A 224,116-nucleotide genomic window follows, 5' to 3' on the forward strand; every position below is an offset into this window, starting at 1 on the left:
GTTAGAACATGTCTGCTTACAAGGGGATTGAGATGAGGGCATTAATCAGTGAATAACTTGCTCCTGGAGCATTAGGACCTCTTGTATGTGTGCGTAAACTGTTGTCCTTTGCTTACCACCTCTCATCTTGGAGGTTTTTCTTTTCACACATCCAAATTTCACAATAAGAGAAACTGGCTTAGGTTACAACTGTATGGAGAAATGGTTTCACTGATTGTTTTTAATCAATGTATCCAAATTGGCACCTTGGAAACTGCAATGATCTGGACATAATTTGATGTCAGAAGTAACTGTACCTTCGGGCTTGCATAGCAATCCAAAATGTACACAGCAATATGTAGTTTCTCTTTAAATATCCAAAACATTTACAGAGTCCTAAAATAAACACAAATATGTTTCCATGTTTATGGACAGTACATACAAAAAAAGACATTCACCTGAGAAAAAAGTGCACGCACTCATGTGCGCACACAAGAACATGAGGGTGGGGAATGAGCTATTATGCAGCTGGTGATTTGACTTCCATGATTGCTCTCCTTCCTTCTCCACTATGCGTGGTCCTTTTGTGTATAGTCACCTGAGTTTCATCCACAGGGCTGGCTTGCATAGGAGGCCAGTCACGTACAAATGTATGTGTATGAAGCAGCCTTACACTGAGCTAGTCTATCAGTCCAAATCTTACAGTATTGCCTACTTCACAAACTGATAATGACTGATCAGAGTTTCACGCATGAGTCACTGCTAGGCCTGTTGAAGTCGATGGGAATTGAACTTGGGACATGTTGCGTGCTAAGCGTTTGGCTCTGTTATGGAGCTATGACACGACCCCTTGAGAGCAAAAGTGTCAAGATCACCAGCAGCAGCAACAGACCCTGTGGTTCACTATTCATGAGTGCATTTCTGCTTTTTCACAGACTGTGCTTGGGAGATGGAAGGCCCTCGAGCCCTTGGCTGGATGCCTACGCCATGAAACCCTCCTCCTCCTCCTCCTCCTTAGGGATCTGGCAGCCAGTTTTAGAAATACAATCCTAATTCCTCGTTTCCGCTTAAAAAGTTGTAAGTACAGAGATGAAGCAATCACATGTATACAAGTGGGAGCAAAAGTGGGAATCCTAACACTAGGGAGAAAATGACTTTAGGAAACAAGTAACCGAGGGGCCTTGTCTAGAAATTCTCATTGAAAGGAGTGGGGTTGACTTCTAAGATAACATGCTTATCCATCTTCTGTGAGGCTGCAGTTGTGAGAACAGGCAGGACACTGTGTAGGACTGTCCCAAGGACCATACGGATATAACCCATCATGCTTTGGTTCCAAGGAGCTGTTTTTGGAACCCGCACAGAAGACAAGGAGCCATCACCACTGAGATCCAGCTCTTTCATTCAGGGAACGGAGCTCCCTCCACTTGTTTATCTCATGGCAATGCTCCCTGCATGTATGGGAAGTTTGGGCTTTGAAAAGAAACATTCAGTGTGTTTGCGACACAAAGGGGGAATGGCTTAGCGTTAGAGAGAGGGATTATGTTTCCTGCTGCACATGGCAGGTGAGCTGGATCCACCCCCTGTTTAAGCAGTGTTCAGGATTCTCCGTTTGAATGAGAAGCAGCTTAAATAAATGTTGATGAATTTAATTGTTGATTTGAATGAATGAATGAATGAATGAATGAATGAATGAATGAATGAATGAATGAATGAATGAATGAATGAATGAATTTTGTCTAATTTATTTCACTTCATTTAATTTGTTTTGCATTGAATTAACTATAAGGAATAAATACTGGCTGAAATCCCATGACAAAAATTATGTGGCACATGGCTGATGATGACTTCAGTCACTGTGGTTTTTCAGAAATTACAATTTCTACCAACCACTGGAGATCCCAAGCCTCCCATGGGATACCTCTTGTTGTGGGGAAGCCATTTGTTTTGGGGAAAATAACCTAAAAGCTGTTAGGATCACGTCCAACCTTTACTTTTCTAAGATAAAGGCTGCAAAGAAAGCTTGCTTTGCTGTCCGGATAAGCGAAGCTTCCAACCAGCAGGGCAGAGCTATTCCGCCTAGTATGCAATCTATCTGGAATTGGTCACAGTGACTGGCCTCCCCCTAGCATCTCACCTGATCATTTTGCAGCATTTAAAAAATCTAAAGTGGAGGCCATCTGTGGGGACCTAACCCCCTATTTGAAACCAGTAGATCAAGCTGAGACATCCAGTGCACTGTCTTGTCAGATGAAAATTACTTACTTTCAGCTGGTGGTGCCACTTGACATTGACAAGGTACTTGATCACTGCTGTGCCACCACCTCTTCCCTTGACCCTTGTCTGGCCTGGCTAATCAAAGCGGTCAGGCCTGTGACAACTGAATGGGCCAGTGCAATAATTAATGGGTCTCTCCAGGAGGGCAGGGTTCCCCTTGCCCTCAAGGAGACACTCATTAGGCCCATTAGGAAGAAACCGAGCATGGTGGCAGACAACATTGACAATTATAGGCCCATCACCAATGTTTCTTTCCTTAGCAAGCATGTAGAGAGGGTGATGACTGATCAGCTTCAGACTCTCTTGGATGAAACCAATGCCCTGGATATATTCCACTCGGGCTTCAGGCCACGGCACGGTATGGAATCAGCATTGGTCGCCCTGCTTGATGACCTACTGAGGGAAGCTGATAGGGGCAAAATGCCCTTGTTGGTTCTCCTTAATATCTCAGCCGCCTTTGATACCATCAATCTCAATATATCCTGGAACAGCTTTCTGAGTTGGGGGTTGGTGGCATGAGTCTTGCCAGGCTCCGGTCTTTCTTGGAGGACCATTCCCAGAGAGTCCAGCTTGGAGAAAATGTATCGGCCCTGTGGCTCCTCAATTGTGGGGTGCCACAGGGCTCGATCATCTCTCCAAACCTGTTTAATATCTATCTGAGGTTGCTGGGAGGGGTCATTTGGGGGTGTGGTGCTTCGTGTCATCAGTATGCTAATGACACACAGCTCTACATCTCCATTTTTCCAACAGCAGTGGGTGCCATTGCGTCCCTTGAGCGCTGCCTGGGGGCTGTACTGCAATGTATGCAAGAGAATGGACTGAGGCTGAAGCTAGACAAGACTGAGGTCTTGAGGGTGGGTACCCCTCCTATCAGTGGTTTGGGAATCTCCCTCTCTTTTGGGGGGCAACTCTCACCACAAAGAGTGTGGTCCACAGCTTGGGGGTCCATCTTGACCCAGCACTTACCATGGAGTCCAAGGTAGCGTCTGTGGTCCGTACCACCCATCTACATCTTCAGTGGATTGCCCAGCTGCGCTCCTATCTTGATGTTGGGGCGCTTACAACTCTGATCCATGTGCTCGTAGTCTTGAGATTAGACTACTTTAATGCGCTCTGTTTGGGGCTGCCGTTGAGAGTGATGCAGAAACTACAAATGGTACAGAACACAGCTGCCAGACTATTAACTGGGGTGAAAAAATATCATTACATTTCCCCCACTCTGGCGGCCTTACATTGTTTGCCCACTCGTTTCCGCATTGACTTCAAGGTATTAATGCTTACATATAAAGCCCTAAACAGTTTAGGACCTCGATACCTGGCAGAGTGCCTGCTCCCACCTAGCTCTACTTGTGTCACTCCATCTAGCTAGGCTGGGCGGCTGAGGGGCTTGACCCCCAAGAGTGGCCCAGAAAGAGAGAACTAGAAACCGGGCCTTCTCAGTGGTAGCCCCTCGCCTTTGGAACATCTTGCCCCCTGAGATTCGCCTGGCACCCTCGCTGGGAGTTTTTTTAGAACAAGTTGAAGACTTGGTTCTCCAGGCAGTCCTTCCCCCCTTCCATCACTTAGTTCCCTGTGTTTTTCCATCTTGGACTTTGCTTACTTCTCTTTTTTGTTTGAATATTTTCTGTTTTAATTCTTGTTCTATATTGCTCGGACTGTAAGCTGCCCAGAGCAGATTTGTTTGAATCTAGATGGGAGGGATAAAAGATAGATAGATAGATAGATAGATAGATAGATAGATAGATAGATAGAGAGAGAGAGAGAGAGAGAGAGAGAGAGAGAGAGAGAGAGAGAGAGAGAGAGAGAGAGAGAGAGATGATAGGGAGCTGTAGAAAAAATGTCTAGCTTCCAAAAATCACAGCCACTGGCAAAATCATCCTGGTCGTGGCAACTTCTAATAATTAAGGATTTCCAACCCCATCCTGCAACCCTTACAACTTCTCTATGAGAAAAGAGATCCCAAGTGAGCCTCAGAACATTCAGGGGAGGGAAGCAGAAATTCTTAATGCTTTGATTATTAAATTAACATCCCACCTTTCTATTACCCAGGGTGGTCCCCTTGTCACTTCTCTTCTTTATGACAAGCTATGGGTTGTAGTTCTATTTAAAGCAGAGTAGGTATACATAAGTATGACTTTTATGCACCTATTAGCTTAAATTAGCATATGCAATTTTAAAGGAAAAATGCCTCTCTTTTTGGTGATGCCTGCCCTCCTTTTCAGTGAGGTGGCAGTGGCCACCCCTATAACTAAGGCTGTGCATAATACACATTCAGACTACAAGACAGAGTGAATGGCGGTGTTTCTCTTTCAGTTTCTTGCGTTATAGCAGCTGTTCTTGGGAGATACTATCTATGAATGAACATGTGGTGTTGGAATGAGCTAAGATGTGAGCTTTTCACCTCTGGAGACACTGAGTTCAAATTTCAGCTGGGATTGCTCAAGTGAAAATGTGTTCAATGATCTTGTTTTCCCAAGTACAAGGAACCATTTGGCAGTCTATTAAAATCCTGCAAATTGGCAGATGCTTCCCATAGACGGTGGAAGACTGGGAAAGTGGGAGGTTGCCATGGGTCAAGACTAAAGTGTGCATGCTGAATTGGTAATGAGAGGCCTCAACATGCTGCCAGTCCCTATGGAATTCCAGATGGCCTGGGGTTTATATCTTTAGTGTGTTATCAAACTACTTTTTTTAAAAAAAATCAATTTGTTGTGTCTGTCAACCAATTAAATAGTTTTCAGTTGATAAATAAGACTTCGAACCACTTATTTAATCAAACTGATTTAAATGTGCATCATACCATTACTTCAACAGAGCAGGCTGTGGGCAGGACAAGAGACAGGATCCTTTGTGTCACTTGGAATGGATCATGTTAGCAGATAATGTGAAGACCTGGGTGGAGGAAGTGCAATTAATTTCTGTTACTAATATGCAGCAGAGTGTTAGACAAGGGTGTCGCTTTTCTATGCTTCTTTTAAACTTCCAATGTGTAGAAATTAGGGTGCAATAGGTTAAACAGGATGCTGGTTGGATGTGACTTCCTGAAGGTTCATCTGCAGGTGAGGTGAACTGCATTATACATCTGTGAATGAAAGGTCTCTTTTGTATTAGTGCTTTAGCTTTTGAGGACCCTTATGAGAAAGATACATCTGGTGCTGACAGTGTATTTTTCAATGTTTTTATTTGATAGATAATTTTGTATTGATTTCATTATTTTTAGCTCAGAGTTAGGTGAACTAAAAAAGAACTGGAATGGAAGTCTTGTCAGTCAGATAATTACAAAGCCCACCATCCTATCGCTAGTCCCAACCAGAGTAGACCCATTGACTCAGAGAGTTTTACAAAGACCTCGACTTACACTTCAGCAACTGATTTAACAGGCCTGGTCTTAGACAGGACTAGCAACAGCACACTAGTCAAAGTGCTTCACTTCAAACTTCTCAGGATAGTTTTGCAGTGTTTGTGGTGGGGGGACACTAGCAGACTGACCTTTGTGTGACAGACTGCATGGTGGCTGCACACTTTTTAAATTATTTCACTTGATTTTTCTTATTCTTCTTACCCACATGAAACATCATTTGCTGGTGCTTTCAGAAACACTTCCTTCAGTCCTTCATCTCATCTGCTTTTTGTCTCCTATCTTTTCAGGAATGAGCTCACAGGAAAGCTCTGGAAGAAACAAATCCCGTAAGAAATATGGAAGGATAATAAAATAAAAGTGTATGTGCTTGTTTGTTTGTTTGCTTGATTCTTTCTTCTCTTTGTCATCGAAGAAACTCTTGTTTGTTTTATTTTCTAATTGTTTTAATTACATCATTATTCAATTTCATTATTAACTCATTAACATTATATTTGTTTCATTACTCATGTTTGTTTTCTTCACTGATGGTCCCTGTCTTTAATAGTGAATATCTGAACAAAATCAGAGCAAGGTGCCTTCTCCTGAAGAAGCCCTCCTGGAAAATCTCCCTCTTTTTGCTATTCTCATGACAGGGCCTGGAAAAGGTATTTCTTCTTTGCCATTTCAATCCCTGCCTGTGCCCCATTCTATTTTCCATAAGCACCATGTCTTTGTGTCCGCCGAAGTGGTTATTTTTAACTGGCATGGATCTGCAACAGGTATTACTGAGGGACAGCATGCAAGAAATGACAGGCCGAGGACAAGCAAGTACAGCATATATAAGGTATGAAGCTTCATTAGCTCTTAGTGTATTTCTGCTGTGGGTCTTTATTCATCACAAACACAATGAATGCAGAAGGAGTTAATTGTAATCAGACTCCAAGTAACAAGACACCCATGTTGTACATAGTACATAAAAACCTGAAAATAACACCTTTATTTTGGGGATACTTTAGATATTTTTACTTATTATAAAGGAAGGATCCACCCTCTATTTTAGCAGGTGTGCAAATCTTTAAGGTATGAAATTACTTCCATTATTTAAAGTACTGAAGGGTGTACCCTAAGAAATACAGTGGTGCCTCCCAAGACGATTTTGATTCCTTTCATGGAAATTGCTGTCTTAAAAAAAACATCTTGCAAAACCCAGTTCCCCATTGGAATGCATTAAAATCTATTCAATGCAGTCCAATTGGGGGGAAATCACTATCTTGCAAAAACTATCCATAGAAGACACCATCTTGCAAAACACAGTTCCCCATACCATATTGGCAAAATAACAATCCCCTCACCTGTACTGCCTTTGGAAATTCAATGGGTCTCATAAGGACTTCCTCCTCTTTTTTTCTCCAGCAACAAAGAAAGAGGACTAAAGGAGTAAAAGCAGCCCCCCAGCTCCTGATAACAGTGACTCATTTTGCCCTGTTCCTTTACCACTGGGGAGAAAAAGAAAGTAATGCAAGATATCACCAGGACTTACTACCTTTATAATAGATCTTGATGAGAAGAAAGATGAAAAGGAATCCAAAAAATCCAGGAAAATCACAAGCACAACCTTCTATTAACACAAATTACACAATTGAATTCCCCACATTTAGGAAAATCTCAAGGATCAGCAGTATGCCCAAAGTACAATGGACAACCCTCTCTCTGAGAAAACTACTTTTGAGACATGGTATTCCCACTGCAAATTATGAGTTAGAATGGCCTTTGCACCTCATACCCCCTTCTGTCCCCTGACCCCCCAAGGCATGGTGACCCTCTAACTGCTCCTCCCACTCAATACATGGCTGCACAGCCGCAGTCCTGCCAGAGGCCAAGAGAGCTCCTCAGTGTTTTGGAGTGCCCAGTAGTACCCCCATCAGGGGCTAGGTGTTCCTCCCACAATCCTCCAGTGCACAGGTATTAGCATATGCTAATACTTTATGCTAATTGTGGGAGGAACACCTAGAATATGCACTAGAGGATTGTGGGAGGAACACCTAGCCCCTGATAGGGGTCCCACCAGGCACCCCAAAACACTGAAGAGCTCTCTTGGCCTCTGGCAGGACTGGGGCTGTGCAGCCCTGTACTAAGTGGGAGGTGCAGCCAGGGGGTCACCATCACTTGGGGGTTAGGAGACAGAATGGGGTAAGAGATGCAAGGGCCATTTCATGTTATAAAGGTGCTTATCCCAGGGGGATAGCAGTACCATTTTATAAAAGTGCTTATCCTAGGGGAGGCTCATTTATTATACTTTGGATGTGCTGTTGGGCCCTGTGGTTTCTCCAAATACGGAAACTCAGCTATATAATTTGTGTTAATGGGGGATTACATTTGTGATTTCCCTGGTTTTTTGGAATCTTTTTACGGTTTGGTTCCATATTGCTTTCACCATTTAAATTTATAGCCATAGCCTCATTGGCAGTGCTTTGCAAAATGGTTCCCCCCCCCCATTGAAATACATAAGACTTTTTTTTATCCCAAAAAACTGGGGGTGAAAAATGTATGCTGTTATTTTTCCAAGAGGCAGACCCTGGAAGGCCAACAGCATATACTTTCTCCCCCACTTTTTTGGGATAAAAAAGTGGGTCTTGTGTAATTAATGTGTTAAAATGGGGGGGGGGGAACTGTCTTGCAAGGCAAGGACCCAAACATCATCCAGTGAAAATTTCTTCCTTTTGCGAGGCACCACTGTAAATGTATATGAATGAATAACTATGGATGCCTTTGAGGAAAGAGCATCAAGACATTCTGTTGCCTGAGGCAAAGCATAGACGGCGCCCGCATCCCCCACAGAGGTCCCTAGGATGGTCACATTCTTTCAGCACCTGAAGCAGATCATCCCATAATTGCCCCTCCCCTTTCTTGCCAGTGCAGCCCTCAAAACAACACACCTCCATCGGGTAGTCTTTTGTATGTAAGGTGTATACATTCACCCTGAGAGGAACACCCCGTTGTCCTGGACTTGTGACACATGCCCTGAGTAGTCGGGTTAGCAGCTCTTCTGCGTGGGGATACAGACATACACTTCGAAGATCATCAGGAGGACACAAGGGGACTTTAGAAGTTTTCTTTTTTAAATTGCATGTAGGGGGCCCGGGGACTCCACCGGTGTTGGAAGTTTGCATTTGAGCCCTCATAGGCTACACACTACCCCCTTAGATGCCACACGTCGCTGCCACCTGTGAACAGAAGGCAGATGGGCGATGGAGAGAGAAGTTGTTTCTTAACTAAGGGTACTGCAAATGCAACTCCACAAACGTGGGATAGATAGAAACACCTAAAAAAAGAGAACGACATTATTTTTCAGATATGGCATTCTGTCGGTTTTCTTCCATCTCAGCCTTTTGGAAACCTTCACGTATTTATTTTTAAATACCAGCATCCCGGTGAGCTTGCAGCGTAAAACTAACGCAGAAGCAGACATTTGCCACTTGAAATCTTCTTTCGTATCTTTTGCCTCCGCCCAGCAAGGCTTTTTTATTTCGTATTCATTATGTCTACGTATAGTTCTGTTTACACAATCATACTGCGAGATATTCATTTTGTTTTTACACAAATAAATGCAGGCAGATTTGGAAACGTTTCAAGCCGGGATTGCGAGAGAGGGTTTGCAATTTCGAAACTAGGCCGGGCTTCTCCTCCTGCAGCTTCCCCTGGCAGGTCTCATTCTGTGCTGACTCCCAGGAAACGAAACGAAACGAAACACCCCACGAGGCTTGTCTGCAGCAGCACTCTTTTCAGTTTGGAAAGAAAGCAACCGGACAGTTGTAGTAGCAGCGTTCACTGTCGGTCCTATTCACCCTGCCAATGGCCCCCTTTTAGCCAGGACAGAGCCCTCGGCTGACTCTTCTTCCCTTTCATCCATATAACTTGGCTTTGCTTACCTTTGCTTAATGAAATAAACCAGCCTCCTTGACTCGGTCGGAACCAGTCTATAAAATGCAAACCCCCTCCCCGAACAGTGGCTCTGTTTATTTTCTTACCCTAACAGAGCTGGATCAGTTTTTACTTATGACTGACTCGGAAGGAAAAAGGAGACGATCGTGATCTGTGAGGAACGAACAAATAACCCCGACCCCCAAGGCAGCTTAGAGGGAAACCATTGGGGGGGGGGGACAATAATAGACGAAGCCTGGGGGCAGCTGTAGCTTTAAGAGGTCCACCTTAAGGAAACCCACGTCCTCCCCCGCTCTTGCCCTGAGTGGGCAACGTCACCGGGGATGGCAGGGATCAAATAAATGTGAGGCTGGAGCGCCAGAAGAAGCCACACGAGTTCCCCACCGCGGATCTGCAGAGCTGCTCCCAGGTAGAGACGACCAGCTGGTCTCGAGCTTGTTCCCTGTCATCTGTCTACTAGCTGCACTAATCCTGTTTCTCTCTCTCTCTCTCTCTCTCTCTTAGCCCGGCGCTTCTCTGTAGACTTACTTCCCGCTGAGTGCATGTTAACCGATGCTATTACTACTGCTGCTGCTGCTGCTACTAGTTCTTTCCCTCTTGTCTGGGTAGTTGTCCCTCACTTTCCATCCGAACTGAACACGCTCTTTATTTATAAATATATTTATAAAAAATACATATATTCAAATCCTCTGTTGCAAAGCTGCTGTCACGTCTGCATTTCAGGCTTGTGCCTGTTGGGATATTAAATCAGGCAGATGTGCCAGATGGGATTTGCTGCAGGCCATTTGTTCACTAATCACTCAAGCTTGGCTTTTTATTTCCTCCACCACCACCACCCCCCCAAGTCCCCCTCACTGCCACGCCACCTTTTCTGGTTTGCAAGCCCTAACGGTCGCCCGCTTTTCAGCCAGGACTGTCCACAGCTCATAATTCATTTAATTCCTCCCATCGCATTGCTCCCATATCTAAGTCTCAAGATTACAGTCTATATTTATATTCTGCCCCCACCCTCTGTAAACTGTTGGCCCAAAGACATGGACACAGAAGAACTAGAGCCAAGCCTTTGATGCTTGTTAACCCACTATTTAGTTTCCCCTTTAAAAAAAAAAGAGAGGAAAAAACTACAATTCCGGCTTCTGTCCAGATTAAAGTATTAAAATATTCATTAGCAAAAGCATCCTGGAATTATTGTTGCTAGTCCAAACCAGATTACCTTTTGTGAGCAGTCAATAAAATGACTACAGTGTATCCTACTTTTATCCATATTTACTCAGATGTAAAGTCAGTGCAAGCCCAAGAAATTTTGCTGCCCAAGGTGGTAGAGGAAATGTTGCACAATCCAAGTCAAAAGACAGAATGCCCAAAGCTGGGGACATTATTTTGACACCTGAGGCATCCCACAGACCCAGAAATACCTCTCCCCATACTTGACAGTAAAAATATACGGCCACTACTAATGACTAATTGTTTCCTGCCCTTTCTGCTACCCGAGGCAGCAGCCTTATGCTGATTAATGTGAGAGCCAGCCCTGAGTAAAGTCCATTAATGGGGCTTACTCCCAAGTAGGTTGCATACAGTTGCAGTTTTAAGGAACTCTAATTGTTCTGACAATTAGTAGTTTTCTAGTAATTCCTTTGAAGTTCATCCAAGGTTTTATTGCCAAATTAGGAACTGTGTCCCCCTTACTCATGTTAGAGCATTGTACACTTAAATTTGTACCTTCTGTACTGTATTTTATAGTTTGACCAATGCGTCCACAGATGCCTCAACATAAATCAAACAAAGAAAATAAGATCCAAATTGATCTTTTCAGTATTTCTTCAGATATACTTCTCAGCTTTAAAGCACCCATCACGCATAGTTCTGAATTGGTCCTCTAAATGATGTCTTCTTGCCTTGTGAAGTTTTTAATCAAGGATACAAAAAAAGTTTCTTACAGGAAACCTGGGGGGGGGAGAGAACACATAAACTTTATAAAAAGTTTTAAAAGTTTTATGACATAGATACTCCACATCTAGTTACATCATTTTTTTCCACCGTGATATTTGACTGTGCTAGAGATTTGGAGTAGACACATGCTAGTTTTTTAGACTACAGGTTGCAGAACGCACTGGCCTACGTGGCTGCTGCCCATACTGGCTGGGGTACTCTGACAGTGGTCATCCAGCATTTTAACTTTTCTGATCTCTGCAGAAATATGAAGGCCTTAATGGCTAGGTGCTGCTGACTTCTAGAATGGAACCCTCTGCTTGCAAGAGACTGAGTTTGTGCATGGTAAAATATATTTCTATTTAGCCCCTGGACTACCATATGTAGCTCTTGAAGCACTACCACAAATCTGCTGCCCTTGCTTTAGAGACTGCAAAGCAAAAGGATGAAAGTTATGAGCCCTGATTAAGTCGCACACTATTTTTGTCTGGGGTTTGAGTTGGAACGCTCATACAGCAAAGCTGAGGAATTGGGTCCAACAAAACCTTGTCTCTTTAGTAGCTTAAGTTAACTAAAGTTACATGCTGGCATCATGTAGAAATGCCTTCCAGTATTTTAACTCTAACAAGTCTCAATTTAGCAGTCTCAAACTGCTGACCCCTGAAGCAGCTGCTATGGAATTTTGTTCTAAGGAAAGTTGTTACATTTTCAAATGGTCAGCTTTCCTCTAAAACCCATAATTCAAGAAGAAAGGAAGGTAGGTGGGAAGAAAAAGCTTTTCAGAGGAGTGTGCCTATGTTTATTTATTTATTTATTTTATTTCATTTATACCCCACCTATCTGGTCATTGTGACCACTCTAGGTGGCTTACAACAGATATAAAACAGATACCGGTATGTGCATAGAAATGATTTACATAATTAAAGAATTACTACAAGATGACAAAAACGGAATAAATCATAATAAGAAAAGGAGGAGAGAATTAGGAATTAACAGGAAGGCCTGCCTAAACATCCATATTTTCAGTTGATTTTTAAAAATGCCCAGCGAGGGAGCCATGCAAATCTCTGGAGGTAAGTTGTTCCAGAGGCGAGGAGCCACTGCCAAGAAGGCCTCTTTTTTTTGTTTTTTCCTTCCGGGCCTCCCTCGGCGTTAGGCTCCTCAGCCTCACCTCCTGACTCGCATGAGTGACACGGGTAGAACTGGGTGGGAGTAAGCGTTCCGCCAAGTATCGAGGCCATAACAAACTGGTTTGACACTTGCTCTGTTACTCCAGGGAATTCTGGGAACTGGAGTCCTGTGTGTGAATCTTGTCACAGAAAACTCAGCAGCCTCAGCAAACGATACCTCCCAAGGTTCTTTGGTGGAAGCCATGACAGTGGACCCAATATAAAAGTAATATACAGGTGTAATGTAGATAAACCCTCCATAGAACGATTGTAAAGCAATTGACAACGGCAACCATGGCTCCATGAACTATTTAGCATTTTTGCCCTGACAAGAACATGTTGAAACTGAGGCTGAAGGTGAATGATTTTGCCCAAATCAAAGTTCAGTATTCACAATATGTGGGAGTATTTACAGTATTTGTCCTGTTTGAAAACATTTCCCTGATCCTCTCATGTCTCCATCTGTTCGTGGATTCAAGTGGCTTATAATAGCAGTAATCCAAAATACATATCTAAAATAACTGTGAGAGTATTATTAAACTAAAAAAGAGATATTTATCACTGAACTGTTAAAAACCAATGATCTGAAAACTTATGAGAGAATATAAATATTTTTGCATTTAAAATGAAATAAGAAGAAGCAAGACTTGTTTTGATACATTTGTTTGCATCAGGGATACTTATTTCCCCCCCTATTTGGATAAATGGCAGAAGAAGAGATTGGTTTAGGATAGAATTGTAGAATCGACAAACTACTATTGTATTCGTGTTGCAGCGTTGGCCATATTGGCTAGGAATGTTGGGAACTGGGGTTCAGTAGCATTAGAGATGCCTGTAGGTTCCTCAGCTTTGGGCAGCAACACATAAATCTAATCTTTTAGTCTTGTGACATTTTCACACCCAGGAACAGCTCCTAACCTGGGGCGTTTTATAGATTGGGATAGAGGGGAGCCTCTGCCCCAAATTTCGGTTGGGCACTATCCTGCAGTGGTCATGGGTCATCTGTACTTTGAATATAATCTACATCTCGCGAGCCACTTTGAATTGTATAACATTGTTCCCTCTCCAGCCATATCAATCCCATATTGTTTTAACAGTTATTCTACCCCACCCCAGGGATACACTGGATGCTATAGTTCAGGATACAAGAGTGGCAATTATACTTACTCTCATCAGTTCACAGTTCCCAAGATTCTGTGAGAAAGTTCATGACTGTCAAACTAACATAGAAATAGGATTGTTGTGGGTTTTTTGGGCTCTTTGGCCGTGTTCTGAAGGTTGTTCTTCCTAATGTTTTGCCAGTCTCTGTGGCCAGCTAATGACACCCATCAATCACAGTGACAGATAATCTCTCCTCCTTATCACAACAATACACCCACAACAAGACACACTAATCACCCATCTCCTGAAAAGGACAAAAGCCTATCTCATAGCCATAAATACTCAACTCCCAAGCAAACTACACCAGAGCACAGAGTGCTGTCCTCTGAAGATGCCAGCCACAGAGACTGGTGAAACGTTAGGAAGAAGAACCTTCAGAACACAGTCAAAGAGCCTGAAAAACCCACAACAACCATTAGATCCCGGCCATGAAAGCCTTCATGAATACATTTAACATAGAAATACTTTAAACATCTGCTGCAGACTCACTTCCATTTTCCCTGTCGCTTGATTTGGCTTCTCTTTTATTGGCAGCTTACAGTTGAAGGCAACTATATCTCCCCCCCCCCAAATCCCACTACTGCCACTGTCTACTTTCTCCATTTTGATTGGCCAGTACTGTACTGTATGTTAGCATATGGTATGGGAAATGTTACAAGGTGTTAGAATATTCTTTTCAGGAAGAGGCTCCCATTGGATTGTGTTGCGTGATGACATGGCCCAGTAGTGGGGCTGCTCCTGTACATTCCTGACCAGTCAGCATGAAGGGAAGCTTCTACCCACTGTTTTGTTTATCCATGGTCTAGATAGCTTGCACTGTCAAGTCAGAACTGACATATAACAACCCTAATATGGTTTTCAAGGTAAGTGAGGTATTTAACCCGTGATTTTACCAGTTCCATCCCCCAGTGAGTTTCTGTGGTAGAGCCAAGGAACTGAAACCAAGTCTCCTGAATCTTAGTCCATTACTATATCTACGATACTGGGTACTGTACTTGGTCAAGATACAGTGGAGCTTAAAATGTCCATTTCACTATGCTTAGTGCCTGCCCATGCTCTAGTTTCCAGGTGCTTTCCAGCTAAGGCTCAGGTAGGGTTGTATTTTTGCTGCCTTTTTAGTTATCCATAGTTTGCTAGGGACTGTGGGACTTGCTGGAACCTCTTCTTACCTTTAACAGATAAAAGTGACAGATGCCAGTAAAGTCAGATTGAGACAAATCTTTCTTGGGGCAGACTTCCGAAATTCAGATGGAATATGGTTACTGTAGAAAAGGCAAGGCTCCAAGCCCTCCTAGATTTAATATATCCAAGTCCCCATAGACTTACCTATTATAGCTGTGTAATATGAAGATTAAACTGTGCAAAGATATTGTTTGTAACCCATAAGGGAGATTTCAGGAAGCCAATAAATAGGGACAAGCCTTCTGTTATACAACAGCATCATTGGCATGAAGCAAAAATGGGCCAGCCCAGAGTTCTCACATATTCTTTTATTTATCAACATGGCTGCCTAACAGTGAAACACAGAACTAGTTGTTTCTGTTTTAAACTATGCTACATTTATCTAACACACTGGAAGACTGTGCAGAAGAGCTGTAGTGTAAATGGTGTAAATGGTCTTAAGTCTATCAAAGAAATCACCAGATAAGGCTGGAAAGGACTCGTGTTTGAGACCTGGGAGAAGCATAACCAGTCTGCACAGATCAGGTTGGCCAACTTGTGGCTTTCTGGACAGTTCTCCAGACTTAGGTATAAGGCAGATTCCTATATGTTTCATCCTTTATATGTAGCAGTGTGTAGAATCTAGAACCCAGACTTCCCCTCACAGGTCTCTGAAAGATCCTTCAAATGTTTTAACCTTCACCTTTGCTTGTGGCCAGAGATGATTCATGGTCAGAGATGAGTCGTAGCTATGCCAGAATGCTAGATTTCCAGTTTTCTCTTCGTCTTTCTTTCTTTGACATTTTAAAAATTCTTAATGGTGATGTAATACCAGTGTGTGTGTGTGTTTAGTCGTTTAGTCGTGTCCGACTCTTCGTGACCCCATGGACCAGAGCAGGCCAGGCCCTCCTGTCTTCTACTGCCTCCCGGAGTTGTGTCAGGTTCATGTTGGTTGCTTCGCAGACACTGTCCAGCCATCTCATCCTCGGTCGTCCCCTTCTCCTCTTGCCATCACACTTTCCCAACATCAGGGTCTTTTCCAGGGAGTCTTTTCTTCTCATTAGATGGCCAAAGTACTGGAGCCTCAGCTTCAGGATCTGTCCTTCCAGTGAGCACTCAGGGTTGATTTCCTTTAGAACTGATAGGTTTGTTCTACCAGTAATATTCTAATTTCAAGAATTGTGATTAAGGCAGTGGAAGATCTTGTACATCACTAATTCTGTTAATATTGCATGGGCTGAGGAGGAGACAGCAGGGAAACTGTCAAAATCTGTTAGGCAATCCTACCATGCACCAATAGTTGAAATGTTCAACTATTTGTAGGTGATATACTTTAAGGGGGTTGACATGGCAAGGAAGAAGTGAGAACCCATTTTTTAAAAATGTATTTAGCGTAGCAATGTTTTTTGAACTACAACTTCCACAATCCTCCAGCCAGCATGGCCAGGAATGTTACCATTCCAGTTATATATCTGGCATGTGAGGAAGGGAACAAACACCTCTGGGTAGTGGCTCAGAATAGGAACACTCTCACGTGTTGACAGCGTCCATGTTTCAACAGCTAATGTCAGATTTGTTGCTGTGTTGGAAACAATTCAAACTGTGACAGGTTATGAAGTTGTCATTGTATCTTTCCTGACATCCACAGTGGCCTTCCTTTAGAGAAGCATAGTTGAATTATGGGGCATAGGCAGAAGAGACTATTAGTGAGGTTGTAAAAAGCCGTACAAACACAGGGATGGGGTGAGGAATACAGAGTGAAGTAATATTAGGAGGAGAAATCTTGCTTCCTGAGAATGGCAGCCCTTGTTTTCTCTTTTGAATTTACAGCCCGTCTGCATAGGAAACTATAGTTGTACATAGAAATTGTAAGTGTTACATTTTCTAGACTACCACTTGTGTAATCCTGGCCATGTGAGCTGGGAGATTTTGGATTAATATTGTGAAAAATGTAGGTTTTCCTAGTTGTGGTGCTTTTTATTCTTGTGATTTTCCACTTACTAATTATGGCCCCGTGATCTACCGTTAGACAGTATCTTTTTCCCCCCCTGAGCACGCTCCGTGCCTGGACTGGGAACTTGCTTTCCCCCTCTGTCTATCAGGATAAGGGCTAACCTGTTCTGTGTGCTACTAGAGAACGAGAAGTACAGAAGCTGGGACAAGTTGTTTAGATCTGGTCACGTATCCACTCTCCACTTAGGTCAAAAGATATTTCTCATTTCTGTGTTCGTTCTCTCTGCCCTCTCTCTCCCTCTGCCTCACTTCTACTGAGTATGGGACTGGATTCAGAAGCACTTCTTGGACGGTTATTAAGTGCCCATATGGAGTCAAATTTAAATGGATGCACTAATATTACTTCATGTCAGTGATTTGATAGGACAACGTCAGTATTATTTAAGGATGTGGGTTGTCACCATTGTCAAGTTTCATTAAATCTTTCTAAGATGGAATCCTGGCTGAGAAGCCCTCACTTTTAAAGATACCTGGCAAAGCTTTTGTTCTTATGATGCCTCAACAATGATCCTGTTTGTATCTGTCAGACCACATTAAAGGACGCAGAAAGGGTGATGGTATTTTTGTTCTTTGAAATGCCTCTGCTCCTTTTCCAGTCAAAGTCAATGGCTTATGTAACCCAAGTATATGTGGCAGTTATAGGTGTTATAGCACCTATAAAAATGTGTGACTTCAGAAGAGAGCAAACCAATAGACCTCACAAGATGCATCTTTCTCTTTAAAATATCTCTAAGGATAAAGAAAGAGAAATATATTTAACTGGACAGTGAGTAGATCTCTTTGAAGAAAGCTTCTATAAATTTGACACATCTGTCAAAGGGAAGCATTATACGTATAGCAGTGCGAGGACAGGTAATAAAATAAGTGTGGTAATAAGTACCTGCAATTACCTATAAAGCTGTATATGATTTGTTTCTCCCATGTGAGCCTACCCAGCTTTTAAGATGGGACCTCCTCTTAGTATTCCCTGCCATCAGAGGCACATCTATTGGGACAGGAAAGATATCCCACTTACAGACTCTGGAACTACCTACTGAGGAAGACAAAAGCCTTATTTAGGTGCTTTTTAAGACTGAAGAACAAACACATGAGTTGGGGAGCGTGGCAATCTAACCGGAAAGCCACTGTTCTAATTCATATGGAAAGTCTCAGAAAGAAGAGTGACACAATTTTCTGTGCTATAGGCCCAGCATCTTGCCCTGGTTATGTCTTTGCAGTACATGCTTCAAGGACCCATGAATAGGTCTCAGATTGGTTGGCTCTTTGTTGTCATCCCACTGACAGGTGAAGACCTTTTCATTCATGCTGGCCTTTGGCATATACTGTACGCCCGTCTGTTGTTGAAAGGCCTCTTAACTATTTAGGTGCCACCTTCGTCTTTGGATTAGGGCACATAATTTATTTATTTTATTTATTTATTTCTTGGACTTATATACCGCCCCATAGCGCTACAAGCACTCTCCGGGTGTTTCAAGATATGCTTTGTTACCTGTATTTTAGTACAGTATTATTTAGCTTCCTTGATCATTCCCCTGACCCACCCCCCTTCTTTTTTGTGGATGAAAGATGTGGTAAAAATTAAATAAAGACTATATTTCTGAAGAATGCTAAACTGCAGCCAGAGTTTAGCTGTTGGGGATGGAGGCTGATCCATCAGGGCTTTTCCAGCCCCCCCTCTATGAATTTTCTGGCCTGTACCTTTATGTGGATTTGGATATCGTTTGCAGGTCCTTGCTATGAATCTTGGGCTACAGCTCCCAGAAGCCTCCTGCCATCATACACTATGTGGCTGAGGAATTATGGAAATTATAACTCAAAAAGTAACTTTTTCTGGCTCTGCTTATAATGATATTCCCCCCCCCCCACTGATGAGAGCTAAAAACTAAAAAAAGAAAGCAAGAAGTTTGGTTTTTGGGACACAAAGTTTTCGTACAGTGCTTCACTGTGCAATTTCCACCCTACTTCCTATGATTAGCCTTGCTAATAGTCTCTTTTTCCTGTCCTCCATAATTCAGGTACACACTTGTTTAAGAAAGTCCTGACTAATGTCTGCAGAGGTACAGTGACAGCTCTATATCCTGCCACGGTATGAATTGTTTTCCATATGGCAACGGATCTGGCATTAGCTGTCAGATCATGGATACTGTCAAAGCAGGATGGGGTTCCTATTCTGGGCTTCCCCCTTGCCTTCACTCCCTCCTTCTCATGCCAGACATATAATTGGTACAGTACTGCTGTTAGTGTTCCATCAGCATCTCCTTTCGTATAAGTGTTTTTAGCAATCAACTAAAGGGCAGTGTTCACTAGGGCTTTGTGAACTTTGGTCATTTTGGTATTTGAGAGGGAATCTCATCCTGTTCCCTGAAATGATTTCAACAAATACTGCTTCCAAAGCCTTTGACCTTCTTTTTCTGGCCCGGTGTGGTTGGTATTAGAAAGGAGGCTGACTGCTCTTTTGTTTTAAAGAAATATGATACAGTCTGTGGAGAAAAAGGTCCTCATGGAAGGGCTCGAACACCATCTTGTGGAACAATGTAGTCTTCCAAATATCCTCATGTTTAGGGTTCTCCCTAAATTAATTCCTCTCCCCAATTACTATGTTACTATATTAAGTTATACTGTACAGTGGTGCATCGCGGGACGATTGCCTCGCGGGATGATTAATCCGCAAGACGATTAGTTTTTGCGATCGCTGTTGCGCTTCGCAAGATGAGGTTTTCCTATGGACAATTTTCGCAAGAGGACTTTTTTCCCCATTGGAACGCATTAACTAGAATTCAATGCATTCCAGTGGGGAACCACGTTTCACAAGACGATGTTTTCTATGGACGATTTTCGCAATATGACGATTTTTACATTGGAATGCATTAAACAGATTTCAATGCATTCCAATGGGGAACCGCGTTTCGCAAGACAATGTTTTTGCAATACAGCGTTTTTCGCGGAACAAATTAACCTTGTCTTGCGAGGCACCACTGTACTTGTAACATAATGAGAGATTATAAGATTGCTGTGATGTGATGGTGTCTGCCAGGTTGGTAGTTTCCCTGCTCCCTGGGAATTTTAGGGGCAAAACCTGAGACCAAAGAAAGGGTGGCCTCTTGTGATGTCACAGGAAGTGGACCCTCATATAACAATTGCAAAATTGTAAAAAATTGTGTCCCTGTAAGTGAGAGATTCAGACAATTTGGTTTTCTTACTTCAGTGCAAACAAAGCTGTGTGGTCCTTATGCAATACAAAAGCAAGGACAATTCATTTATCTTTACCAGACCACTAAGAATTTAAACAAAAACCACGCAAACACAAGAAAAATGTTAGCAAATTTTAAAAAAGTCTTCTGATAAACATATAATCTGTTCTTGCTTTTGTACTCCAACAAGTGTATAACACAAACACAAGCATCTTCATGATGAGCCAGTGAGCCTTGGGACCAACTCAGAGCAAGAAGAAGTTGGGCAATCTAGGTATTAAAATGTCATTCAGTAAAATCAGGTATTTTCTCTCTTCGTCAGTGCAACTCCCTGAGACTCCAGTTTACACCTTGAAATGTAGTACTGTAGCACTTTATGAGTCCTAGTAAACAAGAATCATAAGATGAGTTTCTGTCTCTTCTGAGGTTATAAATACAAAGTGATGAATTTGGACCTTAGAGGAATGGGGCAGAATGAATGTCAAACAGGTGCAGGGGGATACAATTGTCATTTCATTCCTTCAAGAAGTACTGGATGCAATCCAGCCGTTGGTTGCAGAACCATCCTAGTTGAGACTAGCAATTAGATTTAGCCCCCAGTCTCCAGATTAATATATTTTGTGATATATCATGTTTAGTATCTAGAGCTTTGCTTATATGACTGTGTTGTTTCTTTGTATAATATGTTTTGTTTGATGGCTGTGCTGGTTAGGTAGCTAGCTGGTGCCAGATTAGTCATTGTTAAGATTGTTGTCATCCAGGATGAAATCCTGGATTGATCTGATGGGTTCATCTGGCTCTCATCCCATACAACTGTCTGGATGAGATGGTAGTGATTACGGTTGCTGGGTTTCAGGACTCTGGCTTAAATTTTAGGGCACTGTTAGACTTTGCTGAGTCTCCAGGCAGTGAGACAAATCTCAGGGCAAGGAGAACAGGAGGACTATTTTGGGGGGGGGAGGGGTGGTGTGTGAGGTAGTTTTGAAGCCAAGGAACCCATCTTCACCCACTCTCAGCTAGTGTCAGGGCTTACTATCTCAATGTGAAAGTGTTTGTATGTATGCTTCCCCAAAGGACTTGCTTAGCCCAAGTGCATATACCCACTGGTTCTTTCGTCAACTCCCTCTCCTTGTTCTAGCCCTTTTGCTGGACCAGTGTTTGGTTCATCCTTGGGTCCACTGGAGCAAGGGCAGGGAGTGGTACAAAAGAGTTACAGCTCATGAACTTTCTTGTTGCACAAGCACTGGCAACATTGGTATAAAAACCTGGGGTAGAAAGACTCTCATTCTGTGTCTGTTCTACCTCTGTGACATTCCAGGGATCTGCCTGCTGGTCTCAGTTTTTGGTCCTGATATCTTGGAAATGTGATGCTGCTGACCTGGCAATCCTTGTCGTGGTGGCAACACTTTCACTTTTCACTTTCACTTTGTTGCCTGGGTTTCCTAGTGTAACAGTAGCTTAGATATAGGAACAATCTCATTCCACTTGCCACTTTTATTACATTGGATATTAGTGATTTGGTCTTCTGTTCTGGAAAAAATGGTGGTGGTTTGTAAATCTTACTGAGTCTTGAAAAGCCCGAATCTTATCACAGGGTTTAGGCATGTCAAGACACACACACACCGGTCTCTAAAGGAATTGGAGACTTCCCTCTCTGAGTTTTATGGAGCGGAATGGATTTCTGAGAGCTTTAAAGGATCTTGCTCCTGTCATGGCTGATGATTCTTTCAGGATTCTGTTATGTTGTTGTTATGTATCATCAAGCCAGAACTGACTTATAGTGACTCTAATAGGGTTTTCAATGTAAATTCCCCAGTGAGTTTCCATGGCAAAGCTGGGGAATCGAACCCGGGTCAAATGAGTCCTAGTTCATTATTCTGTCTACTTCAGAACATTGGGTAACCAGCATCAGGATCTTAATTGTTGTAAAATTAAAGCTGTTTTTCTGGTTTACTGAGGGTTTTAGTATGATGGTACTGGAGGGCGAACAGCAACTGTGGAGGGAATTTTGAGGCAAAATCTGACCAAACATAATTTAGAGCTGGTATACTGTATTTTAGAAACAGCTTAGTGACACTGATGGCAGAAAAGGAGACTTCCCCTTCTACCTCCATTTTATTCCATTCAGAATGGTCTAGTGGAGACCATTTATAACGCAAGGCCTGGTCCATGAAGGTTTGGAGAGAGCTGTTTGATGACTTTCTGTGACCAGTGTACGAGATGCTCTGCAAAGAAAGTCAGTTTTATGCTTTCCATTCTTAAATCCACATTGAAGACAGTACTGGCCGATGGACCTTTGAAAGCTGCACATCCTGTTATGTAATGAATACTGTTAAGGCAGCCTAAATATGTAGGCAATATTTACCATACCTATATAAGAGCCCAATCTTTGTATGTCCTGTTTGATTAATAAGCTGACTAAATAAGTGTGTGGAGGTAACAAAGATTTATGTGAGAGACAGTGAGGTTCCAGTGAACTTAAAAGCAGTGCTAGTGTAGCCTCTGCTTAAAAAACATCAGAGTTGTTGCATCATATTGGTTGTTTTTTACCTATTGCCCAAGATTCCATTCCACTCAGTCACGTAATGGCCAGAAATAGGATTTTTGGAACTAATGAAGTCTTGCCCTATAATTTTGCAGGACCCTCCCAGTTCAAATTATGGGACTGGAAGCCATCAAACAGGTAGAAGGCAGAGCAGCCCTCTTGCCTCCGTCCAGTTCCTGTGCCAGCACTGTGGGACTTCTGAAGATTCCTTGTGATTCACAAAGGTCTATGGAGGGAAATTTTCCAATAGAGGCTGCCTCCATACCCTTTTTATAGAGTCAGCCTCCATTGGAACTCACCTCCTCATGCACCTTTGCAAGTCACAGATAATCCTCACGATTCTCATTGTGCAGCAGGACACTTTTCTGAGGGTGAGAAGCAGCAGCATGGGGATGGCATAGAGGCAAAAGGGCTGCTCTACTTTCTACTGGTTTGACAGCTCCCAGTCCCATAATTTGATCTGGGGCTTTCTCTTTGTTAATTCTGATAATCTCATCCCCAATCATGGTAATGTAATTTACATTTGGGAAATAGCTGTGGCCTGTTTCTGCTCCCTGCAAGTAGTAGTCAAAAGCACCCTGCCTCCAACTCTGGAGGTGTCATATAGTGACACCTAGCTTGGAGGGGTTCCTCTTTTGGGGATGTGAGTCCCAGAATCTCCTAGCCAACCAGCTGCGAGATTCTCATTGTCCAAAACAATAGCCAGTTGTCAGGACTAACATAGTTCATGAATTTGTCTCATCCTTTTTTAGAGCCATCCAGGTTGGTTACCATAAGTGCATCTTGTGGCAGTGAATTCCACAGTCTATGCAAAACTATGCATCCTCTTCTATGTTCTAAATATCCTGCTACACAGCTTTCTTGTGTGCCCTCTCAATGTCATGAGAGACGGGCAGAAAATAAATTCTCTTTGTCCTCTTTCCTCACACAATGTAATGTGTAAACCTCTATTTATTTATTTATTTATTTATTTATTTATTTATTTATTTATTTATTTATTTATTTATTTATTTAACTTATATGCCACCCACACTACCCAAAGGTCTCTGGGAGGCTTACAGCATTTAAAATACAATAAAAAGGCAAAATAAAAGGGCAAAATAATTAAATGCAATTAAAATATATACATTCTAATGCATCCACCAGCTTTATTTTTCTTCCTTTAAGCTATATATAGCTGTGAATGCCATAAAATTCCCAAAGGAACAGTTTGGGTGTGAGGTTGGGTACTTGCTGTCTCCCCCCCCCCCCCCGCTCTCCCCTTGACGTAACCATACTAGAGTCATTTTCTAATTTAAAATTGTCAACATTTATTAAAGAAGTCTCAATGGGAACAGCAGCCATTTTGATTACATTCAACGCCTCTTCTCTCTCCCTTGGAAAGGGTTCCAAGAACTTGGTTCCAACTTAACTTTATTCTCTCCACCAACATTGCAGAGGTCCTCATTCACAGGTTTTAAACCAGGTGTCGACTCCTTTGGCAGTAGCAATGGCAGGGGCCCCTTCCTCCACCTCTCCTCATCCCATGGCATTCCCCAGGGTTCTCTTGGGTGTTCTCGGTCTGTCAGTAGAGGGTCTCTTCCCTTGTCTCCAAGGGTCCCCTCTCGTTTCTCCCTTCTGTGCTGCAGCTAGCTCCCTCTTCTTCCCTCTTCTTCCTCATATATTTTTTTTGCCCCAGTAAGAGGGCTTCCGAGGGCCTCTCTCCCTCCTCCTCCATTCAGCTTCTTCCCAAGGCGCCACTAGTTTTTCCCCACTCTCCCGTTCATGGGTTCTCAAGTTCAATCCACTCCCATTCCTCAGGCAAGGCTTCCTCTGCTTTCTTTCCACTCTTTGTCCACCCAGACTCCTCCGCCCCTCTTCCTTTGGATCCCTTTTTAAATTCTTCCACCTTCTCCTTCCCTTTCCCCTTACTCTGTCATTCACCGATTCCCGCCTTTTATTTTAAAGCCATGCTGACCATTTTATCTGCTTCCTTCTCTTTCCCTCCTCTCTCTTACCTTGAGGCTTGATATTGTGGACATCCCCTCCAGTTTCCAAGGTAGAGGGGATGGCAGAGAAGGAAGAGGTAGTCTCCTCTTGCCCTCTTGCTCACATGGAGCTAAAACCAAAGTTTGAGGGCAAGGGCATCACTCTCCTTTCATCATGAGCCACCTATGACATTCCTGTTGTTGTTTTGACTTATATATCATCCCATGGTGTGCCATCCCATAGTACTCTTGGTGATTTACAGCATAGTTATGCAAGGAACACTGCCTCCCAGCAAGCTGGGTACTCCTTTTACGGACCCTAGAAGCATGGAAGTCTGTCATTCTTCAGCAACCTACCTGTGGGGGTCAAACTTGGGTCATGAACAGAGGCTTGACTGCAGTACTGCAGTTTAACCATTGTGCCTCAGGGCTAATAGGGAAATGCTTCCATCCCCTGGTTAGTTTGCTTACCCTCTTCCCAAATTTTTATTATCCTTACAATGTCTCTCTACCTCCTAAAACCTAGTGCTTAGTAAGTTGTGCAGATGGTGGCTGAGGTATGCAGGGATTTGTATCCCCCAAGAAGTAACTTATGTCATCTCTTCCCAAAAGTCATTCAAATGCAAGGGTACAATTCCCATTTTTCGTCTGACGAAGCGTAAGCACGACAGACCTCCAGTGCATGTCCAGAGTGCTTTACTGCTTATGTGTTCTTGTTGCATGCTAGACTCTCCCTCACCACTGAAAAAAGTCAGGCTTTCCCTGATTTCTGTGCTGCTCTGCAGGAACACCAGAGTCCCTGTAAACACACTAGTAGCACTAACTGAAAGATCAATAAATAGGACGTGAAGTTTCTGCAGTTGTGTAGTCTGTAGTTACAGTTAAGTGTGTTTTTAAAAGCGAGTATATTCCTTCCCTCCTTTTTATTTCCTCCCTTTGTTTTCCCTCACTTTTCCAAATATAGTCATTAAAATAAGAGCAACTTATTAGTATAGAAACAAAATCAGTTAAGAATGTACTGGATGTGCACACACACATGTCTGGCAGATGTAAGGAGTGCATGCTAGCAGAACATCAGAGATCAAGCTATTGACAAGCAACCCTTCAAATGCAAGGCCAGTGGCTCTTTTAATATATGCGTGCATTTCAATGTATACCAGTGGCCTGCTTGTGTTTGACACAGAGTCATCTTTATCTTAGCAAAGTGGCTTTGAGTCTGAATAGGGGACTCGGAAGAGCCGAGAAAGGTCTTCCCAGGGGCCCTATATTAGACCTCTGAGTCACAGAGGTTTTGCATAGCCGGGTGTTTGGTTACATGCCTTTTATGGACTCCCTCAACAGGGATATCAGTATCTGCATTATAACTCCTATCTATTCTTAGGTGACACTTCGGCAGCATTGACCAGGCAGGAGGGGGAAAGATCCCTATTCTGCACTTTAATTTGATAGATAGAAAATAAGAAGAAAGGATCTCTCTTAAAAAAAAAACAAACTAGATATACCCACCTGTTTTTCCCCCTTCCCTCTGTTCCATAGAGCCTTTGGGGTTTGTGGCGTAAAAGAGAGACAAAATGTCGTTCAACGTGACTCTCAACGGACCTGGACCGTGGGGGTTCCGACTGCAAGGGGGGAAGGACTTCAACATGCCTCTGACCATCTCCAGAGTAAGTGCCAGCAACTCAAAATCCTTCTCTTCAGTTTTAACTGAGTAATGAAAAATGCCCTGCTAGTAATGGTGCGAACAACTGGCCAGTGTAGGCAGAGGGACAGAGCTAGCGTTTGGCTTTTCTTTTTCTTTTCTTTTCTTTTCTTTTCTTTTTTGTGGGAGGGAGAGGGTTGCAGTCTGTAATTCTCCAAAAAAAAAAAAACACCCTGAAATTTTTTTCTTCCTCCCTTGCCTTTTTCTGATTCACAGAAAATACAAACAACCCACCTAAATGAGGTACAGTGGGGTTGCCTTCTCTTCACAGGCTGTCTCCCCTCTCGTTGTCTCTCCGAACATTTCTGTCTGCAGAAGTCAATGTGATGTGATGTAATCTAGTCAATTCATCTTGGAAAATATTGCACATATTGTGGTGGTTTGGAGCCCACCTTAACATGGGCTCATGATTTCAACATGAATGGAAGAAACCAAGAGGGATGTCATATCGGAAAGAGTTCAGATCATGTCCAGCTATCTGTTATTTTTTTTTTTACCCTCATGTTTGAGCTATCTCAGCTCAGCAGCCCAACCTCATAAATGTTCTTTTCCTGGGTTCACCTGAAATGTTTAGCTGCCAGAGTAGTTTGCAAGTCTCAGCATCAAAGACAACCACACCAAAATATTTCCAACGTGTGAGAAAAATATCTGCCTTTCTTACAAAGGAGCATTTGAGGGTTTTGTTTTCTTTTTCAGTGCATCAGTTTTTAGAAAAAACTTACACACAGTTAAGTAAAATGGAGGCTCCTGTACGGTAGGAAACAGTGCCTTGCAATATCTAGGTACCTGTCACTGCCAGTACCAAGTAATATATTACTTAGTAATTAATTACTCACCGTAATTAGCATCAACCACTGAATTTACTGTTTCTCCCTTCTTCCACTTTTTCTAAGAGCTATTGTAATGTTAACCAGAGGAGATCTGCTCTTAGTATGGCATTTATTTCAGGAATTGAGGAGCAGGGGAATGTTAGAATTCTAATTGTGCTCTAATTCAGTGCTATACAGGAAGTTCTTTTTATATCTATATAATATAGAAAAAATGAATTATGCAAATTATACAGTTAAGCATTTGGATCTCTTTCAGAATGCTGCCTCCAGCTTAGTTCCACCTGATTAGAAATATAGCAGGGGAAAATTAATGTTTCCAGTGTTTGCAGTCTGAAATTTGAAGATCAGCGTTTATCAGGAAGGGCAGAAATACTGGTGACTAAAGTTGTAACCCATATTGTTATGAGTCAGACCCAGTGAACTTGGTGGCCAATACGTCTGAGTAGGACTGTGGTTTCAGGGTTAAACCCAGCTAGATGTGACCCACTGAATAAATTACAGCAACAGTTATGTAGTTCCCATTGAATCGGGGGTAGGTTTGAGTTGAAGCTAACAGCTGGATGTTGCCCTAAGCCATAGAGTTATCCTGGCTCTTTGAGATGCCTGTGGTTATTGAAGAGGGCACAGCTGAGTTCCATTATTGTGTAGGGTCATCTTTTCCTTCTCACCTGCTGTGGGGCACATGTAGACTGTTACCTGCTGATTCAAGTAGAAAGAGAGAATGAGTAACAAGACCTTTCTGTTGCAAAGAATAGAAGACAAGGAATGAATAGAATGGCATGGCATGGCATGCCATGTCATAACTGAGTATGGCACGGCCTGACTGGAATCCTGAATATTCCACACTACCATATTTTTGCACAGTGAGAGAGGGTAGTTGAGTGATAATGCTCTTAGGTTAAGTTCTTATCTGTGACCTTTAGGCTGCTGAAGAGGGAAATGAACTCTAATTAAGACCTATGGTGCTTCAAGGCAAGGTGCTGTCAGGCAAAGCATTACCTTACTGCATCGGTGGCATTTTATCCCATTCATGGATTTTGGATTTGAAATTTAAAAAAGCAGAAGTGCAGTCTGCAACAAAATGTTGCAATGTAGAATTCTGATATTCAGGATTCCTGCCGTGCCATGCCCCTCTGTTTATCCCCTGTTGTCCATCTTTGGTAACAGTCAGTCACTGTGCATGTTCAAGTCTCACTGCCCTCTTTGGGGATTTCTCCTCCTCTTTTAGGGTTCTTTGTACTTTCCCCAAGCATTCTGATACTCTTCTTCACGTGATCATCCCTTTTAATTATGTAGGCAACAGGAATCACAGCCTACACACCAGAAATAAAAGAACAAGTGGGGCACTGCAACAAAATGCTGAGATATTCCCATCCACCCCATTCCTGTCACTTTCTTCCATTTTCCCTGCCCTTTTGGTGTTTTTCCCTTCCCTTGGAGCCAGTCAGCATTCTGTGCTCACTGAGTAGACTCATCTTTCATATGCCTTATTCCACCCCCCTTTCCTTTGGCATTGCTAGGGTGTAGACATGTGTCAGAACCCAGAAACTTGCATTATTCTTAGATTTATCCATTTATGTTTATGAAGCAGTTCTTCTTTCAGTCCCTAGGGATACCTTTAAACAACATGTCACTGTGAACCAAAAAGTAACTTATACAAGACATATGATGTTGTTTAACATTACCATGTACTTCTGCATCTCCTCTTTCCTTCCTTTCCACCTACTCCATTTCATTACCTGTCCCACTGATTTTTTTACATCTCTCCCCCTCCCCAATAACTTAGACAATTCATTTCTTGGGAGTGCTGGACCAGTGTATTTGCAGGGATGTTTTAAGTTCCTTCTTCTCAAATTATTTGTGAAAAGAATGTTTGGCATTTCTTTAGAGCAACAATTTCCTACAATTCTGAGTACAGGAGGCCAGTGAAATAGCATGAAGTATCTAAATGAATATATAATCTATAATATTCAGTTCATTAAAAACCCTTCTTGTTTCCACAATTCAAAATGGCAGGAAATGGCCTTATATTGCTGCACAATGTTCTGCCCACATTGCTAGCAGGAAAAATGATGCCAAGCTTTATATAGCAAAGGGCAGCCTGAATGTTGACAACACCCATGGCAGCAGTCAAGATGATCTACAGGATAACCTCTTGCACTTACTACCAATCACAAAGAGACACCACACAGGGGAAAATCACAAACACTGACTTTCATCAATTAACCACTTCTCACTCAAACACAAGACAGTTTTTCAACCAGTGTGACTGGTAGTGAAAAGAAGAGGGTATCCAGCAGATCACCTTGACTGCTGCCATTGGTTTTGCCAACATTCAGGCTCCCCTTTGCTATATAAAGCTTGGCATCTTTTTTCCTGCTGGCAATGCAGGCACAGTCTTGTGCAGTAATATTGAGCCATTGCCTGGCATTTTGAATTGTGGATATAGAAGCACAATATCTCATATTCATAAACCAGAGAGCTTTTTGTTTCAAAGAATTGAATTTTCTGGCTTTTTGAAATGGAAGTTTAAGTATACATACATTACACACAAATTCCAACGGAAATTTTCCTCATGTAAAATTTCTAGAGCTAGAGGATCCCAAAAGATGAGCATATGCTCTATGCTGTGTTTTATGAAAGAAGACAGAAGCAAAAGCAGCTGGGATATGGCTGTAGTCCCCCTGTGCCAAAATATTTTGAAGGATTGGTTTGGAATTAATGAAATGGTGGAGCAAGAGTATGAGTGAATGCAACACATACAATGGAGAATCATACACCTGCTTTAACCTCTCAGGTAAACTAATGTTGCTATGCCTGCTCTGAAGATTGCAGACTAGAAAGCTATGTTGCAGTTTCCTCAGGTTGCAGGTTGGCAACCTGAGAAAGAAAAGCTATATAAGACCCAAAGTTCTATGCACATCTTGTGTGTATGTTTTCCAAAAGATACCACTTCACCTTTTGTTTTTGTTTTTTTAAAGGCAGAGCTGGGAGATCGCAAAGCTAGTAACTGTAAACCAAGGTCAAAATAATCCATAGTATGTAAATAAAGTGAAGAAAAATGAGCTCATTTGAAATGTGGTGTTGGGGAAGAGCCTTACCGATATGATACCACAGACGACAGTCAGAAAGGTAGAGGAGGGGGTGGTCAAGAAAGTCAATCCTAAACTTTCAATAGAGTAAAAATGAGTAAACTGAGGCTGTCTGACTGTACTACTTATATATTTAATTACCAGGAAATTGTATAGTGACAAGATAGGTGGAATGGTTGAAACTATAACAGGATATAGGCACTAAAGTTCTGCTAGTATCAAGTAAGTCCATTCCCCAGTCACAAAAGAAAAAACAGTAATTTCACATTTTAAGAGGGAGCTTCTGAATATTTATTCCCTTAAAAACACTTTTAAAATGTTTTTACAATTAGACACAGAAACCCTTTTCTTGACACTAGTGCCTGTTTGGCCAGGAAGGAATTTAAAAGTGCTCCTCCTGAGAATCATCAAACTGGGTCTTGATTGACAGGGTCAAAGGTTCAGATTGCCCAGACCTGTTTGAAGGAAATTCACTGAAGTCTCTGGATCAGCTTCAAGGGAAGCTGCACATAGAGAGCATTGCAGTAGTCAATCTGGGGAATGATCAATGCCTGCATCAAGGTCCCGAGGGAGCTGTTACCCAGGTAGGGGTGTAGTTGAGTGATTAGCCTAAACTGGTTAAAGCCCAATCAGGACACAGCTGCGATCTAGGAATCTGAGGAAAGAGCTGGGTCCAGAAGAATACCTAAATACTGTACCGAACTCATCCCTAAATGGGAGGGTGATGCTATTCAGTTTAGGGACACCCCCCCTCAACCTTTTAATGGACCCTTCCAGGAGCACAACCTCTGTTTTGTCCAGGTTCAGCTTGAGCCTATTTACCTGGTCCATTCCAGTGACAAAGCAAGGCAACGCTTGAGCATCTGGACGCATCCACTGCAGAGGTGGTAAAGGAGAGATAGAGTTGGGTGTCATCAGCATACTGATGACACCTCACTCCAAATCTCCTGATGACTTTCCCCAGCAGCTTCATGTAGAGTTAAATAGCATTGTGGATATCAGCAATCGCTGGGGAACTCCACAAGGGGCTAATAAATCATCCTCAAGCTGCACTCTCTGGACATGGTCCTTGAGGAAGGATCAGAACAAGCTGAATGCTTGGCCCTTAATTCCAATCTCTGGGAACCTGTCCAGGAGGATACCATGGTATCAAAAGCTGCTGAGAGATCAAGAAGAACCAATGGTACATCAACCCCGTCAGCCCTCCTGAAGTACAACTAGTGTTGTTTCAGTACTCCACCATAGCCTGAAACTGGAATGGAATGTATCAAGGCTATCCTGTTCTTCCAGATATGTCTGTAATTGGTTTGCCACCACCCTCTCAATCACTTTGCCCAAGAATGCTATATTGACCATTGGACAAAAGTTATTAAGATTGTCTGAAGCCAACTGGGAATGTTTGGTGATGGGTTGGATGATCGTTTCTTTTATGCATGAAGGGAGGATGCCCTTCCTTAAAAATGTGTTTACAATATTCATGACCCACTCAATCATGGCCCCCTTAGCATGTTTTATCAGCCACACTGGGCAAGGGTCAAGTGAGGAGGTGGTAGGCCAACAGCTCGTCAGCACCCTGGAGGCTTCCTCTGCTGATACTGGGTTAAACTGAACAATCATGTAGAGAAAGGTGGTGCAGTGATGGTCACCCGAGGGTTGACTAAACTGCAGATGAAGTCAAGGTCAGCACAGATGGCCTAAATTTTTTATCCAAAAAAAGGCTGCAAATTGCTGGAAAAAATTCAGAGCTGGTCAGATCATGAACCACACAGAACATGACAACTTGTCAGTTCACAGCCTCCTTTATTACCTTGATGTTGAATGACCGTGTCACCATTTTTAAGGCATTGGTGTACCAGGGGGCAAGGTGAACTCTGAAGCAGAGAAAGCGCTTGAAGGCAATGGTGTTAGCTGCCCAGGTCATATCCTGATACCATCTATTGACCTGGGTTTTGACAGGATCATCTACCAGGTCAGCCAGATATCCCCCCCCCCCAAGGCCTCTAGAAACTGTGCGAGGGTGGACCAATTTTATAGGTCCATTCTCCTCATGGAGAATGGTCACAGAAGAGAAGTTAAATCTCAGCAGGAAGTGAGTGATCTGTTCACGACAGTGGGCTGGAGTTCACATTCGACATCCTCAGATCACTTTCCAGCTGTGCAGTTGAGAACACCAGGTGTATGAACGCGGAAGGGGGGGTGGAGTAAGCAATAAAAATGTTTCCCACTCACATTGACTCAGAATGACAGTTTTCAGTATGGCACATTAAAAAAATAATCTTATTCTCTTTTTTAAATAGTTTTTTTTGCAATTTAAAAAAATGTTCAGGAAAATAGACTGGTTGCTCATGGGGAAAATGTTGCTGTCTTTGAAGATAATAGCTAACTATGAATTTGGGGAATGGTATCAGAGAAAGCTATACTTTCATTGCTATTCCGTTTCACTTTTATACTGTCCTCACTGTACAAGTGTCATAAAACAGACAAGAAGAATACAGTACCCCCCCTTTTTTTGTCAGATGTGAAGTTTTGTAGGCTGTCTGTGATATCACATGTTTATAACAAATACAAGCAGCACCTGGATGCTGAGTGCAAGGAACAGCTCCTACACCTTAATGGCATAAGAACTTTCTATAGATTTGCTTTTGGCGTGTGTGCATCAGCATCTTTATAAAATGTTGACCCTGTGATGTAATACAGAATACAGAGCATGGCTTTCAGGTGAAAGAGCCCCAGATGTGTCTCATTTATTTAACTGTGGTCTCACTGGAATTTTCCAGCCACAACACTAAGCTATGTTATATAGGATTACATGGACAAGGCTGGGGCTTGCCACCTCCTGCCTTAACTGATGTGGCAGTAGTTTAACATTATATCTTGACCCTAAACTATATTTAATCTTAATAGGATATTTTAAAGCAGCATCAGAAATCACAGCTTAAGGTTTGCTTGTTTTAGTAAACCAAAGGATACTAAGTATAGCTTAATTTTGATAAAATGCCAAACTGTTAAAAATAGAAGTAGAATCAAAAGCTTCCTATCATCATCTCCTTCTCACAGTACTGGGGGATGGGCGGGTGGGGTGAGCAGTCAACCCTGAGGCTCAATCACATAATTACTGTATAATAAATATAACTGTGAGCATATTAATTTATATTTTGCCTGTGTCCTAAAACTGGACTGAAGGTAGCTAAGGAGGATGAATAATTTTACAGCTACAGATAAAAGTGAAACATTTATAGTATTGTAACACAACTGAATTAAAAGTCCTTTCCTCAGCAATCACTCAGCAGCTGAAAACCTACCCGGATGCTCTCTCTTCTGTATTACAGCTGAGGGTCAGCATTTTATAAAGTTGCTGACACACACAACCTAAAAGTTGTGTCCAAATCAGGCCATTGACTAGCCATGGAAAAATTACGTTTTCTCAGCCTAACTTGACAGGCAGGGATGTAGCTGGATAGAGAGTGATCAGCTACTCAAAGCTTTTGGGAGAATGAAGAGAAATGTATTTGAATATGAATTAGCTAAATTAATCTTAACACAGATTTGCTAGATATTTATCATACTGTGACCTCTAGTGTGTAGAGGTGAATGATCCAGCCAACCCCAACACTAATGAGAAGAATTTCAATGGAGACAGTTTTAAGCAATTGGCCAGATGTCATCAAGTGATGAAAAACCTGCTGTATCCATAAGTCAATTGCCCAGTGTTCTTAAGAAGTGAGAAAGGACAATGCGCTTCTGTTTCTCTTACTCAAACTAAATTCTCTGGCTGGGTCTTTCTTCTTCTTTTTCTTTGGCTCAGTTATCCATTATAGCAGAATAGAAAGCATGGATACAAATTTAGATGCAGAGAGCAGTGGTATATGGAGCTTTAGTGAAATGAAGGTTTTTCTCACACAGCATGGATCTTTCTTCTGGAAATATGTCTTTATAAATGCACATGCAAGCACATCTACTGTTGCTTCAGCCCACAGTTTTGTCCCCTACAGCCAGCCCGGAGACTTGGCTGTCCGAAGAGAAGGATAACGCCATAGACTTCCACCAGTTGCAACAGCATCCACCGTGAATGGTGGCTGAATTTGAATACTAAAAGGAGCTGTAGTTATCCGCTACATCTGAGAAAAGCAAAATATTTTAGGGTATTCAAGGCAGACTGCATAAAACTCACAGCTCTGTCCTCTAATCTCTGCTTGCTGGCTTCTGTACCCCAGTGCATAATGGTAGGACTGTGCTATGAATATTCCAAGCGAGCTGCTGACCTTTTTTTAAAATTGATTATATGCGGTGCTTATTCATGATGTAATAAACTTTATTTTTTTTAAGCAAATGTTATTTTAAAGGACACTATCAGTTACAGTGGATAAGTGAATATTGCTAATGATGCCACAGGGTCACCTAATCGCTTTTCCTCTGCCCACGTATCATATTAGAAAATCTTTTTCCCCCCAACTAGGTTTCAAAAAACTTATCTTAAGAAAGAAAATACCCACCTCTGGCCATTCTTGCTCTTATGTATTTATGCATGTCCTTAAGTATCAGTTCTCACCTGGCATCATGTAGTCAAGCAAGAGTTTTGACTTTAAAAAAACACACACCTACAAAATGTAGGTATTTCCTCCCAATTGGTTACCATTGCAGTGGAACATAGGTGTCTTATGAGGAGGATAAGGCAATGCCTTTATGAAATGTGAGTTGAGATGTCACTTCTGCAATAGAATGAAGCACATAAATAACATCTGCAAATACTGAATATCTAAGAAGGAATAAAAACCACTTTTAAACATTTGTTCATTGAAGGTATGGTCAACTGTTCCGTTCTGGGAGGTCCAGGTGATCAGATCTCTGTGGAGCTTTTGAAAGCATGCGGCACAGGAGTCCCAGTCAATCAGAAGGGTGACAGGTGAAAGACATATCTTTATGTTCCATGAAACAGCATTGTGCTTAACGCTTTGCCATTTATCTAAAAATAAATAGCCAAGTGATGGCTTGCAAGAAAGGAGAGGAAACATGTGTGTGAGATTTTAAAGTCACCCCCACAGCCTCCCATGTCTGGAATCCTAGATTTTCTCCTCCAAAGCAGAATGTGAAAAATAGCTTTCAAGCAATATTTAAATATTAAATATTGTTTGCACATGGGCTGACCTCTTTATAGTGACTGCAGGCTTGTCAAATTGAATTTATAGAGCTTCTGACCATATTAATAGTGATGATCATGTGATGCCAAGTCAATTCTGACTTATAGCGACCCTTTTCAGGGTGTTCTAGGTAGAGAGTATTCAGAAGTAGTTTACCATTCCTTTCTTCTCGGGGTGCCCTGGGACTCCGCAGCTTGCCCAAGGCCACACAGGCTGGCTCTTCTGCGATGCACCATGGAGAATCAAACTCCCTACCTCTGGCTCTGCAGCCAGAGACATAACTCACTGAGCTCTCCAGCCAGCCTGTGGTCATATTGAACAGAAGAAAAAGAAGGAAAGGATGCCAAAAAAGTGAGTAGAGTCTTGAAATATTCATAAATTGTGAACCTGAGACTGCCATTTTTTTTATCCATTGCATATTATTTGCCATCTCTTGCCTTTTTTGACATTCATTGTGCAATGATGTTATATGACTTGAACATAGGCTGCTTGAATTTTTCCTGTGTGATGAAGCTGATGCCATTTATATTTGTTTTGGCCTTAGAAATGCAGCTCCAACTCTCTGAAGGCCAAACTACACATTACAGATAATCCATCATTAGAGTGGAAAGCACATTACTGTTCCAAGGACATGATTCAGAAATGTATCTGAGGGTCATACCCAAGGTGTGTTCACTCCTCCTATAACTTTGTCCTTCCAGCCATGCAAATTTTTCAGGGTTGTGTGCTTAAGATATTAGACATGGAAATGAAGCTCCTATTTACCAGTTGACCAATGACAAAACAAAAGCAGAATCTTTTGCTAAATGTTGATTGAAGCAAGAGTTAGACTATACAGACAAGCTTTTCCTTTTAAAGGTCACACTGCTTATAGATGCAGAATCAATGTCCCATCTAGTGAGACCTTGAAAAGTCATTCCTTCAAATGAAGCCATGCTTAATTCTCAAAGACCAGTCACAAAACAGAGTACTGTAACCTAATTTGCAAATGACATGAAATGAAATGAGCTCCTCAAGCTATTTACAGCAGTTAAGGAGGGTCATCTTCCAACAAGGGATCCTCTGCAATGTATAGTTGGTCCTTGCTGTTGGTATCTGATTCCAGACAGCAGAGAATGCCTTTCTGCATGAGAACTTGGAAAGATTTTGTCAAATCATAGTTGAAGATACTCATTCCAACCTGGTATGTTCTTCTTCTCCCTCTATCTTTGCCTTTCACCATTCCACTTTATTTTTGGGTAGGTCCTGCTTTTATATCTAATGACTGGTTGCATTAGATTTTTCAACTTCAGTTTTAAAAATGGTATGTAGAAGCAAATCAGACTGGAGATTCAGGGGGCAGAAGCTGATTCAAACAAGCAGAACTTAGAGAATCAGCTGCTGTCTTTGAGGTGTTCCCCATGCTGTGAGTACAGTGGTGCCTCGCTTAGCGAGTGCACCGTATAGCGATGTTTCCATATAGCGATCCCTTTTTCGGGATCGCTATACGGAAACATACCCGATCTTCGCAATGGGGAAAACCCGCATTGCGAAGATCGGGTATTGCGTCGGCCATTTTGGAGCCGCCGAACAGCTGTTCGGCGGCTCCAAAATGGCCACCGGAAGCCCGGAAATGGCTGCCGGCAGCCGTTTTGACGCCCTGCCCTCGCTTAGCGAGGGCGCGAAAATGGCTGCCGGCAAGGGGAATCCTCGCTGAACGGGTAAGTAAGCAAGGTATTGGAACGCATTAAACTAAGTTTAATGCGTTTCAATACGTTTTCCTTACCCGTTTAGCGACGATTCCGCATAGCGAGGGTTAATCCGGAACGGATTAACCTCGCTATGCGGGGCACCACTGTACTTCTGTTAAACATGGAAGAAAATGGTTTTCATATTTGTTTTGCCATTAAAACTATGTGACCATAATATCCAAAGATTGAAATCCAATATATTACACACAGGGAATGGTTTCCTGATATAATGATTGAAAACTCTTATGATACCGAGTTTACCATAGTGTTCATGAGGTTTTACTTGCCAGTGGTGACCAAAACAAAGCTTTTGAAGCCCCTAACAGGTTTGAGACAAATATCCCTCTTGCCCAATGGACATGTCGTAAATTCTATGTCCCTCACGCCCATGCAGCCTAATTGCAAACAATACTTGTTTTCCTGCTGATTTCAGATGTGAGACAGGGAGCCTCCATTTACCTGTTAGACAGAGCAAGATGTTCTCCAGGCAGCTTTCTGGTGCATGGAGCTATTGGGTTAAGAACTATAATTAGAGATGGACATGAAGCAATTTATGCTGGATTGTCTTAAGTTGTCAGCACAGCACCACAGGTGCCACCAGTTCCCTTCCCCCAACCACCCTCACTGGCTCCCCCACTCACCAGCTGCTGTGTGTTGATCATTCCCTCCCCATCGTATGATCTTCCATCCCAGCAGGAGCACAGATTTCCCTTCTCTGCCTCCTCCAGCAGCTGTCCGCTTAGAGGCAGCGCTAGAGGAATCTCTGCCCCATCTCCTTATCTGAGTGGGCAGCTGCTGGAGGAGGTGGAGAAGGCAAATCCATGCTTCCGCTGGGACTGGAAGATTGTGCAATGGGGAGAGAATGAGCAGTGCGAGCTGGCTGGTGAATGGGGAGCTGACGGGGTTGGGTGGGGGACCTGTGGTGCTGTGCCAATGATTTCAGACAATCTGGGATGAAGTGCTTCATGTCTGTCTAAACTATATGATAGCTTTTATATAGTTTTTTAGAGTTTTCTAGTTGTTTTACATGCATTAACCCAGTCACTGTTCACTGAATTTTTAATAATTAGAAAAGATAAAACTCCATAATAATTTAATACAGTATCATGATCACAATAACCATAATCATAAATAATTATGATAATAAATAAGCTTTTTAGCGACCTGTGAGATTAGTCAGTATAATTTCTGCCTTCTAGATGAGAGTGGTGTTACCTGAATCTGAATCAAGCTGTACCACATGGAAAAAGTGAGTCCTGGCCACATTGGTTCTTTTATGTAGTTTTTAACAATCATGGAAACCTCATTCAGGAGGTTGCAGAGTTCATGCACTTCACTGGAGTTCAGGCTGTGGAAATTACTGACTTGACACTGTCCTTTCCCTTTTCCAAACAGAAGACTATTGTCACATGAAAACTGAATCTTTCCCTGCTTTCCCCCCTACAGTTGCATTGTCTGGTGCAGAGTAATGACCCACTAAAGCAGGAGAGCAAATATAACCTTTTTTGGTAGAGATTCAGAATATGCTTCTCTTCTCCCAACAATCCCTGTGCCACTTCCAAGACGCTGGATTAAATGGAAACTATTTTTCCAGTCTCTTTGATCAAAATTAAATGACTGTGAGTGACCTGTTTCTCTTTCCTTACTACTTACATGCTCCATCAACATTTATAAAGTTTCATTAAATAATAATATTCATGTAAATTGGAAATACTGCTCTTTGTATGCCAGATTCTCCTTGTAATGGCTTTTGTTTTCCTTGTCTGACTGGTTTTATAAGCATCAGTGGTTCATTTTGCTCTCATAGAGTGCAATGCAACATCATGCTGTAAGGCAGGGTTGTGAATTATTCTTTCAATCAGCTCCATCTGGTTGCAAGCTCATTTTACTGAGCCCCAGAAGCACCCAAACTATTTTCCCCCTGAAATGTTTTACCCCTCCCAACAGAAATTTGTGCTTCCAGAGAATAGCTCTGTCACTTTGTTTCAGCAAAAATCGTTTGTAATTTTTTTTAAAAGAAAAGGAATATATATTAGAAACACACACAAATGGCCTTCCAGTGACTTCTGGCTTCATGTGGACAGTCTAGAACAGTTCATGGAGCATTTTAGGCCCAGAAAAAAATGGCCTCTGTGATTTGGAAATGTGTTCACTCCAGCTGTATAATCTTTATATTGAAATATGGCTTAGAGGAGTTCTGGTGTTTCCAGATATATTCTCTTTGGTCCATTGAGAATTCAGAAGTATTATACAGACTGACACAATGATGTTAAGCTCAGATGAGTGATGGGATTAGGATTAAGATTCATGTGTCAGGATCAAGTAGATGGTTCTGCATAGGCTAAGGGCTGGCCCAAAACACTTTGCCTACCTGAGACAAAGTACAAGGTGGCGAGTTTCATTCCATTTGTTGTTGTTGTTGTTGTTTAGGGACCAGAGCACGCCAGGCCATCCTGTCTTCCACTGCCTCCTGGAGTTAGGTCAGATTCATGGGTAGAAGCAAACTTTGCCTGGTGATTTGTTTTTAATAAAATACCATGATCACAATAACCATAATCTTACAGGCAGCGGGGCAGTGCCATCTCTTGCCATCAGTTTGGAAAGGGAGGTCATGTGACACACATAGCTCTGTCCTCCAATAAGGGGAATAGAGAAGGTGTTTAAGAGGAATGCACCCTAGCATCTATCTGGCTGGCTCACTGTGAGTAATAATAGGCTGGTCCTACTCCTGTTATTTTTAGGAAACTGCTGAAGCTGTCATTTCACCAGCTGTAGAGCACTTTGGGGCATGCCTGGAATCCCATGTGGCTCATGTGGTACAGTACATAGAGTGCTGGACTCAGGAGAACTGGGTCCAGATCCCTGTTATCCCATGAAAACTCACTGGGGAGCCTCAAAGGCAAACCATTTCTTGAATGTCCTGTATAACTCAAAAAACCTATGTGGCTTGACAGCACAAAATAAAAACAACAGCGTCCAAGGTAAAGTTGTTGGCACCCATGTAGCAAGGTAGCAGTTTGAGATTCTGGGTGGCTTTTACTCAAGTAGAAAACATTTAGTTAAATGGCCATTGTTCTAACTAGATGAAACCTATTGTTAGTCTCACCTAGCCACAAAAATTGGTAGGATTTTCATCATTCCCTTTGTATCAACTATGAAAGCCATAGGTGGCTTGTGATCGAAACAGGAATATTCCCACTGAAAGTCTGGGGTGAGGGACCCCTGCTTTGTCCATGATCCGCCACAGAGGATATGACAGGAAAGTGCAATGTTAGAAGCTGTTAGGGACCGTAACACATGGCAATTTCTTACCCTTACAAAGATGTTGTCCCATCTTGTATCCTAACATCCACTTTCCACTGAAATGGAAACTCAGCCCAATTCTGTCCCATAGCCTAAACAAGTACCAGTATTCTGTTGCATAGCTTTTGCATATTCTGTCGCATAGCTTTGCTGACACAGTTGGAGCAATGTCACTGGCAGGGGCAGATTGTCACTAATTCAATAGTGCATCCTTCAATTTCAGGTTATGTTTGACTTTCTCTCATTGCATGTGAGTTATGTGTAATCCAAAATGAGATCAGGAACTCTTCAATTAGCAGCAATGCTGCTGGTGGTGTCAGAATCCATGCTACAGCAGCACAGCTACACAACAAGGTGCTAGTCAGTCTGTCCGGATTTTTTAGTAGGGGGATGCAGAAACATGTAGACAGCAGCAAACTACTCAAGGGAAGAATAGTCTGAATATGATAAACAACTAAACATGCAGCACCATATCTGGGACATTTGCCTCCATTGTTATACTTCCTGTATTGGTGGGAAGATTAATGTTAATAGATTTTCCTAAGAACGGCACAGTAGGGCCAAAACTGGCACTAGTGTACAATCAAAACCACTAGAATTTCAACAGAATATGGAATACATGGGCACCTCTACAGTATGGGGTGGTGGGGAGGTTTTAAATCTTTAGTTTTGAATGATGGGTAAAGTATGAATGTTTCATATGTTGCCTCCATCTTCCAAATAATATAGGAAACATAATACAGTAATTGAGGGAAATGCCCAAAATATGGGACCTGTATATTTCTTTCTCAAATATAGTTCTTCAGTTCTAAATTACATCTGCTTTAAATTCTTAGGTTCTAAGTTCCTTGCAATACAAGTCCTTGCCCGTTATATACTCCATCTCCAGCCCTTGATGATCAGCTGAGGACAGAGTATTAGCATAATGCATTTTCCACAACCAACATATGGCTCCTTTTTCTAGTTCAGTCAACATAACCTTATAACTTTATCTTTCTCGTTCACATGCATAAGAGTTTACACATCTCAGTGGGCAGGTCTTTCAAATTTATTTCTGCTGAATTCCTCCTTTCCTGTCTCTACTACATGCCATTTGTGCAGGGATATATATATTTTTAATAGAAAAAAAATCTACATATTTTTCTGCACATTATTTCACTTTGCACTTCCTTGACTAAACTTTCCTAGTGAACATTTCAGCTGCATATGCCATGTTTTTCCCTTTGTTTCTTATGTGTACATAATGGACACTCCCCCCCCCCATTCACAGAATGCATGGCAAGCCCATAGATGTATAGATTTCTGACCACAACTTGTGCTTATTTATGTATTTGATGCAGAACACATGGAGTAGTAAATCCTCCTCTTTCACTCCTCCTTTACACAGAATCTTTCACACATCTCGACTCTCAGCCTCTGAAGAAATAACATCCATGAAAACAGCTGTTTCAAATTGTAAAAAGGCTTCCAAATATACTGTTGATGAACAGCAACCTGCTTAATGACTTTAAAAGACCAGCAGTAGCCTATAATTAGAAGCTCAATAGCGGATGGCATAGCTTCATTATTCAAATGGATTCCTATTGACGTGCCTTGGGTTGTAAGAACTGCCATATAACACTGTACATGACTTGGCTTTTATGTCTGATGAGATCCTCTGATTATGGCCACTGAAAAGAGGAAGACAAAACACTCTATTGCACAGAAGAGTGAAAGACTATAAAGTAGGTAGGAATGGACCATGGGTTGAGTAGGGATGGTACTAAGGAGTTGCTTGATAACAGATATAGATAGCAATCCTAAACACATTTCCATTGTACTGAGTGGGAGCTTACTTCTGAGTAGACATATATAATTGTGTGGTTAGTCGCTTAATCAAGTGACTGCATCTGCATAAATATCAGAGAGATAAAACAGTTTCTGAAGAAAAATACATTTCTTTGTTGCTTTTTTTTTTAAAGTAATGCAGGTACTTACTGCACCAGGCACTATTTTAGAACCTGGGTTGACTTATGAATATGGGAGAAGAGTTAATATCACAATAGTGCCTTGCCACCTACAGTTTTTATAATGTTTGTATTAAAAATTGAAGGGAGACAGCCTTCTTATTTCTTGACATGTCTATAGTTTACTGAATCTGAAGGTTATATCTCCTTACCTAAACTAGGAGAAATTCCACTGTAACTGCTCAACTTACTTTTGAGCGGGCATGTAAGTAATTGTAATGTTGGACTACAGTGCTGAATGCACAATCCTATGAATATACAAACAAGTGTGGTAGGAAGTGATCAGCAAGACTTCTGAGTGAGCATGGATAGGATTGTACTATACAAATATGTAACTGATCTAAGTGGTTAATTAAACATGGCATTTCTGAATTGCCTCCAGGATTCTTGGATTTTCTTCCATTGTGCCCCACTTGACCCTGCAAGAAATCAGAACAGTCTATCAAACTGTGTTAATAGCAACCTAACAGAGGCCTCCAGAAAGTGACAAGAAGGGCATAAAGGTGATGGTCTTGAAAGAGTCTTTATATTTCAGGTGGAAAGGAATGGTATACGCGTGATGTGTCGAATGGACATTAAAGAAATTTTTCCCTAAGGGGGACTATTGTCTGGCTCTTACTCTCCCTAAAAAACAGGTGCATCAAATTTATTGCTGGTTTAAAAATACTGAGGAAATGATATTTACTGCCATCTGCTCCACTCTTCTCTTTCTGCTACTCTTGCTTTGGAAGACATCGAGTAGCTTACTCCCTTTGCTAGTTCTGGGGTCCTTAGCTAGGTCCATTTCCTTCTTACCTGCCCATATCTGTTATAAATCGGAGTGATACCTGCATCAGTAGTAGCATTTGCCCAGTTACTGGGGTGGGATGGGGAGTACATCTTGGCTGGTTCTTGTGCTTTGTTCAAGGTCATTCACCATATACCAGTGTGTGGCAAGGGGCAGCTGGTAGATTTGAAGAGAACTGCCTTTCATTACTCTGGAGCGATGTCATCCTGCCTCTTGTACTTAGAGGACAAATACCAATTGTTGCTTATTTTGGCTTCACTCCTTCACAGTTACCGATTGGCCGTCGTTGGTGACCTAAATACTGACCTAAACCCCATCCTCTAAAAAAGGCCATTGGCTCAAGGCCCCTAATGTAAATTTATCAGCCTATAGTCCTTTGATGTACAGCCAACATGAGCTGCAGTGACGTTGTGTCTGCGTGCCACATCAGATGACAATGGGAAAAAGCTATATAATCTTTACCTGCCTTGGATCACACGTACATCGTGCTAAAGCTGAGCCATAGACTGATGTACTATATTTAAAGGCCCCTGTAACATAGGAAGGTATTTTGATCAGGGAACCAATGCAGTGCTTGCTTCACATCCCTGGAATTCATGTGTGTAAGGCGAGAGTATTCGAGAATGTCCAATATATATCTTGTAATAATAACTGGAGCATCTGAGGTGGACTGCCAATTACAGAGGATAATTTGCAGCAGTGGCCTTTTAACTCTGTTTTGAGCAATCCTGGCATTTCTTAAACTGATGAGGAGAGCCATCCTTGAAGCAACAGGTTGCCTACCGAAAACCAACCTTTCTCTCCAGTGTGCCTGGAAAGCATGGTTGGGGAGCTATTGGCTCTCCAGCTGTTTTGGACTACAGCACCCAAAATCCATTACTTTCAGCCATACTGTATGGGGCTTCTAGACAACAAACGTCAAAACGCCCAGAAAGTCAAGGTTACCCTGCTTCAAAATACAACAAATAATTGGGGAAAACTCTTGATCATCCACCATTGGGGGAGGCTTGTTTAGAAAGTGTTTTGTAAAAGGAATCACTTGAAATTAACTGGCTTAGAGAAGAAGGCTACATATAGCAGAAACCGATCCGTACTTAACAGTGCCCCCCTTTTGAATTCTTCATGAGTGCACAGCAGTCATTGCCAAGCTCATGGCCAGGTGCCTTTGGGGAAAAACTTGCCTCTCAGTAGAGACTGTTATTCCACTTGTTGAGATATGTTTAACTGTAGCAGCCCCAGAAAAGGGGCTGCCAATTTTTCAGGAATCTCAGTGGTACCTGAGTATTGTCCATTTTTGCTCAGTTTTAAAACCCCTGGATGGTGAGACCCAGAACAGCCCCTATGTTCTCTTGATAGTCTTGTGCAGGTTTAGATGAATTGGACCTAAGCCCCGAGCATGTTAGTCAACCAAACATAAGAAGTGTATGTGTCTGCATGTCTGTGAAACCACAACTTTACTGTTTAGTCTCGAAATGTGGCTGGCTGTACTTACTGAATTGCAGCAAACCAAACACGTATAGGAACATTTTCTATCTAGATAGTGAAGGATGTAATAGAAGTGTTGGCCTTTCATGTTCCCATGTGAATATTGACATATAAAGATACTAAAATCAAAATGCCACTTCTGAAAATTAAAAAATGCCAAATTGTAGTAACCCACCAGTGTGTGGTTTGTTTTTTTTGGGGGGGGGGTCTCTGAAAGAAATCACAGGAGTAGTGATGTTCCCGGAACAGGTCCTGGAAACCGGGAGCTGCCCTAGGAGAGTTGCAACTTATGCTGTCAGTTGTCTTCCCTTCCCATATTTCTGTTTGGTCAAGCTGCTTATAAAAGCATAGGAAACAGAACAGGAATAAAGGTAACAAGCTCATTGAAGCTATAGCATCAGAATATTTGGGCTCTGTGGTCAACAAGGAAAAAGCAGGTTAGGAGTGAAATTGGTGGCCTTGCAGTGTCTGAACAGGACAGTGTGTGAGCAATAGCGATCATTGCGTCTGTAATTCTTGAGGCATATTTTCATGTTGATGGGCTGAAGAGATGGTGGTATCCCTTCCTTGTGTCTTAAGGGACTGGCAGTGAGTGAAGCCAAGAGGAGAAGAGGGTCGGTTGCTTTATTTATCCCCTTGACAGGTGCAAGGCAGCCAGCTGTAATGTGAACATTCCTGCCACCCACAGTTTGCTTGGGCCACAGTGTCCTAACCTGGAGTAGGAGGGAGGTTGGACCCCCCCCCCCCCCCGCTTAAAGGACAAGGTTAGATATCAAATCTCCACTCTAAGGCAATGCAATCTGTGGCAAAAATGTTATGTTTTAATCATAAATTGTAAGCGAGAAGTTGGGAAGCTGGGGGACAAAATATAAAATTCCTTTAAATAAGGAAATACATGCAGTTATTGAAATGTTGTTATGGGTCCTTAGGTTATGAGGGTTTTCTTTCGGTTTCATTGTCTTTCAGATTATTCAGGAATGTCCCTACTGTTTTGTAGAGTGAGGTACAGTACTTGCTGCATACAGCAGACTTTGAATGTTGGGAAAAGGTAGCAAGTCATTATTTAGTTTTTATTGCTTTGTTTTTACTCCCAGGGAGGGAAAGAGGTGTTTGTGGGATTATTTTTCCTAATGGTGGTGGCCACCAACAGATTTGTCAAGGATCCTGAAGTGGTAGTGAGGGTGGTGGGGGATTCATATAACTATGTCCTTCCCACAGAAGGAATCCTAGCATTAGCCTGACCATCCGTCTTCTTTATGGTGCCAAGTCCGCTGTAGCAGAATGTTATAAAAATCAACATTACAATGAATTGCATTGTTTTTGGTGAACTGGCACAGCAAACTAAACTGGAGGGGAAACAAGGGCACTTATTGCCATTTTCTGTTACAGCTGCAGAGCGGTAAAATTTATCTGAAACAGTTTTTTCCTCTTAAAATTATTGTGTCATTTCTACTCAACCCCTGCAGCAGAATGAGGTGGTAAAGATAGTCTAGTGGGCTGTAATCATTTCAGTCTGCAAGTGGGTTGGGGAGCAGGAAAATAATATTGTTGAAAGCTCTATGAGTAAAAAAGTTCCCTGGCCAAAGAGAGAAAATGAGAGACAGACAGACAGACAGACAGACAGAAGGGGTGAGAATAAAAGTTTTTCAAGATGATTCCTGTCTGTTAGACCATTTGTAGCTTGTGGTTTTCAGGTAGCCTATGCAGTAGCTATATTCTTTTATATTTGTCCCTTTCATCGTTCCTCTGTACTATATTCATGTTCCTCAGGTTTTTCCTATCAACTGTAGTGCTTTGCAGGTCAGCCATAAGCCCTATTCATGGACTGGTTAATATGCAGATATTCTGTGTGCTGTGGGAGAGAGCAGGATCGAGTCTATCAACTCTGGCCTTTCCCTTGGCTTCTGTTTGTTTGCAAGCAATGGTTATAGTCTGTTATGCAGTAGCACCTCTAGAAATGGACTGTACATGAGCCCAGCAGTCCATTTTATCTTGAGCAAGAACTGTGTGTTCAGAATGTTCAATAAAACTCTGGAGTACTGGGTTCAGTTCCCCATTGAGCCAAGAAACCTACTGGCTAAGGCCTTTTTTCTGTCAGCAGAATCTTGCAGGGCTTTTGTGAGGACAAGGTAGAGGAGAGGAGAGCCGTGTATGCTGCCTTGAGCTCTTTGGAGGAAAGTTGTAACAAATTTTAAAAAATAGAAATAGATTCATCAAACTATTCATAAATACAAGTAATATCCAATCTACGTAGACCTGCTGAGGCTTTTCGGAGCTTATAGACCAAGAAAAATAAAATTTCCAAGCTTTGTTGAGTGAAAGGAGCACGGCAGATTAGTGTGATTCTGCAGCTCCAATCGCATGTTCAGTATACTGTATATTATTATCCAAAATATCAGATCTGGCTGCTTCTGAATGACTTCTACTACTTTACAAGTTTTTCTTTCAGTCAGTTTAAGCTGATATGCTGCAAAGAGTTTAATATTTCACTTGCTTTTCCAGAATGAAACCAGTGTCAGAGAATTACCATAGGACATAGCAGGAGCTTTCCTGTTGTTTAATGATGTTAATTGTAACTCAACAAGGCTCTATCCAAATTAAATAAAAAAAACCCAAAGGAAAACAAAATCATGATTAAAATATAGTACTTGTCATTAAAAAAAAAACCCAAAAAGAAAATACTATGGCAATCAGAAGAAAAACTATAAATTAAACTGTAACATAGCCTTTTCCTAATGTCATTTTCTGTCTGGATTAGGAGATGGGGGCTTCTAGGTCGTGAACAGAATCAAAGAACATTAGAGGACGTCTTGATCCAGAGCAACCTAAATATATCAGCATCAGTATCAGATGTTGCAGGTATGCCTCTGGGGGCAGCCACAGCACAGCCCACACAGTCTTTGGGGAGGTCAAATTACATGTTACAGATAGACTACTATTAGAAGCCAAATTGCATTTAATGTCCAGAGATGTAATTCTGACATACCTTTGTGACTAGGCAATTATATTTGCTTAATTATGTTTGTGCTTGCCCCCAATGACCAGTCACACAACAAAGCAAATCCATTTGCAAACTCTGGGAAGTATGAAACAGCTCCTGCTGTGAAAAATTCAATTCTTAGTTAATTCCTTCTTCTAATAACATTCTGTCTAAATATAGTTTGACTCCAGTTCATTGTATTGCATGGGGCCATGAAAAACAACTGATAATAAATCTTAATTTGAGGCTTCATTTTGTGGTGGTAGTGTTTTCATTTTTGACCAAACTCTGGGAGGCAGTAGAAGACAGGAAGGCGTGGCATGCTGTGGTCCATGGGGTCACAAAGAGTCAGACACGACTTAACGACTAAACAGCAACAACAACAAGTGTTTTCATTATCGTTATTGTATTATATTAGCATAGTTACATGTAGTATTTTATGGAGTAAAACGAGGGAAAGAAGACAAATGAAATGTAAAAAATTGAGTTGAGAAGAAGTGATGACAATAAGCAGATGTAGTTACACATTCTTAATGTTAATTAGGCCCTGGTCACATGAGGGAAATGTTCTCTAGTTATCCCCGTTAGTTTGTTGCTTCCCCCCCTAGTCACATGATGCAGTCAAGATCAAGACATTTTTCCAGTGAGTAGTGTAATTGCGAAACATTTCCCCATCACCAGGAGGGTTGTGTTATTTTGTACCTTTGTTACACTGGTGCATTCCTTACCAGGATTGCCTGTGTACACAACCTGCCCCACTTCTTTTCATAATTGAAGCTGAGAAGGTGGCCACCATTACTGTGGTGTGCCTATAGATTTTTTTTCATTCCTGATACTGTACATCAATACATTGGTAAAAGTATATCACTGGGGGCCCACCATCATTACATTACTGGTGAGTAATATATATATATATATAAACAGCCACTTTCCTCTGCCTACTAATGAGGCTGTCCTGGGATATGATAATGCAAGTTATCAGGACAGCACAAGATTCAGCCATAAGGGAATAATTATTGTGCCACTACCACAACTTCACTTTATTTTAGATGCACAAGTCTAATACTGTGCTACAAAACTGGAGCCCTCTATAATACCTGGAAATACATTAAAGCCATGATTAAAGCAATCCCTGATAAGTATAACAACAATTGCATGCTGTCAAGTCAATTCCAACTTACAGTGACCTTTTCCAGGGGTGGATGATGGTGGTGGTGGTGGTGGTGGTGGTGATGATGATGATGATGATGATGATGATGATGATGATGATGATGATGATAATAATAATAATAATAATAATAATAATAATAATAATAATAATAATAATAATAATAATAATAATAATAATAATAATAATAATAATAATAGCAAAAAACATAACTTGCCAACCTCCAAAAACCCATGGGAATATCAGGTAGAGAAGGTGTGAGAAAATCAGGAAGTCAAGATCTTGTGGGATTTCCAGATCCAAACGGGTAGACACCTTGAACAAAACACAAAGGATATAGTAGTAATAGAACAAAGAAATGTCTGGATCATTGACATTGTAATTTCAGGGGATGCCAGAGCAGAAAATAAATAATTGGAAAAAGTAACAAAGTACAGAGACCTGGCCATCAAAACATTTCACCTCTGGAAGAAACACACTTCAGTGGTCCCCATAGTCATTGGGGCTTTGGGAACAATATCAAGAAACTTCACCCAGTATTACAAGCAGTTAGTTGCAGATCTCAGAGATCACACCACCATCAGAGCTACAAAAACCAGCAATATTAGGAACAGCATACATAGTGCGCTGATATTTAATGGATACTTAGGTTTTTGGTTAAAACATGTACAGGTATCTGTTATTTAATACTGTACCAGTCAATGGTTTTATAATTTGGACTGTGCCTGGTGTTTAACAACAACAACAACAACAACAACAACAACAACAACAACAACAACAACAACAACAACAACAACAACAACAACAACAATAGTGTGTTGTCAAATCAATTCTAATTTATGGTGACCCTTTCCAGAGTTTTCTAGGTAGAGAATACTCAGAAGTGATGTACCATTCTTTTCTTTTGAGGGCATCCTGAGACTGTATAGCTTGCCCATGGCTACATAGACTGGCTCTTCTCCCAGGAGGCACAGTGGGGAACTGAACTCCCAACCTCTGGCTCTACAGCCAGATATTTAACTCACTGAACTATCTTTAACATATAGGATAATAAACATTGCCAAAACAAATTATCAAAATGGATATACATTTCATGTACTATACAAGACCATGATAATTACATTAAATTATAATTAAAATGTGCCTAAATTCACTGGTTGGGGGATAGTTACCAGACTGGTTTTTTTGTTTTGTTATGTTTTTCTCATCCGAGACACAAAAAGGGTCTCAAAGATGAGAAGACTGTGAAATCTAAACCTATTTTCTCATAGTGATTGTAATAAAATGCCTTCTCAAAGCTTATCAATTTGTTATTGCGGGAGCATGGAGAAGGAATTTGAGAAGGAGGAAAACCACTTGTGTTTAGAAAGACAGCAAACATTGCAGATCGATGGGAGGATGCAAATAGCACTGTGTTGACATTAAGCCTACTTGGTATGTTTTCAGTTTGGGTTTTATTTCATATTGTTGGTTATTGCTCAAGGCTGATATGTAAAAAAGAAATACGAAACACCCAGCCGAAATAATCCACATCCCTGTGAGGCTGTATATTTCTCTTATGTTTGATGACACTCGTAGAACATGTTCCAGCTAATAAAAAATATTATCTCTGGTGTAAAATGGATAGGAAAACCCAAGGGGAAGGGAATCAAGGATTGTGCTAGGAAGCCCATCAGTCCAGTATGAGGGAGGCCCGTCCTGCTTTGGGATCTTTGTTCTGTTTTGGGTCTGGTCTCTGCACAGTCCAGTCTAGGCAGTGGACTGTAGTGGCGCCATGTGTTTTTTCCTGTTAGAGAAAGTATTCTAATTTCTTCTTCTTTCCATTCCTCCCATGTTACTCCCCACTTCCAATCTTTTTATTGTGGCACATGAGAAGAGGAACTGAACTCCCAGTTCCCAGGGGAAAACAGACAACAAAAAACTAAAAATACCTATTCTTCCTGTTCATCCCCTCCCTTCTCTCTCCTCCTCAGGAGTGCACTTTCTTAGTGCCTGCATAAACTCCTCTCAACTAATTTGTCTTCACTGCTAGCTCAGTGGTTGAAAGTTTTCTCTGAGGCCACCAAAGCTCCCTAATCATATGCAGTGACTGGTAGCAGGCAGACTAGGGAGTTTGTTGATTCTGCTCATTCTGGGTATAGGAGAGGGAGGAAGGAGAAGCAGCAGCTCCTGCAGAAGCATCCGTGACGGTTGCGTAGGCTGAGTTCTGGTGGAAGAGTTGGGTTGGCCACTTGGGAAGGGGCACAGCTTGGGAACCCACCAACATTTCCTCCTTTCCCACTATGCTCATTGTCTGTGTGGCTCAAATTGGCAAAAAAAAAAAAAAAAAAATCACATGAGTATGTGGATGGTCACCCTGCCCATGCCAACAAGAGGGGAGAACAAGAAAGATTACCTTCTTCTCTCACACTTAATTCCCCCCTCAGCCTGTGGCAATCCAGGAGAAAGAACCCAGAGACCTGAATTAAAACGGGTGCAGAAAACATATTGAGTTTTTCCCTTCCTTCACACCTCTTTGCAAACCATCATTCTTCTCATTGCTAGGCCCTCTTTCTCTCGTTTCCCATGGAACTTGACTCTCAAGACCTTGACAGTTTTTGTGCAAGGAGCTAGATCTAACAGTATATGCATGGTAATATGTATTAATTAATTTAATTTAAGGATTAGATGCTTTTTAATGATACATTATTCCATTCAGGTAATAATTCTGATAAGTACTGGCAGGAATTTAAGACTCCATATTCAGTACATTTATTTTAATGAAATTAAAGTATCACATATGGAATCAACAGTCTTTTATTTTCCACATACATTCAGTGAGCTCCCGAAAATGCAAATTACAGGGACAATTTGAAGAGTTATTAACTATCTTGTTTTATTTATTTATCTCATTTACTATATCCTGCTTTTCTCCCAGCACTGGAAGTAAGGCTGTTAGACTGGTTACAGTCTTCTGCACTGTGATGAGTTTTATTGTAATAAACACAGATTATTATTATAATATCTGCTCATGATATTTGCTTATACTGTAGTAACTGAAATCAGCATATGCAAATTTAATGCAAAAATGCCCTTTTTGGTAATCTTTGACTCCCGTTTTGGCAATGCAGCGATAGCCCATCTAGTTCTTGCACCTTTGAAAGTTGTAGTGATGAAAAAGAAATTAGAATGTATGTAACTTTTGTCACCTCTGCATGAGGAAGCTCTTCAAAATCCTTCTGCCATACAAGCTACTTCTCTCAGTAGAAAGAGATAATCTTCCAACTTTCCAAGCCTGTCTTCCTTGCTCCCCTACTTAGAAGCCTAGGTGGAGCAGCCTGGGAAGGGCTTTGCTAGTTTTGCTGCATGTGCCCAGGGCTAAGAGAAGTTAATTTCTGGACTATGACCACTGGAATCAACGAACTGTGTTCTCATCTAGGGGATTCTGGTAGTTGTAGTCCAAAGGACTAACTTTTCATAGCTCTGCCACGGACTGCTTTCTTCTTTCTGCCCAGTACAGTGTAGTGTTGCTTTGGGAAGAAGCTGCAACAACGAGGTCTGAGTAGGTTGGCAGATCAGCATTTCCCTACTCTCTGCGTCTTTAGGGTCCCGACCTGAGATCCCAGGGTGAGCAAGGTTGTGGCATGACAGGGGAAGGACATGTGTCACAACACTGGTGCAGTTCCTTCTATAAACAACTGCAAAATATGGTGTGTCTGCATGTTAGTGCTTGCTTGTGCAACAACAAAGGTTGTAAATTGCGACGGGGCACTCCTTTTCCATCCTTGCTCCACTGGCCTTGTACTCCAGCTCTTAAGACTTTTGGCATTCCAACTCTGCACAAGTGCAACACACACAGAGAGGGATTTTTGTAATAAGCCCTAGTGCTGATTGGGATTAAGGGCAGATGGGTGCCCAGGTACTTCATATACAAAGATCATTTCTGTGTTCCAGTGACAAAATTTGTCTCCCTTCCTAGAAACCCAGGAAAACAAAGCAACTCCCTGAGACTCCAGCTCATGCCCTTGAGACCATTCTGTGTCTGAGGGGCTTATCAAGGTAGTAAAAGTAGATCTGGCCATCTCTGTCTCAGCTGATATGGCTGGGAAGTCCCTACCTAGAATATTCAGCTTACTGCTCTGATAAAAACAAACAAACAAACAAACCTATTGTATGAATAGCAGCCACACCAACTCTATTTTCTTGTCCTTTCATCTTAAGATGGGAATGGAGTTCTCTTCTCTCATGCCCCTACATTTAAAGAGGGCAGTTGGGAATGAGACATAACCACAAGCCATTCCATTAATGTAATGTGCGGTCAAGACTCCAGATAGACTAAAATGGGCTATATTAAGCAAGATCAGGCATCTCCAATAAATATTTCATTAGAATGGTGACTCAAAAACCAAAGACTAGTACAAACTCAACATATGTATAAAATCAGTCCAGAAGTATGCAATGTAGAGCAGCCTCACTGAGCTAAACTTTGAAAATGTATTGGTACACAAGAAGGGCTTCTTTGTAGCTGCGAAGCCACTGTCATGGTGAAGCCTTTTATAAACGATCTGTGCCGTAGCCAATCAGCTGTGGTGCTTTCATAACATGGGTAAAGAGGTTGGTGGTACTTCACCAGGGATCCTGGCTCTTGTCCAATTGCCTTTTTTTACAACAGCCTTGCTGATAGGCCATAGCCAATTGCAGTTGCAAGGGTTCAGAAGAATTCAAAAGTGCCGTTCTCCTTCCGGGAGACACAGCAGTCCTGCTGCTAAGAGAGAAAGAGATTTGGGAACGGGGGGGGGGGGGCGGGGCGGGCTGGCAAATTTGGAAAGGCAGACATTCCCAAAGAGATGCAAAGGATTGTGGAAAACAACAAGGGACACACATCCCTCTTGAGTTTCCTTTAGGGTCCCATGATTACTTCGAGCTTGCAAATCTTTCTAAAGATCACAACTTATTTTCTTTTTTTACATTCAACTCTCAGAATTCCCCAAGGTAAGAGGCATGGCCAATGCGGATTCTGGGAACTGTAAACCAATGTGCCTTCTCCAAGTTCTGATTCTAAGCCTAGTTCAAGTTCTGGCAGGTACCCACTTCTAACAACCTCCCCACTCAGAATCCAGGTACCTTCTTTAGGATCAGTTCGTTTGTGCTGTGTGCCACATTTCTGTTTGCTCAAGTCTCATAAGGGCTAAGCTTTGCTGGATCTTTTATCTGTCATATTTTTTGTAGTTGTTTTGAGAATCATCTTGAGGATTAAAAAAAGTATCCTGTGTCGATTTCATAAAGAAAAGTGGGGTATGTCTTTTAAAGAAAATAAATACAGTTTGACATAACTGCCAAAGTTGGGGGGGGGGTTGTATTTGTACTTGGCTTAAAGATATTACTGTTGCTGTAGCTATTTATTTATGTGGCATCACTAATGTTCACAATGTTTTGCTTGCCCTAAAGAGATTGTAATCTGATACATGGTGAGGAGAGGGGAATAGCAAATGAGCTGGAAAAGGAAGCGAGATAAGGCATGCCTATGGAAAAAAAATGCAACAGCACAAATTTCATTACACCTGGAGCTCAAGGCTGAAAATAACATGGCAACATAGGGTTTACTCTTTAGTCATCTTCTCAGGAAAAATAGAAATAGATGGAGTGGGTGTAGTGCTGCACATTTCATGCACCTGTAGATCTTGTTGTGTTGACACAGAGGATTAAGGGGGAGCTAATATGAAGCAAGCACAGTGTGCAGAAGAGGTATTATTTCAAGTTGGATTTTGAAAGAGAATTTATAGTAGGGACTGTTTTGCAACTGCTCCATAATAAACCCATAGCAGCTCTGCACATGGCTTGCAGAATGAGTTGGGCATCACAATTCAGGTGCAAACATGCAAGTGCATAGGCATCATGTAGGGCAAAGAAAGGAAATATGTGACTTTCCAGACTATTGCTGGAGTGCAATTCCTATCATGCTTCACCACTGGCTGTGCTGGACAGATCTGGTAAGAGTTGCAATCCAGCAACATTCTCCAGTCCTATGGTAGGGTTAAAGGGGACCTCTGGTGGATATTTCTTCTCTGAATATGTATTTTAGGATATGTTTGCCTCTGCACCATGGTGTGGGTAGGCTTCTCCATCCAGCAAAAGAATCTGTAGAGGATTTTGCTTACAATGCCCTTCATCCATCCTTCCAAACATGTTCATAATGGTATCTTGCTGCTTGCAAGAAATTCTGGTCAAATTCATTTACTTACCTTCTGAAGGAAGTAAAATAAATGTATTTAAAATATTTCTACCCCACCTTTCTCCCAAAAAGGGCCCAAGGTGCTTGATCAGAACAATAGGAGAGGGATATTCTTCATGCAGTGCTCAGACCACAGGCACCCCCTTGTGTTGTTGGATTATAACTCCTAAAACCACTAGGCAGCCTGTCAAGTGGTGAGAGGCAATGGGAGTTGCAGTCCAACAGCATCTAGAGTGCTGTGTGTTGTCCACCATTGTTCTTCTGAATTAGAACCAGTAGCCCTGGGCAGGACTTGGTTAAAATGCATTCTGCTTCTAAGAGTCACAAGAAGCCATAGCCGTATCTCCCAGCGAAAGCAGTGGTTGCTGACCTTAGGTCCCCAGATTTTCTTGGACTCAAACTCCCAGAAGCCTTCACCAATCGCTATGCTGGCCAGGATTTCTGGGAGTTGTAGCCTAAGAATATCTTGGAACCCATGGTTGGGAAGCACTGTACTATACCATTGAAAAACCCTGCTCACAGCTGGAAACTAATGTAATGTGTAGTGTAATGGTTATCTGATAAAATATTATGAGAACCATGGTTGCCAAATATATGGCATAGATGGATAGTCACAGCCCTGTAAAGCATATATGTTCAGTGTTCTTTCTCTAACCACACATCAGCTCCAGGGTCCTCTTCTAAAAAGGTGGGTCCTTGGATCATCAATTGTGCAGGATATATGCAACCGTCCTTTGCATACTAAGGTGACATACAAGAGAAATGGCAACAATCTCCCTGTGTATTACCAGGGTGGAAATTGGCACTAGAACTTACACTTAAAATTCCTCCCAGTTGGAGAATACATAGAAAAATAAATGGTTGACTTACTTGGTATAGTGTTTATGTAAAATAACAGTGAGGTATAGTGTTTATGTAAAATAACAGTGAGGCAACATAAACCAAAGCATCTTTTATGTATGAAATTAAATGTCTTTGGTTATTTTGCCCGAGTAACATTTCCATGTAGCACTTTTTCATTTTAGCCAATTTGTCTTAAAAAAACTCACAGAGCAGCCTGGTGCTGTGAACCTGTCTCTTAAGACAGCTTAGTGGATACAACAGTGACCCAGTTCATAAAGTACATCACTTGCTTTCTTATCACATACTCAGCACTTGGACCAGGTTCAGATACCTGCATGGGCCAAATGCCTTTTTCAAATGTTAGAGGCAGAGTGAAAAGGCTGCCTCAGACAGCAGTTTCTGAATGTCATGAAAGAGCTAGAAATAGTGTTTTAATTTGCTGTTATTGAGTTTTACTGTCAGGGAAAGGGATATTTTTCCTGTTTTTTTCCCCCTTGGATGCCAAAATAAATTTTCTTTGGGTCTGAATTATCAGAGTACTGTTAGGGTACAGTGCATCTTGAATGTTATATGAATTGGCTATAGATCCCTACACTTTTCAACACGTTGTTGTTCTCACACATCCATTCCCTTCAGTTAACACCTTACGACTGGAACCCTGTGTCCACAAACCTGGAAATTCCAATGAACTCAATGGAAAGGGAACCCCATTGAGCATAGGCCCCACCTTTTTGCCACTACAATGAACAAAACTGGCAGAGAGTTGATGACATAATAACACATGGTGTATTACACCAAATTGATTTTTATGGTCTTTGTTTATTCATTCATATCAGAGTGTTGCTCTGTGGCACACACACGGAGTTCAATGGAGGTCACAGGTAAACTGGCAAATCTTATCATTTTGCATAACACATGCCAGATAAATTAATATTCCATAGTTACATGAATAGGACAGCCTTGAACAATATGTGAACTATTTACATACCCATTTAAAGCATCAATGTGCCATCATTGATTTTGATGGGAGGTAAACGGTCATTTTTATGTGTGCTGCTCATGACTCCTTAACATGTTCCAAGGCTGATCATTAGTTATGTCAATATATCTTTCTAGGGCTGAGCTTTATCTGTACCTACTAGCTGAGAGATTAGCTGCTCCCTAGTGATGAGCTACAGTTGGGCCAACTAGTTCAGTGTTGGGAAAATGCAACCTTATAGATGGTGCATGGATAGCCCAGGAGTAACCAGTGTGCTGTTGTGGATATAGTAATGAACAAGGACTTAGAACACCTGGCTTTGATTCCCTGGAAACTCATTGGAGTGTGGAACTGGTAAAACCACTTCTTATGTACCTCACTTACCTTTAAATCTCTATTAGGGTTGCTATAAGACAGTTCTGGCTTGATGGCACATAACAACAACAACAAAAGTCAACCCCTGAATTGGTAGGGGGATTCTGAAGAGTGGTCAGGGAGGAGACACTAGAACAGCTAGGCAGAAGGGTTGGGCAGTGGAGAAACATCTGGTTTAACTGGAAGACCCAATGTGCTATGCCTTACCAATGGTAGGCTTTGAAACAAGTCATTGGTGGGGCAAAGTGCATATGGTTGAAATGCATATCAGCTTAGGAATGGTTGGACATAGGAACCTAGATTTCATCTTTTGTTTTGTTCTGGCAATATGTCAAAATACAATTGTGGCCAAAAATAGCCAAGGTATTGCTGTAGCATTTTTCTTATGTCACAGAGATCCTTCAATAGTCATTACCCAATAGCTTGTTCATTAAGATAAGACAACCTTCCCCTTTTTGAGGAACCTAGATCCATCCCATTGTTTGTGATGAGATATAGCATGCCCATACGAATTTCATTGAATTATTATCTCCATGTAGTAGAAGTACCTGCTGTGGCTGAAACCACAGGCTTAGCTCAGCTTCATTCCACAACCTATCCTTTGCAAAAACCACCTCTGCAAAATTCTGTACAAATGTGTAACTTGTGCCTTTAGAATTACAAATGACCTTCTGCCTGATATCAAATAAAAGCCTTGTGCAAGCAATCAGTTTAGTACTTTGAAATAACAGTACATTCCTCTCCCACTGGGCAAGAGGGGCAGAGGGGAGAGAGGAAGAGAGGGTGGGGAGATAAGTTTAGAGAGGGTTCAGGCTTCTAAACTTTTTAGTACTAAACACCTCTAAGACACTGAATATGCAGGCAAAATAGTGCTTTATCTCATCTCAACAACCACAAAAAAAGCAAGTTAATTTGCCAAATGGAGATTATGGCAAACTCATGTTAGAATAAATAGATAATATTTTTTTTTCTTAAGAGAACACAATTTCTGGATAAGAAATCAGCATCTTGACCAGTAAGACCCTAAACAAATGAAGAAGGTGTCAGGGAAATATGAAAATGGAGGTTTCTGTCCTTTACTGCTAATATGCAACCTCAACAGATCATCCTTGGAGTAATATGGACCAATAGAAGCAAATATATATACAGGATCAGACTAAGAGATCTATTTATCTCCTAAACCTGTCCCATAGAAAGCCCTGGGTTTTGAAAGAAAAGTTTAGTACCATTGGGCAAACCATGAATGTCTCATTTGTGTACAGCACCTGATGTAGTCTCACTTTTTAAAGTGCCTTGTCACACACACACACACAGAGGCTCCAGGAAGGTACAGGATGCTGCTATAGTTGGCAGCCCTTGGATGGACTGTCCTGGAATTTCTTTAGAAGAGCAACAACCTCTGTTTTATTTGATATCTCACTGCCTGGTGATGACAGACAAGGTCTGTTTATAGCAGTGCAGCAAAGGTCAGGCAGACATTTTCCTAATAGGGCAGGGTGCAAAATACAGGGAGACTCAAACCATTCCTAGAATAACTCATCTGGCTTTGGTGGCGTTTGGCTGGAAATAAATTAGGTCCATAAAATCTAAGAAACTAGAACACAGTTTTATTCTTTGGCTGGGATGCCTTATTGGGAGAGCACATTAGTGGTCCTCTGTTACTCTTCCCATTTCATCCCACATATAATTATGTTTGGGGAACATTGATTTTTTCCAGTGATTAAAGGATACGAATGGGGAGGTGGCCTATGGTCCAAGCAGGAGTGCATCTTACCTACCCACCCCAAATCTCTTGCTTGGGCAATGGGTCGCTGATAGAACAGCAGATCTTGGAAACATTGTTTCTGGTGTACAATATGGACCACATGTCCACATGCTGTCTTGGGAGAGTCTAGGGATTATGGTCCAAAAAAGGTAATATTTCCATGCTCTGTTTAAGAATTACCGCGAGAAATGTCTTGAAATATATACCTTCTTGGCAATTAAGCCTGTGCATGCTGGAAGTACTTCATGTTTTTTTAAAAATAAGGATTACTGTGACATAAGTGGGCATAAGACTCTGAGGGTCAGCTCCAGAAAAATAGTTACTTCTCTTGTCTATATCTAAGAGCTGCCTCTTGAAGCTTTCCCTCTCGTTGTTACCTCAAACTAGGGGGACTGTCTGTAATTGCCAGTAGGTGAAAGAAACCGAAACAGAAAAGAGCAAACAGGTGTATTTTGAAAAAAAATGCTGAGAAGGAAGAGTGGCCCATGATATATATAGTCCATCTATGCTGACGAGGACTTTGGCCATGAATCAAGACCTGGAACTCTTCTACTGTAGATGGCACACAGAAGAAAATAACTGGAAATCCTTCTGGCACATTGACTTCTTTGGTTTGTCCTTCCTCTGTACTTTCATGTGCTATATAGAGAAGTTTGAAATGATGAAATCCTGCATGCAGTAAGGCAGGTTTCTACTGGCTATGGCATTTGACACCAGTATTTAGTGCTGAAAATATTAGTATGTTACACTGATGTAATGCATTGAGGAAAGTACACTTTATTCAGTGGTTTGTCTTGCTGACTGACAAGTAGGAGTAAAGGATATTAACCACTGCCAGTTTTTTTTATAGATATTAACCTTTGCAAATTGGTCAATATTGCCTTTCCCTTTTTCCTTTCCCCATCAAAAGCAGAAAACTATTTTCAAGGGGAGCAACAAGAAATAAACCCATATTTGATTCACCTAATGCATAGAAGAAGCAGAATCCAGCTTTTCTTGGGCAGAATTTTGATGTTTGCATTTTAACAAAGAGTAAGCACAGCTTTGCCTATGTATAATCAGGGATAATGTGGGTTAATTCCTAGCATGGAGATGTAGGTTAATAAGGGGCTATGTGTGGGGGTGGGTGGGACTGATTTAGTTGCAGAGCTATGCTCTTCAGCCCTAGCCCCATTCATCTCTTTAGGTATTTATGTAACTGGATGCCAATGTGGAATTCTTTGTAACTTCACTGGGCCCATTCTGCTTCATAGTCTTCTTGTGAGCATAATCATATCTGAAAGCTGGCATCCATAATTGCAAACCTGATGTTCAGTGCTTATTCTCCCCTCCATCAATTCCAGTATGCTTATATGTAATACCGCATAGATACATGCATTATCTTCTTTTTATTTCCTCAGGTGACAGTGTTTGTTAGATTGCACATGGCATGAAATAATGAAGACCAGGACTGCTAAATGCTGCACAGCAGAGACTGGGTTTCATTTGTAACTAACTCATTTCATTTGAGCATTCTCTCAGTACTGTAAAGTCCCACAAGCATGGCAGCTGAGAGAGAGAGAGAGAGAGAGAGAAATCTTTTGATTCTGTAAATTCTAAAGGCAGCAGACATATTTCAAAAGTCATACCTTGCAAAGGGGAGACCCCTGGCAAATACAAGCAATTAGATATGGCTGGTAAAAGGGATTTTAAGTCACAGACTATGTAATAGTCTCAAGGTGCCTCAAAACTCTTTTTTGCAAATACAAAATGTATGACGCCTCTGAAAAAAAATATAAAATAAAGAATGTTCAGCAGTAAATAATGCAAATGGAATCAAATGGATGAACTACAGGAGATCGTATATAGGATTATGTCCCCATTGAATTAAACACCCAAACCACATCAAAATGTTTACATTAAAAAGTTCTTCTGCAGGTGTGAGTCATTGGCTGTCCTCCAAATATTATTAAGACTAACCATCATGGCTAAGGATTAGGGATGTAAGACACCAAAGTCCAGTAACTCTGGAAGAACTATGAGCATCTTTTCCCTTCCATTATGGAATACTGTATATGGGCTATAGTTAAAGCATCTTGTGTGTAATGGAACGTGTTCTGCAGATTAAGAACAAACACACTCATATTTCAGTAGATGTAACAATTCAGGGAGTAGGTTTGTTTTTATAAACGTTATGCTTGTAGAATGTCTTTGGAAAAGAAAGATGCTTTTATTCCTTAATTGCTTGAAAGAATTAGTTGGGTCTATAAATGATCATAAGAGCTTTCATCACAACTCAAAGAAAAGTAAAGGATGAGCTATACCTAAAGAAAAGGGGCGTCTCAGCCCAACACTTCAGGGAGAGGCACCCCTTTGCCTGGTCACAAGCCTTTATGGCCTGAAGGAGTAGCTGTTTTGTGGTAGCAACAACAATTAAGACTTTTGTAGTACCATAAAAATTAACAAGTGTATTGGGCTATAAAAGCTTGTGAATTGGCTTTCACTTTATCAGATGCATCTGGTTAAGAAAATAATACTCCATGAGACCTTATTCCATAATAAATCTGCCAAGATCCCATGAGTTCTGAAGTTACCTTGTGAACTTTCATGGCTGTGGAGCATCTTTCCTAAATCTAACATTCCATCCTTGATCGATCTCTAGCAGTCAGCGACACCAGCTTTTGGTCTTTTCGCCACAGTGTGGTATGTGTCTATCCAAGCTGCTAAATATACCGTATAACCTTTTTCATACTTCCGTGTAAATACAGTTTTCAACTTGATGCATAGCAAAACTTGAATGGCAACTAAGACATTCAGTGAAAAGAAGAGGAACAGGAGAATACTGCAGAAACAAAGGTCACTGTGTTGGTTCGATGGAGCAAAGCAAAAGCCAAACTCTACAGGTAGCAATACCTTTATTGGGGGTCAAACAATATTTCACAGTAGAATTCAAATGTTGTAGTCTCCTAAAATGATAAGTCTAGGTGTAAACCCCCTCCTCCATGTTTTTACCAGCTGACTTGATTAAGAGTGATAGCTGGTTTTAATAAAAGTACTGTCTGCTTGTGGATAGAGGATTAACGCAGATTTTGATACAGGAAACCGCATGAATCTGTTAAAAAGGCAATAGAAGGCCCAGCATATTAGGTTGCAGTCCAGAATAGCTGGAAGAAGCTAGCTAGGAGATAGGTCATCTTTTTACTAAAGCCAGACTAAACAAAATTAAAAGCTCCTCCCAAGAACAACCAGTCAAGGAATGATAATAGAAAGGCAGACCTAATTAGTTCCAAAGATAAGGAAAATTAAGAGTTTCGATTCCAATGTAACGAATATATAATACAGTCCCCATTTTTTATTTTATTTTAACAAGAACAGAGAAAATAAAACATGTACTAAACATTTAATAAAGAAGTATCTAATGACACAGTGCTCTCCACCACTGGGATTGTTTGGGAGTAACCACCTATACCAGAATTGTATTGAGTCTTGCATTGGGCTTTGCCCCCATTTATTAATTAAAAAATGATAAATTCTCATCAAATATTTATATATTCCTCTCTGCCAGTTACCCCCCCCAACTTTTATATTACATGTAAGTTTATCATTAATTGCTGTAGTCCAGACTTCCCTATATCAGTCACTTTTTTGTTGTTCTTTAGTCCTTTAGTCTTGTCCGACTCCTCGTGACCCCATGAACCAGAGCACGACAGGCCCTCCTGTCTTCCACTGCCTCTCGAAGTTGGGTCAAATTCATGTTGGTAGCTTCGATGACACTATCCAGCGATCTCATCCTCTGTCATCCCCTTCTCCTCTTGCCCTCACACTTTCCCAACATCAGAGTCTTTTCCAGGGAGTCTTCTCTTCTCATGAGATGGTCAAAGTATTGGAGCCTCAGCTTCGTGATCTGTCCTTCCAGTGAGCACTCAGGGTTGATTTCCTTCAGAATTGATAGGTTTGTTCTCCTTGCAGTCTCAAGAGTCTCCTCCAGCACCACAATTCAAAGGCATCAGTTCTTCGGCAGTCAGCTTTCTTTATGGTCCAGCTCTCACGTCCATACATCGCTACAGGAAAAGCCATAGCTTTGACTATTCAGACTTTTGTTGGCAAGGTGATGTCTCTGCTTTTTAAGATACTGTCAAGGTTTGTCATCGCTTTCCTCCCAAGAAGCAGGCATCTTTTGATTTCGTGGCTGCTGTTTCCATCTGCAGTGATCATGGAGCCCAAGAAAGTAAAATCTCTCACTGCTCCATCTCTTCCCCTTCTATTTGCCAGGAGGTGATGGGGCCAGTGACCATAATGGTAGTTTTTTTTTTATGTTGAGCTTCAGACCATTTTTGGCATTCTCCTCTTTCACCCTCATTAAGAGGTTCTTTAATTCCTCCTCAATTTCTGCCATCAGAGTGGTATCATCTGCATATCTGAGGTTGTTGATATTTCTTCAAGCAATCTTAATTCCGGTTTGGGATTCCTCCAGTCCAGCCTTTCATAGGATGTATTCTGCATATAAGTTAAATAAGCTGGGAGACAATATACAGTCTTGTCATACTCCTTTCCCAATTTTGAACCAATTAGTTGTTCCATATCCAGTTCTAACTGTTGCTTGCTGTCTAACATATAGATTTCTGTATCAATTTTCTGCAACTTTCCCTATCTCCTTTTTATTTTGTTTCCCTTCTCTTTCTGCTATTTGTAAGGCCTCGTGGACAGCCACTTTGCTTTCTTGCATTTCCTTTTCTTTGGGAAGGTTTTTGTTGCTGCCTCCTGTACAATGTTAAGAGCCTCCAGCTATAGTTCTTCAGGCACTCTGTCCACCAAATCGAGTTCCTGAAATCTGTTTTTCACTTCCACTGTGTATTCATAAGGGATTTGGTTTAGATTATACTGGACTAGCCCAGTGGTTTTTCCTACTTTCTTCAGTTTAAGCTTTAATTTTGCTATAAGAAGCTGATGATTAAAACCACAATCAGCTCCAGGTCTTGTTTTTGCTGACTGTATAGAGCTTCTCCATCTTTGGTGGCAGAGAACATAATCAGTTTGATTTTGGTATTGCCCATCTGGTGATGTCCATGTGTAGAGTCACCTCTTGTGTTGTTGGAAAAGAGTGTTTGTGATGACCAGCTTGTTCTCTTGACAAAACTCTTTGCCCTGCTTTGTTTTGAACTCCAAGGCCAAGCTTTCCAGTTGTTCCTTTTATCTCTTGACTTCCTACGTTAGCATTCTAGTCCCCTATAATGAGAATGACATTTTTCTTTGGTGTCAGTTCTAGAAGGGGTTGTAAGTTTTCATAGAATTGGTCAGTCTCAGCCTCTTCAGCATTGGTGTTGGTGCTTATTTTATTTTATTTATTGTATTTTATTTATTTCCTGCCTATCTGGTCGTGTCAGGACCACTCTAGGTGGCTTAAACTTGGATGACTGTGTTGTTGAAAGGTCTGCCTTGGATTCGTATTGAAATCATTCTATCATTTTTGAGATTGTATCCCAGTACAGCTTTTCCCACTCTTTTGTTGACTATGAGGGCTACTCCATTTCTTCTACGGGATTCGTGCCCACAGTAGTAGATATGATAATCGTTTGAATTGAATTCACCCATTCCCATCCATTTTAGTTCACTGACGCCCAGGATATCAATGTTTATTCTTGTCATCTCCTGTTTGACCACATCCAGCTTACCAAGGTTCATAGATCTTACATTCCAGGTTCCTATGCAGTATTTTTCTTTGCAGCATCAGAATTTCCTTTCACTTCCAGGCACGTCCACAGCTGAGCATCCTTTCGGCTTTGGCTCAGCTTCTTCATTAGCTCTGGAGCTACTTGTACTTGTCCTCCACTCTTCCTCAGTAGCATGTTGGACGCCGTCCAACCTGAGGGGTTCATCTTCCAGCATCATATCTTTTAGCCTTTCATTTCTGTCTATGGAGTTTTCTTGGCAAAGATACTGGAGTGGCATTGTCAATTTCTGCTCCAGGTGGATCACATTTAATCAGAACTCTCCACTATGACCTGTCCGTCTTGGGTGTCCCTGCATGGCAAAGCCCATAGCTTCTCTGAGTTACTCAAGCCCCTTCACCACGACAAGGCAGCAATCCGTGAAGGGGTATCATTCACTTAACTCTGCCCAATTAATGCAGATATTGGGTACAAATAATAACTTTAGCAGCTGCATGTCTTCTTTTTTCTTCTTTTTTAATTATATTACTTCCCTGGAAACTATTGAGAGTCAAATGAGACAAATATATTTCCTGTTATTACAATGTTTTCCTTCCATCCACACAGTCCTCTTAAAGCCTCATACCTGTGCAGTCAGAATTGCCAATGAAGCTCCTGTTTGCCTTCCAATGACAAATCAAGAAACAAAAGCAACCCAAACTACAAAATGCTGAGGAAGAAGGCTTAGGCTAGCAGTCATCTTTTACCTCTTAAGTGAGTTCTGCTGCTAATGCAAATCATTATTATTTAATATGAGCCTTAGTCTTAGTCTTTGGTAAGTCTCCAGGGCAAGACAGCTCCAGAGCTGGTCAGTAACCAGTTATAGTGCCTTTCTGTATGGCCTTGCTGGTTCAACTTAGGGGAATATCCAAATGATTTTTGCTTGGCTCTCAAGTCTGCTAGGACAGTTTAGAAATGCCAGTATTAAGGCATAGATGAGTACTTTCTTTGGTGTTCCAAAGAAATAGAAGATGTCATTTCCAGTAAGCATCCCAGCAACCCCTAATTTTATCAGCGAGCCTTGGGAGGCGTACTAAACAGATTTGCCTTATGATCAGTGGTCTCTGTGGGGGCAGTGGGTTCCAAACATGAACCTTAATGGCTGAAGTGTTATCATGTTGAGGCTTTCCTTGTGGCCCTTAGGCTGGAGGAGAGTCCAGCAGTAATCTTATGATCTCAACAAACTCTTAGATTTCCAAAACTCTTCAATAGTTGTGGCGCTTAAAGTGGTTTTAAAAGGTGATAGATTAGATACTGCTGTTTATATTGAAACGGTTTCCCTTGTTACCTTTTCGGAGAAGGACATGGTTATCTGTGTCTGTGCTTCCTGCAAGTACACGTCCTGCCTGTCGCCTGGAGCTTTAGTACAAGTAGCCCATCAGGTTTTTATCAGCCTTTACATAAGGGCAGCATGACTCCCTATCATTGCTGAATGGCATCCAAAAGAAGCCAGCTTGATAGCTTGTTGCTTTTCCCCCCCTTCTTTCCCTCCTGGGACTATCATGTTGCACATTCTTATAGGGTCATGCATGATGGAAAAAGAAAATGCGGATAAGGACCCTGATTAGGAACACTGACTGACATTTTATGTCCTTAAAAGTTTTTACCATTAAAACTTTCCCAGACAAATGTCCGGTGATTAAGTTGGAAGACCTCTGTCCAATTTGGAAAGAATTATTATACGAATGGAATGAACATAGTTTCAGTTACCAAAGTAATCCATGTAAGGATCCTCTATTTTTTCCTATTGTAATGAAAGCTGTGTGCATTTTATCCCATTTGTTACCCACCGTCCCTTCAAGATAAAATAGGTGTGTTCCTTTTTTTTAATCAACTAAAAACATTCCTGTGAGGAAAGCTACATTAAGAGTGTACAATTGGTATAAGATTGTCTAGCGAGTATAATGTCTGAAGACTCTATTTTCTAATTCTGTCTTCTAAATGTAGCTAAGTATTTATCAAATGATAATATCCTGCACTGCATTAAGAAGAGAGAAGGAAGAGCCCTTGCTACAAGATTGAATGCAGTGTTGTTGTGGAGCTGAAGCTGATTAAAACAATGCATCAGGAAGGATTTGCTTTGTTGCTGATTTTTAATTTGCAGGGATAATGGCTGCATCTGCTACCTTTCTCAGACTTCCCTGTACCCTTTTGAGTTTAGCCACAGTCCTTACATTATCAGGGTTGGCTGGAGCAATGAGGTTTTCACAAGCACACATATCCACAAGAGAGAGTGAGGGGAGATAGCACAGCTGCCTGTATTTTGGACTTTTCTTTGGGGCATAGATGTAAGGTCTGCCATGATAAGTGTCTGCACTTTGAAATGTACTACCACAACCCTAGTCAAATGTATATTTATGAAAGTGTACCCCCTTTTTTAACTACTGTATGATGATTTGCCACATAGGGCATGTAACCACATAAGGAATCCATTGATCAATTATAGCATCCACCTACAAGGTGCAGAGAATTTTATCATGCCCCCACTTCCTCATGTTTTTGACTGATACAGTTCTCTTTTGCCATCTGGATGGACTCTGGCAGAATTTTCTTAATTGCTTGTATGGCCTTGTGCACACTCTTTGACCATTTGCCAGAAGGAAGGCCAGTTCTGGCATGAATGCCAGCTACATCAAATACACAAACTCAGGAGGAGGATCTTTCATTTAGAAATGACTGCAACTGATGAATTAGTCCATGTCTTTGAGTCTCTGTCATACAAAGAGAACAAGAGATTGCATCTATATGTGCAGCTTCAAACAAAATCCAAACAGGCCAGAATAACTTGGGCTCTTAAATCTGAATCTCCACATATACTTGAAGAAAAACAGGTTAACAGAGTGGATGTATTGGGTGAAACTAAACATTAACAGCAGGACATATTCCCAATGATAAGCACATTTTTCCTCCAGCAAGGGATTTCCTCCACGATACGTGCTGTACTAATCGGACTTGCAAAATTAGCTCATGTTTATCATTCAGTCACCAATTGGAAAACAAAACCTATTAAATACAGAAGAAAAATAATTTGCTATGACAAAACAGACATTTTGCATCACTTTGAGGGAATACTGGTTCTAAAGTGATCAATATATCATCTAGATCACTGGTTCTTAACCTTGGGTTACTCAGGAGTTTTGGACTGCAACTCCCAGAAGCCTTCACCACCAGCTGCCCTGACTGGGGTTTCTGGGAGTTGCAGTTCAAAAGCATCCAAGTAACAAAGGTTAAGAACCACTGATCTAGATCAGTGGTTCCCATCCTTAGATAACCCAGGTGTTCTTGGACGACAACTCTCAGAAAGCTTAAACAGCACATCTGGTGGTGAAGGCTTCTGAGAATTGCAGTCCAAGAACATCTGGGTTACTGAAAACTGGGTACCACTGATCAAGGTTGATTTAGCTATGTAGCTACTGTGTACCTACTGCTACCTCCTGTTGCCACTTCTAGTAGGGTCTCTTACATCTTATTAAGCCAATGCTACCTTTCCGCTCTTTGCTTTAAATATATTTGGATGCCTCTACAGTACAGTTTTAAAGGGTAGCATTTCGGGGAAACAATGCTGCTGATAATCCTGAAACCGTACTCGCTTTTCCTGAAAGTGTATTGTATAAGGCAGTTGGGCAAAGAAGATACTAACTAAAATTAAATTCAGAAGGTACAAGCAAATCTTGTAATTCCTCAGGAAGACACACACAAACAAACAAATCCTGAACTGTCCTTGGCAAATTTATTTGAAGCAAAGCTTAATGCATACCCCCCCTTTTTTTTAACATGGAGGGGGTATGTCAGCTTACAGTCCTTTCAGAAGGCTGTAACTCTAGAAGTCCATGTGCCTGAGTCATCACAGGCTGCTTGTAAGCAATTTATTTATATATCTTCATTTGATATGTGTGTCTTCCAGGAGCCTCCCCTGCCACTCCCTTTCAAAGACACCATTCTAAATTCACATTGTCAATTAATTGATATCTGATTTGACCCACTGTATTATTGGAAGGGTTAACCAATATCTGAAGCACAGTAAATTACCAGAAGTAATGAAAGATTCCCTTGCCAAATGTATCAATCAGAATCATCAAGGTTTCCTTTGTTCAGTAATTCTCTGGAGCAAGGGAAGAAAAATGAAGGGAGGAGGAGGAGGAAAAGGATGGTCTTCCCCATTACCCTTTCCTGTGGTTAAGAGTAGGAGCTATGGTTGACCAAAGAGAGTTATTCAGAAATACATTTGTCTCCTTGGCTTTATAAGTTCCTTCTTCCTCTCTGTCCCTTTTTTAAAAACGAAAACACTGTCTACTTGTACAATTCAGTCCAAAGAAGAGCTTGTTGTTTTATTTGCTTATTTTATTATTGATGTGCCCAATTCCCCATTAGGCTCAAGACAAGTAACAATGTTTTAAAAATTAATAAAGACCACTAAATTATGAATATTATTGAAAAGACTGTTAGAGGTGCTGTGCTACCAAAAGCATGGGCCTGCTTTAGCCTGTTGTAGTTTTCCCCCCAATAAAAATGAGACCATGGCCCAATTCCTAGGAGCTTGGGCCAATTCACATCAGCAGAGGAGAAAGGAGATTTGGTTCCCCCCACCCCAACAAGATACTGTGTGATGTGGGTGCTCCATGTAGTTGCCTGTACTGGGCAGAGGCTTCATCCTCTGAATAGCTCAGTGCGTTGAGTATCCGGTTGTCATGTCAGAGGTCAGAAATTTGATTACTTCTAGTAGTGGGGAGAAGAGCCAGCCTGTGTAACTCCCTGGGCAAGCCACATGGTCTCAGAGTACCTCCAGAGGAAGAGAATGGTAAACCACATTTGAGTTGTATATGCCTAGAAATTCCTAGTGTGGTGTAGTCATAGAGTGATGGACTAGGACACTGGAAAACAGGATTCAAATAACCTCTTGGCCATGGAAACTCACTGGGGGAGTGAAACTGTTAAAATCACTCCTTAAATATCTTGCTTGCTTTGAAAGTTCTGTTAGGGTCACTATAAGTCAACTTGACTTGATGGCACAGAATACACACATAACTAGAAAGCCCTGAAAATGGTCACCATAATTTAGAATTGATGTGACAGCACATCATTAATTGATAAATTCAGGTTGGGAATGTCATAGATAGTCGTCGTATCAGCTTAGCCTGTATGGCCAAAGAGAGAAGGGATGAGGACTGTAGTCTGGCCACATCGGGAAATCCCCATGTTTCCAAACCTTTCGATCAATGCCTTGTTGGTGTGATTGTTCTCCACAAAAAAGTAGGGCAGTTATTGTCTGAAGCATATGACCTGCTTATGTCAGTAGTGAACAGAATGTATCTGCTTGTTTCTTTGGCCACAGGAAGAGGGTTATGAAAGCATGTAAGCATGTGCATTTGCCTCTTGAATGGGATGAGATGTCACCAAATGCTACATGATTGTATGCTCACTTTCACTCTGTTGAGTTCTTTCTCGAGCCTCTTCAGTTAAAAGGTTCTCAGATGGTAGGATTGGGACTTAAGAATTCAAAGCCTCATGATGGCTCAGAGGAGACTGCAGCACTGGTCTAAATCAAACTCAGCTTCAGAGACTGACGAAACGTCAGGAAGAACAACCTTCAGAACACGGCCAAATAGCCCGAAAAACCCAAAACAACCATTAGATCCCGGCCGTGAAAGCCTTCATGTGCTTGTATAATTTATTTACTGAATTACTTATTTATTTTATATGCCACCTTTCTCCTCAAACTGAGACCCAGGATGTCTTGCAACATGCTGAACAGCTTCACTAGATTAGAGAAGCAGAAGTATTAAAATATAATTAAATCTTGATTATTCCGGGAAATGCTGTTGGAGACTATTCCTCCGTAAAGTATTAAACTCCAGAACTTGGACTTTCCTCTCTGTTTGTGGGAGAAGACCGCAGTTTGTTAAATAAAAATTTAATATCTTTGCTATGTTTAGTAACTCCGTTAGAAATGAGCTTGAACTGGAAAGAGAATTTTTATATTAATAATCTCGGAAGCTGCAGGGCTGGAATGGACCCTATAGAACATTGAGTCAGCTCTTGTTAAGGAGGCTCAGTGGGGGAATCAAACTCTCAGTCTCTGGCATCACAGCCAGGTACTTAAACCACTGAGCTATCCAGTATTCCTTATTATTTTCTTATTTTCTTTCCTATTACAAAATTGAAAAACAATAGGTAAATACAGTGGTGCCTCGCTTAACGAGCGCACCGTATAACGAAGAATCCGTATAGCGATCCCTTTTTGGGGATCGCTATACGGAGCTGCCCCAATCGCTGCACTCGCTTTGCGACGATTGGGGCGTCCGGCGGCCATTTTGGAGCCAAAATGGCCGCGGACGACCTGAAATGCCCCCCCGCAGCGTTTTCGCGACCTCGGTAAGCAAGGGGAGGGCGCGAAAACACTGACAGGGGGCCATTTCGGGTCATCTGGCGGCCATTTTGGAGCCACCGAACAGCTGTTCGGCGGCTCCAAAATGGCCGCCGGACCAGCGAAAACATTGCTGGAGGGGTAAGTTTTGGCGCCTATTGGAACGCATTAAACTAAGTTTAATGCGTTCCAATAGGCTTTTCCTGCCCCGTACAGCGATGTTTTCGCATAGCGAAGGTTAATCTGGAACGGATTAACCTCGCTATGCGGGGCACCACTGTACTATGGCTTTAATGGAAAAATTAACATATTGGCTGAGAATTATAAGTAATACACTGAAACATGATGACTTTATAAGTACTTGGTTTCCATTTATTTGTTTATTTGTTTGTTTTGCTAATCACATTGGTTGAAATCCAGTAGTAAGTGACAACCAGAGTTAGGCTCATTGAATCAGTGGGAATTTGGTAAGTGAGCTCCTCCAGAAGTCTCATTGATCAATGGATCTATTCTAGTTCCAATTTGTTACTGGATTTCAGCGATTGAAAGAATTTATTTTCGACCTGATGTGCGTATGAATTAATAGCATGATGTTTTAACTTAATTTAGTGCATCCTCTTATTACAATTTTTCACATGGAAACCCTCACTGAATATTTCCTATGAATTAATATGTTGTGGTTATATTTTGTGCTTACTATTGGCAGTACAAACAGTTTAGAAACATTGCTCACAGTGGCTGAAATCCAGTGGTAAGTTGCAATGAGAGTAGTCCCACTGAATCAGTGCAGATTTGGTGAGTGAGCTCTTCTGTCAGTTCTTCCATTGCTTCAATGGAACTAGGCCAATTGCAATTTAATATTGAATTTCAGCCACTACGTCATCCTTTTAAGGAGAAAGTAGGGATAAAATATTTTAAATAAATAAAAATAAACAAAATTTTAAACTTTTGACTCGTTTATATAATCCTGTGTAAAACACAATTGTGTTCAACAAATGCCATCAATGCTGCCTAAATTTAAAAAGTCACTATATAATGGTACCATTGTTTGAACTTCATTTAGTTCCTGAGAGCAGGCCTCTTCTGTCTCATCTCTCTCTCTCTGGACTATCCAACAGAAATGGAATACTTGACCCTTTCCTTAGGCCTTAGGAACTAATTCTGAAAAATATAATCCCTTTTGGTAGTAATGGGGGTTCCCTTGAAGGCAGGCTTGCTTAAAGGGATCTTGGGTGAGAGCCATATCAAAAATATTTGGCACCTTTAAAAAATGTATAAGTAAGAGAGGGAACCTATGTCACTATTATTGGAGGCAGGCCAAGTATTAGCAGGCAGTCCCCCTGAATTAGAGTATGGGTAAAAATCGAACCTGACCACATACAAAATTTTAGCCAGTGCATTTCAGCACCCAAATGAACAGCTAAGCAGAAATTGCTCATCCAGATGCCAGCTTTTTCCACGGTTTTTTAAACATAACAGTGTATATCTTGCATGCTAATTCAGAATACTGTACAAATCACTCTGTTCTAGTGAAAACGGGGAGGCAAACTTTGTGAGCCCCAGGGAGTAGAGGTTGTCACTCCATAAAAACAAGAGTGGGACTCCCTTTGGGGCATTAAGAAGAGTTCTTAGCGTGGCTAACCTTTCCATTCAGCAGAGAGAGGGGGGCAGTTGCTTCAGGCAGCTGAACAGGAGTTGGCATGAAAGAGAAGCAAATTGTTAGTTATTGTTACATTTGTATTGCTGGAGAAAGGAAGGTGCTTTTAGGGTTTGCTGTTAGCAGTGTGTGTTTTTCATGTTTTTGGTCTGCAACCCCCAGAATTCTCCAAGAATTCCCCAGGCAGAATTCCAGGACCTGCAGCCACAAACACAAATCTGCAGACCTCTAAGAGTTTACCTCTCTAGAGAAGAGTTTTCAGGTTATTTACCTCTGATGCTGCTACTGTATCTGTGTGTTTATGGTTTTTTTTTTTTTAAGAAAGCTGCCATGATGATTCCTGAGAGTCATAATTCTTCAGGATGCACTTTCTATAGAGTGTAATGGGCTATAGGTCTACGAGTTCCAGTGTGCTCCATGCCCAGATGGGTCTTGTTCCTACTGGTCAGTTACCTGATGGCAAGAGTGGTTGATTGACCAGTGGGGGGCTGGACTCTCCTAAGCATGGAGGATGCTAGGAGTCATAGTGTCACTGCCTGTCAAGCTCTGTAGAGCAGTGGTCCCCAACCTTAGGCCTTCAGATGTTCTTGGACTTCAACTCCCAGAAATCCTGGCCAGCAGAGGTGATGGTGAAGGTTTCTGGGAGTTGTAGTCCAAGAACATCTGGAGGCCCAAGGTTGGGGACCACTGCTGTAGAGGCTGCCTCCTGAAGACTAATTACTCCCACAAAGCACTGTGTCAGCTTTCTGTGTTTTTTTTTTAACTTGGCAGAAGGGAGCTGGTAGCCTTCAAAAGCCCTTCAAGGGGGTGGGGGTGGGGGAAGAGAGAGGAGACACAGAATTTAGAAGTCTGCAGATTTGTGTTTGTGGGCTGCAGTTTCCACAGTTCTGCCCAGGGGCTTCTTAAGAGAATTCTGGGGTTTGCAGTCAAAACCCACAGAATAGAGCACTCCTATCTGCTGCCTCAGTTGCCAAAATAACTTGCCATACTAGTGGTGGGGGAGGACTATTTTATGCTCAGTTTCTGGCAGGCAGGATGTCTTGAGCTGACTCTGATCCTTAGCAACATATTAGGCCTGACTGTTACTGTTGTTATTTCACACTCACCAAACTCCTACAGTTTTCTTAGTACTGTACAGAGAGCTAGTCACATCCTTGCCTATAGGCTCACAATCACAATCTAATAGAACTGCAGAAGGAAAAGCAGTGAGTTGGGAAGAGGAAGGTCATGCCTTTGAGAAGCTGCTCCTTCTTTGACTGATAAATGAGGGCTGGCTGGCTTTTCCCTTGGCGTGGTGTTTTTTCTTGGGAAGCAAAAGAGCAGCGTCCCAGGAGATGATGGATGCAGAATGACCTGCAAGGGAACATAATCAGAAGGCAGTGCAGATGCTAACTTAAGAGTTTGGAATCTCTGATCCTCCAAATCTTTTGACTGAAAAGCCCCACCATTCCCACCTAACAGTCAGCGGTAAGTCCAGAAGAAGTTCTTATTGTTTTGGGAGCAGGCAATGGGAAGGTGTGGGAGTGGGAGGGGAGACAGTCACAAGAGTAACTAGCAAACCCTTTGTTTGGTGTTTTTAAGATGGAAAAGTCCTACTGTGCTTACAAGGGAGGATGCTGGAAACCACACCTCCCAACTGGCTTTATAACCTAACTCTGAATCCACCTCGTAACCGCAGACTCAATATGGACATCTGCCATGAATTTTTAAAACTGTAACCTGCATTTTTTTCTACATTGGCCCTGAAGAAGTGAGATTTATGCATGAAAGCTTGCAATTTGTACAATTTTTTAAGTGGTTCAATAAAGGTATCACTTTACTCATGCATTCAGTAAGAGATTGTGAGGGTCACCATTCACATCCTTAAGGAAGGTTAAAGCTTTCCCATCCCAATGCTAAGGAAACATACTATTGAAAGCAGTTTAGGGTGCCTGCTCTTCTCATATATTAAAACAATTGAATGTATTTTAAGGCCTCCTGTGTATTTTGAGGTGTGCTGGCTTTTATGCACACAATTTGAAGAAGTTTATAGAGTAGAGTGGAAGTTGAGAGTGGAGATTGTCTAGTACAATCAGTGCAGAGTGCAGCCCTATTTTGGAAGAAGGAAAACTGGCTAATCCAGCGGTGACATGATTCAACACAGAACACTCACGCTGCTGAGTGATACAAAACCCACCTGAGTCCCATCCTCCAGTTAATGTTGGGAAAAATCCTGAACCTTCTGCCTTTAAATGGCCTAAACTATCCAACAACAGGGACACTTTTTAATAGAAGAGACTTTTTGATGCTCTGCTTTTGACCCATTACAAAACCAGTTCCATTAATCTGCCGTCTCTTTCACACGGTGCTGCTATAGTTATCATTTGTGAAAGATCTCATCTCGATTCAGTGAAAATTAAATGTCACTTTAATTTTACAGCCCTCTGACTTGGCTGCAGGAACAACTGAAGAACCTCCCCCCCCCCCCACCGTCCCATAGAAGTTTAACAAGGGTGCATGGAAGGAAATAGAAAGGCTTTGTATTGATTTTTCATCCCTGCCTGCCACTTCAGAATGGATTCCCCACCCCTTGCTAACACACACAATTAAATTATGTGATTTCCCTTTTGCAGGCTTGAGAAAACCCAAATTAACACTCCCGCCCTGTGCTCAGCCGTCTGATTTGTTTGCTGTTGTTGAATTATTCATTTCACACCCGATGACAGAGAGGCGGAGAGAACCCTCAGACAGCTCTTTCTCATCCTTTGGGAAAGGGTTTTGTCTGTTGAAAAATAGATTTCTTTCAGCTTGTTTTTGACTCCCTGTCTCTGGATGTTGTTATAACAAGGAGGGCTAATACAGGCAGTCATCCTGTATAAAGGAAGACTTTGGTTGAAAGCATTGCTACAAAATGCTGTCTGAAAACTTCTTTTGAGTTTGATTAGGTAAATTGTGCCTATTGAAAAGCTCAGTTGAAAAATATTCCAGCATATCTTATTATGCAGATGGCATACTATATTGTTGTTTATGTTTACTGTTGGGCTATTAGTGTTTGGTAAAAAGTAATTAGCCATCACATGCTGTCATATTTGTTTATCAGTTTGTATCCTGTTTTTCTTCCAAACGGTTCAGGTCAAAGAACAGAGCAGAACTGGGAAGAATTCCCCAAAGCAGCATGCTCCATCTGTTTAGACTACAACTCTCATCATGCCCTTGCCATTGGCCATGTTGCATGTAGCTGATGGGAGTTGTAATCCAAACTGTCTGGAGGGAAAACCTGATATCTGTAAGCCAAAATAGCTGGTGGGACATATCTGCTAGCCAACAGGAAAAATAAAAACTGATCCATCCACAAAAGCTGTAGGCAAGGACAGACCACAGTCCCAAGATGTAAATAACGTAGTATGCACTTCGTTCCAAAATAAAAGTCTGACACATTTCTGCTTGGCCTTTTCAGCCTTCTTCACATGCTGTATCACATAAGATAGAACAGAAAAAAAAATATTTATAGCAACCTTTTTTCCTAGAGACAACATTTTAAGCATTATGAGACAGGGCTGCAGCAGCCTAAAGCAATGTAATAATGCAGCAGTGCAGAGCAAAAAGCATTTAGTGGGTCCAATAAACAGGCAGGCACTTGGTTGATCAAGAATGGAGTCTAGAAGTCAGACAGGCAGAGTCTGGGTTATTGCTGAATAGGCAAATCCCTACCCCATGGAACTTGACTGGTCTGTGGAAATTCCTGTGTATTTGGGAATTGGCACAGGTCAGTGGTAGATCATATGTTAGTCTAAATAAATATTTATTTATTACACCAGTCATAGACCGTGGCAAGATAAAACAGTCACTATCAGTCAGACTGATACGTATAAAATAACAGTAAAAATAGCTAACATTTGGGTGAGAGACATAATAAATATATATGCATGTTAAGTACCTTTAAGTCAGTACTTTGAATCAATACTTTACTTGTGAGATGAATGAATCAGTTATGTGTGATATTTGACTGTCATTATATTTAGATGCACTAAAATTACATTCATGCTATTACATTTTGGGTCCTCAGTACTGGTTTTAGTCCAGAGTCCTTAAATTTCTACTTGCATCTAGCTGCCTTAATCGTGAATAGGGTGACATTTTCAGTCACATATTGGTTTGTCCCTTGAAGCAGGAAGCCCAATTTATTTTTCACTTCCTAGAGCTTCCTTCTCTTCAGCAAGGGCTTCAGCTAAAATTCTCGGATATAATTATATAACTGACAAGTGGACAATGTAGTGAGTTAGATCTTCCACAGCTGGTGCCCCGCAGACACACCATCTGTCTTGAACTGATATACCCTGGAATCTCCCCAGTTTCATCATTGACCCCCTTTTGTCAAAACATAATCTGGTAAAGACTTTCCAGAGTTCCATTTTCATGGGGTATGATAGATATTTTTCAGATTGATGCAGATGTTTTCTACCCACTAACTATTTGACATTTTCCAATCCTTAGCATTTCATTTAAAAGGATGAAGTAGCAGAGGAGGAGAAGGGGCATCTGCCTAATATCCAGGAGAGTATAAGCTAGAGGACAGTACTGGAATGGTTGGTCAAACATGCCTAAATCTAATTGTTCTTCTTAATGACAGTAGAACCATTCAATCAGTGGGACTTATATAAATGTTGACTCACAGAAGTCCATTGATTTAATGGACCTGCTGTGGCTGATACTAACAAGTGGATTTGAACCACAGTCTGACCTGGTCTGAGTGCCAGAAACGTAGTGTTGTTGTTTTTTAAGACCATAACTGCCCAGCTCAAAAGTTGGATTGCCTGCCACGTGCAGGTTCACTTGGGGTCCTGGGAGGACAGGGTGGCCATGGGACACTTTTGCAGTCCTCCTTTAGTGGACTGAAAGGCAGCAGAGTGCAGACATGGAAGCTCCTGACTTTAGCTGAAGTTGGTCCTGACACTGGATGACCATGTCTCTGTATCTGTCTCTCCTCCTAAGCCACCCCATGGGATTGTTGCAAGGGATAACGGGAGAGATACCTTCTGTAGACCCTCTTTAATTTCTGTATTGAATGGTGTGAATAAAATGAAGGGTTTATTGCCGGTTCAGAGATGGGTCTTATGAATGCCACAAAGTACATAACAACAACACCTTTGAGCATTTGGATTTAGAGCTATTTTAGGGCCTTTCTTCATACTTCAGCACCTTTGTGAGAAATCAGCGGTGCTCTCTTTGTTTGCTGATGTGCTGAGTACATTTCACACATATCCTCCTCAGGCACCTTTTAAACAGGTGATGGGGAGGTCCCTTAAGGCAGTCTCTTGTGGGAATGAAGCCCTTGATGTGAAAACTCCAAGTTTGCTCTCCCTTTGTAGTCCAAACCATTGAAGTCACACAGACTTTGGAGAAAGGTGGTATATAAATATTTAAATTAAATTAAATTAAATTAAATTACTACTCCTTGGGAAATGGGCTCCTAGTAGTTACTCCTGCCTGCTTTGTGGAATGTGGTTTTTACAGGGATGTTGAGGACAATGACAGTAATGGCATTAGTAGCCATTCTGTTAATCAATGCACACATCATTTGTGTGTGTGTACCAACAATAAAAGAATCCTGTTAAGATTTTGTGGATTAGAGTGAAGGAGGACACACAAAGCTTCATAAAGCAAATGGTAAATGGCTGGTACCTAAAGGCCACCCATTCATTACATTTGAGGACTTATTAAAATAAAATGTTAGTTAAATTCTTAAAAGAAAAATGCAATAAAGTTTAAAAGGAAGTGTTAGTTCCTTGTCAGTTTGTCCAGTGCCAGAGGGCATGGGAACGTGTGTGTTTTTTTCTTACTCTGCAGTTAGGCACATGATTATCTGCATGTCTTTGTTTATATCATTATAAGCAAAAATGGACAGAGATTATATCTTTTTCTTTAAAAAACAAAACAGGAGAGTTGAAGGAAGGAATCCCTGAGGAGGGAAGGCTCATTTGGGAATGGATAGGTACTACAAAAAAGTTTGCATTTTGGCTTTTCTTAGTCCCTGTCCTTTTTTTTCTTTTTCTTTTAATTTGTTGGCTTTGGTTTTCTTCCATTAAAAAAATTAATGTGAATAAAGGTGACTTCCAAGTTCCAGGCTGGTTTGAATAGGATGCCTGCCTGTTAAACCCTGCCCTGGCCACAATATGAGGCATACATTTTATGCTCTGATTTGCTTTTCCTTTGAGACAGTAGCCAAAAATATCAGCCACAGATGTTTTTGAAAAGGAAAGATTAACTGTAGTTTCAGAAATATTTACGCTTTCCATTATTCAGGACAAAGGAACCAGATGAGCAAAACAGGATTCTAGATGGTTGGCTTCAGATTGAAAGTCACTTGCATTTTATCTTCTTCCAGGGAGCAAAATAAAGACAAATGGAAGTAATTCTGGCACTGGGCACTGTTCTTCTGTTTGCTCTCACTTTTTAATGACAATTGGCATCATCCACTGATAAAAAGCCCCATTTGAAAGAAGTGGGAGCTGTAACAGCACTACAGTGTTTTGCAGTCCTCCCAAAGTTCTCTCCGGAGTGTTGTGGGAAATTAAAATGACAACCCTAAATGTTTTGGAAATGAAGGCACCAATGGAAGCACCATTGTATGTAACAAGTAGCCTGAACTAAGATAAGTAAATAGGAAGGAGCGGGTGGGAAATGCATAATTTATATTAGCATAATTGGTGCACAGAGAGTACAACTAGAGAACAAAATACTTACCTAGATACATTAAAGTAATAAATATATTTAGGATTCTAGCACCCTTTCCTCAGACACATAGAGACAAGTCCCTGTTCAGTTATAACATCTGAGCCCCCTGGCCACCCCCATCTTCTGAACTGGCACCATGATGTTGGCGACTTCCTTCCTGTGGGTGGGAGTCTTGTTATCTTCTCCTGACCTGTCACAGGCAGTACTGTAATTTTGAGAAAGGCAGAAAGGAGCAGCCAACCTTGTTCATAGATCCCAACAGTCAAGACTCAGGCTGGTGGCACCACTTTGGCACTGGAGCGTTTTTTCCAAGCACTCTCCAAGCTAACTGGCTGCCCACAGGTACCATAGGAGATGCTGTCTGCTCATACCCAGTGTTAATGGAATGGGAGGGGGGGTATTATCATGTCATTTGCATCAGTCAGCAAACTATCTTCTGCTCTGGCTCGGGATGTTTCTGTTGAAGGTGGAAGAGAGTATGTGGGTCTGTTCAGACTGGCCATTTTGGGTGTGGGGTGGACTGGACTTAAAAAGAGTCTGTTGAGATTTGGGGTATGAGTGATGTGCCATTTGGCATGCTCCTCCTGCTTGAACAGCAAATAACCCCTTGTAGCCCAATCAGCTGCCAATTAAACATTTCCATGATCATCTGCAGAGGGTCAGGGAAAGTGAGATTTTTTTTTTACATTACTTTTCCTCTGTCAGCACCCTTCTGTTTTCTTCCTTTTCCCCTCCCTGCTTCCATTCCATCATTCTTCTCCCACATTCTCTCCCAAACTTTCCTCGGAATCTGCAGCTGCTGGGCTAGAAAGGTGTGAGATAGCTCTTAAAGGGGAAGGATGGATCGTTCTAAGTACAGTATAAACACTTGGGTATGAGGTCTTTTTTTCTGATCCCAACTGTGCCCTCGTGATCTATTTTCTGTATGTATATGCCCGTGTGGACAGGCCCTGTATCCATTTGCTGCATTGTCCTTTACCTCCCTAACCTGGCACCCTGTAATGACAGCATAGATAAAGACGAATGAGAGCCAGCTATTAAATGTTAACTACAGAAGGACAGTCCGATTGCCCATTGCTTTCATTTGAGCAACAGAATAAAAGTCTAGCTCTTCACATGTGACATAGGTTATCTTATAGAAGATTCCTACATATTACTGAAAAATGGGAGTAGGTATTGTTTAGCTGGAGTAGGGAGAAATGAGGGAAGATCTTATCTGCTGGAAAGACCGATAGCCAACATCTTACTGCTTTAAGAAGTTGTTTCTTTTTGGCTTTTGTTTTTTTTTCAACATAGCTCTGTGAATGATAACTGAGAAAATGACAGAAATATGCAGGATAGTTGAAACTCAAGTGCTTATTTAATATTTTATGTATATCTACAGGGCTCTGGGTGTTAAACATTGCAAACTGCTTTTTTTTTAAAAAAAAAATGTAATTCTTGATTGCTGCATACATATCTACAGAGCATGAAGAAAACACTTTTAATTTTCCAGATAATAAAGACAGTGAAAGGAGTTAGAATCAGTAAGACAGTGCCTGAAACACCAGGTCATATTCAAAGTCAAAGCTATTTTAAGAAACTGAATATGAAAAGTGAGCTCAGGTCGATGAGTATCACATTAAAACCCTTTCTGTTGTCCTGAATGTCTTCATGGGATGTGACTTTACAGCCTGAATGTGCTGATTAAGACAAAAATAAAAACCTTCACCATTACATGAAAATATGGAGCTTTAAGTTATTTTTGGTGAAAAGTTTAGACAGAAGAGGCTGAGGGGACCCAGGAAATTAAAATTATTGTAGCAGTGGGAGAAGCTATAAAATCTTCCATTTACTTTACTGGTTTGGAAATACTAATAAACATACCTTTTTATTTTCAAAAAGATGACCTTTCAGAGAAAATATTTCTTAAAAACAGAGAAATAAAATAGTAACAATATTGAACAGGCAGTTTCAGAACCTACAAAAAAGATTGAAATGCCTCTTTGAAACTCAGCACAGATCTTTAAAACTGAAAGAAGGCTTTAAAATATATATCTAATAGAATTGGTAGGAAACGGAAGAGAAAAGCTGGTTGAGTAAACACACATAGCTGTAGCTGTCTGATCACAAATTCTACATTCTGTGCCACTTCAAATCTGCATCACTCTTCCTGGTTGCCAGATGACCAAGCTTAGTCAAGGGAAAGCTCTCTGTAGTGGCTCACGGTGAGTTTAGTCACCAAAATTATGCTTACAGTGTTTTCATGCAGAGTAGACAGTTCATATTCTCTAAATCATAGGTTCTTAACCTGTGGTCCATATATCTTGGGGGGGGGGGGGGGCACAATGGCCTCACAGGGGGTAAGTGAAGGCTTCAATAAAAGTTATGATATTTTTTTGCAGTTAAAAGTGAATGAATGAATGAATGAATGAATGAATGAATGAATGAAAGCAAGAAAGAAAATGTAGAACAAAATCTTAATTCCCCTTGTTTGTTTGTATAAAGCATGGCTTTTTCTAATCTTCAGCCTCCATTAAAAACAAAGGTAAAATCAGTTATGAAAATAATTGTTTGATAGCAAATAACTGTTTGACGTTTCTGCCCACGGTCAAAACAAGCAAGTGGGTGCCACTGAGTGGCTGAGAGACAGCACATGACATTTCTTGCTACCACGCAGTTAGAAGCCTCAGGAAGAGAGAGTCAGAGTCAGTCTGTGTCAGTGTTAGTGAGTGTTTGGATGGACTTCATGATCATGTTTCTGCTTTGATTCCTGCTAATAAAACCATTTGGTTATTGTCAGGTAAAGTGACTTTTTGATATTATCACAGTGAATTTCGCAACAATATATTTTGGCTGAGTCTTAGAATGGATCGCTGAATTTGAAATGTAAAAAAGAATGGATGCTGTTGATGAGGGTGCACCCTGTTCAAAGCAAAATGAAACTTCTTCCAGTCATCTTGAAAAGTGTTGCTATTATAGCAAGGAATATCTGTTGATGAGGCCCTTCCGGAGTAACTTTAAATAAATATTTGATGCACTTTCACATTTTAAATCTTGAGTTTAATCTTGATTGTCCTTGGCAACAAAAGATATTCAAAGGGGGACCATGGTAAAATAAAGGTTAAGAACCACTGCTCTAAATGCCTGCTGCAGATTCAGTGACAATACTGGTGTTAGCAGTTCAAAAGCATGTAAATGTGAGTAGATAAATAGGTACCACCATGGTGGGAAGGTAATGGCATTCCCTGTCTAGTTGTGCTGGCCACGTGACCGCAGAAACTGTCTACGGACAAAATGCAGGCTCTATGGCTTGGAAACAGGGATGAGCACCGCGCCCTAGAATCGGACACAACTGGACTAAATGTCAAGGGGAACCTTTACCTTTACTTACTGGTATTTGATCGGCAGTGTAATTTTATTTCAACGTTGGTGTTTTGAGAGTGATAGATAGGTGTTGCTGTTGTTGATAGCACTTATGATGATTTCACATTTTCTAAATGTTGTCTATACAGAGATTAAGAGACAAGGCAGTCCCTGTGTGCAGGCTCACAGTCTCATAGTAGTATGATGAAGAAAAGGGAAAAGTAAGGGAGAGAGAAGAGAAAAGCAAATAATAGTTGTTTCTTTGCTTGCTGGTGGACAGAGACCTGGCTGGTCTTCCTCTTGCCATAATGTTCATACTGGCATTTAGCATTTCTCCATGGCGTACTAAGATACAGTGATAGTTCATATCGGATAGCTTCCATTTCATGTCTGACTGATCTGAATGGTGGCATGCAATGACAATAGTATCTGGCAGTTTAGGGTCCTTCATATTTTTTGTCTGCTATTTTTTTTCCTTGAAATTATTTTTAGTATAGACGAGCACACAAAAGACACTTATAGGACTCTTATAGGACTTTTCTTTGGAAAAAGAACAAGAACATCTATTTAAGGGAATTTGCCAGCTCTTTGGTGAGTAAGACAATCAGCTACAAAGACTAGCACTGCACAATTTTGACTGTGTGGATAAGCTTATAGTGCCAGCAGACAGAGGTTCTTCCCTGCATTCCTTGTGTTAAGGTTGGAACAAGATACTCCCCAGTGTTCCCTCATACTTCAGATTTGGCTCAGCCTTATCTTGTCACAGAGTAGTGGAATGCGGCTCACTTTTGATTACTGTGCTGGTCCCAATTGCATGCTGTTGGTTTTCTTGGAAGTAGATTGTTGAAGCCAATTAGCGTCTAATTTTAGTAGCTGTATACCTCATCCTTCGAGAGGAGACGAGTCTTTTTGAGTCATCAACTTTGGTTAAAGATCCTAGCCTTTTAACATCTCTAGCCAGTTTTATCTCCTTGTGGTGCATTTCAGCTCTTATCGCTTCAGTTAAAGTGCTGATAAGTTGTCATGACTCTCCAGGCAGGAAGCTTGAATGTTAAAGTACTCTTTTGCTTGTGACAAATATGTTGTCCTGTATCTCAGTGCACTGTGTGTGTGTGTGGGGGGGGGCTCCCAACAGGGCTGGCCCTACGTATCATTAAGGGAATGACTGCTTCAGGTGGCAGATTTGGGTTATCATGAAAGGGCAATAAATTGTTTAGTTTATATATATATTTACTGCCAGGGTGTAGGAGAGGTAATCTGAGGGTGGATAAAAATCAATAATTTTTAAAAATCAAATTGATATAATGATTTAGTTTTAAAAATCAATATGAAAGTGAAGTTGTAAAGCCATCACATGCAGCTCTGGTCTGCCCTATTTTGAAGAGCCTCGTGGCGCAGTGGTTAAACTGCTGTACTGCAGCCAAAGCTGTGCTCACGACCTGGGGTTCAAATCCCAGGTAGCCGGCTCCAGGTTGACTCAGCCTTTTATCCTTCCGAGGTTGGTAAAATGAGTACCCAGGTCACACGCGCGCCGGGGGGGGGGGATGTGTAGCCTGCAAAATTAACTTGTAAACTGCCCAGAGAGTGCTTGAAGCGCTATGGGGTGGTATATAAGCAGCATGCTTAGCTTTGCTTTTGCTATTTTATCATGGCTAGGGGAGAGGTGAAGAGGTTGCTAAGCAAGTGACACATCCTTTCCAGGCCCTTTCAGGTTGGCAAGAACAGAGCATGGTGGTTTTGTGGCATTTGCGGAGAAACTGGCTGTGACATTTGTGGTAGAATAACAGTAAAAATACTAACTATGAGCAACCTCCCCAAAAAAGTAAGGTTGCTAAAGTTATTCGACAACAACTCTCCATGTTATGTCTTTACCTGGGCCATTCAGGTGGAAAATAAAAATTAAGTCCATGCCTCCAGGCCTAGTCTCTGCTGCTGCACCTATGGGCAACTTTGCATAATGTTCCCAAGATGCAGCATCTAAGAAAGACCTCATATTAAAAGGAAATGGAGAAATAAATGTAAAATAAATGGAAAAAATGATTTCAGCGCAGGAGGTTGACAAAGAGACTATGCTTAGAAGTAAGTTTTTTTTAAAAGAGCAAGTCCATTAAAGCAGAATCTCCAGGAAGGAGGTAATTATGAAAAGAACATTTTGTGCCTTGTGTGGCTTATTTGCATGTGCACTTAAAGGTGGTGCAGCCTTTTCACAGAGGTTTTAAAACTTCACTTCCATATCAGGAAGTATATTCAGGCATCAACCCACAAACATCACAGCAAAGTAGGAAAACAGAAAGAAGGTATAGCATATTATTCTTTGTCTAGCAGGTTGTTTAGTTTTGAGTGCATGAAATGGTATTAAGAGAGATGAGAGTGAGGGTGTGATGAGCAGGAATTCCTAATTTGAGCTGCCTTTTGGCTTTATTCGGCAAGAGAGTCAGTGCTTAGCAATGAATGCTCACTCTTGATAAGTACAAGCAGGTGGGAAGCACCGGGAGTCAGCTTTCCAGAATTTACATATGTCAGCAGCTTGGAGTAGTTAACATTTTTATGACAAGACGGGCATCTGTATTTCAAGATGGAGGAAATATATAGTCCTGTGGAAGCAACTGCTGAAGACTTCTGTCTTCAGAACACGGCCAAAGAGCCTGAAAAACCCACAACAACTTCTGTCTTGTTTGCTTTTTCATATAAAGAGCCTGTATCGGCTTCTACATAACAGCCCCTATTCGAAGTATCATGATTACCAAGCCAAGCCAGCCTGCTGTTCTGAAGATGCTATGTCAGACACACACACCCCATAGCACAAAATACAATGAGCTATGTGCTTCAAGCAATGGATTATGAAAAGGCAGCAAATTCATGGTTGTTTAATTTGTGGTTGGCTTTTTTCCTAATCACCAGGATGAAGAAATATACCTTGAGTAGCCAGCCATAGGGTACCATGTGGCTTGACTGTGGCGGGGGAATGCTGTTTGCTGTTTTTCCTCAAGCAGCATAGTTTCTTGGGATTCCTTCATGTTTGTGGATATGCTGGTGGACTATGTATACTGAATCAGGCCTCTATCTTTTCAGATGCCTATCCATCTATTATATTTTCCTTTGAGGGGAGAGTTAGTAAACCAATGTGCAGTAGACCGGGGTCCATGTACGCATACGTGATGTCCAAAGAATTGTACTCTTGTCTTGACATCTCTTTATTTTCCTCTCCTTCTTTTGTTTCTTCTACCACAGATTACACCTGGCAGCAAGTCAGCTCAGTCCCAGATGAGCCAGGGGGACTTGGTGGTAGCCATTGATGGTGTCAACACGGAAGGCATGACCCACTTGGAGGCCCAGAACAAGATAAAATCAGCGAGCTACAACCTGACTCTTACCCTTCAAAAGTATGAGGAGATAAGTTACTCTCTATGCAAAACTTCAGCGGTGTTTTCTTTCTATGTGAAGATGGTTGAAAGCATTTGGGTATTTTGGATATGAGCTTGCAGCCCAGTAGTAGGATGCTCCAGTTCACTGCATTTCCTATTCCTCTACAACTACATATCGGGAATGCTGTGTTTTCAAGCTCCTCTTTTCAGCCCTTGCACCTGCCCTCTCACACAAGCACAAGTGGAAGTTTATAACTTTGTGTTTAAGTGTGATGCTGTGGTAGACAAGCAAGAAGCAGGATGAGAAATTATATCTTGTTCTTTCATAGCAAGGTTACAGTTGAATCTCCTACTGGTGCTTCTTTAAATGGAACACATGCTGGTTTTAATGTCTGCTTCCACAAGCAGATGAAGACCTTTTTCTTTAGGTAGGCTTTCCCTGAGTGACTGGCTATCTGAGAGGAGTTTTTAAATGAATGGTTGCCCCTTGTTGCTTTAATGTTTTAGTATTGATTTCATTTATTGTTTTTAATATAATATTTTTAAAATGCTTTTTTGGTATTTTTATATTTACTCTTTTTAGCTTTTAAATATTATCGTTTAATGATGTAAATTGATTTTTTAAAATTTAAATCATTAAAAAAAATCTGACTTTTTGATTTAAATCATTTAAAATCAAGTCTACCCTGCCAAGAGAACCTTATTTCACTCTATGAGCACCATGGGAATGTGCTAGAGGGCAACTGGAGTCCACCTATTTATCGGTGTCTCTCTGTGAAGAATATGCCTGCTGTTACTTTCTTGGACAAATGTGGTATTCTTCATTTGGGCTACTACCATTGCACAAATCGTAGGGAACATTGCTTTGTAAACGAGAGCTCCAAGTAGGCACACTGCACATAAGTCAACTTACTGAGTAACCCTCACAGACTTCAAACATGAGAAGCCATGGAAGCTTGTTCCGACCAAGCACATGTCCATGCATTTCTAACATATTTATGACCTCTCCAAGGTCCTGGCAGATTTTTTTTTTCAAATCACCTGCTACTTGATACTTTGAAGTTGAAATAGCAAGGACTGGACATGGGATGTTCAACATGCGTAGCAGGTTCTGTACCGCTGATGGCTTGCTCCTCCCATGGGCTTCTGATTTTCCTAATTCTGGCTTATTTATGGATGGAAAATAATTTTCTTGTGTTGTTACATCTCCCTGGTTTTGTTGCAAGAAAAAATGAGCATTGCCTTGATCATTCACACAATTGTATCACTTAGAAAAACATACTGCTCTCAATTCCATGTGCCTACTTAAGAATGGAAATGACTAAAATATATATATACTGTAATTAAAAATATGCACAAGCAAGCCTTTTAGTCAATGGGGAAATAATCAAATGAGATAAAATACATTAATAAATGTGTATGTTAGCCAAAATGCTTTGAAATGTGCATGGATTTAAGGGCAGAAAGCAACGTAAAGTCTTACCACCCAAAAAGAAACAAATGTAGGTGGGATTTGGAGAAGTACCATGAAACTGAGATGATTTTTGCATCTCTAATCATTTTGCTTATCTTTCAGAACCTGCAGTAGTAAGGCTATTGTCAAGGGTTAAAATTTTGTTTGGGGAAGATGTAGCTGGAATTCAGGATGGAAAAATGTTGAGGCCCCTCATATGCTGCTCTTTCCCCAATAATTCAAATGTATTGAGTTTGAGGCAGACATTTAGTCAGGAGTTCCCAGATTTTCTTACTTGGCAAACTGCTAGGCATGGACATGTTGTTCTGGCATTTTGACTTGCCACATAGAATAGACGCCGTGCAATTGCTTTTTTAAAAGAAGCAGTTGTGCACGTGAATTGAGCTCCAAATATGTTATAATCCAGATTAAAATCCCATTTGCTGGTTTGATGTAATTTTACTTTCTGGGAGCCACTGAAGCAGTGTGAAATGTATGCTCTGCAGAACTGGCAGTCATATATAGCTAGCCATATATGTTTCAGGGCTGAGTGTCTTTATTCTGATTGCCATAATTAAACTGTAAATTACAGAAACAGCCTTCATTGGAGTCTATTTTTTTCCAAATAAGTCAGCTTCAAACTACAGTTTGTGAAAGTGTCTAATTTAACAGACTATACATAAGTTTAACCATGTTGGAGCATTTGGACAATACACTAAACTGTGGTTAATTTGTTTTTGTGGTGCCTCTGATGATAGAAGTTATACAGCTATTCTAAGCCAAGGGTGAGCAAAGTGCAGTTTGTGGCCCACATGTGCCTCCCAAACCCTTTTCGCACCTCCCCAGAGTTTTTATTAAAAAACAACAACACTGTTATACTTTGCTGCTGAAATTCAGTGTTGAACTGCTAAATTGGCTGCTTATTTAAATGGGGCGGTGTTTACCAAATGTTAAGTGTTGATCAAAAGAGGACATTTAGTGCAAATTAAAAGAGGAAACCTTTAATTTAATTACTTTTAATTATAAGCCATGTCCCCAGCAGCTGTCTTCCTTTGTTACTTAAATAGCCTTAATTATCTATGCAGCTTTTGCAAACCGTTTGTTATTTAAGTGGCCAGTTCCTGTTCAGGAATTGGAGATTCAATTCACCAAGCTCTAATTTTGTTCAGATTAAAGCTCTGTGGATCCCAAAGTTGATTTATCATAATCATCATCCCCATCATTTTAGAACTCCAGAGCTGGAAGGGGCCTTATGGATCAAAGGGTCCAACTCTTGTCAAGGACCCAAATCCCAATTTCCGGCTCGGCAGGCAGAGACCTAAAGCACTGACGCAAAAACAAAATAAAAATAATAAAGACCCCAAAGAAGTTGTGGCACCTTGAAGACTAACTGCTGTATTTTAATATGCCAGACATCTGCTTGAGGAAGTGGACTTGTCCACGAAAATTTATATTAAAATAGAGCAGTTAATCTTTAAGGTGCTACAATATTTTTGTCTTCGTTATTTTTTATTTTTGTTTTTGGTTGATATGCTAGCACAGCCTAATCTTCTAAAACCCAAGCACTGAACTGTCCAGCAGTTCTAGTTCTGTGCCATCTCTTTGGGGATGGGATTTACAGTCATTGTTTTACAGAGGCTCCAGTCCTTCCTGGAGGGGGAGAACTCCGAAGGTGGTGCTGGGGGGGTCTCCTATTATAATTATTTTATAATTAATTAAATTCATTCTATAATACATTGAATATAATGTTTAATAATCATTTTTATATACGGGTGTAATAATTTTTTTTTAAAGTATGTAATATTTTAAGAAGAAAATGCACTAAACTCCTCCCCTTGGGCCAATTTTTCATTTGGTTGTGCATTTGTGGAACAAATCAACCAACTGGAAAGGTGGTCTGATGTTCCCCTGGAAGCTTCCCGCCCTTGTTCTAAAGTACCCAAAGGATGCCTCCCTGATTATCAGAGTGTGGGAGGGACAACTTATATATCACAGTTGCAGGGTGAGGACTCCTCCCAGCTCATATTGTGGTTTGCTTGTCTTGTTTATCGAGAGTGAAAGTAGGAGTTGCATGTGCACAGTAGCGGCATCGGCTACTCCAGTAACTACTGCTTCCTCCTTCCAGCTGCCTTCTCAGCTCCCTAGAACATCCATTCTCAACTTTTTTTTTTGCTGCAGCCATAAACACAACATCAAAGAAATATAGACCAAATCAGGATTTGTCTAAGTCACATAACGAACCTTATAAGGTGGTGTGTGAAGATTTGTTTCCAGTTGATGGCTCCCTTCAAACATTCCAGACTACTCCCAGTGGACCATATAGCTCCTTTTGAGGATGACTGCTCTAGAACAACCTGCCTTCAACCAAAGGAACATAAACAAATGAGGCCCCCCACATCTTAATAAATTTGTTTTTATGGAATTCTCTTTTATTTTTTTAAAAATTGCAGACCTGAGCTAGTGAAGCAGAGGACATTCTGATTTTTTCTTCTTCTTTGCTCTCATCTACCTTTTTACAAGGACAGCCAATCTGCATGAAGCTGAGTGCCAGTTAAAGCAAATGCTGAAAAGCTGGGGTTTTATCTGACTGATCCAGCATTATCCTTTCTGAGCAGCAGATGCAGAGATGACTGCTTACCATTCCTGACCTTCTTTTCTTCCTGGGACACAGAAACCCTTGGCAATTTGAAGGTGGTAAAGGGCTTGAAAGAAAAAATAATCATCCTCATTTTTGAACACAGGTTTCAAAGAGGCTGCATAAAGTAGAGTCTGATCTGAAGCTTACTGCTCAGACATAAGCACTAAGAATGGACTGTACTAGCAGTCTTAGCAGTGCTGTGTCACTGGGTGTAGAGAAGACCTTTTTTGTTGTTGTTGCATTAGACCAGCCAGAAACTTTGCAACTGAGCAGTCCAGAATCTAAGACAGGGAACAGTTAGGGATGCAACTTCCACCTTTATTCAGTGTGTGACTGGGGTGGGTATTTAATCCAGGCATTCTCCTTCCCCAGCCTGCACAGAATGTTTAGACAGGAACAGAAGAGGACAGAGGAATATTCATGAATCATAACTAAGAGCAAGGATGCAGTTGCAAGAAGGAACAATTTGCAACAAGCTCTCCTTAACCCTGAGCAAGAAGGTATGTACAGGCTGAAATCCTGTTGCTTAGCACAGTAAATCACAACTAGGCATACAATGGAACTTACTGAGGCATTGGCTCACCAAATCCCCTCGGATCACTGGGATTTATTTCTTTAGTTGAAATTTACTGTGCTAAGCAGCAGGATTGCTACCAATGTGATTGCTTACCAAACAGAACGTGGTAGCCAGAGATCATGGCTAGCCAGATTTTTGATAACCCCCACTTAGTAGTCCTGGGCAGGCAGTGAAAGCATTAGGGTTTGTGGAGTTGCACGTTGCCAAAAACCTATGTTGCTTAACTTGGTGAGTCACAAGTTATCCAGGCTTGGACCAGTCAAGCTAGTATGGATTTATGGATACAGTGGCAGCAAGATCATTTTCTCTCTCTCTCTCGCTCTCGCTGTTGTCTTGAATACTGAGAAAGATAAAGTCCACCTTTATGAGATCTAAAATCTAGACATCTGCACTCCCAGTGAGAAATGCTTCTCCTGAATAGAGCCGGGCTCCCAATAGCAGTGACATTTCCCTTTATTGATTTTAACCCTGACAGTTTCATGAGTGTTATTTATACTATAGCAGTTCCTATTGAGTTTGGCACTTCTCTCTTTTATTGCAACTCTTATGGCCTGCTCCTCTGAGCTGCAGTGCTGACAATTAGGCAGATTCACTACTCGTGCATTAGGAAGGCTGCCCACCCCACTGTTCCTACAATGAGAATCATTGAAGTCAATCTGTGTGTATCCTCAGTGATACATATTCCTTTGATGGACCTTTCTTTTCCTTTTTTTGATTTTAATTTTTAATTTTTGCTTGGCCAAGAAAGCTTATCTGGGACAACAAGCCAAACTGTGAGAAAAAAAAACAGAGCTTACTGTTTTTAGCTTTAAAATATTGTCTTTTAATGATGTACATTTCCTTGGGTCTTTTTAAAGGAGAAAGGTGGGGTAAAAAACCACATACATACATACATACATACATACATACATACATACATACATACATACATACATACATACATACATACAGGCAGGCAGGCAGGCAGGCAGGCAGGCAGGCAGGCAGGCAGGCTGGCTGGCTGGCTGGCTGGCTGGCTGGCTGGCTGGCTGGCTGGCTGGCTGGCTGGCTGGCTGGCTGGCTGGCTGGCTGGCTGGCTGGCTGGCTTGCTTGCTTGCTTACTAGGCTGGGTGAAAAACTAAATTGGCCTGAGTAGTTTCTAATATATACTAAAATCTAAAGCTTTCTTCCTAGCAGTGGCAGGTCTATATCATGTTATGCACACAGAAGTCTAAATCACTATGTCAATATTCCCCACTATTGATTTTCACTGGCTTTATATACAGGTGAGTTGATTGGGGGGGGGGGGGACTCAACAAATGAGATGATGTGGGTGGGCGGCACTGAGTGCAAGCAGGGCTCTTGCCTTCCCACACCGACGATGGGAGACTTGTGGCTGTTACTTGGCTGCCTACCATCGTTCTGCCTACTAGGGAGAGCTGCTTGATAAAAGTGTGGAGAGAAAAACTCTCCCTGGCAGGTGAGCATCACGCTGGGATCATCATTCCTCCAGATTTAGGGTATTCCTAAGGAAGAGGGAAACCAGTTTACTATACTGTAAAAGCAATGCTATGGATATTGGAGGGGGCTCTGAGCAAAAAATGCTGAGGCTGAGTTGAACCTCTTTGTGGCTGTTTATTGCTGGGAGTTGTGGTTAAGATTAACAGCTTGTGCTCCGTTGTATACTTGTTCCTGTCTTTGGTAACAGTCTCACTGTTTAAGCCACTTGGAATCCTTCACCTCAGGCAAATCTTATTTATTATTTTATTTTATTTTAAATATTTTTTTATCCTGTCTTTCTCCTTAAGAAGAACTCAAAGCAGATTACATCATTAGGACTATATGTAAAGCAAAAAACAGTAAATATACAAATGCTAAAATGATCAAACAAATACCACAGTAAAAGATGATAAACAAAAGCAATACCAAAAATATGTTCAAAGCAGTAAGGCATAACCATCAATTTTAAAACCTCATTCAGGCAGGCAGTCACTCAGGGAAAGCTTGCCTGGAGAGAAAGGTCTTTGACTGCTTGTGGCAGGACAACAAAGATGGGGCCAGCCAGTTTTAGATCCCCCTCCTGAATTTGAGGGGACATTCCCTGCTTTGGTAATGTACTGTTTATGTCTCTACCTACAATCTGAAGTGATACAGTCCAGAAATAGCTGCATCACATGTTTCTGTTACTTACGTAGCTTAGTTTTACTGTATTTTAATTGTTGTAAGCCGCCCAGAGACCTTTGGGTAGTGTGGGCGGCATACAAGTTAAATAAATAGGTAGACAGACAGACAGAGAGAGACAGAGAGACGGATGGATGGATGGATGGATGGATGGATGGATGGATGGATGGATGGATGGATGGATGGATGGATGGATGGATGGATGGATGGATGGATGGATGGATAGTAATATTGCCTCTTTTGGCAGATATATAGGAATATTCAAATTTAAATTATAAATGATGGGGCTGTATTCATCATTCAAGTAATGGATGGTTTTGCTTCATACACATGTTGTTATTCATGTAAAAGTCTTAAGTGATTCCATTAATGGCTTCAATAATATAAACCGCTGGCACTGAGGTCTTCTGATGTGATGCATGTCTGATAGGTTCTTAGTCTGCTGTTCTTGTAAACTTTTGTGTAATGACTTTTTGGAACTGGTGGACAAAAGGCAGAAACATGAGAACTGAGAATAGATTGTACTGTGTGAATGCATGAAATAAAAACACAAGAAAAAAGTAAAAACATCCCAGAATCTTCTACACCAACACACAATATGCCTAAGCATTCTAGATTTACACTTATTCAGATAATATGTTCATGGTTTTGTATCTTTTGAAAAGACAGGGATTGCTGTAATAAATTGGTTTGTGATATTCCCTTGCTCCAAACTCCTGGGGGTTTTCAGGGATAGATTTTTAAGGGGTGGTTGACAGACCTTTTCCTTATGAGAGGAAGGGATTAGAGATGCATAGTACCTTTCTGGATACATGATTTAGTGAGAGGAATAGACAAGTGCTTGGACATACAGTGATTGTGATGAAGTGTATTTTTCTAATTAGAGATGGGTTATGTAGTCATGTCTTAATCATAGAGGAATCCATTTTGAGTCTGACACAGGCTAAGTTCTGGAAAATTACTAGTAGTTATTTTCAGCTTTTCTTATCGCGCAGCTGGAGAGGAAAACACGGCAGAGTCAAAATATCTCTAACCTGAATGATAAACAATTCTTTGGTGTTGGTGGGAAAGTAGGGCGTACCCTATGCTAATTCTTGCCTTCGTGATTGGTTGAGTATGTCAGGAGGGGGCAGGTTGGAGAAATTTACAAGAGGTTGGAAAAAGTAACTTGAGAGAGAAGAGAGTTTTGGGGTTTCTGAAAACATGGCGTCGCATTTCTTTGATCCAAGCGAAGGAACCTAATTCAACAATATGGACTGCGTAAGAATATCGTTTGCTTATCTTAGTTTATAGTTTAGTTTTTGTTTTGTTTAATAGTTAATTTTTATAGAAGGTGCTGAACTGTTATGCTGTTGCTTAGAAATGAAACTGTAGAGAAATGTTTTCTTTGTTCACTTAAATAAACTTATGTTGTTTAATAATTGGCCTTTCTAGTCCTTTGAACAGAACAGTTTCCTTATAGATAATTAATTTGGCTTACGTTACCAAAATTGAGTCATTAAACAGTAAAGATACGGTATTAAGTGGTTTCTTTTTAATAAAATCGAAACAGACTTTAAATGCAGGCTGCCAAGAGTTCATGTCCCGGGAACTGTGTTGACTCAAGCAGTTTCATTTCGAATGGGAGTGAATGGGGCCTGGATTTTCCTGTTTCGTGGTTTTTGATCTCATTTATGGGACCAATAACTCACATGGTGGCGCGGTGTTACGATCCACGGGCCTGATTTGCAACCTGATTTCAGTAGTGTTACGCCCGGGCTTTCTCTTTACACACAGTTTGCTTTGGATTTATCCAGATGCTGTGGTGTATTGAAGCTGAGGGTCAGGCACGGACTGCTTTCAGTTTGAAACAAGGCAGCAACACAGCGTGGGTTGTCCTGCTAACTGTTTAAATATTTTTTTTTCTTTTCTCTGCTCTATTTCTTTTCAACTGAAGCCCTGGCTGGAAAGGGTCAGTTGTGGGGGCGGATTCTGTTAAAGGACTAGGTGTAAATTTTTAAAGTAAGCTTTTTCGTTGCTAGGCACAGCTAAGGCACGGCACCTTATCAGGGCTGTCAGGGCAGTTTTATGGCTGGCGGTAATTTATTGCCGAAACAGTGGGAGGTTTACAGCTTAGCGGCTGCAAGCAGTCAGCATGGCTCAGCATGTTACTGAGAGGAGAACTGGCCGGAGGAAAACATCCAGCGAATTGAGGTTGTTGATGGATGAATCGGAGGGGGAACAATCAATTGTGGAAGATTCGGTTGAAGAAGACCAATTGGATTTACAAATGGCTGGGTACCCCCAGGAGTTTGACCCATTGCCTATTCCAAGCCGGAGAGATTCCAGAGGGCGAGCGGAGGAGCAACATCCCCGACCGACAGAGGAAGCCGTTGGTGAGAATCCGTCTGGTGCGGGGGGGCGGAATCCACCCACACCGATGCCAGCGACTGAGGAACTGACTCAGCTGGTTGCAGATCTAGTGAGGACCCAAAAGGAGTTTGTTAACACTTTGAATCAGGCTGAGAAAGTGAAGAATAAGTGCAGGGAGCAAAAAGTGCAAGAGCTGCAGGAAAAGAGAAAGGCCAAACAGGCAATTAAAGACTCTATAGCCAGTGTGGATAGGGGAAGTCTACCTAGATACCAGGAGGGCGATTGTGTGTTGAGCTTCCTTAAGAATTTCGAGCAATCTTGCCAAGATTTGGAGATACCTAGAGAGTGGTTTCCGAAACTCCTTCGTTCCCAAATTTCCGGTCAACTCGCCACAATCGTGGCCAAAGTGGCTGAGGAAGATTATGATTGGTCTGAATTAGTTTGGGTTATTAAACAGCGTTATGGATATACAAGAGAGCTATTGAGGCAGAATTTTAGGAAAATCAAAAAACTGCCTAATGAGAGTTATGCAGCTTTAGCTGACAGGCTGGAATTTTTAGGAGACCAATGGCTGGACTCTTTGAAAATCAGATCTGTAGCAGATATGAGAAAGGCATTATTCATGGAGCAATTTATGAACTTGGTCCCTTTAGAGTTGAGGAGTTCTTTACTAGAGAGAGAATTTAAAGACCTCCAATCCCTTGCGCTGAGGACTGACGAATTGTTATCATTTAGAAAGCCGGAACCAGCGCCTAGAGCCAGAGCAGAGGCGCCTAGAGCAGAGGCACCTAAGAGACAAAACCAGCCTGACTTTAAAAAGCCTTACCATCAAGAGTATAGGCAGACTTCAACGGATCAGCGCAGGAGTTTAGCTCCAAATCAAAGCAGACCCACTTTTGCTTGTTTCAAATGCGGTGGCCCTCATCTACAAAAGGACTGTGCACTATCTCAAGGACCCCCTAGTCAAGCTAGGAAGTCAGATGTTAGGACACCGGTACCAGCGCCACGCAAATCCAAGGGAGGCACACCCAAAGTATCTCTGGTAAGCCCTAACACCCCAGAGAGTCAACAAGTACCAACTCAAGGCCAGACTGTCATGGGCACAGTGCCTAGACAGAATCAACCCAGTGGGAGTACTACCGCTTCACTAGCCAGTGATAGACAGGCAGCGGTAAATTACTATGTGCCTCAAATATTAGATGTTCGTGGAGGAGAACAAGCAGGAGTTATAAGACAGTCTCCACAGGGGAAAAAGTATACCCTAATGGACCCGGGTTGCGTAATCCCTGAGTCTCAGAAAGTATGGGCTATGAAAACTTATTCTGAAGAGGTGATTTTGTATTCTGATAAGGAACAGGTGGTTCTAAATGCTTACAGTGATTCTGGTGCTGAACTTTCTTCCATATCCCGAAAATTTTTGCACCCAGAACTGATTTTGGACAATTTAAGGTTACCCATTAGGACCTATGGTTCAGGAGAGGCGGGAGAACAACATATTCCTCTCGCGTTTGTGGAATTATCGTTCAAGAATTGGCGTGGTACTAAACTTTGCCTCACTCATGAGGGGAAACCTGACTTCTTGCTGGGAAATGACCTCACCTATTTGAATTTTAAGCAGAGTCAGGAAGGTCCTGCTGTTAACGTGGTTACCCGTTCCCAAACCCAGAAAGCAGAGACTGGGAGTGTTTCTGATGAAGCTGTCCCTACTACAAACTTAGACCAGCAGCAACATCTAGTGGCAGAACAAGATAATGCAGCTAATACAGAAGTGGAAATAGAGGAATCAGTGCCTATGGGGTCAGCTGAGTTTAAAGTGAAGCAAATGACTGATCCCTCACTAGCTTCCTTGAGAGCACAAGCAGATGACTATGCTCAAAACCCAATAACACAGCAAGTTAACTTTGTGTGGGGCCAGAATGGACTTTTGTATAGAGAATATCATCCCAAATCACACTTGAACATGCAACCCACACAACAGCTGGTAGTACCACAGGAATACAGACTAAGGATTCTTGAATTAGCTCATGACAATCCATCTAGTGGTCACCAAGGTGTGCAAAAAACTTTAAAAAGAATTTCTCAGCATTTTTATTGGCCTGGTATTAACAAAAATGTGAAGGACTATGTCAGTTCATGTGACTATTGCCAAAAAACAGGTTATCAGACCGATAAGACGAAGTCGGAAATGTTCTTAATGGAAATACCTGATCAAGTTTTCCAATGTTTGCAAATGGATGTCATGGGACCTTTTGTTCCAACTAAGTCTAAGAAGAAATACATCATCTCTTTCATCTGCCAAGCTAGTCGTTGGATCGAGGCCTATGCGTTGAGTAATTTAAGAGCTTCCACCATCGCACGCATCATCATAGACTTGTGCTCACGTATTGGAGTACCATCTCAGATAATTTGTGATCAGGCGGGGGCGTTTCGTAGCTCCTTAATGGACAAAATTTGTGAACTTAGTGGAATAGAAATAAAATTTAGCTCCGCCTATCATCCTGAAAGTCATGGGTTAATTGAGAGAGGTCAACAAACCTTACTGAGGATGATCAAGACCATGGTACAGGTGTATGGTAACATTTGGGACGATCTGTTACCATTTGTTTTATTTGCTTATCGAAGTTCTGCTCACACTTCTCTTGGTGGTTTCTCTCCAAGTGAAGTGGTATTTGGGAGGAATCTACAAGGACCTTTGGATTTCCTGAAATCTGATTGGGAAGGTGTGGTGAAAAGCAGCACAGTTCCAGTTGCTGATTTTGTCAGAAATCTGCAAGAAAAACTGTTAGCTGTGCAAGAATTGGCCAAAGACAATTTGCTAAATGCTCAATCAACCCAGAAACTCTACCATGACAGACATTCCAGACACAGGGAATTTGATGTGGGAGATTTGGTTCTTGTTTTAAACCCCCTCAGACCTTCTAAATTAGAAGTTGGCTGGGAAGGTCCAGGGGAAGTGGTACAGAAACTGGGGAATAACAATTATTTAGTAAAAATGTTGAATTCTGATAAAAAGCCTGTAAGTTACCATGTCAATAGGTTGAAATTGTATAAAGACAGAACTGCAATGGTTTTGCAATATAAGGTTGCTTGTCATCAGTCTGAATATGAGCCTGTTGATATGCTAGCTGAATTAGAAGATGCTGGTGATTGGTCTGACAACCTTGTTTTGACAGGTACCTCACTCCAGAAGGGAAAGCTGTACCAAATCCTAGAAAAATATCAAGATGTTTTTTCAGATAAGCCAGGTTACACAAATTTGGTCAGTCATGAAATTATCACTACCGATAGTCAGCCAATTCGATCTAGTCCATACAGAGCAGTTGGTGATCATGCTCTACGGATTGAACAAGAAATACAAAAGATGTTATCTCTGGATGTGATTGAGGAGTCATCATCCCCATACTCATCTCCAGTGGTTCTGGTTTCGAAAAAAGATTCCACTGGCAAGATTCTTGATGAGATAAGGTTCTGTGTGGATTACAGAAAGTTAAACAGTGTGACTGTTTCAGATCCTTATCCATTGCCTAGAATGGATCATTTAATTGAAAAATTGGCCAAGGCAAATTTTATCAGCATAATTGACTTAAAGAATGCTTACTGGCAGCTGGATTTAGCCGAAAATTCACGAGATAAGACCGCTTTTATCACTCATGTAGGCACTTTTAGATTCAAAAGGCTACCATTTGGATTGAAAAACGCAGGAGCATCATTTCAGAGAATGATAGATAAAGTTTTAAAAGGTCTACCTTTTGCTAGTGCTTATCTTGATGATGTTGCTATTTTCAGTTCTGATTTTGACTCTCATATGTCTCATGTTGAAACTGTATTGTCTAGAATTCATCAAGCTGGCCTTACTGTCAAAGCTAGTAAATGTCAATGGATGAAAGGGAAGGTCACATATTTGGGTCATTTGGTTGGTCAAGGTGAAATTCATACTCTGCAAGCCAAAGTTCAAGCTATCAATGATTGGCCTATTCCAAAAACCAAGAAACAAGTGCGTTCATTTTTAGGTGTAGTTGGCTATTACAGGAAATTCATCCCTGATTTCAGTGAATTGGCTACACCTCTGACAGAGCTAACTAAGAAGAGACAGCCTGTCAAAGTTAATTGGACCCCCGAGTGCCAAGGGGCTTTTGAGGCCTTAAAAGCGAAGATTATTCATGCCCCTATACTGAAATCACCTGATTTTGATAAGCCTTTCATTTTGCAAACCGATGCTTCAGAATTTGGATTAGGAGCTATTTTGTTACAGCAAGGGGAGGATGGGAATCTATATCCTATCTCATACTTCTCTAGAAAGCTCTTGGAAAGAGAGAGACATTATGCAATCCTTGAAAAAGAGGCTCTTTCTATATATTGGTCTCTTAATCTTTTACGACCTTATCTATGGGGGCGTAAATTTACACTCCAAACTGATCATAGAGCCTTAGTTTGGTTACAAAAGATGAAGTCTCAGAACCAAAAATTGTTAAGATGGAGTTTAGCATTACAGGATTTTGATTTTGAAGTTCAACATATACCTGGAAAGCTAAATGTGGTGGCAGATGGACTTTCCAGGATGTACTGTGAAGATCCAGATGTTCCTGACCGCTAAAGAAGATGGAAGACGGTTGGAGTAGTTACTGTGGCTAATGAGCTAACATGCTTGTTTCCTTTTTGTATATCTGAATGGTGTGCCAAGAGATTGTATTGCTATATTGTTTGTTATAATCCATATATAATCATTTACTTTTAGTTGTTTTATCAATTTACTTCAAATTAGCTCAGAATAACTGTTCTGAATTTAGAAGAAATTTAGCGGGGGTGTGTGATGAAGTGTATTTTTCTAATTAGAGATGGGTTATGTAGTCATGTCTTAATCATAGAGGAATCCATTTTGAGTCTGACACAGGCTAAGTTCTGGAAAATTACTAGTAGTTATTTTCAGCTTTTCTTATCGCGCAGCTGGAGAGGAAAACACGGCAGAGTCAAAATATCTCTAACCTGAATGATAAACAATTCTTTGGTGTTGGTGGGAAAGTAGGGCGTACCCTATGCTAATTCTTGCCTTCGTGATTGGTTGAGTATGTCAGGAGGGGGCAGGTTGGAGAAATTTACAAGAGGTTGGAAAAAGTAACTTGAGAGAGAAGAGAGTTTTGGGGTTTCTGAAAACATGGCGTCGCATTTCTTTGATCCAAGCGAAGGAACCTAATTCAACAATATGGACTGCGTAAGAATATCGTTTGCTTATCTTAGTTTATAGTTTAGTTTTTGTTTTGTTTAATAGTTAATTTTTATAGAAGGTGCTGAACTGTTATGCTGTTGCTTAGAAATGAAACTGTAGAGAAATGTTTTCTTTGTTCACTTAAATAAACTTATGTTGTTTAATAATTGGCCTTTCTAGTCCTTTGAACAGAACAGTTTCCTTATAGATAATTAATTTGGCTTACGTTACCAAAATTGAGTCATTAAACAGTAAAGATACGGTATTAAGTGGTTTCTTTTTAATAAAATCGAAACAGACTTTAAATGCAGGCTGCCAAGAGTTCATGTCCCGGGAACTGTGTTGACTCAAGCAGTTTCATTTCGAATGGGAGTGAATGGGGCCTGGATTTTCCTGTTTCGTGGTTTTTGATCTCATTTATGGGACCAATAACTCACAGTGATAATTAAAAGTCAGTCTACCACAAGCAAACAAGATGTGTTCGAAGAACCCCTCCCTCTACCAACTGTTGGAAGGCAATTGGAAAACTCAGAAATATATCTCTTTCATCATTTACATTTCAATAACCAAACTATTTATCTCAGGCCCAATCCAATCAGCCTCATAGGCCTAGCAATTAGTATCTATCAGCCATCAAAAGCTCATTTAAGCATATGCATTTCAGGCATCAAGGAGCCTGAGGAAATTTCTTTATTTATCAGGCTAAATAATAGTCTTGTGAAAAGTTCTTGTTCTTGTTCAAGAACTATATTGCTGTGATTAGCTGTCTTGCCAACTACTGTACATATGCAGTTGCCAACTGAATTCTGTTGTTTGTTTGTTTGTTTATTTAACTTATATGCCCCACACACTACCCGAAGGTCTCTGGGCGGCTTACAACATTTAAAATACAATAAAAAGGCAAAATAATTAAAATTCAGTTAAAATATGTACTCTAAAAATTGCCATCAGACCCACAGCTGATATTATTTCAATTAAAAGCCTGTAGGCACAGGAAGGTTTTGACCTGGTGCCAAAATGTCATCAGCGTCGGCGCCAGACGAATCTCAGTCGGGAGGGCATTCCATGGTCTAAGGCCCTTTCTCTCCAAGCCCTCCCTCTTATCTCCTTGAGGGATGGCTCTTTCAAAAGGCCCCCCTGGCTAGATCTTAACTGCCGGGTAGGTTCATATGGAAGGAGATGGTCCTTCAGGTATCCAGGACTCAAGCTGTTTAGGGCTTTATATGTCAAAACAACCACTTTGAATTGGGGCTGGGTAGCAACTGGTAGCCAATGTAGCTTAAACAGAATCGGCTTGATATGTTCCCTAGCGGCCTCACCACTCACCAGCCACGCAGCTCAGTTCTGGTCCAGTTGCAGTCGCTGGACAGTCTTCAAAGGCAGCCCCATGTTGAGTGTATTGCAGCAATCTATGCGAGATATTACCAGTGTCTGTGTATCTGTCATGAGACTCCGCTTATCCAGGTAGAACCGTAGCTGGTATAATTTCCGCAGCTGAAGGAAGGCGCCTCTGGCCACCGAATCCACCTGGGCTTCCTGTGTTAGACAGGGGTTCCAGGAGCACGCCCAAGCTGTGGACCCTGTCCCTTTGGGGGAGTGTAACCCCATTCAGGGCAGGGAAATGGCCCTCTAGCCTGTCCGGCGAAGCACCCACTAACAGCACTTGTCTGGATTGAGTTTCAATTTATTAACCCTAATCCAGTCCATTATCAGGTCCAGACACAAGTTCAGCACAGAAACTACCTCACCTGGATTGGTGGAAAACGAGAGGTAGAGCTGAGTGTCATCAGCATATTGCTGACTCCTCAGCACAAACCTCCTGATGACCTCTCCCAGCAGTTTCATGTAGATGTTAAACAGCATGGGAGACAGTATCGAGCCCTGAGGAATCCCATGACATAAACACTATGGGACAGAGCAACTGCCCCCCCAGCACCACCCTCTGGACACGGTCAGCCAGAAGTTAATGAGTTTTTGTCTGGATTTTGAATGACTCTCTGGGGTACTTCTGCTGTTCTCTTCTAGAGGTGTCAGAAAATTTAGACACCTGTAGTATTCCCCAGAAAATATACAGTGGACTTTTGAAACTTAAGCTGCTGCGATGTCACTGACATTAGCCTATATTGTAAGTACCCGACACAGTCATAAATCAGACAAGTATCAGAGAAGGAAACTGAACCATGCTGAAAGTCTGCTGACTTTTTTCCCAGAGCTTGACCCAGGACTGTTAAGGTGGAGGTGGGGAGTGTATATATTTTGAGTTGATGATACTGCCTCCAGCACTCTTAAAATATATGAATATATGAAGTCTTCAGCATGTCAATATTTTCTGTCTAGTTCACAAGGATCTGGATTTGTGAATGTATCTGTGTGTGAAAGCACAGTTATTTCTTGTGAAATAATTCCAGGAGTAGTTGGTAGCAGACCTGCTGCTTTAAGCACAAGAGTGGGCAGTGTGTGACACCCCCCTCCCCTCTATTGGACTACAGCTCCTACCATCCCTTATGACTAGCTATGTTGATTGTGGCCAATGAGGGTTGCAATCTAACAACATCTGAAGGGCCACACATTTCCCATTGCTGTTCTAGCACAATGAAAACATCCACTTACCCATTTCACATGGGGAATTTCTTTAAAATGTCCTTCTAGAATGATGTCAAAGTAATATATCTTATTTACATGTGCCATAGGCTGTAGTTTCATCCACCTACTTTCAGGGCTTTGATCTGAATGAAATCAAATATTAGGATAACTATGTTAGTGTTTTGTTTTGTTTTGGTTTGGTTTTTTTTTTTTTTTTTTTTTTTTTTTTGCACACTGTCAGAATATAATATGAAAGGAGCATAAGCACCAATTTCTTGGAGGAGAAAATAGCCAAAGGAAATTACCATTAAAACAAGATGGCCCAAAGCCATATCACAATATGAATCAAGAAAATTGCAGATGTACCTGTAGTCAAATACTTGACTGGCCAGACAATTGCTGGCATGAGACAGAACTCATGGGGCAGTCTGTGATTGAGTCAGGCAGCCAGTCACTAAAGAAAAGCTTGGTGGAAGAGAAAGGTCTTCACCTACTTTTGGAAGAACAACAAAGATAACGCCATCCTAGCCTCGCTCCTGTGTTAATAGCATAGGTAATAATGGAGTAGCTAAATGTAGTATGCACTTTTCAGTATTACTGATCTTAGTCTCACTGATTTCAGAAGAATTAAATACATGCTTAGAAATCTCTTGAAATCAGCAGGTTTGAAAGGGCTTAAACTTGACTAGATCATGTCCCTGCTAATGTACGTTTTGTAACATACAACTTTCCACATCTTGTGATCTTTTCGGGAGAAAAGTGGGGTATAAATGAATGAATGAATGAATGAATGAATGAATGAATAAACAAACAAACAAACAAACAAACAAACAATCAAGGTAAATACTGAGCTGGATGTGTTTATCTTCATTTGATTGAGCTGGGTATCTACACTTCCAAGATGTTTTTGGATAGCAGCTCTCATAATCCCTAACCATTGGCTGCGCAGACTGGACCTAATGTGAGTTTTAGTCCAAAAACATCTGTATTACTCCAGTGGCCTATACTGCTGTAGGTAAACATGAATCCTATTCTTGGTTACCCCTATATAAGTGTATTGAATTCCATGGGGCTTGCCTTTGAGGGGACATACAAAGGATGACACTGTCAGGTATTTTGTTGTGTGTGCAGGTCTCCATTTTAAGCACGCCTTATTGGCTTTGCTGAAGAACAATTTGGCTGTCAACCAATGTCACGTGTTTAAAGGGCAAAGGAATATTTATTACACCCATGGCTTATTTTGTTATTAGACATGATTGTAGAATGCCCATCATTGTCCAAGTATCTCCCTCTCCATCCTGGAAGGTAATATAAAAAACAAACCTTGCCATTTGTCTAGGGTATATATATCCCTCTATATGGGTTGTTGAAGCTAATTGCCTGCTGCAACATTACTTTGTACTCACTGGAGAAAGGTCACTATGTGCATTAAAAGTGTTTCGGTCGGAGTTATTGGCTTGAATAAGGATGGTAGCTTTATGTCTTGGGGAAATTATCTAGAGTTATTATTTGATGTATCTGCCTCTTTGATTGGCGCTGATTCACTTAGAGAACTTAGAGAACGGCTAATTGTGCCTACATTACATAGGTGTAAATGATATACAGTGGGCACAGAGCAATTGGGACCAAGGTATAAAAAGGAAACCATGGACCTTTAGTGATGTAAATGGCATAGTTTGCACAGCTATTTCCCCTCTCTATTCCTGCATGGATTTTTCATCTATTACTCATCCCTTATCTTTCTATGGGAAATACTGTGCTGCAACCTACGTTTAAAATACTGGATTGATTGCCTTGTTCTATATTTTAACTCTGTCAGTGCGAGTGACCTTACTGACAGTTTTCATGGGTTTGAGAGATGAGAGAATTTTTCGCTTCAGCGGTGAGCACGTGAGTATACTTAATTGGTTTTTTTGGTTGTACTACAGCTGTAATCCTGTCACTCTTGGGGTGGGTGTCTCATTTTCACTAGTGAATGATCAGGCAACCTGTGACTTGTTTTTATGTTCTGTCAAGTCACTTCCAGTCTTTGAATTAAAGATCTCCCAAAGGTGCTTCTGTGAATGCAGCCCTGCTCAGGTCTTGCAAACTAAAGGATTTATTTGGCTTTCCGTTTTGAGTCAGTCCGACTCCTGTTCAATCTTCCTCTTTTTCCTGTTGCCTTCCAAGTTTCCTGGAACTACTGCTTTTTCCAGTGAGGCTTAACTTTTCATGTTATGTCCAAAGTACAATAGCCTCAGTTTTTCTAGTGAGAGTCAGGGTTGAATGATCTAGAACTCATTTGTCTCTCTGGTGGACCATGGCATTCATAGATCCCACCCAACATCAAATTTTAAATGAGCCAGATTCTTTCCTATCAGTTTTTTTTCATCGTCCGGTTTTACATCTTTACAGAATTAATTGGGGATACAGCAGTAGGTATATCTTGGCCTTAATCTCCAGGGACGCATCCTTACACTTGCTGATCTTTTATAGCTGTTTCATAGCTGGCTCCCCAAATGTCAATATTAAAGTTAGGTGGTCCTTCTGTAGTCTTGATTTTTTTTTCTTTTTTAACATTCACCTATAACTCTATGTCACAATACTGACTCAGTTTTAACATTCACATTTAAAGAAGCAAAGGTATGACTGTAGCAAAGTTACCCCGGAGATTATCATCATCATCATCAATTTGCCATCAAGTCAATTCTGATTCATGGTGATCCTTTCAAGAGTATTCCAGGTATATAGTATTCAGAAAAGGCTTACCATTCCCTTATTCTGGGACCATTTTGGAACCATGTAGCTTGCTCAAGACCACACAGCCTGGCTCTCTTACAAGGGTCAGTGGGGAAGCACACTGGGGATTCCTGGCTCCACATATCCAGGTGCTTCATCTCAGACAAGCTGCACAAAACATGCAGGTTATTAAACCCACAAGCTAGACTTGGAACCAATGGGAAAATCCATCTTTATTCTATAGCAGGGGTGGGCAATTAATTTCTATTACTTTCCTTGTGAACTAGACAGAAATCTGAACTGTGTTCGGGGGCCAAACCAACTTTACTTAAAAATAAAATGAAACAGTGATGTTATGATTCTTTTTATTTTAAACTTCTTAATCTTCACAAATATTTTTTTCGCAGTATGTTAATGATAAGCAACTGATCAACTTTAGACAAAAAGCTATAAATGGTTTTTATGTTTAAAACTGTACGTGGGCCAGACAGGAGTGGCTTGCGGGCCGTATGTGGCCCTCGGGCCGCACTTTGCCCAGGTCTGCTCTATAGGAAGAGTCTTTGCATGTGAAATAACAACATAATAATATTAAAACTGAGCAATGAAAAGTAGGTACAGTATCCATTGTTCAATTCTTCTGGTGATCCAGGCATTTGCTAAGCTTATCTTTATGTGTAAATTATCCATTGTAATGTTTTGATTGCTGAGTAAAGGAACTGAGCTTTTGATCTAGCAGCTTGTATGGTTTTCTGATTTGCCTTGATTAATAATATTGTCATGTACATCAGTTCACTGCATAACTGACAAGTATAAAAGGAAGCTGCAGGGTAGGGTAAAAAATAAATCACTGGGATGCCATTTACTATACTTGCAGGCCACCATTCAGAGAAGTAATTTTAGCATGTTTGTGTGATGGTCTTTCTGTCTCAGTATGGCGGTGAACATTTCCCCAAAAAAATCCGAAGTAGGAAGTACCGTCACTCCCTAGGAGTGTCCTGGTAGGCTTTGGAATCTGTTGTATTTCATTTTTGTTGCCTTTCTCAAATCTCACCATGCTATCAGAATTTTTGCATTGGGTTTGTATATTCTTCTACCCCTTTTTTGCATGTAGATGTGGGTATATTTTTGGTATACATCTTTCCTTTCCTTTTTACACATTTTGCCCATGGATGAGAGCACTGGTTCCCAAATTGCAAACCCAAATGTGCTTAGATTGCAACTCCCTGAATCCTTAGCCACTGCAGCCAGTGGTCAGGGGTTCAAGAACGTGTCATCCCCAAGTTTGGGAAAAATTGAACTAAAGTGTATTTCAATATATATAAAACTTATATATTGAAAGTGTATTTCAATATATATAAAACTTAATCACAACCTATATATAGGTTGTGATTAAGTTTTTTTAAACTCAGTTAATGTACATTTCTTTTCTGTGTGTAGCTCTGAGAGTGCTGCTTGGGTGCTGAAGGGCAAGATACATATTTTAGAAACAACAACAACAACAATAATAATAAAAGGCAGTGAACTGATGTACATGACAATGCCTCTCTATACTGAGATAGTTAGAATTCCCTTTCCCTAATAAGCTGAACTCTGTACTGAGCAGGCAGCATGGGAAAGGTAAATGAGCCCGTGGGCCTGACTCTGCATTGTGTAGACCGATTAGCTTTCCTAGTCCTATCCTGGAATGCCAGAAACCCCATTATTTGTGTCACTTGGCAAATGTCTCTCAGGTGATCTGTCTGATTCTCTATGAATTTATATTAGCATGTCGGGGAAATCCTTTAATTGATATTTATTGTGGCTAGTCCTGCTCCCCCTTCAAGAAATTGAATGGGCAGCTAAAGAAAGAGAGCAAAACATGAGAATGTATTCTCATCTAGCAGGACTGTTGCTGAATGGGCATTTGACATGATCCAGAGATCATATGAGAGTTTCATCCTGAGGAGTGAAAAGGTGTGTTATTTAGATGAAAATTGGACTTTGTATGCAAAACAGAAGGAAAGACTGTATTAAATGGTTCTGATTTTAAAAGATCACTACAGTACTACCAATGGCAATTTTTGGCTATTACAGGCTCCTTGACAACATCCTGGTGCTCTCAAAAGCTTCCACAGGGCAAAAGAGAGCCTAAGGAGCTTTGGAACCAGAAAGGGGAAGGGGACAGGAAACTTTCAATTAATTTCTAGCAAATATCCCAGGAACCAGAGGGTGTCATACCTGATTTACGTACATGGTGTAAATTGAATCACCTGGATTCTGGCCATTATTTAAATAAGTGAAAACATTTTCAACAGAACTAAATCAGTAGCAATGGGTAAAAACTTACATATGGGTCAATTTAAATAGTCTTTTGGAACTCATGTGCCCTGATTAAGAACAGTACTAAGTGTAGCTGCTGCTGAAGTTAGCACCCCTATCTGTAGTTCTCCTCATACTGTCTAATGAATGTTGGTCTATGATACGATGTCATTCTGCTGCATGTTTCTTTATTTTCACCCTTCCTTCTCTCTTCCTTCTCTGTTTCCATTTTGTTGGCTTAATACTGATGTGTTTAAACAATGAAGATAAATATTGTAGTAGGCAGATTAGATGTAGTTTGCTTGAGTAGCACAGCTGGCTTTTTTCCTTCACTGTGAACTTGACTTCAACACTGGTAGTATGAATGGTACTCATCAGCAGGTTAAATACTGGATCAATAAGCAATGGCATAGAACTTGTGTGGGGCAACTCATTGTAGTGATGCTATGGCCTAGAGGAAGTTCCCACTAAACATTATAGGGAAAAACAAGATAGTGTATAGTGATGTGATTTCCTATGTCCTCATCAGACCTGACATGATTTCTATTTGTGCTCTTCTATATCATACTCTTCAGTGTAAAAACTTCTGCTTAAAGCCAGAACCATATCTGTAAGATTTTTGAGGATCATGGTAGTCATAAGAAAATTTGTTTTGGTCTGGAATCTAGTGGCCCAATCCTAAACTTTGTTGCCCTTTCACAGGGTACTGTGCAACTCCCATCAGGAGTGCCAGGGGCATATGGCAATTATAGCTAAGAGCAGTTTCAGAGGTACAGTATATTTATAATTGACCATCACATGGAAGCATGAGCTGATGTTACTTTTGTGACCCTGTAGATATAGAAGATTATAGCTGCCTGGTATCACTGGAGGAGCACTGGCAAAGAGGACCTCAGTCATAAGGGTCAGCAATAGAAAGCTTTCGCTACCTGCCTAAACTTTGGGCTTGTATGAGACCCAGATGTGAGAGGCTAAGGTTCTTATTGAGATTTCCCCGGAGGCATTAAAAGAATTCTGAACAGACCTGCATTACAGCTTCAAGAATAAGTCATATAGAAGTTACTAAAAATCTTCTTTTCATTTCTTGTGTAATACATGTAAAGAAGGAAATTATCATATTGAATGCTTGAGTTATAGCTGTATGCCATGCTAATGTAGCTCACTATGGAGTACACTGTGAATTTTTCCTTCCACATTATACAGTAATCTTGTGACATGGATATGTAAATTAGTAACTCCTGTGTTATCTGAAGTAATTTCTGTGAAGACCATTAAGACTTTGCCCTACACCCCACAAAAGAAAATGTGTTAAGCCCTAAAATATTATATATATTTAATGCAAAGTATCCTCAGTAAGTGTAGTAAACATTTCATAATCTTACGCATGTTAATTTTTTAAACAACTATTTCTCTGTTTAAGCAGAAGAAAGGCATTAATTTGTGGGCTTTTTCTGCCATAGAACCTCGGCTGTGGTATGCCCTCCCGTTAGAGGCTGGATTGGCACTGACATTGGCATATTTCAGTGCTAAGTCAAGATGCACTAATTTATGATAACGTTCAGGGGTTGGTTATAATGGCCTGTACAAGTTTCAATAGGATGTTTTAATGTTAAAGTGTTTTGATTTTGTGTTGTTTGATTTTAAATTGTTTAAAATATTTTATGTTTTAGAATTGTTTTATATAGTTCTGTAATCCACCCTGGGGTCCTATGATATTGCTGCCTTGTTGTGGCGAAGGGGCTTGAGGAACTCAGAGAAGCTATGGGCTATGCTGTGCAGGGACACCCAAGACAGACAGGTCATAGTGGAAGGTTCTGACTAAATGCAATCCCCCTGGAGTAGGAATTGACAAGCTACTCCTGTATGTTTGCCAAGAATACCCCATGAACAGAAACAAAAGGTATGAGGCTTTAAGAGGACTGTGTGGATGGAAGGAAAACATTGTAATAACAGGAAATATACTCTTCTCTTAATATGTCATTTGACTTTCAATAGTTTCCAGGGAAGTAATATAATTTAAAAAGAAGAAAAAAGAAGACATGCAGCTGCTAAAGTTATTATTTTTACCCAATATCTGCATTAATTGGGCAGAGTTAAGTGAATGGTACCCCTTCACGGATTGCTGCCTTGTCGTGGTGAAGGGGCTTGAGTAACTCAGAGAAGCTATGGGCTTTGCCATGCAGGGACACCCAAGACGGACAGGTCGTAGTGGAGAGTTCTGATTAAATATGATCCACCTGGAGCAGAAATTTGCAATGCCACTCCAGTATCTTTGCCAAGAAAACTCCATAGACAGAAATGAAAGGCTAAAAGACATGACGCTGGAAGATGAGCCCCTCAGGTTGGAAGGTGTCCAACATGCTACTGAGGAAGAGCGGAGGACAAGTACAAGTAACTCCAGAGCTAATGAAGTGGTTGGGCCAAAGCCGAAAGGACACTCAGCTGTGGACGTGCCTGGAAGTGAAAGGAAATTCTGATGCTGCAAAGAAAAATACTGCATAGGAACCTGGAATGTAAGATCTATGAACCTTGGTAAGCTGGATGTGGTCAAACAGGAGATGGCAAGAATAAACATTGATATCCTGGGTGTCAGTGAACTAAAATGGACAGGAATGGGTGAATTCAATTCAGACAATTATCACATCTACTATTGTGGGCAAGAATCCCGTAGAAGGAATGGAGTAGCCCTCATAGTCAACAAAAGAGTGGGAAAAGCTGTACTGGGATACAATCTCAAAAATGATAGACTGATTTCAATACGAAACCAAGGCAGACCTTTCAACATCACAATAATCCACGTTTATGCAGCAACCACCAATACTGAGGAGACTGAAATTGACCAATTTTATGAAGACTTACAACACCTTCTAGAACTGACACCAAAGAAAGATGTTCTTCTCGTTCTAGGGGATTGGAATGCTAAGGTAGGGAGTCAAGAATTAAAAGGAACAACAGGTGAGTTTGACCTTGGAGTTAAAAACAAAGCAGGGGAAAGGCTTATAGAGTTTTGTCAAGAGAACTAGCTGGTCTTAACACATACGCTTTTCCAATAACACAAGGTGACTCTACACATGGAAATCACCAGATGGGCAATACCGAAATCAGATTGATTACATTCTCTGCAGCCAAAGATGGAGAAGCTCTATACAGTCAGTGAAAACAAGACCTGAAGCTGATTGTGGCTCTGATCATCAGCTTCTCATAGCAAAATTCAAGCTTAAACTGAAGATAGTAGGAAAAACCACTGGGCTAGTCAGGTATAATCTAAACCAAATCCCTTATGAATACACAGTGGAAGTGAAGAACACATTTAAGGAACTCGATTTGGTGGACAGAGTACCTGAAGAAATTTGGATAGAGGCTCGTAACATTGTACAGGAGGCAGCAACAAAAACCTTCCCAAAGAAAAGGAAATGCAAAAAAGCAAAGTGGCTGTCCAACAAGGCCTTACAAACAGCAAAGAAGAGAAGGGAAACAAAATGCAAGGGAGATAGGGAAAGTTACAGAAAATTGAATGCAGACTTTGAAAAAATAGCAAGGAGAGACAAGAGGGCCTTCTTAAATGAACAATGCAAAGAAATAGAGGAAAATAATAGAAAAGGAAAAACCAGAGATCTTTTCAGGAAAATTGGAGATATTAAAGGAATATTTTGTGCAAAGATGGACATGATAGAGGATAAAAATGGGAGGGACCTAACAGAAGCAGAAGACATAAAGAGGAGGTGGCAAGAATACACAGAGGAATTATACCAGAAAGATTTGGATATCCCGGACAACCCAGATAATGTTGTTGCTGACATTGAGCCAGACATGCTGGAGAGTGAAGTCAAGTGGGCCTTAGAAAGCATGGCTAACAACAAGGCCAGTGGAGGTGATGGCATTCCAGTTGAACTATTTAAAATCTTAAAAGATGAGACTGTTAAGGTGCTACATTGAATATACCAGCAAATTTGTAAAACTCAGCAGTGGCCAGAGGATTGGAAAATTATCAGTCTACATCCCAATCCCAAAGCAGGGCAGTGCCAAAGAATGCCCCAACTACTGCACAATTGCACTCATTTCACATGCTAGCAAGGTTTTGCTCAAAATCCTGCAAGGTAGGCTTCTGCAGTATATGGACCGAGAACTTCCAGAAGTACAAGCTGGATTTCAAAGGGGCAGAGGAACTAGAGACCAAATTGCTAACATGCGCTGGATTATGGAGAAAGCCAGAGAATTCCAGAAAAACATCTACTGCTTCATTGACTATGCAAAAGCCTTTGACTGTGTGGACCACAGCAAACTTTGGCAAGTCCTTAAAGAAATGGGAGTGCCTGACCACCTTGTCTATCTCCTGAGAAACCTATACGTGGGACAGGAAGCAACAGTTAGAACTGGACATGGAACAACTGATTGGTTCAAATTTGGTAAAGGAGTACGACAAGGCTGTATATTGTATCTGGCTCATTTAACTTATATGCAGAATACATCATGCGAAAGGCTAGACTGGAGGAATCCCAAACCAGAATTAAGATTGCCGGAAGAAATAGCAACAACCTCAGACAGGCAGATGATAACACTCTGTGGCAGAAAGTGAGGAGGAATTAATGAACCTCTTAATGAGGCTGAAAGAGGAGAGTGCAAAAAATGGTCTGAAGCTCAACATCAAAAAAACTAAGATCATGGCCACTGGTCCTATCACCTCCTGGCAAATAGAAGGGGAAGATATGGAGGCAGTGACAGATTTTACTTTCTTGAGCTTGGCTCCCAGCAGCAGCGGCAGCGGAGAAGCCCTGGAAGGCATCCGGAGGTTGTCCCCCTTGCTGCCGCTGCTGCTGCCAGGAGTCCGAGCATGGCTGGGATCGCCTGGTGCAGCTTGGCTCCCAGCAGTGGCGGCGGTGGCAGGGGACCTCCAGATGCCTTCTCTGCCACCATGGGAGGTATCTTGGAGTTCCCCACCACCGCCGACCGTGCCTCCGAAGCACTATTGGCGGTGAGGGGGACCTCTGAGATGCCTCCCGTGGCGGCAGAGAAGCCCTGGAAGGCGTCCGCAGCCACGAACTGCGGCCTACAAACTGGAAGGGGGAGGCGAGGAAAGCACCAAATTTGAATTTGGCGCTTTCTTCACCTCCCCCTTCTGGTCCATAGGTCGATTCTCCGGCCAGAAGTCGAAGTGAAACTTTGTGGTGGAGAAGTACGTAGGTTGACCAGTATGTAAGTGGAGTGGCATGTAAGTCGAGACTCCACTGTAGCAGTAATGATGAAAGTTTTTTTAAGTTAGCAGAGTATGAGATACAAACAGTGACTGCACAGTGTGACAGAATAGCTTAAATCTCAATAAGGTAAAGGTAAAGGCTCCCCTTGACAATTTGTCTAGTCATGCCCGACTCTAGGGGGCCGTGCTCATCTCCGTTTCCAACCCATAGAGCTAGCGTTTGCCCAAAGACAATCTTCCATGGTCACGTAGCCAGTGTGACTAGACACAGAACGTAGCCCACCCCATTTTCACAGTGACTGGCACTTTATATGTTAAAAATCACAGTAGAATTAATTTAAAGTAGAAAAAAGGTTTCTTTACATACCAATGCTGTCTGTAGTTAAGAGGCAGTAGGGAAAATTGAGTCTCCACCAGGTGGAAGAGACATCCTCCATGTCTGCTACATGCTCTGAGGTCAAGAAAGGAGAGAGAGACTAAGAAATAAAGTGAAACAAACAAGTAGGAAATGGGGACAGCCTCAAGCTGGAAAAAGGACTTTAACAATACGTTAGTGGCAAAGGGCAATCATCTTAGGTTTCTCCTGGTATTAGTGCATGTGAGATTATTATCTTAGCAGTGTATTTCGTAGAAATATATAGATTTCATATTCTTAAAATCTATGTGTTGCTATGGAATTTGTGAGTCTGTTGCACCACTACAAGGAGTTTCCCGTCCACATGGCACTCTGTTGGGGTCAAAGTCAAGATGCATTGCGTGTTGTGAAGCTGTCCCCCTCCACACAAAAAAGCCAGGAGCCCTAGAATGCAATATCAGTGCCATGAAACATAAGAATTTGATATTACATGACACTAAGAAATGATCACTGTTTATCATACAGGAGAAATTAGGGTTTGGAAACCTAGATGGTGCAGCACATGTTTCTGTGCTGTTTACATAGAGACATTTTGTATGACCAATGAGATCGAGAATACTCAGTGCCCAGAATAGAGGGCAAGGTTTGCCCTCATTACTACAGCGTTCGGAACCATAGGAGCGAATGGCAGCCAGTTGCTTCTGAAGAAGAAAGTAACGGTATTCTATCATGTCTGAGTGTGAGAGATGAATGGTGCTCATGACCTCTGTCTAAAAGAAGGAAGCCTACTATTTTCCCATGGAATTTAATAGCCTCCTCATCAAGGATTCTGTTATTTTAATTGGTCCTTCTGAAAATATGGCAACATGTTGAGAACAAGCAAGCCGCAGACAGACCAGTTGAATATTGGTCTGAAAACAATGGATGATTAACAAAGGATTTAAATAATATACTTTCATTAGTGTTTGCAGTATGCATTTATAAACCGCTGTGACTTTTTTTTTACAAATACCTTTATCCACCTATAATAAATAAATAATTAATATTTTTTTAAAAAAAATGATGGGGATCTCAATATGAAACACAATATTTTGTTAGCTGTGTTTGTCAGTACAATTGTGATATGTGTGGAAAATAATCTCTGCTATTAGTTAACTTTTCGGTTTTTTTGCTTTCGCGCCAGGTCAAAACGCCCAGCTCCGGTTCCAACAGCCACCCCAAGAATTGACTCTCCCATGCCAGTGATTCCTCATCAAAAGGTATGCGTCTTACAACTTCCCACTGTGCTTGTCTTGAGATTATGATCCTCTGTTTCTCTCTGAGTGAGAGGTGATTGATGCTCATGACCTTTGCCATGAAAGATGGGTAAGAAATGTGATCATCATGTTTAATGGGTGCAAACTGCAAATGTCATTTGGTGCTCATATGGGAACAGAGCTGCATTTTAGGCACTGTAATTGCACCTCTCTCTCTCCTCCACATGTATTTTAAAATACGTTCAGTTTTCAACACAAATTCTACATCTGGCCTGCAATGGATTTGTATGTGGTTACCACTGATTTTTGTAGCTGTATCATTTGAGGGAGAAGCAAATAATAAAGAATGATAAAAAGTAAACAAACCAAGCTTGGGAGAGAGAGAGAGTGTGTCTGTGTGTGTCTTCTTAGCAGAGCTCCTCACTTTCATTAATTGCATACCAGGCAACCATCTAAGTGACGATGGTGTTCCCAGTAATACGTCTGGACGGATATCTGCCTGTTAGATCACTATTAAAATGTCCCAGGAAGTTTCCCACCAAAACAGGTTAGCAGCTCTTTACATCCTGGTGCAGAAGAAGAATCATGGGATGGTTAATGCAAGACATATTCATTAAGACTAGTCTGCAGCAGCCGTGCTCATTTGGTGTGTAGACCAGCCAGTGTTTATGTATCTGATTAAGAATGGGAACAAATATCAGTACAGAATAACTATCAGTACAGAATAACTATAATGGTGAAAGAAAACAGTGAAAGAAGTGAAAGACAGTATGCTTCCTTGTGTTCAGGAATGTGTTTTTCTCATTAGGGTGCCTTGACTTTCTCTGGCATCTTAGAGAACACTAGGAGGATTTTTTTTTCATTTAACCAGAGTCCTCCTTGCATTAATAGTCCACCCTCTGACTAGAACTGGGAATGAGAAATAAGCACAGGATGCATTTGAGTGCACTTCAGTGGAATTGATTCCAGTGCATTTAAAAGAAAGAGAGTGCTGGGGAAACATTAATTAGTAGCTCTAGAGAATGAGCAAACGGATATCAAAACAGGCTTAAGAACCATAGATCTTGTGCTGCATAGAGAGAAAGCAAGAGAAGTCAGAACAATTGTTACTTTGAATGCAATGACTATTCAACTGTATACCTGCTAGAAAAGGTGGGATATACTGGAATACTGACAATATAAAGTCAGTCATTGTATACAGAATCTATACAGTAAATGAATTGCTGGATAGCTTAGTGGTTGAGGTGTCTGCCTGCAGAGCCAGATGTTGGGATTTGATTCCCCACTGTACTTCCTTGACAGGGGCTGAACTTGATGATCCATAGGGTCCCTTCTAGCTTGTCAGCTCCAAGATTATTATAAATGAATACTTGCTTATCATTTAATTCTCATTTGTACAGTGGTGCCCCGCTTGACGACGACCCCGCTTGATGACAAAATTGCTTGATGATGAGTTTTTTATGATCGCTATTGCGATTGCAAAACGATGGTTCCAATGGTTTTTTTCACATTACATTGATTAGGACCCTGCTTCGTGAATCATTTGTTTGCTAAACGATGGTTTTTCCGGTTCAGCAAAATGTCTTCCCTTCGCAAAATGGCTGCTTTGGAAGACAGCAATTTTACACAACTGATTGGTGATTCTCTATGGGCGATCTTTGCTGGACGATGAGGTATTTCCCCATTAGAATGGGGTTTTTTTTTCACTTGACGACGATTTCGCTTAACAGCAATTTTCCTGGAACGGATTATTGTCATCAAGCGGGGCACCACTTGTACTTTAGGTGGATTTTTCCCTCCATAAAACACACACACAAACCTTTCAAAACAATTATGATTAGGATGTTGGCAATTTAATATACAGTAATTGTTCATATTGGTTTTATTCATTAAGTGGCTGAATCATGGCCCTCTTCACATCATATTTAAAACAGTGTTCCTAGCTAAGAAAAATGAACATGCCTTATAATGGCATAGACAGAGGATGATATTTTGTTATTCTGAAAGGAAAACAGAGTATCCGAATATACCTGGGTGTATGTGTGGTATCTCTTTCCATTTGTGAAAGGGAGTATTATTATATGACCTGTTGGACCTCAGGATTTCTTCCAGTGTCTGTATATCATTTATCTATTTTATTTATTTAAAATATTTTTACCCTGCCTTTCTCCTTAAAAGGATCCAAGGTGGCTTACATCATTCAAATACAATATTTAAAGCTAAAAACAATGAATATACAAAGGCAGCTTAAATCATTAAAAACACATAGATTCAACAGTTTCAGTGAAAAGACAGATTTTTTTTCTTCATTTAAGGAGTGGACAGGTTTTGTGGGGGGGGGGGGAGAGTTAATTTGGCTGACAGATCTAGGGCCATACACTCCCAACAGAAAAAAAAAGTCAGTGTCACAATTCACTGTTGAAAATCACTGACATAGCTGCCCAGCCATCTTCCTGACTTTGCTGCTGTTATTTTATGCTTATTTAAAATTATTCCAATGTATTTATTTATTAAACATTGTTTCCTGCTTTTGTTTTGTTTAGTTCTGTATCCTAACTGAAGTGGAAATCTTCCATCAGAACAATTACTTCCTTGCTTCCTTCTGCATTGATGGGCAACAATTTCCTATTTCCTGTTCCATGTCTCAATGACTGTTCAAACATCAGAGAATTCCCACTCTGTGCTTCTCTAGTGACATTACAGTGCCTAATATGGATCAGGAAGTAACAAACAGTAGCCACTGAATGTGGAAGGAAGTCGTATTCCAAGAAGTAAACACTGTAGTTTAGCCAGACTTCTTAAGGCAATTAAGAAGCAGAACTGCAGTTTTAGACAAAAATAAAAGGAGAAAACAGTGCCCAATGTTAAAATAAGTTTAACTATACATTATCTGCTGTCACACTGGGAAAGAGGTTGAGAAGCTGTGCCACTGGTTTTCAGCAGTATTTCAAACCAGATATTTTGGTGATTCTTAAATATCACAGAGGATCTTGGGGGGGGGTTGCAGATGTGGTTTGTAGGCTGCATGTGACCCACTCTTGATGCCCACTTCACTTTAAAATGTTGTTTGAAGCAGAATGTTTATAAGAAAGATGATTTAAAATGCTTATTATAGAAATTTTGTGTTTAGAAATTATTAAATACTCTGAATAGGGACATATATCCAAAAGGTGGTCAAAAATCCCAATGAAGTTTAGTTCCTAAGGGCTTCAATACACTCTAAACTTAGCAAATCCATGTTTGGCACCACTGGTACATATAATGCATGGCTGCACCTGATCCCATCTCGTTTATTATTTGTATAATAATGGCAGTAATAAACCTCCAATAAACCTGCCTATGTCATGTACAAATTAGAATTTAGGTATAGATATTTGACTGTACCTTAAGTGGCCTTAAGTGGATGGGGTTTGTGTATCTTTAAAGGAAAACAGAATTAAGGACCTGATCACACCAGCCAAATGTATCACAGTTCTAGCTATTTTTTCTATAACTCTGTTGTACTGAATTGCGGTCATGTGTTATATATACCAGGGTGAATGTTCCCATTTGTTTTAACATCACAATCCCTTGGGCACTGAGTGAGAGACAGTGTGGCTGTGCTGCTGTCGGTTGTCGGCCTTCCTGGGGCAGTTTGGCTTGGACTCCCTCGGCCTTGCGGGACTGGGCCCTCGCTGCCTCTGGCTGCCCCACCCCTTCCACAACATCAGCCATCTGGCTTGGAGGGGGGGAGAAGAGGTTTTAGAAGAGGTTTTTATTGTGATTATCAGTTGCCATCAGGTTACATACATAGAGACCCACAGTGGATCTGAGGGAACAGGAAGGGGGGAAGGCATTGAAAGGGACAGCCATTGAGGTGGTACTGGGTAGGGGAAGGAATGGCAGTGGGGGTAGAACATGCCCATGTCAGAGAAGAGAGGTTAGATATTTTGCATCTACCCCCTCTTCTAGTCCTACCCCCAACCAGATGGTATCAGGTGACCATATCAGCAAACCCTCAAGCCACAAGGTGCTTTTGATGAATGCCAGGTCAGTACAAAATAAGGCTGCCCTCATCCATGATGTAATTCTGGATGAGGGTGCTGACCTGGCGTGCATTACTGAGACCTGGATGGGAGAGGAGGGTGGTGTTCCCCTCTCTCAGCTGTGTCTGCCTGGGTACTCGGTCCAGCATCAGTGTCGCTTGGAGGGTCGGGGAGGGGGAGTTGCTATAGTCTATAGGACTTCTATCTCTTCGACCAGGTTTCCTATCCCTTTGATAGGAGGTCTTGAGGACCTGTATTGTTTGTTGAACCTATGAGACAGATTGGGGATTTTGTTGGTGTACCGCCCACCCTGCTGCGTACCAACAGTCTCCCTGCCTGAGCTGATGGAGGTAGTCTCAGAACTGGTCTTGAGGACTCCCAGGTTGTTGGTGCTGGGGGACCTCAACATCCATGCCAAGGCTGCCTTGACTGGGGTGGCTCAGGACTTCATGGCCTCCATGACAACCATGGGGCTGTCTCAATGTGTCATCAGCCTGAAACATGAGAAGGGCCATACCTTGGACTTGGTTTTCTCAACGGGACTGGAAGATGGTGGTCTGGATATGGAGGATCTGGTAGTGACCCCCATTGTCATGGTCAGACCACTTCCTGGTCAAGTTTAGTCTATTAGTTTCATCGCCCCTCTGTAAGGATGGGGGATCTATTAAGATGAACCGTCCTCAGAGACTAATGGATCCGGATGGTTTCCTGAATGCTCTGGGGGATTATCCATCTAATGTGGTTGGCGTTCCTCTGAAAGCTCAGGTCACCCTATGGAATAAGGGCAGCGGTCCCCAACTGTTTTTGGTCCGTGGACCATTTGGGGGGGGTGCGGGCTCCATGCACGGACTGGTTGGGGGCAGGGGCCTCCCCGTGCTTGCGGGTGGGTGTGTCATGCTCACAGAGGGGTGTGTCATGCTTGCAGGTAAGCATGTCGCACTTGCAGAGGAGTGTGTCACATTTGTGCATATGCACATGAAAGCGTGACATAGCCACCCACTCTCAAAATCTGCCTGGCTTCTAATTTCAGTTCACACGGGAGCGGGAGGAGCAGCAGCAGCACCTACTTGGCGAGCGCAGGAGTCCTGCCTGTGCCCCCGAAACATCCACACTTCCAGAAGGGGAGCCCTCTCCCTGCCCTGCAGTCTTCTCCCTCAGGGCTTTGGCGCCACTGGGGCTTCTGCTTTTAGGTCTCTCTGTCTCTCCCCCCAGCCCGCTCTTCGCGGGTCACCTGGCGAGGCTGCTGCTGCTTTCGCCTCGTCCTCTGCGCTTCTCCTTCCTCCCGCCTGGCGCTCCTCCGCTCCCTACCCATTTGGCTGGTGTGATCAGGCCCTAAGTCAGGTTACGCCCCTATGGAAAACCAATGTATTCTGCTTGTATACCACCCTATAGTGTTTTACACATTCTCAGGGTGGTTCACAATTTTAGTTATGCAGGCTGAGCATAATTAAAATTGCCCCCCCCGAGCTGAATACCCAATTTACTCTCCTCGAAAGGATGGAAGGCTGAGTCAGCCTTGAGCTGGCTATCCAAATCTGCTGGGATTGAATGCAAATTGTGAGCAGAGTTTTGATAGCAGCACTGCAGTTTAGCCACTGTGCTATTAGAGGTAGATTAACAGTTGTTCCTTATCTGTGTCAGTCTCTGCATTGCAGGTGATTGAATGTATGCCTGGCTTCTAATTTCAGTTCACACGGGAGCGGGAGGAGCAGCAGCAGCACCTACTTGGCGAGCGCAGGAGTCCTGCCTGTCCCCCCGAAACATCCACACTTCCAGAAGGGGAGCCCCTTCATATTTCAAAAGAACAAACCTTTTACGATGACATAAAAGTTAGACATCCAGGACAAAAATTAGATATCTAGCGGAGCCCTTCATATACTACTTCTTTAGCGTAGGAATCTTTCCCTCCACATCCACTGGACAAACTGGGTAGTTTGTCCAAATGTAATCGGAATTGATGCAGTCCAAAAACACTATTGTCACCTTGTTTGAGTGAGACTGATCTTAAGAGAGCAAGATATGGGTAGAGAGAGTTCAACCTTGAGATCAGAGTATTAAGAAACATATTCCCAACAGATTTCCAGAATGGTGCATTCAGCTGCCTTTTAACATAACATTTGCATTCAGAGAGTGAAGTTAGTGACAAAAATATTTTTTTTTCTCATCCTCTTTTTCCTTCTAATTTCATGCCTGCTCTGTTACTAATAGTGAACCTGATATTAGTGGTTGATCCAAATAATACGACTCCAATCTTGAGCATGTGCTTTGGCAATATGGCCAAGGTGGGAACTTTTGTCCCTTAATTTTCTTGGAGACTAAAAGTATTTTAAAAATCATTATTTGGTCAGTTCACAGATAAAGGAATTACATATGATAGACTAGAAATAAATAAAAATTGTGGTATAAAAATTGTGGTAAACTTACAATTTAGAAAAGAATAGTTACGTTTAGCATCTAGTATGTACTTGTTTAGTTTTAAAGTCTCACGTTGCAACACAGCTTCTTTCCACCTACGTTGGTCTGTTGTGTATCCATTACCATTTTCACTGTTACTTCAGCCATCTGATCAAGCAGAACTTTGCTCATGCAAATATATGCACAGTAAATGTGTGTATCTCAAAAATAAAGGCTCTCTTTCTCAATGCTTGCTGGAACAGAACTAGCATAGACACTCTTTATAGTAAAAGAGATACAGTATGTAGTTAGCAGAGTCATAGCTGGTAATGCACATTTAAGGGCTTTTGAATGTAATTTGCCCATGAAAGTAGAATAGCATTATTACAAGGAACTCAAAAAAATCAATTATATGTTTGTTTCTGGTAGTATAAAATTAATTTAAACCTTTGCTCAGAAAGGTTTTTAAAAAGGATCCAGCATGCAGTAGAGAAAGGATGTCTTCTTTGTCTTCCTCTTTTGCCAAGCCATGGCATCACAGGGAAAAATTAAATCCCAGCTTTCTCAATTCTGCATGCTTCAAAATTTTGTAACGGGCAGAGAATGAGAATCAGCTTTGTCTCTGGCATGAAATATTCTAGGGAGGTGACTGTAATATGTCTCTAGAGATGAAGCCCAATGCACAGGATAACAGCCTCCTCTTCTGGTGAGTTGAAATGTTACAGTAGAAGTACAATGAAAATATATTTCTGCTAATTAAAACAGAGAAGGAGAAGCTGGTTAAAACAGTGCCATGGGGTGGCCATAGCACTGTGGAAGAAAACATGATTTTAAGCAGAAGGATCCACAGTTGTCAGCATCTCCGGGAGGAAGGATCAGGGAACACAGGAGGAAGGATTTCAGGTAGCATGTGCCTCCTCAAAGTATTTTATGTGCTCCCCTCGAAAAAAAAAACCTTGTAGCTGAATTACAGGAAATCTTTCCCTAGCTGTTGGCACTTCTGGCGTTGGTTTGTTCTTCACAGCCTCCCCTGCCTGTCACTGGTTCTTCTAACAATTCCCCCCCCACCCGTTTCCAATTACCTACCCCTATGTCCACTTCTTGAACACTTCTGGATGTGTTCTCAGAACAATTCCCCCCTGCCCCCAGGGGGCAGAAGGAAGGTCAGAGCAGAAGGCCACTGATTCTTCTAGGAAAGCTCTAACAGAGGCCTCTGAGCCCCTCTTGTGTTAGTCCTGTTGCTGAAAACAGGAGAAGGGCATTCACTCATCAAAAAAAATGTAAGTGTGCTAGCAAACTAAACTGTAAGGATTGAAGTGCTGTAATTAAATTTTAATAATTACACGGGGAGAAGAATAATTACATTACAGTGGAGTCTTGACTTGAGAACTTAATCCATATTGGAAGGCGGTTCTCAAGTCAAAAAGTCTGTAAGTCAAGTCTCCATTGACCTACAGTGCATTGAAAACCGATTAATCCCGTAACAGGCCGTTTTTGTTCCATTTTGGTTTTTTTCTGGTCTGTAAGTCAAATCTCAGTCTGCAAGTCAAACCTAAATTTTGCGGCCAGAGAAGTCTGTAACTCAAAAAGTCTGTAAGTCAAGCCGTCTGTAAGTCAAGGGTCCACTGTAATGTTTTTCCTGTGTGCATGTGAGTGTGTGTAAGTTTGGGTTGTCTTAAGTGCACATAAACATTTGTCCACATGTGTACGTATGCATGTGTATATGCATGGCTCCAGCCAAAGTTGCATGCGTCCCTTAGGGCTGAAAAGAGTGTGCTCCTCATGAGGTGACTTGAAACTGAGGAGCTAGAGGGCTGCAGCCAGTCAGAATATACTACAGTGTGTTAGGTGGGCAAAATAGTGAGATCTGATATAATACCTTTTCTTATGTTCCTTTAAGATCAGGTATTATATTCATTCATTCATTCATTCATTCATTCATTCATTCATCTCATTTATAGACCGCATTTCTCCTCATGAGGCGACTCGAGGCAGCTCACAGTGTTAAATCAAGTAAAATTTAAAAACACATTAAATGATTAAAAACATTTAAACTTTAAAAACGAACTTAGGAGGTGACTATACTGGAAAGCTGAATTAGAATGAATTGACCTTGTTGTGATTTGATTCACAGCCTGTATTACATTTGAAATCCCAGTTGGTGCTCACATGGGAGCTGCAGATTGATTTGGCCGTTCACTGTTCATTCTGGATGCATTGTGATTCACATTCAAGCCCACAGCCTCCCTCTTCACCCCTTTTCCTTCCTCTGGTCCTGCCTCTCCCTATCCTTTTACAAAGTGTAAATATAGGGAATAACAACAAGGACCCAGCATTAAGGGTGATCTAGCACTAACCTCATATATGTAAGATTTTTTAAAAATAAAAATAAAACTTCAGAGGGAAATCAGGGGAGAGAAACAAATGCAGGGGCGTGTTCTGTTGGTGCTGACAATCACTTCCCGACTGCCTGTGTCACTATATCACCACCTACAGATATGCAACCTGTGTTTACAAGACTGTATCGCAGCTAACCACATGGGGAAATGCCTGTTCCAATCATTCTGGCTTGAAAAGGTAGAAGTCCCTCAGTGGCTGTGGGGGGGTGGGGAGGAGAGAGAAATGACTTTGGGAGCGAAAAAGGGCTGGATCAGTTTGAATCATGTGGTCAATAAACATACTTCAAATTCTGCAGCATTTGACCATGTAGTTGCAGCCTAGCTTAGCTAAAATCATCATCCAGGTACTCAGCTATGGTTATTAAAACCTACCGGAAGAGGTTGTCTTTCATCTCTTGAAGGGAGACGGGCAGTTTAAGCTCCCCCTCCTCCAGCCGCATTTTTAAATATTTCAGTAGATTTTGCTTTCCTTGACAATCATCAGGTATTTTGTCCAAAGACATTAGGACTAAGCCATTGTACCCTCTGCCTGGTACATCTGGATGGCACACTAACATGTAGTTAAATAAGGAGGGGATTCCAGTAATTTCCGGAGAACAATGCATTGGGGCAAAATCAAGGGAGGGATTTGCCAGTGTTAGGACATGACAACTTAGTAGTTACCCTTGTGTCTTGTTGACACAAAGTTCTCTGTAGTGCACTCTGGTATTTAAATTGCTGCCGTGTTTTGAACTGAAATGTTTCAGTATCCTAGGAAAGTGCATTTCAAGTGTCCACACATCACAGAAATCCCTTTGTCCCTCATTCTTCTCTGCCATTGCCACCACTTCCTTATCCACCCCCTTTGCCAGCTTCCATATCCCTTCCTAATTTTTTAATGTTAAGCAAGTGAAATAGTGCTGACCTGACAAGACATAGTAAACATATGAATAAGTGCATCTGAATTAGTGTTGTGACTGTAGCACTAAACTAAGAGGAAAAGTATTTTTAAAATACAATGTACAAATTGCGGTGCAGTTGTAATCCTTACCCATGTGGGCAGAAAGCAGGCAAATGTAAGAAGGGTCACTCCCACACCACATCCCACTCTGCATCATTAGTAATGTCATCTGGGCATGCCAAAAAACTGCCCTAAATACTAGAAGGCACAACAAAATAATGTGAGTGCAAATGCTATAAAAAAATACAACCCCTGCCAGCCAGACAAAATATAGAGCATACTCATGTCAAAATATCAGATCTATTTGTGATTAACACCAATGTCCTGTAGTCCATGGAAAAATATGGAAAGGCACAGTGAGAAACGCAGCACAATAGAGCAGGACAAACATCTCTCTAGTTGCTCCTTTATTTGGGAAAAAAAGAGGTCTTGCTGAAAGCTGCAATCCAAGTTCCAATCTAAGATGTCAATCTGAAACAACGTTATGTCCTCTCATAGTATCCATATTCATTCTTGGGGGCTTTGGGGTGGGCATCAGCTGCCAATGGGAAAAGACATTGGCTGTCGGGATGGGTGCCAAGTTGCCAACAGTTACCTTTACTTGTGACCATGAAACTACCAATGAGAATCTGTTTTGGTTCAAAAGTTATTGTCCGAGAACTTTGGGCTCGGCACTACTTCAGATTGACTTGGGTGACATTTCCGTGGATGTCTTCATATATTTGAAGAGAAGGTTAGGAAAACTTACCTACAAGTTGCCACTGAAAAATTCCTGTATATCTATACTTTGTATAAAGAATAAACCTGAAAACAGGCCTTGTTCTGCAACATGTGTTGTCATCAAATGCAACCACATCAGTGGTATAGGATCTGGAAGCCACATGTTTTAATCTCTGCCATCAGTACACTTTCTCCTTCAGTTTTATGCTTTGCTCTTGAGAGAGGAGTATTGGCTTTGTGTTAGCTCTTCCAAATGTTTCAGTCTTTTCCCCTTTATTCTGCTATTTTACCAAATTGGCAGGAAATTAGAGATAGAAATATATCTGAGAACAGCCAGGTTTCTGCCTGTTCAGCCCAGGATTGGCAGGAGCAAGGGATACTAGGAGTGAAGTGTGTCGAGCTGCCAACTTGGAGCAGAGATTTCTAAGTTGTAAGTGGGCCTGATCTACTTGTTCAAGTCAAAGTTATGTACAAAGAAAAAGGATGTTGATAGATCCTCCTTTGCAGCCTGTTTTGCTAACTCCATTGCACGGCCTTTATAAGCATGAAGTTCAGCTTGTTTCAGCAGTGTTCCTTATTCAGTGACTAATCGTAATCATATATGGTGTAACTGCAGAAATCTTCTCCCTTTTGCAGACTAAATCTTAGCCCTTTGGGGGTAATAAAAACCAATATACACATATTGTAGATGTATTTAGCTGACATTGAGACATCCATATTTCTTACCATTGCTTTTCTTACCATTAGGACAACTGGGCAATTAAGTGATTCTCAAATTAAGATCAAAATGCTGTTGAATTTTTTTATATATGTAAGGCATTTGCGCAAGTAGTTTTTTTTTTTTTTTTGGACTATGTGTTGCACGGTTGTTCACATTTATTTTATTTATTTATTTATTTATTTTATTTCTATCCCGCCTATCTGGTCATACTAGACCACTCTAGGCGGCTTACAATTGGAGCAACAATAAAATTATTAAAAACATTACAAATAGACAAAAATGGAAATCAAAGAATATAAAAGAAAAATCGTCAGGGATTATCTGTTGGGAAAGCCTGCCTATACATCAGTGTTTTCAATTGTTTCTTAAATTGCACAATCAAAGGACAGCCTGGGCACAACAAGCAGCCCAGAAAAGAGCTAACATATCTTGTGTGATTGCCCTTGTGCAACTGCATAAGCAAGAGAGTTTTGTCCTTCATATATGGTAACTCTAACACTGCTGGGAGTTTGGGTGGGAAGCATTATTGATACGCTTGTGCATTACTCAAGCAAGCAGACTTGGGAAGAGATCATGTTAATTTATCTGCTTAACTAATTCAAGTCTACAAAGCTTAGCTTTTGTTGCTGTTGTTGCAAAATGTCTGCGATATAGGGTTGCCATCCGAGAGTATTTAAGTGGCTCAAACAATAACCTAAAAATGAAGTGTTTCTTTGAAATGACTCTTATTGGTGTCCAAAAACCAAATTTCAGATGATCTGCATTCATCTAAAAATTCTAAATTTTGACCCACCTCCTGCCTGGCTTCACTGAGGAGCTGTCAGATTCTAGCCCTAACATGTCTGATCCTAGGAGGCCTGTATGTGTATTTGAATTAAAAGGCTGGCAACCTTACTGGCATCTGTAGAATGTTAGAGCTGGATACGTTTTCATTTTGCATGTATTCTATGATTGTTTTTTTTTTCTTTTCTTTTCCTTTCCTTTCTTTTTTTCCTTTGGCCTGCATGTTTGCTTCTACAGGATACTGTTCTGGAAGTCAATGGCAACCGAGCAAGCTTCAATCCTCTAAGTAGCACATCGGCTGAATCCCTGAGTAGCATTTTAGCAACCAATGGAGCATGCACAGGCTACCTTCGCAAACAAGAGACCAGTATATCACATAGCTCTTCCTTCCTAAAGACTACATCTATTAGATCTTCCATGTCTTCTCAATCTGTAACATCTGGCCACTCACCAGCAAAAAATGACCTAGAGTCAAAAACAGGCTCAGTAATAGCAGATGGCAACATCCCTAAAAACCAGCTGAGCCCAGCAAAACAATATAACAACCCTATTGGGCTTTACTCAGCAGATACTTTAAGGGAAATGGCCGAGATGCATAAATTAAGTCTCACGCAAAAGGCTTCAAAAGGTGGACTTCTTAGCGGGTATGTAAATGTAAAACCTTTTATTTAACAATGCATTTTGGATTGTCTGATGTATGGATAGCTTCCATATGTGGGCAGTTGGAATCATTCTGTGTAGTAAATATGCAATTCCTCTCCATTTTTCATAGTTCCAAGACACCTGGGGGGCTCCATCTACCAGCTTCTAATAAACCTGGAAATGACCAGAAGGTTTTCCAGAAATGTTGATTGATAGTTGGGAGGAGGGAGAATACAATATATAACAGAAGAATGGTATCATCTGGATGTTTTAGGAGGTGTGATTCTCCTTTTTTTGAGTGTGTGCTGAATTCTTTTTCTGACAACAGAGAGGGAGACCAAGGAGTCCCAAGGAGGAGGCCACAAAATCCGCAACTCTAGTCTAGATCAACAGTGACTAGTGAAGTATCCTTGTGAAGCTCACGAGCAGCAACTGTGCCTATAGCTCATCTTTGGTCATTTCAATCATTTCAAAACAGTGAGAGCTTGGGCAGCACCACAGTAGAAGGCTGGCCAGGATTTTCCTAAAACAAAAGAAAAGAAAACACATTTTCCTAGAAAAATTGATTTTAGAAATCACTTCAGAAATAGCAATTGGTCTTCTCAGCCACAACGCTATTTCAATCTCTGAATGAGTCTTTGGCTATCCTAATGTGTTCATGTTCTGAAAAAGAAAATAATCATAAATAGTCTATAGGAATGCTTGTCTATTTTTCCTCAGGAAAATTATGCAAAGAGATTAATTTCACATTGGCTATACTCGTTAATAATTTATAAATATATTCAGTGGAGTCTGAAGAACTACTGCCTGGGCCAATTGGTTTATGCGTCATCTGCCCCATATAGTTTTGAGTGGGAGGACATGGCTCAAGACTTGTCCGGAAATGCTGCTGTGGCTAATGCTCGGATACCTTGGAGGTATACTTCGGGTAGTGAGCCACTTGAGGCTGGAAATAAAAGGGTTTCCAGGGTTGTGGTATATTCCTAAACTACAAGATGATACCACCTCTCCAGAAGGCTGGGAAACCTGCCGCCATTCACCATAAGGGTTGTCTAAGCTACTGACTGTCCACTGTTCTAACACTAAATAATCAACTTGTTAGCCAGGTGGGTTATGTTTGCAAATAAACCCACAGGTGAAATGGCTCTGATGTACCATTTAAAGAATGCTTGAGGCAAGTTCTTAGCATCAGTGTTTCTTGCACTGTGGATGTGAGGTCAGCATTAGGAGGAGTCTCTGAGCCTGTTGATCTCACAGACGAGAGGCAAACACTTCCTAAGAATCTTCCAATGACTGTATTTTCCCCATGTTGTTAGTACAGTAATTTGAATTTGTAGTGTTATATGATTTTTTATATTTAGTATGTTCCATTCTGAATTTAAATGTTATCTTTTACAATTAGTTGTGATAAGAGAACTCGGTACTTTTTGAAATCCATCCAGTTGCATCATTAGCAATAGTGGTATTCGTACTTGTCTTTTGTGCTTCTCCAGTAGCTGATTGAGTTCTTTCCAAGCTGGAAGTCTCATCTTCCAGCATTACAGTGGGGTCTTGACTTGAGAACTTAATCCGTATTGGAAGGCGGTTCTCAAGTCAAAAAGTTCTCAGGTCAAATCTGCATTTCCCATAGGAATGCATTGAGAACCATTTGATCCGTAGCTGCTCTTTTCCGTCCATAGAAACTAATGGGAAGCTGCTATTCCGCCTTCGACCACTAGAGGGGGGATATTTGTTTCTTTTTTTCTTAGGTCAAGAAAGGTTCAGGGAAGGCAGGGAAAAGACAGTCCAGGCAGTACAGTACCAGGCAGTCTGAAAACTGTCTCCCAATCCACTCTCTAAACGCTGGGAGGAGTGAGGAAGCAGACAGGCACCCTTTTCACTGGCCAACAGTTAACTGAAAGGTCAAATTTTGCACTTTCCCTGCCTCCCACGTGGGTTTTTTCAGTTTGTAACTCAAATCTAAGTATGTAAGTCAAGTCAATATTTTCCTATGAGAGTGGTTCTTAAGTCAAAATGTTCTTAACTCAAGCCGTTCTTAAGTCAAGACCCCACTGTACCTTCATGTGCTATATAGAGAAGTTTGAAATGATGAAATCCTGCATGCAGTAAGGCAGGTTTCTACTGGCTATGGCATTTGACACCAGTATTTAGTGCTGAAAATATTAGTTATGGTAAACATATTTCACTGGTATGTGAAGCAATTACTTTGTATACATTCTGATGGTGATGTCTTTTGAAATCCCGGTCAGATACAACGGAAGTAGCGGTTCCCCTGTTTTATTCAAGTGCTATGTTACGAAAGGCTTATGCTGTACTTTAAAATATTGTTTTACGTGCATGAGCATAGCTTAGAGGATTAAAACAGCCAACAGCAATCACTTCAGAAAATGATACTATTACACCATGTTTCTCTGTAAGCAGATGCCCAGCTGTCCTGCACATTCCTAAAATGGATATAGAATCTCTGATCTGCTTACAGACTACAATTTGTTCTTAATATATCTCTGTGAGTTTGTTTTAGCAGGCAGATATTTTTGGATTAAAGCAGAGTTTAAAAAGCAGCAGAGAAAATATTCTCAAATATGAGAACTTGAAGGGCAGCAAAACAGAGTGTTGGGAGGAAAGTTTTAAATTGTTTATTCCAGTAAATATGAAATTACATATTTCATATTTGCTTTTCTCCCTTTCCTTTTCAAACCTAGAAAACAAAATGCAGAAGAAACAGAATATCTCTGTGTTATTTGTTGAATTTACCTTCTGTTCTCTAGCCGTGTTCGGCACACAAAGCAGCTTGCAATTAAAATTCACACTAATATATAATTATAATAAGGATATGGGGAGTATGTGTACAATGCCTTCTGATCCCAGATATTTCAGGTTCCAAGCTATGCCTTGTTAAAGGAGTTGCAAATGGACTGGAGGCTTGGCTGATGGGAAAGATGCCAACCCCAGGAGCAGGTCCTTCATTAATCTCTGCCAATCCAAGTTTCACTAATGTCTATTTCAAAACTTTTAGTGTGCACCTAAAGTGTGACATGTGTGGATGGGATAAGCACATGCTTACAACAACACTTGTGGCATTCATTGGAAATGTGAGATTGGTGAGAGATACGTTCACTGCTACATTACCAGTGAATTGGTCCTAAAGAAATGAGCCATTGAAAACAGCATTTCAATTCCTGTGGCTAATCCCATTGCTGTGCTACAGGAGTGGGTAGCAGATAAGGTCAAACTAATCAGGCAATATGGATGGTTAGGCACCCAACTTCCAATGGTGGGCACCGATTTTTTGCATCTATTCCAGTCTGACTACTGTTCCAGTTTTGCAGGGACATGAGTCTTCCTGGTGTCCCTGTATTTGGAGATAGACCGAGAGAGTATTTATTGCTGATTTCTCATCAGTGTTTGATGCCATCAGACAGTATATTCTTCAGTGTTATCTAATGGGGATGAGTTTCGGGAACACTGTTCATTGGTGGTTTTGTTCATTCTTGATGTGTTAATTCCCAGAAAGCAGTGTATAAGCAGGATGTTTTGCTTTGTTTTGCTTTGCTTTGGTGTCAGTATTTAAATGGTTGGATGAACACGATGAAACTTAATTTGCTGATTACAACCTTCGTTAGAGAATACAAGATTAAGGATTAATAATCTGTTTTGGTTCCTTCTAGGGCTGCCTTTACAAATAGCTCAGAAAGTCCAGTTTGTCCAAAATGTGATGGCTAGATTTTTGAGTGACATGTCATGGTCCCAGCAGTTTATGCTGATCTTGTTTCAGCTGCATTTATTGCTCAGTTCTGATCTTGAATGTTAGTGCCCTAAGTCAAGGGTAGGTAACTTTCATAGGTCCAGATGCTACAGATGTGCAGCCCTGACCCTTGAAGTATCGCACTTGCGCCTGTGCCACTCAAACACCTTTATGAAAATATTTTTTATAACTTTTTTTGGATGGGAGAAGGTTACCACCACCACCACCCCAAAAAAAAACCTTGAGCACTCTAGAGGCATTTAGCTTTTTTTTAAAAAAAATAAGGTTGGGACAGGGATCGCTGTAGTGTTCAAACTATTACAACATTGTATTTTAAGACCCTTACAAAGAACGAAGGGAGTTTCTGAGCAATTTTTGAAATTTATTTTTCAAATGGAGGGAGTGCACTTTGCCCATGCCCATCCTAAATATTCTTGAACCAGGTCATCTTAAGAATTGTCTGCTTCTGTAACAGAGCTGCCTGGTCCTTTTATAACTGCTTGACAGGTCTTGCTCACTCTGGCTTTATTCCAAGGCTGAGCATAAATATTTCAGCCCCCCTTAATGGTAATGCTACAGCTTTGAAATACCTTCTGGTACAGATCTGGATGTCACCCATGTCATTTTTTTAAGGCAGGCCCCTACAACTTTATCTTAATTTGGCTTCGTTGCCTATATTCTACATTTTAAAATTTTAAAATAGAGCCTGTTTTTAATCTTGTTTTTAACAAATGATTCTGCCACTACAGTAATGCACTGTATTTACTTTGGTGTAGAACACAAACGGTTTCATAAAAAATTAATGTTCTGAGTGTTCCATTAGCAGAAAATCAGAAGACTTGTCATGAAAAGGACTATTACGGAAAGGTTTAAGCATCTGTGTGGCTCCTGTGAACATAGGACTAACAGTATATAGTATATGGGTTGAACACAAGGGCAAAAACTGGTGTAGCCGGTTCTTTTTTAGAAGAATGTACTACTAGTGTTGACCACTGGTAACAGGTCACCTTTGCTTCTGTTGCTGGCTATGATATGCACATCAGGAAGATGAAATGTGAGATATTCTATGGGCTAAATTAGATGTCCATGTCAATTGGAGGAATGTAATCAATGTGTCCATATTTCCTTCTGTAAATAGTATCCACAAGGAAGCCTGACCAGTCATAGGGCCATTTTGAGGGTGAGAGGTGTTTACTCTTTGTCTCCCTGTTACAGTGTTGGCAAGATTGCCTCTCCAATGGAGTCTTCTTAGGGAATATAAATGTAGCAGCTTCAGGGAGGCAATTTTTGTCTTTACCTGAAATGTGAAGTTACTGGAATGATTGCCACCAATAATTTTGAATATGAAAGAGAAAAAAATGTTTCTGTGAAAGAATCACCTACAGAGCAATCTTAATGTGCCCCAAAGGGTGACTCCTAATTTCACCGGTAGCTTATTGGTTGGCAGGTGATATGCTGGCATAAAGGGCAAACTACAGATTACATTAAAATAGTTGTAATTAAATACTGACACATGCTTCTTTGAAAGGTAGAAGCTGTACTATGGGAGTGGTGTGATGACATGACAAGCTGGAGTTCACTGTGTTCCCTCCCTGTTATATTTTGCTGCAACCTTCAGTCCGTTTCCAGAATTGAATTTACTTCACAAAGACAACCACTCTTTGTCCAAACACTTGCAATAGGAGGGCAGCTTGGTTTGGAAAAGAATGGCACTCAATCCCAGAATGTTTAGCATCAGGAGCAAATAATTCTTCTGTTTGATACAGCTCCTGCTTTCAAAGGGACCCATACTTTGCAAATAATCCCTTCTCTCTTCTCTTCCGTCTTTGACTGAAATATGCCTAGCAATGCACAAGAACAAAAACTTGTTTTCCAAGTTCAATCAAAATGCCTCAGTAGCACCATAAATCCCAATGGATGAACTGTAATCCCTGCATTTTCCCTGTCTTAAGCACATTGTGGAGTTTTGGATATAACAGTTGCTTTCTGTTCCTATTTGTAGGGAACTTGCAAAAGCCTTATAAGCTGTGGTTAATACTTACTAGCCTCATGCTCTTTTTTTAAAAAAATCTGTTGGTCTGATTTTCTTTCTTTCTTTCTTTCCCCCAGGTCATAGCCAACACTGTTGCCAAGTTAGTATTAAACAGTGTGTCAGTGTTACATATGCTTGGCTATTTCCCCTCTTGGGGTAGCATGATGCGCCTGCTTGTTCCTGCTGTGTGCGCTTGCAAGTGGAATGCATTTTAAAAGATTCCGTTGGTGTACCAGACATAAAACACAATTAGTATATTCCACTGTTGTTTGTGTTCTAAAATTAGACTTCAACATTTTCCTTATACATCAGACATTTTATTCCGATGTCCCTGTGAATGTATCATTTTGTTTAGAAAGGAATTCTGTGCCCACACAAATGATTGCCACAAGACCTCCTTGAATGTGTACTAGGTGCACAAATTTATGTTTGTGTTGTAAAGTCTGATAAGTGTTATGGCCTTCTGCAGCTGTTTCCTTCCAGACTATGGTGGTAATATCCTTTTCCTTACTGGGAACATGACTGTCTGGACTGAGAGGAGGCAGTAACAGCTGTGGATGCCTGTAGTAGCTGTCAAAACCAAAAACCAAAGTATAGAGGCTTCTGACATAGAGGCTAACATGTCAACTGGCTTGAAGTCAAGTATTACTTAAATATGCATTTTTAGCTTGTGATGCATGTTGATGTGCTCATGTTGTGGTTGATTTCTGGTCCCTCAAAGCGTATGTGCATGCACTGCAGTGTTGAATCATGGTATTTACATTTATAAATTCCAGCTGCTGCTGAATAAGCATATAATCCAAAGGCTCCTTGTCCTTTAGCAGTTCTGAGGAAAGCAATTATTCCACAGATACAATTTGCCTTCCGTGTACTCTCCACAGGTATCCATGGTGTAAGCTCCGTCTGTTCATGGACTATGTTGGATCTTACCAATTTGTCTTTTTATGTGAGGAGTTCATAGCAACCCTTTATTTAATAATTAGCATGCATGAATTTTTTCTGTTTCAAGCCACTTTCTGTGCAATTGCTATATATCTTATATAAAATGTTGAAGAGACTGTTCAGAGAATGATGTCTTCCTTTGTAACTCTTCTGTTTTCTGCTACTTTATCTGTCTCTTTTCATACAAAAAGCCCTCTTAAATGGAGGGAGATGGAATAGCCTCACACTGTCTTTCAACTGGTAGTATCTGTCTGGAAGCACTTTTTTAGAAAACAGCGAGAAGTTAGAAGTTAATTCAGATACACTGCATTAACCTGTACTGAAGACCATGGACTGAAGATTTTGTTCACAGAATATGAAGTGAGGGATTTCAGAGGGACCTAAAGGATGGAAAGAAGACAGTGGTTGTTGTGTTTATGTATTTGGGAGCATTTATCCAACACAACTTTCTGATTCATAGCTGTTTTTCTTAGGGCCTTTCCACACAAACACATAAATTATAGCTCAATCCTTCATGTGGTGACTTCTGCAAATCTGCACTGAGTGCTTACAGTGTAACAACTCATCCACATACATGGATGTACAGTGGACTTCCTCTTCAGCTGTTCCTCTCATTTTAAAAACATACATTTACAACACTCATGTCAGGTCAGCCAATGCCACACAGAGGTGGAAGAGGTCACAATCTTTGCTTAGAAAGTTCACAAAAGGGAAGGCCAACGAAGGTGAGGAAATCTTCATTGCTTAAAAATATGGCTAAATGGGCATGGCAGCCCTAAAGTTACACAGAACATAACCACTGAAGGATTTTTTTTTAAAAGGCTTTAACCTGAAGGTATTAAAAGCAAGTTGATAAAATGATGCCGTACTGGGACAGGATCCATCCTTTATTGTACAGTATTTCAGAAACGGATAGTATCTGAAACACTTGCCAAGCAACATTCCCAACAGCAGAAGGACGAACATAATTTTCTTTTGTACAAAAATGTGTTTTGAGTTCAGTATGTCTCCCTCATTTGACACAACTACGGGAGGCAGTGGAAGACAGGAGGGCCTGGCGTGCTCTGGTCCATGGGGTCACGAAGAGCCGGACACGACTAGACGACGACGGCATCTCCCTCAAACCCACCGTCTCAAAGGAGTGAAACGCAGGCATTTTTTTTCCAGCTGGGAGTGTGGAAAGGCCCTTCCTTGCTGACAATGTCAAGTCTTCCATTGTTTTATTTCCCCAGTTTCAAGAGCATCAACCTCGTTATCTGGACCAGCTGTGAGACCCATTCTTTTTGCTGCTTCTTTAATACCTCTTCTCATTGGTGCTGGTGCTGATCTGATCAAAAGCTCTGCGTGTGCACGATGGCTTTGACGTTCAGTTGCAATCACCTCTCTCTTCCTTTTCACCCTCACCTCTCTGTCCTTTTCTCCTTTCTTTCATTGCTCTCTGAAATCTCACTCCTCTCTGCCATCCCAGCACAGAGTATGTGGAGCGTTTCAACCCCAACGTCCTGAAGGATTCTGCGCTCTCTACGCACAAACCGATTGAGGTGAAAGGGCCTGGTGGCAAGGCCACCATCATTCATGCTCAGTATAACACCCCAATCAGCATGTATTCTCAAGATGCTATCATGGATGCTATTGCAGGCCAAGCCCAAGCCCAGGGCGGTGAACTTGCTGGGTAAGAGAGTTTGGTTTGTCCACATCTGTCTCTTGTTGCATGCTGCAGAGTCCCTACGTCCCCTCGTTTTGAGTAGTCCATAAGCTGTTGTAATGTGGAATGAGGTGGTGGCAACTGCTGGGCCAATTTTAGACTAGAAAAGCCCTTCTTTAGAATCCAGAAGTGACTGACTAGCCATGTTTGATTTGTTCTTAAGAAATGCCTCTTCTGGAGTAAAACAGGACACTTGGGATGGGGTTAAAATGATGTTTATGTAGCAAGTCATGCCATCCCTCTCAAGGCATCTGAGGGTCTAATTTCCCATTTGGGAGTAGCTTGGAGAGGCGTAGGGGAGTTTGGAGGCAATCAGAGGTCTCACTTGGGTGGAAGAATGTTGTTCATAGGCCATGTTTTGCCTGTCTGTGATTTAAACTGAAAAGATGCTTTGAGGCTGAAACGAATGCCTGCCAGGACAGCAATGGTGAAGGACAGCCTCTGGCAGAATTTGGTGATGTCATATTTTGGATTGCAACTCCCACACTTTTGTAGCTTGTGTTGCCATCCACTGTGGGAGATTCTGGGAGAGTCAATAAGAGAAATTGAATGTTTAAAAGTTTTAGGGTGGTAGTGGAATGAGAATGCTTTTTTATAAAAACGTTTTTGCAGAAGATAGTGTTATACTATTTTGGAAAATGTTTTTTTAAAGCAGTGAACGTAGATTTCTGGGGCATTTAAGACTGTGCCATATAAAAGGTGTGTTTCCTAAAACTAGAAACAAATTGTTTCCAGCCATCTGTATTTACTACAGATTAAGATAATTCTTTGCAGAAATTAAAAGGCATTCCAGTTTTGAACTAATTTGGGGTGTCATCTGATTCACAAAAACAAATGACCTCGTTTTTAGTTTTGACATGGAAAAAGAGCTCAGCTAATAATGTATCTTTACATTCTTCTTCATTTCTTAATCTGTGTTGCATACATAAAATGTGGGAGAGGCAACAGAGTTCTCACTGGCTAATAACAGTTTTTGCTTGTCCATTTTACCATTAATCTTTGATATTATGTCTCCGTTGGATTATAATTTTTGTGTTTTTTTTTCCTGGAAACCTTTTGTTTCAAGGATAATCTCACACCTGAGTATTTCTCAGAGCAAAAGGGTTTTCATGAGAGTGCCACAATGCTGAGAAAGGCCTCTGTGTATATGAAGTGCTTTATAGTAGCAGAATCATTTTTATTTCAGGTATATATGCAAAGGAGTCTATGATGAATGTGTAAAACAAGGGTATTTAAAGATCTACCTTCTTTGCTCTGCATATAATCAAACATATGCATACAGATGTAAATTAGATTGCTGGGGATAGGATGTGGCTGCACATATCAAGCACTTCCTTTGGATTAGTGCAGATGGAAGGAGACTGTTTTGATCTCCTGATCTGCATGAGGATCAGGAGTGTCCCTATATAATATCTACAGTGATCGCACACAATTATATCCTATGTGTTAGTAGCATACCTTGGCTAAAAACTGTTCCTTATGACAGATGCACTAAAATAATCCCATTGAATCAGTGGGGATTTGTTGAATCAACTTCTCCATGATTTTCATTTATTTAAATGGGCTTACTCTAGCTGTAACTTACTACACTAAAGTAAGCTGCAAGTAGAATAGGCTGTTGGAATCAATAGAATGTAATAAGAATGCCTACTGTGGTGCATTTTACCATGCTAAGTAACAGGATTTAAGCCAGTATTTATTTACATAGGATTCTCTGATTTGAATGCTCAGCAAAATTATTCAAATCTTGAATTAAACGGATGCTTTTGTATAATTTTGTATCATCATCTAATCATTTGGCCAAAAATGAGAGGCAAATGAGGCTCCAGATTAATCTTTTTAAAATTTGGATATCTGGTGTTATGGGGAGGGGGGCGAGAACAAGTTTAGGAATATTCTCTCACTCACTCATACACACACACACATATGTACAGACCCACACCATTTTCATTTTGTGTTTATATGTGAAAGGTGTGGTGCTTTTGCAAGTTGCTCACAAGAGCTCAGTCTCCATTGACTCAGTTATGTGTACAGCCCTCTTGCTGCATACATGGTCTCTTACTATTGCTTTCTGTGTAAACTCGAAATGTATTAATCTACTTAGGGTTACAGAATAGTAATGTGACTGCTCAGCTTTAACAGCCTGCCTAGAACTGATAACCAGCAAACCTATTCCAGTTGCTAATATGTTGATTGGTCCCTCGTGCTCCTTTTTATTGATAATGGTCTCTTCTTCTTTTTCCCCCCTCCTTTACACATTCCATTTGGGTTTTCGCTAATTTCTCATACTAATGTTGTTCTGTTGTGCACATCCCAACTCTCGATAATGATGGACCCCAAAACACTCAATGATCTTTGTTGGGTTTTGATCATATGACTCACAGTGAATCTCCGTTGGCGTAAGTAAATTTCTATTTCTAACTCTATAGAATGAAAGCAGTGCAGATTGTATACCTTTTTCTTCTAACATTCCTTTTCAGTTTTATAAATTTTATAACCATTTCTCATCTATCAAACCCTAAACTGAGTGACACAAAGCAAATTCACAAGAGTTAAAAACATTTGCACTGCTGGGCATTTTTAATTTTAATGCCTTACTACCAAATCAGACCACTAAATGTGATTGGGGAGTGGGCACGGACCTCTTCGCTCCATCATTCAAATAATTTCATATAAAATATAGGTGCCGTATTATAAAGATGCCTGCTTCTCACAACTACAGTCATTTTATTGGAAGTGATAGGAAGCTGCCTTATCCTAACTCAAAGCTTGATCCATCTAGGTCAGTGTTGTGAACTCTGACTGACAGCAGCTTTCCAAGGTTTCAGGCAGGATTTTCTCCCAGCCCTATTTAGAGATATTCCCTAGTGGTATCTTATCCAAATACTAACCAGATTTGACTTTCTTAGCCTCCAAAATCAGACACGATCCAATTTGTTCAGGGTGCTATGGTCATTTGAATTAATTAATAGTTTGTCCTTTGTTTTTGAATATGACCATCTCCATCACATTTACTGTTTAGGATAAACAGGGAAAAACATGAGTGGTTAAGGTGGAGCAATAGCACGCTTATGACTAAGTAGCCCAATATAAACCCTGAATGCACAGAAACAGTGCAGCAGGTTAGCTAATCGTCAGCTCGCTGGCCTGTCATGCTAACCTATTTATTGTATACTTCACTCCAAGTCTGTAACCTTAAAAATGTATTAGTGAATCTTTTTAAAGTGACTGAAGATATTAGAGGACATACTGTGTAGTTATTGGCCACCATTCTGCTGTGGGAAAACAGACCATGTAAGAAATGGGCATCCTCATCCACCAGAGAACCTCTGTCAAGTCTGATATTATATGCCTGGGGGAAGAGAAGAAAGTTAATAACTCCTCCCAGAAATCCACTTAATATAACAATTGGATGAGAATTTTGGCAATGAACCTTCAGTGGGATCTACCAAAGAGATGATTATTACTGTTGGTTCAATGCCTTTTTTTCCCTATAGCAACAGGATGGCCAAGGAGAATACAATATGTGGTTCAAAGAACTCCACAGACTTCAAAGAAATATAGCAGTGTGTTTTTAAGGGTGTGATTTTTAAAGGAAAGCTGCATTAAGAATAATCATACATTTGTTTTTTATATCCTACCTTCAAAGATTTCGAAAACTGAAGAAATAATTAATAGCTAATTTTAATTTTGTATGCCTTCAGTGCATAATTACTTCTCCATGGCACACCTGTTCCAACATTTGCCCTCTAGTAACAAGTAATTCCTGAAGACATGCATTCTTTGCATGCACAGTCAAGGAATTTCTATACTCATTTGCCATCGTATACAAATGAGCGCTCTTCAGACTAGTATGATGTTTCTGCATTTTTCTTTGCACTAAGGAGACCTCTCAAGATATCCTTTGTTCAAATGCTGCCAATTCTTTGTGAATTTTGGTTTTTGTTTTTTATTCCCTTTTCCTTCCCCTTTTGAGCTTCCTAATTTCCCACTTACAGAACTTTTGTTCATCCAGTGGATTTTGTAACTTTGCTTTCCATGTGATGTATTTTAGCTTTACCCTTGTAAGTTCACTTGGCAGGCTTGTAGGCTTGCTTGGGCTAAGAGGTGTCCATGCCACGTGTGAAATGTTGAGTGTCCTCAAAACAAGCTGATTTGAATGCAAAGGATTAATGACAAGGGAAAACTTGTTTTATTAGTGGTCTGTTCGTGAGCTTCCAGAAGCATCCATCTGGCTACTGCTGAAAACAAAACAGTAGATCAAATGGACTTTGGCTTGATTCAGCAAGGCTGTAATAGCACAGGGTCTGGATTGTTGGCTTTCTGAGTGTTGGGCTACTTGTCATCAGCTGGCCAAGAGTGATGGGAGTTGGTACACAACAGTAAGAGCATAAGTTCTCCACCCTGTTGTTGCACATGATCTACTGAACAATCCATAGATGTTAAGCAGGAGGCTCAGATTACAATGGAGTCTTATCACAAAAGGTTTCTTTGGTGGGCATTTTTAATTATGATGCCTTTTATTTAATTGTATTTATTTATTGCCTTTATACTTTGTTCAATAGAATAAGATCTCTTAAGGACTGAAACTTGAAAATTTGTGTTTTCACAAGTTTTAAAGCAAAGTCTCTTTCTTGCTCATACAATGTTTTCTCTCCAGCATTGAGCTCTTCTTTGCAGCTCACATTTCTTCAACTAGACATGCAAAGAAAGGCACTGTTTACATTTTGATAATTGTTCCGACAATGATCATACTTGTGCTTTTAATGACCTTTTCCAATCATACATTTCTGAGACCTGGAGGGTACACAAGCATCTAGAAATGGAAGCAGGGAGCCACTGTGGTTACATGTATAATGCAAGAGAGAACATAAGAAAATAGTTTTTAGACATGTCTAAACTAGTAAATTATATTTTAAAATGCACATCAACAACATAAGGGATTTGATTATTAGAGAGGGAAGACCTTTGTGAATAAATATTATTCTAAGAGGTCCTTAAGACTCTGCACTGTTTCTTCCTTTTGACTTGCATGGCAAAATTGCTGCAGAGGGTCAGTGCCAGTACTAAAAAGGCCACCTTTGCAATGTTGACTGGTGCTGTTTTGTTTGATGGTGGTTACCAACAAAGCTCTAGTCTAATGAGGATCTCAGGGGTTGACTGGGTATGTATTGGAGAAGACAATCTCCAACATGTTTATGTGAATACTGTTTTGATTGTACCAATAGAAGAGTGCCAGTCTCTTTTCATTCAGACTATTCCCATGAGACTATCATAGGCATGATGATGACCCTTTCTAGGTCCAGTCTAGTACCATTAAATAAAGATAACATTTTAATTCCTTGATGGAGCAGACTTTATGACAGTCTGATTGCAGGCTAGCATTCCAGCACAAAAGTTGAGAGTTTTTGTTCAGTCAAATCAAACTAAAGCTGTATGGGGATTCTGTCTCATAAACCAAATGGCTCTTCTTGGATATCAAACCAGCTGCAAGCAGCCTCATAAATTATCATATGTGATACACAAGTAATACTGCTTTCTGTACTTCTTTATAAATGATTTAGATCACCCTATGGTTGTTTTTAGGACAATAGCAGGCTATTTGAATGAAGAACTTGGCATGTTCCTGGCCGATCTTGTTGGTAGTCGACTTGATACTATAATACAGAATGTACATGTCCTGATTTTAAAAGGACACATAGTTCCAGATAATGACAGCCATGAAATGGAGAATAGTAATACCATCCTAATCCTCATTTGGTCAACCAAGTCAGTTCAGAATTTTTCAATTTGTCACGTGTTATTTTTATTTACCAGAAATATACCATATTGCTGGACAGTGCATAAGCAGAAACGGGGTTTTCGAAGACATACTGCAGAACGGGGGTCTGGGGAAGGGAAGGGGAAGTCAGCATTAGCCATTTTACAGTACACCTCTTTCTGCATTGCAGTAGCCTCCCTGTTAAAGATCCTCATGTAGACAGTGCCTCCCCAGTGTATCAGGCTGTACTTAAAACTCAGAACAAGCCTGAAGAGGAGCTTGATGACTGGAGCCGCCGTTCCTCCAACTTGCAATCCAGGTCCTTCCGCATCCTGGCTCAGATGACAGGAACTGAGTACAGTAAGTCCAACTGGGAAGTCCCAGTTCACCTCTTTGATGGAATTCCCCTTCCTTCCTTCCTTCCTTCCTTCCTTCCTTCCTTCCTTCCTTCCTTCCTTCCTTCCTTCCTTCCTTCCTTCCTTCCTTCCTTCCTTCCTTTTTTTCATGTGTATCTTCTATAGCTATTGTCCTAGGTCTCCAACTTGAAATAAATCCTTCAGTCTAAGTAGAATCATGGGCCATAATGCACATATAATAAGCAAAAACCTAAGTAAATAAGTTTTCTATATTGTTATTTTTTCAGAGTACGCTTTAAAATATATTTGCCACATGAACAAAAGGACAAGTGGTACTTTGGTCATTTAAAAGTGGTTCATAAGAACACTTTTAAATGACAAATTAAAATACTATTATGCAAAATCAATTAAGAAAACAGAACGAATACATAGGAAATGTATTGGGCAGTCATAAAAGTCATTGTAAAAGGAGTACATGGAAAAACCTAATAAGAAAGGGATGGATTTCACTATCCTTAAAGACGGAAAGCAAAGAAGGTAAACAACGTCTCAGTCCTAGGGAGATACTTTGAGAGACTTGAAGTGATCTACAAAGGCCGTGGCTCTAGCAGTGAATCCCTGTATTCCATCACAAAGTTTGAGAGGGCCTTTGGCAAAATCCTTCCATCACTACCCAGCAATAGTTTGCGGACCTTCCACTAAAAAAAATCAAGCTAGATCTTCCTATAAGCTTACTGGGATTCAAAGGTGATGGCAGCAAGGGCATCTGCTGTCGTGAGGTGAGGGGCATTTGGATTTGACCACAAAACCTCTGGTAATATTTCCACAGATACCTTTCTTTTTAAACTTCTATTTCATGTTGATTTCATGTAGATATTTTTAATGGTGGGGGGAAAGCTTACGTATATTTTCACATGATTTTTTTCTATTGGACACAGTCATAAACTCATTCTCCTGCTGACTTAGGCAGGGGTGAGCAAAATGTAGTACATCAGCACTTGGAGGAGTACACTTTACCTAGGCCTGGATCTAAGTATACCTGTGCACATTTTAGAAATGTATATAATTTCCTAAGAATTGTGTGCATTTTCCAAACACGCACATCTTGCAAATGCTTCCTCGCCCCCCCGCGCCCCCCCCCCCCATTTTTGTGAAACACATTCTAGGCCTGAAAATGCATCCATTTTGTGGCTGCTGATTGAATTCACTTCTATGAAAGCTGAAGACTGAGCAAATCTGCAAAAAGCAGGAAATGCCTGCAGAGCAAATTTCTTACACATTCCTACTCCTCTAAGCACCGAGTTGTAACAAAAGAGTTAATGAAAAAACTGAATTTATTTATTTATTTATTTATTGATTTATTTGATTTATATCCCGCCCATCTGATAAATCTATACCACTCTGAAGCGGAGATAAGACCAGTTGTGACGGGTTTTCCATGGGTGCTGAGTCTAGACCTGGGGGAAGTTCCCCCAAATCAAGCAGAGGTCTGCCTAGTTTGGTTTGCTTCACTACCTCCCACACCATGCCCCATATTGTTCAGATGGTTCCAAGACTATCAAAAAAAGGCTTTAGATGGGCAGGTGGTGGTGGTAACTGTGGTGGCATATTTTCTTTCATGTCTTATGTTATGTTAGATCCTGAGTTATAGAGTTGGGTGCCATCACTCTTTGATGACACCCCACTGGGAAGTCCAGATAATCACTCCCAATGGATCCATACCACTATGACTGAACATTGAAACCTATGGAATGGCTCACTCTGACTGCCTGTGTGGTCTAGTAAACTCTACAACGGTCACCCTCAGAGGGTTAAACTAGACTGTACAGACAGTATGTGCATAGGAAAGGAAAATATGTGACATGTTCCAGTGATATGTTTCCTCCCATGGTTTGTGTCTGAGCAATCAGACTTGCAACCAAATCCTATACTTATTTGCTGATGACCAAAATGGAGTAAAATCCCTGGGTGGATTACCATTATATAATGATTAGCTGTTCCAAATAATGCAGGAGAAATGCATGTTGCATGGTGGCTACGTTAGATGGCAAACATACCAGCAGGTCAGTAGTTGGCCTGGATTTTTGGGTATAGATCAACTAACAAAACTTCCAACAGTGGCCAAAATCCTGTTGTTTAGTGCAGTAAATTGCACTAGAGTAAGCCCACTGAATCCATGTGGATTTAATGACTCTGTAAATTTTATTAATTCAAATGGGCTTAATCAATTGAACTTATTGAGGAGTTGATAGTCACCAATTCTCCATTGGTTCAATGGATGTATAGTTCTGTGATTTATTACATTAAGCAGCAGGATTTTCACCATTGTTTCTGTCTAAAACCAGATCTGAAGCAAGACTGAAATGGATCAAGGAAATGTAATATAAAAACTCAAATCAGTAATAGTTCAGATAGAACATGTGATAGAAAACCATTTCAAATGAAAAAGCACTAGAAGAAACCATTATCATGTCTCCTGCCCCTGTAGGGTTTTTTTCTGTTCGGTGTTTAGTATTACAAAAACATTTATTATTATTCTAACTGTAACAGCAAAAATCAAAGTGTTGCATAAACTGAAAGTCCTAAGTGGCCCTCTAGCTGAAGATTAAAAGAATTTGGAAAAGTCTACTAAACTAAACAAGATACTACAAATGTGTTTTCTCTATTTTAATTCCACATATTAGTTCAGGTTATTGAACACAAATTCAAACTTGCCAACAAGTTAACATTTTATAGCCCACATGTTTCTTCCACAAAACAGTGGTGTGGATATACAACAGCATATCTGCAATATTTTTTCCATCTAGAGGTTCAGTTATTGAATATTATTTTTCTAATTAGCAGAAAAAAATATTCCTCAATTTGCCAGACAAAGGGCCAAGCTGTCCCTTGTGTTGGAGATCTGTGGACCTTCCAACATCTTTTCTTTTCCTCAAAGCATACTTGTGGGAAAGGTGCTATTTAGACCAGGGCCACAGCATAGAGAAGAGGGGTTACATTTTCCCTCAGTTCTCATTTCCTGATTAGGCAAATTTCCCCACAAAAAAAACCCTGCTATTGGCACAAGATACAGATACAATATGCACATGTACATTTGTCTCCTTCATGTCTAGTAATAGGAACTTCAAAGGGTTAATCCTCCCATGTAAGCTTTGACTTTGGTCTAAAGCCAAAGGCCCATGGCTTCTTTATTGGGAGTGTTGGTAGGGCAATCCTTCATAGATCTTCCATGTAGTATATACTTTTGCCCCAAGGAATCTGAGCTATCTTCTCCCCTTCCCTTGTTAGCAGTTAGACTGTGAACTCTAACTAGCCTTCTTGACTTGACTTTTTCTCAATTTCTCACCTACAGTGCAAGACCCAGATGAAGATGCCCTGAGGAGAGCAAGGTAGGCAAGCTAGCAGCAAGCATTGTGGCCTTCTCTTTATGATAACAAACTCTTCATGCCCTAAACCAACATTAATTTGAAGATTATAGTATGTATGTTGTTTCTTTAAAAGCCTACTACATTTACTCAAATCACTAAAAACAGAAGTAATGTTGGCTTGACAGGCACTAGGTTGAAAAGATTACCATATGGCACTACATTGGTGGGTGCGCTCAGTCTTTGTCAATTCTTTGGGCAAGGAATTCCCATTAGTTTGTGAGGGGGTTACTTTGGTTTTACAATCATCAGACCAACATGCATGTGACTGCCCTAAATTTTCTAAGGGGCATTTTCTTAAGCAAAATAAGATAGCATGACTATTGCTGAAATTTTAATGAGCAATTTATTTGGATAATCCTGTGATTGGCATTTGTTTCCATGGAGATGCACAGATGATAACAGTAATGGAGTTGTTCCCTGTCATATAAGTAAAACATCTATGTTGGTTTTACTGGAAACTTAAATGGGGGGAAAATGTAACCCAGATTTACCCAACAAAAGTTTATCTGGATTTTTTCCCCCTCATGATAATGCAGTATGAGCATACAGGACTGCTTTTGCTATTAGAGTACTGTTTTTGTCCATTCTCAGATATTCTGTCATTCAGAAGCTCAAATATTTATCCACTTCAAGGCTTTTGTGATTGTCTACTCTGAATAGGCTACAGGTTTAACCTTTTTTGTGCACCCAGTATAGCAATCATTGTCTAATGTGCTCTCCTCTTTACACATCTATCTCCAAGTCCTTTGAGTAAGGCCATGGGTTTGTAATCTCGACGTGGGGGCCCTCACTACCTTGGTACATGTGCTCGTAATCTCAAGATTAGACCACTGCAATGTGCTCTACGTGGAGCTGCCTTTGAGGCTGCTGCGGAAACTATAGGTGGTGCAGAATGCTGCGGCCAGACTTCTCAGTGGTGTGAAAAAATACCAACATATTTCACCCACTCTGGCTGCACTGCATTGGGTGCCCATCCAATTCCGCATCGACTTCAAAGTGTTGATGCTTACGTACAAAGCCCTAAACGGCCTCGATACTTGGCGGAATGTGTCACTCGTGCAAGTCAGGAGGTGAGGCTGAGGAGCCTAACGCCGAGCGAGGCCCGGAAAGAAAAGACAAGAAATCGGGCCTTCTCGGCGGTGGCTCCTCGCCTCTGGAATAACCTTCCCCCTGACATCCACGCGGCTCCCTCGCTGGGTATTTTTAAAAATCAATTAAAAACACTGATGTTTCGGCAGGCCTTCCCCGCCAATTCCTGATCTTTCCTCTTTTTTCTCTCCCCTCGTCTTTGTCCCACCTTGTCTAAGCTTTTCCCCTTATTTAAAATTGTTTTAATTATATTGTAATTACGCTTGTTGTAAGCCGCCTAGAGTGGTCTTAAGTGGCTAGATAGGCGGGATATAAAATAAATAAATAAATAAATAAATAAATAAATAAATAAATAAAATAAATCTGTCTTACAATTTGTCTTGCCAGGATCCCCATTGCATTAAAGCAGATTGACTTCTGTGATCATTCCATGTATATTCCTATTTCAGAAATGCTCCCTGTCCCTGAACAATTTGCCATATTTTAGAAGTATATATGCTAGTGCATACAGCTGGCATCCACTTTCCGTTGCAAGTGATAGCTGTTTTACAGCTAAAACTCTGCTCAGCTATTAGATCTTCCACTAAATGTATAAGGCAGAATTCTTCCTTAGTGATACAGCACAATGATTCTGGGTTGAAGAGCTGCATTACGAGTTCCAATGTATGTTCATGGAAGGTAGTTCCATATAGGAATCAATGTGCAGTCTGTCTGCATGCTGATTGTTGAGTAGAATGTTTTTTGTTTCCATCTATGCTTTCTATAATCCGTTTTTTCTGGATTATATTTTCATTGTAGTTGACTTCCTTAACAATATAATGTTGAGACATTGTTTATAAAGGACCCCCCAAACAGAGATGATGATGATAAGTCTCTAGATTCTGCTAGCAGCTCCAAAACTGCTACTGACACCTATGAAAATCCCTCTTAAATTTTCAGCATCAGCACCAATGTATTTGCCTTCTCACCTGCCAGAGATGCCTAGATCTTTCCAGTAATTTATGAGGTGGACAAGAAAGTCGAGACTCTCCCCCCCCCACCGCACCATCTCTGGTAGTGCACAAATAAGATGAATGCTATGTGGGGCATAAGAGAGTAGGCAGCAGTGCTGAAAGAGTGGTGGGATGATGCTGTTTGTGGGTGGGTTGAGCAGTTGTCAAGTGGGATTCCAGTCACTTTAGAGATATTTTACCATGTATATTAGCAGCAGGCACCTTTCAGGGGTGGGAGAGCATTTCTGTTGTCCTCCAGATCTTGGAGGACTGCACATTCCCTCCAACACCTTTGCTCCCCACAAAAATCCTGACACCCACACCCAAAAAGACTGGGCTCTAAAAATGCAGATCATGCCCCAGAAGCCTCAGAGGGTGCATGATTTGCCCTGCACAATCCATTTCTCGGAAGCACCTATTTTAAGTTTTAAACATTCTTTTGAAAACACAGAAACTGATTGACTGGTTGTGGGAGTTGGTGATTGATTAGCCTTTTTGAGGCCACCCGTTTTAGGAGAGTGGTCTGGGGAGGCTTGGGAAAGTCACATTTGGCTCTTGGGGGTGTTCTGCATGCGACCATGTAGGCTGCATTTTGCCCAGCCTTCATGTGGATGATATACAGCAGGATGGGCCATCCAGATTTCAGACGTTAAGTCCCCTCATATCTCACCATTGACTAGGCTACCTAGGGTTACTCAGAGTTGCAGTCCAACAAGATCTAAGAAGCAACCATTTTTTCCAACACTGATGAGATTTTGTTTACAAGTGAAGTGTATTAATCACTACTGCACCAGCAATGAAGAATGTAGGATCCTGTACTGTTCTACAGGATTGGAGATTGCACAAGTAATATGCATTTGAAAATAAAATATTCCTCAAAGAGCTGGAACTATTCGAAAAAGGAAATAACAACTGTACAACTCCTGCAGTTAAAAATAAGGTATAGCAAGATGGATTTTTACTATTTGAAAAATGGTACATAGTAACATGCGTCAGTTTGTAGCAAATTGACTCTGATTTTAAATGTGTACAGTATTCTGTGCATCATGCACAATGTGTTGTCAGCATTGCACATTTTGCTTGTTTCTAAAAATATGACTTTCAGAATATATATGCCACTAATGAACATCGTGACTTTTTGTTCATTATGGGATGGAATCATAAAACAGTGCGGTTATACATTTAACCAGTACTTTCTTGAACCAACAGATTCAGTTTTTAAAAAAATGAAGAACCAATAGCTCATTAATACCAGCTCTTGCGATCAGAAAAGAAAGGCCTGCTGTGCAGTTGTAAACTACATCTAATTATTCCTGACATTTCTACCCAGAGCAGCAGACTCATTCATCCATAGGTCCAAAAGGTTGGACAGAAATGGAGTATTTGTTAGAATATCCCATCTCATACTGTCAGTTATTTAGTGTTAGCACAGCCATTTACTTTTCTGAGATAAAGTGTAAGGGGGATTCAGAGTTCCTCCGGTATTTACTGTGTGTGATCTTGAGAGAGTAGGCCAGGTCCTGAAACTACTGTTGAGGTAAAAGACCTTTATCCTCAGTGACAATGCATTTAAATGGTATTACAGATGTCATCATCTGTGTAATCTTGCTGCAAGCCCCGAAAAATGCTTGTTTTCTTGAGTTTTCCAGAATGTGAAAAATGTAGCTTATCTTAGTATTTTTAGGCAACAGTTGAGGTGCAATGCCTCCTTGTGGTGGCTCATCAAAATTGTCCTTGACACAACCCAAAAGAGTAATGTACAAAATTCATTGTAACTGCTGTTGGTGTGGGAGAAGATTTATTTGCTAATTAGCACATGAATACTGTTCTCTTGTGCTCTGTTGCCTTTGTGTTTCTACTTCATTCACTGTGGAAAATCAGAATGACTGGATGAGGCCCTCTAGAACTCCCTGTTTCCTCAGCATCCCTGGGGTTTAGTGTAAAAGGAAAATCACTAATTAGTATACATAAATGCTTGTGGGCATTTGTCAACAATCCTTAATACATGGCCTTTTCTCCACATCAGACAATATGGTGATTCAGATTTAAGTTTTTGTTTACTACAGTATTGCCCTCTGTTATGAGGACTTATTCCGTGAATTACTGGGTGAATTGTTATTTGTCACTTTCTAGTAAGATTTCTTGAATCCTTTTTCATGGTGACTTGGAGATATATATAGACAGAACTGCATTTTCCCCTTTCTATTCTTTCAAAATCATACAAAATCTTATTTCAAGCCACTAATAATTCTAATTGAAGGTTCTTATCTAGGAAACTCCTGGTGAATAGAAACAATACCCATGCTTAAACATAATCTGTTAAGGCTTCCAGTAAATGTGAAAGAGACATCTAAGAACACAACAACATGCTGTACGACTCATGGAACATACTTAGGCGTTAGTCTGCTTCAGCATGTCCACAGAATTAAAGGGTGGGGGGAATGGACAGAGAGTGTGTGTGAGAGAATCAAAAGATAAGGTACTAGACCACCTTAAAGGCTGACAGATTTGTTTCAGTGCGCGCTTATGTGGATCAAAAATATACTCCCTGGGACAAACAAAAATCTACAAGAGATCACACCGAAACAAATTTGTTAGTCTTTAAGGTGTTACATTTTGTCCTTGCATTTTTTCCCTTTCTCTTTAGGATCCCCCCCCCTTTAAATATGTCAGCATATCTGTGTCAAGTTCCCTGTAACACACGGTGTAGCCAAGTCCTGATGCCTTTGCATTTTCAGATGGGGACAGAAAAAAAGGGAAGTTGACATATGGTAGTTGTGTTTCATAGAAATCTACGGTTCAGCCCTGTATGTTCAAAGGAGCTTGTGTGTCTATGCGTGTTATAGCAACAGCAAATTAATTTGAAAAAACACAAAACTGATTTCCACTGTCTCTGCTATTTGTCACCTGTGCTTCTTTCAGCTAAGGCCCTGTTCATATCCTACTTACTCATATATGTGTTATAAAGAAGCTGTAATTTATAAGATTGCTTGACCTTTCTTTCTAGCAGCCTTATAGCAGACCTGCCCCTGCCAGAGCCCCAGCTGTCCTAACCAGCTTTACTAAACACCGTCTAGTCTCTGTTACAATAATTACATGTTGGAAAGCATAGGTGAGGAGATAACCACAAGATTTCATGACTACAAGCCACACTATACTCTCGGGTCTCTGGGGCCTGGGGAAACCAGAAATTACCATCCAGGAGAAATCCTGCCTCACCTTTTGGTGTGGTAGCAAGCTGCATTAGAGGTAAGGAGAATATACAATAGAATACGTAGTTAGAGATTAATCAGAAGTAATAGATCAGTCTTACCCAATGGGATCTCTCCCACCCCAGATATGTCAGACAACAACATATGTCATCTCCAGGCAGCACAGTTCTTAATGTATAGGAATGATGGAGCTTGTACTCGAACACATAGACTAAAAGACACTTCAAATATGGCAGTAAAGGTGAATGACTTGGATGTTCCAGTCCTTTGGTTCTCAAGGTGGGGACCACAACTCCTTATGGTCTATAAAGCAATTGTGGGGTTGCTAAGGTTCTAAAAAAGAAGCAGTATGCTCACATTGAATTTGTTTTGTTTCTACTCTTTCTTAAGCTAAATTCTTGTTTTTAATTTTAAATAATTTTAACTCTTTTTAAATGTTTACATTACATTTTAAATTATGAATAGTTTTGTTTGATTATTAAAAGACGGTTTGATTATGGTGAAAGAAACGTGAAGTATGAGCACTTCTTAAAAATTAAAAAGGGGTCATGGTGTTGAGATGTTTGGGAACCCCTTATCTAGAACCTCTTTTCCATGATTCTAGCTGTGCGTTCCCTCTGTGAGTGGAGGAGAAACTGCCCTTGTTCTACTGAGAAGGAGGCATCCTTTTTAAAATCATGCTTTGCAGATCTGTGCAAGAAAAAAATGTAATATATGAACAGGGCTCAGTGTATGCTGTCTTTCTTTTGCGTAGCCTGTTTCACTTTTCATAGTGACATTAATTCAAAATATATTTGTGCTTAAATTTGAAAACTCTGGACATAGGACTATCAAATATAACAAAACAAACATTGAATTGCTCACACAGTAGATTGTTTTTATACAAGTCTTTCTCTTTTCCTTCCAACCCAACTCTTTTAATTTTCCAGCTTTATACTGTACCACCAAACAACTCCAGTAGTCCAAAAAAAGAACAATCCACAGAGTTGTAGAATGACTGGCAGATTCTGATTGTCTTTAACTTTTGTGAAATGGCGAGGAAGAGTTCCAGAGTCTCATGGGAACAAGTGATCACTTGCAGAAATGTAGCTCTGCAGGGCCAGCCCTGCTATAAGGCAGAATACAACAGTTGCTGTAGACCTGTAGTTTTGGGTGTAGGTTATTTAATTGACTGCTCTACTTTTCCTGCAGAAGTAATGTCCTTTAGATCTTTCTGTTGTAGATGCCCAAAGTGTTTTGGGCTAGCTCTGTGCCTCTATTAACTTTCCAAAATGCTGCTTTGCCATTTCTACAGTTACTCTTTTTCATGATACACAAAACAGAAAATAAGATATCTGGGTGGTATACTTTTGATACAAATGACTGCAAGCTGACATAGATGCTAAAAGGCAGAAAACATTTGCTTTCGTTCTTGTGCAGTACAAACCTTTGTCAACAGACAGAAATGATGAGACTTCTGAGTTTTTAGCAAAAGCAGCCCTGTCAAGCTGAACCAAACCAAGACAGGAATTTGATTTAAAATAAGTCAAATTAACACTTAAATTACTTCAAATTAACATTTAAGTTAACATGTGTCCCAACTTCCCTTCAAAAAGTTTCATTTTGTCCTTTTTTTCTGAATTAATCTTGGAGGCATCTTAAATCCAAATAAATTGCCATTGCCCACGTTTTAGGCCGAGGGGTACTAGCCATAGTCCCTAACCCCTTTCTTCCTTTTCTCTCTCTCTCTTTCTCTCTCTCTATCCCCTCTGTCTCTTTCTTCATGCAACAGGGAAAGGTTTGAAACGGAACGCAACAGCCCACGCTTTGCCAAATTGCGCAACTGGCATCACGGCCTATCGGCGCAAATCCTTAATGTCAAAAGTTAAAAATCCTATGAATAGTACACAATTGTGCAAGACATATGTATTCTAAAGAGTAAACTGCTCTCCTGAGTTAGTGTCTAAGAGCATCCCAGATATTGATACACTGAAGGCATAATACAGTGGCGTTGTTTTTCCTGAAGCACATGTTTTTGTTTTCTGTTGCTATCCTGGTTTCCCTCCACCATTTTGTAAGTCATTTAGACTATAAGATGGAGTTGAGTTGAGTTGAGTTGATTGAGTTCCTTCACCACAGGATAAGTAGCTTATAAATGCTGACTGGCTTAGCTATTGTAATTTCTAGCGTTTAAGTAATGTGTATGAAATTGAGAGATGGAGAGATTTGTTTAACTACAAAAACATATATTTATAGGTATATAGGTATATATTTCCAGAGAGTGTTCTCACAGACTAAATAACAATGGAACGAGTAAACTGGAAAGTGTAGGGCTTGATTTTGCCAAATATGTAGGCCTCCTTAGTTGGGGTAGTTCAGTTATTTCATTTTTAGATAAGACACTTGATGTGTTGGGTTTAATTTATTTGTATGTGGCGTGTTGAGTCAAGACTTAACATATTGCCTTTGAAATTCAGACCTTGATATGAGTGTGAAGTTTGGAATGTGGCAGCTCATCAGCTACTGAAACAAAAGGCACAAGCTAGTAGCTTTTCAAGTTGGACTACAAGAAATGAGAATATATGAGATAATTTGTGTACTGAGTTCTTAAAAGTATGGATTAACTTTTAGAGAAACATTTGCCTTTTCTGTATTGCTGTTGCTTTGAAACCCACTTTTCTCTGTATATAGCAGTGTGGTTTACCTGAAATAAAGAATCTAAAAACAGATGAACCTATGTGCCTTTTTACCTTAAGTATCTTACTTCATACACTCCAAATGTTCTTCTATTAGCAACTGAGAAATCATCATCTTACTACTTTGTATTAATCCCAGACGTCCTGGTACATCTTTTGAAAAGGGGGAGAAATGGTGCCAAAACAGAGAAATGGAATGACAATATTCTGTTATTGTGAGGGCCAAGATTTTAATTGATTTCACCATGTTTTTCAAGGGGTGCAGCCAGCATGAGGCCCCAATCCACTGGACAGCTATGTTTGAGCCTGTTTCCCCCACTCAGTTTTGTGGGCTATATGTATCTTTAGCACCTTGTTCCCTGTCCTTTGCATAGAAAATGGCCAGAAATCTCACAGAAGCTCTTTTTCCTGGACAGAAAAGAAATAACATTTCCTAGTCTTAAAAGTACTATAGGAGTTTCTAATTTACTGCCTTGAACTTTTATTCCTCCCCACCACTTGTGTTCTTAGAAGAATTTGAATCTGATTATTTCTGATTTATTTTCTCATCTCATTTTGTTTCTCAAAATACAGTATATCTAATTTGTCTGGATAGAGTAGGGGATATTTGTTTACATACAGTATTTGTTTGAAACACATAACCCACTAAACGAGCCTCAAATATGTTCTCATTACTACCATTTATACCACTGCTGCCTGGGGACCATTTATTATGAGGCAAATTTATTATTTTGCTTCCTAAGGCAAGGCCAAGATGGCACTCTTCTCACCATTCTGTGTATAGAAAATGAGTGGACTAGCTATAGAAATATACTATCCATTCTGTCAATGTCAAAGCATCTTCCACTGCACCTGAGAGGAAAAGTCGAACCCAGTGGTTCTTAACCTTTGTTACTCGGATGTTTTTGAACTGCAACTCCCAGAAACCCCAGCCAGCACAGTTGGTGGTGAAGGCTTCTGGGAGTTGCAGTCCAAAACTCCTGAGTAACCCAAGGTTAAGAACCAGTGGTCTAACCTAAGAGGGAGAGAGAAGGTTCTGTCCTCAAACCTCAGGCTCCTACCTCTCAGCGATGCATCTGCTGCTTGAAGTGGCCTAACTAACGAAGGGTGAACCCTGCCCGGTGGGTGGAGATGAGATGTCTGCAGTTACAGAAATAAGTAAACATGAGTAAACAACGACCCGGGAGGAATGAAGCCTGACCCTTGACATGCAGTGGAATGAAGAGATAAAAGAACTCTGAGATCATAAATTGAATTGTACAAATCCGGACTATAAGTGGGTTATTGTTTTGGAATGTTCCCTTACTCTAAAAATGTCCTGCAACTTAAATTCAAGACCCTCCCCAGAAACTGCATAGCAAGCAAAAGAGAGGAAAGAAAACATTCTATCTTGGTTTTGCTTGTTCTCTGTTTGGAGTTTTTTTTTTTTTTTTTTTTTTTTTTTTTTTTTTTTTTGTCTGAACTGGAGGTTGGTACAGCCAGTTTTACCACATAATTTTTGTCCATGCAGAGAACAAGTACCAGAACGACCAGAGGTAGAACTGCACTTCATGACTGCCAGGGTTCTGTTGTGCAAGCCATTATAGCTGAGCTGGGATAAAACTGTTACATAGATAATCATTTCACCCGCTGCCAGCAGAGAGAACAGGATCTCCAACCACTTTTAAGTATATTCCAAATTGATGAGGAAATGAGTGAAATGGGGCATTAGGATGAAGCCCTCTAAATGCAACCAAGGAAAGCAGCTGTGGTCTTCTGGAGGTTTTTTGGCCTGTAGTTTCCACTAGCCATAGCCAGCACAGCTAATGTTGAGGAATGATGGAATTGTGATCCCACAACCTCTGGAGGACCACAGTGTCCACCTACTGCTCAAAATGTAAACCCAGAGGAGAGGAGAATGGGAGAATATGCTATTTTCACTTCAGTTGTATCGCAGCCAAAACCTATTCTCTTTTGTGACCTTCAGAAAATGTTTACAAAGAATTTTTGAGAGTCCTTTGGGGTGGCTGTTGCTGAGTAGAGAGACTTTTCAGAAAAAAAAAATTCTATAGGAGGCAAGGATGGTCCATATGCTATGAGAACTTCAGGCTTAAATTATGAACCAAGGGCAAAGTTGTTAGTGAGTTGGAACTGGGTGGGGGGCTTTTAAAAAAAAGGCTAAAATGTAGACATTTCAAGATACAAATGTCTTCCTTTTCAAAAAGATACCTAAGTTCTTGGCTTGTGGTCTACAACTATCCAGAAAATCTAGTCTGCTACCATGGAGCCAGGGGACGTGGTGGCAATGCAAGTTAAACCGCAGAAGCCTCTGTGCTTTAAGGTCAGAAGACCAACAGTCGTAAGATCGAATCCACGCAATGGAGTGAGCTCCCGTCGCTTGTCCCAGCTCCTGCCAACCTAGCAGTTCGAAAGCATGAAAAATGCAAGTAGATAAATAGGAACCACCTTGGTGGGAAGGTAATGGCGTTCCGTGTCTAGTCGCGCTGGCCACGTGACCACGGAAACTGTCTTCAGACAAATACTGACTCTATGGTTTGGAAACGGGGATGAGCACTGCGCCCTAGAGTTGGACACAACTGGACTAAGTGTCAAGAGGAACCTTTACCTTACCATGGAGCCAAGTAGCTCCATTGTAACAATGCTTACTATGAGGGGGATTAAAACTATCAGGATCACTCCAGACATCTCTACAACTCTGTGCCAAGTGTTGTTGTTGTTATTATTATGGATTTTGGATCAAGGCTCATTTGAAAAGTTCACGTAGTTGAGAATTTTGCTTTGTGATTGGGCTAACAGAAGAGACTTCACTTAGAGCCACTCCTATGCCACATGGGGATGTTCAGCATTGAAGCCAGATACCTATTGATGACATCTTCTGTCCCAAACAAAACATTCAGGGCATATCTACCTACAGACTTATCTTGGCTTTTAAGCACATTTCACTACTTCACCCTCCCAAAATATCCTAGTTATCCTGAGGATATCCTGGTTATCCTGAAGTTAATGAGGATGCTAAGAATTATCTATTGCAAACAAAACTCCTTTTCACAGAACTGATGATCCCAGAATTCTCTAGAGATAGAGAATTAAGTCTGTGTTTTGGCTGTACCCTGACAATTGGCCCCCATGGGGCTAATGTTTATATTTACTTTAACATTATATTCAGAGTGTATGTGCCTGCCACATTTACTGCAAGTACATGAAAGGCACAGAATTTGGATCTGGGTATTAAATTCAAGCAGACTGAGATAACTTCAGCTCCTATTTTAAAAAAAACAAGTGGTTTAACAGGCTACATGTGTGCCATGTGAGAAATCTCTAAAACCTCTAATTTCACACCCTGCTTTGATTTTAGAATTCATTCATAAGAGCTATTGTTTTATTTATCTTATTAATTTTATTATATTTTTATTTTTAAAAAAATTACTTCACCTTTCCCTTAAAAAGGACCCAAGGCGGCTTGCATCATTAAAAGACAATGTTTTAAAAAGCTAAAACAGTAAGTCTAATAATAATATTTATAATAAAGCAAAGCTTGGAAATTTTACTTTTTAGAAGCAAGACAAAAACCAAAGAATACACAGCCTTGAATAATAAATGAATGCCATGGAAACAAAGCTCTAGCAGGGCTTTATTTGACTTTGCTTATGGCTGGCTGTTTAGCACATGAGTATATTATCTTTTTGCAATTGTTTATTTGGTCCTGAGTATAGGTGTTATTTATTTCCCATCTGCTTTAACCATGGTGCTTTCAGACTGAGGATGTTTCTTCTGTGTTAACCATGCAAACTAATTTAGTGGCAAAGACAGTGTAACTCATTTCTCAGGAGCTGTTATCACCTTTGCTTTCAGAAAAAGTTGAAGAAAGAACTATTCTACTGCCTCTTCCCTGGTCTTTAAAAGCAGTTCTTTGCATTATGCAAAATAAGGTGCTAAAAGAGGCAGCACTCTTTTCTATTCTCATTTCAGACTATATGCATACTATTTGATTATTTCTTTCTGCATCATGTGTAAAATGTCTGTTAATCTGCAGATCCACAGACATTTTATGTATATATGCTAACTCTTGCTCTCTAATTGATGAAGACTCCATTCATTGTCCAAAGCTCACTCTTCCTCTTTCATACCAAATATTTGCCATTACTTACAAGTGGTAAGTAATGGTCACGCTTTTATTTATAATGTCTGATTAGGTCCAACGTCTTTTCACTAACTTCACCAAGGTGGTTTAACCCACTATACTGTATACTAGTTCCATTTTACCTCTGATCAAATCCATCAATAAGTAAAATGAAAATGCCTAACTGTATCCTCAAATTTTGGGTAAATCCAAAACATTAACAAGAACTTTGTTCCAACTAGTTGTCCTGGTGAACAACCAGGTAGAAAAAAACAATCCATATTAAACAGAGAAGACATAGTAGACACTACAGTATTGACAGGTAGATAGACTGTAACCAAAAAGGGCTGATTCACACATCTCTAATACATTGCTTTTTATTCTACATATGGTGACACTCAATGGAATGTATGAACTGGCTTTGTTGAAAGCAATGTGTTAGAATAATAGTGAAGTTCTATGGTATGGTTATGGGCTTGTCATCATTCATTTAAACATGCAAATCATTATTTTGTACTCTGGTCATGATGTGATGAACACAGACGTGTGAACTGGCCCTAAGTATCCACCACAGAAGTTTTCTTAGTGCTGGTTCAACAAATGAGTGTTGTCAGTAATTGAGAGGATGGCTACATAGCCATTTAGCCCACTGTTTGATCCAGCACAGAGATGGGCTGGTTTGCTCCTAAAAACGGTGATTAAATGACAACATTGCTGGAACTAACTAGCCTGCCCTCAGAGTGGGTGCAGGTATAATTGCTCTATTTTGGTTTGTTTCCAGCACATGTGATTGCTGGAAACAAACCAAAAGTGAGCATTCTTGTTTGAATTGAATATTGTGAAGTGGCATAAGAAGAGAGTCACTCCAGGATATTGGCAAATTAAATGCTTCTTTGGCTCCATGAAGGCGCCAACGAAGTGAAGAAAAAACTAAGTGTATATGTGCTGCATCACTTTTTAAAAAAATAACAGCCACGTTGAAAACTTTGTCATAGAAACTGGAGGACACAGGAGGGAGCAATGAGAGGAATTTTTGTTTGTTTTTCTCAACAGGCTCTTGACTGGACCTTTAAGAGAAAAATGAACAAAAATCCCCCTCCTGTCTCCTCCTGTTTCCATGACAAAGATTTCCATTTGGCTTTTTTCTTAGAATGATGCAGCATGTATTCACTGCCCTAATACACTTTTTAAAATTCTCTCATCCTTGGCCTTTCTGCAGAGCTGAAAAAGTGTTTAATTTGCTGAAGCAAATCATGAAGTGGCAGAAGCATCATCTGGTGGTATTGATTTTTCTTTTAAATTAAAAACTCTACCTTTTGTTCCATGGCTCCCACATCTTCCATAGCTTCCGTGCAGTGAAAAGGACACTGAATCAGAGAAGCTTCAGGACAGAAGGAGGAATCTTGTAATTATAAAAAAATCTCTCCCTACTGATGACATTCTTCTCATATAACAGACATAATTTGTACTACAGGACTTTGCCCACTGTACAGTAAAATCCTTAGTATTTGATTAGTGGATCTAGTTACCTAGCATAGAGAGTTATAAACATTATTGCATGGTAGTTTAATTGGTGATCAGACTTGTAAATTAGATTCTGTTTATCTTCCCGTGCATGCTGGAATATAGGATACAGAAGTGATGAAACCTCATTCTAGAATGATACACCTCTTGTATCATTACTTCAAAACATGGCTTAAGCATATTGTCTGGTTTAAGGCTTAATTTGATTTATTTCATCTAGGTATTAGTTACAATACTCAAAATGTGATAAGGTTTTGTATCTAGAGTGCTTTTTCTATAGATTGCCCTCTGGAATGACAGACAGACAGAGAAGTTGCCAAAAAATAGCCTTCCACTTTCCTCTGGAAAGAACATTCTTCAGTAGAGTTGCATCTTGGAACCCAAATGTAGGTTAACAATGCTCAAATGTCAGAACCACTCGCAATGAAAGTCTAGAACTTATATTGGAACTAGTTACATTTAGACCTTGTGGTGACATATTGCCATGAAATTGGAAACGTAGGTAGGTGAACCAAGTGTACACTTAAGCTACCCATAGCCTGCAAGGATTTTTATTTTCATATTATACTAACTGTAAAGGGCTAATGCTGCTAGAAGCCTAAATTTGAACATGTCTGGTGTGGATCATTTGCTTTATTTTACTGTAAATTTGGCTACACTGGAAAGAAACTGCTTCAGATTTTTCATGCTGAATGCGTATGGTAGCAAATTTTTAAATCTCTTGAATGCTCTGTGGTTCTTGCTACACCATTTTAATATTTCATTTTAGTCACAGACTACTCTGTCTAATACTTATACTCTCATACTCCATGAGCACCTGTTTCAGTCAGACTACTGTTCTTTCTGTGATTTTGCCAGTGTACTGAAAAATGGGCTTGGCTGTAGAGCTTTTATGTTTGGTTTATTTTAGCTCTACAATAGGTGAGTGAGTATCATTGGTCAGATATTCCTTTGTTGACCTCAGAGACTTTGGTCTGGCTGATATATCGGCCTTGAATACAAATTCCACTGAGTTTCAGAGGCAGTCTTGTTGAAGGAGGTAGTGGGCTATATCCAGCTGTTGGACACAAATAGGTTAGACCACTGGTTCTTAACCTTGGGTTACTCAGGAGTTTTGGACTGCAACTCCCAGAAGCCTTCACCACCAACTGTGCTGGCTGGGGTTTCTGGGAGTTGCAGTTCAAAAACATCTGAGTAACAAAGGTTAAGAACCACGGGGTTAGACCAATGGTTCTCAAATGTGGGTCCCCGGGTGTTCTTGGACTGCAACTCCCAAACATCACAGCAAGTGATGAAGACTTCTGGGAACTGCAGTCCAAGAACAACAGGGGATCTCAGTTTGAGAACCACTGGATTAGACGAAGTGGCCAAAACACTGTTGCTTAACATAGCAAATTATACTAGGATAGGCCCACTGAATTAATAGAGATTTAGTGAGTTAACTGCTCCATATGTTCCATTGATTTGAATATGCCTGCTCTAACTGCAGTTTATTACATTAAAGTTAATTACAGTTAGGACAGGCCGGTTTGAATCAATGGAACTTACAGAGGAGTTGACTCACTAAATCCCCATTGAATCTATTCACCTACTTTAATGTGGTTTACTGCACTGAGCGACAGGATGTTGGTCAGTGAATCAATGAGGCATACATAATTGTTGACTTAACAATACCCTTTCATTCAATTGATTTAATCAGTTATAGTTAACAACTGGATTTAGCCCAATGATCTACACAGGCTGATCAGGTGTTAATGTTTATAATCCACTTGGTTTCTTGAATACAAGTTATGTTAAGAAGTATTCCTATGTTTGTGTGTGAATCCTTTCATGGACTTCCAAATGAATAATGCATAGCCCACAGGCATAGTGATCACTGATCATCTTCCAATTTTTCCTTCCAAATGTGGGCCTCATGGAAATGTCCCAAAGTTTCATACCTGAGCTTTGGCTAGAGCATGTCCTAAACTGAAAGTGTTCTAAAATGGAAGGTGGGTTAAGTAATATATTGAGGATCCAGTGTCTATTGTCATGAATTTAACCCCATGCACCAGAGCTCTCAAGAATTTTTGTCTCTTAAAACTCTCACTTTTGGAGAGACCCAAATTGTAAACTGAACATGTGTAAATATTCCAAGAATTGGAATTCAGAGCTGCAATTTAGAAATCAGTATCAGTTATCTGCTCAATGTTTGTAAATTCCTTGGAAATCCATATAACTTCCAAAGACGTTCCATATAACTTCCAGGGAAGCAGTTAGGTGTTTCACATGGGAAAGCACACTTGCACAGAGAGATAGAACAGTGGTTGAAATCTGTTTGTAAGATGCAACTAGTGTTGGCCCATTGAGTCAATGGAATTTATGGATCCATTGACTCACCAAACACCTTCTAATTCAATGGGCCTAACCTAGCTGTGAATTACTACAGGGTTTCAATCACTGTGTCCTTCATTTTGGGGTAATATCTCAGTGGTTCAAGCATCATTTTCATTTCTTGTGTTGGAAAGTCCTGAGATTTACAGGAGGGTATGTAGCAAAAGAGAATGTTGATTCTATTTTTTTAAAAAAATATCAAAATTGTTGGGCTAAAATGATCTAAATTTAAAGAAAAGAAAGTCAGTGTTATATTATGGAACTATAAAATACTTGATTTTACTTGAAAGGTTAAACATAGCATTATATAATGAACAATAGACTGAAGCTTCATCATTTGGATTCCAGCACTATATCTGCTTCCAGATTAGGAATTATGATTCATGACCTGGAATGGGAGATATGGGTCTGTTTGAATGACCAACTTATTCTTACCTGGGATATCTCTAGTTAAAGACATTTCAGCCAATTAACAATTAAAACTAATACAATTACTCAACTAGATGTTTTTTTTTAATTCTACATAGCAATAAATACATGTTCTCATTTATTCACCCAATACGACCACCATGTAGGGGGAAATTTCCAACTCTAGAGCTGGCATAGGTTATTTCAGTTTCTGCAATGAGCTCTCTGCATGAGAAACTAATGCTAAGGAGAACAAGCCTAGCCTAGTATGCTCTCTCTGGCACTCACCATGGATACCTTTTCATGTGTTCAGAGGACCATAGAAAATGTTCTGCCTTGTCAGCCAGGCGAGTCCATCATGTCTTCTGTTTTCTTGCACTAATCACTGTTTCCCTTAGCGTGGAAATGTTCACTGATTTTATTCATACCATATTCCCCTCCTTCCACAGTGGCAAGAAACACGTTGCTGAAACCTCTGAAAACAGGTAATGTGTGTTGCATATTGGGTTCTTTATTTTTACAGAATACCTCTTCAGAATTTTCCAACTCCAGAGGGATGATGGCTGCCAGGGTAGTCTCTGGCCCAAACAGAGGGAGAAGGGCTCCTCATGGGAAAATGGCAGGGTAGGGTACCCTTTGTTTGGATGATTAGCCACCTATAATGACTATATCAAGCAGATTTAAGTCATGCTAATCAGTGGTTTAAACACTTCTTTAAAATGTCATGGACAATCGTATATTAAATACATGCTGATTATTAATATTATTGGTTTAATGTACTTGAAATGTTTTTAATGCATTTCTCTACCTCAAGAACCTTCCTGTAGAGGTCTAGGTAAATCTCTGTCTCCATCAGGTTTCAAATATAAATCGACTTAACTATACATACATTGTTTTGTAATTTTTTGTTTATGTTTTTTCCCCTAAAATATTCTGCTCATGTAGTTGAGTGGTTAATCTCTATGGCTGAAATTCTAAATTCTGTTTTAATGTTTTGAAGCCAAAATTGAATAAATAAATAAATAAAATCTGTGGGAATGAGACAGACTATGAGTATCTGCAGGCTAAAGCCATTTCCCCTTCCCACTTTTTGTTGGACTAGATGTATTGCACCATATATGTGATCGGTTGGGCTACCACTATGAAACTCAAATCCATTTGAGCTGTATCTTCTCCATCCATGTCTCATGATGATTTTGACCTATCAAATAACCTCTGCTTTAAAAAAAAATCTATTTGGACAGTTTAGTTGAATAGTGATAAAAGACACCACAAAATTGTTCCTAGACTAAGAGTTAGATCCAAAGTTGCACTCTTTGAGCAGAAAGCATCTTCTATTCATGGAGGGCCTGTGCCAAGGGAAATGGAAACTAAATCAAAAGATGTTTTTCTGTTTGCACACGAATGCTCATGAGCTTGCAGATGATCATAAACAAGCAGAAATATAAGAGTAGCTATAAACTCTGCCAGTGATAACACTGTGTGAAGCAGCAGTCTGTTAGCTGGTGTTTCCCAAAGGTAATGGACTACAGTCCCATCATCCCCAACTAGAAATGCATGGCTGTTGGAGATGAGCTAGCCATTACTTTCTTCCTCCTATCACTTATTTGGCTCTAACTTATAGTCTTTTGATCTCATTAATGGATAGCGTGTTCGTAGATGGAATGACGTGCGAGTCCACAATAGTAATAATAATGACTACAGTAGGCTTATGAAGGAGAGGCGTATTGGAGAGTTGCTATTGTAAATTTCTTTTCTGGAAATGCAACTCAAAAATATGGTACTTTTCATAATCCCAAAGCTTTTCTTGGACACCTAATACGAATATCCAACTATTTGCCATTTAAAGGAGCAACTCACTTTAAAAACTTTTCTGTTATCACACACAGCCTTTCATATTAACCGGGTTTGGTGGATTGCCTCTTTAAATGCTGTTTTTAGCACAGGGAAAGTAACAAAAGGCACTGACTTGGGTCTATTCCCATGCAGGGATTTATGCACAATTGGTGACCCCAGGTGGGAATGGAGAGTCACATTTTTTTAAAGTACATCTAACCATTTCAACAGGGTTGCAATGCTGAGGTACATTGAGATGTGCAATATCAATGTGCATCTTCGTAACCTGCACATGCTGAAGCCTGCTTCTGAGTGCATGTTCTTTTGTTGGATCACGGCAAATGGTTAAAATGGAATGCACAGCTAGTAATGTTGAAGAATCTGGCATTCCATGATAGATTCACACTGGAGGCATGTAGACCTATGTGCATAAACTTGCCAGCTACTTTTTTTGACTAGTTTTTGACACCATACTAAGACCATCAAGTTGGTCTTAGGGCTTTCAGTCATAGATGATGTGATGAAATCTCTCTCCTTCTCATGAACTCTATGCCCTTGTAATCTCTGTTACCCAGCCCTACAGGTACTGCTCATGAGCCACAGTATGCGACATCAAGTGTTTGGCATCACCCTAAGTCTCGCAACACAGATGCCAACACTGAAAGAGCTAAAGCAGTGGCTTCCAAAGGTTCTGTGAGATTTGGAGCAGGTACAAACCAGAGGGAGGCCAGCTATGTCAGTGCTGGCCAAGCAGTCCCTCTTGCTTCATCCAGTAATCAAAGGTACACTGCGCTGCATAACTCTATGACTGATGTTGCTTGGTTATTTGTTATGGGCTTGTAATAACATCATCTAACTTTGAATGGAACAGACCAGTTTTTAAAGCAGCACATACACACCCTTATAGATGTATATCTATAGGATAGCCCTATTGGAACATCACTGGATTTGCCCACATAGTGCTATTACCCAACACAGAATATTCATCTGTAGATGTGAGCCCCAGGCATATACAGTACTGTAAAGTCATATACGTGCATGGATCTCCTATCTCCATATCTGTGTACAGGGATTTATGTATATAAAATAATGGGGTGGGACTGTGTGGTTCAGCAACCCCTGGATATTCAGGTAAGCAGTTCACTAATGCCACAAATTGGGTTTAAACATTCAGTCAAAAGGACCATCCTGGCTGAAGGTGTGTTGTAAGCATGAGGGACTCTTGAAGTAACAGTACTCGTGATTGTCATGTAATTATCTTTGAGTGATTATATCTACTTATTATTATAACTAGTTATAATTAACTGGATTTGCACAGTCCATGGGAGAGAAGATGCTCCCTCCCTTCTAGCAGAGGTTGGAAAAGCTACACTTTGCGAAGGGCCCGGAACTCTCCAGTCATCACGGGGTTTCCAAGCTAGAGAGAAAGTGAGCACATATGTCAAAGGTTGTCACACAGAAGTAAGTGGAGATCTGCCTTTTGCTGCTCCAGAGGTTAAATCTAATACATGTCAGGAGGACAGATTTCAGTTCAATATTGGAAGAAACTTCTTGACACAAAAATCAGTTAAAAAAGTAGCAATATAATAATTTATTAGCTACAACCTACCTAAAAGGACGATGGGTTCCCTATTACTGCAGATCTTCAATCTATTAGGGATTCACTAGTTTTTGGATTTTATGCATTAAGCATCAGATTGGACTAGATTCCATACAATTCCCCTCCAACTCTGTGATAAGAACTACAAGCAACAATCTATCTAGGCTGTGCAGCTGTGCAGCTGTGCAGCACTGCATTGGGGCCCTGCAGCCACAGCAATTGCTGCCCATGGGGTTACGGTCGTGGCTGGAACCCCACGTGCGCCCAGAACTTGTGGAAAATTAGAGAGAATGCACTAAATGGAAGTATCATTTAGTATGTGCAGTTGCTTTGAACAATTCTGACTTTAAAAGAAAAAGGTCACATATAGGAATTGTAGGGAAAAATCACATACAGAATTCTGTATCTACTCTGAACTGATACGGGGGTTCCTTTGTGATATTTCCCCTTGACTTCAGTAGAGGTGGTGGATTTCGTCCTTTTACTAAAGTGAATGGAGTCGCCGTTACTTTCACTACTGCAAGAAACTACTGAATTATAAAGAAAATAGAATTATATAGAATTATAAAGAAAGAAAGTAGAAATAGAAAAAAAATTGACTCAATGTTTACATATTGGACACAAAGTCAATTCAGGCAATCAGATTACTGCTTTATTCTAGTCCAGGCACTCCAGAAAACGTCATTCTCATGTGCACTGGTGTTAAATCCTACTAAAACAGAACTAAGCTATGAATTTTTTTTAAAAAAATCCATATTAACTCTTGATCAACATGCAACTTGGAAGTTATTGTGTGCCAGCTTTTAACAGGTTCAAAATGGTACTCAAGACCAAGTGCAAATTTAGCTTTTTGCATTTCTTAAAGGAGAATAGCTGTAACATTTGCCTTGTTTTATTTTGGGGGTTTTAAAAAAAGGCATCTGACTACTTATTATTCTCCATGTGAGCTCTGCCTTATCTACTTACTGCTTAAAAGTTTTTGTGTGGGTTTTGTGTGTATTTAACACTATTTTTCATCCTTTTGCCATCATAACATATGTGGGATTTTGTAACATCATATGAGAAAGTTTCAACACTTTTCCATCAGATTGTGGGTTCGCATTTCATCTCTGTCTTGTTACGCTGTACGGTACTTCATTTGTCTATTGTTCTTATGTATAGTGATGTATGTTTAAGGGCTGAGATTACCCTATATAAATATAAAATCCTGTGAAATTAATGGACTGGGACGGATGATTCAAGGTATTTGGTTGGTGCACACAAATACACATACTTGCAAATTAAAATGATTTTTCATAGCTCAGCTACTCAATATTTCATGGTTTGCAGCTGTGTGAATGGATTCCACCGAAAAGTTTTGGATCTGAGGGAGAGTTTGGTGATATGAACATTCAGTCTATAGTATTAGACCTGGAATGGTTCATTCATACCTGCAGGTCATCAGTAACCACTACAGTCATGCAAAGCAGTGAGTGTGCATGTGTGAACTAGTATACCTAGACAAAAGCAAATGGAGGAAGAAACATTAAAAAAAACAAAACCTGACCTTCCATTTTGCAAACAATGTGGTATCTGGCTCCTGTGATATATCAAAATTATTGCACAAAATGTTGTGCAGAATATATGATGCCTCATGCATAATTTTTTCCTGATACTCAGCAAGTTACAGTTTTGAGTGAATCAACGTGCATGCACTCTGAATTTAGAAATCTATGGAACAGCTGCAATGCCTGCATCTCTGAATAAGGAAATATTTGCTAACTGTAGTGTATTACTTTTAAAATGGAAATATTGGTTGAGTGATAAAGAACAGTTTTTTCTTAAAAAGATGAAAGGGTAGTTGGTAAATAATATTTTCCAGCTTTTTTTTGGTTTGCATTTCCTGAATACACTTCAGGAGGTAATAGACGGAATACAGAAATGAAATCATGTAAGATATTGATACAGTTGATTTGGTATCAGAGAGCATTGTAATTGGTTGGAATAATAACTCAAACACCTCTGGTTCAAGCTATTTACAGACACTTCCTGTTTTCCCTTTCTGATCTTCTTTCTGCTTTTTCCTCTTTTCTTCCTTTTTTCCTACTAGCCCTTCGAGATCAATCTTATCAAAATAGTGTAATGGTGGTCATGTACCATGATGGTTTATTTTCCTTGTTTGCATTCATGATCCTTTAAAACTTTCTGCAGGACGTGACTGCTCTGCAAAACATATTGTCTATGAGATTCAAATAATGCATAAAATAGAGACAAGGGTCTGAGATAGTTTATAGGTATATGTGACTATACACAAATGTTTACACATGCCTTTAATGGCTAAGATATGTTTGCACAAAAATGCTTAGTTTGCATGCATGTGTGTGCATACGTACATGCACTGTAGTATACACTTTTTGCAAAAAGTGATGGAAGTACATCATCATTGATTTTTGAGGAAAATACTCACAGGATCTAAGCAGTAGGATGTCTTTAGTGAATAATCTTAAAATACTGAATTTAAAGGAGTGGCCAATTGGGAAGAGAGGCCTAAAGTGTTTGCTGAAAAACAGTACTAAAGTAATGATTCAGTATCCCCATATGCATGTATTATGGAAGGGAGGTATGCAAAATATGCTATGACTCTGGCCCCCACCCACCCAGTTTTGAACACCACAGTATTGTGTGACTGGTACAGAGCATATAACCAGGAAAAATCACATGGTACAATTCTTATTGAATCACACCGTTCAAATTGTAGGTGAAGCATCAATACTCATAAGTGTGCATACAAATGCTTACATTAGTAGCAGAAAAAAAAACTGTTTATCAAAAATGTGAATTTCAGGAAGATTACAAGGCCAGAATCTTCAATAGCAGAAGAAGTTCTATATGAGGTCTCCAGTAATGAATGCAGTTATTACACCGAGCAACAGATGCACTCTCAACTTTTGAACAAATTTTGCTAGTAGAGGAAACCCAAAGATTGTAAAGGATTGTTTCAGTAAAGCACAGTAGTATTGTTTACTCAAAGAGATGTTTGCACAGATCTGTTTCTTCATGCAGCCACATATCATAGGTTCATAACTGTGTTGAGAAAGGTTAGTGTAAATTGGATGATACAGATTTTTTTTTTACCTGAGAACTCACTTCAGGCCATAATAGGAGAATTACATAAGGAATTAAGGGGAGGATTCAGAGCTTGGGGGACATGCCCACCTGGTGACCATTGTGTTGGGGGTAGGACAATGATGTGGTGACAGTATGGGTTAAAAAAAAGAAAAAAAGGAGGTCTCGGTGTCTGCTTATTTATGCATATAGAATCTTTCCCCCATGGATACTACTTTTACCCATCATTCCTTCCCACCTTATCATATTTTGTATTTCATCCTCTTTCCAAGGAATCAGAGTGACATTCTGTGAACACCAAATAGGGGCTGTTGAGTCCAATGAACCCCTTTAACAACTTTTTCCCCTATTACTATTGCTCCATGTTTTCTGGTACAGACTGCTGCGTGTTTACTCTGCGTACCATCTAGCACACACTTAACTTTTTTTCTCATAGATCTGTTTATTCATACCTGCACAATTTGGTACAGAAATTGGGCAGTGGACCTAGCTCTGAGACTGCTGTGTCATTCCCTATTAGCTCTAACTGTGACTGAAGCCTAACCAGACTCGATGCTTATATATCCTTGTGTTTCAAAATTGCTGAAGTCATTTTACTTACCTCTTTGTGCGTATCCAAAGAAAATGACCTTGCCCTGAAAATGCATAGCTTTTAAAAATGTGCCTTGTTTTGTTCAATTTAACTTTAATCAGTACCCCTGTTGAGCATGCGCCAGTGTCTACCAGCTGTGTCTCTTCTGCTATGCCGCCTGCTTCTGCCAATCAATCCACTAGTGCCACTTACAGTGCTGTCCGTCAGATGAGCCCAGCTTCAGCGTCAGCCACTTCAGTGGTACAGGACTCCAGCCCATCCTCCTGCCAAAGGTAAAACATTGTGCTTGTTCGCCTCATCCATTTGCCTTGATGTGTGCAGTAGGACAGGAAGGAGGATTTAAGAAAAGGGGAATGGGAATTTGGAAATAGCACTGCTAGTGCTAATATTAAGGTTGAATCGTTATTCAGATGTTCATTCATTAATGTCAAACCTATAAAAGTTTTCATAAAATTAATACATTAGTTGATTCCTTAAACTGTTAAACTAAAATACCATTTACAATTACTGAAAATGGCGAGCAATGAATTATAGTAGTGAGGAATGATAATCATTACTTTTGAGTGGCTAGTTAAGAATTAAAGTGAAAAGTTAGAAAATAATTTAAACTGATAATGTGAATTAGAGACAAGAAATGAATTTTTAGGGAATGAACTGAGCTTTGGAAAGAAACAAGTCTCAGAGGATTTCAGCAAATGATTACAAAGATTGTTTTAGCACTGTATGAGAAACAAACACTCTATGTGGAAAAAAAAATTCAAGGCTTACAATAAAAAAAATGAATCAGAGGTGCTTTAAAAATCCTTCCCACCACTACAAGTTCAAGAAAGTCTGGAAGCATTTGATTCTGCCAGTATACTTAAGCTAAAATGAATAAAGACCTATACAATAATCATTCTGGATGGAGACTAATGTAAGGATGAAATATAACTATCATAAATCCATTTTTGTTGTGTTTTAAATCCCTGTCATGTCATTGTTTTCGTCTTTGATGACTAGCTATTTCTGAAATAACTGCTGCTGGTGAGGGATGAGTAGTAACAGTTTGGGGAAGAAGCCATTAGATGAAAAACCAGTTGTCACAAGAACTGTGAGTTTATAGGTGACCTCCTGTACTCCTGGTAAAATGATGATGCTCAGGTGACTAAACCAGTTCTTCTCAGCAGTTTGGAGCCTGGAATTTTTTTTTCTGGATCAAAACTAAAGGTACACCTCATGGAAAAAGACCATGTGTGTTCATGTGCGTGTGTGTATACACATAAACATACATTTTAGAATGGGCAAAATGTTCTCATGTTGTCAGACTACAACTCCCATTAGCCTCAGCCATAGCCACCATAGTCAATGGTGAGGGACGCTAAGAGCTGCAATGGTATCTGCATTTTGCCAACTCATGTTCTAGAACCCTGGACACGAGTTCTCTTTGCAATAACAGGATCGCATTACTGTAGTGGTATTGGTTCCTAGGTGATTCCAGGCTCAAGAATGGGACTGTTTTCTGGGCAGTTGTGTTTACTAATAAGACCAGTGAACTTGGCTAGAATTCATGAAAACCTATGCCAGATAAAGCTGGTTAGTTATTAAGGTGTCTTTAGAAGGAGTCAAAGAAAAATAATTATGTTTTATCAGGTACAACAATAAAAGGCAGGAAACACAGACAGCATATCAGTCACCTTACTAGATCAGTTTAAAATGCTTGGACAAATAGTTTTGGGTGAGAAAAATATGATTATATGATTTCAATGCTAATTCAGTAGGGTTAGCACGATTCCTAAGAGCCAAGCACTCAAAACCCCTCTGCCCTAGAGCGCCACCTTTTGTCGGTTTTGCTTTTTTCCATATTTGAAATCTAAAATTTCAAGTTAATTCTATTGAATTTTTAAAGACATTTGTGACTTTTGAGGAAAAAAGACACATGGATTTCCTAGCCATCCCCGGTCAGAATATATTGATTTAGAGCATCTCAGAGAGCTGGCCAGACCATGCTGGGATGTCTGGGGTTCAAATCTCACTTCAGCCACAAACACACTCAGTGTCCTTAAGCAAGCTACACTGTGTTTCAGGCCCCTGCAACAGGTTACCTTGCAGGATTGTTATGAGGATTACTGAAATGTTTCATGTGTGGCAGTATTTAAAGGCAAAACATGACTTCTCCTCCTACAATTACAGTGGTGCCTCACTTAACGATTGCCTTGTTTAGCTATGTTTTTTAAAAAGAATTCTATGCATCATTTAACGATGTTTCCTATGGGCGATTTTTGCTTAGCGATTTCAGGACCATGCGTCGCATAGCGAATGCATTTTTAGGTCCCCTCTTTCGCTTAACAATGTCCGTTTTTTCAATTTTAAAAGTGTCTTAAAATGTTCAAAAATGTTTTAAATGCTTGGAATCGTTAGTGCACCTTCTAAAACGTGTGCAAACTTAATTTGGCTTTGATCTGACTTTTCGTTATTTTTTGGTGAATTTTTTTCTCCCCCATAGGAAAGCATTGAAACCAACTTTTGACAGCTGTCAAAAGTTGGGCTCAATGCATTTCAATGGGGGAGGAAAAAAATCACAAAAAATTAACAAAAAGCCAGCAACTTTTAAATGCTTGGATTCGTTAGAGCACCTTGCAAAACCTGTGCAAACTTAGTTTGGCTTCGTTCTGAGTCTTCATTAAGTTTTTGTGCATTTTTTTCTCCCCCATAGGAAAGCATGGAGCTGTCAAATTTTGACAGCTGTCAAAATTTGGTGGGGGAAAAAAATTCAGCAAAAATTAACGAAAAGTCAGATCAAAGCCAAATTAAGTTTGCACCCATTTTAGAAGGTGCACTAATGATTCCAAGCATTTAAAAGTTTTTGAACCTTTTAAGACACACTTAAATTTGCAAAAATGGACATCGCAAAACCATTGAAATGCATTGAATAGGCTTCAATGCATTCCAATGGAGGAAACATTGTATTGCTTAACGATGTTTCCTATGGGTTTTTTCGCTTAAGGACGGCAATCTGTGCCTATTGGAACGGATTAACCGGTTTTCAATGCATTTCTATGGGAAAACACGTTTTGCTTAACTATGTTTTTCCATAGCGATGTTTTTTTAACCAATTAACATCGTTAAGCGAGGCACCACTGTACTCTATAAATGTCAAAAAGGAAATATTTTTTAAAGAGCTCTAAAATCTTTCTGAAATACTTTTACAATATTTTCTCAGAGCCTGAAGCATGAAAACAACCAGAATTGCTTTTACTGTGCATTCTACCAGATAATATAGATAAGACAAAGAACTACCTAGTTATACATATGGTCACTGCAGCCAGAATTCTTTATGCTAAGAACTGGAAGAAAATGGAGATACCAAAACAAAAGGAACGTATTGAGAAGATATGGGAAGCAGCAGAAATGGATATTCTATCAGAAGTGTTGAAAGACTGTCCAAATACAAAAGGCAACTGAACGATGGGATTTGTTATATAAATGGCTTGAATCACCAGATAGTGCTTGAATAACACAGAATTACCGTATTTTTCGCTCCATAAGACGCACCTCTCTATAAGACACACCAAATTTTTAGGAGAAGAAAACAGGAAAAAATAATCTGTTTTCTTCTCCTAAAAATTGGTGAGCCTTATGGAGAGGTCCATCTTATGGAACACACCCTAGGACCCTTTGGAGGCTCATCCTGCCCCCCGGGGGTCAGAGGGGGCGAAGTTGCCACCTTCTCGGACTCTTCTGAAGCTTCCCAAGCCTCGAAAGAGTCCCAGAAGGTGGCGATTTCGCCCCAACTGGCCCAGCGTGGGGGGGGGGATGAGCCTCCAAAGGGTCCTAGGGTGTGTCCCAGGACCCTTTAGAGCACTGGTTCTTAACCTTGGGTTACTCAGGAGTTTTGGACTGCAACTCCCAGAAGCCTTCACCACCAACTGTGCTGGCTGGGGTTTCTGGGAGTTGTAGTTCAAAAACATCTGAGTAACAAAGGTTAAGAACCACTGCTTTAGAGAATCACCCTGCTCCCCCAGGGGTCAGAAGGGGCAAAGTCACGAGCTTCTGGGACTCTTCTGAAGCTTCCCAAGCCTCAAAAGAGTCCCAGAAGGTGCGATTTTGCCCCGTCTGGCCCAGCGAGGGGGGGGAAGGGTGAGCCTCCAAAGGGTCCTAGGGTGTGTTCCAGGACCCTGTACAGACTCACCCTGCCCCCCCGGGATCAGAGGGGGTGAAATCACCACCTTCTGGGACTCTTCTGAGGCTTCCCAAGCCTCAAAAGACTCCTAGAAACTGGCGATTTCGCCAGAGCTGGATCCGTGCAGGGGTGGGGGGAGCGTGGCAAGGGTCATGGAAGGCTCACCCAGACCCTTGTGATGCTCCCCCCACCTCCTCCACAGGGCGGGGGGGTGAAATCGCCAGCTTCTGGGAGTCTTTTGAGGCTTGAGAAGCCTCAAAGACTCCCAGAAACCAGCGATTTTGCCAGTGCTGGATCCGTACGGGGGTGGGAGGAGTGTCGCAAGGCTCCGAGTGAGCCTTCCAGGACCCTTGCGACACTCCCCCCACCTGGAAGCTGGCGATTTCACCCGCGCTGGCCCCGTGGGGGTGGGGGGAGCGTCACAAGGGTCCTGGAAGGCTCACCCGGACCCTTGCAACGCTCCCCCCCACGGGGCCAGTGGGGATGAAATTGCTGCCTTCGCTCCATAAGACGCATGGACTTTCCCACCCACATTTGGGTGGGGAGTGCATCTTATGGAGCAAAAAATACGGTAAACTAAGATGTAACTGTAAGTCAAAACCCGGAGGGCAATCAAATTGTAGAAAGGCGAAAAGTCGACTTGATATTACAACATGAACAAACAGATTGGATGACAGTACATTTTATGCTCTCCTTTCCCCTCTTCCCCCCCCCCCCCGCACATATCCTCCTCTACCTTTTGTACTCATTACCTTATCACTAGTTTTTAAAAATAAAAAATAAATTAATATTGGCAGGGATTAATTAATGGATTTTGTAATCAAGGTAAAAAATTTAGAATAAATAAAAGATGTTGGTATAAGGCTAAAAAAAGGTAGTTTAGGTATTCCTAATATAAAATATGCAGCAAATCAGCTAAGATTTATTAGAAATATAATATTTAACAAAGGAAAATTAATTTGGTGGGATACGGAATCCTCAGAAATCAATAGGAACTTTGAAAAATATTTGTTCAATGTAGTAAAAAGAAATGCAATAAATCAGGTGAATAATCCCTTTTAAAGAAATACAGTATGTTAAATACAGTGGACCCTCGACTTAACGGAATTAATCTGTATTGGAACAATGGCCGCAGGTCGAAAATTCTGTAGGTCAAGGGTCCATTTGCCATAGGAATGCATTGAAAACCATTTAATCCATAACCGGCATGACTGGCGGCAGAGAGGATTTCCGAGAGGCCTCCCATGGTGGCGGAGAAGCCCTGGAAGGCATCTGGAGGTCCCCCTCTGGAGCTTCCCGGGGAGTAGACTTCAGCCCCACAGTCGAGGCAGGTTTTTTTTTCCCCACCCGAGGTGTAAAGGGAGAAAGGAGACACCTTCGGGGCCCAAATGAGGAGGAAGGCTGCCAAATCGGCGGGGAGCAAAGGCGAGCACTGATCAGGCAGGGAGAACCACTCACCTCCTCATAGCACCACAGACAAAGGCAAAGTGGGGAGGGGAGAGCCGTGCGGGCTCCGCAGGCGCAGCTAGAGGAGGAGAAAGAGAAGCAGGGACTTCCCATCCATCGGCTTCACTGCAGCGACGGCTGCCTTGCCTTGTTATGGTGGCAGCCGCTGATGGCGGAGAAGCAACTCGTTGCCGCCAGGGTCCCGCATTCGGATCATGGCACTGCTCCTGGCTGCATCTCCCCACATGGCGCCCCATCTCCCTTCCAGCGGTGTCTCACCTCCCCTCCATCACCACCGCGGTGGCTGCAACCTTGAGGAGCTGAGGGAGGAGGAGGAGAAGCTGCCACCAAGCCGCGCTGGGGAAAAGTTGGCAGCAGGCAGCACGAGGCAAGCGCAAAGTTCCAAAGAGGCAGCCAGGCGAGCCGAGGCAAGGCAAGGCTCCGGCAGGGAAGAAAGGAGGGAGGGGGGCCTCCAAAGCACAATCGGTGGTGGGAGGGACCTCCGAGATGCCTCCCATGGTGGTTGGTGGAGAAGCCCTGGAAGACATCCGGAGGCGCGATCGGCGGACTGGAAGGGGAAGGTGGGGAAAGTGCAGGATTTGAATTTGGCGCTTTCCACGCCTCCCCTTTCTGGTCCGCAGGTCGATTCTCTGGCCACAAGTCGAAGGGAAATTTTGCAGCCGGAGAAGTCCGTAGCTTGAAAATTTCGTAAGTGGAGCCCTACATAAGTCGAGGGTCCACTGTATATGGAATAGATATAGAGAGAAGTTATGTCTCTTTACTTCACCATTAAAATTAGTGACTGAAATAGAAAAAATTCCAGCAAACTTAATGGGTTTATTAGAATTGTTTAAGGATAAAAAAGTTGCCAGATTGAAGGATTGGATGATTAAAATGAGATTTGAAGGATCAGATTATGTGGTTAAACTTCAAACTAATAAATTATCATGGCATAATTATATCCAATTAGATAGTTGGACAAATGAATGGCTGAAAACTAATGGCAAATGTAGAGAATGCACTATGAACAATTTCATATGAACAATTTCTATCATCACATGAAGATATGCAGAAAGATGCTTTGATGAAGGGAGTAGTAAGTAGAATATACAGTGGTGCCCCGCATAGCGACGTTAATCCGTTCCAGGATTAACGTCGCTATCCGAAAACATCGCTAAACGGAACAAAAAACCCCATAGAAACGCATTAAATCCTGTTTAATGCGTTCCTATGGGGCAAAAACTCACCGTTCAGCGAAAATCCTCCATGGGGCGGCCATTTTCGCCGCCTCGGTAAGCAAGGAATCTATCCAGAAAACAGCGGCGGCCATTTTGGAACCGCCCATCAGCTGTTAAAAAAGCATTGCTTTACCGTGATCAGTTCCCCAAGCAGGGAACCGATCATAGTAAAGCACTGCCAACCAGCCAGCTAGCCAGCCCAGGAGACAAGCGAGGGCTCGGGAGGAGAGCCACCGGAATACCTGGGCCTTGCCCTGCCTCCCCGTGGTCCCCGAAGCACCCCTCACCCCAGTCGCCGCCGCCGCTGCCGGCAGGAGGAGGGCCGCCGGAACACCCGGGCCTTGCCCTGCCTCCCTGTGGTCCCCGAAGCACCCCCTCATCCCCTCCACTGCCGCCGTCGGTCAGCTGGGGGAAGGTAGGGGGAAGGGATGGCTCCCTTCCCCCTCCCCTCCTGAAGCTGACGCTGAAGCCGGCATCTCAGCACAGCTCCGGAGGTGGGGGAATCCCTTCCCCCTCCCCTCCTGAAGCTGACGCTGAAGCCGGCATCTCAGCACAGCTCCGGAGGTGGGGGAATCCCTTCCCCCTCCCCTTCTGAAGCCCATGCTGAAGCCGACATTTCAGCTCAGCTCCGGAGGATGGGGAGGGGGAATCCCTTTCCCCCCATCCGCTGGAAGCCCCGCCCATCACCTGCGCGAAAATGGGGCGTAGGGGAAAATTGCAAAGCGATTTTCCCCCATTGAAAATATCGTTTTGCGATCGCTTTTGTGATCGCAAAATCACCTTCGGTATGCGGATTATTCGTTAAACGGGGCACCCGGTAAGTGAGGCACCACTGTATAATCTAATTTTGGAACAAGAGGAAAAAGAGACAGAAACAGAAGGTTTGAAATTAATTTGGGAAAATGATTTAAAGACAGAAATTAAAATAGAGGATTGGATAAAAATTTGGAGGATGAGTTTTAAGGTTAATGTTGGTAAGAATAAAGGAATTTTTTAAAAAAATCATTTTAAGGTGGTATATGACTCTGGTGAAATTCAATATAATAAATTTAGATTATTCTAAACCTTGTTGGAAATGTGATGAAGGAATTGGCATGTTTTATCATATGTGGTGGGACTGTACATTGATTCAGAAATTTTGGAAACTGATTTTCTAGGAAATATGTGATATATTTGGAAAAGATATTTAATTTAACTCTATAATTGCTTTATTGTCAATTTTTGATAAGACAGAATTTGGTTGTTGTTCGAAGGAACTGATTTCCAATTTTATGACAAGTGCTAGAATATTAATAGATAGATTCTGGAATGACATTAAATTAGAAGATCGGTATAATGAAGTATGGGACATTGCATTAAATGATAAATTAACTACTGAACTTAAGATGAAAAGAGGGGAAATAAGTTCAAATATTTTTATGCTATTTTGGGTAGATTTGAATTTGTATTAGCAAAAGGAAAGGGGAAAGTGTCTAAACAACAATCAGTACAACTTTGGAAAGGAAGTTCGTATTAAAAGTATTGTTCGAAGGGGTCCAGTGCATGGTAGTTTAGATTGTACAGCAAGTATTTTGCATTTTTGTATTTGTTTTTGTCCTTAAAAAATAAAAAAAAATTAATATATATATAAATAAATATATAATATATATATTCTCAGAGCATGAAGCATGAAAACAACCTGGTGTTGTTTCAATACTGTGAACCTGCTTCACATTCACAGTATGGGTTGCCTCTCTTTGTTTCTTCTGGCATTAGTAATCTGGCTCTTTATCCTTATGGGCACATCTGATCTTTCGTTTTGATATGTTTATGCTCTGAACTTTTATACTGGCCCCTCTGTTGGAGGGGGAGTGATTGGATGATCCTGTTTTAAGTGGGAGGTTGGAATGTTTCGTTCTTTCTAGTCTTTAGTTTCTAAAATTCACTGTCACTGAATTCAAAGGGCATGTGAAGTGGATTAGGCAGAGACTATGTTCAATAAGCTTCAGCTCTAACTGAATTCATTATCCATTCCGTTTTGCTCTTAGATCACATCCAAATTCAGCCAGTGTATTTGCTGACTTAAATTTAATCATTAATCATCAATAATATGGGATTTGTGCAAGTGTTGATTTGACGGGTTTACTCTAGTGGGGCCAAACAACTGGGTAGCCTATTTATTGATTCTCAGTACATAGCATCCTAAAACTGAAGAAGTGCAACAGTTATGTGAGCTATGAATTCACTGGTTAAACACAGTGCTTCATTGGATCTCCTAACCTGAGTGTACTAGGTAAGTTTTCACTTAATGTGAAGGTGTGATCAGACAGAGGTTTGTCCCACAGTTTGGTCTTTTTTGCAAAGGGGGCTAGTTCACTCCTTTTTCTGGTGACAACATGATGTACAGGCAGTCGCAAGCCAGCCTATCTCTTATCCTTGCCTAACTGCAGCTTTTGGAATCCCTGCCAGGGACTACTGTTTTGTTTGGTTTGGTTTCTGTTTGTTTTCTGTGCGGGCAGGATCACCCCGTTTTGGTCTGGTTCTAGTGTGTGTGATCACCAGGATCAGACCAAAGTGGATGGCTTACATTGCTGTCTTGCTTAAGCTGCTTCAGAATCTAATCAGTCATTAAAAAACTGAAAGCTTCCTCCCATTCCCTTGTGACAGGCAAGACAGAAGAGGATGCAAAGATATTTTGCAAGGTTCTTTTTAAAGCCCTTGTAAACCAGTGCTGAACTGGTTGATCGGCCAGGCAATTCAGTTCTGTTCCACCTGGAAATAATTTTTTAAAACATTAAAAGCTTCTTGCCATTCCACCATGGAGGAGGTGACAAGGAGGGGAGTCTTTTGGGGAGGGGGTTTGGATTTTGTTCTTTCTTTTTAAAGGGAGGAAGGCTAAATAGGGTCACCTGAGGTGTGGTGTGGTTTCCTGCGCCCAAACGGCCAGTTCCTTGCATCCAACTGGAATGACGTCCCCCCCCCCCATGGCATACTGCACCTCAAAGTGATCATGTTTTAGGATGATCCAGCTCTATCCAGCCTGAGACAATTCAGCAACCTAGTTGCACCCTCAGTTGAAGGTGCACCTATGGAAGCAGATCATTAATTTCAGATACTTAAACACCTCTCACTGTGCTGCTACCTAACAGACCGTGTTCTTATTTTTGATGGTGTAAACATACCCAATTTTCTCACTGCAGATAATTCCAGATTTCAAATATATTTTCAGTTGCATAAAAAAACCATGAACTTTTATCTCTTTTAGCGTCAACCGACAGTCTTCCACTTCCATCACCTACCAATCCAAAAAGAGGTATAAATTGCTCCTATATGCAGCTGCTAATAGTTAACTGTGTTGCTTTCCATTTGCCAGCTGGTGGTTAGTGAAACATTAATTACCTTCTTATCAATGGCAATTTTCTTTTTCTGACCACTAATAATTTACTTGCCGCTTGGACCTGCTGTTACCTGCGAGAGATGGTTGCTTTCCATTGGTTTTTGAGCTGTTCCTTGAAATCATCTATTCCTAGGCTGTTTTCTTTTCCAAACCTTATCAACCTTTTAACTTCTCTGCAGCGGAGATTCTGACTGTTATCTTTCCACAGCTGACCCAGCTTTGCTAAAATCTTTTATTAATGAAGCAGACTGCTTTTCTATTCTTCCCAGAGACTCTTTTTCCTTCATTGCAAATTCTAATCTGCCTGTACTCCTACTTTGGCAGTAATGCTAGATGTTCTTGTTTTATTATCTAATCCACAATACTGAAGAGTTTGATTTTTTTTTACTTAGTATTGTTTTTCTCCCCACTGAGATTTTCTTTAGGAAATTGATTTTGCTGAGAAAAGTACTGTAAAGCCTAGTATGAAGTTATTTCTTCTACTTTTGTGAAATTATTTCTTCTACTTTTTTTTAACAAATAGTGTACTGTGACCTGATCTGATCATTTGATGTGCTCTAATAAACCTTATTTCATTGTGTACAGCATCTTGCAAGATCCGTGCTCTGAAAGGCAGTCATACTGACATAAAGAAATAAAGAATTAAAATTTGTATTTATCTTTATTAGCACTAAACACAGTTATAATGGGACATCTCAGTTTTGTAACACATGCTGAAAATTCAGGACAGCACTAGAACAGTGGTTCTTAACGTGGGCGATAATGCCCCCCAGGGGGCGATTTCATTTTTCAGGGGGGCGGTAGAACGAAAAGGGGCGGTGTGGGGGCACTGGAGCAGAAGGGGGGCGGTAGGGGGGCGCTGGAGCAAGCCAAACCTGTGAAAGCGGCTGCAGCCGTGGTGCTGGCAGTGGATATGGTGTTGCTGCAGCCGCCAGACGATCCAGCTCTTTCTGCCTGCCACGTCTCCCCTTCCTTCCTTAGGGGAGCACCGAGTGTGAATCGGGTGGAAGGAAAGGGTCTCTCGGGTCCCCATCCTCGCCCAGTGAAGTGCTGCCTTGCACCTGGGTGGGGAGGGAGAGACAAGCCCCGTTTGTCCGTCCTGCCTTCCTGCCCACCTTCCTACCCATTGCAAGGGAAGCGCAGAGAGAAACGGGTCAGTTTGGCATGGCATGGCAGGATTTCTAGGGACTGGGCTGGCTCGGGTCATCCTGGGTGGGTGGGAATTCGGCAGCTTTTCTGGCTTTTCTTGCTGTCCTGTTGTGGCTGGCTGGCATTTCGTTTTCTTGCAATTGAATTTTATTTTCAGGGGTCATTGGATTTAAGTGTCTTGAATGAATGAATAAATAAATACATAAATACATAAATAAGATATTGCCGTGGAGAGGGGGCAATGATAACTTCCTCGATGGCTCAAGGGGGCGTTTCTTTCAAAAAGGTTAAGAACCACTGCACTAGAAGGCATTTGTGATTGGGACACACTCAATAAATCAATTTAGTTTACAACTCAGACTGGTCTTTCATAGCAGAGGTAGTTGATCAGTGCACTTCAGGCCTGATGAAGCCCCACTGAGCCATTTCATGTCTGCCCACAATACTAAATGAAATTAAGGTGTGATAAGAAAAATGCTTGAATAATGACTGTATGCATGTTAATAACTCTGGCTGACATCTTTTGAAATAATATAATGAACAGTGGCCAAGTTCTGTATCTTCCCATCCTGTTTTAAAATGTTCTAGAAATCTGTTGTACATTTTAAAGTTTCAGAATCACCATCAGTTAGGTCTTTAAACACTACTTTGGGCTAATTGAGCAATACCTTAATATATATTTCCCTGTTGTAAATAGTAATTTGAAAAGCACATGGGGTCAGTTGAATAACAGCCAATTTTCCATAGTTACCTTTTGAACCTCAACCTTCCCAAATTACAGTGGTGCCTCGCTAGACGATTGCCTCATGGGACGAAAAACCCGCAAGACAATTGGTTTTTGCAATCACTATGATGCCTTGCAATATTTTTTTTCTATGACCGTGCTTCACAAGACTTTTTTTTTAGACCGATGCTTCACAAGACTTTTTTTTTTTTTTGAGACCGATGCATAGGGAACCTCGCAAGATGATTTTTTCAAATATGATGATTTTCGTGGAACGAATTTAAATTGTCTTGTGAGGCACCACTGTATAATCTTTGATCAAGATTAGAGATGTTTAATAGTAGCCTTCTGGTGCAACTTGGCCTTGTGATTTTTTCACCACATCTAGTAAACAGAGCAGCCCAAAACATTGTGGTGCCTGAAGTAGAGCCACAAATCACACACACACACATACACACACACACACACACACCAGCTCCCCAAACTAAAGATGCTCCGTACTTATAGTTACCAATTATTTCTGTCATTTGAAGTGGAACAACTATGTTTTCCCCTGATATTAAAAAAATGCAATGCTTACAAATTAAATGGCTAACAATTTGCTGCCCTGTTATAGAATCTGCTGCCTGAGGCAAGTGCCTCACTGTATCTTTTCTCAGGGCTGATCCTGAGGAGAGACCACAGCAACCTGGAGTGTAAACTGAACCAGAAATGGTTTGTGCCAAGTGCTGCGTGTAAAAAAAGCAGTACAAGCAGTGCTGCTTCTAAGCTCACAGGCAGCCCTCTCGGGACAAACAGAGGGGACACCACAAGGCCTCTTCTCCTTTCTGTTTGGAAGCGTTCTGGTGAAACCAAGGAGGTGGTACAGAAGAGGGAACCAGTCCCTTCTGAATCAGATTACAGTGGTGTCTCGCATTACGACGTTAATTCGTTCCAGCGAAATCGCTGTAGAATGAAAACGTCTTAAAGCGAAAATAAAAAAAGCCATTGAAACGCATTAAAACCTGGTTAATGCGTTCCAATCGGCTAAGAACTCACTGTCCAGCGAAGGTCCTCCATAGGGGTGGCCATTTTTGGGTGCCTGTGCAGGGAAAAATGTCTACTAAACACAGCGAGGAGCCATTTTGAGCACCCGGCAGCCATTTTGAAAACCCGACGATCAGCTGTTTTGATCGTCGGGAAGCGAAAATCGGTTCCCGAAACAGGGAACCAATCATTGCACAGCGAAATTCCCCCATTCAAAACATCATTTTGCAATCGCTTTTGCGATCGTAAAAACCTCGTTGTAATGTGGATTTATCGTTAAATGGAGTACCCATCTTGCGAGGCACCACTGTACTGGGGTACAGCTGGTGTTCAAATTTTCATTAGGAAGGAGATTGTCACTCTAGACATCAGTCTTAATTGTTGAGTTAAGTGCTTCTATTTAAAATAGTTCATTTGAAATCAATTTTTGGAAACCACTGAATCTGTGTTAAGGAACTACCTTCCATACTCAGCAGGTGTGGTTTTCCTCCCATTTAAGTCGGTGTACAAGGGAAAAGAACTGGCAGGCCAGGGTTGGAGAAATGATGCTTCCCCCCCCCCCCATTTGTTGGTGAATTGCATGGTGGGGGTTACTGGGCATTCTATTAAAAAAAATCTGGAGGCTCCACATTCTCCATCTGCAAATGGGGTGAATACAACCCACCCTCCCTGGAAACTAGTACCATCTTATCATTGGGAAGATGTGGGATATGCATTCTATATGAAATGACTGTTGGAGCTACCTTTAACTATCCTAAGAATGCTGATGTTGTAAATGTTTTTAGATAATATTAATTATTAACAACTAACAGGTGGAGCAATCTCTTCTATTTTTTTTCTTGATTAAATTGTGGTTTTTAATCCAGACTTGAAAGCAACAGTGTTAGAAGTACATGCCAGCTTTCCAGGTATAATCTCTCCATCCTTTTATCTGGAACTTTCAGGTGGTATCTCCGAACATCCTTCAGAAGCAATCGTCCCCTGGATGCTTTATCAATCTTGATCTTCCAGTGTACCAATAATTTGCTCACTGCTTTGCTTTGTTTGTAGAAGTCCAGGCCAAACCTATACATCAGCCCCAGCTTCTCATGGTCCAGCTCCATACCCAGGCTACAGCGAAGCCCCAGCTCCTGCTTCAAAACCCAGAGTTGTCACCACAGCCAGTATAAGGCCTTCAGTCTATCAACCAGGTAAGGTAATTCCAAACAGCTAAAAAAGGGAGTGTTCTTTAAACAAAGGACATGTGGGCATCCCTTGTAATTCAGTCATTCAGAGCTAAGCAAAAAACAGCAACTCATACTGTATACAACTCATATACAGCTCTGGTATATATATTTATACCGACACTGGTATAAATTTAATTATCTAAAAAAAAAGGAAAAATCACACATATATATGTGTAATTACACATGGGAGGAAATCACACACACACACACACACACACACACACACATACACACACACACACATACAGGTGTGTGTGTGATCCCCCCCCCCCTTTTTTTAGATAATTAGATTTATACCAGTGTCGGGTCGTGGCTAAGATGTTGGGCTGGGGTTCAAATATTTCTGCTGAGCCATTAAAACACACTGGGTGACCTTAGGTTGTTCAGCATTGCTTAGATAGAACTGCCTCACAAGGTTGGTATGCAGATATGACTGGGAAATAGGAGAGCCATTTGGGCCATCTTGAGTTTGTGGGAGGAAAGGCAAGATATGAACAAAATAAATAAATAGCTTAAAGATATAGTCCAAAAAAAAAAAGAAGCAGACTAAATGTTGGACTAATTGAATAAGGCCTAAATGCCATTTCTACACTGTAAAAGGTGCTCATTTTTCTGCTACAGTGAGTTCTGTGTGGGGCAGCTGAGAACATGGCTGGGGATACAGAGATGTCTTGGTGTGTGGGGGGGGTAGATGCTGCTTGCAGGCCACATATTATCCACCTCTGGCTTGAAGAATTCTTTAAAAAGTGAGTGGGTGTACCATTTAATTGCAATTTAATTAAAGGTTCCTTCGGCGGGAACTACAATCAGGAACATAGAAAACGGCCTTCTTCCAAGGCCGACCATCTATTTTGCACTGTTTACACTGAATGGCCACACATCCCTCTCAGATTTTGTACTGTTAGTAAAGTACTTCACTCCTCCTACCTTTCACTGTCTCTCTGTCTGTCTGTGTTATATGTGTGTGCACTTGCACAAATACACACTTCTCAAGTCAATTCTAACAAGAGTACTGTACTCAGAAGTAGTTCATCATTCCCTTCTTCTGGGGGCATCTTGGGATTGCGCAGCTTGCCCACAACGTCTCTTTCTTCTGGGATGCAAAGTGGGGGGAATTGAACTTCCAGCTTCTGGCTCTGCTGCCGGATAGCTAACTCTCTGAGCTATCCAGCCATCGCCATTCATTTACCAAATAAAGAAAAGAGTACTTATACTGGTTAGTTCAAACTCCCTTTATTATACATTTTTAAACCTTTGCCTCCTCATGCCTTGGGAACCAATGGGCTTTTTTTACAAAATCAGTTCATAAGCATTAGATACAGGATTTTATGGGAGAAGGGAGCCTATCCGAGGAAGCTGGCTGTGGTTTGCAAAACCTCATGCCAAACAAAAAGTGTTAGTCTTTAATGTACCACAAGATTCTTTATTGTACACGAAGGTCTGCAAATTTCAGTTTCCCAGTCCGGTCACCAGGCGGCAGGATGTCCTTGTTCTTGCCTAGTGTTTCCCCAGCACTTTGAGAAGTATATGCAGACTGTGGTTTAAACTTCCAGTCAGCAGCATGAGACAGCCCATTCAGACACATACTGGCACTCACTTGGTTACTGTATTGTCTTAGGTGTGGACGAGGGTCCTTCATCTGGATATTAAGGCCTGCTCTACACATGCAGTAGAATGAGGTGGTAATGAAGTGGCACGATATTGAACCAGTGGAAATGACATCATATGAGAGTGCATAAGCAACGATCCATTTATTTTATATTCCCATATATAAAAAACAAAACCCCCAGAGAGGTCTCTGAAAGTAGAAAACAAACAAAAGAGGAAACAGTTTGGGCTACCATCCTTCCCACAGATGTGATGGGCCCTTTATTTATATGCAGCATTCAAAATGGCATCTTCCCTCATCCCTTCCCAGCACTTCATTCTGGGGTACTTATCACCTTCCACATGAAGGGAAACATCCCCTCCCTTCCCCCCATTCTCATCATTTTTAAATAAATACAGTTATTTCTTATGTCAATAAATGAGGCTGTAATTAAGTTTTGTTTTTTTAATCTAAAACATACCTTGGAGGGAATCCCATCACACATTTTATCTCAGTACATAGGTTTCCCTCTCTTCATGTTGCTGTTAATGTTGGGCATGAAGGCTATCCAGGTGCCAAACAATGAGGAGAAACTTCAAGACTCCTCCCTGCACTCCCTTCTTGAATTTCTTATTTTTTTTTTAAATTTCAAACTAGGCTTGAAGTCAACATTTCTGCAAGCAGAAGACCATTCTCTATCCAGCTTATATTCAGCTTCAGAAACACTGCTCTGACATATATGAAGAATATAATAAGAGATACAAATGCAGTAATGTCATGTTTAAATAAGCAGCCACTTATTCTTGAACAGGGAGAAAAATAGAAACGCTACCAACACAAGAAATCGCTTTTGTCTAATTACAGAGTGCCAGAGGTGGGAGGCTTTTGAACTTAACAATTAGAGATGAAATATTGCCCTCTAATTTTGACTGGCTTAATAAATACCATAAGACAGAAATAGTAGCACTCTCTGGCTTAAGGTGATTATGTGGTGGGAAATTTGATTCAGAGATCTTTAAATGTCATTGTCATTTTTTGCATTAAAAAGAAGAAGCCAAGAACTAAGGTGGGGGGGGCTGTTTGTGAGGCAGTGGAATTCCATATCTGTAGTAAAACAGCCGGGGGGGGGGGGAGATAAAAAAATAGTTCTAATACAGAATATAAGGAAGACATAATCAAATTTAAATTTCCATTTCAGTTACAATTCCACCAGAGGAGATCTCCAGGACATCCTTCATATTAAGAGGGAGACTTAAAGCCAGTTATTTGAGGTCTTAGAAATATGGTCTATGGTGTCACACTCTAACCATACAGTCATAGAATTTTATGTGTCAACCCCACCCCAACCCTTCAGTCTCAAAGTTTGGGAGAAACTAATTTTCCTAATGAATTACTTTCAACGGAGTGAACTGGAATGAGGTTACTTTTTGCCAGTAATGCTCATGGCTGCAATTCACTACTTTTATGTGGAAACAGAACAGTGTTCCTGTCCCTTACACCTTACTGGCATCAGGGGAGATGTTTTGCCTGAATAATGAATAGAAGAAGGATCCGAATGGTGGGTCATCTTGGAAGGGTTGCCTGGCCCTCCTTTTTCTGCGGATGAGCTGTTGGGCCACAAGGAAGAATGCAGGGCAGGTTCAGGATTGAACAAGATAGCAAAGGAAGTGAATTGCTCCAGGGAGACATTCGAGAGGGCAACTACATTGGCCATTTATCCCACAATTTGCATTGGATGAATTTGAATTGAAACCTGGCATGTGATGCAAAGCTCAGTGTGAGGGAGCTGCAGTGGAATATCTCTTTCAAGTAGAGAACCACCTTTTTTTTCTATTCAGCTGCGGGAGTGGTTTAAATGGGCTCTTATCGGTCTGAGACAGCTTTGTCCACTTTCTGCCCAGTATGGTCACCTGATCTGATGCAGAGGGTTGCTTGTGGGGGATATCAGTTCCCCTCAACCAAACACTTCTTGGTCTAGGGCATTTTGGTGCAAAGTGTGAAACATGGCATGTTGGAGCTGTCATAGCAATCCATCTCATCTTGTTGGAGACACGGTATGTGGCTCTTCCTCACTCCTTTAATTCAAAGCGCTCTGGTTTCTTTTGCTGGAACAGAATCTGTTTTGGACCAGATGTAGCTTCTGTAGTTGGAGCTCTCTGCAAACCAAGGTCTCTACTGACTTTTGCAAATTGTTGTCTGGATGGCTACAGTGATTTCACCCAAGGATTTGATAAATTGCAAATCGTAGTGGATCAAATAATATACCCCCTCCCATGTAATTGTACCCTGAGAGAGAATTGGAGACAAGGAGAGAAGTTTCCTGTAGGCTTCCCAAATAAAATAGACCTTTTTCACACTGTGAGCAATTTCCATTTGCATCCTCACCGGGCATTTTTCCCCAGGATGATGTGGAAGTGTCCTTTAGGTTTTCTCCTTTTCTCTCTCCCGACTCTCCCTCCTTTCCATCTCCTCATCTGGGTCTGAGGAAATGGATTGTAACCCATGAAAGCTCAGACCGAAATACGTAAATCTGTTAGTTGTCAAGATGCCACAATACTTTTGCTTTTCTTTTTCTTTAATCCAAAGCAAATGACAAAAGGATAGCCCTCAGTTCTTAACCCCTAAATGTCTGATGTGAGACCAATAAATCCTGCTGTACACATTGTGAGTAGTAAGGTATTCCCTTTGAATTTAATAGAATACAATTCCATGTAGATTTAGTAGGGGAAAATACATTACAAAGCCTTTCTAGAACACAAGACTGTGTGTTGTGAAGGCTGTGAGTGTTTTGCTCAGCTAGCAATACCTTCTTGTCAAGCTGAGGTTTGCAGGGTAACACAGATCAACTTTATAATTTTTACTTCAACAATGCAGTAGTGCTAATGTGTTCATTTGAGCAGTGGAATCAATTACTTTTCCCCAGCATACAGTGACGCCAGTGATAACTGTTCAATGCAAGCAAAGTAGCTAATAACATATAAGATTGTACAGTAGTGCCTCGCTTTACTATTTCCCCACATTACGACGACAAAACCGCATTACGACGAAACCGCATTATGACAATCTTTTTGCAATCACAATTGTGATCGCAAAACGGTCTGAATGGGGTTTTTTTTCGCTTTGTGATTATCGGTTCCCTGCTTCGGGAACCGATTCTTCGCAAAATAATGGTTTTCCTCCAGCTGATCGGTGGTTTCAGAATGGCCACTGGGTAAATAAAATGGCTCCCCGCTGTTTTCTGGGACGGATTCCTCACTGCACAGGCACCGAAAATGGCTGCCCTATGGAGGATCTTCGCTGGATGGTGAGTTTCCAGCCAATTGGAATGCATTGAAGGGGTTTCAATGCATTTCAATGGGCTTTTTATTTTTGCATTATGATGTTTTCATTCTACAGTGATTTTGCTGGAACGAATTAACGTCGTAAAGCGGGGCACCACTGTATTTAAAAGCCATGTTCCAGGCTCTGGCTCAATGGAAGATCTACAATGTAGTGTGCCACTAGATTCCATGTGGCAGACAGCCTCTCAGCTTTTCCTAAACCACCTGCAACAAAGAAGGAATCATCAAGGAAGCAGGTCAATCCTTGGCGTACAGACTTCTCACGGAACTAGTTACAATAATTAAGTTTTGTAGTCAATACCAAGCTGCAGAGGATTATTATAGTTCCAGCAAACTGTGACAACTTTCCTGCACAGGATTTTCCTAGAAAGGACAGAAGAGACAGCAATCTGTGCAAGATTGTTATAATCCTTGGCCTCTTTCCTGTAGGATTCACTAGGACAAACATTAAGCTGCACAGAATTTGGCAATTTCCTGTTCAATTGGGGGGGGGGGGGGGAAGAAAGGTGACAGGGTCTCATCTTTGTATGAAGCCAGGAAATCTTCATGATGTGAGCCGAAGTCTCAATAGGGGCAGACTCAGAAAATCACTGAGAACAATGATTTTTTATTGTCATCATATCCTTATTCAGAGGCAACTTGGCTCTGAAGACCAACTCCAGAGACACTGAGTGATATAGAATCATGGGATAATTAGGTTAGAAGGGGCTTATGAGGCCATCAAGTCCAACTACCTGCTCAGTGCAGGAGTCCAAATCAAAGTTGATCTGACAGATGGTTGTCCAATTTTCTCTTGAATGCCTCTAGCGTTGGAGCACTCCCTATCCCCTGAGGTAATTGGCTCCATTACTACTCTAACAGTTATGGCATTCTTTTCCTGATTTTTCACAAAATCTGACTTCCTGTGACTTGAGCCCATTATTCTGTGTCCTGCACTCTGGGATGATAGAGAACAGATCCTGCCCCTCCTCTGTATGACTATGTTTCAAGTATTTGGAAACTGCTATCGTATCTCCCCTCAGTCTTCTTTTCTCAAGGTTAAACATGCCCAGTTCTTTCAGCCTTTCCTCTGAAAGCAAGATTTCCAGTCCCCTGATCAGCCTTGTTGCCCTCGTCCGAACACATTCCAGTTTGTTTGATGTGCAGCTGTTGGTGTTGTATCCTGCTTCTGAGGCTGCCGGAGAAATGGCTTGCTTTGATTGGAAACAGTCCCTTCAATGCACACCTGTAGAATGAAACTGTATAGTGCAATCAGGGCTGCCCCAAGACATTTTGTTGCCTGAGGCAGAGGATAGAATGGCAGGCTAACTATAGACATTTGGGTTCTACAAAGGGTTAATGACTGGTGGCCGATTTTACCCTGCATGCAAAATAACAGATGTTTGTGAATGGAGGCATTATAAGAAGCCAGCATATCAGAGAGCAACACAATGGCGGCATTCTCAAAAAAAAAAACAGCTGAATTTCAAGAGATCCCATATAGCAGCCCTATAGATCAGTAAAAAGTGAGGGGCTAGGGCAAGGAGAGTTCAGTAAGCCACTGAACAATACCCCAGCTGTTCTGTGGAGAAGCTCTGGGGAATTCAATTGCTGCCACCAGATATGATGAAACTAAGGCTGTTGAGGGTAAGGAAACGAGCTGTCTTGGAAAGGAGTCAGGAACAAGTCTAAAAAGGAAGGGGGAAGAAAGGTGGAGGCGATAGGGGAAAAGATGTTCCCAGAGCTTTCAGTACAAGGAGAGGGACGTTACAGGGGGAGTCAGGAAGGGAGCAGCACAATAATAGTGGAGGGGAAATGCTTGCCATTCCATGGGGAAGTAACTGCACCTGTTTTCTCTTCCAAAGTGCAGTGCGAGCGGGTTGCAAGCCTGTCTGGTTTGTGTGTGAGGAGATTTGCCAAGATCCTTCCTTTTCCAGGAGAAAAATAAATAAATCAGTTTTGTTGCAACAAAACGCCACAAATTACACCTCCAGCTATAAAAAACGAAGAGGAAGTTAAACTAAAATAAAGGGATCCATATCCTTAGTCCTCTTCTTATTGCCAGCTGTGGGTTCATGTTAGGAATATAAGTCTTCAGATATTTTGGTCCTGCAGGAAAAAATGAAGACGTTAAAAAGTATTCTTCCGTTGAATGAGGTTAAAAGAGTTTTTGAGCATTTTTTTCACATTTTGATATTTGTTTAAACAAGATTTGTAGAGGTGTTTCTGCAAAATCTTGTATTTTGTACAGAAGACATGTATTTTGTGTATAGTTTTAAACTAGTTTTTAACTACACATCTTGAAGCAAAATACAGGCTTCTCTTGCAAAACCCACAGCACAAACAATAAAGGTATTCTCCTGATCTTGAAAGAAGACAGTGCTGGTCCTTTCGTTTTTGTGCAGGAGTGAAAAATCTCATTGCTGTGAGATTGAGAACATTTGTGACTTGTTCCACGAGTACAGGCACACAAGCATGTTTAGATTTGCAGGTCCTCATGACTCAGGGCCCTTCTGCAGATTGGCACTATATCCGCAGGATAAAGGAGTTTTTTTCAAAGGAACTTATGTACATCCAGCCTTCCCTAAGCTGATGTTCTCCTTGGGCATTAGACCACAGTTCCCATTACCCCCAGCTATTCAGAAGAAGTGGGTGTGCAGTAAGATTCCACACATCAAATATATTTCTTCTGTATTACTGTACATACATATGTGCCATCAAGTTGGAGCTGACTGACAGAGACCTGAATATGGCTTTCAAGGTAACTCAAGGAGTGGTTTTACCCATGCCATCCATACCGGTGAGTTTCCATAGCCAAGAAAGGATTCTAACCCAAGTCTCCTGAGTCCTAGTCTGTCACTCTATCCACTATACTACATATTTCTGCATGTGATTATGTCCCCCTGTTGTTTCCTTCTGAATGGAAGATAACTGTTGAGTGTTGCTGTAAAACAAAGTAGAAAGAGATACTATATGGTGTATTTTATGGGTTCTTTGTCTCCAAAGAAAGAGAATGAGCTAATACCCTTGAATCTGCTATAATACCTGATTTATGATAATAGATATTGCCAGTAATTAGGGCCATCTGAGGCAGTTGTGGCTTGAAGGAAAAGATTCTGATAAATAACTGTGCTTTGCAAGAGCAACATTACTGCCTTCAGGGGAGTCTTCATCATCTGCCATCCCTCAGGCACTGAGTGAGACACAACATGGCTGTGCTGCTGCCGGTTGCCAGCCTTCCTGAGGCAGTTTGGCTTGGACTCCCTCGACCTCGCGGGACTGGGCCCTCGCTGCCTCTGGCTGCCCCACCCCCTCCTCAACATCAGCCACCTGGATGGGAGGTGGAGAAGGGGATTTAGAAGGGTTTTTTATTGTGATTATCAATTGCCATCAATTAAGAAGAGACCCACAGTGGATCTGAGGGAACAGGAAGGGGGGATGGTGTTGGAGGGTGCAGCCACTGAGGTGGTGCTGGGTAGGGGAAGGAATGGCGGTGGGGGTAGAACATGCCCATGTAGGAGAAGAGAGGTTAGATATCTTGCATCTATCCCCTCTTCTAGTCCTACCCCCAACCAGATGGTATCGGGTGACCATATCAACAAACCCTCGAGCCACATGGTGCTGTTGATGAACCCTCTCCCAGCTGTGTCTGCCTGGGTACTCGGTCCAGCATCAATGTCGCTCGGAGGGTCGGGGAGGGGGAGTTGCTAGAGTCTATAGGACTTCTATCTCTTTGACTAGGCTTCCTATCTCTTTGAGAGGAGGTCTTGAGGGCCTGTACTGTGTGTTGGACCTATGAGACAGATTGAGGATTCTGTTGGTGTACTGCCCACCCTGCTGTGTACCAACAGTCTGCCTGCCTGAACTGACGGAGGTAGTCTCGGACCTGGTCTTGAGGACTCCCAGGCTGTTGGTGCTGGGGGACCTCAACATCCATTCCTAGGGTGCCTTGACTGGGACGACTCAGGACTTCATGGCCGCCATGACAACCATGGGGCTGTCTCAATGTGTCATTGGCCTGACACATGAGAAGGGCCATACCTTGGACCTGGTTTTCTCAACGGGACTGGAAGATGGTGATGGTGGTCTGGATGTGGAGAGTCTGGTTGTGACCCTATTGTCATGGTCAGACCACTTCCTGGTCAAGTTTAGTCTATTAGCTTTGTCTCCCTTCTGCAGGGGTGGGGGATCTATTAAGATGATCCGCCCTTGGAGACTAATGGATCCGGATGGTTTCCTGAATGCTCTGGGGGATTATCCGTCTGATATGGTCAGTACTTCTGTCGAAGCTCAGGTTACCCTATGGAATAGGGAGATGACCCAGGCGGTTGACACAATTGCGCCTAAGTGCCCTCTCCCTGCATGCAGAGCCCAGACAGCTCCTTGGTATCCTTCTGAACTGTGGGTGATGAAGTGAGAGGAGAGATGCCTGGAACACAGGTGGAGGAAATACCACTGGGAGTCCAATCAAACACGACTTAGAGCCCATTATTGGGCCTATTTCGTGGCAATACTGCTGGCAAAATGGCAATATTTCTCCAGCCGTATTTTTTCCTCAGAATGTCGTCCAGCAGAGCTGTTTTGGGTGGTCCGGGATCTTCTTCAATCGGGAAATCCGGTGGAGGTCCCAGACTGTTCATCAGCTCACTGTGATGAGTTTGCCATTCATTTTGAGGGGAAAATTGCTCAGATTCGCAGTCGGTTAGACTCCACCATTACTGCAAAATCGGAGGATGTGTCCAGGGAGCCATGCTTAGGTCAAATATTAATGGATGAGTTTCAATTGTTGAGACCTGAGGATGTGCACAGGGTGCTTGGATCTGTCCGTTTTACCACCACTCCACTTGATCCTTGCCCATCTTGGCTAATTGGAAGATCTGCCAGGGGGGGGTTACGCTTGGGTACAGGAGGCTGAAAATGCCTCTTTGAGAGAGGGAGTGGTCCCTGCCATCTTGAAAGAGGTAGTAATTCGACCGCTCCTGAAAAAGCCTAACCTGGACCCAAGGCTGGTCTTTAACTACTGGTCAGTGGCAAACCTCCCTTATTTGGGCAAGGTGTTGGAGCGGTTTGTGAATCCATTTTCTGGATCCATTTCAATCAGGTTTCAGACTGGGTTTTGGTACAGAGACTGCCTTGTTCACCCTGTACAATGACCTTTGCTGGGAGAGAGACAGGTGGAGTGTGACCCTGTTGATACTCGTGGACATCTCAGCGTCTTTCTAGTCTAACACTGGAAGCCCAGGTGGACTCGGTGGCCAGAGGCACCTTTCTTCAGCTGTGGAAATTATACCAGCTATGGCCCTACCTGGATGAGCAGAGTCTCATGACAGTTACACATGCACTGGTAACATCTTGTATAGGTTATTGCAATGTGCTCTACGTGGGGCTGCCTTTGAAGACAGCCCAGTGACTGCAACTGGTCCAGATTCGAGCTGTGCAGCTGGTGAGTTGTGGAGCTGCTAGGGGACACGTCAAGTCGATTCTGTTTAAATTATATTGGCTACCAAGTGCTTGTTTTGACATATAAAACCCTAAATGGCTTGGGCACTGGATACCTGAAGAACCACCTCCTTCCATATGAACCTACCGGGCACATAAGATTTAGCCAGGGGGCCCTTTTGAAAGAGCCCTCCCTTAAGGAGGTAAGAGGGATGGCTTGTAGACAAAGGGCCTTTTCGGCAGCTGCCCCCAGACCATGAAATACCATCTGAATTGAGATTTGTCTGGCGCTGATGCCGATGACATTTCGGCGCCAGGTCAAAACCTTCCTGTTCCAGAAGGCTTTTAATTGAAATAATATCAACTGTGGGTCCTGATGGCAATTTTAGAGTATATATTTTAATTGTATTTTAAAACTGCATTTTAATTGTAAGCTGCCCAGAGACCTTTGGGTAGTGTGGGCGGCATATAAGTTAAATAAATTAATAACAGTGGTGAAATGAAAGCTGGTTTCATTTTCTTGCAACAGCTCCGGCACCGGCTCCAGCACCAGCACCAGCTTCAGCACCTATGTCTATGCATACTTACACTCCAGCCCAAGCAGAGCCTTCAAGCCGTCCTCCCTGGGTAACAGATGACTCATTCTCCCAGAAATTTGCTCCTGGGAAAACTACCACTACAGTCACTAAGCATATCCTGCCTCGGGGAGCTCCAGTCCCACCACCACCTGCCTCTGCTCCAGCTTACACACCTCCATCGATTTCTGCCTCATCCCAAGCTCCTGCTGTTGCCCGGGGAACCATTCAAAGGGCTGAGCGCTTCCCAGCCAGCAGCCGAACTCCACTGTGCGGACACTGTAACAGCATAATCAGGTAAAGCTCTGTGGGGTCCTCCTGAGGCAGGGGGAGAAAGAGAAAGTATTTCATGGCAAAATAATAAGACTGAAAGGTTTTAGATGGCCCTCTGGGATCCTTTGCAAACTCAGCCAGAATTCATCAGTGAAAAGTTTGATAATGATGGACCCACTGCCTTAGGGGACAGCTGGATTTTCTGACCAATCTTCACCTGCAATTGTCATCCTATAGAGAGTGCTAGCCATTTTTTTTGGCCCATCTGAGACAGTGATTAAGACCTACCTGCTTGAGCAGTGCCCAGTGCCAATAAATTGTCAAGTTGGATGTGCCCCAAAGTGTCCTGTAAAGTAGAAGGATAGTGTTGTAATCCTCATCTTCTCCTGGACTACTTTTTAAGGAGTACAATTGTTCTAGTCCACAACCAACGTGTCCTAGGCCCATACTGGTTGCAGGATTTCAAACCTTTTTGGAATTTTGGAAATGTGTCATTTTCAAGGTGTAATTCCAAACTATGGTGATACTGCATTTGGCTCTCCTAGAGCCAAGAGTTTGGCCCAATCTGTAAGGGAACAGATTGGTGGACTAGATGGAGCATTGGTCTGGCTCTCCTCATGTTCTTACTATCATTTCATGGCCAGAGAACAGAGATTCCTGGGGAAGTGAACAGATGTGGAAAGTGTTTTCAGAAGATTACAAGTTGAGGAATTGTTCAGTAAGATTTATTCAGGTCTTGGAACTGTCCTACAAGGGTTTCCCCGCCCCCTCCACAATTGTCCTAGTAAATACAACATTTCCAGATTTATTTTTTAATGTACCAAGGAGTTCCATATTTGGCTTTGTTTTCAGTCTTAACAGTGCTGCTTTGCGTCAGAGATTCTGTTGGCTGTTTTTGCCAACAGAATCCCTGCCTCTTTGACTCTAGATATTTTAGGAAATTAGAAGGATGTTATCGGAGTAAAGTCAGAAGAGGAGAAAAGAAGAGAAAGAGAATCATTGCTGGAGAACCGTGTACATATTATTATTATTACTCCTTTTGGAGAGTGGGGAAATAAGAGCATACATATCATGATAACTCAGTAGGAACTTCTCGCCTTCTACCCCAACCTTCTCCAACATAGTATCCTCCAGATGTATTGGATTACAACTCACACTATTCCCCAGCCAGCTTGGACATTGTTAGTGATTATGAGAGCTGTAGTCCAGTATTTCTGCAGGATGCTGTGTTGCTCTCCCTTATTCTTACTTAGTTTTCAGAACTGGAGTATATTGAAGAAAAATGTAATCTGGGTCATAAAGACAATTGCTATGAGATCAGTGGAAGTGTATGAAGTAGGATAATCATATTCTAGTCAAAGCTGGGGGACATTACATTTTGGGCTACAACTTCCCAAATCCTCTGTTTAACATGGCCACCATTCTGGCTAGTGGTTCCTGGGATCTCTTGCCCAAAAGGTGGCTTTTCTAAGCTGTGGTCCCACGGTGTCCGATTTCTCTGGTCCCATTTGTCTCCTGCGTCTTCTATGTATTTCTTTATGGTCTACAGATTCCTCTTTCCAAAAGGATGAATGTAAAGAAACAGAAAGGACAACCCCTGTTGCTTAGCACAGTGAATTTTAATATAGTAGGGCCATTGAATCAATGGATATTCGTGGGAACTCTTCCGCAAGTTCCATTGATCCAAATGGCTTACTCTAAATGTGGCTTATCACACTAACATGAATAACATGATTACTCTGGAAAATAATTCTCAAACTTTATAGTTGTCAGACTAAACTTTCCAGGATACATTAGGAAAAGAAGCCACAAAGGTTCAAGTGGCACACAGTGAATGCAAATTTGTGACATCATTCTCTCTTGAGTGTTTCCAACCTTTTGGACATTGCTGCCCTGCAATTAAATTGATGGTTCAATTTTATAGGGGACCTTTCCTGGTAGCCATGGGTCGTTCTTGGCATCCAGAGGAATTCAACTGTGCCTACTGTAAGACATCCCTGGCTGATGTATGCTTTGTTGAAGAACAGAACGCTGTGTACTGTGAGCGCTGCTATGAACAGTTCTTTGCCCCAACCTGTGCCAGATGTCATACCAAGATCATGGGGGTAAGTCCACCAGCAAACACAGCAAAATGCCTTTAAGAGGCATGTTTTCTGACAGACTTAAGCCTACAATCTAGGGCAGCCATTCTCAATGGGACCCATATGGCCTACTAGGGAACCATAGCACATTTGAAGGGGGCCACTGACTGGAAACAATTCTTCACACACCACCATTATGTGACTCATACAATCCTGATTTGGCCTATATTTCTTTCATCTTGTGTTAATAGCCATGGCCAGAAAAAAGAAAAGAAAAAAAGATTGAAAATGACTGATCTAGAGCTATGTGAGGGGTTAAATATCTATAGGCCTCCAGATATTTTCCAGCTCCAAATCCCACTCAGTACAGAATCTTGGCACAGAATCAGCAGCTGGCAAGCCCAAGGCAGCTGGAGAGGGATACAGGATTTGGCCCAAGGAGGCTGGAATTGATGCCTGGTGAGGTGGGGGGGACGCCCACACAGGTTGCACATAGCAGCAACATAGACTGTGTCCCTGCAGATCAAACCGCTGAGCCCTCCAGAACTACGTAACCCAGCAGGCAGTCAGGGAGGCAGAAGGTGGAACAAACTTAGCCCGCCGGGACTATGTAACCCAGCAGGTTCTATAAAAAGTCTTTTCTTGAGCAGCTTCTTAAAGGTTGGGCAGTAGGGGACCAGGTGCAGCTTAATCAGGAGCCCATTCCAAAGGATGGTGCCACAACCGAGAAGGCTCAATTTCTGGTGAATGTCCTTCTGGCCTCCCTTAGTGTGGCTACCCATGAGAGCATGGCCTGCAAAGACTGAGTGGCCGAGTTTGATGTGCTTAAGGAAAGGCACTCCAACAAGTAACAAGGTCTCCAAAATATGAAGGGCTTTGTAGGTAAGAACCAAAACCCTGAATCTGGCCTGGAACATCATAGGTAACCAGGGTGGCTGAGCCAGGACTGATGAAATATGATCAGATTTATTCACACTCAATACCAGCCTGGCAGCTGCATTCTACATCTGCTCTCGTTTCCAGGTCAGTATCAAGGAAAACCCCCATGTAGAGGGCATTGTAGTAGTCTATCTTTGAGATCACCAGCACATGCACCAACTTCTTCAGGGCCCCTTTGTCCAAGTAGGAGTGGAGCTGGGCAATCAGCCACAGTTGGTTGAAGGCTGACTTGGTCATGGCTGCAATCTGGGAGTCCCATGGGTGAGCCAGATCCAGGAGCAAACCCACTTAGAGAAACAGTTTGCTAACCTGTCAGAAGGGGGCCAAGAAGAAGAATTATCCCTCTTATTCAGGTTCTGGTTCAGTCTGTTGGCCTCGTTCCATTACAGAATTGAGGCCAGGTACTGCTTGAGCACCTGAATGACACCAACTGCAGAAAAATGTAAAGGAGAGATGCAGTTGTGTGTCCTCAACATATTGATGGTAATGCACTCCACATCTCCAGATTACTTCTTTCAGTGGCTTAACATAGATGTTAAATAGCGCTGGGGAGATTGACAACCTCGGGGCACCCCCCCCCCACAGTTGAGGGCCCAAGGGCCTGACAATCCCTCTCCAAGCTGCAATCTCCGGATTTGGCCATTAAAGAAGGATCAGAGCCAGCTGAGCACCCTGCCTTCCTGACCCCCATACCTGAAAGTCTATCCAGGAGGATACCATGGTTGGTGGTATCAAAAGCTGCTGGGAGATCCAGGAGTACCAACAGGTTTATTTCTCCCACATTTGCCTCCCTTAAAAGATCATCGTGCAGCATGACCAGTGCTGCCTCAGTACCATAACACAGCCTGAACCGGGACTGGAATGGATCAAGACAATTCTTCTCCTCCGCCATCATTCACTCGACTACCTTGCCCATAAAAGGGGAATATTGGCAACAGGCCTTAAATTGCCCATTTCAGGATAGGCTGTATGAAAGTTTTCCTCAAATGGGGAAAATAACCCTCAGTGAAGCATTTATGATGTCAACAGCTCAATCCATGGTAACCCCATTGGCTGCTTTTAAAAGCCATGATGGGTAAGGGTTGAGCACAGAAGTGGCAGGTCTGCAGTGTACCAGTACCCTGGACACCTCCTCTGATGTTACAGGTTGAAACTGAACCAGATGGGCAGAGGAATCGCAACCAAACTGTCTGTGGAGTCCAGATCACGTTGGATGGTCTCAATTTTAGATTTTTAAAAACATTGTCAACACTGGTGAAATCACCAGGATGAGGCTGTTGCTGACCAGGAATGTTGAGATTACAAGCCACCCAGAAAAGCTCCACTTGCTGGTTTTCAGTCTCACTAGTGATCTTGGCATATTTCTTGGTCAGGATCTTAACTGCAACCAGATTATGCTCCAACGGCTCTTTCCTCCACCTACTGTCTAACCATCTCGTTAACTACATAGCTTGAACCTCCTCCACAAAACAGGAGAAGGTCAAACTCTGAAGCAGAAAGGGTGTTTGGGAGCAATTGTGTCAATGGCTCAAGCCACATGACTAGATAGGCGGGATATAAATACAATAAATAAATAAATAAATAAATAAAATTGATATACCATCTACTGACCTGGACTTTGACAAGATTGCCAACCAGATCAGTCAGAAATATTCCCAAGGCCTTCCAAAACCTATTGGGTTCAAGAAGCCTCTGAGGGCCAACCATTTTCACTGGTCAGTTCTCCCCACAGGAGGAGATACCGAATTTTTCGATGTATAAGATTATACTTTTCTCTAAAACATTTAGATTAAAAATTTAGAGTCCTCTTATACATGGACGTGGTGGCGCTGTGGGCTAAACCGCAGAAGCCTGTGCTGCAGGGTCAGAAGACCAAGCAGTTATAAGATCGAATCCATGTGACGGAGTGAGCGCCCGTCACTTGTCCCAGCTCCCGCCAACCTAGCAGTTTGAAAGCATGGAAATGCGAGTAGATTAATAGGGACCACCTCGGTGGGAAGGTAACAGCGTTCCGTGTCTAAGTCGCACTGGCCATGTGACCACGGAAGATTGTCTTCAGACAAAATGCTGGCTCTATGGCTTGGAAACGGGGATGAGCACCGCCCCCTAGAGTCGAACACGACTGGACAAAAATTGTCAAGGGGAACCTTTACCTTTACTATACATGGAAGTAAGGAGGGGGAGGGATCAAAGAGCTTTGATCCCTGCTTTCCCCCTCCACTTTCCTCATAAGTGCTTTCTCCCTCCATTTTCCTTGCAAGAAAGAGCTTTCTGCCTCCACTTTCCCCACAAGAAAGTGCTTTTTTGCAAGGAAGGTGCTTTCCCCTCCACTTTCTTTGCAAAAAGTGGTGGGGGAAAGCAGGAATCATCAAAGTGATTTATCAAAGCAATTCCTGCTTTCCCCTCCACTTTCTTTGCAAGAAAGTGGAGGGGGAAAGCAAGAATCAAAGCACTTTGATCCCCGCCCTCCCTCTCCACTTTCTTGCGAAGAAACAAATTCTGGGTTAAAAAGGGGGGGGGGTGTCTTATACATGGGAGTGTATTATACACAGAAAAATATGGTGACTACAGACAAGTTAAATGTCAGCAGGGAGTGATACCATGACAGTGTCACCTTCAAATCACATCCCACCCAGGCAAACTAGAACACCAGGTCCAGATTGGGTCTGGCTTTATATGTGGAACCGATGACATGTTACGACAGGTTCATGGACTCCTGGGCTCCACCATACGGATTTTTATGTCAACCAATAAGTGACATGTCCCTGGTTGCACCCTGAATTTCATTCCTCTGTGTGCTCCATCACCTAATCTGAGCTTATTTAATAGGTTGTTTTGCATACAGTCATTTAAGTTAATTAAACTAGCTGACAATGAGTCACTAATGAGACATGTTACTAACATAAATTATGTTGGGCTGCCAGCAATAGTGCAAAGGACAGGATGTCACATTAAATTACATAATATCTGTGTAATCTAAAATCTGGAAAGAGGAAGCATTTCCCATCACACCATCGAAGCCTTTGAACAGTTGCCTGAAATGTAATTAGTTGTTGCCAGACCTGCAGTTAATGCATTAAGTTCTCCAAATACATTCACTCCTCCATTTTTCTTTCCACTCGGTTTGTTGACATAGGGATGGAACTATCAAGCTGTTAATTATCTGAAAAATGTTGACAAAGTAATTTGTTACGTTATTGTAACACTGATCATTGTTCCTTTTTTGATACTTTCTGTTGCCCCCCCCCCATTTATTTAAGAAAATTTAGGATTGACAAAAATGGCACAACATCTGAAAAATTCCCATCACAAAGCTTCTTAAAATACCCCATAATTCCCTTAAAATGTCACTTTTGAAAGAGACAACAATACTTATTCTACCAATAAATTAATGTTATTCATACTTATCTTGCTACTTTCAAAATGTAGCTTCATTATACACATACAAGTTCCCCTGCCCCCCATCAAAATAACCGGTTGCTCATTATTTCCAAACTTTGGTTAGTTGTACTTTTTTAAAAAAACAGATGAGTATTCTTTTTTTAAAAAAAAAATTGGAGATGAAGTCACATATAATTTGGCAATTCATGATATTCATGTGTAATTGTTTGTTCCTTTATTTCTGGCCACTTTGGAGCAGTTTTTTCTCTGGCAGTCATGTGATGTTGTATACTGAGTAGTGTTAACTAATCCTAGGTGCTGTGCATGCACAAATTCCTTCAGTTAAGAAATGTGATTATTTGTGTGGGCTGTTATAATTGTTGTAGACATTATGAAGTACTGTTTGGACCACTGAGAGGCAAAATAAAGACCATGTTTATCATGCTTTCCTTATGTTTTGTCATATATGATTTTAAATTTGCAAATCTGATTGCTGGGGCACTTATCTCTGAAGGGAGTTTACGACCACACCTCCCTTTTTGTGTCCCTTTGGTAACAGACAAAAGGGTGCTGGAAGGCCCTTCCATTCTTTTCCACCTCACCTTCATTTTCTTTGCCAACAGTTTTAACGTTGCTTTAGTACACTTTATTGTTAATCCAGTTAATTACATTTTAACTCTAAAGTGCCCTGAGAACATGGTTAGAGGACAGCCTGTAAATATTTGAGATGAACAGAGCAATGGAATTGTTACAATAAAATACACTTTGAAATACACTTCTTTCCAAGTGTCATTTCAGTGTTTCCCAGAATAAAACTCTAAACCTGGCTAAAACCTATGCCTCATTATTGAAATCTCTTTTCCTCGTTCTCCCCTGAACTTTGAACTGAGACTCTTTCAGAAGGATGCTCTCTGTTGTCTGATCTTAAACGCATAAATGCTCTCTGCAACAGATGGCTTACAGTAATTCCACATTCAGATGTCTAATAGATTTGGGGCTTTCTCACAGATGAACAAAGATAACAGTAAATGGTTATTGTGGGTTTTTCGGGTTCTTTGGCCGTGTTCTGAAAGTTGTTCTTACTGATGTTTCACCAGTCTCTGTGGCCGGCATCTTCAGAGGACTGGAGTAGGAACTCAGTCCATGAGTTCACCATCAGATCCCGGCCGTGAAAGCCTTCGAGTATACCAATAAATCTTTGTATTGATTTCTTTTAAAAATAGACCTAAGATGATGCCTAAACCTTGTGGTGGCTGAGCATAAAGCTTGAAGACTGTAAATGCCAGTTTCACAGTAGTGCTAGGCCTTCCTGAAGCTGATGTTCTTTGGATGTATTGGGCTGCAACTCCCAGGATTCTCCAGGCAGCATAGCTATGCTGGGAGGGGGATTTTGGCATTTATTGTCAAATACAGGGCACCAGAATGGGCAAGACTTGATCTGGAAGACTTGATCTGGAAGACTTGATCTGGAAGCCAATTCTAGCCCACGGTGGGTCCCAAGGAAGCGGCTACAACTTAAAGCTCAGTCGCTGCATTTGTGTTAAAATGGGAGCAGCAGGATATGCATTACATTGGCAAAGCTTCATGCTTAATTGCATCCCCACCAGCTGGTTCCTTCCACTTCTGAGTTCCAGTAAATACATATATATATTCTACCCATCCCTACTGGCTGGTTTTCCCTGATCTTAGGTTTCAGTTGTGTGTTTGATGGGAGGAAGCACTTGATGGTTCAGACCTTAAAGACACCCTTTCTCTTCCAAAGCTCCAGGCTTCCCCCCTCCCCCTTCAGGCCCCACATAGTTGTGCTGCCTCCCGCCACTCTTGGCTGCTTGGCTGGCCCTATGTCTCTCTCTCTCTCTCTCTCTCTCTCTCTCTCTCTCTCTCTCTGGGAGTGTGTTTCAGCTGGTGCAAAATCCATCTGCTCTGCTTTGCCTTTCAGGAAGTGATGCATGCCCTGAGGCAGACTTGGCACACCACTTGCTTTGTCTGCGCTGCCTGCAGGAAACCATTTGGGAACAGTCTTTTCCACATGGAGGACGGAGAGCCCTACTGTGAGAAAGGTATTGCACGCACAGCAGTGCGACTGAAATCCATCTGACAGTGTTACTCTGTGACGATGGTCTTGTTGTTCTCGATAAAAACGGCACCTCCCAGACAAAAACAAGATTTAACTGTGCAAGATAATGCGTCTGCTGATTTTGAGCTCCATTCTCTCTACCCACTCGCCCCTTTTAATGTGTCCACCTTTAGAAAATATTAAAGGGATTCCCTTCACATTCACTAACTTTGCTCTTGTCAGCTAACTTGGAGACAAAATAAATTTTGTTTTTATTCCTCTCTCTGTTCCTTGATGATTCACTGGCCTCAAGACATAGTAGGTAGTAAGAAAGGATTAAAGCTTCCACAATTTTAGATTAAATTCCACATTTTAGAGTAAAGCTTCCTCAATTCGCCTAGGAAGGTGGCGAGGGACCTATTTGGAAGGGAAAAAATAGGGCAGCTTTTAAAACAAGGGTAGGCCAAGAGCAGTCCTCAAGCTATCCTTGAACTGCAGCTCCCATCTTCTCTAGCTGATCCAGTCAACCCTACTGTTAATCTGAACGAGGAATGAGGTAGGGGTCTCAAGCCACCAGGATGGCAAATTTGCTACTTCCTTGTCAGCTCCAACAGGACTCCGGCTGCTCTGGAACGCTGGCACTAATCTGTGTGCCACTGCTTTCCAAAGCAGGCTACTTCATGAATTCTGGGCTCAGAGGCTTTTGAGAGTCCTCTACATAAAGAAAGGAAGAAGCAGCAGTAGCAGCAACAGTGCTGGTGGTTCATACACCCTGCTCTATTGGTGATGATAGGGACACCACAGCAGCCATGATCTACATACAAAAAGGAGAAGGATATACCAGCACCTTTGATGGCAGTGATAAATAGGACATGGTGGGTCAAACCTTTCCTCAAGAAGAGAAGAGGAAATGTTGAGCACTTCTATTGTCTCTTTTGCTTTGTGTAAGGCTTTTACTATTTAAATTGTCTATATTTTTTTTAAATTGTACTTTTTAATGATTATTAGCCGCCTAGAGTGGTCATGACCTGACCAGATAGGTGGGATATAAAATAAATAAATAAATAAATAAATAAATAAATAACTAACTAAATAAATAAATAAATAAATAAATAAATAAATAAATAAATAGAAGTAATTCTTTGTTTCAAATACCTTTGTGCAGAGGGTCTTCAGAGCCAGGCCCCATGGAAGATGTATCTAAGAAAATATTATATCTTCCTTCCTTTCCTTTCCTTCCTTTGCTGAGTTGGTGGGTTTTGGTGGGGGGGGCAGTTTACAGCTGCACCACAGTGTTAGTGGCTTCTGCCTCATGCAGCAGCTTGGGCCACCCCATAGTGAATGGTGAGGAATGTTGGGAGTTTCAGTCCATCAACCTCTGGAGGACCATACTTTGGCTACTCAGATTTAAAACACAACCTGAATCAATGCATTCATGGTGTTAATGTTGCTTTGCTCTGGTGAGCTTTACTTTAAGTATTTAAGCCTTACTCTGTACAGCATAAATACTTCTTCCATTCACTCCTGCTTTATGTCTATTACAACCCTGTGAGCTTGGTTAAGCTGAGAGACCAGCTAGTCCAAACTTAGCCAGTAACCCTTGTGGCAAAGCAAACTATTTCTCAGAAACTATTTCTCTCTGATTTCACTTTAACCAGTATTTCAGTTACCTCCACAGTCAAAGACATGGTTCGTAAAAGTGAAAGGGCAATTGGTGTGTTGTAAAAGCCATTCCAGGAAAGCTCACGGGGCAGAGAAGGAATCTGAAACAAAAATAAGCCCATGCCTTCTTACCCAATAGGTCTCTGTTTGGAAGGAAAGTTAATACTGCTTATCTTCTAAATTTAGTTTTTATTTGTTTCTTCTGCTTCTAGACTACGTTGCCTTATTCAGCACCAAATGCCACGGATGTGATTTCCCTGTTGAAGCAGGAGATAAGTTCATCGAAGCCCTTGGACATACTTGGCATGATACCTGCTTCATTTGCGCTGTAGGTTTTTTTTAATTAATGAAAACAGATTAGGACTTCTTAAGCTTGATATTTGACTTGCACTCTAGCATTTGGACCATGGAAGAGAGAGAGATCCCATATTTAGTTATTTCTGTTTCTGTACCACCCTATTAGCGTTGTCACTCTTTGGGCAGTTTACAATATGCAATAGAAATCTAACAATATAATAAATACTAAAGGTACAATAAAATATAATTAAACCCAGTTATCACGAACTGAAACTAGTTTGAAATACAAATAACACAAATTAAAACCCATTTGAACCATATCTGGATTCTGCCCCTGCACATTGAGGGCTGCCATGACAAAATAAAGGGTTCTAGATTATTTTTATGTGTTGTTTCTTAGACTGTTAGATAGCTTAGTGGTTTAAGCATTTGACTATGTAGCTAGAGGTTGGGAGTTCAATTCCCTGTATACCTCTTTGACAGGGCTGGACTAGATAATCCATAAGTCCCTTCTAGCTCTGCAATTCTAAGATGATGGTTGTTGTTATTGTTAACACAAAAATGTTTTCACTTGATGCTGGCAGACTAGTGGAAGGTAAGTCATTGAATATTTGAGTATTCTCCACATAGAAAACTCAATGCAAATGGAAGAAACGAGGAATGAGCCAATGCGGTTTTTACCTTGAGTACCTGAAACCCCAAGGATATATTTCAAGCACCCCCCTTTGCTCCATGCTGTTGATACTTCCATGCATTCAGCACAGAACAAATATATCCTTAATATAGCTCTTGATGACAGTGAGTTTTGCTTGAGAGCCACTTTGGGAATATATGGGTGCAAGAAAGATAGCCTCTGGTCCTCCCCATATTTCCTGCAGCCAAGAGAGAGAGAGATACGAAAAGTGTGAGCTACAAGGAGATCTCCTGATATCGCCTTGTTTTGATTTGTATGCTTCTAGATTGGCACTACATGGATGCTTTTTGGGAGTAGATACCAACAGTTGCAGACCTCTGCTATACAATGGTTGCATGGTTAGGATTAAGAGGTTGAGATCTTAAACCTAACCGTACATTTCGCTTTACCGTAGAGGTCTGTAACTGCATTGCAAAGGTAACCATCAGCCTTATCTCAAAGAAAGAGAAACATTTTTTCTAGCAAGAGCCATAGACTCATAAGGAAAGTAGAGGGCATAGCTAATGATAGGTAGAGCTTAGTAGGTGGAGCCAAACATACAGAAGATGGGATTTGCAGTGTTACCAGTGGCCATAAGTAAAAGACTCTTTGCTATTGTATTCTCTGCAGTCTAAAAGATTGACTGGAAACTTCCTGACATATCAGTGTACAGTGGTACCTCAACTTACAGATGTCTCCACTAGCGAACGTTTCGAGTTACGAATGGCTCCGTTCTCACAATGTTGCTTCAACTTGCAAACAGAGCCTCAACTTGTGAATGAAAAAAAAAACCCTTTCCTGCCCTTTTTTAAAACCTAAGTTCATCTTAGGTCAAAAGAAGAAAAAATTTTAAAAAATTCTCCCCCAGTGGTAGAGTACGGATTAACTGGCTTTGCATAAGTTCCTATGGGAACTAATGCTTCGACTTAAGAATGGCGCCTCGACATAAGAACGAAAAACAGCAGGTACGGATTAAATGGTTTTTGGAAAAGTTTGCCTTGACTTACAAACTTTTTAACGTACAAATGCCGTTCCAATACAGATTATGTTAGTAAATTGAGGTACCACTGTATAATCACTGAAAATCCATTTTCTTCTTCTTCATGAGATCTAGATTACATTGCTTTCTGTTGACGTCCTGTTGACTTATTCCACCCCCCAACCCCCTTTATAGTATACATTGATGGAAATACAGGCCATCTTTGCTTGAAAAATATTTTTTATATCTCTGCTTAATGTCACCTAGTGAATCAGACTTTTTCAGTATGTGATTGTTTTGATTTTCAGGTGTGCCACGTGAATTTGGAAGGTCAGCCATTTTATTCAAAGAAGGATAAGCCACTATGCAAGAAGCATGCACATGCTATTAATGTCTAAAGGAAGAGCCAGAAGCTAACAACAAAGTGACAAGAATGGCGGCTGATTCAAGGATTGAAACATGGATAACTCTCATGGTGGGGAGGGGCAGGGGAGATAATGAATTATGAACACTGCTAAAATTGATTTCAGTTGCTTTTATATGTGCAGCTCTTGGTCTAGTGTATTTAATACCAAACAAATGAATTCACGTTCAAACATTGTTGAAAATTTTTGAGCAAAAAGAACAAAGCTAAAAACAATTTATAAAACCGTATCCTAAAATTATTTTTTTAACATCTTATATGTTTAATATGTTCACCAAGGCAGCCTTTAGGCTGCTCAACAGTGATATAAAAATAAACAGAAAATCATTCTTAGTATTATGATACAATGTTGATGTGCCAAAATAATAAGTGTAGCATAACTTTTAAGAATTGTTCTTAGCTACAGGTCACTAAAATGTCCCTCACAAAACAGATTTTTATGTCATGAATCTTATTCTGAGTTGTATAGACATTACATAGACTTTGTAATGGCTTTGATAGGTAAGATGCAATTAACTAAAAGCACCCCCAGTGGTTTATTCAAGAGAGGCTTGAATCCAGACAAAACTGAGCCCATTCAATTTTTTCCATAGTGACATGAGAACTGCTTCCATGGGGTATATGCTGTTCTTCATCACCCTGCTCATCTGTAAAAGTGGGAGAGGAACCAATGGTATGGGTTTTTTCCTTATGTGACTATTGTGGCCCCTCTCCCAATGATATGTATTAATGGTAAAATGAATTATATCATTGGTTCCCCACACATGATCCTTTATGCTTGCATTATCAGAGCAACAAGACTATCCTAGGAAAACACTAAGACACTGCTATGAGTATGAGTTGATCCTAGTATTGGAAAGTAGGAGCACAGCATTATTTTGCATGTGCCCAAAGCTGCCTGGGAGCCATTTCCATGTGATGCTGTGCCATGCGCATGTCATGTGTTTGTGTGAATATTGCATTGTGAGGCTCATTGGATGCCTCTTCCAGCCAAAAGGGTGGCATTTGGGTGGTGGTCATGGAGAAATAGCCACAGTCTTTACCTTCTAAGTGGCTGTGATGTCCACCTAAACCTTGTCACTCTGTGCAATATAACCATAGGGGAGGAGAAAGGACTTGTTTGTGATGGTGATTGGTAGAAGGGAAGAGGGGAAAAAAGATGTTGGGTGATATTAATTCCAGTTGCAAAAGGAGAAACGGTAGAGAGGATAGAAGTTTAAATATTTATAGCAAATTACCTTGTTCAGAGTATAAGAAGGGAGCTTGATTTCCACAGTTTGCTGTTATAAAAGAAAGATCAAGGGCTAGAAATGATCTATGTGGTGTTTCTTTCTTTAGCAGAGTAACTTTCCTTCTTGTTCCTCCCTTTGTTTTGTGGGTTAGTGGTTAACTTGTAAGACAAGAGGCAGTAGACGAAATGTCTAGTATGAGATCTATCCAAAAAAGGGAAAAGAAGCGAAAGGGGATTCCAATTGTATTTCGATGTCTTTGGGAATTTGTACTTTGTTTCTCCTACAATTGATAACTATTTACAGGGCAGTCCTCAATGAAACACATGTCCTGTTCTAACTGTGATTAGATTAGATTCTTTCAGTATGACATCTCTGAAGTGTAATTGTGTTTCCAGCTATACAGAAATAACTCAGAATAGTATTAAGGTTACATCCCTTTTTCAGATTTTGAACAAATATATTTAATATTTCAGCACATACATACGCAAACTTTTGTACTGTTGCAGCTGGCAATACATCTTTATTCTGTCAGTTATATCTTATGATTTGGAATATTTTAAGCAGGTAGTGTCAGATAATAGTTGTATATAAATAAGCAGGGATTCATGTCTACTCAGATGATCATCCTAAACTGTGACATAGGCATGGAAGGGTTCCCACCCCTCATGTCACTGGAAAAAAATGGCCATAAAGTTCAAGCTGTTTACTCCAATGAAATCCAAATGTTATCTTCTCCAATAAGTAGCTGCAGCACTGGAGCTATTTATACTTACTGCAATATATACATATTTGGCATTCATTAAAAAAGAAAATCCATAATTTGGTTTTAGTAAAAGATAAAGGTTCCCCTTGACATTTAGTCCAGTCGTGTCCGACTCTAGGCCATGGTGCTCATCCCCATTTCCAAGCCATAGAGCCAGCGTTTGGCCCAAAGACAGTTTCCGTGGTCACGTGGCCAGCACTACTAGACATGGAACGCCGTTACCTTCCCACCCATTAATATCAACCTATTTTGTTTTAGGGAGGTTTTTCATTTGAGCAGTACTCCTTAATATAGGTGCATTTTCTAATTAGTGATATCGTGGCAAGAAACCCTGCTTCATAGAGTGTTGTCTTTCTCTCAGAACACTAGGCCTTATTTTAAGAAATGTAATACAGGAAGCACTTTTTAAGGTCCCATTTGATTGCAGGAGAAGAGTGTTAAGCATGTGCTTTATTTTCTGGTTGAAATTACCCAGGCTGAAAAGTGCTGAACTTAGGCAGGTTGTAGCCCTGTTTTGTTTTGCGTTTTATTTGTTTGTTTCTAGAACTGGGAGGACATAATGAAACTTCAATGTTTGTAATGCACAAGAATTTTCTGCTTGCATTCAATCCATATTTTGGTTAGTTAAACACATTTGACTTCTAGTATATAAACAAGTACTGCACTTTACTTATTGATCTTGTCGTTTTAGCAAGGACTGCAGAACTGTTTGATTGCTTATTTTTAAAAAGAATCTTTAGCATTTTAGTGAAACTTTTTTTAAAAAAAAGACAATGGTTTCCTCTTTGCAGTTAGTATCTTGGTGAAAATTACTGTTAAACGATGACAGTGTAGCTTCCTATATTGGAACGCAACAACACACAAATGACACCCTTAACTAAGTGCTTTATTCCACTTCAGGCCCTCTCTGTCTGGCACTTTCCACTAATCAAATGCCAGCCAGCTCTCGATTGCTTCACAACAGAAGGACAATAAAACCTTACACTAGGTCAAGGATCGACTGCACTGTGAGAGCACTGTCATTACTCATTGAGTTGTCTTTTGGGAGGTGGGGCATTCTGATGTTTCCAGGATTGGCTTTGTTGCTGCTTTTTGCATATGCGGGGGGGGGCATGATGTTCCAGTAACACTTCCAAAATCAAAAGGGCAAGAATCATGGGGGACACTTCTTTACCATCTCCATGGTCCGTAAAACTGTCAAATGTACAAACATTTATTCACATGACTTGGGTCGTTTCCTAAAGAGCAGAATCCATTCTTTAACTATACTACTTTATACATCCCTGCCAGAAGCTTCTCTGTGTTTATACGGTAATTTTTAGTGTGTGAAAGGGTTTGCTACAGACAGCTTCCCTTCTGAATAACTTTGTGGGAGTGCTATATTTAGATGAATAATACAGTGGAGAGAAAAAAGGGCTCTTAACGGGAGATTTTCAGTCCTCTTCTATGATAAGAAACCCATTGGGAAGAAGGAATCAAGATACTTCACAAGTCACACTGCTCATGCAAGTCAACAGTGTGCATGAGTGGGCTATCATTACAAACAAGCTCCTCCGAAATGAAATCTTCAGGGACTCTTTTTGGTCAAATATATCTAGAATCAAAGTGATAATAGCAACCCTATCTGAATGTTTAGAATTCAGAAAGAACACAGACAAGGAGGGCAACTGTACCAGCAAAGCAGCCACTTTTCTCTCATTCTTCTCACATATATTCTTAAGAAACGACAAAGGTCCCCATGTGATTCAGAACGTTGTTTTGTTTTTGTTTTTTGTTTGTTGGTTGGTTTTTTTGTTTGTATTCTGGATCACTTGGAAAAAAACCCACTAATAGAAGGGATGTATGATGGAGACTGCTTTCCTATAAAGTCTGGAGTCATAAAGTCTGCCCTTCATGTGTATAGAAATACATGGCAGGGGGATCAGGCTAGGACAGCAACCTTGATTCTGAGCACTCGAACAGGACTTGTATTTGAGTAAAATCTCTCTCATCTGTCTTGCCAAGACCACTCTTTCTGAGAAGAATGAGATGCATAAATAATACAGAACTGGGCTTTCATGAAATCATAATAAAATTGCTGCAGGGAGAAAATATGCTTGGCAGGTTCAGTGTGTGCTATTTTTAACTAGTGTTAATGTTAAAGTGATCTTGTTACTATTGTATTTCACCGGAAACACTGGTGACTTTTGCCTTTTTCTTTTTGGAAGTCAAATACTGTACCTGTGAATGACCAAATGATAAAATTTATGTTACATCATTTGAGAAGGTTTCATAATTAGATTGCTCATGTGTAACTAAACATTAGACCTATTGCTTTCTTTAATGATGAAACCTGAAAATATATAAAACTTTCTGGATGCAATCCATAGCCTACTGATTTCTGTGGTAGAACTTCCCTTTTATTTTAATAATTCGGGCTGCACCAGCTTTGTCTTTCCTTTTGTTTCAAAGACAATACATTTTGCATAAATCATAGTAATTCTGAAAAAAAAATTGCTGAATACAATTTTATTATTCCATATAAAAACATGTTTGCAAAACAAATACTATACAGGCAAAGAAAATGGCTTAAGTTTGGTCCTTCAAAGGTCAGTGACTTGGATGAAACTTTTAATTCAAAGTTCTTGTTTTATTTGACCTTATCTGTGTTACAGCACCAAATAGAAGTTAGCACCATCTACTGGACCAGTGTTAATTAGGGAAACCTAGTGCTAGCAGTAGATGCGAATGTTTTGCTTAAAAATAATGTTATTAACATTTGAAACGGAGTGATAATGTTCTGTGCAACAACCACACTAGGCATCTTGCTTTTAAAAATTTATAGAAGTACTGATAAGACAACACAAGTGACCTTACTTTTTCATAGGGTTTGGATTTGATCATTTCAGATGCTCAGTGTAATGTGTGGCTTTGTGAGATGTGAGTGAATATACCTGCATGGATTAACTGTGCCAACACAAATAAAATATTACCAAAACAGAAAACCTGTGCAAATTCTTTCTGACGTATGTGAGGAATGTAAGCAGACTTCTCAAGTATGCTTTGACAGTTGGATATGTTAATCTCAAACAAGTGCCATCTTCTATATCTTAACCTCATGAACATGAACTGGTAATTTACTGGCCTGCTGCAAGAACCAGTTTGCAGTCAGGATCTCCACTTCTACTGGAGCCTTGAATCTGGGCCTCTCCTATGATATGGAACATCCCTGAGTTTAAATTGGAGTGCATGGGTATATATTCATCTTAGGTTCCTATTAGGTTTACTGAATGAGTTCCTTTTCAAAGTTCTATGCAGAACTGGCAGCTGCCAGTCAACTGAAACATAATGATTTGTAGTACATTTTTTTTCCAAAAACAAGTACCCCCGTTTCCCAAAAAATAAGATCTAACCTGAAAATAAGCCCTAGGATGATTTTTCAGGATGCTCGTAATATAAGCCCTACCCCCAAAATATGCCCCAGTTAAGTGAAACCCCACCCTTCACCATTGTGCAGCAACCAGAAGCAGATGACATGACTGTATTTGAATAAATGTAGATTGTTGTACATGAAAGAAATAAAATGTTCCCTGAAAATAACCCCTAATGCAATTTTGGAGCAAAAATTAATATAAGACCCTGTCTTATTTTCTGGGAAACACAGTACTACTGTAGTGTGTTCTCAGTAATTATGCATAGGACTGCAGCTTATGTCTCTATTGCAATGGTAAACAACCCATGAATGTCTCATGTACATGAAAAACACAATTAGATCACCTTAAGTCGCAAACAACTAGATAGCACATAACACAACAAATACCTCTGAATGGGAGATGTCTGGAGTAGGTACTAGGAGAGGATTATCACCATCCTGTTTGTGAGCTTCCAAAGTTATCTGCTTGGTTGTTACTGGGAACATACCATTTTAGACCCCTTAGGTTTGATCCAGCCATTTTCTTATGGGCATTTGTACACAGGAGGCGTATACGTAACAGATTCTGACTCTTGCTTCCCCTGCATCTTTGGTGCAAATGCACTATCTGCCTGTGCCAGAATGCTCAGTTGCTTCCCATTTCTCTCTGAAAAGAGTAATTTTATTTATTGAAATGATCAGATGTTAAGACAAGCAGAACAAGAGAAGACTCAAAAGACTACCCAGGAACATATGGAACTGTCTTATAGTGAGTCAGTTTATTGGGTCACCTAGCCTTGTACAATCAATTCTGACTAACTGCAACTCTCCAGGGTTTCAGGTGGGATTCTTTCTTAGCCTACCTGGTGATTATGGCTACCCCCGTAGCTTCATATCCAGAGCTACCTAGTGACTAGCACAAAGAGACCATGCTGTCCTCTAAATTTGAGCTGAGCTCACACACCCCAGCTCAGTCAATTTGCTGACCCTGCTCTGATTGAAGTAGTAAGTAGGCCTGAACCCCTTCTTAGGTTTTAAAGCCAAATATAAACAGATATACATCAGTGGACCCCAACCTTGGTCCTCCAGATGTTCTTAGACTTCAACACCCAGATATCCTGGCCAGCAGAGGTGGTGGTGAAGGCTTCTGGGAGTTGTAGTCCCAAAACATCTGGAGGCCCAAGGCTGGGGACCACTGCTTTACGTGTTACAACTTGCTGTGCCAACACAGGGGCATCTAAAATGGGATGTACTGTGTACAACAACAAAAATACAAACAATTATGTCAATGTCAGATATTTGGGACTGACATTAAACTGCACTATTTAAACAAAATCTGTCTCTGTTAACTGGTTAAGAATCTAAGAGCTCAGGAATACGCATTGGCCAAAATCCTGTTGCTTTGCATAATAAATCACACTAGAGTTGCCCCATTAAGTCAATGGGAATTTGGTGAGTCAATTCCTTAATGAGTTCTATTGATTCAAAAGGGCCAACTCTTAACTGTAACTTACTATACTAAAGTAAGTCACAGTTAAACTAATGATTCAGTGGGCCAACTCTCGTGTGATTTATTATGCTTTGGCCACTCTCATTGGAGCATATTCCTTCTTTCTGCTTTCAGAATTACATTTGCACCACCAGCCTCGGCTAAATGAACTAGTAACACATTTTTAACCAATACTGGAAACTGCAAGTTGAAGTGGGCTGCTCTAAACTGCATGCCTCTCTTTCTATGACTGGTACTTGAAACATGCAAAGAGGCAGTCCTGAAACCAGCAAAACCATATATGAACCTATATGGAGAAATAGTGCAGGGAAATGGCCCCAGAGGGATACCACAGCTGCAATACAAGGACATCTGCAAGCAGGATCTGAAGGCCTTAGGAATGGACCTCAACAGATGGGAAACCCTGATATCTGAGCGTTCAAGCCGGAAGCATCATGGCCTCTCCCATTTTGAAGAAACCCTTATCCGGCAGGCAGAGGCAAAGAGAAAGTCACAAAAGCACCAAAATCAGGGAGCTGGACAGGGGACAAATTGTATTTGTCTTCAATGTGGAAGAGATTGTCACTCTCAAATTTGCCTCCTCAGTCACACTAGATGCTGTTCCAAGTCCTCTATTCAGAGTACATTACCATAGTCTCTCGAGACTGAAAGATGCCTAATCAAATCACTTGAACACAGATACACAAGCACCATAAGCTCTGCACTGTCTATCAATAAACAAACCACTTGCCTTCCCTTTTTCTCTTGCATCTTACTCTCCCTTCCTGGAATCCTTGCAAAAAATAAATAATTCAGCATTATTGGGAAGCTTGGATAGCAGCGGCCAAATTGATTACACTTATTAAACATACACAAATTTAATGGAGAGTGAGAGAGAGAGAGAGAGATCTCCAAATATAGAAGATTACGTTAATTCATACAGAACACTGAAGGTTTGTTAGGTTTTAAATATAGGCTAGACGGCCACTTATTGAAAATTCTACGGTAGTAGCTTTCTTGCTTAGCAAGCAACTGAGCTAGATAACCTTTACGATCCTTTCCAGCTCAATGATTCCGTAAAGGTTTACAGATACTGCACAAAAGCCTGCTTTCATGCCATCTGCACTGAGGATACCAAAATCTGATTACTGTAAAGACCAAAGTTCATGCAAAGCAAAGCAGCTTGGTAGTTGTTGGAGCAGCTGAAGGTTATCAGAACTCCATATTTATGCTGTTTAGGACAATTCTTGAGAAATGACAAATATGTTCTTAAATAAAAAAAAAATTAACCAGAGCTACATTTTGTGATCATCATCAAAATGTAAATCAGAATGCAAGTGCACAGTTTTCCTGATAATAGTTGGCCTTCTGTTTCTCTCTCTTTTGTCATCACAGGATCATTTATTAAAAATGAATTAATGGTGAAAGGTTCCCTAATAGCTTTTGGCAAGGAAATAGGAGCAGTGTATGAGGATATCCTTTTTCCGCACCAGAGTACCCAATACTTTCAATTTTATACACAGCGGAAGCAATTAATTGTAAGAGAAGCACAGCTGAGTTTCCTGTGGCTGCACATGCAACAGGAACTATTGTTTAAGCCTTTGAATAGTGTGTTAAGCCTCATCAGGTTTTTTTGCTGTGATTTTCAATGCTAAACATTTAATTTGCAATACTCTTCTAGCATGATGTCCAGGTGTGGGGAGAGGGAGAGGGAGAGAGAAAGAGAAAGTTTCTGCATTGGGGTGGGGTGGAGCTGTATATATGGCAGAAACTACTGTAGTATATCACTGCATTCTTCTAACATAAAAACTGGAATATAAAAACTGAACTCTGATTTTTGTTCATATTGAATATAATCAATTACAATATTTGTCCCAGGTCATTTATAAGCCATCAAACATACATCTTGTACCTTTGATGACTCACTGAGACTTTTCTCTGCTTAACTTTAATATGCGTTTACCAACTTATTACAACAAATATGAAAATGACTCTTTTGAACAACCTGTTCCCGATAAGATCCAAGAACCTTTTGAAGCAGCTCCATCATATATTGTGAAATACCTGGAAAATAGCTTTGGAAGTACCTCAGATAAGAGAGATTCCTTGAGCTCATGATCCTGATTGTTCCAAGAATACTAGATCAAACACAGGTCATCCTGGAGACAGCGATGACTTGACTTATCATCAAAATATTTTCGGCATGCTTACCATTATCACCTATTAACCACCGACTTGATTGTTCAGGGTTTAGAAATAAAAGAGATTTTAAAAAGAGACTTGCCTTACATAAAATACTCCTGTATCCCCAATAAAACTTAAAAAGTTTCAAAGGAAAGCTATAAAATTTGTTAATCTTTAAAGTGCTATAGGACTGCTTGCTGTTTTTGCTGCAAGAGACTTATAAAGCTATGTCTTTGAAAACTGAATTAATCCTGTATCCTAATTGTTAAAACTGCCTTAAAACTGTTGCCACAATGGCAACAGTCAGGCACCAGAGAGGAAGTATCAGCAAATCCAGATCCCTAAAAATTTTGGAAAAAGCAGCCCTAAAAGGGAAGGGGAACATATTCCAAAACAGCTCAGTCAACAGTAATCATTGGCTACGGAACACTGACTGAGGGGTGGGGTAGGGTAATAATTGTGATGGAATGGAGAGGCTGGAAAAGGAAAGTGGAGGAACATACCTGTAAAGGCCTGTGCACCACTTTCCCCCACTTGCCAGCCACTGCTCACATATATCCTCACCTGCTGGTATTTGCCCATTCATTCACCGTGGGAAGCTTCCTGACTGAAAAGGAAGATTTGAAGATCCCTTCCCAGTCTTTGCTCCCACATGTTGTTATGACTGTCTCCCTTCCCCTGTTTCCACCACATTCAGCAATCTGAGCTCTCCAAATACTGGTTCTTAATGTAGCCAAAATGGTATCATCTACACACAAGAAGGAACAATCGTGAAGTCTGCAAAGAGCAGAGGGGACTTGGCAAGCCAAGCAGAACTACAACTGAAAAACTAGTCTGCCTGACAGGAATAGAATGGTTTATGATGAGGACGATGGTGCTTCCTGGAAATATTATATATTCAGGGCAAGCATGAAAATGCCTTGTGTATATACACATAATCACTCATTTGTCTTTAAACAGGGATTTGGAATTTTAGGGGGGATGGCAGTAGCTTTTCCAGACATGTCAGGATTTTCCCCCCCTGTAACAGCTTGACAGAAAGTGGGGTGGGGGGAGAGACAGGGAGAAGAAGTTGTGTCCATGGGTGTGAAAAGCTTTTCTAAGTTGAGTAGAATAAAACATACAGTCAAACCTCAACTTACAAATGTCCCTACTTGCGAACGTTTCAACTTACGAACCGCTCTGACAGAAAAATATTGCTTCGACTTTTGCACGCAGCTTCGACATAAGAACAGAAACAGGCAGGGAAAAAAGGCGGGCGATTCAACTTTCTAACTATAGGTGGCCTCGAGGCTGTTTCTTTGTGCTGTAGGTTTCTCAGTCATTATAGGGTGTGTTGCAGTTGAGAGAGCTCCTGCTTTCCGAGTGAGCCTGTGTGTGTGAGTCTGCAGGGAGGTAAGCTGCTGTTTTCTCCTTTTAAAAAAACTTCTGGGTGGGTTTTGGCTGGGGCGGATATGTTTCTGTGCTGCTTTGTTGGTGGCTTTTTTCCCTTAATGCCTCAGCAAGGGAGCTGAGTTTACTGTTTGTTGTTGGATGTTTTCCCCCTTCTTAAAGCCGCAACAAGGGAGGTCATTTTACTGTTTGTTGTTGGAGGTTTCCCCCCTTCTTAAAGCCTCGGTGCCTTCCGCTTCATTGGCGGGAACAAATTAATTGGTTTTCAGTGAATTCCTATGGGAAATGGTGCTTCGACCTACAAACGTTTCAACCTACAAACGCCTTCCGGAACGGATTAAGTTCATAGGTCGAGAAGGTTGCTGTACATGTAACAAATCAAGGAGAAGAGAACACTTGCATATTCCCCTGTTATTTCCTTTAAATTACTGTATTATTATTATTATTATTATTATTATTATTATTATTATTATTATTATTATTATTATTATTATTATTATTATTATTATTATTATTATTATTATTATTATTATTATTATTATAAATGTAAAACAAAGATGTTATGCAATGGGGATCAAAGAGAAAAGGCAAGAGGTGCCTTTTGGGGGATGTTTTCTGAGTGGATCCACTAAATGTATCACTGTCAACATTACTCAGAACATACCCGCCACAACCCATTTGGACTGACATAGGTGACTACACATACCAAAAAACTAAAACAAAGCCATGTGAGTGGGAATCACTACAAAAAAACAAAAAACAAAAAAAACACTAGTTCCTACCAGCCTACCTAAAAGCAATGGATGTCCACGCAAAAGGAGTTGAAATACTCGCAGTAAGTTGTATGTCAGATACTCAATGAAAAATAACTTGAAATTGACCTTGATAATTGCATCTGAAACAGCAGGATAAATTGTGGTGTAGCTGAGCCCTTGATCATTTGCTTTAAGAACCCTTAATGTTAAGTTAGTAATGAAATATTCTGCCTTATTCAGTAGTGCTAGACTGTGTGATAGGAAGAGAAATGTATAGAATCCATACATAAAAATAACACAGAAATAAGCGTGAAGTGAGGCAAGAAGATTTGATTCCAAATCTCCCTTCCATGATGAACTCACAGCACCCACCTACAACAATGTGCACTACAAAGTCAAATGAATTTAATTACAGTATTTATTTACAAATATTTATATACACTCTATCCATCTTTTAACGTTGGTCAACTTATATTATTTCGGCAAACAACGCACAAAATAATGCTACAGTAAGAGCAAATAAAATAAAATTTAGGGAAATTTAAGATTTTTGAAGATAACGTGCAGGAAGCAGTTTGAAAACTAGATAGCCATACTGATGTCAAAGCCTCAATTATCCTCTTCTATTCTAAAAGAGGCAGTTCTTCTTTCTAATGCAAGCCTACAATATTTGAACTGGATTGTGGCAGACTAGAACACTAACAATACACACCAGTGTTTCACACAAGAGTCTGCACAGGCCAGCTGCCAATTTTAAGTGTCTTCAATGGTATTCCCAGTCAGTTGCTCTTCATAAACTGCTTGACTAAGAGGGAACTCTGCCATGAGAAACTGCTACCATAGCCCAAACAACATTTTTGTCAGTAGGAAGAAGAGAAAGCACCTTTGTACAATATAATCATCCCTTTGCAGTAGATTTCACATTGCGTAAAACTTCTTTTGTGAATTTTGTAGCAAAACTTCTTTTTCATTTTGCTAGTATTTACTACTGTACATGCAAAATTTAAAAACACATGGGGGGAGGCAATGTAGAACTGCAGTATTTCACAGGCTTTTTGGAGTCGATTAAGCTGTGAAATCTTTAAAAAACAAAAAAAATTATATACTTTATTGAACTGTCATGTCAATAAGTATAAAGTGGGCTGCAGTCCACGAAAGCCTATGCTAAATAAAACTTGTTAGTCTGACAGCTGCCACTGTTATTTATAAAATAAGTAATTCTTAACTACAAATGTCAGTGGGGTGCACATATTTAATCTCTTCCACAGTATCTCGACTAAAAAACAGAAAATAAGACCCCAACCCATTCAGACTGTCAAGAATTACTTTTGTTAACTCATTTATCTGCTACTTTATCCCAACACTTCTCAGATTTCCTGTGCCCAATTTCCTCTGAAGATAGAGAAAATGCAGTCAGTTCAAATCTCTACTTAGATAACAATTCGCCTTTTTCTATTCCCACCTAAACCTAACAGTTACTTAGCTGCCCCCCCAACCAGGAATAATGTAGAAACCTAAAATGCTACACTGTTTAAAACACAGCCTGAAATCCAATTTGTTTGAGCCAAAAAACATTCCATGAGAAGGCTCAAACTGAAATAAGTAAAAATGGCAACATTAATAAGTAAAGTTGCATAGAACTGAAATACAGATTTGCCCACAAAGGAGGGTAAAAATCTGCATTTGTGGTCTAAAATAGCAGCATTTATAGTAGAGAAGCCTAATTCTTTTCTCTTGGTGCAGCAAACATACAGTTGGGAATATCAAAAGAGCATGGCTAACATTGGGAAGGGGGCTGTCTGGAGAAAAGCAATAGGAAAGGAAGGATCAGGCACACAAAGAGACAGGTGCAGGCCTGAGGTGGTTTATGGAAAGTGCCTTGTAACAGTACCATGGTTTGCCATGGTAGGCTCACCTTCCTTCCCGGAGAGGCAGCAAAACTGCAAACAGTGATAAGTGAATGAGGCAATCATTTTTATTCTCCACAGTCCTTCAAAATGATGTCCTTTAGGCAGCTAGACACAAATCATTGAGGATATTTATAAAGACAGCATCACAGCTGGTACTGCCAAATGATTGGAGCACCAGCAGCTGCCCAAGAGTGTCAAGTATTAACACGAGTTCCGCACGCGCATGCACACGTGTGCACTTTTACCCTGCACATTCCAGTTTATTTCCTATTCTTTTCCACTACCTGTATTACATGTCAGCAACAAGATCTAATGACAGGGAGAAATTCAAAAGGAGAAAGAAAAGCATATGAACTATAGAAAAGAAATGAAAGTGGGTCCCATGTTTTAAACTAATTAATGAAATAGTTGCTACCATACTCCCACAACGGGGACCCCAGGTGGCTTAAAACATAATTTAAAAAACAACAACGTTACAAATATGTAAACAGAATTAAACTCATTATCTTAAAATACAAATAAAATGAAAACACTGTAAAAGCCCTTAGTTAAAATGCTAATACTACTTTACTTTTTTAAAGAAGGAAAGAAATCCAGTACATCAGCTGAAAACTGTGGGTTGAAGCTATTAATTGCTGACGGGCTGATTAAGCATAAAGGTTTTTGCCTGTTGGCAGAAACAGAGCTGGGAGGGAGCAAACCTAGCTTCTCTCAACAAAGAGTTCCAGAGCCTGAGAGAAGACATAGAGAAAGCCCTCTCTCGAGTCTCCGCCAAAGAAGCCTCTGAAGATACGGGATCCCGGGAAGAGTTTATCCTTCATATATTAACGTCTGAGTGTGCTTGTAATGGACAATGCAATGGTTCAGACAATCTGGACCCAAGCCGCATATGGCTTTAAAAGTAAATAGCCAGTGCTTTGAATTGTGCTGGGAACAAAACCAACTTGACACATTGGAGCTTGGGAAGGAAGGCAGTCCTGTCAACTGAAAATGTTAATAAATGTGGCTATTGCTCAGTTAATGGGGGGCATATATTTACTGAGGGTGGTCCAATAAGCTAGGAATACTCATTGCAATTAAACCCTCTAAACAAGTGTGTTATAGGAATTTTCCTATGGAGAAGAGAAGTTGTGTAGTGACATGTTGCTATAATTTGGGCACACTGGGCATGTCACCACAACAGAATGCATCTACATATATTAAAAGAAATAAATATAGCAACCCTTGTCCTCCCTGCAGACAATTATGTCCCCCTAAACAGGATTCACAATGTCTGAACCTCCATTAGTAGAACCCAGGGAAAGAGAGGATAAGAATTATTTCATTCACATCTCTTAGGATCTCCTGACCAGGAGCCAACTGCATATTTTCAAGCAGCGAACAATTTCACCTCTAAGAACAATTCAACAAATATTAGTTTTTGACCCTTAATAACTCTTAATAACACCAATCTCAAACAGAGTAGCCCCTTGACTGTTACGAACAATTTCTATTTCTGTAATCCCATTCCAACAGCAAAGTTTCGACTGTCACCTGTGTGTAGAGAAGAATTTGCTGGGAAGGCAACTGTGCTAGTTATGTACTTCTTATTTTTAAGTCACCCCTCAGAATTGGAACTTATCATCTTTCCAAGGGGCTGTAAAGCATCAACTCTTTGTCATGGCATTCAACAGAAACATTATTGCTTATTTTGTCATCACGTGGGCTTTGTTTTTCAACTCTTGCTCCCCACCCACGATTCTTGGGGCACTTCCAAAGAGAAGGCTTTTATTGTGCAATTGCACTGCCTCATGTACAGAATTTAACAGAAGGAATCCAGACAGTGTCATCTTCCATGTTTTTCCATTCTTTCATAGATCTTTTTTCTTACCACAGAAAAAGAAGTGAGGCGAAAAAACAAAATAGCTGCACAATGTTTTTTTAATTGGTTTCAAGTCTCCCTTGGAGGGAGGAGGAGGGCTATCCATCAAACATCTACAGAGATTTTATGAAAATACAGTAATGCTATTTCTGCTAGCTTGCACTGATATATCCCACTATGCACAGGTATCAACGTTTATTTATGATTTATTTAAAATATTTTTTTACTCCACCTTTCCCCTTGAAAAGGACCCAAGATGGCTTACAACAATGAAATACAATATTTAAAGTTGAAAACAGTGAGTATACAGTCATGACCAAAAATACTGGCACCCTTGCAATTCTGTTGGAAAATACAACCCTTCTCTCCGAAAATTGTTGAAGTAGCAAATGTTTTGGTACTCACATGTTCATTTCTTTGGTTCACGCTGGAACAACATATAAAAACAGATGAGTCAAATCTGATACAATCCCACACAAAAACCCAAAAATGCACTGGCCAAAATTATTGGCACTCTTAATTTAATATTTGGTAGCACCCCCCTTTTTAAGCATGTGATGCTCCTTTTATTTGGATTTAGACACACCTGTCACAAATAAGAGGTGTGGGCAATGTAGTAATCACACTTGCAACCAGTTAAGATGGAGAAAAATTGACTCAACCTTTGTGTTGTGTGTGACACTGAGAATGGAGAAAAGAATGAAGTGTAAAGAGTTGTCTGTGGATTTCAGAGAAAAAAAGTTGTGGAAAAACATTGACAATCTGAAGGCTATAAGTCCATCTCCAGAGATCTTAATGTTCCTGTGTCCACTGCATGCAACATCATCAAGAGATTTACAGCCCATGCCACTGTAGCTAACCTCCCTGGACGTGGACGGATGAGCAAAATTACTGAAAAATTACAACAAAGAATTGTTTGCATGGTGGATACTTCCCAACAAATTCAAGCTGATCTACAGACACAGGGTACAACAGTGTCAGCTTGCACTATCTGTCGCCATCTGAATGAAAAGGGATGCTATGGTAGGAGACCCAGGAGGACGCCACTGCTGATACAAAGGCATAAAAAGCAAGACTGGAGTGTGCCAAAACTTATGTGACAAAGCCACAGTCCTTCTGGGAGAACATACTGTGGACAGATGAGACAAAAGTAGAGCTTTTTGGTCAAGGACATCATGGCACTGTTTACAGAAAAAGAAATGAGGCATTCAAAGAAAAGAACACAGTCCCTACGGTCAAACATGGTGGAGTTTCAAAGATGTTTTGAGGTTGCTTTGCTGCTTCTGGCAATTGGATGCCTTGACTGTGTGAACGGTATCATGAAATCTGATGATAACCAAAGAATTTTGGGGCGCAACGTAGTGGCCAGTGTCAGAAAACTGCCTCTCCACCAGAGGTCATGGGTCTTCCAGCAGGACAATGACACCTTTGGAGAGATCTCAAAACAAGAATTGGGAGAAGGCATCCTTCAAATCTGAAAGCCCTGGAGCAGCTTGCAGAAGAAGAGTGGTCCAAAATTCCAGTACAGAGGTGTAAGAAACTCATTCATGATTACAGGAAGCGATTGATTTCAGTTATTGTTTCCAAAAGGGATGCTACTAAATATTAAGTTAAGGGTGTCAATAATTTTGGCTAGTGTATATTTGGGTTTCTGTGTGGAATTGTTTCAGATTTGACTTTTCTTTTGTTTTTTGTGCTGTTCCAACGCAAAACAAAGAAATGAACATGTGAGTACCAAAACATTTGCAACTGAGAGAAGGGTTGTATTTTCCAACAGAATTGCAAGGGTGCCAGTATTTTTGGCCATGACCGTACAACAGTGGTTAACATCAGAGATGGGGTATTCGTATTTGTATATGAATACCTCCCCACATTTGAAGATAACGAAGGTCTGGCCCCCTGGGGCTGACTGTCCACTCACAATTTGGCTGCTGCCACAGGCTCTGCACTACTTTCCTATCGTTCTGGAGCTCCTAGTGGATTAGCTACTCCTGGCAAGATCCAGGAT

At 40.9% G+C, this 224,116-nt stretch overlaps 1 protein-coding gene and 1 long non-coding RNA gene across 52 annotated transcripts; both read left to right on the forward strand.

The window, feature by feature from the left end:
- The first annotated feature begins 9,397 nt into the window (after positions 1–9,397).
- Positions 9,398–212,110, forward strand: LDB3 (LIM domain binding 3). Of its 50 annotated transcripts, XM_020805966.3 has the most exons (19): positions 9,806–9,944; positions 26,208–26,335; positions 86,061–86,212; positions 114,909–114,984; positions 133,460–133,482; positions 135,793–135,996; positions 138,414–138,428; positions 141,981–142,150; positions 145,499–145,535; positions 162,417–162,452; positions 164,379–164,585; positions 169,202–169,372; positions 179,188–179,235; positions 183,269–183,408; positions 194,321–194,663; positions 196,564–196,744; positions 202,980–203,100; positions 204,971–205,086; positions 207,016–212,110. In XM_020805966.3, exons 2-19 carry the CDS (start codon positions 26,243–26,245, stop codon positions 207,103–207,105), a joined length of 2,223 nt encoding a protein of 740 aa, XP_020661625.3. In that variant the 5' UTR covers positions 9,806–9,944; positions 26,208–26,242; the 3' UTR covers positions 207,106–212,110. The 50 variants fall into 50 exon arrangements, with proteins under 50 accessions (XP_078247109.1, XP_078247116.1, XP_020661625.3 ...); XM_078390976.1 differs by lacking the exons at positions 133,460–133,482; positions 135,793–135,996 and adding an exon at positions 127,201–127,607; XM_072995086.2 differs by lacking the exons at positions 133,460–133,482; positions 135,793–135,996; positions 138,414–138,428 and adding an exon at positions 127,201–127,607.
- Positions 35,093–42,845, forward strand: LOC140705880 (uncharacterized). Of its 2 annotated transcripts, XR_013543849.1 has the most exons (4): positions 35,093–35,195; positions 35,624–35,781; positions 38,360–38,409; positions 41,851–42,845. It is a non-coding gene; the product is annotated as an uncharacterized LOC140705880 (long non-coding RNA). The 2 variants fall into 2 exon arrangements; XR_012085459.2 differs by lacking the exons at positions 35,093–35,195; positions 35,624–35,781; positions 38,360–38,409 and adding an exon at positions 38,420–38,779.
- Positions 212,111–224,116: the final 12,006 nt, after the last annotated feature.

Source organism: Pogona vitticeps, chromosome 3 (assembly GCF_051106095.1).
Source record: "Pogona vitticeps strain Pit_001003342236 chromosome 3, PviZW2.1, whole genome shotgun sequence".
NCBI lineage: Eukaryota > Metazoa > Chordata > Lepidosauria > Squamata > Agamidae > Pogona > Pogona vitticeps.

What these genes read in the sequence shown, in the direction of transcription:
- LDB3 (XM_078390976.1), top strand. Translation starts at nt 26,243, where the DNA reads ATGTCGTTCAACGTGACTCTCAACGGACCTGGACCGTGGGGGTTCCGA. An exon ending in CTGACTCTTACCCTTCAAAA is followed by an intron (nt 86,213 to 114,908) that starts GTATGAGGAGAT and finishes CTTTCGCGCCAG; the next exon opens with GTCAAAACGCCCAGCTCCGG. An exon ending in ACCTACCAATCCAAAAAGAG is followed by an intron (nt 179,236 to 183,268) that starts GTATAAATTGCT and finishes CTTTGTTTGTAG; the next exon opens with AAGTCCAGGCCAAACCTATA.